Source organism: Choloepus didactylus, chromosome 14 (assembly GCF_015220235.1).
Source record: "Choloepus didactylus isolate mChoDid1 chromosome 14, mChoDid1.pri, whole genome shotgun sequence".
Taxonomy (NCBI): domain Eukaryota; kingdom Metazoa; phylum Chordata; class Mammalia; order Pilosa; family Megalonychidae; genus Choloepus; species Choloepus didactylus.
This window is the reverse complement of record NC_051320.1, coordinates 76,000,005-76,209,460: the sequence shown is the minus strand read 5'-3', so window position 1 is coordinate 76,209,460 and position 209,456 is coordinate 76,000,005. Positions and strand designations below refer to the sequence as shown.

Here is a 209,456-nt window from a genome sequence, read left to right as displayed (position 1 = left end):
GGGGTAAAGTAGGAACATGTTGGAAGTTAAGCAGTTATCTTAGGTTAGTTGTCTTTTTCTTACTCCCTTGTTATGGTCTCTTTGAAATGTTCTTTTATTGTATGTTTGTTTTCTTTTTAACTTTTTTTTCATACAGTTGATTTAAAAAAGAAGGGAACGTTAAAAAAAAAAAAAAAGAAAAAAGACAAACAAGGAAAAAATAAAAAGATGTAGTGCCCCCTTGAGGAGCCTGTGGAGAATGCAGGGGTATTCACCTACCCCACCTCCATGGTTGCTAACATGACCACAGACATAGGGGACTGGTGGTTTGATGGGTTGAGCCCTCTACCATAAGTTTTACCCTTGGGAAGACGGTTGCTGCAAAGGAGAGGCTAGGCCTCCCTGTATTTGTGCCTAAGAGTCTCCTCCTGAATGCCTCTTTATTGCTCAGATGTGGCCCTCTCTCTCTGGCTAAGCCAACTTGAAAGGTGAAATCACTGCCCTCCCCCCTACGTGGGATCAGACACCCAGGGAAGTGATTCTCCCTGGCAACGTGGAATATGACTCCCGGGGAGGAATGTAGACCTGGCATCGTGGGATGGAGAACATCTTCTTGACCAAAAGGGGGATGTGAAAGGAAATGAAATAAGCTTCAGTGGCAGAGAGATTCCAAAAGGAGCCGAGAGGTCACTCTGGTGGGCACTCTTACGCACACTTTAGACAACCTTTTTTAGGTTCTAAAGAATTGGGGTAGCTGGTGGTGGATACCTGAAACTATTAAACTACAACCCAGAACCCATGAATCTCGAAGACAGTTGTATAAAAATGTAGCTTATGAGGGGTGACAATGGGATTGGGAAAGCCATAAGGACCGCACTCCCCTTTGTCTAGTTTATGGATGGATGTGTAGAAAAGTAGGGGAAGGAAACAAACAGACAAAGGTACCCAGTGTTCTTTTTTACTTCAATTGCTCTTTTTCACTCTAATTATTATTCTTGTTATTTTTGTGTGTGTGCTAATGAAGGTGTCAGGGATTGATTTAGGTGATGAATGTACAACTATGTAATGGTACTGTAAACAATCGAAAGTACAATTTGTTTTGTATGACTGCGTGGTATGTGAATATATCTCAATAAAATGGTGATTAAAAAAAAAAAAAAAAAAAAGAAGGGAAAGTTAAAAAAAAAAAGAAAAACAAGGAAAAAAAAAAGATGTAGTGCCCCCTTGAGGAGCCTGTGGAGAATGCAGGGGTATTCGCCTACCCCACCTCCATGGTTGCTAACATGACCACAGACATAGGGGACTGGTGGTTTGATGGGTTGAGCCCTCTACCACAGGTTTTACCCTTGGGAAGACGGTTGCTGCAAAGGAGAGGCTAGGCCTCCCTATGGTTGTGCCTAAGAGCCTCCTCCCGAATGCCTCTTTGTTGCTCAGATGTGGCCCTGTCTCTCTAGCTAAGCCAACTTGAAAGGTGAAATCACTGCCCTCCCCCCTACATGGGATCAGACACCCAGGGGAGTGAATCTCCCTGGCAACATGGAATACGACTCCCGGGGAGGAATGTAGACCTGGCATCGTGGGACGGAGTACATCTTCTTGACCAAAAGGGGGATGTGAAAGGAAATGAAATAAGCTTCAGTGGCAGAGAGATTCCAAAAGGAGCCGAGAGGTCACTCTGGTGGGCACTCTTATGCACACTTTAGACAACCCTTTTTAGGTTCTAAAGAATTGGGGTAGCTGGTGGTGGATACCTGAAACTATCAAACTGCAACCCAGAACCCATGAATCTCGAAGACAGTTGTATAAAAATGTAGCTTATGAGGGGTGGCAATGGGATTGGGAAAGCCATAAGGACCACACTCCACTTTGTCTAGTTTATGGATGGATGAGTAGAAAAATAGGGGAAGGAAACAAACAGACAAAGGTACCCAGTGTTCTTTTTTACTTCAATTGCTCTTTTCACTCTAATTATTGTTCTTGTTATTTGTGTGTGTGTGCTAATGAAGGTGTCAGGGATTGATTTGGGTGATGAATGTATCACTATGTAATGGTACTGTAAACAATTGAAAGTACGATTTGTTTTGTATGACTGCGTGGTATGTGAATATATCTCAATAAAATGAAGATTTAAAAAAAAAAAAAAAAAAAAAAAACAACTATGGACGTTCTAGAAGACATGAGAGGCTGCCAGCCTTTGTGAGCAAAGTGGGAACCATGACCAGCCCCCATTCTTCAGCCCCATCAGTGGCTATGGAAATGGCAGCAGCTGTGGAAATGGTGTGAACTGTGGAAACATGCCCTGGATTTTAGATGTGGCTGGCTGGGGTTATAGCAGGCAGGGGAAACCTTTTCTTCCAAAAGTTAGGGTTGAGGTTCAAGGTCAGTCGGGGGGATCCTTGAGGGACCAGCATGGATACTGGCCTCAGTTCCCACCCTCTAGGCAGCAGCAACTTCCAATTCCCACCAGCATCCTCTGAATCATAAAGAGCCAGTGCTCCCAGAAAAAGGGCAGAGAGAATATTCAAAGAAATAATAGCTGAAAACTTCCCAATTTTAAGAAAGACATAAATATACAAATCCAAGATGCTCAATGAACGCCAAACAAGATAAACCCAAATACAGCTACACCAGGGCAAATTGTAATCAAACTGTTGATTGTCAAAGATAAAGAGAGAATTTTGAAAGCCACAAGAGAGAAATAATGTGTCACATACATGGGAGCCTCAATAATATTAAGTGCTGATTTCACATCAGAAACCACAGAGACGAGAAGACATATTTAAAATTCTGTAAACAAAAATGTACCAACCAAGAATTCTATATCTGGCAAAACTGTCTTTCAAAAAGAGGACGAGATTAAGACATTCTCAGATAAACAAAAGTTGAGTTCATCATCATTAGGCTTGCCCTACAAGAGATGCTAAAGGGAGTCTGCAAGTTGAAAGTAAAGGACAATAGCTAATAGATCAAAGCCACATGAAGAAACAAAGATATCTGGTAAGGGGAGTGACTTGGGTAAATACAAATGCCAGGACTTTTGTATTTATGGCCTGTAACTCCACTTTTTACTTCCTACAGGATCTAAAAAGGTAAATGCATGAAATGCAATAATAAATCAGTGGTTTTGGACACATACATATAAAGATGTAATTTGTGACAAAACTACATAAGATAGGGGATGGAGAAGCATAGGAACTTAGTTTGTGTATAGTATGGAAGTTAAGTTGGTATCAAAGAAAACAATATTGTTACAGATTTTGGCTGTTAAATTTAAGTCCCATGGTAACTACAAAGAAAATATTGGAGAATATGAAAGCTCATAGAGACAGAAAGTAGAGTACCAGTTGTCAGGGATAAAGGACAGAGAGTAGGGGTAGTTGATGCATAATGGGTGTAGGGTTTCTGTTTGGGGAGATGGAAAAGTTTTAGTAATGGATGGTGGTGAGAGTACTACAACATAGTGATTATGATTAATTCCACTGAATAGTATGTTTGGGAGTGGTTGATATGGGAAAGTTCATCTAAACAGAAAGGCAGTAATGGAGAAAAGGAAGGACAAAAAAAAACTGTTAGCAAAATGGCAAAAGTCTTATCTGATCAGTAATTACTTTAAATTTAAATGGATTAAATTTTCCAATGAAAAGGTAGAGATTAGCAGAATGGGTAAAGAAACATGACTTAACTATATATTGTTTAAAAGAGACCCATTTTAGATCCAAAGTTGAATCTAAACAGGTTGAAAGCGAACAGATGGAAAAAAATATTTCATGCACATAGAAACCAAAAGAGAGCTGGGCTGGCTATATTAATGTCAGACAAAACAGACTTTAAGTCAAAAACTCTTACAAGAGACAAAGAAGGACACTATATATGCATGAAAGGGTCAATTTTAAAACATACATTGCACCTAAAAATAGGACCCCAAAATATATGAAGCAAACATTGACAAAATTTAAGGGAAAAATAGTTCTACAATAATAGTTGGAGATTCCAGTGCACCACTTTCTAGACAGAAGATCAACAAGGAAACAGAGGACCTGAAAAACATTATAAATAAACTTATATCTAACAGACATATATAGAACACTTCACCCAACAACAGCGGAATACAAATTCTTTCCAAGTGCACAAAGATCATTTCCCATGATAGACCATTTGTTAGGGCACAAGAGAAGTCTCCTTACATTTAAAAATATTAAAATCATGCAAAGTAACTTCTCTGACCACAATGGAATGAATTTAGCAATCCATAACCGGGAAAACTGGAAAATTTACAAATATGTGGAAATTAAAAAGCACACTGTTAAACAAACAATGGGTAAAGGAAGAAATTACAATGGAAATTATAACATACTTACAGACAATATGAAAACAAAGACAAAACATACCAAAACTTATGAGTTGCAATGAAGGTAGCGCTCAGAGGGAAATTTAGAGCTTTGAAGGTCTATATCAAAAAGAAGAAAGATCTCAAATTAATAACCTAATTTCACGTCTTGAGGAACTAGAAAAAGAAGAGCGGTGGAAACCCAAAATTAGCAGAAGGGAGGAAATTTTGGGGATTAGAGTGGAAATAGATAAAACAGACAATAGGAAAACAATTGAGGGAATAAACAAAATAAAAGTTTAGTTCTTTGAAAAATCAATAAAATTGACAAATATTTACCTATACTGGAAAAGGAAAAAGAAAAAAGATGCTAATAACTAAAGTCAGAAGTGAAAATGGTGATATCACTACTGACCTTACAGAAATAAAAAAGATTACAAAAGAATACTGGAAAAAATTATTTGCCAACAAATCAGATAGTCTAGACAAAATGGAAAATTTTCTAGAAATATATAAATTACTTAAATTGACCCAAGAAGAAATAGAAAACCTTAACAAACCTATAACAAGTACAGAGATTGAATCAATAATAAAAAAGCTTCCACCAAAGAAAAGTCCAGGATCAGATGGCTTCACTGACAAATTCTACCAAACATTTAAATAAGAATTAACGCCAATACTTCTTCAACTCTTCCAAAGAGTTCAAAAGGAGGGAACACTTCCTAATTGATTCTGTAAGGCCAGCATTACACTAATATCAAAGCCTAGTAATTTCACTGCAAGAAAAGGAAATTACATATCAATTTCCCTCATGAATATAGAAGCAAAAATCCCTAATAGTGTACCAGCAAAATGAATCTACAACATATTATCATATACCTTGACCAAGTGGGATTTATCCCAGGAATGTAAGGGAGGTTCAACATATGAAAATCAGTGTAATACTCCACATAAATAGAATAAAGGGGAAAAAAATACATGACCAACTTCAATAGACACAGAAAAGGCATTTGATAAAATCCGTCATAAAAACACTCAGAAAACTAGGAATAGAAAGGAACTTTAACACAATAAAAGTCATTCATGAAAAAACTACAGCTAACATCATACCCAAAGGTAAGAGTTAAAGCTTCTTCCTTAAGATCAGGACAAGACAAGGATGCCCACTTTCATTTGAGTGGCTTCAGCATTACAAATGAAAAGATGAACACTTTAGTGGAATGGGGTTGGCATTTAGAAGGGAACTTTGTTTTTTTTTCTTTTCTTTTTTACACTGAGAATCAGAAATGTTTAGTCTAATGGGAGATGGGAACTGCCAACAAATCCATGTTGCATGTCAGGGGACGATTCTTTTAGGAACGAGAAACAATTTTTGCCTTTCTTTTTCACTAAAATGTGAACAATTTTATTTACATCCCCTCTGGGTGGTGTAAAAACAATTTTTAACTGATTCGGTGCAGTAGCAGCTAAGATATTGTAGACTTGCTTGATTTTAGCAGTTGAGATGATGGATGAGCCAAAAGAATGATCAAAAAACAAAAGTTTAATGGGTCACTATGTCTTAAGTTAAGAATTTATTTAAAATTTAAAACAAAAACTCAATGAAGCCTGAGAAAACACAAGGGGGCAGCATTTCATAACTTTATAAATGTGGAAGGCTGAAGGGGCATTTTAACAAGGATACATAGATTTGGACTGGACCTTCAAGGGAAGAGCATTTTATCTTAAAAGAAAACTAAAGTCCAGAGAGGATATTATCTGAGGCTCTTTAAGTTAGCTTAAGTCACAGAGCTCAAGAGTGGCAAAATGAGGTCCCCAGTAAATGTTTCCCAACTGTCCATTAGGTACTTCCCCACCCCATGTTGTTTCAGGTCGTCTTCCTGAATTAGAGATCACCTGCTATGTTCTGAAAATGACTGACTTGTCACCAAAAGATCCATGGATGAGGGCTCCATTTTCTGTGCACACAGATAAGGAAATAGGTGCACGACATCTTGTTACTAAAGGTGAACAGTTCAATTTGAGTAAAACAGGAATCAACTTCTAGAGCAGAAATATGCTTCCAATTTAACTATGTGCTAATAATCCTCAACATAAAGGAGGCCCTGAGGGAATGGTTACATTGTGACAGTTTAAAAAACATATTTTCCAAATATTAAAGCTGTATATTTTAATTTTGTCTTTGAATCATGTTCTGTTGCATTCTCTTACCTCTGAGGAAGAGCTATTAAATTTAAGCTTAGGGTGGTAGATAAAGTGTACCTGACCTTTTCAGAAAGATAACAAAATCAGGCTTTACCAGGATGGGAAAAGAGGATTTGCTGTGGCCCTTTAGCTCCCATTACTATATCAAGGTGAGGCCTTGTGGACAGTTTGTAGAGTTCATAGTATAGAAAAGCTATCCTTTCTGCCTGTTCCGGTTTGCTAGCACTGCCATTTTGCAAAACACCAGAAATGGATTGGCTTTTAAAAAGAGGGTTTATTTGGTTACAAAGTTATAGTCTTAAGGCCGTAAAGTGTCCAAGGCAAGGCATCAACAATCAGGTACCTTCATATGAAAATCAGTGTAATACTCCAGTGGCATCTGGAAAACCTCTGTCAGCTGGGAAGGCACGTGGCTGGTGTCTGCTCCAAAGTTCTGGTTTCAAAATGGCTTTCTCCCAGGACATTCTTCTCTAGGCATCTGGGTGTGTTCTCTTAGTTTCTCCCATGCAAACTCTGGACTAACAAAAGTCTACTTTCAATGGCCATTGAAAGTTCTTTTATAGGACTCCAGTGATTAAATAAAGACCCAGGCTGAGTGGGCAGGGCCACACCTCCAAGGAAATAATTCAATCAGAGTTATCACCTACAGTTGGGTGGGTCACATCCCCATGGAAACATCATGGCTTTTTCTTGGGGGACATAATATAGCCAAATCAGCACACTGCCCTTGGCGGCCAGGCCATGAGGCTCACAGCTTCATGTCTCAAGGTGGCCATCGCATCAGAGAAATAAGAGAAAGACTCATCTCTTCTAACAGAAGCCTTGTGGGAAGAAGAAGGTGAATAGAGCGAGGGAAGGACAGTAAGTGGTAGGAGTGTGTGTCCTGATTTGCCCCCTTCATGCTAAAGCCCAACACCTGTAGAAGAGAGCCAATGGGAAGAGAAATTTTTGTTCTCCTTCTTGGTTAGGTCTCCAGAAAGTGATAGATACTTCTCAGCCTGCCCACCTTAGCTGCAGCCATGTCACAGAAAACCTGTAGTCCATTGTGGTTAGCAGAGGAAGGCCTTGACTTTGACCTTTCCCAGACCCTCTCTGTAGAAGGGAACACGAGTTCCTGATGTTTCTAAAAGGCAGCAGAGAGGACGGGGCCCACTGTGACAAAGGATGAAGTCGCCCCAAGGCAGAGCCTGCGGTTGGAAGGACAGACTCAGAGCACTAGACAGAAGACATGGCAAAGACTCAGGTAATCTGTAGGGCCTGAAAGAACCAAAACAAGACAAGAGAGCCAAGGGGGAATCCAGGCCAGGAAGAGAGAATGTACATTAAAAAGCACAACAGCTATACCCTGCTAAAAGCTGAGGATATCAAAACGTCCTCCCACTTGTGCCAAACTCTTTAATAAGTCAGAAGCAAGGCAGCTCTGCCTCCCTCTTTCCTAAGAGAGGCTAAAGTCTCTCCTTTCCTATTTGACTCACTAATAGTTCCATTATGTTCCCATTTCCCCAGGGGCCTGATATCAAGAAAACAACTTGTTAATTCCCAGCTGATGCCTCAAGATCCTGTATCCCCAAATATTTTCACTCCTCAGGAGACGTGCCTTCCATATTTGGCATGCACCTGGGAGGTCAAAGGGAGGACATTGGTCCCTTCACTGTTTTGGGAGTCTTAAGTCAGGGGACCAGCCTCAGTCCTAACTCAGCCAACTCGAGTGCACCCGACTTTCATGCAAATAGCACTGTCATGGGCCTGTCCGTGCATGGCCTTGACATTCCCTGACATGTCCTAGTTGGCCGTAAGTATGCAGCTAGGCCTTTATTCTGAGACCCTCATCACTTTCCTAAGGAACCTCAGCAGGGATAGTGATGTTCCCATAGAAGGCTGCAAAGAAAAGTGCTTGTCTACCTCGCTTTCTGCTAGGCAGTTGGAGTAAGGATTCTCCCAGGTCTAAGGCTCTGGAGGTGACCTCCTCCACTGGCCTGGGCAAGTGCTCAAGTTGGTGAGGAAGTCCTGAGGGGATGAGAGATTTGATAGTAGTTAGCTAGTTAGATTTATAGATGGTAGTCTGGCCAGATTACCTGGGTTTAAATCCCATCTCTGCCATATACTGTGTGACTCCAGGCAAGTTGCTTAACCTCTCTGTGCCCCAGCATCCCCATCTGTAAAATGAAGATAATAACAATACCTACCTTAGAGGATTGTTGCAAGGATTAAATGAAAGAGGATGAGAAAATCCATGTAACATATGTGGTGCCTGGCACATAGGAAGGACAGCAAATGTTAACTGTTATGTTTTCATTATTGGCTTAATGGCTTTAACTTACTTAAAGAGAAAACACTTAAATAACTCTAGAAATCAACAATCCTCATACTCAGATAGTGCTGATCAATACAAAACCATCTTTGTATTTACTGATGTACATTCTAAACCCAAACCTACTAAATAGCCGAGCCTGAATATAATTAATGTGATTCACTCAACTCATGTTTCCATTGTGAAGGATTATCACAATGTTCTCCAGTAACCACCTGAGCAAGACTGCACTTACGGCTGAAGTGGCAAGTGAAAGGAACACTGAATGCCAGGACTATGACCTTCAGAAGATGAGGAGGTACAGCTTGTACCAGCATCTGACCCATTAAACCACAGGTTACCATTGTGTGGACTGAGGGAGCATTGGGCCTGCAGAGTGGTTTTGTTAGGTTAGTGCAGTGTTTTTGTTCCATCATGTTTTATTGTGAACTTGAATACATCGGGAAGGGAATGCGTTCCATAGTTAACCACAGGTCTCACCACTCACTATTACCTGTTTGCACATTTCCATTATCCTTCTGTCCTTAAGTATTTGAGTTTGCCATATCTCTTCAAGGACTGGAAAGTCTCCATGGACCCACCTGTATTTTTGTAACCAGACTTCTCATTGCAGAAAGATCTGTGGCTCTCCTCCTCTTGTACATACAGCAATAATAGAAACGCCCAAATTCCCAAATTTGCCCTTCCCGCCTCCCTTCTTCCCTTCACTTTCACTCAGAGGGCAGGGTTGGATTCAGCAGAAGGAAGGAATCTCTCTATTAATCTTTCCAGTGTTTCTCACCTCACTTGCTTCTTCTCACAGTTCCTAAATGATGCCTCTTGGCTCAGACTTGTGCTAAGTAAACAATATGACAACAGGTTGGGCAAGTCTTCAGGTGTTCTCTGACTCACTGGGAAGCTGTAAACACAAAGACAACCCCAAGCTGGAGGCTGGGTGGGAGACGCTTCCAGGTTTTAGGACTTTCCTGGCTTCCATGTTTTTTCAGGTAGAGCAAAAACTCTCAGCGACACCATCTTTAATACCTGTAGTCAGGTGTCTCAAGGGTGAGGTCAAGTTCCCTGAAATTGAACTGTTCATATTCCTTGAGAATTTAGACATTTCTTCTATCTTTACATGCCTATGTCCTAATCATGTATCTCCAGTTCGAGAATTCTAATTACTGCATTTTCTCAAAGATCATCAATTTTTTTTTGCTCTTCCACCAGAAGGAGCAAAATATCTAGACAACAATACCTGACAATGGCATGGACAGACAAGCACTGGTCTGAGATAAGGTATTGGTTTTGTCTCTTACCAACTGTGACACTTTGGGGAAGACATAGTTTCATAAAGTCTCATGTCCTTCGTGTGGATATAGAGTCAACTGATATTTTTTAGCCCATCACCCTGAGCTAAGAACTTTATTTACTGGATAAAGCCAGGGTGGGAAGGGGTGGGGCGGTAAGTCCCATAAGATGCATTCTATAAGGGAGACTGCTTATCTGGTTGGGGGACCTGGTGCTGTACAACTCCAGGGGGCACCGTTCCGCATGGTTTGTGTGACTGTTGCTCCCTATGATTGTGCAGTACACAACCAGCATGGCCTGTATGCTCTGGCCCTGTGAAATGTGTTTTTACCTACTCTACGTCTTAATGTACCTGTTTTAATCAGGCAAGTTCTGTCCGTTCCATATATCTATTTATAATAATTCCTAGGGAGTTGCTTTAACCTGGGACTTTATGAAACAACAGTAGCATTTGTTGGGCTGGACCAAACCCATACTCTGAAATAAGAACAATTTACACTTTCCTGTACAGTTAACATGACAATCCTATTGCTCAAACTCCAGTCACTATGCAGTGGAATTTGGACAGAGTAGACCAGTTACTCCTCACCCAGGAACTGCTGAAAATTATCAGTTTGTATAATTAAGAGAACTGGCCCTCTTCTGCCATGGCCCACTTTATCCTTGAATTGTCCAGGCTTTCTTGAAACTATTCTGTGTGTCCCATGGTGTTCTTTGCTCGCATATTGCTTTCATGTCAATGCTGCTATAATTATCTGCAAAATAATCGTACACCTTCTCGTGGCATTACCAAAGAGGACTTGCTCACCTCAGATACACTCTGCCTAAAGCCAGCACCAGCCTCCTGCATTATCCTAGGGATGGCTTCTCTTTGTTCCTGAATTCTGCAGCCTGCTCAGTTCAGTCACTTGGAGTTTGCACTGGTTCTGTCAGATCAATAACTTAACTCCTGCTTTATCAATAAATGTGATTAGGGCTTGCTTTCTTTAATGTGAAGAGAACCTTGCTAACTGTGTTAAAATGATGCAAAATTCTATTTTGTTTTGTTTTCCCTTTGAGCAGAAATATGGACCCTATGGCATTTCCTGTGTAAAACCAGTAAAATAATCTCTGATTGGCTAAAATTAGGGCTTATTATTAATTATTTCCCTTCAATGGGATATAAGCCAGTATTTTTCAAATTTAGGATTGCAACCCCTAGATGAGTTATGAAATCAATTTAATGGATTGTGACTAGTTTTTAGAAAATGAAATGGAATAGTACAGGATGGGATAGGGTAGAACTTAATTGAATTAAAAATAGAAAATCTCAATGAGTCCCACATGATAAGTGTAAGTATTTGTGGTAGTCATTTGTGCTGCTCACTAGATATTTTTGGCTATTTTCCCAGGTGGATGATGGAATTGCATTTCCCCAATCCCTTTAAGTTAGGTGTGGCCAGGTGACTTTGCCACTGAACTGTAAGCAGAAGTGATGTGTGTCCTGGGGTAGAAGTTTAAGGCTTCTAATGTGGTCTTCTCCAGGTTTTCCCTCTGCCACTGTGACTGGTGATGCTCCATGACGTCTCCATCAATGAGTTCTCGAATAAGGACAAAATAGAGCAGAATCCTCAGCCACCCTGTGATGCAAAATCTTTGTTGTTTTAAGCCCCCGAGATCTTGGGGGTGATTATCGTTGCAGCATAGCCTGGCCAATCCGACTGTTTCACTGTGTTTCATGAAACTTTTTTTCAGGTGTATGCATGTGTGTGTGTGAGGACTAGGTGTGAGTGTTCTGAGTCATGATCTAAAATGAAGCTCAGCTCTTACTGTATGTTGTGATTGAGGAAGGTTGATAGCCACTGATGTAGACTGCAGTTCTACTTTACGTTTGTTGGCTCGTTTATCAATATAAAGATTAGAGCTGGAAGGGACCTGAAAAAATATCTAGTTCACTGCTCTTGTTTTAGAGGGGAGAATACTGAGGCCGAAAGAGGTCTAAGGTCTCACAGTAAGCTCAGACCAGAACTCAAATCCACATTTGACTTTCAAGCCAATGTTTTGCCATAACCCCATGCTTTGGGGAGGGTCATGTGAAAGTGCTTTTAAAGCCACAAAAGCTCAAAAAATGCAAAGTAATGGTGTTATCACAAGAAGTGGTAGGATGAAGTGGTTCTAGGCATTGTCAAACCTGCGTCCAAATCCCAACTCTTTCACTTATAAGCTGTGTACCATCAGAGAAGTTATTTACTCTCTCTCAACCTCTGTTCCTTGTTTGTAGAATGAAGATAATCTTATTTATCTCACATTTTTCTAATGACTAAATGAGATAATGAATGCAAATTAGCACAATGCCTCACCCATACTAAGTGCTATTAAATTCTTGCTAGTAAATATAACACCAAAGAACTGGGTTAAAAAAAAAAACATTCTACTCCTAGACTTAGAAAGAGCCAGGAGTTAGTGAGGGACAGGGCTTCTCAAATACAGCACTACTGATGTTTTGGGACTAGGTAATTCTTTGTTGTGGAGTGGCTGTCCTGAGCACTGTAGAAAGGTTAGGAGAGATTTTGAAGTATTCCCCTATGGTATAGATCAGGGTTTTGCCACCTCAGCATTCTTGACATTTGGGGCTGGATCATTCTTTGTGGTGAGGACTGTCCTGTGCACTGTAGGATGTTTACCAGTGTCCCTGGTCTCCTGCCACTAGATGGTAGTAGCACCACTCTCTGGTTGTGACAACCGCAAGTGTCTCTAGACATTGTCAAATGTCCTCTGGGGGTGAACTTAGTCCCTGTTGAGAACCACTGGTGTAAAACCTAGAGTTTTTCAATTTTCTCCTCCTTTTAAGCAACAACAAAAAATAAAACAAAACAGGGTTAACTCCTCTGAGAGAATGGTACCTGGCTTCCCTAACCATACAATTTATTGAAGTTATCAGCTTAATGTCTATGTGACTTACTGGAATAAATGTTCCATGAAAGTACCATGTCTGTCTCATTTTCTGCTGTGTCTCCAGGGTGCACATCATGGACCACATAGCAGGTGCTCAATTAAAAAAAAAAAACACTGAATGAATAAATGAGAAGTACATTTTCTGTTATTCCCTATCTACTGACTAAATAAGCATGAGGTTCCTGCAAGATCAGCAGGTTGAATGAGGTTCCTGGAAAGTATCTCCCCTCTCCACCTTCACCCCATCTCTAAAATAAAAATATTTCCTTAAGAGAACATATCCTTGCAAAGTGGTAGAGTCTTCCTCAGAGCACAAGTCCTCAGATGGGGGACTGCAAAGAGCAAAACAGGATCTTGGTTTTTAGGGTCAGCCTGGAGGACCCAAGAGCCAGCATGAGGAACCCCTCCCAGGGGTTTTCCATCAGTTTGACCTGATGGAAAAATCAGGATCCAGAGTAGCTTAAAAATTCCCTGGGGCAGGTAAAGACAGGTCTGCTGTTGGAGTTGAGGTCAGGAAGGCTGCCTAGACTGGCAGAAAGAGGTTGCCAAGTCCTGGAAGATCTCTAGACCCTTCCTGCTGTTCAGAGTCCAAGGCTGCTCTGCAGGAACAGATCTGCCTACACTGATGATTTTTGTGTTCCAGGTCACTCTTCCCTTGTTATTTCTCATGTGTGGTGGTTGAGTGAGCCTGAAAAAAGTGTGCAGCCTCTCTCGTGCTCTACCGACATGCCCTGCTCTTAGTGATCTCGCCACTCTGCCTAGCCGCAGGAATAACAATAACTCCCCTGTTCCATTCTAACTGCTTTTTTGGATAGTACCCAGGAAACACTGCCTTCTCCTAACTATGCTGGCAATCACGAATAACATTTCTCATGTTTGCAGGGCTTCATCGGTTGAATGGATCCCAGTGATTCTTGCTGGCATTCACCAAAGCCTTCCTGCATGTATTGACCAGACCTCATCTATATCCATGGTTTACTTGGCCCCACCTCAATTTGCTTTTCCCCACGTGAGTCTCTGGCTTTGCTGTTGTGGATGAATCCATTTCGACTTCCCTTTTCTGGCAGCCTTGAAGCCCATGTATAGCGTGCTTCTGATGAGAAGGCAGCACGCGGGATGTTTCTTGATTTGATGTGTTCATTTTGTGAAAATTCACCAAGGTGTACAGTTATGATTAATGCACTGTTCTGTGTTTATGTTTTCTGCTACCAAGAGTCAGGTGATCTGAGGGCAGGCCCTGAGATGGAGATTTGTGTGCCAGGATATTATCGGGTTGGGTGCTCTCAGAAAACAATATTCACGAGAGAGCGTAGGCATGAATGAGCAGAGACAGCAAGTGAACCTTGAAGGGGACCCAGCAACGGCCTCAGCCCGTCTCCCAGGCACTCTGTCATCAGCCTGGCTCTTCAGAGTCATCCCAGATCGGAGTGAGGCCTTCACTGGGTTTCACACGCCTGTAGTAACCACATATTCTTTTTTAGGGAGTGTTTCTTCAAATCTTGGCCCACTTTTGGATTGGGAATTCAGTCTTTTCTTTAAAGATGCGAGCTGCCCCAGGAAGGGAATCAACCTATTAAAGTCTGTTGTGGAATCATCACTTTATAAGGCAGAGCTCCAAAGAATGGTTGTAGCTTTAAGCATTTTCAGCTTTGCTGGCTCCTTCTGAAGAAGGGGGTGGGCACGTGTGACATTCCTGTTCTGCACCCAGGGTGAGAAAAGCCCTATCCGCTCCAACAGGGCTTGAGCTGAGCTGGTTGGTTATTGATTAGTTATGACTGTAATTTTCTGGAAGGCACAGATGACTTTGAGATTGAAGAGTAATCTCCAGTAAACACTGTTCCTGGTAATGGCAAAGGGCCCATTGCGAAATCGCGTTCCACTGGGCCTTGCACTCCTCCCTGCCGCTGGGCTGGGTCACCTCTTTGGGTGCATGCCCACAATCTTCAGCTTTCCATACATTTAACCACCCCCTTTTCTCCCAGGGAAGGGCTGGGCTGGGGATAGGCTGGCCGCTGGTGAGTTTTAGCCATCAAGACATCCCCTGCAAGGTAAAAAGGCTAGTACCAGGACAGCAGAAAGTAGCATCTCTCTCTGTTCCAAGTTTCATCATAAATGGCTGTGCTTTCCAACAATGGGGCTGAAATAGAAGCCAGCAGAGGCAGAACTGGGAGTTTGGCCAAGCTGGGGTAGAAGAGAAGCCCTGCCTGCAGCACTTCTCTTTCTTAACCCTTTTCTATGGAACTCTCACTTTCCTTTCTGTTTCCTAATTCCCCACTTAAAAACTCAAGGTGCCCAGTGTCCTGACTCTGCCAATGGTTTTTCAGGGCAAAGACAAAAGAGGAGAGAACCACAGAATCCAGATCTTACCTTCTCCCTACAGCAGCACCACCATCCCTGCATTTGAGAGGTGCCAGTGATCACAGATACCCTGAGCCCTGGGGCCTCTTGTCTCTAACACAATTACATACTAGACTATCAAGGGATAAAACTGCCCTGGGACTCTTTGTTAAAGTGGACTGCAAATGGGTGTCCAGGTTGGCAGGTTCCTGGTTTGACCCCTTACCCAGGTAGCCACGGCATTCTGACAGCTGTGTTTTATGCAACACTTAGCAGTTTCCATACTGCCAGTGGACATGGAGGCAGGAACGCTGTAAAAGGGTCTTGTAATGCGCATTTCTGGTTGTGTCTCCAGGACAGCCCTTCTCTCCTGGGAAATGCTGCTTCAGACTGTGGGGACTACTGACTCGTGGAGCTCTTATGCTCTCAGCACAGGAGTTATACAGAAACCCAGGCTAACCAAGGGTAGGACTCCATCCCTCCCTCCACAGAGATTGGTCCAGAGGCAGTCATGTGACCCAGGCCAGGCTACTTGTCACACTGGAGTAGGTGGAAAAACATCCTTTCCCCTCTGGTAGTTAAACTGTAAGAACTCGAGCCTGGAGCTTCTGGCAGCCGTATCTCCCACTATATAGGCCTGTGCAAATAAAGCCCATACAGGAGAAGTAGAGCAAAGCAACTGATGGAGGGATCCCCAGCCCTTAGTCCATGTTTTTATTTATCCTGATATCCTAACACTTGGATGATCAAACATCCCAGTTTGCTTAAGGCAGTCTGGTTTGCACCTGTGCTTTCCCTGCTTAATTGCTAACAGCTCCCTCTTTCATTCTCAGAGGTGTCCCAGGAGGATGATAAATTACGTTATTATTGTTCCTATTGTAAATGTGGTTAAATAAAGCAATAATGTGTTTCTTTCCCCCTTAAACTTGTTGAGGTAGATTGAATTATGTACCCCAAAAAAGACATGTTCTTGCTCTGCATTCCTCTGGGCATGAGCCAATTTGTAAAAAGGACCCTTGGAAGGTGTTTTATCAGCTAAGGTGTGGACTCATTTGTGACTAAGATCTTTTAAGATCCCAATTAAATGTGGCCAAATTGAATGAGGGTGGGCTTTAATCTGTATGGCAGGAGGCCTTATTAAGAGAGGAAATTTGGTTGCAGCCAGAGGAGCCAGAAGCCAGAAGTCAGCAGAAACTGGAAGAGCAGACACAAGAGAGAGATTTCCAGGTGATGGGAGGCAGAGATGCAAGCCAAGGAACCCCAAGGATTGCAGCAAGTCAGACCAGAGCACTACAGATTTTGGCAAGGAAGCATGGCCTTGCCCACACCTTGATTTTGGACTTCTAGCCACCAAAACCATTTTTTAAGCCAGTGCATTTGGGATTCAAAACAACTGTTTAAATAGAGTTAATATCAAACAGACAATTATAAGGGCATAAAGATATGTGTTTGCATTCCGTGATTTCACTTGAACTGAAATTAATTCAGAGACATCATGCAGTTGCAAATATGTTTTGTGGGAAAAGGAAGTTCTGGGTCATAGTGCTCATGACAAGTTCTTGTGCCCCCTGCCTTTCTTTAACTTTGCTTCCTAATGCATTTTTGCCTTGTCTAGCTTCTGACTTATGACTCTGTCTATTATTTCCAGTCCTACATCAGCACCTGGACTTGCCTCTGATACATCTTCCTGTTGCCTAGGTGATGACTTTTGGCTCCATTTCCTGGGTGTCATTCTACATGGACCCACCAATAGACACAGCCTCTCCAAGTGGATTCTCCGGTGTTTCTTCATGACCTAGTTCTCACTCACACTCGTGTTTATGTCCCCCCATCGCAGCCTGTACCACAGCAATATGGTTCAGCATTTGAGGAGTACTGGGCTGCTAGAAGCTGATAAGGAGAAAGAACAGATTTTCAGTTAAAATGGGGAAGGAAAGGGAAAGAGAGAGGCAAGGTCAGCTGGTGGCTAAAGGGGGCAAAAGGCAAGAAGGATCAAAAGGAAGCAGCCTTGTACTCTGACTCACAGTCACCGTAAAAGGGGAAGCCTTATTTGAACACGGTCTAAAGTCTAGACACTAACTGGAAGGAATTGTTTCCCCCAAGAAAGGAGAGTATTGAATACGAAGCTGTGTGAGCACAATTTTTATTTTTTGCAGAATTCCTTTTGGGGTGGCAAGGGTTGGGAGTGGGGGAAGACTCCAGCAAGCAAAAGAGAGGCAGCCTCTGTTCATGCAAGGGGTGGTCTCAGCCCTCAGGGAAACCTCTGATTGTCTGACCCCACCATAGTTGCCAAATGCTCCAATGCATGCTTTGTTTCTGGACTTACTCATTTTGGGATTAAGAGGTTACATCATCCAAAGTCATCCAAAATGTAGTTGATGTGAACAGCAGCCACTTCCACATAGTAAGGAGAGGGCACTTCAGTGTGTGGCTGAGCATGGCTGAAGGGTGATGAGTGCCTGCTGCCTTCCCTCCACCCCCTTCACACAACAGGGAGCTGAAATCAGGAAGCCCTCTGAAAATATGAGCATTGTGTTAAGCAACCATAAATATGCACAGCCATTTAGTTTTCTGTGTTCTGGGCTCTAAGTCCTGGGTTGTTAACAGCCCCTTCCCTTCTGATTAATCTTTGCCATCAGTAACTTAGCTAGGATATTGGAGTAGTCTTCAAGCGCTGAATGATATGTTCATATTTCTAAGTGAAAACTCCAACACACTCTTCTTGACTTCTAATTCATGTAAGAAAAGCACAACAAATTCAGGAAAGAAAAATTGTTGGGAATTAAAAAACAGCAGTGACTCTCACAGTCTGTATTAAAATGAAGGCTTTTTCCTTCAAGTGTGTGTGTGTGTAAGTGCATGTGCGTGTGTGCAAGATCCAGCTATACCACAGAACCTTGGTCTTATGACTTAATTATTTTGTGTGTAAGAGGTCATAATGGAGGTGGTAGATCAGTTTAAGATGGAGTTCATGAAGCATTGTGAGATGCATTAGAAAGTGGTAACATGTATGTATATAAAGTAAATTAAGCACTTAATGACATGTATAAAACACTTAGCATGTGCCTGGAACATAATGGACATTCAATAACTACTGTTATCATTGAGACTCTTTCTAGAAGCCTGGAATCCTGGAGATTTGCCTTGATTTTTATGGTGGTCTGTGACCCTTAATGTTTGTCCTTCTCAAAGGATGGGGACCCTTTGTCTCTCCTCCATCCTTGCTGTAGGCCCATCTTCTTCCTTCTAAGCTCCAAGAAAGCTGCCAGATTGAAGGCCCTTTGCGTTCCGTGAGAAGTCAGTCCTTGCTGATGTCTTAGGGAGGAGAGAGGAAAAAAGAAGTTACACAAGCTCACTTCCAGGAATAAATGTAGAGAAGGGCGGAATATCTTTCATGGCCATCTACGACAGGAGTTGGACGAAAAAGGCAACAGAACGACACACCCATTTTAGGCACACTTAATTTCAGAAAAGATCAGGGACCATTACATTGCAATTGTGGGAGGATTTTTACAAACACATGTAAACACTTAACACAGATTCATTGAGAGGCTACTGTTTGCTGGGTACCTTATTAGCCCCTGGGGATATAAGGATTCATTGAGAAGTGGTTCTTATCCTCTAAAACTCCAGACTTGCCAGGTTTCTTTTTCCTTGCTTCACTGTAGTGATTAGCTCTTAACATAGCTATAGGATCCAGCAAATAAGAGGCGTCTGTTATTGTGTGTTGAACGGAAGGAAATGAAATGCGTGCATGCACACACAGAGTCTGAGTGTTTGTGTCCAGAATAGCACCTAAGAAGGAAGCTGGAGAAATAACCACTACCACCAGTTTTGGAGAAAGGGAAATTCTAAGAATGAAGCCAATGTTAGGTAGAGATATTGAGAAGAAAGAGCCAAGCAGACAGAATCTCTGATGCCTGGAGGAGGAAAGCAAGGATGTAATAGTAGCCACTAGGGAAAAAGAGTGAGTTCTGGGTCATCCCTTCTCAGGAGGCTGAGTGTGGTCCCCAACAGAAGCATAAGAAAGGAGGGTGCCTTTAAGGAGCAAGTCTTTGCTCTGGATGCTTCCTTCCTCCCATGTGCATTTGTGACCTCACTGCCCTTGGGCAAATGGAATGTCCTGGTAGTTTAAGAGCATGAACTCAGTGGTCAGAGACACTGGGTTCCAACCCTGGCTCTACCACCTCACCAGTATGTAACCTCATGCCACTGACTTAACCTCCCTCAAGAGCCTGGGTTTCCTGCCCATAAAGTGGAGATTTTACTAGAATCTACCTCATGGAGTTGTCGTGAAGACTAAATGGGACAACTCATAAAAAAACTTTTAGTAAAGGAAATGGTATATATTTAAAAATCAATAAATACTAGCCATTATTAATTTTTCTGTTTCTCTGATTATAAAATGACAAAGTGAACCAGAAAATTCTCAGTCTCTTACAGATTAAAAAAAAAAGTTTTATAATTTCATACGTTTGTCTCCATTAATGTTGAGAGTATACTGAGTACTGGTGAGCCAGCTTTTTATGTGAGAAGAAGGAAAGCAGGTAAGTAGGAAAGCAAAAGAGTGGGTTATCATATGCGTGTAGTAAGAAAACAATATGTACTTTAATGAAGTAAGATGGTATCGTATCTCCTCCTATTTTATTTCAAGCATGGAAAGCACTAGAAATTGTTTTCCACATCTGATAAAGCTCAGATTGACTGAAAGAAAATCTGAGAAATCGGGATTCGTTTGTCTAATGCAGACCGGCTGGTCTGTCGTATCTTGGCTTCCATTTTTGTAGAGTTCATTGCACTTGTATCCCTCACTCTCTGCTGTTAAATAATACACCTGCAAGTCTCCCTGCTTAAAAATTAACTGCCCTGAATGTTCCCAGGTTACATATTCATGGATTTCTGAGGTTCAAGGGTGGTAAGAGCAAGTATTCTGCTGCTTTACCTTTCACGGTGGTAGAAACATCCAGATCTTTTAAAATCTAGGCTCAACTCACAAAGCTTGGCTACACTTACACACACACATTCTCAAAGCAGAGGTAAAAAAACAAGTGTCCTCCGTCTTCCTTTAGCCTCCTCATGGTACTATCTCCCCACTGGGAGCAGTGACCTGATCAGAGCACTTTATATTCAGATTGGTCCTTGTGAGGTGTCACGAGTCACCTTCATAAAGTCCCTTTAATGAACTGGCTTTTGTGGATGGAGGTGTTTCAGATCTCAGGCCAGAACCTGTTTAATATTTAACCCCAAGGAAACAAAGGGCATTTAGAGTAAGTTATGGAGTTCAAGGAGGCCAAGAGAGAAAGTAATATAGGCAGAATGATATGCAAAGGAAAAAGAAAGTTGTCAGATTCCAGCACTAAGAACACCAGACACTGCAGCCAGGTTCTTTACAGAGCATGCCTTTATTTTGCTCAGTACATTCCTCAACTGTACAGGTCAAGCAGCAGCCTGTGCTTCCACTCTCTTGACCGCAGAAAGCTTGTGCTAACAGAAGCACAGGGTGGTGGTTTTGCCTACATAATTCTAGCACGAATCTCCTAACCTCCAGATGTAGGAAACAGTCCCCAAGAGACAGCTGGAATGAGGTCTCAATTAAGGTGTGCTCACAAAAAGAACCTCCTTTGTAATAAAAAATAAATCTCCAATATACCCTTAGGAAGCATGTTTGCCAAGGGGATGTAAGGCGCAACAGATGAATGCTAATTACTTCTATTTCTTTTTTAACATGCTGCAAAACTGCTGGGAGCCTGATAGGGTAGTTAAGAGACAACATTATGCAATTTCGTGAAATTATTTTAAAGGAAATTTTGGATATTCTAGATTAGGTTTGGTGGTTGGTCTCTGGTACTCTGGGTATCTATGTGATACCTGAAACTCAGAGCTAGAGCTCGGCAGCTATGAATGTCAGTATTACCCCATATGGCAACTGTTAAAAAAGCTAAAAAAGAGTTCAGATTTCAATCAGAGATATGAATGAAGTGGATCTGGTTAGGACTAAGGCAAATCAGGCCAAATGGTAAAGGACGATATTGATTGTGTTTTGAAGCTTCAACTTCTACATGTGACCAAGGGAAGAGATGTTTATTTGGTGCAGGATCTATATTTTCTGTAGGAAACTAAATAATTTGGCTTGTACAATCAGTTTATTTGAACACCATAATTACATGGAACTTTGAATAAGAAGTGAGATTTGGTAGGTTTGTTCAGGTTAGTGTGAAATCCCAATACATCCCAAAGTAATTTGGGCAGAGAATAAGAATGTATTTGCCGGGCCTCTCTGAGGAACTAGGGAAAAATGAGGAACTGTTGGACTTCCCCACCAGGATTTTTACTGATATTCTCACAAGAATTAGGAACAACCAATTTAGTAGGCCAAGCCCTTGATCTTGGGGCTTGCCCTTATGAAGCTTGTTACTGCAAAGGAGAGGCTAAGCCTACTTATAATTATGCCTAAGAGTCTCCCCTAGAGAACCACTTTGTTGCTCAGTTGTGGCCTCTCTCTAAGCCCACTCGGCAGGTAAATCCACTGCCCTCCCCTCTATCTGGGACATGGCTCCCCAGGGTATAAATCTTCCTGGCAACGCAGGACATGATTCCCAGGGATGAGCCTGGACCCGACATCATGGGATTGAGAAAATCTTCTTAACCAAAAGAGGGAAGCAAAATGAAACAAAATAAAGTTTCAGTGGCTGAGAGATTTCAGATGGAGTCAAGAGATCACTCTGGAAGACAGTCTTATGTGCTATGTAGATACCCCTTTTTAGTTTTTGGTATATTGGAATAGCTAGAAGGAAATACAGGTACCTGGAAACTGTCAAACTGCAACTCAGTAGCTTGATTCTTGAAGACAATTGTATAACTATGTAGCTTACATGCTGTGACTGTATGACTGCGAAAACCTTGTGGCTCACACTCCCTTTATCCAGTGTATGGACAGAGGAGTAGACAAACGGGTACAAAAATTAAATGAAAAACAGGGGGGCATGGAATAGCTTTAGGTGTTCTTTTTTACTTTTATTCTTATTCTTATTTTTATTTTTATTTTTTGGAGTAAGGAAAACGTTCAAAAATTGATTGTGGTGATGAATGTACAACTATATGATGGTACTGTGAATGATTGTACACTGTGGATGCTTGTATGGTATGTGAATATATCTCTCTTAATAAAACTGAATTAAAAGAAATTTCTACCTTACATTACATATATACATGTACAAAAGTTAAAACAGAAATAATAAAAATGAGCTATTTCATTTATTAAAGAAAAGAATAGGTTTGGCAAGTTATTTTGCATGTAATTTTTAGTTTCAAAAGCTAGGTAGCCAAATAAGTTAAGGATCCGATACAAAATAAGCTTTCCTCTCTCCAAACTCATGGCTGTGAATCTAGGACTATATTTTCTATCAACCTGTGAATCTCCTTGCTCCTTGGTAACTGTGACAACGCAAAATAGTATATTTATAGTGAAAGTGACAGCATGGGTGATTTCTTTTAAAGTGTTCAAGTGAATGTAGGCTTGATTATATGCATTTTTCTATCCCTTCTATTATTGAGTCTTATGACAATTAAAACTGAATTAAAATGTACGTGCTTGGTGATGAATATATATATGCATAGAAAAAGTAATGATCATATACATTAGAGTGGGTCTTTCAAAATGACAGATAATTAGCATACTGTTGGGGACTGAATTCTGTCCCACAGGAAGTCATGTTCAAGTGCTAACTCTCAGTTCTGTGGGTGTGAACCCATTTGTGATTAGGATCTCTGAAGGCGTTATTATCAGTTAAGGTGTGGACTCATTTGTGAAGAGCATCTTTGAGGATTCTCTTTAGATGTGGCAAAACTGAATCAGGATGGGCCTTAATCCATATGGCTGAAGTCTTTATAAGCAAAGGAAATTCAATATGGAAGTAGAAGTCAGAGCCAGCAGAAATCAGAGGAACAGAGGAACAGACACAAGGGGAGGGAGAGAGAGAGAAAGAGAGAGAGAGAGAGAGAGAGACAGACAGACAGACAGACAGACAAACACTGTTTCATGGAGGATTGCTGAATGCTAGAGACCCTGGGGGAAAGCCAGCCCTGCCAGTACCTTGCTGTTAGACATCGAGCCTCCAAAACTGTGAGGCAATAAATTCTTGTTGTTTAAGCCAACCACTGGGTGGTATTTGGCATAGCAGCCCTGTCAAATTAAGACACATGGCATAGTAATAATAATGATGATAATAATGGCAATAATGGCAAACTACTACTTAGATTTCCTGCGCTTGAAATTTTATGAGCTTTGCAGCAGTTTAGAACCCTCAGTACCACGGACCAAATAGACATTCATCTGATAAAAATTAAGTCTCACAATACCAAGTGTTGGAGAAGATATAAACACTGGAGAAGATACTGATGAACACATACCACTTGTATATTTCTCATGGGAGTGTACCTTGGTGCAACCATTTTGGACAGTAATTAGATGTGACCTTGTAAAGCTGAGCATTCACATTTTCAATGACTCAGCAATTCTAAGTGTATCCTAAGAGAAATTCCTACACCTGTACCCAAGAAACAGAATAAGAATGTTCATAGTAGTCAACGACAACAACAGCGACAGTCCAAATGCCCATTGACAGGAAAATGAAGAAATAATCTGTGTTCTGGAAATTTATGAAGTTTTGAAAAATGAATGAATTACAATTACATGCAAAAATATGGATGAATCTTAGTAACATAATAATCCTGAATGAAAACAAGAAAGCCCCAAAAGATTACATAAAAGCTTGATGTTCTTTTAATAAAGTTCACAAAAAACTAAACCTAACAATTATTAAGAACAAATGAAGTAAGAGAATGGTAAACTCAATGGCCACCATTGTGGTTACCTTGGGGAAGGGAAAGTGAGAGGCAGGATTGACAAGAAGAAAACAGTTAAATGTAAATTATGGTCAGTGTTCTGATTCTTGGGTTAGAAGGTAGTTTCTAGCATTGAACCGCCTCCTTCCGCACCATGACTGATTTCATATTTCTCCCTCCCCATACAGTGAAGACTTCCTGGAGCCTCTTACAGGGCCAACTGGAGCCAGAAGTATGTCTACCCATTTTGTGTTCCTCTACAGAGTACCCAGAAAAAAACACATCCTTAGTACGGTTCCTAGAACGAAAGAGTGAACAAATCAGAAAAAGTTTCAAAGTTCTCTTGGGTAATACTGAATGTAGTCTGTACAGCCATTCATCTCCGTACTTGACACTGTCCCACCACACATGCAGATTTCCTAATTGGTTGACAATAAAAAAAGAACCAATACTCTCCCAGACTAGTAAATAAGTACAGAGTATTTTTTCATATGGAATATTCTATAACACCCTTAATACTGAGCTGTGTAGGGAGAAAATAATTCTGAATCAAATAGAGTACAGAAAAAGATTTTTAATGCATTTTTTTCAGGCAAAAGAGCTTCAGAAAACATCCATCATTAAGCAGTTTTACAAATGGCACTTTTGGCTACTGTAGAGAATTAGATATGAATCCCATGTGTTTTCTCTGGTATGTTATTAGACCAACTTTACAATGCAACTGTTTCTTAGGATTAAAAAAAATGGCTAATCTGTTTGAAAAAGACAGGAAAAGCTGAAAACCTAAAGTCATTGTTTTAAAAAATTTCACATTTATTTCATGCTATACTACCTATTTCGTACTATAATTTCCAGTATTCTGTTACAATTTTTTAATAAAGGAAGCAAATAAATCTCAACTAATTTAAAAATAAACATATATTAAGCACATATATTAATGCATTTTATAATACCATATGATAACTTTGAAGATAAACTTCATTTTGGTACACTGCAGATTTGTCCTTTTTGGTATACAACTGAGGAAAAACATATTACACCTGAAATTCTGACATAAATGAGTAAAACCATAATCAAAAACATCAATAGATGAACCAATTAGCAAAACCAAAATGTTCTGGAGTTTCTGATCATTTACAATCAAAAACAAAATAAGATTAATACTCAGCAAGAGGGAATAATTAATACCATCAGTTTAAAATGGGTCTTGAAAGCAGATTATTTTCACAACACATTTGAAAGGAATGACTTTTGGAAATGTAAGATTCCAATTTGAAGTGAAAAACTGTGACTTTTAAAATATTAATTTCTACCACTCCAACACAGTCACCTGTTATAAGACGGTGTGAAGTTGATCACATTTCATCTACTCAAGATGGGAATTGTTTTGATGTTACCCACCATTTCACAATTAGCACCCTAATCAATTTAGATAATAATCAACAGAGATTAATAATAAAACATCAGATAATAGGATCAAACCTAAAGGCAACTTCATTTATCTCTCCATAATAGAATTAACAAACAGTGCCTTTCAAATTTGCACTGATAACACACACTATGCTAATGTAGGGGAAAAAAAAACTACTTCCATCTTCATCACAAACACAAACACATCTCACAAACACCTGCAAAATCAAAAATATTTTTTAAGGGGGCAGAAAAAGCCTTTTCAGAGGTTCTCAATGAGTACAACCTCACAATACACATAATACACTGAGCTATTTGAAGATTTTACAGACAGGCACACACAAACATATGAAATAAAAGCTCTTAGAAACATTACTTATTGCTAACTGAGGGCAGTTCTTGGTGTTACATTTAAGAACAGGATTTTAAAATTTTAAAGCAGGTCAACTCTCTCTTCCTTTCACAGATACATGACACCACTTTCATTTTATAAATACCCTAAAGCCAAAGGCCTATTTTCACTGCATTATCATAACTTCACTGAATGCAGTAATAGTGTAAAAACTATGGGTCTGGAAGGAAGAAGGATGGCATTTGGCCCAGGTTCTGGCCCTAAGAAGCCTCAGAAGGCTGGGCATGCCACTTGACATTTCCATGCCTTAGTTTCCTCATCAGTAAATAAAAAGACTAAACCGTACTCTCCATGGCCCCATGTAGCCACTATCATTTCAGAATTTTCTGACTTTGAAGTCTCATTTGGCATCGGACTTTATCCACAACCTAATATTACACTGCTACCCAGTCATTGGTCAGTAATTTGCATCTGGATTCCTGAAACTTTTTAATAACTTGGTATCTCCTTGGTCCTTTATGCAACAAATAGAGTACTATGAAAATGGTACTATTAAAATGGCCACAAATTCTTTGCAGCTCCTCTTTTCAAAAGGTAAAGTCTATTTCCCCACCACTTGCTTCTGAGTTAGCCTTGTGAACTGCTTTGGCCATGGAAGTGGCGCTGTGTCACTTCTAAGCAAGTCCCAAAGACCTTGCGGCTTCCACTCTTACCCTCTTCATTTGACAAAAATTTCATAGACCTAATGAGGAAGCCTGGGATAGCTAAGGGGAAACGAGCAGCTGACTGACCACAAACATATGCGTGAACCCAGCCAACCCCACATGCAGCAGTGGCGGCCATCCCAGTGGAGCTCTGCCCTCCCTGCCAAACCACAGAATCCAGAGCAAATAAATGGTGTTGCCATATGCCATGTTGTGGGGTAATTTTGTTAGGCAGCAATGGAGAGCTGATGTATTTTTCTGTGTCAGGAACTGTGCTAGAAGAGGGAAATAGATACCCTGGGTAACAAGATACAGTCCCTTTGAGTGCTTACAGTGATGCTTAGAGTGTAGTGGGGGAGAGAGACATGTAATGGGGCAGCTCCAAAGGAAATGTCATCAGTGCTATAATGCTATAATGTGGGGGTAGGGGTGGGGAGCAGGCACAAGGCTACAAGGGAATGCAGAGAAATGGCATCAATCCCAGAACTGGGAAGCTGGCAAAGGCTTTTCAGAAGAGAAAATATCTAAGAGGAGTTAAGAAGAAGAAGAAAAAAATTCCAGGCAAAGAGAAAGAAGGAAGAACATTCCAGGGAGAGAAACTGCACATGCGATGGCCAAAGGGAGCAAGACAAGGCCCCTAGGAAAGTAGGAGAAGCCGATCTAATTACAGTGTGAAGCTGCTGGGGTGGGCTGCAGGGTTGGCCAAGGAAAGCTCTCTCTTGACCCTAAGTACTTAGTATCCTCTGGCATTTGGACTTTAAACTGAGGGTGTGGAAGCTGAAGGAAGGAACGTTGCTTTTTTTTCCCCCCTTAGTTTACATTTGACCAATGGCTGGGCATCAGTGAAATCCTCTGATTCAATGAAACTTCATAGGGCAGGAGGCTGTGTGGAGTAAAGAGAAGCTTCTCTGGTGCTTAGTTTAGTTATGTGGCAGTGATGTTATGCCAGGGTCCAAGGTAATGGGCACTGGGACGTGAGAAGAAAGTAGCAGTAGCAGCCAAGAAGATACCATTTCTGGAAAGGAGTTCCTTCTTCTTATAAATTAATGAATATCTGGGAACAGAAAGCCTTTAAGACTCATCTTTTGAAGATGTTATAAAAAACTTTTGAAGAAGAGTGGGAAGGTCTCCCACTTACTAGATGTGTGACCTTGGGCACCTGACTAACCTCTTTATGAGGCAGTTTCTTCATTTGTAAAATGGGGATAACGATGGTATTGACTCGCAGGTCAATAACGATAAACCAAGTAAGTGCTTAGCTCAGTTCCGGGCACACAAGAAGTCCTCAATCTAAGTTCCCTAAATTGAGGGGGAAGGCATTGGGCTCTAGCATTAAACGGACATGTGTTTGAATCCAGACCATGTCACGTAGTGGTCCTTGCAGCGTGTGAACTTAGGGACCAGTGTTAATCCGGCTGAGACTTAGTTTTCACATCTGAAAAACGAGGGTGATAACACCCTCATACTTTGCAGAGTTGTGAAGATGAAAGGAGATAATAAATGTCAAATGTTGTAGCACTGAACCTATCTTACAGTAGAAATGCACACACAAGGAGACAATATTTCTCAAATGTAGATGGACAGGATTAATGTTACACATTCTGTATTACTTTCAAATCCTATTCTCTGATTTCCCAGATCAGAAAAGTTGAATTTATATAACATTTTTTAGCATGGTATGTCTATTCCACCAGTACCAATACACTATGATAACCTATCACAAAGAAATGACTGAGGTACAGCCTACGTGTTTTACTTTGTTAATGTGTTAAGAAAGGAACCTGGTCATTCAGAATTCATTATACGATATTAAGACGGATTTAACATTCCCTGACTCCTTAATTTGGCACTTTGAGGAATTTCCTCTATATACCAAGCCTCAAATGCACCCTTTTCTAGATTAAAAAAGATAACAAGCATGTATACAAGTTGAGCTGAAAAGCTACAACACAAGCTGGTGATTTGGGGAGAAAAATACCTACCTCCTCCCAACCTAACCAATAAGCAGCATGACATGTTGTTACAACATGTTACATCAGAAAGCTAGTAAAACTTCAGGCCATGAAGGCAATTTAGAGTTTCAGGTTTTATCACATATGGGCCAAGTTCTAGACCATAATTGGCTCAAAAGTGGAAAAAGGAATACCTTGCAAGTGAAATCCTGCAGAAAGCTTGATTTCCAGCTGTATGTTTATACCCAAATTTTCCTGTTTTTACATTCAACACATTTAGGATTAATTCTAGAAAGCTGTTATAGCTGGTTTAAAGATAAAAGTGATTTAGGCTCAGAAAAATAAAATAGGGGGGCACACAATTTAAAGTAGCATCTCCTGATCCATCCCCACCCCATAGCATCACTGAGTTTTGTTTTGTTTCTTAAGTTAATGCCATAACTGAAAACGAAGTTAAAAGTCGCTATCAAAAGCAAGATGTAAGAAAAAATAATTTTTGATGGCTTTTAAGCACTTGAATGCTTTAGAAACTTCTTCAAAATGCTAACTAACAGGTCACATTCTTTAATTTGAAGCTAGGTGAAATCTAGATTCTCTATTAAACAATTCCATGTTAATTTTTGGTAAGAGTACATTTTAAGTCTGTAAAAATTGGTCTATCAATTTCCAAGAAGGGAATTTTAGCATGTTGGTTTTTTGGCAAGAGAAGCATTTCAAGAAATTTCCACAAACCAAATTGAGAACTACAAATAGAAATTCGGTAAGGCAATTCTACCACATAGGAAAATTCTGTTTCCCAAATGTTTTCTATGTTGACATAATTTTTTTGAAGATGCATTACCTGGTTCTTCCACATTCAAACAGTGTTTGAAACTCAAATTGAGATGTGCATGTACAGAGAAAGGTTCATTTGCCCAAAGCCATCCCTTTGCATGAATGTCTCATTGCCTTGCTTTGTGATGTCCTGGCTTTGATCATCCACAGGCCACTAAAGGGGCTGGGAGGTCCACTTGCTCAGCACTCTAACTCCTCCATGACTTCCATGACAATTGTCCTTGGGCCCGTCAGAATCAGATTACTCACGGTCCGGTAGTCTACATGCAGCACATTGAGCCCATTTACGGAGACGACAAACTGACAAACCTAAGGGAAAGAGGAAGAGAGAGCATCTATTAGGGTCCTGGCTTTTCATAGATCTTTAAAAACTATCAGGCAAGTTTTTTCTTAAAACAATCAACCCTATGCAGCTGACAACTTCAATTCAACAATTCCCAAGGAACTACACTTTTTCTGGGAGATAATGTAATATAATGGAAAAAGCATTTGTTTTGATGTTTTAATGTTGGGTTCAAATTCTAATTCAGCAACTTACTAGCTTAAGCTTGGTATTTCAATTTCTGAGCTCCATTTCCCTTAGATAGGGATAGTGATGATATCATCATCATCATCCTCATCCCTACATTATAAGATTATGGTAAGAATTAACGGTGTTAAGGTATACAAAGCTTCTGCTACATTGTTCAATATATTCTGTTACCACTCATATATAGGAAGTATATATATTAATAATATATGAAGACCCTCTGGCCTGGTGTTACCAGGATAGTCATCTTTTATGCCTACCCTTCCTGCACGATTATGAATACTCCCCAAGTGTCCCAGTTGAGAGGATAAATTCCACACATTTCCCTTCCTCCCATCCTCACGACAATGGATGAAACCAACAAAGTGCAGCATTTATACTAATCAAGAGGCACTTAAGTCTGAAAAAGGATAGAAAATTGCAATAAAATAAAAATCATCATTCAGTAATGAGCAGCCACTCTGGATATGTTGTGCTGGGCCTGATCATGATCCCCACAGACTGCCCCAAATGGAGGGACTGCTCTTGGGGTTGGTGGTGGTATTAAAGGCTGGGTACTTTCTATTTAGCTGCCATAAAATAACAATTGTGTGTCTGACATGAGTGGCTTGTTTATGTCACTCAAATAGAAAAGTGGTGACATGCAGATCTCAAGCTGTCTGATGCATCTAATTAGCAAAACAAAACCAAACAGAATGTGAGTACACACAATGCCTGGCACAATTAGGCACTCGCAATAGGGAGAATAATACCACCCCCTCCCCCAAAGAGATCCACACACTAGTTCTTGGAACCTGTGACTATGTTAATTTACATGGCCAAGAGGAATTAAGGTCACAAGTAGAATTATGACTGTTAATAAGCCGGTCTTAAAATAAGGGGATTATCCTGGATTATCCAGGTGGGTCCAATGTAATAAGAAGGGTCCTTATAAAAGGGAGGCAAGAAAATCAAAGGCAAAAATAGGAGATGTGACAACAGAAGAAAGAGGTTGGAGTGATGCAAAGAAAGGGCCATGGGCCAAGGAAAGTAAGTGGTCTCTAGAAGCTGTAAAAGAAAAGGAAATGGATTCTCCATGGAAGCCTCCAGAAGAAACCAGCTCTGCCAACACCGTGATTTAACCTTCTGACCTCCAATGCTGTAAGATAGATTTGTTTTCTTTTAAGCCACTGTGTGTGGTAATTGGTGACAGCAGTGATAAGAAACTAATAAAGTGTGCAATGAATATTTGTTGTTGAATGAAGAATGTATAAGCAAAAAAGCATAATTAGAATTGAGCCTGAAGAGTTTCTTGCTCCTTACAAATTATCCTGTCTCTTACTGGACAAATAAGAAAATAAAAAGGAGAAAAGAAGGAAAAACAAAGAGGGAAGAAGGGAGAGAAGATGGGGAAAGGTAGAAAAGTTGGTTGAGTCTTAGCTGAGATTAATGATGCCTCCCAAAACATTTGTTCTCATGGTCATGAAGCTTTAACAATAATGCCTGAGTAATTAATATGTGCACATGCTCCCAATTATTAGTAACTGATTTAGGGCTGACAACTCAATCTCACGATGAGGAAAATACTGAAGTGCTTTGGAAAACCACCATTTACTTTTATTGTCTCTGAATAAGTAACACTATTACTCAACCACTGTTTTAAGTCTAAAAATACCTACTCATTTCTTACATACACCAAAATTGGAATGTATTAGAAGGGCAACTCTGTATCCATAGAAAAGACATGGGATTTGGCATCTAAAGGTGTGGATTTAAGTGCTAGGCCACTGAGCTGGATGACCTCAAGCAAGCCATTTCTCCTCTCTGTCTCCATGCCATTGTTTCTAAGATATGGTTAGGTAAAAATGTTTATCCTCCCAGATTCAACTTAGATAATGTGTTTAAAATCTTTTGCAAATATCAAGCACTACACCAATGCCAGGTTCTAGTAACTCCTTTCCCTTTAAAAATAGTTACTTCCTTCATGGCCAGAGGCAAAAAACCAAATGGAAAGTGGACAGTGGCGAACAGAGTGCTATGTACTCAATAAACACTCACTATTGTCATAAACCTCAGTATTTTCCACTCCCCAACTACACTGCCATGGCTTCACTTTACACAGGAGACCACTGTTTCTCCTTTCCCATTTCACCAAATCTGTCCTCATGGATTCTGGGCACACCTTGTGCAAAATCAGCAGTTCTCAACCATGGTTTAGGTCATAGGAACTGTAACTGAGGTCATAACTAGCAGATCATAATCAGTTTTGAAGTAGGCCACGAGCAATTTGCAGGACAATTTAGCACTAATTTAGTGAAGACATTAGGTTGTGCTTTGTTTTTCCTGCTGCAGCAGCCAAAGAGAGAAACTCCCCCCACACAGAGCACAGACCTGGGCCCTTTTTGCCTACAAAGGCAGGACAGACCTGTGTTGCCAAATGAGAAGGCAGCAGTTGCCAGACGGGCCCACTCTGAAGTTAACCCTTCACAGATTCCCAGAGATCAGATGTGACAACCAGAGATCTCTCAGGGATCACAGTCAGCATTAGTCTCACCCACAATTGTGTTTTGATGGTCTACATCATCTTCGTTTATTTTAGTTCAGCAACATTTAAAAATTAGTAAATTGTCACATAAAAATTCATATTCTCCAGAACAATCTAAAGATCTGTTCACCCGGGTCTGGATGGCCACTTGGTAACGGCAGGCTGGGGCTGAGTAGGGGCTGCCCTTTCTAGATGGGGCACGTAGTCTCTCATTTGCCCAAATCCTCACCACCTCCTGTTTTTCGTACACCTAGCTGACAGGGCTTTGGGTTTGTGATCCCTGATGGGGAGCCACTGGAGGGAAACAGCTGAAAGGAGACTGAGTGCTTCAAGAGCTGAAGTGACATAAATCTCTATCAACTTATGAAAGGGGAAATAAAATATGGTGTATTCATACAAAAGAATATTACTTGGCAGTAAAAATGAACTGCTGATACATGCTACAATATGGGTGAATATGGAAAACAGGATGCTAAGTGAAAGAAGCTAGTCAATACAGACTGGATACTGCCTGATTCCATTTATATGAAATGTCCAGAATAAGCAGATCCATAAAGAGAGATAATGGTGGTTGCCTAGGGCTGGGGAGGTTGGGGGGAAATTGGAGTGATTACTAATTCCCGTTATGATGGGAATGTTCTAAAATTGATTGCGGTGACGGTTGTACAACTCTGTGAAGATAGTAAAAACCACTAAATTGTATACTTGAAACTGGTGAATTTTAAGGTTGTGAATTATATATATCTCAATACAGCTGTTATTAAACAATAATGATAAAAAGAACTGAAAGGAAAGGAAAAGGAGCCTGATGCAGGAGTGGGCACATCTGGAACAAGAGTTGCAGGGTTGGTTCAAAGAGTGGGGTCTTGTGTACCTCGAGGGCTGTGTGCTTTGGAGGCTGGGCATTCAGTGATCTTCGCTGAGGACCAAAGTCCAGGGTATTCAGGGGTGGCAGAAAGGGGCAGCCGGCAGGGGCGGCTGAGCGAGGATCGGCGTCAGTAATAATGAACACTGGTCAAAGTCCACTCTATTTGACTGCCTGGACCCCGGGATGGGGGTAAGGAGTCTATAATCCCAAAGGGGAAAAGCATGGGGAAAGGGCTCCAAAATGAGCTGATATTGGATTTGTCATCAACCTTGGTGAGAGGCCACTTGAACTGAATTTAATTTTAGAAAAATTTTAAAAAGGTCATCTCTTGTATTTGGTTTATACACATAAACACACACACACGCATTTCTCAAATACCAGTCTATGACTGACTTAGATTCTAAAGTCAGGCCAACTCAAGGCTTCCCTAGGCATAATGACAATTGTATTTCCTTGTATCTCCACATTCTCTCCTGAGAAGCAGAGGACAAGAATGGGGTTGGAGCAAGTGCCCTGTGCATCGCTCAGATCCCACAGTCCTTACCTGTGCTGCCACCAGAGCTCAAGATCCCAAGATCATGGGAAGAGGCTCCGTCACAGATGTAATGGGAGGAGAAGGCTAAGGAATCTTGTACCAGCCAGTGTGTGGGGAACGTCAATAAAATAAAGATTTAAATAACACAAGTCCCTACCTTCATAAAACTTACAACTGAGTTTAGGAAGAAAAATTTCACAGGTGGGATTGTTTCCAAAGCAGTAGGCCAACCTCTCAACAAATTCTGTCATATATTGAAAAACATATTCTCTTCTAGGCACAAATTCAGATACCTTACATGCTTTATTTAAAAATCCTCCCAATAGCCATATGGTGAAATCTGTTGGGTTTTGACCATCCAACTGCCATTTTGCTAAAAGCAACTTGATGTTTTTTTGGGTATCACCTTTTCCCTACCACGGGGCCATGTGGATGGGAAGCCAATCGAGGTGACCTCCTCCCCTGAATCTCCACATGACCAATCATGTGGCCAATCAGCCTCTGTGTTGTGGACCATTGAGTCTGGAGCTGAGTAATGAAGGAGGAGAAGTCCATTTGCTCTAGTACTTAAATCCCCAGACATGCCCTGGCTCTTGTCCTTTACCAAGTGTAGTTCTCTAGACTTCCGTTTGATTCTCTTACTTACTTGATATCCTTCCAAACAAATTCTTTTTGTTTTTCCATCTTATGTTATCTAGAGCCGGTTTCTGTCATTGGCAACCCATGATCCCCAACAAAATTCTTATTAAAAAACTGAATCTCAGAGGTGTTAAATTACTTGTTTAAGGTCACACAGCTCTGTCACGTCTGGAATTTGAAATCTAGCCTCTAGATTCTATGGCCCTACATAAATACCAGTTTATAAAGTGCAATATGTACATGCACGTTTGGAGGAATGCAGAGAATAGTAGAAGGCAAAAGTTTTTTTCTCTTTTACTGTTAATTAAACAGTCTGGGTTCACTCATTTTTAGTACTGATATTTAAGCTCCTCCAACTTCAAAAGAAAGTTTTTACTCTATTAAGTTTGGGTTGCTTTTTGTGTCACTTAAACTTCTCAACAATACATAATCTTAGACACTCATTTCAACCTTTTTCCCTGGATAAGGCAAAAAACCAAACCAATCCAAAACAAAAACAACTTTCAAAACATTTATCATGCTTGTACTCGAAGTAGTATTTTTAGAGTCAGGCTGTTCGGAAAGACGTCATCTCTCCCTAAGTGGTCCCCAAAACTGTTGTGGTTCCAGCAGTTTCAATGTCCTGCTACTAAAATGTGCAAAATGATCTACAAGAAGTGCAGGTATTACCATGCCATGTATTCAGTTAGAAGGAATTTCCAATTAGCATTTTTGGTACACTATGTTCTGCAAATCAACACATATTATGAGTAACCACAGGAAGCACACAGCCTGGGGAAAAATGATTTCTCTGTTATATTACAAAGCACACAGGCACAAGCAGACTACTCTGAATAGCACTACCTTAAGTATAGATTACCTGCTGTATTAGTTAGGGTTCTCTAGGGAAACAGAATCAATGAGTGATATCTATGACTATAAATTTATAAAAGTGACTCAAGCAACTGTGGGTATGCATGAGTCCAAATTCTGTAGGGCAGTCAACAAACTGTCAACTCCAAGGAAGATGTCCGATGAACTCCTCAGGAAACGCTTCACTAGGCAACCAAAGAAGAAGTGAAGGTCCTCTATCTGTCTGGCTTATAACTCTTCAACTGATTAATTGGATTAAATCCAGCCAATTGCATTCTCTCATTGTGGAAGACATGCCCTTTGGTGAGTCATTAGTCACAGCTGCAGTCAATTGACTGATGATTTAATAAACTAGCCTTTTGGTTTATTACCAGGCATAAACGTCCTCACAGCAATTGTTAGGCCAGTGTTGGCTTGACCAGACAGTTGGGTACTATCTATCACCTGGCCAAGTTGACACATGAACCTAACTATCACAGTCCACCCCTTGTCCACTTGGCAGTTATACACATCACCTAAAACCATACTTTATCTCTAAGAAGATAACAATAACAGACATATATTTTGCCCAACAATACTCTGCTGTGCAGCATACAACTGGAAATGCACTAAATCTCTCCAGAATGGGGTGCAAGTCCTTGGGTGACATTAGCTCTTAAAATTGATTTCCTTTAGCTTAAATACAGCAAAATGAACAGTACGGGTTATGCCGTATGATAAGGGGATAAGACAGAGAACAAAGCAAAGATATTTGCTTTACAGACAAATACAAACATAATCATAACAAAACAAGGAGGAATTATTCATGCCATCATAGTCCTCATTTCTGTAAACTGGTCAGGTGGCTGTAGTTCATATTTATCACTACCTTCTTCAACTACCCATTCCATGTTCCCTTTACCCTCAGCAAGCACTTCAGCTGGCTGTGGTTCTTTGCCTGGTGGGGTGACCCAAATATTAATTCCTGAAGTTTCTTGGCCCTTGGTAGTCCTGCCTGGATTGGGTTGTTGCAGCTTTCCATTCACTTTAATCACAGGGCATGGTAATACTAAGAGACGCCCTAGGGGATCTCCTGTATTCCAGGAAAACTCTTCTTTACTTCCATTGTGTAGTTGCAGTGCTATTTCCCCTTGATAGTCAGGATCAATCACCCCAGCCAGTACAGTAATCTCCTTCCTTGCTTGTTGATTCAGAGGCATAAGAAGACCAAAGTGGCCAGGTGGCAGTCTTAACTTCTAGTTCAATGGGATTATTGTTGAGTTTCCTGGTGGAAGCACTCCTCCTTTTGGAACCAAGACCTGTAGACTAGCAGAGCTTAAACTTGCAGGGACAGCAAGCAAAAATTTACCTAGTGGATCACTAGGAGTGATAGTGAGTGGTGCCACTCCTGTTTCCACCCCTTGATTCCTGGACCCATGAATCCTGGCTATGGGAGAAACAGCACCATAGAGTGGATGCTGATTCAGAGCATACACAGCCTCCTGGAGAACACTGCCCCAGCCCTGCAAGGTATTGCCACCTAGTTGGCGCCATAATTGAGTCTTCAACAGGCCATTCCACTGTTCTATCAACCCAGCTGCCTCTGGATGATGGGAAACATGGTAAGACCATAGAATTCCATGAGCATGTGCCCATTCCCTCACTTCATTTGCTGTGAAGTGGATTCCTTGGTCTGAAGCAATGCTGTGTGGAATACCATGATGGTGGATAAGGCATTCTGTAAGTCTACAGATGGTAGTTTTGGCAGAAGCATGTCGTGCAGGGAAGGCACACCCATATCCGGAGTATGTGTCTATTCCAGTAAGAACAAATCACTGCCCCTTCCATAATGGAAGTGGTCCAATGTAATCAACCTGTCACCAAGTAGCAGGCTGATCACCTTGGGGAATGGCGCCATATTGGGGACTGAGTGTGGGTCTCTGCTGCTGGCAGATTGGACACTCAGCAGTCGCTGTGGCCAGGTCAGCCTTCGTGAGTGGAAGTCCATGTTGCTGAGCCCATGCATAATCTCCATCTCTACCAACATGACCACTTTGTTCATGAGCCCATTGGGCAATGACAGGGGTTGCTGGGGAAAGAGGCTGATTGGTATCCACCAAACAGATCATTTTTTCCACTTGGTTATTAAAATCTTCTTCTGCTGAAGTCACCCTCTGGTGAGCATTCACATGGGACACAAATATCTTCACGTTTTTTTACCCACTCAGAAAGGTCTATCCACATAACCCTTCCCCAGACTTCTTTGTCACCAATCTTCCAATCGTGTTCCTTCCAAGTCCCTGACTATCCAGCCAAACCACTAGCAACAGCCCAGGAATCAGTATACAAACGCACCTCTGGCCAGCTCTCCTTCCAAGCAAAGTGAACAACCAGGTGCACTGCTCAAAGTTCTGCCCACTGGGGGGATTTACCCTCACCACTGTCCTTCAGGGACATCCCAGAAAGGGGCTGCAGGGCTGCAGCTGTCCACTTTTGGGTGGTGCCTGCATATCGTGCAGAACCATCTGTAAACCAGGCCCTAGTTTTCTCTTTCTCAGTCAACTGATTGTAAGGAACTCCCCAAGATGCCATAGCTGTGGGCTGGGAAAGAGAAGGTAAGGTGGAAGGAGTGGGGGCCATGGGCATTTGGGCTACTTCCTCATGTAACTTGTACCTTCAGGACCTGCTTGAGCTCTATCTCGTATATACCATTTCCATTTTATGATGGAGTGCTGCTATGCACGCCCAACTTTATGGCTTGATGGGTCAGACAATATCCAGCTCATGATAGGTAACTCAGGTCTCGTAGTAACTTGGTGGCCCATGGTTAAGCGTTCTGTCTCTACTAAGGCCCAGTAGCAGGCCAACAGCTGTTTCTCAAATGGAGAGTAGTTATCTGCAGAGGATGGTAAGGCTTTACTCCAAAATCCTAAGGGCCTGCATTGTGATTCTCCTATAGGAGCCTGCCAAAGGCTCCAAACAGCATCTCTATTTGCCACTGACACTTCCAGCACCATTGGGTCAGCTGGATCATATAGTCCAAGTGGTAGAGCAGCTTGCATAGCAGCCTGGACCTGTTGCAGAGCCTCATCTTGTTCTGGTCCCCACTCAAAACTAGAAGCTTTTCTGGTCACTCAGTAAATGGGCTGGAGTAGCACACCTAAATGAGGAATATGTTGTCTCCAAAATTCAAAGAGGCCAACTAAGTGTTGGGCTTCTTTTTTGGTCATAGAAGGAGCCAGACGCAACAGCTTATCCTTGACCTTAGGAGGAATATCTCGACAGGCCCCATACCACTGGACATGTAGAAATTTTACTGAGGTGGAAGGCCCCTGTATTTTTTGTTGGATTTATCTCCCATCCTCTGCCACACAAATACCTTACCAACAAATCTAGAGTAGTTGCTACTTCTTGCTCACTCGGTCCAATCAACATGATATCATCAATATAATGGACCAATGTGATGTCTTGTGGGAGGGAGAAATGATCAAGATCCCTGCGGACAATATTATGACATAGGGCTGGAGAGTTGATATAACCCTGAGGTAGCACAGTGAATGTTAACTGCTGGCCTTGCCAGCTGAATGCAAACTGTTTCTGGTGGTCCTTACTGACAGCAATTGAGAAAAAAGCATTTGCCAGATCAATAGCTGCATACCAGGTACCAGGGGATGTGTTGATTTGCTTAAGCAATGATACCACATCTGGAACAGCAGCTGCAATTGGAGTCACCACCTGGTTAAGCTTACAATAATCCACTGTCATCCTCCAAGACCCATCTGTTTTCTGCACAGGCCAAATAGGAGAGTTGAATGGGGATGTGGTGGGAATCACCACCCCTGCATCCTTCAAGTCCTTCAGAGTGGCATTAATCTCTGCAATCCCTCTAGGAATCTGGTATTGCTTCTGGCATTTCAACCTCTGGTAATGCCAGCCACCTTTTGATCCATGTTTCAGCCAACCACCCAAACAAACTGTTAACACCCTTTTTAACCCCTCGAGCTACAACACTGAATGCACAATCTCTGCTTAGTGGGCCCATATCAGTAAATTCAGCCAGATCCAACCTTATATTCCTTCCACCATTATCCACACCCTTAATATCCATTCCCACACATATTCCCCTGGTTTCTGTCTGTATATGTTGGAAAACTCATACAGTTCTTTTGGAGTATAGCGTACTGCTTCATGGGTCACACTTTGTACCTCACCCTTCGGGGCCTGTTGGGACTTTAGTCTAGTTATAGGTCTTGAAGCAAAGACTGGTGGTGGGGGTGGGTCATGAAAAGAGTTAGAATTATCCCTCCAGCCATTTACCTCAGGACATTCTGTTGCATTTTCATCTCTTAAAAGAGGATTAATCTCTCCATACAGAGTAGTGAGGGCTGCTTCCTCAGGGGAGGTGATTACAGGATTAGCAGGCACTGAAGGGTTAATCTCTTTAGGTGGGGGTTGGGTGGCAGGCTCCTTAGGGCAGACTGGAGGTGGGGAAGCTGTTTCCTCAGGACAGCCCTCTACAGGTAAATCTAATAATGACTCAGCAGAATCCAGGGTTCCAATGTCCTCACTGCCCTTATTATCAATCCATATGTCCCCATCCCAAGTTTCCGGATCCCATTCTTTTCCAGTCAATGCCTTTACTTTAACAGCAGACACCCTGAGAGGTTGAGATTTTAGTTTACCTTGTAAATCTGCTACTCACACAATGAGAGTCTGCGTCTGGTTTTCAGAAACCTCAAGTCTGCAGGCACAGGAAATAAGATTTTCTTTCAGGGCACATGCAGAAAACTTTATGTCTGTCATACGGCATTTAAGTTTTGGATTTGAAGACTTTAGCTCATCCCTTTCTCTTACAACTGTATCCAAAGTATCTAAGAGCAGCCGGCCAACATCATTATACCTCTTAATTCTGCAAAACTCTGTGAAGGTGTTGAAAACACTGTCACCCAGAGCCTTGCTTCGTACTAGAGTATGATCAGGAGAATCAAACGGTGCTATTTTGCATATCTCCTTTGCCAACTCATGCCATGGACTGTCAGTGCCCTCTTGATTATTGGAAATAGAATCATTAGTGCCTTTGAGTCTAATCAGGGTAGAAAACAAATTATAAAAGCCCATTTTAAGATTCTGTTTCTCAAGAACCACTCCCAGTACCAAGTTGTATTAATTAGGGTTCTCTTGGGAAACAGGATCAATGAGAGATATCTATGACTATAAATTTATAAAAGTGACTCATGCAACTGTGGGTATGCACGAGTCCAAATTCTGTAGAGCAGTCAGCAAACTGTCAACTCCAAGAAAGATGTCCGATGAACTCCTCAGGAAACGAACCAGCAACTTCGATGAACTCCTCAGGAAACGCTTCCCTGAGCAGCCAAAGAAGAAGTGAAGGTCCTCTATCTGTCTGGCTTATAAGTCTTCAACTGATTAATTGGATTAAATCCAGCCAATTGCATTCTCTCATTGTGGAAGACAAGCCCTTTGGTGAGTCATCAGTCACAGCTGCAGTCAACTGACTGATGATTTAACAAACCAGCCTGTCGGTTTATTACCAGCCACAAATGTCCTCACGGCAATTGTTAGGCCAGTGTTTGCTTAACCAGACAGCTGGGTACTATCTATCACCTGGCCGAGTTGACATATGAACCTAACCATCACACCTGCTAATGGGGAGGACTTAGCTCCCATCCACAGGGGTAATGATATACTTTTCTTCTGCTTACATTTATCTTGATCAGATCTGTTTTCCAGGATTTGATCACAATTCTCTCATTTGATCAGTATCTTTGAAAAGAAATTAATCATGAGCTCATGTAGCTGTTCTGTAACTCATCTTCTATGGGGAGGTAGTGCCTTAACTTTCAAAGGAAGAATCTGAAGGATATCCTCCTTAATGAAAAGGAAGAACAAAACCTTCAGAAGTCATAGTGATGGTAAATGATGTCTCTGAGCAAGTAGGCAGTGGAGGCAAGTCCTGAAACCCATAGATGGCCCTGAAAGAGTTAACAGGAAGAGGTGGGCAAGTTTCAGGGTGTGGCCAGGTTGGAGTAAATGCTGGGGCTGAACTCCAGCCTCCCTCCTGAGAGGAAACCAGAGCAACTGCATTGTCTTTCCTCTAATTCCTCTTCCTCCACCAGTCCTGGCAGATGTAGGAGAACCCTCCGGACAGACTGGGTGCATGTGGGATTGTGCAACTGCACACCTCTTCTTGCCTAGCTGGAGTCCCACCACAAATATTCGATTGCTTCTTCCAAGGTGGGAGTGAGGCTGCAGAGAAACATTACCCCTGTGATTAATAAGTGTCTTCCCACTGCCGTGGTAATCTACATTTACCAAGAAACTTGCATCCCTGAAATTGCTGCATGGTTGTGAATTACATGCTGCCTTATCTCTCTGTATTTTTTCTTTCTGATCTAGAAGGGGAAAGGATTAGAGGGAGTGAGGCTGCTTAAGGCTTTCCTTGACTGTAAGAGAAAACAGGTATCAGGAATTTAGCAAGACAGATGTGTTCCAGGGGTCATCTTGATTAACCTTCCATCAAAAATGGGATTCTCTTCTACAAATCCCTGCAAGGAACTCAACTGTCTTCTCTTGAATATTTCTTAGGACAGGAATCGCACCAATTCATGAGGAAACCTTTTTTGGGCAAGTTGCATTTTAGAAGTTCCAGCTATGCACTCATTTAACATTATTTAAGACACTTTCACCGTTCAGTTGCTTAAATGCAAAGCACACCCAAATATAAAACAGAGACTCTCAAACTGTAAGCAAACATGAGCCAGCTTTGGGAGCTAGTTGAAAATGTGAATTCTCAGGCCTTCACCAAGACCCATGGAATCAGACTCTCTGGGTGAAGTCGAAGAATCTGCATTTTCATTGAGCATATCAGGTGATTCTGATACAGCATTTAGTTGAGAAAAATTGCTATAAAATATCCATCTGAATCCAGATGATCATCATTATCACTACCATCATTATTCAGGGAAGAAAATGATGGGGAGATGGAAGGGGGCAATTTTATTCCTTTAAAATTTTAAAATTTTAATCTTTACATCTGGTCCAGCCCTGGTAGGGATATATGGTATCTTGTCTTCAACCAGAGTTCAAATAATCATGTTTATTTCATATCCTGGAGGATAAGGAGGAAGGTCCCTCTCACGGAGACACCTCCTCTCCTCTGCTAGAGCCACACCAGGATGCAATGAGAGGGTGAAGAGTAATGACCCCTGGATGAAGCGTTTAAAGAGTCTAATAGGAAAGACATAATAATATGAATTGAAGTTGTATAATTACCCTTGGTAACAATAGAACCCACAAAGGTGTATATCCAGAATACCAAAGAACCCCTACAAACAGACCACTCCATTAGAAAATGTTCTAGACATCTGCACAGGAACTTTACAGAAGAAGTTATCCCAATGGCTAATAAATATATGAAAACATGTTCCATTTCATTAGCTATCAGAGGAATGCAAATAAAAGCCACAATAAGACACCACACCATACCCAACACCATGGCTAAAATTAAAGAGACTGACAATATCAAGTGTTGATAAGAATGTGGAGCTACAGGGACCCTCATACGCTGCAGGTGAGAGAGTTAACTTGTACAAACATTTCAGAAAACTGGTAGTATATATACTAAAACTGAAGGTACGCATAACTTATGACCCAGCAATTCCACTCCTAGGTATGTACTCAATACCATGATTATAACGTGATTACTTTATATCAAGTTCAAAAGACAACTAATCTATGGTGTTAGAATTCCTGGGTGGTGGTTACACAAGTAGTTCACTTTGTAATAATTTGAGCTGTGCATAAATAACTTGTGCATTTTCTATATAACTCAATAAAAATGATTTTTAACTCCCTCCTTTGCAATTTACCAGTTGTGTGACTCTGGGTTAAGTTATAAATTCTGAGTTATACTTTCCTCAAGTTGATTATGAAGATCAGATCTGATAAGTACTAAGCCTAGTGTTTAACACCTGTGAATGTTAAACAAATGCTGTTTTTTCTCTTCTCTCCCTCTTCCTGCACAATCCCTCCCTTCCCAAACAACCCAATGAATGTAGATTGTGGAAAGGAAGGCAAATGATTGCATGGATTCACACCCAGGAAAGCCAACTTGGGTTCTGGTTTGGGAAACAGAAATAGATATTGAGTCGTGGAGTTAATTCATTAGGAGCAAAAATGATATAAACAGTGTGAGGAGAGAGAATCTGTCCTAATCCAAGATTACCCCACAAGACAGAGAATCTGAGAACCACTGTAAACAATCAGCATAATTTAAAAGTAAGCAGAGGAGTCAGATTCAGTTAAGGAATCTCTGTTCTCATGCACAAAGTATTCACATTAATAAAATTGCTACAGCACCGAGCAGTTGTACAGCATAGCTGGACTTACTGATGGTCCACGACCAAAATATTATACAGAAGCATAAACTCTGTCAAGATTTTTTATGAGTTCCTTGCATCTCTAGAATGCTTTAGGTTAAAAAAATGTTCACATTCAGCCAGGATACTGCTTGGGCCGCTACAGCAATAAATAAGTTGTGAGGAGCTGTCTGTGTTTGCTGCATGACAGCCCTGACAGAAGCACTCTGTTCTTGGTGGGGAGGGGGAGGAAAATTTGCAGCTGTATGATTAGCTCCATAAATCTCTCCACAAAATATGCAACTGGCTGGAGAGTGAATGGCGTGGTGGGAGGCAGAGGGAGGAGGCAGAGATCCAGTTCTTAGACAACACAGGGTTCTCTCTCCAGAGAATTACAGTCCTCTTCTGAGTTTTATGCACATTAAGCATACTACATGGCTACGTGGTATCCCCAAAGAACAGACTGCACCATTGGCCTTGAAGGAAAGCCAACCATATGTAAGAATGACTTTCTTTCACATTAAAACAACAACAAAAAAGCAGCACTACAGCATTTTTGTTTCAAATTGAGAAACCCAAAGTGCCTGCTGGTCCCAGGCAGAATCTGCCTCCTTCCAACCCAAATCAGCCATAGGTCTGTTTCAAACCCAGGATGGACCTTGGCTCACTCGGCTCAGCTGGATGGGTCAAGTAGGGGGGATCGTGACACACGCAAAAGAGAGGGAGATGGGGGAACCCTTGTTCAGTCCATAGACTTTGGATTCCCAGCAGGTTAGGGCAAAAATTTGCCTTCCTAGGGATTCTCTAAGAGATGTAGATTAAGTTGAATGGAGGATTTCTGGCCCACACTGGTAATTACCTTCCCACAGTCAGCTCATGATTATGCTAGGACCACTTCCAAGGTCTGTCTGTACCAAGGATAGCCAGCACGCTCTCTACCTGATGTTTTTCCAAGGTTATAAGAAGTGTCGAGTACTGAAGAGAAACAACATGCACACACCATTAACCACCAGACTCAGTGGACTTCCTTTACTACTGTAGGAATGGAGTTAGTAGGATGGGGACCTGTATACCATAGGGGATAGGCAAATCCTCACTTCTACAACCCCAGACAAAACTTATACTGGCTTGTAGTTATAAAGGTTGCAAAAACTTCAACAACTTCAGATACCAACTGCAAATATTGCCATAGCTGAATTCTATTCCATTCCTCCAGCCCATTCCATTCCATTCCAACCCATTCCGACTACCGAGAGTTAGGCCAGACTCCACAGGTTAAGGGCCACCCTCCATGTGATTGTCCTGCAGGTTCCAGTTGCAAGCTCAGAGGCCCAGGCCACCTGCACAGAACCCATTGAAAGTGCCATACTTGCAATTATAGTTTCATTATAGTAAAAGGATACAAATAAGTCAAAAGTGGAGACTTGTAGGGTGAGGTGTGGGAGGGTCTCAAAAGCAAGTTCACTCTCCCAGCACAGCAATGTCATTATCAATCGTGGAAGCTCCTCCCAGCTCTAAGTAAGTGTCTCAGGTTGATCTGGGGTCTCATTACATAGTCCCACATGGTTGAACTCAACCTCCAGCCCCCAGCCCCTCCTAGAGTCAGAAAGGTTGGATGATAGGAGTGGGTTGGCCTTTCTGTTGTGGCCAGGCCCGACTCTATGATTACAGGTGTGGCTGGCCCCACCATGTCATCTCATTAGCACATGATCCATGAGGTGTGGTTCCGGGCCCACCAGGCACCCGTACCATGGGAAATTCCAAAGATTCAGCATTTACCTCCCAGGAACTGGGGACAAAGACCAGCCAAGTTTTTCATTTTACTACAATTGTGGATAACATTAAGTTCTTTAGTATTAACCAAAATTGAGAACTAGTATTAACCAAAATAGGAAATAGATTCTCAGCACATATATCCACTCCCACAGGACCATGGGTCAACTCCCATGAAAGCTTAGACTAAGAGGAAAGAGGCTCTACAAGGTTACACTTTCTCCCTGACCCCAAACTCTTTCCTCCACAAAAATATTTTACCCAATTAGTTGTTTGGATTTAGAATTTTTATTAGCCACTTAACACCCAGAAAGTAATTCAACTTTTTTTCTGGATTAGGATAAAATGAAAAATTAGTATACCCCAAATTTTAAATGAGATAGATTACTAAACACGGTGTAGTACCTTAAGCTCATTCAAAGGCAACTGATTTCATTATAACTTTGTTTTCATCAATGCAATGCACTTTTTCATATATTATTTCACTCATAAGGGGTGGTCTGTAGTGTGATGGTGATATTATCTAGCATCTAGGGGGAGCCAAAAGCCACACACACACACACACACTCCAACTCCCAAGGTGGTGCTGCTCCGATCAGGGCTAAGAACAAAATGCACGTGTATTTGTGTGTGTGCACACATCGGTATGTTTTGCAGACACACATGGGTGCACCATTTAGTTGGTAGAGTTTTGGTGGGAAAAGGATTATAAATAGGCCTGGATATAGAGCAACCTCTCTTTGGGTGAGAGCTGACCTATGCATCCTTAGACATCCTTTGCTGGCTTCATGGTGCTACATGCACCAGGGTGGGAAGCCAGGCAGCTGGCTAGCTCTAGTCCCATGGGGGGAATCCCTTCCTTTTTCTACCAGCACGTGGAGTTACATGCAGGACCAAGCAAGCTGCGGGCCAGGGAAAAGGGGCTGCCAACCGAGCTACCCAGGACTGTCTGTGATAAATAACTTGTGCTAAAGGATCAAGAGAGTACTCCACACTCATTTGTCTAAAGATTGGGATAAAGACTCATTTAGCAATAAAAAGTGGGTTTGGCCCGGTGTATCATCTTACATATCATATCATTTTGAGGAGCTTAGCACAGCAGTCATGGGGAACTGTATGGATTTGGAGATTGGGTATCTGTGCTGGTTTGAATGTATTATGTCCCCCAGAAAAAGCCATGTTCTTTGATGCAATCTTGTGGGGCAGACATAATAGTGGGGATTAAGTTGGAATGTTTGGATTAGGTTGTTTGCATGGAGATGCGCCCCACCCAGCTGTAGATGATAACTGATGGGATATTTCCATGGAGGCGTGGCCCCACCCATTCAGGATGGGCCTTGATCAGTGGAGCCATATAAACGTGCTGACTCAAAGAGAAAAAAAGTCAGTGCAGCTGTGAGTGACATTTTGAAGAGGAGCAAGCTTGCTAGAGAGGAATGTCCTGGGAGAAAGCCATTTTGAAACCAGAACTTTGGAGCAGACGCCAGCCGCGTGCCTTCCCAGCTAACAGAGGTTGTCCGGACACCATTGGCCATCCTTCAGTGAAGGTACCCAATTACTGATGTGTTACCTTGGATACTTTATGGCCTTAAGACTGTAACTGTGTAGCCAAATAAACCCCCTTTTTATAAAAGCCAATTCATCTCTGATGTTTTGCATTCCGCAGCATTAGCAAACTAGAACAGTATCCCTCCAATATCTCCATTCGTAGAGAAACTCCTAACCTCTGGAAGAGTTGATAACATATATTACCAATATTAGCTGGATGGAGAAGCATAGACCAGAAAACTAAAATAATTTGAGCACATTTAAGGAATAACAAGATATAATAGTTGCATAACCAGAGGCTATGACTCAAACTCTTTCAGCTTCAAAAATAAAACTGATATTCAGCTCATAGGGCTGTTACAAAGATCAGAGGAGAAAATAAATATTAAGCAACTAGTATAGTGCCCAGAATGATACTCAACAAATATTGGTTCTTTGCCTTCCTCCATCCCTGTAGAACACATGAGATATTAAATTACATTAAGTGTCCCATGCTCTAGACCAGCTTCCACATCTGTGAATGTTTACTTTGAAAACTAAACCACAGGATCTTAGCCAGGACCAAACTCTTTGCTTAGACTTTTTGCAAGAAAGTGATTAATTTATAGGCTAACCCTGGAAAATTTACTGTTCCATTGTGGGCATTCAAAAATGCTTCCAGAAAGTTTTCCAGACAGTTATATCCAGCCTGCTCATATTTCTTCTGTCTCTTTTCTAAGAGTTTATACAAACCATATTGGGCAAATAACTAGAGTTTGCTACAAGTTCTTTTTAGAGGTTTGGAGAGAAAAGACTGAAGAGAGGGCTCGTATCTTAAACACTTAAACCTCATACTGAGGACATTTTATGGGGCAGCTATTGGGGAAAAACATGAATATAAATTAAGTAGTTGGTGCTTTGTGGTGTCAACTCTGCCAAACTAGAATTACATTTTGCAGATTCCCTTCCCTGTACAGTTCCAGGTTAGAGTTGGCCCCAGGGGAAATAAGCATAATATCTGGAAGGTGGAAGTGAAGTAGCAACCATCACTTGTGGCTGTCATGGTTAGGTGCAGTGAGAGATGGATGCAGAGGTACTGGAGGTTTCCAGCTTGCCCTTGCGCTCCCCTGCTCCACATTCAGCTCCCTTTGTGATTGACAGCCCTGCTGTCCAATGGGGACCTCAGGCCCCCCACCAGCGGTGAGACCCGAGCCTCCCATAGATTTCTTCACCAGCTTCCCTTGTGGTCCCACTCCAGAACCTTCAGGAATGAAAGCTTAGGTCACCTAATCAAGAATGAAGGTTTGAGAACCATAAGCAACTGAGGTGCTTGCTGAGGGTCCAGGGAATATGGAATGAGTAGGGGAAAAAGGAAGTTACTAATACAGAGACAGGGCTGCTGATGAGTTACAACTTGTTCTCACTCTCCCCTGAGGTGAGAGATAGTTGGAAAATGTGCCAGTAGTTTCCAGCTTGTCCTCACTCTCCCCCAACTGCCAGCTCTGCTAACCCACAGAAATCCCAGCCCCACCACCAGGCCTTCTAGAAGAGTAACTGGAACAAGTCACCCTGGCTTGAGACAGAGGATGAAAGAGCCAGAACTGAAGTTATAGTTGTGGGATCTAAAATAGGAGGAAAATTGGAAGCTGCCTGTACAGACAGTGCTGGGAGGGGTGAGGGGAGGCTGCTGAGGAGGCGAGAGAGCTCGGGGTCTCAAGCCTGGCTACCTGGAAGAATAACTGTGGCAATGACAGAAAGGGGTGTTAACAGGAGAAGCAAGTTTAAAGCAAAGATGAGTTTGGACCTGGAGATATTACCAGGTTGCTGAGATAGGCAGGCCCTGGTGTCCATGATGAGATGGAACAGGCCTGGAGCCTGAAGAGAGCGTGGGTGGGGAGTGGCTTTGGGGTCTTCCACAGAATTGATGGGTGAAGGGCATGGCCATTTTACCACATCCAGTGGTATACAAACGTCTATTTTTCTCCAGTTATTTCCCTCCAATTTCTCCAAGATCAGAAACTGTGGAAGAGAATGGATTTCTGACTCTCCCACAGAGACTGAGGCATGCAAGTTTGTTCTCCACCTTCCAGACTAAGGCCAAGGCAAGAGATTGTCAGGAATCTCCAGGCTTACGGAGACCTGTTCTGTGCCTGGTCCTGAGGACACTAGCTACATGGAGGGGAACTTGATCTCATGAACCCCACTGTGGGTCCGTGCAGGCAGCCACCATCCTGGAACACAGTCATTAGAGTCCCGTGGTCCACAAGGGCTACCCAGCTGGTCACACGTGGCCATCACAAAGGAGCCTTCCCTCCTGGGTGAAGTGGGACTCTGTGGCCCTCTGAATGCAGACTGCTGGCAATCGTACTTTCCCTACTCCAGCAAGCAAGCCCTATTTAAAACCGTGCTCGGTGAACTTTCCATAAATCAGCACATGCTTCTGCCAAATCTGAAGAAGGGGAACAAAAGTAAACATTTTCTCTCAGCAGAGAAAACATCCATATTTTATATTTTAAAACTAAAGCCCCTAAGTATATTTGAATTAATAAGAAATTGTTCTCCTTCACCTAGCATTAAAATTTGCCAGAGTGTATTTCCAGACTTTCAGATGAATCCTTTTCTGTAAAAACCTTCTACTCCTCCAAAAGAACAGGGTGTAGCGGAACCTTCCAGGGTACAAGACCACAGCTGTTCACCAGCAGCCTCACCATCAAACGGGGATGGAACCTCATCCTCAAATTCCATCTCCGGGTGCAAGCCACGCAAACTGCATTTTACACTGAATGCCACATGGCACAGCTGTAATGATCAAATGTAATTAAGATAACGACATGAGCAGTATGGATCATAAAAACACTTACTCAGATTTGGGGACTGCTGCTTTGCTTGCTTTGCTCCACACACATTTTGACATCAAGCGGAGCTAATAAATTTCCAAATGTGCTTGTAACTGATACTCTGCAAGGAAATACTTCAATCCTGAAAGTACACCATCCAAACGCCTTCACGATATATTTCAAAAACAAATCAGAACACCACCTCCCGTTTGAATTTGAGACACGAAAATCAGTGCAGGCCTTCATTCAACAACATAAAGGTTTCTGCAGCACTGCACCAGTCTTCTAGGAGGTCTGGGACAGTCTTTCTCACCATCGGCTGCACAGTAAGATCAGCTGGGGAGTTTTCAAAGAGCTTCTGATGTCTCTGCCTCACCCCAGACCAACTGAGTCCAAATCTCTGGGTATTTTTTTAGGAGTTTTCCAGGTGATTCTGATGTATAGCGAGGGGTGGCAAACACTGGCCTGGGCATTTTCTCAAGGATCTCCATGTCCTTGCTAAGTCTTGTTTTAAACAAGAGGATTATAGTCAAGCCCAGTAACCCCAAATGGGATTCATGGCATAGGAAAATCTGAAATTTATTCTTAACTTGGCTCTGAATAACGTACTTGGGTCTTGATTCTCTTCTGGGTAAAACAGAGCTAATATTCCTTAATCACCTCTATTTCAGGAAGTTGTGGGAATACAATGAGAAAGGTGCAGCCCCTGACACTTGTAATACACATGTCATTGTTGTTATTTAAAACAGTTGATTATAGTGTAAAATCAAAACAGCCCAGGTCATATTAGTTGCTGAAATGATTGTGATGGTAGGGGTGGGGTAGAGGAGGGATGGAAATAATAGAAATAGAGGGCTTAACAGGCCAGGCATTGAAGAGGGTCTATTACATGAATCTCATTTAACAACATGGTCCCAAGCGAGCAGAACTTGCTGATCGCATTTGACCCTGGATAAGGCATTTCACTTTTGTGAAAAGGCCTTAATTTTCCTTACTATAAAGTGAAGAGGTTAGACTGGGGGATTCTCATCTTGGGGTCCATGAACAACATTAAGCTGTGTGCAAAAATGTGATACACCACACACATCCACACACACACACACCTGTTTTCCTGGACGAAGGCCACAGCTTTCATCAGATTCTGCCAAAGAGGCACATGCCCACCACCCCAGCCCTTTGCCTCACCAAATATTAAGAACCAAAGGAATCTTTTCAGTTCTAAGTTTCTGATTATTGGTAGTGGAAATAACACTTTCAAAACTCAAAAGACATTTATAAATGGGCAAATTTCAAACACATTTTTGACAAAATTCTCTTTACCCAAATATATTTTCATTTATAAAGCTACTCAATGCAAAATCCTACATAAGAGCCAAGAATAAAAGCAGAGCTTTTATTCCATTGCTTTATGCTTTAAGCATTATTAACGGCTTCCTTCACCTCCTGAAGCCAAACTGGTTTGAAGGCGATCTCAGAAGACCTGCAAGATCCACACCAGCCATAGGACCTGCTCGGGTCCTGCCAGTCTGGAGGTCTTCTGTAGATCCTGACCTCTGGCTCCATGGAGGTACTGATGGAAGAAGTATATTTGTGCTTGAGGCCCAAGGACAAATGGGGTAGAAAACAAAGTCTTAGGGCAAAGAGAGACCAGTCCAAAGACAGGACCTCAGCCAGTAGAAAAATCTGAACCAGTGTCAGATAAAGTGCAGATACTCAAGCCCAGAGGGGAACAAGGTGATCCTCAGTCCAGACTTTGCTTTAAAAGGCAGCCACCTTAGACCATGAAGTGACCGTGGGAACGGGAGCCGAGCAAAGTGGTAGGAGACACATATCAGTTCTGGACTGCCTTCTTTCAAGTTTTTACATGACAAAAGAAGTACTTGTCTTAGCACTAGTTTTGGAGGATTTTATGTCACTCATAAATGAACCCAATCATAACTAATAAACAGTCTAAAGCTATGGAATCTTCTGTAAGTTGCATACCAGAGGAAATAGTAAAGACACATTTATCTTTACTTTCCAAGATTGGATTGGTTATGGATAAATTCCAGGAGTATGGTTTTGGAAGGAAAGGTATAGCTTTGCTTGGATGAACTTTGAATTTCTCCCAGGTATAGGTCAGTCTAGGGCGGTCCCTGACTTCACATTTGGGGACAGTCTTAAGATTACATGGTTTTCCAGAGGGGTCACAGGATTTGGCCTCACAACAGAGTAACCTCATCTACTGAGGCCTTAGGGGATCCCAAGCCTGTCCATTTCTCGGTATTCACTTTTCTTTCTATCTCCAGGGATCCGGCACGAAGACAGCCAGTGTTAACACCCACAGCAGATTAATCTAGGAGCAGCACAGGATTATACTAAGATGTTTCCACAACTTGCCATTTCTTTGCTTTGTAAAAGAGGACTTTTTCCAAAGCTGGGAATAAAAATGTTTAGTTTCAGCTAAATATTAAACAAGCTTAGCAGAAAGCAAAAACAAACCCACTGATTTGAGCGGGGCTGGGGCTTGAGGCAATAACAACATTCATTGATTCTAAGATGCATATTTCAATGACCTTGACATCAGGACATGGCTTACAATCAATGTACCTTATATTTGATGAGAAACCAAGGTTTAGCATTTCTAAGACTAGAGTGATTGAATTGGAGTTGGACTCTAGTAAGGCAGAGGTGGGTGATTACACAGACTCTGCCCCCCTTCAGCTATTGTTTTTTCCTTTCTGTTTTGTATTTGTAAATATAAACTTAATTGAGCAACAGTCAGAACTAAGAATAATACAATAATAATTATAATAAGCAATACAATAAATGACACCTATAAACATTTTTTGAGTGCTTATCATGAATTGGCTACCATTTACTCATGACTATTATAATCCTCACTTTAAGGTGAAGAAACTAAGGCTTAGATAAGGGTTAAAATAATTATCCTGGGTCCTTTAGAAGTGGTGAAGCTGGAACTCAAACCCATGGTGTCTGACACGTAAGTCAGAGCTCTTAATCTTACGACCTAGTGCCACTCGCAAACTAGAAACTTGAGCCTTGGTGAACATGGGAATGAGCCACAAGATAAAGGGAATGTAATGGGTCAGATGAAGAGGAATGAGAATGATTGCCCAGGAGAAGTCAGAGATGCTTCTGGGAGAATACTGAAAGCAAGGGAACAGAGAGTGTTAGGGATAGGGTTCCTGTGAGCAAAGATGAAACCAGATAAAATCAGTCAGAAAGGAACTGGTGTCTTCAGAATCCACCTCTGGCAGTGGCTTTCTAGATTAGGTTAGAAACAAAAAAGAACTCAAGAAATCTCAGACTTATTTGACAAGCTGGATAAAGCTTGTAAATGCCTCTCAGAGACGTGCCCCACGTACATGCTGAGGGGAAGGAAGGGGGGACAAAGTGCCTGACTTGACACAAGGTGCTCTGCCCACATTGCTTCCTTTAATCCTTCACTAACCCTGTGAGGAAGTCACCAAATGCCCTCACTGAAGAGATGAAGGAAAGGGTGCAGAGAGGCTAAATAATTTGCCAAAGTAACACAGGCATAAGGAGTGGAACCAGAATTCTGTCTGACTCTAAAAATCTAAACTAATTTCTGGTGACAGAAATCGTAATAGTAGTTGCCTCTGGTGGAGAAGATTGGCTGGAAAGAGACATAAGAGAACTTTGTGGTGTAATGGAAATGTTCTGTCTTTTTATTGGTAGCTACACAGGTATATACATTTGACAAAATATCAAACTGTACACCTAAAATCTTTAGTGCATGAAAATGAAGGCTCAATTTAAAATACAATTTTGAAAAGCTCTTGAGCTTCCTTCCTCTAACTCATGCATTCTCAATGGGCATGATTTAGCCTCCAAGGAAGCAAAAATTGCTTCTTGGGGTACAAAAAATCTTACTCTTTTTAGGTGCAAAACACAGAAATACATACAGTACATAAACAGATACACAGTCTATCATGGTATTAAAATTTCATGGGAAGGCGTGATTAGGAAAAAATGGCCTAAAAAATCTCCATAGGGAGGTGGTAATGAAAAACAGGTTGAGAAACACAGCCCTAATTCATTGATCCATCCCCTTCTCAAATTCTCCTCACACTGCAGTCTAGTCGTCACTTTTATTGTTCTCTTCCAATGTATCAGCTCCCTTCTGGGATCCTTCTACATGGAATAACCACACACATACATGCATACAAGTACCCTTACCTCAGTTTGTCCTTATACATTCAATACTGGGATTAATTGGTTAGTCTCTTTCCCTCTCTAGACAGTAAATCTCATGAAAGTCTAATACAATGTCAGGCCCCCTCCTGCTGTCAGGATCCCCCACAGGCAAAGTGGCCAAAGTGCCATCTCTCCCCTCCTATTCATGCTAGTTGCAGAGCAAAGGATCACAGACCCTACCACTTTCGGCTGAGTGAGAAACCACAACTCTGCAAGAGTGGGACATGGCCCAGCACACAAAAGAAGTCCTTTTCCCTCACACATGAACTTTCTGAACTAAAATGGAAAGGAACTACTTTTAAAACATCATGAGATACATTTTTAAAAATCTAGGTTGATGATCACTACACAATTTGCAACTTTGGTGCCCAAGCTATTTTGGCTAAAATTAATTAGGAACTTCAGATGATTTGCCCAACTTGCTTTCTTGCTTAACGAGGAAAATTCCATGAAATACATAGGTTTGAAGAAGAAAGATTTTAAAAAAAAGCAGGATTTTGAATTTTTTCTTCTGTATCAAAAATAGGGATTTTTGAGAGGGGAAAAACATAATGTAACGACCACCAATTCCTTATTCTGACTCATATAGTACTGTTTCTATACAAAAATGTACAGAAACCAACAAAGAAAGAGGTTCAGCAAGGCCACATCCATCAATTCATCACAGCAGGAAACAAGAAAAGGAGCCAGGAATCTTGAAATACCTCTGAGAACTGGCACAGGGTCTCATGAAAACTTGAATGCTCTTTTCTCATGACATTTAATTATTCCCATAAGAAAAAATAAACTTTTCAGAAAAGAGCAAGGGTATCCTTTTGTTCCTTATTTGTAAGGTTTGTTCAAATTCCATCCGAGTCTGAAGGCTGAATGGTTTGTTCTGAAAAGTGTTTGATTAAATTAACAAAAGTAAATATTTTGCATATCTTCACTTAGAAGACCCTGTAATGTCTAGTCCTGACCTACATGAAAGGCCAGTGCCAAGAATAAAAATAATTTATTTGATCTTCTTCAAGCCAATCTAGGTGATGGCTTGAACAATGCATTTTGAATAGAATACAAATTTTTACTGCAGGAGACATGAAAGGCAATGTGTGCTTGAACACTTTACCAGGGGCTGAAAATTTGCAGGGACTATATCATCTCATATTGTGCTCTGATTCATAGGTTTGTATCTTTTAAATAACACAATAGGAAGCATACTGACTTCAGAGCAGAAAGATCAGGTGTGAATCTAGCATGGAAAGTGATTCACAGGATCCCAGGATCCTCATTTGTAAACCAGGAGAATACTTCCCACCCATCTTTGAGAGTTAGTAGAACAATAAAGAGATGACACATATGAAATGTGTGGAACACAACACAGATGTGCAATAAGTGCATTCCCCTATCTTTTCTCTAGAAGCATTGATTCACTGGGTCATCCAACAAATTTGCTTTGAGCTCCTACCAAGTGCCAGGAATTGAGGTAGGTGCTGAGAATACAGAGTTAAGAAGGCAAACAAGGTCTTTACATTTATGGAGCTACTGGAGACAGATAATAAATGTATAAATAAATAGTATCAGGTATTGATAAATACTATGAAGAAAATAAGAGTAATATGATAAACTATAACTGGAGGAAGATGGGGGAATATGGTAGGGTATTTAAGAAAAGCTTCTCTGAAAAAGTGACATTTAATCTGAGACTTGAGTGACAACAATGGAACTAGCCATCCAGCCTTAGGCAGGGACAAATTTGGTATTTGGGAGAAGCAGATAGGACAGTGGAGCTGTAAGCAAAACAGGATAGGAGCTAAGGGGATGATGAGCAGGGCTCAGATTATGGACTCTGCAGACCATCCAAGACGTGTGGAGTTGATTCTCATTGTAATGGAGGCTGTTAGAGGATTTTAAGTGTGAGAGTCACTTAATTAGATTTACTTGAGGGAGTAACTGGAGAGGGGCAGTCACAGGCACAATTGTAATCATATGTGATGTGATAAAACGAGGATGTCATTAAATGTTGTGAAGTGAAGCCAGTTTAATAATATTCATCAGATTCTATGGCCTGAGAATAGCACTGGGGAAGGAACTGGCTTCTTTTTCAAAGTAGCAGAAAAGGAGTCAGAAATAGAATCGTTCTTCCTGGAATCGTTTCTTCCTCCAGGATATTCGTATTTAGACACTCCCATTGAACGGCTCATGTACAAAAAGGCTTAGCATGGTACAGAGTCAGGCCTGCAGAAGGCAGTCAAGAAATGATGGTTCCTTCTCTTCTTTCCTCCTTTCCCCTTTCCATTGAAATGATCCAGCAGCTATTGGTATCGGGTTCCTAAAGGATGCATGAAAAGTTTGCAGTAGGAAAAATCAGGAAACAAACTTCTGGGTGAAAATGCATTGTATGTGTTGACTAAAGTTGTGATGATTCCCATATTTCTTGTTCCATCCTAGAGTTCTAGTACTAATGGAAGGTCCTCTGTAAGCCAGAGGTTTGTAAATTTTATTTTCTTAAGTAAAAGATCTTTAAGATAAGGAAACTACAAAGTCACAGATTCTGGCTTTAGTGAGAATTTTAATGACACTATATCTGTTGTCTTCTAGGCAGAAGAGAAGAACAGTAGAAAAGTCTAGTTTCCAATTACTAGAAAAGGCGTAGTTAGCATTTCTCTTTTTTATGGGGTCCTTGATTCAGAAAAAAGCTAAAAATAAGGTATTGCAGTTTGGGAGACTCCATTGTCCAGTGACAACATCTGCTCACTTTGACAAACTTTTATCTGTTTGTGCAAACAAGCATGCTATTACTGCATGAAGATGAGAAGGTAAGTGGAAGGTAGGAGGAGAAAAAAACTGGAGTTAAAATTTTCAAACAAGCTTGAGATAGTATAAAAATCTAATATTTCACCAAAATAAACTGAAACCCAATTCTATTTATAACAGAAGTCAGTTTGGAACCACCTGCTCTACACAGTTATATATCCTCCCTTATGCATCTCAGTACAGTCCCATCCTGCACCCCAGTTGCCTGATCCGGTTCCCACAGCCTAAACCAGCTCTATAGAAGCCCCAGGGCATTGAGGCTAGGCGGCTTAGGCACAAAGGTCACAGATTTATCTACTCCAGTCCAGAAAAGAACTGGGATAGACCTTATCACTCTCCCAAAGGACACATTTTCTCTGGAGTTCCTCAGAGTTCTCTAGAGAAGTAAACTTTAATGCAGGCACGAGGGTCTTCCCCAGTCATGGATAAAGGGTTCCATCTTAAACCAGACAAACAAGCTCTCCTTTGAGTTTGGAAAGATCTCGAAATCTTAATAGGGAGAAAATGGCACCCAATCTCTTCAAGTTTGGGGTCTGTCTCTTTAAAACCTTCTGATATTCATAAAAAAGTAAAATGAGAGAGAGAGAAAGAGAGAGAGAGAGAGAGAGAGAGAAATGGTAAGCATAAGAACAGTTACAAGACGATCTCCATATTTGGCAAGTAAAGCACTGAAAGTGGGTAGCCAGAGTGAAAGTCTAAAAGGTCCACTGGATAGAACAATCACGAAGTCCCGGGGTGAGCCCCTGAGTTCAGTGCAGGCAGTGACACTGGAGACAAGGCAGAGCGCTTTACACCATCCTAGTTCAGCTCTTGCAGCCAGACATGCAACAAGGAGGCGTTCTGGCCAGCATTTTGTGCAGACCCAGCAGACCAATCAGTGTGCAGGAAATGTCAGCAGATCCATCCCCAGGGCTCGCTCCTGGAGGGTGCCCGTGTCAGCACAGCGCACACACCCAGCCCTGCAGTTTCCCAGCCAAGGGCAGCCAGAGATGCCACAGGTCGGTGAAACAAGCCTCCAGGATTGGATTACACAAACGGCTTCTTAAGTAAGTGAAATTACTTATAACAAGTACATGTGTTAACATAGGAAATAATTTATTCATTGTTTTGGATGAGAAAACAATTTACTAAGTAATTTCAAATGAATATAATACAGCTAAACTACCTGGAAAGGCATGGAATTCACTGTCATTTTCATTTAACTAACAAACAGTACTATAATATATTCATTCATATATAGATTCATTCATATATATATATATATTCATTCAATCCAACACAAAGTTTGATTAAAAGCATCTTCTTATAATAAGGACTCCATCTTACCATCTTAATAAGGATTCCATTTAAGTGGCTACATTAAATAAGATGCTGTGTTAAATAATTTAAACAGGATTTTTTTACACTGCAGGATTTATCAGAACTTTTAATATGCTAACGTGCTTTGTGAATTTCTGAGAGGGGGAATAAAGTGTGCAGCAGTTTCAAATGCTCTGGTCACAGGACTGGAGGATGGGACATTTTCCTGGACTAGAGAGTCATGTAATACAATTTTGGAAATGCTGCTGCAGTGAATTCTATGTTGCTCTATAACATATGAAAACCATTGTATGCATCCTGGGAAACTAAGAATATGAAGCATAAGAAGTATTAGTTTATTAAATTGGAAAAAATATCAGGGAATCCGTCTATCAGGGTATATATGTTAAAGAGTTAATTAATCAATTGACAATGCCTCAGGCAGATTTATGCATGGCAAATCAATAAAGATGGACTACAATTAATTAAACTTACTGTAGATTTAGCTACGCAAAATGATGCTGTTAGTTGCAGTATAAATCCATTGTTTTCCCTAAAGGAAACACACTTTAAGTCAAAGCATGAGAGACAAGTCAAAGTGAGAGATGGTACATTCTAAACTAAGGTACTCTGCCCAACATGATTTATACTAGGTAGTTCACCGTGGAGACAAAATATAAAATCCTTCCTGCAGCCAAGAGTTCCATCAGGAAATGAAAAACCCAGCCTTGGCATGAATATTAATGCTCGCTCTTTATGATCCTGGCCAACTCCCCTGCTCTGGGTTTCTTTGGTGCTGTGCCTACTGCAGTACAAGGTAGGAAAGGCCTCCACCCAGACCACCTTAGCCAACAAGGCTTCCAGAGCTTCTCCAGGGCACAGGACCTGGCCAGCCTGGACCTTCCCACGTGAATGAGCAGTCTAAAGCAGGCCCAAATCAGACCCTGCCAGAGTCTGCCCCTAATCACACCAGTGTTGATTGCCCAGACTGGCAGTAATCTGCGCTCCTTTCTGCTTGAGGCGTTCCTGTTTGCTCATCTTTCTTTCTCAGTATGTAAACCACCTCCAGAGGGTGGGTGATGAACTCAGAGTGGTGGAGATCCAAACCATGCCTAATGCTGTACTGGTTTACTGCTCTGGGAAAATATTTGATGGGAGAGATTGTTACAGGACTTGTTCAAAGTCAAACAGCTAGTAACTAGCAGACCCAAAGTGTCAATCCAGATCTCCTTCTTCCATATCTCACAACTTTTTTTTTCTTTTACTCATTATTTGCTGTTTCTTATGGTCTAGTATACTCCATAAATCCCAAGGAAATGTACTTTGCATGGAACAGAAGCAGCAGTTATTATACAAGATTTAAGCACAAAACAAACAAACAGAACCCTCCTCCAAAATAATGTGGTTTTTTTAACTTTTTATTTTGAAATAACTTTGAACTTACAGGAAAGTTGCAAAAATAATATGAAAACAATACATAGAACTCCAATATACTCCCTCACTCAGATGCCCAGATTTACCAACTTTTAGCATTTTGCAACATTTATTATTTGTCTGTCTGTCTATCTATCTAACTAGCCACCATCTCTAAACATTCAAGAGTAGGTTGCATACATCGTGCTCCTCTAACACTTATCACTTTCAGATGCATTTCCTGAGAACAAGGACACTCACTAAGTCACCATCTTAAGTACAATTATCAAGCTCAAGAAATTTAACATTGATATAAAGTACAGAGCCCATATTCCAATTTCTTCAGTTGTCCCAATGACTCAATATTGGTAAAGGGGAAAATTGTGAAAAATCAAGAGAGGCTTGGAGACCAAAGAGGCACAGCCAGAAAGGTAGGAAAACGCCCTCCTGGTGGCTACATCGTGTGCTCTTGGCTTCATTTCAATACCATTCATAAAAGGAAAAGGAAACTTGATAAAAATGGGATCATGAGACTTAGGGAGAGAAAGTACAAATGGCACCAAACAATGAAGTAAGGCTGGAGGTATTCAGACACTGCTCTGTTCGAAGAGAGAGAAGACCTGGGGGAGGTTAAGGAGTTTGGCAGGAGAGAATTTTAGAAAGAAGGTTGAAACGGAAAAGAGCACAGAATAATCGTGTTCATTTCAGCCTGATGCATCCAGGACTGAAAAGACCCATTGGTACCTTCATCCCAGCGGCGGCTGCGGGGCCGCTGGGGTCCACGGCCTGGATGTGGCACGGCTTACTTCCTCGCACCACAAAGCCCCAGCCAACTGCATCACCAACAATCTAGAGAGGAAAGCCACAAGGAGAAATCAGCAAACAGTGCCTGGCAGTTTGCCTGTCCTTTTCAGAGCGAGAAAACCAGCCAAGGATTAAGAACGTGCCATGTCATATCTTTCCACCATTTCATCTCTACCTCATCAGGGGAATTGACCACTTTGCTTCTATCACAAACACAGGTTGATACAGGTCTGTGTACCTCTGCAGCAAATGTCAAGAAATGTACGCCTGCCTGGCAGAAAGAAGTTCCTTCCTTGACGGCACTACTCAATAAATAGCTGGTGGATTGCCTTTTCCTTAGACTGCTATACAATTTAATAATCGGACTCAATTGGAAGGTTTAGAAGATCTTAAAAATATGGTTGAGATTTCTTTCCAGATTCAATTTCTATTCCAAGTTGATTCTTTGCCTCTGGATCCAAATGGTACCTTCTTGATGATCTTGTACATCATCGAGGTCTAAAGCAACAATTTAAATTACTAACGGTGGGAAAATAAGACTCTGGCTCTCTTGAAACACAATTTTTCTCCTCAAAGAAAATATTTTAAAAGCACATGAAGTTCACAATTTACAAATAGACTCTTATCCAAAAGTTGTCTGGAATTGGAGCGTGCATTTTCCTACAGAATCACCATTAGATTTAGCAGTTTTGTTCCCTGGACAGCTCCCAGAGGTGCTTTAACCCACACTCCAACTGAAACACAGGTGAAACCCATTCAAAATCAATTACTAGCAATGCTGGCCCTGAAAAACCAAAAGTAAATACTTGAAAAATACAATCAACTGTCTCTTGAATGCTGGTGACTGAGGACAAGTGGGGAAGCAGATGGAAATTTTTGTGGAAATTCTCAAGAGGACTTTTAGCCACTTCACTGACTTTAGGGTTTGTTGTTATTGGTTTATGATACCTAATATCACTTCCAAGTGTACAGTTTTCCTTTTTCCCTTATACAGAAATATTTCCTGTGTCTTTCTCCTATAGACCAACTATGATTACAGTGGTTTTGACCTTCAAGTCCAAGAAAGCGAATGTGGCAGTGAGGAGGGGCATGGGAAACGCGTACCCAAGGACAGATCCTGAAGGCTTTCTTTGATTCCTCAAAGCCAGTAACATGAAATGGCCCTCCACAAATGCTTGTGGTGTGAATGGGTGTGGAAACATATTTTTTCCTGAGGTAAAGGGACAAAAGTTAGGACTGATGGGAAGAGAAATGTTTGAAAGAGAATTTGGACGTCGGTGTTAGGAAACTGAGAAAACGAGCTCAGGAGGAGGGTGAGCAGGTGAGTACTATCAATAAGAGCAGGACTTGGATTCTGTTTAAAGAAAAATGATGTGGCCCCTGGCAGGTGGCAGGAAAGCTGGCAGGTCGCCAAGGGTTGCTCACAGGGGAGCAACACTTGTTTGTAACCCAAGGCATGCCTGCATCCCCAAAGCACAATTCTTTGTGTTAGGACAATTTATCCTGTTTTCTTTTTCCACCTTAAGACTCCCCTACTACTGTAAATTATTTTTAGAATTAACTTTAATTCAGAAGGAGTCATAACATTTGCATTAAAATTTGTAATTACATTAGCATAACAGAAATCTTTTTTTCATCAAAAGGAAACTGAAATGCTGTATTAATAATAAATCATGTGAAGTCCTAATCTTTAATGAATGTAATTCAGATTTTAGTGCCTAAGGGTCAAGAAAGCCCAACATTACAATTATAGTAAGAAAGAAAGAAAAGAAAAGAGTTTTCAAGTCAGTCCATAAGCTACACATTGGCCTGGCTCAGAAAAATAGAAGCAGCAAGCAGCAGGGGGCAGGTGAGAGGCAGGGAATAAGGTCGGAGGGGAATGGGTGAGCAGAACAAAATATTAAGAGCTTACCGTGAATGTCTTCCTTGCATACGGAGCCCCAGGAGTTAGGAGTTCCTCAGAAGTGACAGGTCTCTTTAACACTGAGAGAGAGACACAATGTCAAGGAATTAAAGCTTCCAATTCATTCATTCATTCATTCATTCACTCATTCATTCATTCATTCAGCAAATACTTACTGAATGCCTTATATGTGACCATCCATGAACAAAACTGGCAAAGATCCCTGCCTCACAGAACTTATACTCTAGGTAAGTAGAGATGGATAATAAGAGCAAACATAAATAACCAACTTAGGGAGCTATGGGAAAAAGTAGAAATGGAGCTGGGTAAAGGGAAGCAAGTGTGCCAGTGGTAGGGGTAAAAGGTGGGTTGAAATTTCTCTATAAAGAAAAAGGCCATGTTTTCTAATTCTCATATTTCTTTCTTTTAAGCCCTGATACGCATTTGTACATGTCAAAGTTAGGAGAAATCCTGACCCTCACGGTCTGACAGCCACATTTCAAGAGTTGACACCACAAAACTCTTCCCCCCACCTCCACATACTGCTGACATCCAACACATCCAGGCTTTACCTGTTTCCTTATTAATACCCAGGATTTCATGTTCATGCTGTCTTTTGCCCTGAATAATAACACTAGTAAAATCTTCTGAGTACTAAACATATACTAGGCATTATGCTAGGTGCTGTGAATATATTATCTCATTTTATCCTCACAAGAACCAATGAGTTAGGTTCTTATCACCATCCCTATTTCATAAGCCAGAAGAGAGAAGCTTAGAAAAGTTAAATAGTAGTATCCAAGGTTGCAGAGCCAATGGGTAGAAGAATCCAGATTCAAACCCAGACATCTGATGCCAGTGCCCACATTCTCACTCTGTGTGATCTTGTCTCTCATGTGCTAAGCTGCCCTGTAAGCAGAAGAAAGCGCCCAAAAGCATCAGGAGACAGGGGTATGTTGTCCTCCCATGATATCTGTTCTCAACAGCTCACTGCTATTGCCCACCAGATGGCAAAGACAGCTGGCAATTTCAGATTTTCTTGCTGCCTGAAAACCTACTAATAACAGACTTCACCAGCAACCCTGTGCTTACTAAGAACTGGAGCAGGGACTGCCACAGCTGTCCAGAGCAGCTAGTGGGTCAGGGGACAGGGACTATCCCAACCTAGTTACATAGATACCACGAACCTTATAGTCCCACAAAGAAATAGAAAGGACCAGGGCGAGGGGTCTAACCTGGCAAAACACCAGCCTCCAATTTTCCTCTCCTGGTGGTATTCAGAGGTCAAAGCCCTGTTATAGAACAAGCGAGCAGCAGAAAAAGAAGGGGCAGTGTAGGGGAGGCCTGGATTACCTATCAGGCAGCTGGGGCTGTGCCTGCAAGTTATATGTATGCCCTTCCTGGCTTAGTAAGTACCCGCTCTGTTAAAGGCAGTGAAGTGCTTCTTGTTGAGGGAACAGTGGCTGAGTTTATTACTTTTGCTTTCAGAAAGCTTTTAAAAGGGAAAATGAATTTATGTTCCCCAAACAAGGTCAAATATCAAGATGGGAACAGAACCTCTCAGCAGATGGGCGTGAGGTAAGAGAAAGAGTTTTGAGGATGAGACCTCATGGGACATTGTATGGGTTGGGGAGAAGGGCACAGTGGAAGCAGAGAGGAGAGGTATGAGGCCATTGCATTAACCCAAGTGAGAGATGACGACGGCTTGGATCAGGATGATAGCAGAGAAGGTGGCAAGATGTGGCTAAATTCTGGATATATTCTAAAGGAAGAACCACTGTGATTTGCTGATGGATGGATTTGGGTATGAGAGAAACAGAAGAGTCAAAGACGACTCCATGTTTTTTGACATGATCAACAAGAAGAATGGATTTGCCATTAATTAAGACGGAGAAGGCTAAAGAAGGGGAAGGTTGGAGAGAGAAAAAGACAAGGGATTTGGGTTTAGAAATGCTAGAAGTGCCCACTTACCTCTCAAGTAGAGATGTTAAGAACACTGTTGATACTGGTGTCTGGAGCTGAGAGATCCAAGCCAGAGACAGACCCTGGGGTTATTGGTGGTATTTAAAGCCTCAAGATTAGATGAGATCACTTAGATCATAAGAATAGATAGAGAGGAAAAGGATTAAGGATTTAACTGGTGGAGCACCACCAATTATATGCCAGAGAGGTTAAAAGGAATCAACAGAGGAGACCTAGAAGGTGCAATCAGAAGGTAAGAGGAGAATCAGAGGGGAGTGGTGTGGCAGGCAGAATTCTAAGATGACCCCAATGGGTCATGCCTTTGTATTATCCCTTCTCTGGTTGCAGACAGGGATTTGCTTCTAGTCAATAGAATATGGCAAAGGTTGTGGAGTAGTCACTCTCTTGAATATGGTACACTACATGGCAAAGATCAAGGGATTTTGCAGAAGTAATTAAAGCTCAAATCAGTTGACTTCAAGTTAGTTAAAAAGGAGATTGGTTGGGTCTTACCTAACCTAGTGAGCCCTTTAAAAGAAGACCTAGAGGTCAGAGACTCAAAGCAGCAGGGACCCTCCACTGCTGGCTTTGCAGAAGCAAGCTGCTATGAATTATACAGCTGCAGGGAAATGAACACTTGTAATGATTGGAAGATGCTTGGAAACAGCAAATCCCTCCCTAGTTGAGCCCCCAGAGAATGCAGCCTGGCCAACACATGGATTGCAGCCTGGGAAACCCTGAGCAGAGGACCCAGCTGCACCAGGCCTGGATTCCTTACCCACAGAAACTGTGGGATAATAAATATTTATTGTTGTAAGCTGTTAAATTTGTGGTAATTTGTTACACAGCAATAGAAGGTGTCTTGGAGGCCAAGTCAAAAAGAAAGGAGTGATCAATTGCTCATTGTTCAAGTAAAAGGGGGACTAAAAATCAATCACTGGATTTAGCTTTGTAGAACTCAATGGGAGCATTTACTTCAAGGAAACATTTCTTCCAAGGAATTTCAGCAGAAAGGGAATACAACAACAATGGTACCTGGAGAGGAAGACAGATGATAAGGGACGGGTAATTTAGGATGGAAATATAACTATGCTTGTAGGCTGATGAGAATGAGTCAACTAAAAGGAAAAACTGATGCAAGAGAAAGAGGATCAGTGAATATCTTATGCTCTTAGGCAAGGCAGGGATGGTGCATCCATAAAAAGGAGGAAAGGCATAGTATATGAGCCTGTATGTAGTAGGACTATAACTACGCTTGGGGGAGCTTGTGGAAGTACTCGTTAGATTACCTCTATTTTCTCAGTTAAATTGGAAGAAGATCTTCAGTTGAGAGAGGGGAAGGGAGAGGAAAATGGAGAGGAATGAAATCGTCACCTAGGATAATAGGAGAGTGAATGGACAGGGAAAAAGTAGTAGGGCTGCCAGGCAGAATAATGGCCCAGCTGAGGTTAGTGGTCATGGAAGTGAGACCAGTGGGCATGGCGGGTGTTTTTCTCTAGGCTGGTTCAAGTGTGTGGGTACAGAGAGTGTAGGAAAAGAGTTGGTTTCATCTAGGTTCTGGGTTTTGCTGAGTGAGTAAGATAAAGAAGGGCATGGGCAAGTGAAGTGAGGGTATTTTCAAGACTGCTTAATTATAATGACGAGCCATGCAATCTAACCCAGGGAAGGAGAGCAGTGAAGAAGAGAAGTGGGTAAGGCATGGTGAAAAAGTGTGCTGTGGATTCCTGCGGTGCTGAAGAACTCATGGGGTCAAGGAATGCAGTTTAATCAACATGCTGTGTGTAGATTTTTATTTTCTGGGGATATAAAGGTCATGGAAGTTCATGAGCGGATTCTGAAACTGTAAGGCACCAAAGGTCAAGTGCAGGGAGTATTTAGGTTGCCTAAATCCATGCTTCTCCCTTAGGGGTTCTGGATCCCAACAGCCCTATCTCCCCTGCTGTCATGGGCACTGTGATGTGTGCTACCCCCGACCCCATCCATGACTGAGGCACCCTTTCTCCCAGCTGCTGAAAGTGCTAATGGCAGACAACCCTTAGCTGTCTTTAGGTCATGCCCTCTTTCCAGGGGTAGCACACTTCCAATGACTGGTCAGTATGGGGGTAAAAAGGCCCGGTTCCCCTCACTTCAACTCAGGGCAACTCTGAAGAGCCAGCCCTACTTCAGAGCTCCCCATGAGGTCAGCAGCAGCCTTCACTGAGATTGCACAGCGCCCAGGTTCTCCCTCTGCACATTTCTACTTCCTTCCCTTCCATTCCATAGGAGTTTAACTCAAGAGAAAGTCCTAATACATTTCCTGCATGCTTGTTTCTATTTCAGAGTCTGCTTCCTAGGGAACTCACCCTACACATCTGCCCAAGTACCACCCATCCCCCACCGCGCTGTCATAGTCAGGAGCGAGGTGGCCTTTCATCCACTCACCAGACTTGGGGTTGCAGAGCACAGGGGGGCTGCTGCTGAGCGTGGGGCTGCTGCTGAAGTAGCCGCTGCTGCCGCAGCTGCTCATGCTGCTTCTCCTCCCCGCAGACGCAATCTTGATCTCCTTGCTGGGGCTGACTGTGAGGGACAGGAAAGCAGACAAGGTCACACAGCCTGCTGGCCGGTTTCCCTAAAGCACAGATGCTTTTGGCTGCAAGGTATGTTGTAGCAAGTCACACTTGACAAGTGAAAGCACCCTAGCCTTGGAGTCAGAAGAGCAAGGATTTGCATGGCAGCTCTGCCTCTTGCTAATAGCACAACCTGGAACCATTCCTTCCATTCTCTGAGCCTCAGTTTCCCCATCTGAAAGGTGGGAACAATGGCATCTCACAAGATGGTGAGGGGAGTGGCTTACAGAAGTATGCAGAAGTACTCAGGTACAGAATATATTATTTTAAGGACTAACAAGCCCATGCTGAGCAGTCTCTGCTAGGATGTAAATTAAGCACTGGCTATATGCACTTAATGAAATAGTAGTGATAACAAATGCCTCCTGATTTAATATGCAACCATTAATCACCCAGAGCCTTGGAAGAGGGAGCTTAAATACAGGGTATATATTCAGGCTTTGAAGGTGCATGTGAGCGGCATCCTCAATTATCTATGTGGTTCTCTCTGCCATGGAGTGGGCTGGCTTTCAATAGGGAGGAAGAAAGAAAGGTATGTGATCAAATGAACGACGCACTCCAAGCAAGCAAAAAATCCTGGTTATTAATGATTACCATTACTATATCCTTCTCATCACTTTCTCAGGTCTACTGGACCCAGTTAAAACAGGGAAAGCTTTTAGTGAGGAAGTGAATAGTTACGGCATTTGCAATCTTAATGAGATATACAACTGGTGTGTCCTCTGAGGCCTGACCAAGTTGACTGCAGAGCAGAGACTTAGGCTCCTGACCCTCACCACAGCCTTCATCAGTGGGCCAGAGGGTTTGTTTTTACTTTCCCAGATCAGCTCTTGCTTCATTTTCTCCTACAGCCTGGTTGTGTCTTGGGAATCTGGGATTTGGGGGGTTGGGAAGGAGACAGCATAACAAAAGCAATAGCAGTAGGACAGACTTGGTTTGAGACCCAGCTCTGACTACCATTATCTAGCTATGTAACCTTGGGTAAGTCATGCCACTGTTCCGTGCCTCAGTTTCTTTACCCATAAAATGGGGATAATAAAAGTCCTGCTTCTTAGAGTTGTAGTGAGAATTAAAGAGAAAATTCACACAGCCAAGCTTGGCACAGTGCTTGGGGCACAGACAGTTCTCAATACATAGAGTTGTAAATGTATTGTCACCCCCTATTCATAACCAAGACACTACTTTCCCTTTTCCCTGGGTCTCAGGTTAAGCCCAGAACTTCCAAACTTTAGGCCAAGCAGTTTCTTGAGGCAATGCCAAGTTTTCAAGAGTTGAAAGTGTCCCTTTAAGCACCTCAGCCTCTTAAACAGAATGACACTTGCTTCAAGTTAACCAGCTCTGGATGAGTGGGCTTATCTTTGCGAACATCAATCGCCATCATTTCCACCAGTGCTAACTGTAAAAATAAGACTGACCTTACATGCAACATCAGACCGCTGTGTTTTATGAACTCTCATGTTTGCTTTTCATAGCTTTTCTTTGTTCTATATCACCTCTTGAGGTTGGTTGATAATCAGTTATCTTTTAGCTGTTGTCAGTGTAGTGTGTATGGTCACAGAAGTCCTTTATTCATGAGACATATATATATTCAAGTCTTCAAAGTTTTGATTTAGAACAGTGGATATTTAATGATATGGAAGAATTATTTGTAAATGAAAAGCAAATAAGCTCTGAGTGGGAGCTTGAAAGATTCTCCTATGATTCAAGCATATCATTTTGAAAAACAGATTTCACGGCATCTAAGTTTGCTACCCAGGGATAATTTGATTTTTTTTGGTCTACTTCTTGTTTATGAATAATGAAAATTCGCTGGAGAACAGAATGTCAGAAAGGTGAGTCATTACTACATCATGTTTCAAAAGACAAATGTGGCAAACAATAGAACTGACCTACCTGACATAAAATTGGCTGATTTCCGATTGTCATGGCTCTGCTTCCTCAAGCAGAAAGGACTATCATGGGTTTCCTGGGAAGAGGGAGACTTTTCATTGAGCAGCTCCATCAGTCTCCGCCTCCGACGGAAGTTCATTCTGAACTGGTAGAGAAGATTGCTGTCCACAAACGGGTGCTTGTTGGACACTGGAGAGAAGAAACAGCAGATGAGGACTATTGGGCATCCTGGCCATTGAGCAATGCAGCCAGAAGACTCCATCCAACAGGGACAAAAGTCTCAAGAATTTAGTTCTGTAGATGTCCTATGAGCTTGTAGTCCACACGTGGTCCCAAATTCTTAACACGTGTCATGTACTTTTAAAATGAGCTAGCCAATTTCTCTGGGAAACTCTCCCAGGTTTCACCCCCACTCTGAGCTACACTCTTCTACTAGTGTTCTCTTAGCCCCCTGGTTTACCTCCATCAACCCTGGGTCACACTGCACTGTATACCCCTTTGCTTCTCTGTCTTTCCCACTCAACTCTACGACACCCTTTGGGGGCAGTGATCGTGTCTTTAGCTGTGCATCCCCCAGTATGATGTTTCTCTCATAGCAGGACTTCAGTTAATTTTTTTAACTTTTTATTTTGAGATAATTATAGACTCACAGGAAGTTGCAAAAATACTACAGAGAGATCCTGTGTACTCTTTACCTAGCTTCTCCCAACAGTCATATACTACTTAAATAATGATAGTACAATATTCAACCAGAAACTGACACTGGTACAATCTATAGACATTATTCATGTTCTTCCAGTTTTCATATGCACTCATTTGTGTGTGTATTTGTATATAGCTCAATACAATTAGATTTGTGTAACTACTGCCACAATCAAGACACAGAACTGTTCCATCACAACACAGGAATTCCCTTGTTCTATCCCTTTATTGTCGCCTGCCACCCAGTTCCTAACTCCTGTCAACCACTAATCTGTTTTCCAGCTCTGTAATTTTTTCATTTTGAGAATGTTATATACTAGAGTCATACAGTATGTAAGCATTTGAGATTGCTGAAGAATGAATGAATGAATGAATGGCTATCCAATGAAAAAAGATGGTTAGTTCCTATATATGCCAGTTTGGATGCATTATGTCCCCCAAAACGCCATTATCTTTGATGCAGTCTTGTGGGGGCAGATGTTGATTAGATTGGAAACTTTGGATTAGGCTGTTTCCATAGAGATATGACCCACCCAACTGTGGGTAGCACCTTTGATTGGATTATTTCCATGGAGGTGGGTGTGGCCCCACCCATTCAGCATGGGTCTTGGTTAGTTCACCAGAGCCCTATAAAAGCTCACAAACAGAAGGATCTCAGACATGCTGCAGCTTAGAGAAACATTTTGAAGATCGCCATTGAAAGCTGATGCTGACATTCTGGAGAACACCATTTTGAAATGCAACCTGGGAGCAAGCAGATGCCAGCCACGTGCCTTCTGAGCTAACAGAGATTTTCCGGATGCCAGTGGCCTTTCCCCAGTGAAGGTACCCTATTGTTGATGTCTTACCTTGGCCTTAAGAGTGCAACTTTGTAACCAAATAAACCCCCTTTATAAAAGCCAATCCATTTCTGATATTTTGCAAAAGGACAGCATTAGCAAACCAGAACACTATGGAAAATCTATACTTACATAGATTGTTGTAATCATGCCAGACTGTCAATTCAAAATCAATAATAACAACAGATAACCCCATACACCATCTTCTGTGAATCCAGCCCTATTCTAAATGCTTTATATGTACTAATTCTTTTAATGATAACAACAGTCCAAGATATAGGTATTGTTACTTTGTTCTCCATTTTTTGATGAGGAAACTAAAGCCACAGATATTAGTCAGTCACCCAAAGAAGATACAGTAAATGGCAGAGGTGAAAATTGAACTACAGTATCTGGCTTCAGAGTCCAGGCCCTAAACTACTCTCTCTGTGCTTGTTGAGGTTTTCATGGAGAGTTTATACAATGCCACATAAAACTGCTAATGTATGGCTATTAGACTGAATTTCCACTTTTTGTCACTTTCTGGGTGACAGAAATATTGTATATCTTCTTTTGATAGTGGATACATGAATGTATACAATTATCAAAATGCACTGAACTAAACGCGTAAGCTCTGTATATTTTATTATAGGTTAACTATGTCAATTACTAAAAAAGGAACAAAAAAGGAGACCTTGAAGACACCATGTTGATTGAAATAAGCCAGACACAAAAGGGCAAATATTGTATGATCTCACTTATGTGAAATAATTAGAGTATACAAATTCATAGAGTCAGAAACTAGAATTACAGCTTACCAGGGGCCAGGGTGGGGGTGGGAATGGGGAGTTAACGCTTAACTGGCATAAAGTTTCTGTTTGGGTTGATGGAAAAGTTTTGTTAATGGATGGTGTTGATGGTTGCACAGCATTATGAATGTAATTAACACCATTGAATTGTATACTAGAAAGTAGTTAAAATGGGAAATTTTATGTTGTGTACATGTTACCAAAATAAAAACATGTTACCAAAAAAAAAACATGTAGAACTCTAGAACACAAAGAGTGAGGCTCATGTAAACTATGGACCATAGTTAATAATATAATTATAAAAATATTGGTTCATCAATTGTAATAAATATATCACACTAACGCAAAATGTTAAAAATAAGGAAAACTGGAGTGGGTTTGGAGTGGGAAGAGAACTGTACTTTCTGCATGATTTTTCTATAAACCTACAACTGCTCTAAGAAATCAATTAATTTTTAAAAAGGAAACAAACAAAGAACAACAAAATCCTCTAAATGGACTGAGAGACTAGGAACAACAGAGTATTAATTAAAACTGTAAACTAAGTAGAAAAGGGCAGTGTCACACATTGCCAAGATATGAAGCGACATCAAAGCTAATGCCAAAAGAAAGATCTGAATATTAAACATTGGGCATATGGTCTGTCTCAAAAAGGAGTAATCATATGCATTGTTGGGTTTTCATCCAGTATTTCTCTCTGTTTTTTTTTTTCAGCTAATTTGTTATTTCTGCTTTTTTCTTGCTGCCTGAAAATTAAAGGCAGTCAGAACTCCTGCAGTTTTCAAGAAAACAAAGAGGATTTTTTTTTTTTTTTGCTTTGGATTCAGCAAGACTGGCCGAAACATTATTTTAGAGATATGCATTTTAACAGCTTTGTTAAGATATAATTCACATACCATAAGATCTACACATTTAAAGTATAGAGTTCAATGATTTTTAGTATATATTTAGTATATATTTTAGTATATTCAGAGTTGTACACCATTATCACAAACAATTTTCGATACCCAAAATAAACCCTGCACTTCTTAGCCATCATCCCCCCAACCCTCTCATTCCCCCTAGCTCTAGGCAAATACTTATCTACTTTCTGTCTCCATAGATTTGCCAATTCTGGACATGTCATAGAAATAGAATCATACAATATGCAGTCCTCTGTGAGTGACTTTTTTCACTTAGCATAATTTTTCAAGGTTTGTCCAAATTATAGCATGTATCAGTACTTTATTTCTTATTATTGCCAAATAATATCTCCTTGTATGGACAAAACACATTTTATTTATCGATTCATGTGTTGATTGACTTTTGGGTCCACTTTCTACTTTATGACTATTACGAATAGTGTTCCTAAAAATATCCACGTACAAGCTTTTAGGTGCACATGTTTTGTTTCTCTGGGGTAGACACCTAGGAGTGGAACTACTGGATCAAACAAACTCTATGTTTGCTTGAGGAACTGCTGGACTATTTTCCAAAGAGGCTGCATTTTACATTCCCACCAGCAATGTATGAGGATCATCATGTTATTTACTTGGAGCTTAAACATGAAAGATGGAATGGAGAGTGGGATGGAGAAAGAATTTACTACCACCTTTAAATCAGTGTCATTTGTAAAAATAAATTATTTTCTAACTGAAAAAAGTTATGTATTTTTGTTGTAAAAAGTTGAAAAACACAGAAAAGTTTCTATGCCTTAAAAAATGGAATTATCTATCTATTGATCTACCTATCTGTCTGTGTTGAATGAAAGACAGTTGGCAAATGCTAAATTTGATAGAAAGGAACATTCTCCACCTTTTTCCTCAGTATTTAAATGTCAACTCACTTAATCGTTAATACTATGAATATCCGTATACCAGTCATGCAAAAAATAATAATAATAATAATTACTACTCTAGGAGCCAGGAATACAAAGAGAAATTATGTAAAAAATTCCTGCCCTAAATAAGCAAATAGTCTAGTATAGGAAATAAAAGGTGCTCACTTATAACTATAGTACAAGATCAAAATTTCAAGTGTCTTAATGAAATGACACATAAAGCGCTATGGAAATACAGAGGAGAGATTATTTTCAGCCTGTGAGTGAAACAAGATTCATTAAAAGTTGGCAATAACTGAAAAATAGATGTACATAAATAAAAGGCTTATTTGGGAACATACAGAGTAAAAACCCAAGTTAGCAGTCAAATCCAAAGGACTAAAATGTAAAAGTTCAACATAACCAAGAATGTTAAAGGGATCCCTCCAGGTACAAAGAATGACTGAGCACCTCTCTATTACTGATGAAGAAAGTGAATCAATACCCCAGTTGAAAGAATGACTGAGCACCTCTCTATTACTGATGAAGAAAGTGAATCAATACCCCAGTTGGTTACTGGCAGAGGCACTGCTGGCGTTCAAACCCAGCACTCTTTCCATCACCCTAAGACCCACTTCCAGCAGTCAAATGTTGAGCTTTATCTTGATTTCAGTGATGGGTGGGCTGTCCACTAAGTTCACCAGTGTTTAATAAAAGCCTGCGTGTCCACTGTTTGCCATTCTAGTCCACTCTGTTAAAGTTTAGTCACAATAAAGATAATGACAGGTAGCTCACTTTATCAAACACTTGCTATATGCCAATGCACAATTTAGTTCTCACAATTACCCTGTAAGGTAGATATTGACATTATCTTCATTTTTCAGATGAGGAATTGAGTCATAAATTAGTTAAGTAATTGTCCAAGGTCGCACAGTTATGACTTTCGAGCCCAAAGCAACAGGGGCTGCACATTTACCGAGAAGCAATGTTGTACATATCATAAGCCACAAGAAACTGGCAAAGACTCCAAGGTAATCATAAAATATCACCTTCTCCGACATCCACTCCCAGGTCCATTGCAGAGTTAATCTTCACTTTTTTCTGTCATCCACATTCCTGGTGATGTGTACTCTTTTCATGATATATCATAGAGAAATGTTTTGGCAGGGAGCACATATATTTCTTGCACTATTTTAATGCTGCTTGAGAACCCAGAGTGTGTCTTAATCATTCTGGCATCCTCAAATCCTAGACTAGTATGTGTTTGGCTCAGAGTAGGTGCTTTGTAAATGGCTGGAACTGAATCAGCCATGGTGGGTAGGTAGGTAGAAGGAAAAGCAGGATGCCTAGAGCAGGGTTCATTTTGAACTCATTAGTTTTCAGTCTATGCAACAGTTCTCAAACCAGTCTCTGGGCCCATAGTAGGCTGTGAAGAGTTCACTGGTCCATTGGGAAAATGGAACATTAAGGACAATGCATTTAGTTTTTCTCAAATCTAAATATATTTCATTAAGGGACTTTCCTTTATCCTGAAATATGTCATTTTTTTTGTTCATCCATCCATTTATTAACTAACAACTATTTCATAGGTTGACCATGTGTCAGGTACTCTTCTTGTCCATGTTTTATAAAAGGATGGTAAAAATAGAAGGAAGTTTGTTGTTTGTAATGTTTATTCTTGGAAAAGTTTTGGGGGACTGTGAAATTCAAAATTCTGGAAACTACTAGGAAAATAATCTAATACAACCCATTCAGAACCATATTAACCCCTCTATCAGTAATTCCAACTAGTTTAAGAGCCCCCTTTGGTATTTCATAAACAGCATAACATCCCTTCTAGGTCAAATGCAATGTAGGGTTGTGACTGAGTTTATCCATCATTCATATTTGTTAATGAATAACTCTTCTGGTTACATGAATTTCAGAGTTTCAGAAAAGTGGGTCCCTAAGACTGCCAGTATTTAATCTAATGATTCATACGGGTGTTCCACAGTCTTTAAATATTGATAAACTATTCACTTTGGCCAAATGAATGATGGTGGCCACAAAGACAAATGCACTGAATTCAGTTAGGGTTCTGCAAGTTCTTGGTAGATAATCTGTTCTTAGATTCAGGAGATGCACGCCTAATGCAATCTGGACAAAGAGGTAAGCCAATTACACTTTGATATGATATCTACAACAGTGACTTTCTTGTGGATAGTCAAATTTATATGGAAATTTACCGCATCAGTATGTTCCATATACTATAATAAAATTTTAGATAGGTTATTTACTTCTGGAAACCCTTTCTAAGTTTATGGTGATTAAATGAAAATCCTTTAGTTGACTTTAGTAATAGTAAATCTTAAATTATAATCTCCAAACAGTCTCTGTATGCATTTATTAACATGCCCTGTTTCCTCTTTGTGCAGTGAATCACACAAAAACATTGACTCTGGTATAAATAAACTCAGAAAAGCATTCTGACTCCAAACAAAATGCCATTACAGATAAAAGCACATTAAAAGTATTTTAATTGAAGCGAGACTTGGACTCCCAATTTAGTCATTTGCCTCACCAGGCTTTAATTACAGAACAGAGTTGAATTTACACCCTTTCTCCATCCTCCATTTCCCACCTCTACTAGCTACAGCTCTAGCTAAAAGTTTAAACATACCACTTAAGATAAGATACAAGGGTTAAATTTAGAATACCCTTTCTCATCACATTCTTTCCTCAACAGGGCAGATGACCTTAAAAGTGACCAAATCATAGGCAGAAAATAAAAATATATATGCAGGACTCCCCTGAGGAGCTGGGGGGAAATGCGGAAGTGTTGGACTTCCTCACCTGGATTGTTGCTGATGTTCTCACACACACTGAGGACTGCTGGTTTGATATGCTGAGCCCTCTATCTTGGGCCTGCCCTTATGAAGCTCGTTATTGCAAAGGAGAGGCTAAACCTGCTTATAATTGTGCCTGAGTCTCCCGCTGAGTACATCTTTGTTGCTCAGATGTGGCCCTCTCTCTCTCTAGCTAAGCCAATTTGGCAGATGAACTCACTGCCCTCCCCCCTACGTGAGACCTGAGTCTCAGGGGTGTAAATCTCCCTGGCAATGTAGGATATGACTCCTGGGGATGAATCTGGACCCAGCATTGTGGGATTGAGAACATCTAGACCAAAATGGGGATGCAAAATGAAATGAAATAAAGTTTCACTGGCTGAGAGATTTCAAATGGAGTTGAAAGGTCACTCTGGTGGACATTCTTATGTACCATATAAACCTTTTTAGGTTTTAGTGTATTGGAATAGCTAGAAGTAAATACCTGAAACTACCAAACTCCAACCCAGTAGCCTTGACTCTTGAATACAATTGTATAACTATGTAGCTTACAAGGGGTGACAGTGTGATTGTGAAAACCTTGCGGATCACACTCCCTTTATCCAGTGTATGGATGGATGAGTAGAAAAATGGGGATAAGAACTAAATGAAAAATAGGGTGGGGGTGAGAACCTAAGATGGCAGCTAGGTAAGACAGGGCAAAATAACACCTCCGTGAAAAATACTAGATAAAAACCAGAAGGTGACCCAGAATACCGGTTTCAGCGATGCACCAGCTGGACGAGGTCTGCTAGAACCACAGGGGCCGTACACTTGGTGAAAACGGGAGTCTGCATTCTGAAATGAGTGAGTAAGCCAGCTGAAATACCCGCGGCCACGCTGCAGTGTGGGGAAGCCAGGGGTTGGCATTTGGAGATGGACTGGTTCTTTTAAAAAAAAAAAAAAAAAAAAAAAGGGAAAAAAACAGGAGCAGCTGCATTTGCGATGGTGAAAACCGCACAGTGGAAGCACAGCAGAAGCAGTCTGAGCCAGCCTCTCGGTGTCTGGTGTGGAGGATAGCCCGCTGCAGATTCCCTCAAGGCCAGGGGAGTGGAGGGGAGAGCCGGAAGGAGAAAGAAACCCCGTTGCTTGCAGCTGCTCCCCGGCGGGCTGGAGACACTCCTGCCCGGGGCTGTGCCCACAGCCCAGAGCAGCGCCAGTTGTCCCTGAGCTGGGAAGGAGGAACAGTGCGAGGAGAGGGGAGGGGTGGAGATGCCCGATTCAGCCATCTTTGCATCAGGCTGAGAGTGCCCCTGCATGGCCCAGTGGCCCGGGGCTTCCCTTGAGGGATGGCGTGCACTTGTGACGTAGCACAGCCTTCCCTCAGCAGAGGTCCTGGAAGATCACAGCTGAGAAGGGGGGCCAGCTCGGAAAACATAGGGACGCTACATCAATGCCAGTGGTTTGTGGGTCAGCGTCAGAGATAATCGGGGGCAGAACTGAAATGAAGGCTTAGACTCTTGCAACAGCCTTGAATCTCCAGGAACACCTGGGATGTTTGACTATTAAAGCTGCCCTGCCTCCCTAGCCACCGGGACACACGCCCCACATTCAGGGCAGACGGCTCCAACAACACACCCAAACTGAGTTCACCAACTGAAATCCACAAGAATCATTTCCCCACACACCACAAGAACAAAGTTGAGAACTGACCTGAGGGGTATAGCCGACTCACAGACGCCATCTGCTGGTTAGTTAGAGAAAGTGTAAGCCACCAACTTTTATTTCTGAAAAATTAGATTGGTATATTTTTTTTCCAACTTGAAATAAACTTATCAAGAAAAGCAAATGGCAAGAGGCCAAAAAACAACAGAAAATCTTAATGCATATGATAAAACCAGATGATATGGAGAATGTAATCCCAAAGACCCAAACCAAAATATCAGAAGAGACACAGTACTTGGCACAATTAATCAAAGAACGACAATCGAGGAATGAAAACATGGCAAAGGATATAAAGGACATGAAGAAGACTATGGAACAGGATATAAGGGACAAAAAGAAGACCCTAGAAGAGCATAAAGAAGACATTACAAGAGTAAATAAAAAAATAGAAGATCTTATGGAAATAAAAGAAACTGTTGGCCAAATTAAAAAAACTCTGGATACTCATAATACAAGATTAGAGGAAGTTGAACAATGACTCAGTGTCCTAGAAGTCCACAGAACAGAAAATGAAAGAACAAAAGAAAGAATGGAGAAAAAAATTGAAAAAATCGAAATGGATCTCAGGGATATGATAGATAAAATAAAACATCCAAACTTAAGACTCATTGTCCCAGAAGGGGAAGAGAAGGGTAAAGGTCTAGAAAGAGTATTCAAAGAAATTGTTGGGGAAAACTTCCCAAACCTTCTACACAATATAAATACACAAAGCATAAATGTCCAGCAAACTCCAATAGAATAAATCCAAATAAACCCACTCCGAGACATATTCTGATCAGACTCTCAAATACTGAAGAGAAGGAGCAAGTTCTGAAAGCAGCAAGAGAAAAGCATTTCACCACATACAAAGGAAACAACATAAGACTAAGTTGTGACTACTCAGCGGCCACCATGGAGGCGAGAAGGCAGTGGCATGACATATTTAAAATTCTGAGGGAGAAAAATTTCCAACCAAGAATACTTTATCCAGCAAAACTCTCCTTCAAATTTGAGGGAGAGCTTAAATTTTTCACAGACAAAGAAATGCTGAGAGATTTTGCTAATAAAAGACCTGCCCTACTTCAGATACTAAACGGGGCCCTACCAACAGAGAAACAAAGAAAGGAGAAAGAGATACAGAGAATTTTAACAGACATATATAGAACCTTACATCCCAAATTACCAAGACACTCATTTTTCTCTAGTGATCATGGATCTTTCTGCAGAATGGACTAATATGCTGGGACATAAAACAAGCCTCAATAAATTAAAAAAAAATTGGATATACTCAAAGCACATTCTCTGACCACAATGGAATACAAATAGAAGTCAATAATTTGTGAATTGTAACTCCACTGTTTACTTCCTACATGATATAAAATACACAAACTCTAATGACAAATCAGTGGTTTTGAACTCAATGTAAAATATGTAAGTTTTGACAAGACCTATATAAGGGTGGGGGAATGGAGGAGTATAGGAGCATGGTTTATGTATCCTACTGAAGTTAAGTTGGTATCAAAGAAAAACAAGATTGTTATGGATTTAAAAGTCTAATTTTAAGCCCCACAGTAAACACAAAGAAATTATCAGAGAATATGACCATAGAGATGAAAAGTAGAGTATGGGTTAAGAGAAATGGGGGAAGGGGCAATGGGGAGTTAAGAAATGAGTGTAGGGTTGCTGTTTGAGGTGAAGGGAAATTTCTATTAATGGATGATGGGAAGGTGATAGCATTACAACATTCTAAATGTGATTAATCCCACTAATGGAATGCTAGGGAGGGGGTGGAATGGGAAGATTTAGGCTGTATATATGTTTCCACAACTGAAAAAAAAAAACAGGCAGTCTAAATAGATGACAATTGAATGCCAAGGATGACCCTGGATGGAATCTGAGGACGGAGGACAGGAGGCTCAAAGGGACACAGTTGAGACAATAGGGGGAAAAAAAAAGGAAATATAGAATTGTATGCTTTGTATCACTGTTGAATCTCTAGTACTTCTTAGCTGCATTTAATGGGATTGCATAAAAGAATGTTCTTGTTCATGGGAGTTGTATATGTGAATTATAGTGTTTGTTCAAGGATGGGTGCAGCTAGCTCTCATATGTTCAGAAGACAGAGCACAGAAGACAGAGCAATAGATGATGGATAATAGAAAGGAAGGGAGGGAGGGAGGGAGGGAGGGAAAGAAATACCCGTGTGACAGCATGTTAAAGTTGGTGGATTGGGTATCAGGGGAGGGGGGTCAGGGTATGCTGGAGTTCTGTGTATGAGGCTTGTATTGTTTTTGCAACTGTCCCTATAACTTTGAATTTATTTCAAAATAAAATAAAATTAAAAAAAAATAGGGTAGGATGGGGGGATGATTTGGATGTTCATTTTTACTTTTATATATGATGGTAACATGAACATTTGATTGTACACCATGGATGATTGTATGGTATGTGAATATATATCAATAAAACTGAATTTAATTTTAAAAAAGTGACAAAATCAGGGGAAATAAGGACTGGTTGAAACAGTAGATTGTCTGCATTAAGCATAGTGCCAGTTTGGATATATTATGTCCCTCAAAAAGCCATATTCTTTAATGTAATCTTGTGGGGGCAGACAATTAGTCTGTTGATTAAGGTGGAAACATTTGATTAAATTATTTTCATGGAGGGTGTGGACCCCGCCCATTCAGGGTGGGTCTTAATTAAATCACTGGAGTCTTAATAGGAGAGCTCACAGACGGAAGGAGCTAAGAGCAGCTGAGAGAGACTTTTGGAGAGATGCTTGGGAACTGAGATGCTTGCTGATGCTTGGAGACACTTGGAGGTACAGACAGAAGGACATCTGGAGTTGCTAAGCTAACAAAAACCCTGAGACATTTTGGAGAATGCCATTTTGAAATGCAACCTGGAAGCAAAGGAACAGCAGACGATAGCCACATGCCTTCCCAGCTGACAGATGCCATCGGCCGTTCTTCAGTGACGGTATCCTCTTGTTGATGCCTTAGTTTGGATACTTTTATGGCCTGAGGACTGTAAATTTGTAACCAAATAAACCCCCTTTATAAAAGCCAAACCATTTCTGGCATTTTGCATAACGACAGCTCTAGCAAACTGGAACAAGCATAATGCCTAGCAGATTGTAAGAACTCAATAAATCGCACCTGCTATTAATTTATGACCATTGTGATTGGGTTTTTTCCTCATCTTTTTAATTAGAGAAGTTGTAGGTTTATGGAAAAATCATGCAGAAAGTACATAGTTCCCATATACCCCCACACACACACAGTTTTCCCCATTATTAATATTTTGCATTAGTGTGGTACCTTTGTTACAACTGATGAAACAATATTATTATAATTATATGAGTAACTATAGTTCATTGTTTACATTAGGGTTCACACTTTGTGTTGTACAGTTCATATATGGAACCTAAAATTTCCCACTTTAATCACTTTCTAATATGCAATTCAGTAGTTTTAATTAGTTTCACCATGTGCTAACATCACACCATCTATTACTAAAATGTTTCCATCATCCCAAATAGAGATTCTGTACCAATTAAGCGTGAACTCCCTACTCAATACCCCTACTCTGGCCAACTCGTAAGCAGTAGTCTAGTTTTTCACTCTATGAATTTGCATATTCTAATTTATATAAGTGAGATCAAACAATATTTGTCCTTTTGTGTCTGGTTTATTTCACTCAACATGATGTCTTCAAGGTTCATCCATGTTGTACCATGCATCAGAACTTTAATCCTTTTTATGACCAAATAATATTCCATTGTATGTATATACCTTGTTTGGTTTATCCATTCATCTGTCGATGGACACTTGGGTTGCAACCTTCTTTTGGTAAATGTGTCTAATGCTGCTGTGAACATCAATGTGCAAATATCTGTTTGAGTCCCTGCTTTCCATTCTTTTGTGAATAGACCTAGAGGTGGGATTGCCAGGTCGTACAGTAATTCTACAGTTGTGAGGCACCACCAAACTGTTTCCACAGCAGCTGCACCATTTTACATTCACACTAACAATGAATGAGTGTTTTATTTCTCCACATCCTTTCCAACATTCGTCATTTTCTGTTTTTATTTTTTTTATAATAGCCATTCTAGTGGGTGTGAAGTATCTCACTGTGGTTTTGATTTGCATTTCCCTAATGGCTAATAATGTTGAGCATCTTTTCACATGCTTATGGGTCATCTGTATATCTTCTTTGGAGAAATGTCTATTCAACTCTTTTGACCATTTTCTAATTGGGTTATTTGTCATTTTGTTTTTGAGTTGTAGGATTTCATTATGTATTCTGGATATTAAACCCTCATCAAATATGCAGTTCACAAATATATTCTCCCATTCTCTAGGATGTCTTTTTATTGTCATGATAAAATCCTTTGATGCTCGAAAGTTTTTTATTTTGATGAAGTCCCATATATTTATATTTTTTCTTTTGTTGCTCATGCTTTTGATGTAAGGTCTGAGAAACCATTGCTTAACAAAAAGTCCCTTTGTTTTCTTCTAAGAGTTTTATAGTGTTGTTTCTTATATTTAGGCACTGATCCATTATGATTTGATTTTCATATATGGTGTGAGGTAGGAATCCACTGTCATTCTTTTGCATATGGATATTCAGTTTTCCCAGCATCACTTGTTGAAGAGACTATTCTTTCCCACTCATCAAAAATCAATTGGCCATGATGTGAAGGTTTGTTTCTGAACTTTCAATTTTATTCCATTGGTCAATATGTCTGTCCTTGTGCCAGGGCCAGTCTGTTTTGATTACTGTAGCTTTATAACAAGTTTTAAAATTGGAAAGTGTGAGTCCTCCAACTCTGTTCTTCTTTTTCAAGATGGTTTTGGCTATGTGGGGCTCTTCCCATGATTAGCTTTTCCATTTCTGCAAAGAAGGTTGTTGGAATTTTCATTAGGATTGTGCTGAATCTGTAAATCATTTTTGATAGAATTGACATCTTAGCATTTAGTCTTCCAATCCATGAACATGAAATGCCCTTCTGTTTATTTAGATCTTCTTTAATTTCTTTTGGCAATGATCTGTAGTTTTCCGTGCACAAGTCCATCACATCCTTGGTTAAATTATTCCTAAATATTTGGTTCTTTTAGTTGCTATTGTAAATGGAATTTTTTTCTTGATTTCCTCTTTAGATTGTTCATTACTAATGTATATAAACACCACTGATTTCTACATGTTGATCTTGTACCCTCCATGTTGCTGAATTCATTTATTAGCTCTAATAGCTTTGTTGTGGATTCACTGTGGTTGTTTTATTGTTATCATCATTACTTTTACACAGTACCATTTTATGCTGATATATTGCCATTTGGCTTATGAGATTTCAATTTTATGAGGCATTACAATTAATACCCCACTTCCATTTTCAAAGACTAATTTGGATTTTACATGCCTTGGGAGCAACTAAGCTCTCCGAAATGACGGTTACCACATGTGCTCACCTTCCAAGCTGTGAGGCTGGCAAAAGAACAGCCAAGCTCTCCTCTCAAAATAGAGAAGTGACAATTGCATGTATCACTCATATTGTGTTTTCAATGAATTATTTTGCCTTTTTCTCCCCTCTCATTAAATGTTTAAGGACATGAACATTGAGTTTCAGATGTCTGCTTTATTTGTGAGTATAACCTTAAATGTAACATCTATGACTACAGCTACAGGAGCTGAAGGAGTACAGGTAGACAGCCAAACTGCAGCATCAATAAATCAGACATGACATCCAACCATGTGTGCACTAAACTGAGAACCTACTAAGTGTCATGCACTGTCCCAGCTATCTATCTTAGCATTATGATTGGACTATTACATCTTTATCTGCTCATCCTAGGGTAACATTTCATACTCATCAATACCAAAAATTCCTAAAAGAGATATGGTTTCATATAAGAACAAAACAATTAAGTTGGAAATTTATTGCAGAATAACTTTTAGAAAATAATGTCAATGACAAACACTGGTCTTAAAGTCAGAGAAACTGGGTTTTGATCCTGGGTAGCTCTGCCACCTTTACCAGCTGAAAGATGTAGGCAACTTACTAAACATTTGTAAGCCTCAGGGTTTTTTCTTTTTGCATAGTTTTGATGTGAAGAAGAAATGGGATAATTTAAGTAAGAGACTGCATGGCACCCGATATAGAGTGGGTATCAATAAGTGTTTTAAGTGTTCTTCAGCTAAGACTTCTAAAGATTTGCTTTAGTCTTTGCTCATTTAAGTTCTGCACAATACCCATTTCCTCTGTCCCTACTGCCCTTCTTTCAAAGTACACTTTAACATTCTCCCATGAGCATGTCACCTATGGAAAATATGGCATCATAACCACTTTATCCAGATTAAGTTTAGCAAATATCCTGTCCCACTGGCAGACATGTAAAATATCAGAAGTCAACAGAAAAAGAAAGAAACAGATAAAGAAATGAATTAGACAAGTTTTAGGAGGTAACTAGGTTAAGAAAGCTAAAGATTTCTTTTTATCACCAGAAATTACATAAGTAGAGTCACAGGAAATAAGAATATTTTGTATTCCAGAGAGAGAAAAGTTGATCTTTTCTACACTTTAACATAACATTCTCCATATTAAATTAAGAAACCATTTGCTATATGAACAACATACTCCTTTTTCTTTAAATAACCACAATCTTGAGAAAAATAAAGAGAAAGAAGGAAAATCAAGGAGTACAGTTTGGCAGTGACACTGAATCTTAAAGTTTCAATTCTTTATTTCTCAGATCCCATTGCTATAGGGCCTTCATATTATAATAAATGTTGTGACATTTAGTTTCACTCATTGCTCCTTGAGAATATTAATCTGTAAACATGAGGAAAATTAGGAGAGGCAATGTTCAAAGCCTACATTCAGTATCTAATATTCCAGTAGTGATCTTATCAACTGTAATTGAAAATGGATGATTTTTCTTACTCATCTAATTTATCATTTCTGGAACTTTCCAAGCCTTCCTCTTTGGTTTGCTGGAATTCTCCAGGGGCTTGGTAGCTTGGTATTGAATTGGACATAAAATAGGAGGGAAAGAAGAAAACAGAGACAATGTAAATACACGGGGACATTATTGCTTAGGAAAGTGGGGGCTCTAAAAGCACTAAACACACTATGGTGTTGGTGTGTAGTAAAAGAAAAACAGAACCATATTCACTGTATACTCTAACATTTCAGAAAGCCTAAGGGAAATGTCACATAGTCTACCAAAAGAATAAAGTATCACAGTACATATGTGTTCTTTTTGTGGGTGATCCGGATACTTTTTCCCTTATCAATTATTAGGGTGAGTTTAGTAGGCAAAAGAAATAAAAGGGGGAGAAATTGGCCTCAACTTCATTCACACAAATGGTCTAAAGACCATAAAAAGTTATCATCTCAAGCTCTACCAGTTCAGCTGAATCTAAAAGACATTTTAGGTTGGTTATCTAGTAGAAGGGAGGAAGGTCACATACTTTCATTCAGCCTTGAAATGTTTGCTGGCAAATGATATAACAGCAGGCACCAGGAAACAACTGAACTGAATCCAGCAGTGTGGTAACAGGGAATGAGAATGTGCAGACATTAACTGTTCCCTAGATGGAGCATCATCACAGATTTTCAAAAGATGGTCTTGCATTGGGATCACATAAGCGATTCATTAGAGTAAAAAAAGAGGGAAATAAGATAGTGACTAGCATAAGGAGGAAAAACAAAATAATATTAACAACGGGGGAGAGGTTATGACAATGGCATGTTGGTGTTAAATTTAAGGTCAATTTAAAGACAGAGGACCATCACTAGCTGCCATTATCAGTATCATTATCATCACTATACTGCCCAGCAGGGGTGGGCATGCCACACCACTTCATCAAATTGAGGGGACAGCGGGGAGGAAGGGTGGTGAAGGATCATTCTGGACCATCAGAGATGGCACTCTACCCCACACTCGCTCCTTTGTCTTTTGCTTTCTTTCTTAAACCCTACAGACCCCTCTGTCTCCTCATTAAAGAACCTCTTGGCCCCCACACATTGTTAACATTACAGATAAACTTCAAGGATAAGCAGGTAACAGATCTATACAACAGACTTAGTATTTCCAAAAGGCAAATAGATTCTGCACCTGAAAATGCTGTAACTTCACTGCAAAAAACGACAAAGACTTAACATTAAGTGGTGGTTTTTAAAATTTTTAATGCAAATTTATTGAGATAGAGTTACATAGCAGATAATCATCCAAAGTGTACAATCAGTGGTTCAAACTATCATCATATAGTTGTGTATTGATCACTACAATAAATTTTTGAACATATTCATTACTCAAAAAATAAAAATAAAAATAAAAAAGGACACACAAAACATCCCATATTCCCTATCCCATCCTATTATTTATTTATTTTTTGCCTTTGTTTTCTTACTCATCTGACCATACACTGGATAAATAGAGTTTCAGCTGCAATGTTTTCATAATCAAATAGTCATACCATAAAAGGTATATCATTATACAGTCATCATCAAGAATCAAGGCTACTGGATTACAGCTCAACAGTTTCAGGTAATTCCTTCTAACTATTCCAATACACTAGAAATTAAAAAAGAATACCTATATAATAAATTAGAATAACCTCCAGAATTACCACTTGACCATATTTGAAATCTCTCACTCACTGAAACTTTATTTTGTTTCATTTTACTTCCCCTTTTTGGTCCAAGAAGGCTTTCTCATTCACATGATGACAGGATCAGGCTCATCTCCAGGACTCATGTCCCATGTTGCCATGGAGATTTACAACTCTAGGAGTAATGTCTCATGTAGGGGGGAGGGCAGTAAGTTTACATGCAGAGTTGGCTTACAGAGAGAGACCACATCTGAGCAACAAAAGAGGTTTTCTGGGGTGACTCTTAGGCATAATCATAAGTAGGCTTATTCTCCTTTGTAGAAATAAGTTTCATAAGAGCAAGCCACAAGATTGAGGGCTTGGCCTATTAAATTGGCAGTCCCCAGTTCTTGTGGGAACATCAGAGATTCCTCAGTGTGTGGTGGTTTGAAGCTGTAGGCACTCCCGAAAAACATGTTCTTAAATTTAATCCATCCCTGGGAGTGAACCTATTGTAAACAGGAACTTTTCACGAGGCTACTTTAGTTAAGGTATGACCCACCTCAATCAGGAAGGGTCTTATCCTATTACTGGAGTCCTCTATAAATGGAATGAATTCAGATATAAGAGAGAGAGAAAGCCATGGAAGTAAGAAGCTGAAAGCAACAAAACCCACAAGAGAAGGGAGAGACCAGCAGATGCCACGATGTGCTTTGCCATGTGCAGAAGAGCCAAGGACTGTGGGCAGCCAGTCTTCAGGAAGAAAGCATCAACTTGTTGATGCCTTGATTTGGACATTTTCCTGGCCTCAAAACCGTAAGCAAATAAACTCCCATTGTTTAACCTGACCCATTTCATGGGATTTGCTTTGAGCAGCCTGGGAAACAAAAACACATTGTTTTACATGTCTGTGCATTGCTGGTCTCCAAACTGCTGCTGGATCACAGTCTTGCAGACCCACGGAGCTGGTGTAATTAATTAGTTTCTTAGTTTTTAAAATTTCAGAAATATTAATATTATGCTTTTTAATTATGCATTTTGTAGAAAACATGAACAGAGTACAAACTGCAAAAAAATATGAAAGTTATTTAAAAAAAGAAACACCTGAACTCTATTTTCAGACCAAGGCCCTAACTGCTCATCTCAAACCATGTCTAAGAGGAAGCAGTAGTTGCAGGAGCTCTTTCTCCTAAAGCAGCAAGAGTCCTTGATTAAAGAACATTGAACAATTATTTTTAAGTGCCTTCTCCACATAAGAACATTGCTAGGTGCTGAGGATACAAAACACTTCAAAAAGCAATAATAACAATGAGTCAGAGGACTAAAAAATTACTTCTTTAGCACTGACAGCATTAAGAAGAGGATATGAAAGCAGGAAATTGATTTTAGGGTGTGAAGTCCTATTAACGGGCATTAGTAAAACAAAACACTTCAAATTCACAAAGTTATGCTCAATTACACTTATTTAATTGATTGAAGGGAGGAGAAGAGATGGAAAATTAAAAAGGAAAAAGATTCAAAATAACTTTAGTAAGCATAGCAGAAAAGAAGACAATCTAAACATGACACTGGGATTGTTCAGACTGCTACTGCTTCCATATCTTACTGCCAGAAATTTTAATGCCAGAAATGTAAAGGTAATAAACAGAAGGAAGGTCAAATTATGGTTTATTCTTCCCTATGCATCATTAAATAATAGCTGAGTAGGTTCCAAAGGCTAGAATTTTTATTGTTGATAAAAACATACAGAACAAAGTTTGTTTTCCAGGGACGAGATTGTTTTTCAGAGACTATTTTGTACCTCAAGTGCAGAGAATCTAAAAACAAAATTATTTTCTCTGGCAAATGGAATATCTCAGTTACATAATCCAAAAAAAAAAAAAAAAAAAAGAAATCTGTAAACTCTATTCTGGATCTTTTGGAATTGTCAGCATAAATCCAAAGTCTTGATCAGTCCACTTCAGTGTTCACTGATTTAACAAGTATATATTCATCGTAGACTATGCAAAAGGAACTGGTCATCAAATTTATATTACGGTCTAAACACCAAGACATCTGATGATGATGATGTTTATGCTAAAAATACTGACAAAAGTAATCGGCTGACATTTATTAAACATTGTGGGTTTATGTCATTTAATTCTCATAGCAGCTTCGTGAGTTCTTATCATTATTCCCATTTTGCAGAAGATGAAACCTGGGCTTAGATGAGGTAAACTTGCCCAGGTCACATAACTGGATGATCCAAGACAGAAACACCAACAGATTAACTCCAGAGTCCTGTCCCTTAAACTCATCACTAAACTCCCATCCAAAAATATAATAATGCAAAATGAGAAGGCAGGCGGACTTGCAACCATAAGAAAACAGTGTCTGCTCTTCCCTAATTTAGTCCTGTCTTCAGGTTACAGAGGCAATTCAGCTGGGTAAAATCTCCACAAAATTCTTCACCAGAGAATTATGTTTATTATTTTGGAATTGCTTATTAAAAGGACATAGTGATGGCAGAGAAAATACTACTCTGGCCTCAGAGTTCAAGCCCAGCTTCACTATCTATTAAGTTACTTAACTGTGCTGAACTTCAATTTCTTTATTCATAAAATGAGTGGAAGGAATAATGAACAACCATGCAAAAGGCTAGTAGAGTCCCTCGTCCACAATGGGTACTCAATAAATGTCAGCTGCGTGTGCCTCCATGAGCAGGCCCAGGGTGTCAGTAGCCCAAGAAGGATGTTTGCCAAGGTATAAACCTTTTCAGACTTTATCTATATAGGGGAAGAGTCTGGAAGCAACTCTCCAGAGTTTTGGGGGAAAAGGGAGACATCCTACCTGATCCAGATAAATTCATCAGGGCTAGCAACACAAAGAACCAATTTGCTACCAGTGGTGTTGGAACCAAATCCTACCAAGTATGGGTGGGGAGTGGGGAGTTTATGCTTAAATGGTACAGAGATTCTTTTTAGGGTGATGGGAAAGTTTTGGGGAGAGTGGTGACAGTTGCACAACATTGTGAATGTATTTAACACCATTTAATTATATACTTGAAAGTAGTTGAAATGATTAGGTTGAATATATGCTACCATAAAAAAAAAACCCAATATAGGACTGTGCAACACAGTAAACCCTAATTAACTATGGCCTATAGTAATAATATCATTATAGTGATATTGTTTCCTCAATTGTAACAAAGGTACTGCACTAATGCAAAATGTTAATAATAGGGAAAACTTCGTGTATGAGTAGGGGCGGAGAAGGTGGGAATTCTGTCCTTTCTGCATGACTTTTCAGTAAACCTACAACTGCTCTAGTGAGAAAAAAAAAAATCCTACACGGCAGCCCCAGTGTGTGGCCATCCATCAAAGCCTCATTTCTGGCTGCCGTCTTCATACTATTTCCAGAACGATTACCACACTAACCTGTTGGTGCTTTACTATAAAGTAATTTGTCAGGTGTTCAGTGACAGACTGAAGAGACTTAGGCAGTGTGTTACTGAACCTTTGAAGGAGGAAGAGACAGACACTGTTTAGAAAAGGAAGGTATCAGCGGTTAAATTCAGTAGTTTTTTTTTTTTAAATGGTTTTCATATTTCTACATTATTTGCATTTTTACTCATCTTCTCTTTTAAAAAAGTTAGATGGAAGATGCAGGGCAAACCTCACATACTTTAAAAAAAATAAACTTTATATTTTGGAATAATTTTAGATGTATAGAAAAGTTACAAACATAGTATAGTGAGTCCCATATACACTTCCCCCAGCTTCCCCTAATCTTAACATCACCAAGGTACATTTGTCAAAACTAAGAAATTAACATCAGGACACCCTCCTACTTTTAAACCCAGCTTAGGACTCTAAGGAATTCTGTATGTAGACACAGGAAGGAAAGATGTTCCTTGGCAGCCCAGGTTTCATAAGATAAGTCACTCAGTTACTTAATGAAAAAGACACTTGTCTCTGGGGCTGATACTAATAGCTGTAATGTCCAAAACCCGTTCTCCCTTTCTTCCTCCTTCATCATTTTGTTCAGGGCTGCAGTGTGCCCAGCTGAAAACATTTGATTTACCAACTGCCTTCCAGCAAGGGGTGAACAGGTGATAAAATCTCATGATGCAAGTGGGTGGAAATCCCTGGGATGGGTACCCCTTCCCAAATGCAAAGCAAAGCCTTGCTAGGAGATGCCCCCCTCTCCCTGTCCTTTAGTCTTTTGCCACTCCATCTTCTTCCTGCCTGGAGCACGGACATGACGAATGGTGTACAGCAAGCGGCAGATCAGAGGGGTGCACGGAGCCTGGCTCCCTGATGATGTCACGTGCCTCAGTGTCAGTGTTGGCATCGGCTGAACCGCTCTGTTTAAGCCGTTATTGCCATATTTTCTGTTATTTGTAGCAAAACACAATCCTGATTATCATCCCAAACTCAGGTCTGGAGACATTAAATGAAAGGCTTAAAACAATCACTGTCTGTTTAACTGCAGCCCACACCTCGTAACAAACTATGCTGGACTCAGAGGCCAAGAAGCTGATGAGACAAAAAGTCCAGGAAGCAGAAGCCATGCATCCAGGGCAACTCGGCTCTGATTGCCCCTGTGACAGAATGGGTTATTCACAGTCCCTGGGCCTCAATTTTTCCATCCATGGAAGAGAAATTACAATAACTTCTCTTATCTTAAGGGAATATGGAAAGCAAGTGAAATTAAACATGTGAGAACCCATGGCTATCTGGAAGACAGGGCTGAAATAAAGCTAATTCACCATTAAATAATACTGATCTACTGCCAGTAAAAATCTCAAAGGACCTCACAATGAACAACAGAGTAACGTCTGAATTTTGGATCATATCCTGGATAAATGCTTTCTGGGCAAAAAGAGAACTGCCAAGCCAAGATCATGTCTAGTCTAAACGATGCCAGCCAACTATTTTAGGCTGGTGGAGATATTTTTTAAAACTGAAGGTAAGTACAGAGGAAAAAGAAAATATGATTGTGAAATCACTGGGCCGGGGAATGGAGAAGTTGCTGCCATTCTAGGAACTTGCATGGCTGGCACCCAGCTTTATTTAGGTATCTGAAACCAGCACTGCAAAATTTAAATATAAAGGTGCTTCCTCGACATGAACTTTGAGGAATCTCAGCCTTAGGGGAAACGAGATCACTGAGATAAGGGCTTGAAAAATGAAATACGCACTCAGCAGGATACTGCCTTGCCCTGTACTGGTTTCAAAAAAGTGCAGAGCTGTGCTCTCCAAGACAGGGATCCACTAGCCACGTGTGCTGTTGAGCACCTGAAATGTGGCAAGTCCGAATTCAGGTGAAATATAAGTGAAAAACACACACTGGATTTTGAAGATTTAGTATGTAAAAAAATAACAAAATATTTTTATTCTATTGATTTTTTATATTGATTGCATTTGGAAACAATATTTTGGAGCTATTGGGTTCAATAAAATACACTATGAAGATTAAATTCATCTGTTTCTTTCTAATCCCCCCACCCACCCACTGTGGCTACTAGAAAATTTAAAATTACGCATGTGGAGTTTATTTGTGGCTCACGTCAATATCTCTCTTGAACAGCACTAGTCTAGAGGCTGACATTCTATAGGAATAGACTAGTGGACCAACAAACAGGTTCATCCTTTTGATTAGGTGCAGCACCTTGAGAGCCATTTGTCATGGAAGGAACCCTTGTCCTCAGTTTCTGATAACCAAATGATCGAGAGTTCTGTTTATTTATTTCATATATTGTTTCTCACACCATCTAGCAATCAGACTCATAAATATAAGTTTTCCCACATTTCCCGCCTTTGCACCCCACTTCCCTCATTTTGGTGAGGAAGCACATTATCTTCCTACCCAGTGGCAATCCTCCCTTGAGGTTATGCTCTCAGCAAAGGTCAAGAGTTTTAGAGAAAGGAGTGAGACAGTGTAGCAAAACCAACACCCACCCCTTCCCACATGGGCTTTGGCAATTTTCAATCCGACGGTAGCCTGGGTAAGGGGTGGGGAGTGGCTGAAATGAAAAGTCAGAACTTCCTTGGATGAAAGGAGAGAGGTGAGCAGGTTGGCTCTTTTTTTGGGCTAAATGTCATGGCTTGGAAAAGGGGAGCTTTTTAGAAAAAGCTAGATAAAATGCTGGAGACTTTAATTTTATGTCAATTTAAAAATAGCATATATAAATGATTTTTAAAAAAACATTAGCTTGCAAATTAAATCAAAATTGGTTACGAATATTAATAAACATATTTTCCAATCATAATCAGGATGTGGGGGGGTGTGCAATGTTGTGTTGCTTCTTAAATTTTAACTTAATACTGTCTCATAGTCATACATAGAGTTTACATATGGTTAGTTTTACAGACCAGTCCTATCATGGTATTAATACACTTTAGCTTGTTTATTCATTCCTGGCTGGAGTGGGGTATAGGGGAGGAGGATAAAAAGGAGGTTTTCTAAAGAACCATAGGCCAAAACAGAAAAGACAACTCAGATTACTGTGTATCAGCTAGGAAAAAATGAGTAGTGGTGAGGGGCTCAGAATCAAGAGCCAGGAGAGGCTCATGGGAGAACTTCTACAGGAAGAGTGGTGAGAGACAGCAGTGTGGCTCGGGAGAAATGGCCGTGAGAATAATCACCCAACTGCACACAGAAGGGGTGGCCTAGGTCCCAGACAGGCATCTCTGCCCACAAGGGCTGTAGTCAAGTTTATGACCATCAGTACATCAGAAACCAGGGCTTCTAGGCCAGAAGGACAGGGGAAGAGCATATCAGAATGGGCACTCAGCAGGATACCACCCTGCTAGGAAATCCTGATAAGATCTAATAAACCAGAGACCCCAGTCTACATGTTCCACTAAAAGTGAACTCTTAAACCCACTTAAATAAATTAGCACACAGAGCAAGGCTGAGTACTTAATATGGGATTGCATACTTTTAATACATCTCAAGTGCACAAAGACTGTGTTTTAAGATTTCCTCACCTTGTAAAAAGTGATTGCATGTTTGGGCCAATGGAGGACCACATACTGCAGAGGACACTCAAGGACAAGCTGTCAGGGGAGGGGTAGGAGTGGGTGGGAGCACAAGCTTCAGAGCTAACCGTGGTTTGCATCTAGTCAGTTTTTCTGTACACTGACCAAAATCATACTAATGTCAAATAGGGAAACAAAGATTTGTAGTTAGGACCCTGTTCACAGAAGAAGAAACCTCTATTCTTCATACCTGTATCCCACAACACTTCTGGAAAATTACCCAAGACATCTTTCATTCCCTTTATACTTCCTGAAAAGTTGTGATTTTGTGTAGCTACATATCTGTTTTCCTCGCACTAAAATCAACACCACATTGTGTGTCAATATCTTAGTGCCTGACTTTACCACACAGCCTGGTCCCTGATATTTACATTGCAACTGCATTCTGGCTAATCCCATTTTCCCTCCTGTTTGAATTCAGCTATAATAAAAAGTAAAACAGGTCAAAAGCATGTCACAGGGCACAATGGGAAAATTGCCAGAAAACCTAAATTGAGAAAGTGTATTAGCTTATACCTGCTGCTAAGATTATGCTTGAAATAGTAAATGTTGAAAGTAGATTGAGAAAACATCCTACCGGCTTTATTTTTCCTACTCAAAGTTTAACATTTAGAAGCTAAGAATGATTAAACCAACTTTAAATGCCTCAATATGCTCATCTAAAAATATAGGGATAGTAATACTAAACACATGGAGTTCTTGGGAGGATTCAATGAGCTAATGGTAGAGAAGAACAGCCTGTCTGTTGTTTTCGTCCATCCAGCACAAAGTCTACAGGAGTAACACAATGTTCATTTTCCTTTGTTGGAACAACCCTTCCCCCACAGCAGGCAGGCTTGGTGAGACTGTCACAAGGTGTCTTGACCTTCCAGGGTCAAGAAGTGCACACGTGAACCAGGCCTGGCCAATCCGAGTCTCTCTCGGGGCATTAGAATGGGGGAGAGCAACCGCACATGCAGAGGAGACGGCTAGAGCTGATTCATCGGGTGTAGGTGGCTGGAAGGCATTGTCCTTTGCTCACTAGTCCCTGGTACCTGGATCCTCAGAGCTGTTCTAGTTCCTCTCCTTTGGGCAGCCTGGGTTTTCGATGCTTCCTTTAACTGTCTGCTAGCTACGCCATATATTTAAACCATATGATGATTTAGGCTCCTTCAATTTAAAGAAATCCAGTTGGTAGAAGCACAGCATTGTACCCAGTAAATGCCAAGTCCTCAATAAGTGCTAGCTACTGTCATTCATTCATTTGACACATTTTTACTGAGTAGCTAATATATAAATGTCACTGGGGATGCAGAGATTTAAATAAAAAAATCAAATTCCCTGTCCTCAAGGCACTTCATTCTAGTTTAGGGTAAAGAAAAGCTAAGCTACAGGGTCCCAATTCTAATGGAAAAATCTCCATTTTCCTGGCTGTGGCAGTGGCAACAAGTCACCAAATGCAAAAAGTAAGAGAAACTGAGTAGAAGAGCCTTGGAGAGGAAGGGCAAGTAGGCAAGCAAGGGTAGGTTGCTTGGCCAAGTTGCAATCTTGCCTTTAGCCCCAATCCTCAGTGCTTTTTGTGTTTCCTAGACTATTCCAGGCTTGGATCGAGCACTGTCAGTGTCTGGGTCTGGCATCTAGACTCCTTTGCAGCAGATCTTAAGTTCTCTCTTTATGACCTTCAGAGCGAATCCTTCAGCTACGGTCCTCCGTCTACCCCACTGCAGGATGGGATATTCACAACTACCCTAAGGCAGCTGGGAGGATTTAAAAAAGAATGCACGTAAAACTGATTTGTGCACTGCACAAGTGTTATATAAATACAACTGCAAAGTGTTATATAAATATATATTTAAGACAAAAGAAAAAGAAAGAGAGCCTTATGAAGTATTGAAATTGTTGAAGTGCTCTGACTAAATCTTTAAAAGAGGAAATTATACATCCAACACAGCAGCAGTAGCCTGATTAGCCAGGGTCAGCTGCTGCAGCTGTGAACAATTTATCCATGTGATTATTTGGTTTTCATCTCCCTCCACTTACCATAGCTGGATAGCTGGGAGAGATACTTTATGTGAGCACAACTGGTTCACAAAAATCTCAAGGTATCCAGTCATTGTTTGGGGAAAGGGAATTGTGTAGGTTTTATGAGCTAACAATGTTTATGCTATATCTGCCAGGATGTGTGAGCTGATGCAACAAAAGTTGAGAATTTTTTTCCTCGTCTACTGGGGCTTGCAATCAGCGTCCGATCTCCTTTAGTGGTTACAAGCGCAGGCTCTGAAGCCAGGCTGCCTTGGTTTGAATTCCAAATCTACCATTTACTAGCTGTTGTCTTCAGAAAGTCACTTAACCTCATCTGAAAAATGGGATTAATTATGATATCTAACTCATAGAGTTGTTGAGAAGAATGAGTAAACAAGTGAGTAGAACAGTGGCTGGTATAGAGCAGGAGCACTATAAATTTTATCAGTGATTTGGAGTTGGTCAGCTCAAGTGCCACAGCTGGACTTGGAAGGCCATAACAGGTAGAGCTGTGCTAAAAGCTTTTTCCAACATGATTCCAGTTAATCTTACAACAGCTCTGAGTTATCATACTAGCCCTGATATACAAGGGCCTGCTTGTGGGGCTGGCCCTTGGGGAACATCTGGGAACTTGGCTTTTGGAATGTTCCCTACTTTACTAAATGACAAGGCGGTTTTGCCCACCTGAGGCATTCCATGGTGCTGCACCAGCATGCCTCAGCTGTGCAAATAATGTGATTTATGGAGGACATCTGCTTTCCTTCTGCCAGTCTGGCATGTTGGTAGTAGTGACCAATTGCACAAGCAGAGTGTTCGTATATGAACAGCCGTAGTGAAAGCTTTGGGCTTTTGAGTCTTAAGAGGGCTTCCCTGGCTAGAAACATTGCACATGTATTACTGCATTTCAGAGCTTAAGGAAGGAAGGAATTCTGGGTAGCCTCTCCCACAAGGGAGAACAGAGGAAGCCTGTTCCTGGATTCTTCCACTCTCCCCCTAATGTATCTTTCCCCCTTGCTGATCCTGCTGCTGATCCTTTCACTGTGGTGAACCTTAGCCATGAGTACAACTATATGTTGACTCCTTCTAGGAAAACACCAAACGTGTTTGACAGCAAATCAACCAACCAAACAACCAAACAAAAAACTACCTCTTTAAGCTATATAATGTGACTCTCATTTCATAAGTTTAAAAATCTGAGGAATGGGAGGGTTTAGAGACTCAGCTATGGTTGCTCAGCTCAGTGGGTGGGATCTGAATCCAGTTTGTCTCTCTCCAAATATTGTGCTCATTCCACCATGCTAGGCAGCTACAACCCAGATACACCCAGGTCAAAGCAAAGTTCTTTCAAAAGCATTGTATCTAGTAGCTACCAGCTAGCTATGTGACCTTGGGAAAATATCTTATAGGCTTTGAACTTCCAAATTCTTCACTGTGTAATAATAATAACAGAATAGTTCTGGAATTGCTGTGAGAATTAAATGAGATACAATATATAAATCATACATGTGAAGCATTTGTACACATTAAATATGCAACATTTTACAACCTATATTTAGTCCAGTGCCTGGTACACAGTAAGCCTCAATAAATCAGAGAGTTATATAAATATGTCACTACGGTCAACATATAGACTGACATTTGTGTAAGTACACACATATACATGCTTATATATAATAAATATGCATGTAAGTTAATTACTCATCTAACAAGTTCTGCCTTGATTTTAGAGCATCATTCACCATTCATAGGTAAAACTAATTAGGATTTCACAAGTGTACCTGATTTTTACACCTAATGGTTTCAATTTAGGGAACTACTTTATCTAGAAACCCTTTGCTAAAAGCTTAAAGGCTGACTTTCTTTAGTGTTTAATCCATGAAATATTAGCAAAACAATTCAGAGATTTGCTAAAGATTCTAACTGGTATTTATCATTAACTCTAACATACACAGATATTGTGGTCTATTTTCATAACTCAAAGTTAGGACCCGTAATTTACCAATGAATTTCTAGGTTGGGAAACTGGAACTTCCTTGAAATCCCCAGCTTCTATACGTGGAATATTCAATCCTCCTAAAACAATGGAAAACACACTTCTGTGGTGAAGATTTCAATTACACTTTTATTTTATCCTTTACATTGCAACTTTATGGCATTTACATTTATAGTGTTCCAAAATTATACTGTAACTGAAGTGTAATTACTCCTTGGCAATCATTTAGAAGCAATTTGTGGCAACCTCTGCCTTTTCTCTTTAGTCCAGGAGGCACAGCATGAGTCAGAACACTATGGTATAAAAGGCTGGTTTTTCTTCTAGAACTTGGTATCACCTGACTTTCTCCATCTGAAGCAAAGATGATAGAACAACTCTAGCCAAAGCACACTGCCTGTTTTAGTTTGCTAAGCTGCTCAAAGCAGATACCAAGAAATGGTTGGGCTTTTAAGAATGGGAATTTGCTAGCTCATGAACTTGCAGTTTTGAGGCCACGACAAAGTCCAAATCAAAACATCGTCAAGATGAGGCTTTCTTCCTGAAGACCTGCTGCTGGCGATTTTGGACTTCACGGGCACATGGCAAGGCACATGGTGGCATCTGCTGGTCCCTCCCTTCTCTTCCTTGCTTTCAGCTTCTTGCTTCCTGGCTTTCTCTCTACCTTTGAATTTCATTAAGGATTCCAATAAGAGGATTAAGACCCTCTCTGAATGAGGTGGGTCACATCTTAACTTAAGTAGCCTCACCAAAAGATCCTACCTACAATGGGTCCACACTGCAGGAATGGACTAACTTTAAGAACATGCTTTTCTGGGGAACACACAGCTTCAAACTACACCCTGTCTTTCACTGTGGAAAACCCCAGCCACTCCAATCAGTACGACAGTGGCCCCAACTGATACCTTTTATTTTAAAAATGTTAAAATAAAACATGTATATGTATAGCATGAAATCAGCCATTTTAACCTTTTTAAGTGTACAATTCAGAGGCATTAATTATAGTCACAATATTGTGCACCCATCACCAACATCCATTACCAAAACTTTTATCATCACCCAAATATAAATTCTGAACCCGTTAAGCAATAGCTCCCCATTCCTCCAGCCATCAGCCTCTAACCTACTTTTGGTCTCTATAACTTTGCCTGTTCTAAATATTTCATAGAAATGGAATCAGACAATATGTACTTTTTGTGTCTGGTTTATTTCATTTAGCATAATGTTTTCAAGTTTCACCCATGTTGTAGCATGTATCGGAACATCATTCCTTTTCATGGCTGAATAATATTCAGCCTGTCTGACATCTGGACAGTAATCTGATGAGAGACACTCAGCCAGAACCACCCAACTACACCTATCCCAAGTTCCTTACCTATGGAAACTGCATGACAAAATGCATAATAAACATTAATTGTTGTTTTATACCACCAAGTTTTGGGGTAATTTGCCATGCAGCAATAGGAATACAGTTTTTAACCAATAGCTTATATTGCTTCATTATGATTCATCCCTATAAAGAAAGTGCAAACTTTACGAGGCCCTTTTGACTAATTCTTCATTGTTGTAGCTCGTATCATGGTTCAGCAAATTTTCATTCTCCCCTCCATACCAATCTTTTTGGAGGCATATGTACCCAAGTTCACCGATGTTGGGCTTGACCATATGAGTTGTTTTGGCCAATTACATGTGGGAGGTTGTGATGTGACATCTATTCCAAGCAGAAGTTTCTGGAGACACTACAAGAATCTGCCTGTCCTTTTTGGCTCTGCTCTTATCAGTGAAATCAACTTATCTTGAAACCTTTAGGCTGGGTTCAAGAACAAGAAGGCATGGAACACAGACTTGAACTTGACTCCCAGAGAGAAGACAAGCAAAGCTGAACCCAAGCAGAGCTGTAGCTGACTTGCAGATCCACAAGTAGGAAATAAGTCTTGTTGTAAGCCACAATATTTTAGGGTTGTTTGTAACAACAGCAATACCTGACTAATACACTTACCATGCTGTATGATGCCGTGCTCCATAAGCCGGTGGCAAAGCTGCTCTGCCTCTTTCCTTGTGGTGGCCTCACCTTCCTGAACCAACCAATCCAAGAATTCAGATGCCATGAAAGTGCGCTCATACTTGACCCCTTCCTCCTCCCTGGGCTGCAGGAGTGTGTTTTCAGGGCTCATCAGCCTGTTAGGAAGAAAGGGGGAAATAAAAATAAAACAAAACTACACAAAAGGAAATAAGCTCATTTCAAATCCTACATCACAGGCTTCTGTTGCCAGACACCAAAGTTGCCAGACAGATGGATGGGGCTTATCGTGTGCTGCCACAAATGTCATTTCAAGAAGAGGATCTGCTTCAGAAGTGAACAAGATGCATTTTCTCCTGGTAGTTAGAAAAAAACTGGAAATACAATCCAAAACTCTGTCATCAGCAGACTGCATTCATTTTAGCCATCTGAAAAGGAATTACAATTTATTCCCCTCCACAAACCCCCACCCTACCTTTCTAATAAGACTATTATTTCTTTCCTAAAGGCATTATCCCATTTCCCAAATTGCTGCGCTTTAATAAGATGATTGTGGAAGTCACACCTCTACCACCCGCCTCTTCCCATATATCTTCCTAGGCATTCCTCAACTCCTCCAGCTTCTTTCCTTACCACACCTCCAGAACAGCTCCCACCGGGGGCCAAGAACATTCTCCCTTGCATCCACGTATGATGGGCATTTCCTGATCCACATTTTGGTTGATATCACTAGCACTGTGCACTCCTTACCACTCCCCTCAACAAGGACATCATCACCCTGTACTTGTTTTCCTTCCGTCCCTTTGGTCCTAACTGTTTCTTAGCTATCTTGGTGTCAGCTCCTTTTCAACTTCTTGGACTTGAAATGTTGGAATTCCTTGAGATTCAGTCCTTAAATCCCCTCTTTCCTCATTACATATCTCAGGTGAGCTCTTTCATACCAATGGCTTTAATTACGATCCATGCCCTGGGGATTCCCACATTTAAATCCTCAGAACTGGCCTGTTTCCCCACTTCCAGACCTTTGTATCAACACGAACATCTCAAAGACAGCTCAAACTCAATAAGCCCAAAACCGAATTCATGTTTTCCCCCTAAACCTTTCCTGCTCTGGTGAGGGCTTCTACCATCCAGCCAGAAGAGAAGACATCATCATCCTTGATGCCCCCATCTTCCCTATTCCCCGGCCAGCCTCAGTATGAAGGCAGCCACTGTTACCCTAGTCTAAAATACCAAAGTCTTTAACCTAGATAACTATGCTGGTTTTTTAATTAGACCAAACTAGGCATCCACGCTTGTTCTCAGCAAAACCCCAAGCACTTAAATCCAAACGCAGTAGTTAGAATGATCTTTTAAAAATCCAAACCTGATAATGTCCTGTTCCTGTTGAAAACACACTTCAATGGCTTCTCATTGCTTTTAGGATAAAGATCAAAATTCTTAACATGGCCTATTATGCATGTATGGTTTGGCCTCCTGCCCCATTTAGACCACTCTCATTTTCTCACCTCTGTGTGTTCCCTCTTTTACTTCCTTAAACGTACCATGTCCCTTCCACCATGGAGCCTTTGAATTTATCTTTCCCATCTCTCCCCACCACCTCTCCACTCCTCATGCCACCTAACTCTTTATCCTTTGCATTTCAGTTCTTGTCAGGTCTCTATTTGGACATTTCACTGCTCCCTGTACATTTCCTTCAAGGTAATGCATCACAGTTATCAGATTAAAGACTCTCCCTTCTACTCAACTATAAGCTCCAAGAGGGTACAATCCATGTTTGTCCATAAAATTTTGTTCAGTGAAAAACTGAACTTCCTAAAATGCCAGAGCCGTTGTGTCATCTTCCTCTTTAAAGCTATCTCTGCTAAGTTCCTATATGACAGGAACTTTCCTCTTTTAAAAACTTTCATTTCCTCTCAAACTAACCATAATATGAAACATAAATTGAGCCATTTAATGCTAGAGCAGGAAGAAGCTTTGGAGATTACTACACTCTAATCCACTCATCATCCTCAAGAGAAAAAGTTGTTCTCATTCAAATGAGAAAAACTGAATGACAGCATTCAATGTAGTGGGGAAGAAGCAGCCCAAGGTCATGCAAACAAGCGCTAATACATATTAATAAATGTTTATAAAGCGATGTTTACAGAGACACCTACACACCTGAATGTCCATTCATACCATGTTCATTTCCAAGGCATTCAGACTTACAGCCCAACCCTGCTGTGCAAAGAGCACCGGACTAGAAATTAAAAGACCTAACTTTATTCCTAATGGGTCACTTAGTAACTGTGAGAGCAAGGCAAGCTACTCTTCTTTTATTAAGTCCTTTTATGCTTTCCTCAAGCATGTAATGGTTTCTTCACCCAGCTGCCGTGAAAATCAAATGTGCCAGTGAATCAGCTATATATTACAAAAACAGTATATGTACAAAGTGTTACCACTACATAACCAATCATTGGGCCTGGGTCAGGGCTTAATAGCTAGAAATGGATGAAAATGAAGAGACCTTTAAGTACTCTCTACTCTTCCCAGCAGGATCTTCAGAGTTCTACTACTTCAAAGCCACAGAAAAGGCAGTGGATTGGGAAGCAGGAGCTCTGGGACCCGAACACAACTCTGCCACAAACAAGTTATACAATTTCTCACTGCTTCAGTGTCCCCCAAACTCATACTAAATGAGGAAGATAATACCTGATCTACTTCCTTCCCTGGGTTACCATTACTGTCTGAATGTTTTAAAAATTTTTTTTGAGAATTCTAAGTATATAAATGTCTGCTTTTACTACTAAAAGCATTGATAAGAGCTATTCAGCATATAACAAAACTCATTTAAAAACTTTATTCAGCATGTAACAGAACTCTTAAAAAACCTTCTCATTTAGACCTTTCCCAAGTCAACCCTTTTCTATGTTTTAATCCATCCTTAGACCTAGGCTGTTTCCCAAGGTTAGTAACAGCTAAGTTAGTTTGAGCAATAAGAATCCTAGTTAATAGTGGCCAGCTTCTTCTTAGAGGGTAGAAAGGACAATCACCACATATATGTCAACACAAGGGACAGAATCATAAAGACATTCTACAGAAGATAATCTACAATAGCCACACAGTTCCCATACTTCTTTCCAATGTGACTTCACTGTTTCTCCATCAAGACATTGAGTTTATTTCTTCTTCCATTAAGCTTGGGCAGGCCTTGGGACCTGCTTTGGCCATCAGAATGCAATAGAAGGACATAATTCGGCTTCCAAGGCTGAGCTTTAAGAGGCCTTGCAGCTTCTATCTTAGCCCTCTTGGAATGCTACCAAGACCTCTATGTAAAGACCTCAAAGTCCAGACGACTGAAGGAAAAGAGGCTTCATACAGGAAAACAGAGGGGCGCAGGCAACAGACAGTACCAACTGTCAAATGTGAGCATCAGGCCATTCTGGACCTTCCAGCCCAGTTGACCCTCCAGCAACCATATGAGTGAGCCCAGGTGAAGTCAATAGAAGAGCCACCCATTCAACCCTCAGAATCTGGGGGAAAAGAATACATCAATGTTGTTTTAAGTCGCTAAGTATTGGAATGCTTTGTTTTGCAGGAATAGATAACTGGAACACGTTCATCATCAGTGGACAGTGGTGAAAATATGTGAAACCTCCCCTTCCCTCCCCCCACAGCTCAGAGAGCACTGAAAGCACAATGAATATATACTGGAAATAAACTGTATAGAATAAAGTTGAGAGGATCCAAGATGGTGGATTAGGAGAGACAGAGCAAAATATTTCTCCATGAAAAACACTAGGTAAAAGACAGAAAGTGCTCCAGAATACCAGTTCCAGCATTGTACCAGCTGGACGAGGTTCACTAAATCCACAGGGACTGTGCACTTGGTGAAACTGAGGGTCTGCATTCGGAAACAAATGAGTGAGGCTGCTGGGGAAACAGCAGCCACACCATGGTGGGGAGAAACCGGAGGTCGGCATTTGGAAACGGATTAGTTTAAAAACCCCAAAGGTGGCTGTGGATCCAGCAGTGAGAGCCATGCAGTCAAGCATGGTGGAGAGTGCCTTTGACGCCCCAGGCACCCACCTCAGTATCTGGCGTGGATGATAGCCTTTTGCACACCCGCAGCTAACTGTCCCAGAACTAGGAAGGCAGAAGACTGTGGAAGTGGGAAATTACCATGCCCTGTATAGCCGTCTTCTCAGCGGGCTGGAAATGCGCCTGTGCAATGCCGCAGCCGAGAGCTTCCCTAGGGGATTCTGCTTGCCTGTGACATTGCACAGTCTTCCCTCAGCAGAGGCCCATGGGGGTCACAGCTTGGAGGTGGGGTCCTGCATAGAAGTCCCAAGGGCCCTACACCAATCCCAGGGACTTGTGGGGCTGCAGCAGAGAGAGACTGTGGGGGTTCTGAGCTGTAGGATTGGACTCATGCAATAGCTTTAAGTCTCCAGGAACAGCTGGGAGATTTGAATATTAAAGCTGCCCTCCCTCCCTAACTGCACAGGGCACACCCCACATCTTCAGGGCTGGCTGCATCAACTACACACAGAAATTTGGTGCACTGATTGGATCCTCACAAGATTCAGACCTCCACTGGTGGCACAGACAAAGTTGGGGAGAACTTGCTTGAGGGGAATAGGTGGCTCAGGGGTGCCAACTGCTGGTAAGTCAGGGAAAGTGCGCTCCACCAAGCTGTAGCTCTGACAAATTATAGATAATTGCTCGAATAAGTCTGCATGTCCTAAAAGAACCCTATCAAGATAAGCAAATGCCAAGAGGCCAAAAACAACAGAAAATTTTCAAACATATGAGCAAGAGACTCATCAGAAGATACGGATAATCCAAACCCAAACATCCAAATCAAAAAATCAGAGGAGACACAGTACTTGCAGCAATTAATCAAAGAAGTAATCACAAACAACAAGATCATGGCACAGGATATAAAGGACACCAAGAAGACCCTAGGGGAGCATAAAGAACAATTTGCAAGAGTAAATAAAAAAAATAGATGATCTTATGGAAATAAAAGAAACATTTGATCAAATTAAAAAGATTCTGGATACACACAGTACTAGATTAGAGGAAGCTGAGGAAAGAATAAGTGAACTGGAAGAGTGCAGAATGGAAAGTGAAAGTACAAAAGAAAGAATGGAGAAAAAATTGAAAAATTCGAAATGGATCTCAGGGATATGATGGACAACATAAAGAGCACAAATATAAAAATCATTGGTGTTCCAAAAGGGGAAGAGAAGGGTAAAGGTCTACAAAGAGCATTCAAAGAAATCATCAAGGAAAACTTCCCAACCCTTCTAAACAACATAAATATGCAAATCATAGATGCCTAACGAATTCCAAACAGAATAAATCCAAATAAACCCATTCCGAGACATATTCTGATCAGATTGTCAAATGCTGAAGAGAAGGAGCAAGTTCTGAAAGCAGCAAGAGAGAAGCAATTCACCACATACAAGGGAAACAACATAAGATTAAGCAGTGACTACTCAGAGGCCACCATGGAGGTGAGAAGGCAGTGGTATAACATATTTAAAATTCTGAAAGAGAAAAATTACGAACCAAGAATTCTTTATCCAGCAAAGCTCTCCTTCAAATTTGAGGGAGAGCTTAAAATCTTCACAGACAGACAAATGCTGAGAGAATTTGCTAACAAGAGACCTGCCTTACTTGAGATACTAAAGGGAGCCCTGCTGGCAGAGAAACAAAGAAAGGAAAGAGAGGTATGGAGAAGGGTTCAGAACTAAAGAGATCTAGTAAGGATCTCTTTAAGTGCATTAAAGGAAATAAACAGAGAGAGGAGAAAAATATATCTCACAAACAACCACCAAAGGATAGGATAGCTGATTCAAGAAATGCCTTCACAGTAATAACATTGAATGTGAATGGATTAAACTCCCCAATTAAATAACATAGATTGCCAGAATGGACCATCAATATGTTGCTTACAAGAAACTCATCTTAGACACAGGGCCACAAAGAAACTGAAAACGAAAGGATGGAAAAAATATTCCATGCAAGCTACAGCCAAAAGAAAGCAGGAATAGCAATATTAATCTCAGATAAAATAGACTTTAAATGCAAGGATGTGATAAGAAACAAAGAAGGTCACGCTATACTAGTAAAAGGGACAATTCAACAAGAAGAAATAACAATCATAAATGTCTATGCACCCAATCAAGGTGCCCCAAAATACATGAGACAAACATTGGCAAAACTGAAGGAAGCAATAGATGTTTCCACAATAGTTGTGGGAGACTTCACTCTCTCCTATAAATAGATCAACCAGACAGAGGACCAATAAGGAAATTGAAAACCTAAACAATCTGATAAATGAATTTGAATTAACAGACATATACAGAACATTACATCACAAATCACCAGGATACACATTCTTCTCTAGTGCTCATGAAACTTTCTCCAGAATAGATCATATGCTAGGCCATAAAACAAGCCTCAATAAATTTAAAAAGATTGAAATTATTCAAAGCACATTCTCTGATCACAATGGAATACAATTAAAAGTCAATAACCATCAGAGACTTAGAAAATTCACAAATATCTGGAGGTTAAACAACACACTGCTAAACAGTCAGTGGGTTAAAGAAGAAATAACAAGAGAAATTGCTAAATATAGAGAGATGAATGAAAATGAGAACACAACATATCAAAACTTATGGGATGCAGCAAAGGCGGTATTGAGGGGAAATTTATAGCTCTAAATGCATACATTAAAAAGGAAGAAAGAGCTAAAATCAAAGAACTAATGCCACAACTGAAGAAGCTAGAAAATAAACAGCAAACTAAACCTAAACCAAGTAAAAGAAAAGAAATAACAAAGATTAAAGCAGAAATAAATGGCATAAAGAACAAAAAAAAGAGAGAATAAATAACATCAAAAGTTGGTACTTTGAGAAGATCAACAAGATTGACAAGCACCTAATAGACCGACAAAATCAAAAAGAGAGAAGACCCAAATAAACAAAATAATAAATGAGAGAGGCAACATTATTGCGGATCCCAGAGAAATTTTAAAAATTATAGAAGGATACTATGAACAACTGTATGCCAACAAACTAGATAATGTAGAGGAAATGGACAACTTCCTGGAAACACATGAACAACCCAGACTGACCAGAGAAGAAATAGAAGATCTCAACCAACCCATCACAAGCAAAGAGATCCAATCAGTTATCAAAAAGCTTCCCACAAATAAATGCCCAGGGCCAGATGGCTTCAGAGGGGAATTCTATGAAACTTTCCAAAAAGAACTGACACCAATCTTACTTAAACTCTTTCAAAACATTGAAGAAAATGTAACACTACCTAACACATTTTATGAAGCTAACATCACTCTAATACCAAAACCAGGTAAAGATGCTACAGGAAAGGAAAAATACAGGCCAATCTCCCTAATGAACATAGATGCAAAAATTCTCAACAAAAAAACTTGCAAATCGAATCCAAAGGCACATTAAAAAAATGATACACCATGACCAAGTGGGGTTCATTCCAGGCATGCAAGGATGGTTCAACATAAGAAAATCAACCAATGTAATACAACACATCTACAAATCAAAAGAGAAAAATCAAATGATCATCTCAATAGATGCTGAGAAGCCATTTGACAAAATCCAGCATCCTTTTTTGATAAAAACACTTCAAAAGGTAAGAATTGAAGGAAACTTCCTCAATACGATAAAGAAAATATATGAAAAACCCACAGCCAGCATAGTACTCAATGGGGAGAGACTGAAAGCCTTCCGGCTAAGATCAGGAATGAGACAAGGATGCCCACTGTCACCACTGTTATTCAACATTGTGCTAGAAGTGCTAGCCAGAGCAATCTGGCAAGACAAAGAAATAAAAGGCATGACATTGGGAAAGAAGAAGTAAAACTGTCATTATTTGCAGGTTACATGATCTTATATCTGGAAAACCCTGAGAAATCAATGACACAGCTACTTGAGCTAATAAGCAAATTTAGCAAAGTGGGATACAATATTAATGCACATAAATCACTAATGTTCCTATACACTAGAAATGACCTAACTGAAGAGACACTCAAGAAAAAGATACCATTCTCAATAGCAACTAAAAAAATTAAATACCTAGGAATAAAATTAACCAAGGATGTAAAAGACCTATGCAGAGAAAACTACATAACTTTAATAAAAGAAATAGAAGGGGACCTAAAAAGATGGGAAAATATTCCTTGTTCATGGATAGGAAGGCTAAATGTCATTAAGATGTCAATTCTACCCAAACTCATCTACAGATTCAATGCAATTCCTATCAAAATTCTAACAACCTACTTTGCAGACTTGGAAAAGCTAGTTATCAAATTTCTTTGGAAGGGGAAGATGCCTCGAATTGCTAAAAACATTCTAAAAAAGAAAAACGAAGCAGGAGGACTTACACTCCCCGACTTTGAAGCTTATTATAAAGCCAGAGTAGTCAAAACAGCATGGTACTGGCACAAAGATAGACATATTGATCAATGGAATCGAATTGAGAATTCATGGATAGACCCCCAGATCTGTGGTTGACTGATCTTTGATAAGGCCCCCAAAACCACTGAACTGGGACATAACAGTCTTTTCAACAAATGGGGCTGGGAGAACTGGATATACATATGCAAAAAAATGAAAGAGGACCCTTACCTCATACCCCACACAAAAATTAACTCAAAAAGGATCAAAGACTTCAATATAAGAGACAGTACCATAAAACTCCTAGAATATAATGCACGGAGACATCTTCAAGACCTTGTATTAGGAGGTCACTTCCTAGACCTTAAAGCCAAAGCACAAGCAACAAAAGAAAAAATAGATAAATGGGAACATCTCAAAATTAAAAGCTTCTGTACCTCAAAGGAATTTGTCAAAAAGGTGAAGAGGCAGCCAATTCAATGGGAAAAAATATTTGGAAACCATGTATCTGACAAAAGACTGATTATCTTGCATATACAAAGAAATCCTACAACTCAATGAATAGTACAGACAGCCCAATTATAAAATAGGCAAAAGATATGAAAAGACAGTTCTCTGAAGAGGAAATACAAATGGCCAAAAACACATGAAAAAATGTTCAGCTTCACTAGCTATTAGGGAGATGCAAATTTAGACCACAATGAGATATCATCTCACGCCAATTAGATTGGCTGCCATTAAACAAACAGGAAACTACAAATGCTGGAGAAGATGTGGAGAAATTGGAACTTATTCATTGTTGGCAGGACTGTATAATGGTACAGCCACTCTGGAAGACAGTCTGGCCGTTCCTTAGAAAACTAGATATAGAGTTACCCTTCGATTCAGCAATTGCACTTCTCGGTATATACCCGGAAGATCTTAAAGCAGTGACGTGAACAGATATCTGCACACCAATGTTCACAGCCGCAATATTCACAGTTGCCAAGAGATGGAAACAACCCAAATGTCCTTCAACAGATGAGTGGATAAACAGAATATGATATATGCATACAATGGAATACTACATGGCAGTAAGAAGGAACAACATGAAACATATGACAACATGGATGAACCTTGAAGACATAATGCTGAGCGAAATAAGCCAGGCACAAAAAGAGAAATACTGTATGTTACCACTAATGTGAACACTGTGAAAAATGTAAAATAAATGGTATATACTGTACAATTGTAGGGGATCTAGCGATAGACAGCAAATAGTGAAGGAGGAACAATAACCTAATAAGAACAAATAAGTTGTGGAGGGTAAACTTAATGTTCTGGGAATGCTCAGGAATGACTATGGTTTGTTAAATTCCAGGAGGTATGGTAGGAACAAGTTCGCAGAAATGTAGTTATTTAAGGTTATTTGTTTTTCTTATTCCTTTGTTGGGTTATAATCTGTTTATTTTCTTGGGATATGGTAGGAACATGTTGGAAGCAATGTAGTTATTTTAGGTTATTTATTTTTCCTTATTCCTTTGTTTTGTTTTTTTTATTGTTTGTTTTTTAAATTTTTTGATAAAGTTAAAAAATAAAATTCAATTTAAAAAAAAAGAGACTAAAGTCACACATGGAGCTAAGCCTGAAAGCACTGGTGATGAGGATCTAGAAAAGAGAATAAAATGACCCATGGCCCACCTAAGTAAGGAATACCATTTCTTTATTTCTTTTGACCCTCAAATAAGGTATTTTGGAGTGAAAATATAAAAGAAACTCACTTCCTCAGTTTTCCAGCCTCAGACATGGCTTCCTCTAAGACATCTTCTCTGACCTGGATCCAAGATATCTTCTCCAATCTGGGTCCAATTTGGATCATGTACCACTCCAAAGGGCTCCCCAAATTCCATGACTTTTCAAGCCTTTAGAGCCCTTGCTAGGCAGCTGGTGGCTGCTGACAACTGGCTGGTTAGCTGCCTCTGCCAATGTGTGCTTTAGGAAAGGCACCAGCTGGCAGGCCTGCCTGGATTAGTTCAGCTTGCCATTTATAATGCACCCTGCCACCCTTTGCTCTTCCTTATTTCATCTCCTTATAATCAAGTTGTCCCATGCAGGTTCCTGTCTTTAAGAAAAAGCCTATCACTGCCTTTTAGCATTGATATGTAGCCACAGTGTTAAAGCAAGAATTTGAATCTATCATTGATCCAATTATCTTTTGCTTTGTAACAAGCTACTCCAAAGCTTAGTGGCTTAAGACAATCACCATTTAATTATATCTCACTATTCTGTGGGTTTCCGTGGGGCTCAGTTGAGTAGTTCCTCTACTACTCTAGCTTGTGGTCACTCAGACAGGTGCAGTCAGGTGGTGGCCAGGGCTGGATGTCTGGCCCCTTGTGCTCCTCCATGTGGCCTCTCTCTCCAGCAAGGCAGCCTGGAAATCACACACTGTGATGCAGGGCTCCCAGGGGGAGGAACCAGTAATGCCAGGATTTTTTCTTCCTAACTTTATTGAGATATAATTAGATATGGATATATAGATAGACAGATTAAATAAAATTAGACATATATATGGATTAGATATAATTCATGTACCATACAATTCACTCATTTAAAGTGTTCAAATCAATGTTTTTTAGTAGTAACACAGAGTTGTGTAACCATCACTACAATCAATGTTACAACATTTTCATTACCCCCCAAAAAATGCCATGCCCATTATTAGTCATTCCGTATTCCTCCAAACCTCTCTGGCCCTAACCTACTTTCTGTCCCTATAGATTCGCCTATTCTTACCATTTCATATAAAAGGAATCATACAGTTTATGTATGATCTTTTGGGACTGGTTGCTTTCACTTAGCATAATGTTTTCAAGTTTCATCTATGTCATAGCCTATATTAATACTTCATTTCTTTTTGTTGCTGAGTAATATTCAATTGTATGGATACATCACATTTTGTTTATCCATTCATCAGTTGATGGCCATTTGGGTTGTTTCTACTTTTTGGCAATTATGAACATTTGTGTACAAGTGTTTGTGTGCATGTATGTTTTCATTTCCCTGGGGTAGATACCTAGGAGTGGAATTGCTGGGTAATATGGTGTCTAATTAATCTTCTGAGGAACTATCAGACTGGTTCCCAAGTGGCTGCACGAGTCACTGTTCCCACTGGTAGTATATAAGAACTCTGAACACTCCACATACTCATCGACACTTGTCTAGTATTTTTGAATATAGCCATCCTAGTGAGTCCAACAATTATTGTGTTGTTCTAGGGAAACAGAACCAACAGAGATATTTGTAAATATTACGATATTTTATAAAAATTGCCTCATGTGACTATGGGAATATACAAGTCCAAATTCTGTAGGGCAGGCTGAAAGCTAGAACTCTGATGAAGGTTTGCAATGAATTCCCCAGGAGAAGCTGGCTGGCTCAAATGAAGATGGCAATTCTCTTTCTAACTGCTGAAATCAGCACTTTTCCTTCTAAGGCCTTCAACTGCTTGGATGAGTCTTTTCTCATTGTTGAAGGCAATCTCTTCAATTGATTGTAGGTATAATCAGCCAGAGATGCAATCAACTTACTGATGATTTAAGTCCACAAAATATCCTCACAGAAATAATCAGGCTAGTGCTTGCTTATCCAAACAACTGGACACCATCACCTGGCCAAGTTGACATATGAACCTAACCATCACAGGTATGAAGTCGTAACTCACTGTGGCTTGGATTTGCATTTCCCTAATGACTAATGATGTTGAACATCTTTTCATGTGCTTATTGGCCATCTGTGTCTCTTCTTTGGAGAAATGTCTATTGAACTCCTTTGTTCATTTTAAAAATTAGGTTGCCTTTTAATTACTGAGTTTTAAAAGATCTTTATATATTCTGAATGCAATTTCCTTATCAGATATATGATTAGCAAATATTGTCTCCCATTCTGTGGATTGTCTTTCACTTTCTTGATGGTATTGTTTTCTATTGGAAAGTTTTTAATTCCAATGTAATCCAGTTTTTCTATTTTCTTTTTAGTCACTTGTGTTTTTGGTATCATATCTAAGAAACCATTGCCTAATCCAAGGACATAAAGATTCACACTTATGCTGTTATCCAAGAGTTATAGTTTTAGCTCTAAGATTTTTGTCTATGATCCCATTTGAGTTAATTTTTTATATGGTGTGAGGTAAGGGGCCAACTTAATTCTTTTGCATGTGGAAATCCAGTTGTTCCAGGATCATTGTTGAAAAGACTATTCTTTCTACCACTGAATTGTCTTGGCTCCCTTGTCAAGAACCAGTCAGCCAGAGGAAACCATGCCTAGACAACAGAAAATTACAACCTACACTAAGAAAAACAAAGTTACAGCCCAGTCAAAGGAACAAACGTACACTTCAACTGAGATACAGGAATTTAAACAACTAATGCTAAATCAATTCAAAAAGTTTAGAGAAGATATTGCAAAAGAGATAGAGGCTATAAAGAAAACACTGGGCATACATAAGGCAGAAATCGAAAGTTCAAAAAAACAACTAGTAGAATCTATGGAAATGAAAGGCACAACACAAGAAATGAAAGACACAATGGAAACATACAACAGCAGATCTCAAGAGGCAGAAGAAAACACTCAGGAACTGGAGAACGAAACACCTGAAAGCCTACATGCAAAGGAGCAGATGGAGAAAAGAATGAAAAAATATGAGCAACGTCTCCGGGAACTTAAGGATGAAACAAAGTACAAGAATGTATGTGTCATTGGTGTCCCAGAAGGAGAAGGGAAGGCAAAAGGGGCAGAAGCAATAATAGAGGAAATAATTAATGAAAATTTCCCATCTCTTATGAAAGACGTGAAATTACAGATCCAAGAAGCACAGTGTACTCCAAACAGAAGAGATCTGAATAGGCCTATGCTAAGACGCTTAATAATCAGATTAGCACATGTCAAAGACAAAGAGAGAATCCTGAAAGCAGCAAGAGAAAAGCGATCCATTACATACAAAGGAAGCTTAATAAGACTATGTGCGGGTCTCTCAGGAGAAACCATGGAGGCAAGAAGGAAGTGGTGTGATATATTTAAGACACTGAAAGAGAAAAACCGCCAACCAAGAATCCTATATCCAGCAAAGCTGTCTTTCAAATATGAGGGAGAGCTCAAAATATTTTCTGACAAACAGACAATGAGAGACTTTGTGAACAAGACACCCACCTTACAGGAAATACTAAAGGGAGCACTACATGGTGATAGAAGACAGGGGTGCGTGGTTTGGAACACAATTTTGGGAGATGGTAGCACAACAATGTAAGTACACTGAACAAAGGTAACTATGAATACGGTTGAGAGAGGAAGGTGGGGAGCATATGAGACACCAGAAGAAAGGAGGAAAGATAAAGACTAGGACTGTGTAACTTGGTGAAATCTAGAGTGTTCAACAATTGTGATAAAATGTACAAATATGTTCTTTTACGAGGGAGAACAAGCAAATACCAACCTTGCAAGGTGTTAAAAATGGGGAGGCATTGGGGGAGGGATGCAATCAACGTAAACTAGAGACTGTAACTAATAGAATCATTGTATTATGCTTCCTTTAATGTAACAAAGGTGATATACCAAGGTAAATGCAGATATGAGGGGGGGATAGGGGAGGCATGTTAGACACTTGACATTGGTGGTATTGTCTGATTCTTTACTCTACTTTGATTTAAGGTTATTTTTCCTTTTGCCGCTTCCTAGCTGTCATTTTTTTTTCCTCTTTCTTTTGCCTTTCTGCCTTCTTTGACTCTCCCTCCTGCCTTGTGGAAGAAATGTAGATGCCCTTATATAGATAGTGGTGAAGGTGGTGAACACATAAATATATGACCATACAGAGAACCATCGATTATTTACATAGGATGGAATGTATGGTGAGTGAACAAAACCATATTAAAAAAATGGGTTGATGACAAAAACTCGAGGCCAATGTACTGAGTGAAATAAGCCAGACACATAAGGACAATTATTGCAGGGTCTCATTGATAGGAACTAATTATAATATGTAAACTCATAGACATGAAATATAAGGCACCAAGATATAGGACGAGGCTTAAGAATGGGGAGCGGTTGCTTAGTATGAGCAGAATGTTCAACTAGGATGAACTTAAATGTTTGGAAATGAACAGACATGTCGGTAGCAAGATGTGAGAATAAATAACAATGCTGAATGGTGTGTGAATTAGGTGGAAAGGGGAAGCTCAGAGTCATATATGTCACCAGAAGGAAAGTTGGAGGTCAAAAGATGGGAATGTATAAAACTGAATCCTATGGTGGGCAATGTCCATGATCAACTGTACAAATACTAGAAATCGCTTCTATGAACCAGAACAAATGTATGACAATACAATTAGAAGTTAATAATAGAGGGGCATATAGGGAAGAAATATATACCTATTGCAAACTATATGCTACAGTTAGTAGTATTTCAACATTTTTTCATAAACAGTAACAAATGTACTACACCAACACTATGAGTCAACAATTGGGGGGGGTTAGTTAGGGATAGGGGAGGATTCGAGTTTCCTTTTCCTTTTTTCTTTTTTCATCTTTCACTTTATTTCTTGTCTGGAGTAATGAAAAGTTTCTAAAAATTGAAAAAAATTAAGTGTGGTGATGGATGCACAGCTCTACGAGGGTACCCAGGGGCAAGTGATTGTACACTTTGGATCTTTGGATAATTGTATGGTATCTGAATAATCCCAATAAAAATTAAAAAGGAAAAAAAATGCATTAACTTGAACTGCAATCCAGTACCCTTTATTCTTAAAGATGACTGTTTAACTATATAGCTTATACTGTGTGACTGTGGGATTGTGAAAACCTTGTGGCTCCCACTCCTTTATCCAGTGTATGAGGACGAAAAGCAAATGAATAATAGGGAGGGGTGGGGGCTATGGGATGTTTTGGGTTTCTTTTTTACTTTAATTTTTATTCTTATTCTTTTTTGTGTATGGTAACGAAAATGTTCAAAAATTGATTGTGGTGGTGAATGCAAAACTATGTGGTGATGATACTGTGAACAACTGATTATATACTGTGCATGACTGTATGGTTTGTGAATCTATCTCAATAAAATTGAATTTAAAAGGTGAAAAAAAAAAAAAATCAGTCAGCCAAACCAGGCCTTCTTAATGCTGAGGCTCAGAAGTTCCAAAATGTCACTTACCCTGCATTACATTGGTCAATCACAGACCCTTGTCACATTCAAGAGGAGGGGACATAAGTTCCACCTCTTGATGGCAAGAACATCATGCACATATAGGAAAGGATGTAAATGTTTGGGGCAATCTTTGGAGACTAGCTATTACACTATTTTAATCAGGCAGCTGAAAGGCAATTTCCACATTCAAAGTTTTGTGAATGTATTGGGGAAGGGGGTTAAAGCATGAGATTTAAAGTCAGACAAACCTTGCTTCAAATCCTAACTCTGCCTCTTGCTAGCTACATAACTCTGCTTCTCTGCCTGTAAAATCGTGCCTGCTCAGGTGTTGGTGGGTGGCTTAAGTGAGATAATGTATGTAAAGCTTAAAATACAGCACCTGGCACACCATAAACAGAATACATTTTAACCACTGTTGTTGTTGTTGTTGTTGATATTATTATTATTATTGTTCCATGTGGGATTTGAGATTCTGCTTGCCTTTCTATAGACAAGAATGATCTTTTCCTTCCAATTAGCAATCAGAAGTGTGTATGATACTCGGAAACATCTTACATTTATTAGAACAGATTTAGGTTTAGCCAGCATTGTTATGTATTGGCCTACAATCAAACATAAAGTCACACACCTTATTAATTGTTAAGCATTAATAAATGCTTGCCTCCTGCAAGTACACACAAGATTCCGGTTGCACATGTGAGCTGATTTCAGCCCTTTCCCTGAATATATATCTGAGTCAGATTTCCCACATTCACTGTTAACCCAGGGGGAAGGCAGCATTACAATAGAAGGAACTGCCACATTTAAAGGCCAATTCAGGAATAGAAATAAGCTGATAGCGATCTCCTTGCACATTGAAAAAAAATTCAAAAGAGCTGAGGCCCTATATAATGTGGGAACATATGTGAATAGTATACTGCAGGAGCTTACCAACTGGGGAGAGAGCCAAAATGAACTGTGGAGCTAGTAAACCAAAAAGATGTTTTAGAATTTAGAGAGATAGCTTAAAAAAAAAATCACATATTAATAAAATGATAAACTATTTTAAGAAGCAAAACATAAAACTCTATATATGATAACCATTATTTGGCTTTAAAAATTAAAAATTTATCCACCAATATATTAAAAATGTTATCTCTGGGTTAGCATGGGAATTTTTCTTTTCCCTTAATAGAGTTCTCTATTACTCAAATTCTCCACAAAGATAATGTACTACTTTTGTAACTGGGTGAAAATGTTATTAATGAAGAAGTTATAGAAAGTTTATATTAAACCAGATGACTGGTTCCTGACAAAATGCTTACATTAATACTGACATATAATAGACTAGCTCCCAATGTATAAATTCTATATTTAGATGTATACTACTAATATATAGTTTTGAATATATACCATTGACTTATGTCATTAGAAAGCATTAATTAGGGCAAAATGCTTAGACAAGCATTGGTATTTTAAAGTACTAGCTATTATTTATGAAACAGACGCTATACAGGTAAATTGATACAATGTTCATAATAATTAGTTTTGAAAATAGTATACAGAAAGCTCTTCAGTTAAAATATATGGGTAAAAATATTGCATGACAGAAAAAGGGAGGGAAAGGGAGAAGAAAAAAGCATTTAACATGTTTGTCAACAAGTATCCTCTACCCTCCTTCATTTGTCTCCATATTATACACTGAATAGAACACACTCATTGCTACCTTTATCCTCATTTAGGTTTTTGCCCCACATCTTCCCTCCTTCCTTTCTCCTGGAGAAATCCAAGCTGTTCTGTAAAATGGGGCCTCCTTGTACAGTGATTCAGGTTGTTCACTGCACAAAGGAACCCAGTTGTAGGTCTGAAACCAAGCCCAGGCTCCCTGTGAACAGTCCTATGTAGAGGTGAGGGGCTGCACCAGCCTGGAGGGAAGAGTGCCTCGCTCTCACTCACACGAAGGCACTATATGAGATAGTGGGGCTCAGCTTTAAAAAGCTAAAGTAAGTCCTAACTCCTCTATGAACCATTTCCCAACTAAGAAACAATTCACACACATCTCTCCTTTAATTGAATGTCAGAATCATGATTTAGTATGCATCCTCTCAATTTTTAATGCACTGTTTTTTTCCTTCCAGCCAAACTAGAAGCTCCTAAAGGACAGACACCAGGTCTTAAATGTTTTTCTTAGAAAACTGTGCCTAGCAAGGGCTATACACTAGGTGCTCGATGAATATTTGCTGACTGATTGGTTGAAAACTAAGAATACCACAGAAATAGGAAAGGAGCACATTATTTGAGTCTGATGGATAATAACCCTTCCTCTTTGCTTGCTATTTTAAATCACCTGGAATGAGAATGAGGACTGTTCAGTGCTGGTTTTTATGCTCAGAAAGAGACTGACATTTTGGAACTGAAGTTGTAATTTTCACGTTCCCCAGTTTTTCATGTTGTCGTATTCTACCGTCATTTTCAGAACTTGAATCAATTTAGATGGAAGCCAGGTGTAGATTCCAAGGCCACAGCTGTCCTAAAAGGTTACATTCAACTATAGTTCCACAACTGTAAAATTACACAAGAAAGAGAGAAGACAAATACTCTTACTCTTAATTCAAAACAATTCAAACCTCTGTTAATTTTTCCAAACAACTGTCAAAGGAAGCTGGGTTCTAAAACACAATGAAAGACTCCTTTTAATGAAATGGTTATTATTTCATTTGGGTGCTTCCATAATTATTAGAAGATAGAATGACTTACTACCAAAAACAAGGAAGGAAAGAAAATAAGTTTAGGAGGGGTAAGACAGAATGATGAAGAAAAACTGAAGACAATACAAACTAGGGAAAATGAATATATTTAAAAGAGGAAAGACGGAGCGATCAAGCTAAAACCGATCACAATAGCAAGCAGGGACTGCCTTTCTGCAGGTTGTCAAGCCACGTGCGAGTGGGAGCGCTTTGCCTGCATATTTATGGAAGCGGTGTGGAAACAGAAGCATCATAGTCCCTCTTTTCCAGCAGATTCTTGCATTCCATATTTAGAAAACTCCCTCTCGTACAACATGTTTAAAACCACTACTTTGGTAATTTCATCTATTCATTCCATCATTGAATAAATATTTATTGAGCATCTTCTATGTCTCTATAGGGTCAGAAAGAAAGACATCGCCTTTGCCCTCAAATTACTTACTGTCCAGTGGAAAGGCAGATATTAAAATACCCATGTGCAAGGCAGATTAAAACTATAAAGGAGGTAAAGGTATATATAGAAACAGGGGAGGGCAAGAGAATGAAATATCTAAATCTACCGGAGGGAGTTTTTAAGCTTCAAGTTAATGAGAAATGGGAGTTGGCTGTGGGAGACAGCGAGACGAGACAGGAGCAAGGAGCAGCGAGTACAAGGCATGGGTAAGGGAGAGATCCAGTTCACCCAGTTCAGAATTTGGCAGGAGAGCAGGAGAGCAAGGCAGAGGGAGACGGGCATGGGCAGTAAGCAGAGACTAGTCAGCAAGACTTCATAGGTCATGCCCAGGGGCTGGGAAGTTATCCTACAGGGCCTAGGGAAAAACTCTGAGCTCACTAGTGTCCATCAGGATAACAGAGATGACAGCATAATTATCCTTCTGTGTGATGATGGCCAGTCACCTCTTCACTTTCCAGAATGGCTATCTTGTTTTCAATTCAACAAATGGATCATGCGTTACTGGACACCCTGCCTCACACTGGAGGAGGACAAGGTTCCTACTCTGGAAGACTGTGAGCAGGCAGAGGAAACAAAGTTCTTGGAAGTTGGAAAATCCTCTTCTTTAGTTTGATTTTCCCCACTAGCTGGAAACCAGCAGGGGTCATTGGCACCAAAGGGCCAATTGCTCACCTGGATCTAGGCCAGTGGGAGCCACTGGGGTTTACGCAGATGCTAAGAGACTGTCAGCCATCACTTAGCAAGGATTAGAGAGAAGGGAATGGTCTGCAAAAGTGAGATATGATAGACAGGACACACCTCAGGGTTCTTTCTGAATCTGTCATGGGGTGGGAAGAAAATAAAATGAATACAAAACAATACACCAGTGCCACGCAAAAGGAATCTGAGGATGATCTGGCTGACTGCCTTCTCCTCTGCTGGTGACAGCAATGGGAAGCAGTACTGGGTGTGAAATCTCTGAACTGTTATTTCCAAGCTGTGGTTGAGCTACATGATCCTATGTAATGAGGACAATAATATATTCCTCAGTAGGGTTGTAAAAATCTGAGCTAATCTGGATATAAGGTATTTAGCCAATTGGTACACAGCGATATTGAACAAATAATACACTCGGGTACACACACATGCACACACTCACAGACATATCCTTGAAAGCTGACCCTTATAGTGGTTGAATAACAGTCCCAACAGGCCAGAGTAACCAATTCTAAGCAGGGAATAGAGGCATCCATGTAAAACGTGAAACAGAAAAAGTTCAAAAACGTTTAATTAGTAAAAATGAAATTCATATTTCTAGAAAATGCTAACACTAGTGTAAAAGTTAATTTTATTTAGGATAGTAAACCATGATGGAATACACAGGACAAATACTATTTGTTGTGGTTCCACAGGTTATGTTTGGTTGTGAAAATTTATTGAGCTGTATGCTTATGTTATAGGCACTCTACCCTACGTATATTATACTTCAGTAAAATTTAAAATGTTATCTAGATTTTTTTTCCCTTTCTGATCTGAAAGACTCTTATTTTAGACGTTCTGAAATTAGTAAACACTTTCTGTCGATTTGGTGCTTTTTCCATTGGGTGAACAATGCGCCTTTGCTTTCCCTCCTCAGCTCTGTGTGAAGGGACTGTAATTAAGCAGGGATGTTTTCATTTAGCAAACAAAGCAACAAAAACAACAAAGCAATAACACTTCTTGGAATCATCTCTGCACTTAACACAAAGCTACCAGCTGAGGGAGCCTCCGCACAAAGCCTTCAATAATGGAAGAATACCTTTCTCCTCTAAAAATTTCCAGCTGCTCCTACCACGTTTATGTTTCCTTGAATTTCCACTTTTCCTTGTCTTAGAAGCGCCCTGCCCCTCCTCTGCTCTGTGTTTTCTCCCCCACCCCCTGTTGCAGAATGTTTGGCACAGCCTCACTCTTCCCCTCCCCCTTGGTACAGTCACTCTAGAATCTCAACACTTAAAAACAAACAAGAGCTATTTCCTGTAGAAAAGACACTGGGTTCTTAATCTCTTCAAGATGGAATAAATTGACACTCGATGTGAGAATCATTGGATCCAACGTATTTCCTCCGGTCCACTGCAAGAAAGCTCATTGGTTTTTAATGCCAAGAGTGGAAAAGTGAAGAGCCAGGATCACACTTGAGCAACTGGAGGGTTTATAGCTTGTTACTTAGCCCATCTCATATTCACTTCCTCACCTGTAAATAGATGGTGAAAATCTCTCCCTATTAGAGGGGTCAGAAGGACTAAATAAAACAATGTATGAAGAATATTTACTTAGCATGGTACCTAGAACAGAGTAAGAGCTCAGAAAATGATAATTATTCCTCTCTGAAAGTTTATGATCAGAACCTACAACCAGCAAACAGGAATAGAGTGGCTTTAGACCAGCAAGTGTCTACTGCTGGTTTTATTCAAATTTAAACACTCCATAGGTTAGGAAAGGAAAGAAGGGTCTACCCATTGTCTTCTTTGCTAAACAAGAATCCCCATGCATTCATTTATCCATTCATCACTTCATAGTATTGGGTACTTACTATGCGCTAGACATGGAGGCTCCAAAGTTGTGTAACACCTTAGGGACCATGACCTCAAAGAGCTTACAGTCGGGCTGAAGAGACTGAAACATCTAGAGATGGCTGCTGTGCTAGAACCCAGGGTACTACAGCAGAAGAGAGGAAGGGAGCCAAGATAATTCATAATAATCCAATCATATCCCACACTTGCACAATAGTGGCTACTAAGAGTACCATGTGCCAAGTTCAACCATCACATCATACGTGATACAGACTCAGAAGAAAAAACAGATCATGTGAATTTTTCATTTATAGAGTATGGGCAATTCTGATTGCCTGTCTCTTTAAGAGATGGGAGGTCCCTAGTGTGTCTCACAGGCTCTACATTCAGGGGCCAGCAGGAAACAACAGGATGTACAAACTGGCTAATGGACGACAGTTTATAATAAAGGGATGGACAGCATCAAGTGAAACCAAAGGGATGGTGATGCTCCTTGGACTATCTGACTGCAATGGCATCAATACCTCCAGGCCTGAAGGGTAAGAAGAGGTGGTTTCTAGAGCCCAAAGGGGAGAGCTGTAGTCAAAGACCTGACAGGAGCAGGGGAGTAACTACCTTGACCTCACTATCCTCCCTTGTCACCTGCTGGTGCTTCCCATTGTCTGGGCCAAGCCAGAAGCCAGGGGGCAATGGAGCCTGTTGAAGACATCCCCGTAGGTCAGCCTCCTGGGGCCCATAGCAGGTGGAAAAGGGTGGAGAGTGGATCTGGAAGGACAAACGGAAACGTCCAGCCCACAGGCTGTGTCCTGCCATGCTGAATGTGATTCTAGTGTATAAAGGTATATGTTTTTATGCAACTTGGATAACACAAGGGTCCCTTTGGCAATATGCATTTTTCCTTATATATCAGGAATATAATATGCCCTGCATTTGATAAGATTCCACTGAAATTCCACTGTGTTTTCTTTTCTTCTCATCTTACAGATGAAAACACAGAGACTCAGAAAGGCTAAATGTTTTGTTAATAAGTAGCAAAGGAACTCTGACCCATGTCTTTCCAACTCTAGAATTCTTAAATGTTTTTCCATTCTACCAAGCTGACAACTGCAGAGATAGACTGGCAAAAGCAGTGTTACAGAAACTTGGGTTGTAGCCCTGCAATTACACAGGATTAGGAAAACTTGGCAGAGGTCACCAGTACCAGTCAATCTTCCAATCTCAATGAATCCAGTCCCCTGTTCAAGCAGCATCCTGTTTACCTTTAATTCAAGTCATTTCTCTAAATAATAAATGGGAATGAGAAATCTGGAGATGACAATCAATGGCTGATGACTTCTGACAAGTACAGCTGGCCTGTCTCCTGTTCTGCCTGTTAACAAATCGCCCTGTATTATAATATGCCATATTATACAGGAGTGGGAGAGTGGCATTTCTAAGAAATGATAAGAAGAATGTGATTTCTAAAACCTGACCCAAGGAGTCAGCAGGCGCTAAAAGAAGGACACTGTTTTTAGGCCCATTAAAAAAGTTTTATTAAGCTGGATACTGCTTACCATTATTTAGTGGTGTTCAATACAATACCACCTTGGATTGAAGCTGCGGAAACTGAGAAGTAGAAGCTGCAGGCTGAAAAATAGTTAAATCATGGAAACCAGGATTCAAAGTTGGTTCCCAGGCTTTTTGGCTGTGTGTACTTAGGGAAGTTAGCTCACCTGGATAGCCTCAATTTCCTTATTTGTCAAAAGGACAATAGCAGTATTTATCTCTTTGGTTTGGAATGAAATTTTAATAAGAAAATGCATGCAAAGCGGTTGGCATACAAAAAGTATCAATACAGGCTAGACACCCTTTGTTTGCTGCCTTCATCATCATCCCCAACATCTTTAGACTTAGTCTGCTGTTTCTTCAACAACTCTGATCAAAAGCATCTGTCCCTAACAGTAGAGAAATCACCTTGCTTTTGTCTTTCTCTTGCCAGTGCACTAAGTCTGCCTGCATCCCTCCCTCTCGCTGCACCCCCCTTTCTGTGTTTCCAATAGGTCTGGGTTCCCAGGAGCATTTTACTACCCCTACTTCCTAGTCCCTGGGCGCAAGCAAACACAAAAAGAATCAACTGGTTCTATTCCCAGGGGAATGGACTGAGCTCAGCTACCTGGACCAAACTAGCCATGAGATGTGCTCCAGAGATGGTCCTGCCCTGCAAGGCCAAGCTGCAGCTGCAGAAGTTCAGAGAGCTTAGAAAGTTAGATGAACTAGGGCCAGTTATTTTTGCCATTCATGTGCACTCTCTTACATACTTAAAACTGCAGTTATTCTTCATCAGTGTTTAGATACAGATGTTATTTGGAAATTACTGCAGTATAAAATTTTCATTAAAATTTTCATTGATATTTAAAACAGCGAGTTCGTTTTATGTCATCTCTTTAATCCCCCGAGGGGTAAATTATTAGACATTTGTCAGGTGTGACATACCTATAAAGAAATTTAAAAAAAAAGGAGATGATTGGGAATATCCAACAAGGATAAAGTTCTAGGTAAAAAACTTCCCATGATTCTACACAGTGCTGCACATAAACAAAGAAACCACTAAGGTTTTGCTCTAAAGTTTTTGTTAAATACCCCATGGGAAGAGATGATGGCCCTTTAAAATTAACATAGTTTTTAAGTATCTAACTTCTTTTCTCAAATGAAGTCTTAACAGGGAATCTCATTTTTAAAATTTTGTGCTTATAAAATATTTACTTATAAAAGTTATACAGTGAAACCTATAAGGTAGCTTTGATTAACACAGAAAATATAGAAATAGGAGTGGTGAGGGTAATTATTGCTGCTCCCACAATCAATTAATTTGTCCATTTTTATTTGTTGGGAGACAACTCTCCAGGGGTCTCTGTCATTTCTTCACGTCTTGCAAGCAGAAGCACAGACAGCTTTTTTTTGTTCCAGACTATCTTTTCAGGAATGTTTGCACAGTGAACAGACATGGAAGATAAAGATAATGTCTCTCTCTGGAACTAAAGGGCCGATTTCAATCCAGTATAATAAAGATAATGTCTCCCTCTGGGATAGAGGGCAGGTGTGCTGGCAGACCATTATAAAAGATTCAGGTTCTCCAAGCTTGGGGTTCCTCTTCTGTAACACAACCCACTATGTGCACAGGCATCACCTGGCCCTTATCGTTGCCCTACAGGTTGTGGGGCTCAGGAAGCCAGTTTAAGAAAATGCTGATACTCTGGCTACTGCTATTGCTGAGTAATAAACTGTCCTATGAATCTGACCCAGGCACCTCATGTCTTCTCTCAGCATCCACTGAACACTGGCAGGCAAACTTGTTAGCCAGCAAGTAGGGTAAAATCTCAGACTCTTCACAGTTCTTGACATTAATTATACAGGATCACAATCATCCTGAGTTACACAGACAAGCAGTTACAAAAGGTAACAATTTTTGAGCCACTTACATTGTAATCTTGGGACGCTTCAATTAATCAAGAAGATGGGAAACATTTTATTCCAAGATTCTATGAAACGACTAATTAATTGGGCAGCACACATGAGTAAATATACTCATATTCTCCAAAGTATGAAAATGTTGCATATAATATATTAGAAAGTGTTTTTATTACAGTTTGCAAAATAGTTAAAATATCTTTTGAACATAAAATTTGAATCAGTTTGCAGAACTCAGGATCTTAGTTTCATAAGCACTTCTATACTGGAATTAGAACAAGACAGAGTCAAAAGCTTGGGGTTTTTTGGATTTTGGTTTTTGTTTTTAACTCCAGCCTTAGCATTTATGTTAGCCATTAAATCTCTCCCCATCCAAAATGGAATTAATTATGCCTTCTGAGTATAACTGACAGAATTGTACTGAGGGTCAAACAAATTAATGTACAAAATGCTTTGTAAACTCCAACGAAGCAAGAGCAGGTAAGCTTCTGGCAATTGTTGCCTCTCATGAAAAGCAAGTTCTCTGTAGCTCTTTCACGGGGCAAGCTCAGCAGCTCACAGCAATCACAGCATGTAGTTTCCTTTGTTCATTCAACAAATATTTATTGTACCAGGCACTTGGAGGGAGCAGGAGGAAGCCCAGAGGCACATGGCAGAGAAACCTCTGATAAGATAAAGACACAGAATGGCTTTGCCTCTTTGGATATAGTTTTTGCCTTTTATTGCTTTTCAGTCCTACGCAAGAGAGAATATAAAGCAAGCAGTGGGAATGCAGACGAGATCGAATGACATAAAGGCCCTTTAAACCAATTCTTCAATCAGGTCTAAAAACCTAATCAAGGTAGTGGACTACTAGAGGCTACAGAGAGAAACTACTGCTGCTGAGAAAGCCAAGGCTCTTTAGAAAAAAAATCTAGACTGCTGTCCATATAAACCAGACCTAGAAGGGATTTAACCCCATATTAAGATTGAGGTTAAATTAGAATTGAGACCTTTCCTCTCTATAGTCTGGACAGAAAATCAAGATTAGTTTAAAATGTGCATTAAATTTTGGAATAAGTACCAAAAGTAAACCTCATACTTGTAATTCTCTTTTACAGTTAATTCTATATGCCAACATATAAAGCATTTGATAATTCTGAATTCAATTTTTTTTTTTCATTAAGAGGTCTATTTTGCCAACAGCTGAGAGATAATCAGGTTTTGCAGTTTGGAATGGCATCCAAAACACCTTCCACTATCTGAAGGTAGTGTAAACAGATTCAATGCTGTTTTTTTAAATTATGGATATTTATCATGCTTACAAAAGTTGTGTTTGCAAACTAAAAATTGTACTTTTGGGGAAAGCATTACTTAATGAGAGTATATTGTGTGTCTGGGGTATTTGTGCCTGTGCAAAAATAAGTGGGAAACTGTAAGCCCCTCCTGAGAGATGCTATGCCCTATTCTTTGTATCTTCTATTCATCGACTAGTCATAGTGAAGGCTCAGTGGTGCTTGCTGACAAAAGCGGAAAGTGCCCTGAACGTGTTTAAATGAATTCCCCAAAAGAACAAAGTCTGGGCCTCCATCCATAAGCACACAGCCTCTTTCTAACACTCCCTTCAAGCTGGCAGCACGGACATGAGTAATGGTGCATATTCACACGTGCTTATTCTCATCCAGGCCTATCCTAAATGCAGTGGACAAAGCTCATTTAATTCCCAGAAGCCTCGAGGTTGGTACAATCCATCTCTCCATTAACTAGGTGGGCAAATAGAGGCACAGAGAGGTGAAGCCACTTGCCCCAAGGCATGATGCCAGGATTCACACCCAGGCAATGTGGCTCCTGGGCTCTTCACCACGACACTAGGCTGATTCTAAAAATAATATGATAAAACAAGAATGGTAAGTATCATTTATTTACCTTATTATTTAGTACTGTAATAACAGGGGCTGACATATCTGGAGCTCTCATTCTGTACCAACCGCTGTGCTCAGCACTGCACAAGTGCATCTCCTTTAATCCCCCCATCAACTTTTCCAGGTGGGTCCCAGTCTTATCTCCATATGAGACTACAGATCAGAGAGGTTATGCAGCTTGTTCCACGTCACAGAGCAAGCAAGATGTGAGGCTGGGATTTGAACCCAGGGCTGTGTGACTCCAAATCCCACTGTTAGTCACTATGCAACTGGATTCATGATGCCAGCTCTCACTCTGACTTCCTCACACTGGGGCAACTTGAAAGGGCCAGCTTCTGGCTTCTTAACTAGCACTGTTCGAGTACCTCTGAGTTAAGGTAACTGGAATGACACAGACACTAAGAGGCAGTAGAGTCATTTAAATTTTAGTATTGAGATGCCCTACAAAACAGCCAGCTGAGAAACACCACTGTGAATTAGAAAGCCAGGATACGCAAAAATCAGCACAGTTCAGCAAAACCTCAGCCAGAGACTGAGTTTCACAAAGTCCTATTAATAACCCAGAGCAATCAAGCAAGTGAAAAGCCAAAAGAAAACACTGACAATACAGCCAGCCCCTCGGAGTTGGCAGAGGCTATGCAGGAAGCTACAGCCTCAACACCTGCCACTCTGGGTTCAGGTCTCGCCTCTGTCCCTCTCACGCCATGTCATCGGCACACACACATCACTTCCCTGCTCTGGGTCCCAGATGCTCCCTCTGAAAGTGCGGACGATAACATGTGCCTGTCTATTTTGTAGGGAGGGTCAGATGAGATCATCTAGTGGAAGAACTTTGAGAAGCTGAATTTACAAATAAGAGGCAGTGAAGTATTTGCTGTATTGAAAGAGTACCATGCAAATTTACCGTGAAAGAGAAACATTTAACTTTCCTTTTACAATGTCTACTTTAAAATCCTGGAATATTTTCAGTACATTTTTACAGAAAATTCCATATCCTAGATATCTCATAAACACTGTATTACATTTTAAGGTAAACTACATTTTGAAGTGAAAGTTTATTTCATTCCATTTAATCTTCATTAAAGCGAGTGGGAAGGATTTATTAATAGCCCTGTGGCAACAAGGCTGGGCTCTGAGCTCCTGGGTTTAAATACCAGCTTGGTTATTTACTAGTAAGGTTCCTTTGGGCAAGAGATTTAACCTCTCCTTGCTATATTTTCCTCATCCATAAAATGGCGACAATGATAGCCTCTAACTCGGGGTGGGGAGTGGGGGTGTTATGATGATGAAATAAAATGGATTAGTCAGGATGTTTGATACATAGTCAGCAATCAACAAATATTATCTATTGTTATTATTTTTAAATAATTTTTAAAAAATATTTTTGTGAGACTTTCCCTCACAAATGTTAGAGGTATCCTATACAAGGGTTCAGACCAAAAGAATGTAGGGAATATTTTCAATACTAAAGTAAATGAAATACTTGAAAAGATAGACTATAAACAAAATCAACCATTCATTTCTTAATGCTATAAAAAGTTATCTAAAACTTACAAAATTACAGTATATGCTGAGATTAGTAGAAAAGATAGCCTGAAAAGAGGGAAGATACATAGAACTAATTAAGCAGATACAATAACTGATCAAATAGTTAAACTAAATTGTCCATTCCAAAGGGCCCAAAGTTTGCCCTCTGCATGTTCCCACAACCTAAAGAAGGGACCAAGATTTGCCAGGCAGCAGCTAGGTCACCCAAGGTTAAGTACTTATCAAATTACTTTTTCCCAGTGCTAATTTCAGAAGCAGTTTGAAGAAATAAATCTACTTGGACAATGAAACATTGAACACTAATGAAAAGAAAATCAACTGCACATAGGAAAAGTACAGAAATACTGATCAACCTGTCCAGGGATCGGTTTATTCATTCTTTTCAGCAAATATTTATTGTCTACAATCTGTCAGGCATGTATTAAGCCATGAGAGATACAAAGAAGAATGAGGCAGCCTTTACCCTTAAGTTGCTTAGAGCCTAATGCAGGAAACAAAGAAGAAATTTTAATCCAGCTCTTTGATGGGGTAAACACACAGGAGCAGTCTTAAGGGGGTAGGGAGGGATTCCCGGGGAAGGTCACATTGAAGGTGAAACCAGGAGGAATTAGAGTGAGCTAGAGAGAGGGCTCAGGCGTGAAGTCTTCTAGGCACAGGGAACAGCAAATGTGAAAAGGACATCGGATTGTCACTTCCCTATTCTCCTCTCTCCAGTGATTCACGTTACTCTTAAGAGAAAACCCTCAATTCTAACCATGGCTTTGAGGGCCCCATATCATCTCCTACTACTCATCTCCTATTACTCTCCCTCCACTTCCCACACTGCAGACACTCTGGGCTCCTAGCTATGCTTAATATGCAGGGCACATTCCCGCCTCAAAGCCTTCACCCTTGCTGTTTCCTGTGGGATGCTCTCATGAGAGAGCCTCAGGGCTTAAATGTCACCTCTTCACGGACGTCCTCCCCGACCCCCTCCCCCATGTAAAACAGCACCTGTATAATATTACATGGCATCTTCATGGGTTTATCACTTTAATATCAGCCTCTTCAACTAGAAAGCAAGCTCCGTGAGGGCAGGGGTTTTGTCTATCTTTGATTCACTGTATGTTGCCAATGCCTATAACTGCACCTGACATGAGGTAGAGCTCAATAAATATTTTTAATTAATAGGCCCAGACAATCCAGAGACACCTAGTTTGGGGTGACTGGTGTACAGGAGGCGAGGGAAGAAGCAATAGACGACGGGGCTGGAGTAAATTTTCAAGAAGGTATGAACAGCAACAAAATACATACATACACTCAAATATACAAATGGACATGTTTACAGATCCCTTCCCTTGAAATTCGCCTGAGTCAGGGAGATGAGGGATTTTCTCGACTTCAGTATAATAGAAAGCAAGTGAAAGAACTAGTACGTATCAGGACACTAAGGGGTTAGACTATATGAGCTCCAGAAACACTGGAGAATAGAACTGGGATGGCTAGAGAGCAAAACACAACACAGAATGGACGGAATCAAGAGCAGTAATTAATATCGTGTTAATTAATACCTGGAATGGCTATCATTTGTGGGGTCTTATTACATGCATGAAATACTGAGCTAAATACATAAATACTTGATGCAGTTTATTCTTTTAAATCTCACAGCAGCAGTAGGAAATGCTACAATTACTTCCATTTCACAAAGGAAGACACTAAACTTTACAAAGGTAAACCGACAAGGCTAGCAGGGCTAGAATTCAAACCCAGTCTGGCTCTAAAGCTGGGCTCTTAGCCCTCATGCTACTTAATCAGACACTTGCCCTGCTCCCCACCTCCTCCAGCATCACAGAGCAGCTCTTGCATGTGATAAGTAGTTTTCAAGTCCTGAAGCCCTGAAAGGCAGCCAGAGTGAAGGAGAGGGACAGGAGACATTATTCCTGCTCTCCTTTCTCTAATGATTGCCCTGGAAAAAAAACAAGGAAGGACAGGAAAAGAGAGCACAGAGCAGCACATCAGCTCAGAGGCTGTCCATTCAGTGGCTCAAGACACACTACCCCAAAACTTCCGGGCTACAATATATCATCTCTTCAAAAAAGTTAAAAGGCTATTCCTTTCAGTTATCCTGCTAATTGAAGTTCTCTCACTACTCATCTCTTGACCAGAACTGAGCCTGAACTTGTCCTACTTGATACTACTTCTCTAGGCATTTACAAGGTTACACCTCCAAGTTATACAACAGGATTTAAAAGAGGGAAAGGGCACCCACACCACTTGAGAGCAAACATCAAGCTCCATCCTTTTGTTTTTTCCTTCTGGAGTTTTTTTAAGTTGACTTAAAATAGAAAAAAACTACTTAAATCAATTCTTTATTAAGAAGCTTATGAAAGCAATGTAATTTCTGGCAAAGAAAGAACAGTTATGTAATCAGCCCATATAGAACTGCCAGGCAAAAGTCAATATGATTAAAGACTGAAATAGCCCTGTTTCTCTCTACAAGTCAAGATTAGAGTAGGGATTTCACATGTGACATACTTCTCGTATAGCCTCTGTCCTCTCATGAAGGCCTTCACTTCATTGTCCAATGGGAAGGTGCCATCATCCTTTCTAAAGCGGTAGAAGAGTTTGACATCCTTGAATTCCTTATGCTCATCACACACTGAAACACAATATAGACAGAGGGGTAAATGAGAAAAAAAAATCACTCTTACTTAATTACTCAAGGGAAATAAGATGCTAACTGTAGCTTAAGAAAGGCTTGGCAAGTCTTTCTCCCTAGTTCCTGGAGAGGGAATCCCTGAATCTTTGGAATTTCCTGTGATTGGAGTGTCTTTAGTTATTAATAGCAGGCCCAGGACCATACTTCATAGTTCCTATGCTACTGAGACGGCAGGGTGGGGCTGGCCACACCCCAAGGACCAACCAAGTGATTAGGGGTCTGGAGATTGAGTTCAACCACGTGGGCATTGATTCCAACAATCACACCTAGCTGCTTCTTACTTGTATATTTATAATAAAACAATAACCCTAAGAATGGCACTTTCAGTGAGTTCTGTGAGTTGTTCTAGCAAATTATCGTACCCAAAGGGGTGGTAGGAACCCCTGAATTTGTAGCCAGTTAATCAGAAGTGCAAATGGCCTAGGCCCCCAAATGTGTGACTGAGACCTGCTGGGAAATCTTGTGGAGTCTGGCCTCACTCTGGGTAGAGTAAAAATTGCATTGAATGAGTTACTGCAGTATTTACAGTTGGTGTCAGAAGTTGATAGAAGTTTCTGCAAACCTTTATACTAAAAAGAATTTTTTCACTACCTAATTTTTCAAGCACACAAATATCCACTAGTTAATACACCTACTCTATGAGTTAAAATTTAGCACAGTTCCTGGTACAGAATAAGTGCTCAGTATTATTAACTATCATCATCATCATCATCTATTAAGAGGGTGACAAAATTAAATTCATCAATCATTATACAAACTCTTTTTGAGCATATATTGGGCAGATTAGCCTCAAAGAATTTACATTCTAGAGAGCTGAAGAGAAATACCAACAGGCAAATTGCAATAATGGTTATAAAAGAAGAGAAAGGAGAGACTGCAGAGGGAGCACAAAGGAGGAATACCTAACCCAGCCTTGAGGAATGAAACCCTTCCTGAATAGTTGCACGTGAATGCAGATCTGAAGGATAAGTAAGAAGTTGGGCAAAAGTAAGGAGAAAGGCCATTCCAGCCCAGTGGAAAAACAGCATGTGCAAAGGGGAGAGATTTCAAGGAAACATGTTCATGGCTGTTCACTGACCCATTGTGAGTAATAGCAAAAATGTGGAAATAACTTAAATTTCCATCAATAGGAGAAAAGATAAATAAGTGATGGCATATTTAAAAATGGAATACTACAGAGCAGTGAAAATGAACAAACTAGAGATACACTATCAACAGGGATGAATCTCACAACAGCTGTTGATCAAGTTACAAAAGAATAAACATGCATCTCTATAATGGTTTATAGCATGTAAAACAATATGATACACTGTGCAGAGATGCATATATAGAAAAGAAAGTAAACCCAAATAAATACCTCTTGGAGGGAGGAAGGGAATGTGATTTGGGAGAAGTCCACAGGAAACACAATAAAGTACATTGTTCTCTTTCTGAAATGGGTAGGTTCATGTCAGAAACAGAAGATTTCGACCTTCATTTCCTCTCAACTCACCATGATGAATAATGCCCCGGTCTGCTAATTTCTGCATGAGTTTAATCGCCGTCTCTCTGTCGGAAGCTTCTTTGTGTTCAATCAGCCAGTCAATCAGTTCTTTTGCCACAAAGCAGTTTGGGTAGGTTTTCAGATGATGTCGTCTATCTTTAATAACCTTTTCTTCATGCAGCCTGAGCCTGGAAAGAAAATTTAGCAATTGTCTTAGGAACTTTGATGACAACACATTAAGCTAATCTCAGAGAGTAGGAACAAAACGGAAGCTCGCAAGGCAATGCAGTGCCATTAAAACGTTTGTCAACTAGTGATTTCCACAGTCAGAGCTCAAAGGCCCCAGAAAGTCATTCCACCCTCAGATCTAAAGACAATATAGGCAAACTTGTGGGAATAAAGCAACAGCCAACTTAGAGCCCTCCTGCCCTGCAAGGGGGTGAGAAAGGCTCTGCTGCCCCTTACTCTGACTCACTCCCTTCTTCTGTCTTCACACCAGAGGGGCTAAAGCTTTGGCCAACAGACAAACAAAAATTCTAAAAACTTGCTGAATCAAAGTACCTTGTCTTGATTGCTCAGGATCCATCATATTTATATTCATTCATTCATTCATTCATTCATTCATGTAACACATTTATTGAGTGCCTTCTGTGTGCCCATTAGGCACTATTTTAAGGACTAGAGACGTTATCAGAAGATGTCAGAGATCCCTGCCTTTGTGGGGCTTGCATTCTAGAAGGAGCAATAGTTAATCTTTTCAAGAGCCATCTAGGTTCCAGTAACTAGAGCTTTGCACAGATTGACTCATTCACTGCTCACAACAACCTCTTCAGGAGATTAATATTACTATCCCCTTGTTTTACAGCAGAGAACAAGGAGGTCTCAGAGAGATTAAGTCACTTGCCTAAGACAACACAGCTAACAAGTAGTGACAAGGAGACGTGAACCCTGGTCACACCACTTCAGAGTCTGGCACCTCATGCTGCCTCTAGCTAGGGTTGGATAAATGGGAAGCCTGGGAGAGACAGATTAAAGCTGTTAGAAAAATACGACTTATTTACAGGCTAATCAATTAGTGGGGAGAAATGTGATTGACATGGAACTTTTCCTGCACCCTTCAGAACTCAGTGACTTTTTTCCAAAAATATCTTAAACTTGTTCCCTCCCCCCTTTTTAAAGTTTCTTTCACTTGCCTTCTCTTCTTTTCCCTCCCTCACATTTACTCCTTTATTTCTCAAACGAAGAGTTGGAATTGCGTGAACCATAAGGTCAGCTTTTCTCATACTTCACCCACTTGGCTTCTCTGCTCTTTACCTCGTATTCTCAACATTGTTGAGAAATGGGAGTCAGTCACAAGGAGTTGTGTGATCTGGGCAAGTTACTTGAGGCAATTATACCTACACTATCCTTGCCAATGGTGGGATTTGAGGGTATAATACATAGTATGTTAAGCACCAACAACCCAGTGTACTGCCTGACACATAACAGGTTTCCCTCCTATCTTATCCCCCCTGAAGAAGGAAATCAATCATACACTTGCCTGTTTGTGTGTGACCTGTTTGTGTGTGTGTGTGTTTTAACATGGTGCACTGAATGTAATTTAATGGGGTTTGATCTCTCAAGGGTTGTCATTATGGGTGGGGAGCATCCTGGGCTGAGAGCTCCGAGGCCTGGATGCTTTTCCATGCTAGACACAACAGCTGAAGCCTAGAGGATATGCCTATGGATAAAGAGCTCAGCTATACACCAGCAGTTGATAGGGAGAGAAGGAGAGAAATGACCTCGTTACAGCTGGTAACTGCACAGGAAGAAAAGAATCATTTTAATAGAGTTCCTACTATGTGCCCAGAATTGTACTAAGTATTTTCACCCATGTTTACTTAATAACTAATTGCATCTGAATGCCATTTAACTATGTCTGGGTCTCAATTTTTCATTTGTAAATAAGGATTTGACTGACCAAAAGGGGGAAATGAAAGGAAATGAAATGAGCTTCAGTGGCAGGGAGATTCCAAAAGGAGCCGAGAGGTCACTCTGGTGGGCACTCTTACACACAATATAGACAACTCTTTTTAGGTTCTAATGAATTGGGGTAGCTGGCATTGATACCTGAAACTATCAAACTACAACCCAGAACCCATGAATCTTGAAGATGATCGTATAAAAATGTAGCTTATGAGGGATGACAATGGGATTGGGAAAGCCATAAGGACCACAGTCCCCTTTGTCTAGTTTATGGATGGATAAGTAGAAAAACGGGGGGAAGGAAACAAACAAACAAACAAAGCACCCAGTGTTCTTTTTTACTTTAATTGCTCTTTTTCACTTTAATTATTATTCTTGTTATTTTTGTGTGTGTGGTAATGAAGGTGTCAGGGACTGATTTTGGTGATGAATGCACAACTATGTAATGGTACTGTGAACAACTGAATGTACGATTTGTTTTGTATGACTGCATGGTATGTGAATATATCTCAATAAAATGAATATTTAAAAAAAAAGGGATTTGAACTGAGTGAACCATGAGACCCCTTTATGGTGAACATCTAATTTTTCTGCCTGCCCTGTATCCACTCTCTCTTTTTCTGCTCACAGCACTCTTACTTTTCTTTGGGAAAATGACTCTGTATCCACTGTCAGTCCACACCGCTCATTTGTGATTCATGGATGAGCATGTAACCCAAGCACCCAAGTAGGCTATTAAGACTCAGTGCTGGGACTTTTTATAGGAGTGCTGACAGTTACTTTACAATGTGTGCCTCAGGCTACCATCCAATAGGTCACCCTCGCTACCACAAAGGGGAGAGCCTGCCTAAGAAGAAATCCAACACAGAGAAAAGCAGAGGAGTTATAGACATACAGATATAGATAAAGAAAACAAATGTTTCAAACAATCCCGCTCGAGCACCTGAATTCAACAGTCCCTGAAGCCCCCTTCTCTGAACTTAAGTTACATGAGCCAATCAATACATTCCTTTTTGCTTAAGTGAGTTTGTCTATTACTAACAACCCAAATCGTCCCCAAACACCGTCCATCTGAAGGACTTCATGGATATGTGGCCGTGAATGTTGCCAGTGATGCCTTCAGAGACCACTGAGAAGGCCAGGCTGTCTGCCCTGCACCCAAGGGTCCCAGAACTTCCTGGAGTCTTGCATCAGTTTCTTTCATTCTCCTGTTTCTTCCCTCACTGTCCTGCTGTCAGTGTGACACGTGTTGTTCCAAACCTGAAGTCAAGCAGTTCACTTAATCTGGTGCTTCTGTTCTGCCACAGTCTGCTAAGCTAGTTGGTATAAAACTACTAAGTAAGAGTTAAAATATTTTGAGCAAAAGCCTGACATGAACTTCTATGAGTAAAAAAAAACAGCATTTTGTGCATGGACTTGATACCATCTCTTCCGGCTGCTTGAAGACCATTTTGTGTGCTTTAGTACTGAACCTTTGTGGCTGAGTGCTAAATAATTGAGGAGAAAGACCAATAATTCTGAATTCCTATACAATACTATTCCATCTGGTAACATTTATTATCTAAAACTTAAGAGTCATGACATACTATAGAACTGGCTAAAATAAGGACATAGCAGTGAACCTGTTAGTAAGAAAGATGAGGATGTCAGTGATATCAGGAAAACACCAAAGAAGTCTCCAAAAGATCATGAAAACGTTCTCATAAAATGTTAGCGGTAGGGCAGGATAGCCAGATTTAGAAAAACAAAACAAAACAAAAAACATAACAAAGAACACTCAGTTAAATATGAATTTCATATAAGCAACAAATAATATTTTAGATTAAGTATGTCTCAAATATTGCATGGAACAGATAAAATCATTGTTTATCTGAAATTCAAACCTAACTGTTCACCTTGAATTTCATCTGGCAACCCTATGGGGGATATATTTCAATAAACACTTAAGCTAATATTTTAGGATTATTTATTATGCAGAATAAGAAAGGGATCTCCACTGATGGTAGAGGACACTTCTTCCTCAAAGAAAGGCTAGTTGTTTAATTTTTTTCAGAGTACCCGAACCATCATTTTATCTGATTCTTCCAGAAAACACTTTGACCCAGGTTCTCAGGGCCAAACTAGCCTTCATGTGCTGAGGATCAGGTAAGAAATGTAATTTGTAAAGACGATAAATCAGAAAAGCCAGTGGAATGAAACCAGAGCATAGAATCTCCCTCTTTTAATTTAACTAAGTTCATTAGCTCGCTTAATTTAACTCAGTTAATTTAATTTAACTGAGAAAAATGAACTATTAACAATTCATACATAGCAAATATTGGCTAGAATTGACAAAACAAGAAAAGGTACAAGACCTCATTCCATACATTTTTAAAAGTAGCACCAAGGAAAAATGTAGACATTGCTGGGGCAGTGAGGTAAGTGAGGAGGCTGGGTCATCACTGCCCAGAATCCATGCTGCTAAGTCAGTAAAATCCTGAGAATTCTCATTAGTAACCCCCAAGGTTGAAGAAAGCAAACTCTGTTTTCTGTATTCTGATTAGAAGATAGTCAAAATAGTTGCTGGGCAAAGATGGGCAAAATGAAGGAAATGAGGGACTGGACCTTTCTCCCTGACAGTGAAGGGTCCAGGGCACAACCCTAAATTGGGGGAGCAGACCAAGGGCTCAAGTATCCCTCCACAGCAGTGGGATCCACCTAGGACTATGTAAATGAACACTAGTGCAAGAAATTGAAAAAAAAAAAAACTGTTATCCTTCCATCAGCCCGGGCCCTTAAGCCATGAAATGTGGAACAAATAATCTGCTATTAAAATTTAGCACTGAGGGGAAAAAATGACAGTGTGAGAAAAGTTAGGAAGGGATCAAGGAGATGTCACCCACACTATATCAGAGCACAGACAGAATATGACAGATAGAAAGCACAGACAGAGCTCACTGTGTTAAGTATAACCATGATTAAAAAATAAAAGCAAACAGCTTTGCAAAATTCTAAAGCAAAAATAAATAACAATAATAGTGGAAAAAGAGAACGGAAGGAAGAAACAGAACATGCAATAGATAAAAAGAAGAATCCAAACTGGGAGAAAATACAACACAGGAAACAGAAAAAAAGTACCCTGAAGTATTCTTAACTATAAAATAGACTTAAAAAGCATATGGATTCAGAAAAATACAAGTCCAAAGATGAAGTGATTATGAAAAGGGAGAGGGAACAAACTGAATCCAGACAACACTATTATAAAACAAACTACAAACTGCAAGGAGCAGTATTACCATAGCTGAAAATTGAAATTCTGATTGAAAAAAGACTTCAATAAAAGAGAAAGTAAAGCAATTAAAGCATATGGGAAGAAGTTAAGTGATATGGATGTTTTTAAAATCTACTAAAGCTAATTCCTCATATTCCCCGAATTCATGCCAAATACCCATCACCACATTGTTCCAAGGCAGTCCTGAGTAATTTACAGAACAAATGAGGTTGCATAAGTATTTCACAGCAAGTCAATAAGACTTAGTTCTTCTCTGTGCTGAGGCCATGTTCTAATTATGGGATGATGTTTCAGGAAGTGCAGACCCACTGAGACTCCTTCTTGGACCCATTCCATATAGCCCTTTGTTCATTTCTGTGTATCACAGGCTTCACCCAAACTGTCAGTGATGGGGACAGTCAGGGAAACAGGACTAAGAATAAGAAGAACAACTGGCTTCTCATCCTGGCTCTGCTCATAATTTGGCAACAGTCAAATCTCTGGGCATTCAGAGTTCTCCTTGGGAAAATGATGGGGCACACTTCAAGTCTCCAAGACATCTGTCCTGACCACCTCATCATGCTGTCATAAAGCTCATTAACAGGAATTTAGTTAACACTATAAATTGGATTTGAGCCCCTACTATGGGCTAGGCACAGTTTTAACTGCTTTACCAGTATTAATCCTCATGGCAACTCCCCAAGGAAGGTAATTTTAAAACCACAAATGATAGCAATGTGGAATTGCAATTATTAATAATAAAAAAACAAACCTAATAAAAAACAAGCTCACATAGGCATTTAAAGTGATCACAAGATTCTTTCAAATTAATTCAGTTACAATGACACTGTATAATTTGTTTAGCATGTTCAAAGCGGCAGAACGTGAAACATTAATTCTTAGACATGATGTCTGTCAGGAATCCAAGAATAACTAAGACCAGTTTATTTAGAAATTGAAATGTGGAACAAGCTACCATATAATTTAGTGGAGGAGGAATATGTTATGAGCCAAGAGTAGAGCTATAGTTCCTGTAAACTTTCCAACTATGAGGTAGTGTTTATCTTTAAATCCTGCAGAATAGGACCTTTCGTTACTTTTCTTTCATGAACCCTGAAATTGGTGCTAATTCTTGAGCATGCTTGATCTCACTGATCCCCATCCTCCACAGTGGGGAGGAAGCACTAGACACTACTGCTTCTGCCCCACAGGGCCTGGTACATTTCCATTTTTAAAATACTGAGCAGAAATATGAAGGAGAAAGAACTTTGGATCCAAGAGATAGCCTAGAATTTGATATTTTTAGACAAGTTACCAGGGGTTAAAAATGCTCAATAACTGCTTTACTATCTTGTTTCAATGAAGAGGTAAGCATTTTCACACTGCAAACATATCAGCAAGTATTTTGTTTGGCACAGTAGGTACTTAATAAGTGTTTGTTGAATGAATGAATGTACAAGGGCACCAAGAGAAATGACATCATTTTCAAAGAGTTAGAGAAGCTTCTCGTCAACATAGTAAGGGTTCCCATCCTACAACTTAGTAACCATCCATTACATGGAGTTTATCTAAGTCTTTAAAAAAAATACTTATTCATGTTTTCACTTCTAGGGTAATACATGTCCAAAGCTTTACTCACCGTTGCTATTTTAAAAAGAAAAAACATTTCCTTTTATTTGAATTAAACCCATCTCTTTCAAACTTTCACAACTTTCAATACACTAATATGTACACAGATCTTGAGAAAGTGGATAGAATGAGTCATATTTCGGAGGCTTGTTGAAACACAGAAACTTTTGCGCAGCTGAGCCTCTTGTAGAGTAGCATTCTCTAGAAAGACTTTGCAAAATGCTGAGCTAGGAGTTAAAAGTCACTTTTAAACACAGCATTTTGCCTCGACATGTCAGTCACATTGCCTGCCATGCCCCAAATCCCCTTCTATTTAAAACTGCCCTCCACGCCTTGCCCACCATGCACAGAGTTCAAAAAAATAGTGCCATTTCTTTGCACCGGAACAGATGGGCACCTGACCGCTGGTGGCCCTGTCCATGCCCATCCGCAGTTCAATGAAGAGGCTTGGGGTGCAAAGTTGACCCCATCAGAGTGACAGCAATCAGCTAAGCCAAATAGAATGGCTCCCTCAAAAAGTTTAAACCAAAACTGAAGTTTTGAAACTTCATGTGTGCCATGGAACACTTTCTTCAAATGAAAACTTACCTAGAAGTTGATGTGCAAACAGAAATGTGGGGTGCTCTGGTTAAAAGGGGACGGGGCTGTCAAGACAAGAGCATTTCCTGGTTTTCCCACTCAGTTCTCCCACACAGCCACTCCACATCCCCCAGACTACCTACATGGAATGCCTAGAACAAAGGCTAAAATAAAAAAAGAAAAAGAAGAAGAAAAAATCCAGGACTGGAAGACATTGAGGAAATCAGCCAATCAGGAGTGACAGGAGAATGGGGCAGGCCAGCACGGAGAAGCTGGGAGAGCGAGAGAAAAGAGCCTCAGAAGTCCCAACTGGCAAAAGTCACCGTCTCTGGAGCTGCCTCGGTTTTCCAGTTCCTCATGCAAGCCATGTGCATCCTTATGGTGACCAGGACACTAGCACTTCCCCCAGGTGGCTGAGTAAGCCTTGATTCCCTGGAACTAAAAATTCTCAACTTTCCTGTCTGTAAGGCCATCTACTCTACCCCAGGCATCCTTCCAAGCTTCCCAGCCTCTCTCACCTCTCAACCACAAGCTTGACCACTCTCCCTCTGGACACGCCAGAATCTTCTCCGTCCCCTGAACATATCAACCGCCCTCTGTTCTTGTGCTCAAGACATAGACCCCTCTGCTTAGAATGTTCCCCCTTCCTGCCTTAAATGATTAAGCAATACTACTTGCCCTTAACTGGAAAGTCCTCTGTGTAAAATTTCTCAGCTGTCCAAAGCCAGAAAACAGCCTCGTCTCCTCTGTACACCCACCATATTTTAGCGCCACTGGCACTAAATTACATCCCACTATATTACAGTTAGATGAGTTCAGGGAGACTAAGGAAGAGTTGCCTATTTGTTTTAATGCTAGTGCCTAAAACGTAGTAGGGGCTAGATCCACACTGATGTGAAAATCAGTTAGTGCATACTATGCATTCAGCCACTGTGGGAGATGTGGGACAGAGTACAGAAGTATAACATCGTCCAACTCAATCCAAAGTGAACCATTAAGGAGGAGAACACTCTCTATTTTAGCTTCAAATTCAGTCCCTCTGGCTGGGGAACATAAATACAAAACCACCTTCCCGTCATTCATCTCCGACAACTGGTTCACAGGCTTTATCAAGGTGATCCTGTAATGTTCTATTCCTGTCTGCTGGAATTGCATCAGACAATTTCCTCTTCCAGCCTTAACAGAAAAAAACATCACTTAGTGCAGGGTGTTAATAATACCTACAAAATCACCGTCTATCTGATAAGAAATGTAGAAATGGCTTTTCAAAAAATAGTTTGCAGAGAACTGCAGCAGGCTGTGGGACCCCTGGAACAAAGGGGAGACTGAAACTATATATTCTCACTTCAAAACAGCATAATAAATGTCAGTCAAAGTAAACACTTTAACTAAAAAGCAGAGCAAGCCAAATGGGGGCTGACAGTGTGAGTCTTGTGACTTTGGCAACAGCACTGACATAAGGGTCCTTTAAACCAGAGCTATTGTCCTTTCCAGACGTTCTGCAACAGCCAATACCTGTCCTTGGATCAGGGAGAACTCAGAGAAAGCCACTCTCAAGACCCATTTTGAAAGGCTCTGAGTCTAAAGGGATGAGAAAAATGATGGGAACAAATAAAATCTGAAGCTCTGCATTTCCCTTAAACATTTGGATTTATTTTTATATATTTAAAATTTTAAATTATGAAAATAAGACATGCTCATGGTAGAAAAAATTCAAGTAATTATAAAATGAAAATTAAAAGTCTCCTTTCCAAGGTTCAGATGACATGACAATTATTGAAGCTGTGTTACTGGCAATGAATTGATAATTGTTGAAGCTAGGAGATCAGTGCATGGGAATGTGCCACATAAGCCTATCATCTTTGGTGTATTGTTGAAAATTTTTCAACTCCACTTTCCAAAGGAACCCAACAATAATAGCTGTTTATGTATTAGTGCAGAAATGTTCTATGTATGCACACACATATATGTATTTTTACGTGAAATAGGATCACAGTACATATATTTTGGTTTTTGCTTCAATAAGATACTTGAATTCTCCCAAACTGCTCAGAACAACAGAACAAATAAAGATACTAATAGGACTGGTTAATGGAAACAGAGCATATGTGATTTTGGTGAGCCAGAAGGAATTGCTCTCAGATAACACACACACAAATATGCAGAAACTGTAGCAACCACCTACTAGGATCATAATGTCAAATGTTCCACTAGCAAGACTCCTTTTCAGAAGAGTTGTAGCAATGGCTCTGTGAATCAAGACCAAACTCATGAGTCCTAAGTTTTATTCACAGCCTTTCCAGAGCTCATGTCAAATCAGCACAAATCAAAGTCCCTTGCATGCTGTGTGTCTTGTCACCACTGAGATAGTAAACACACCCAGGAAGGATGTGTGTTTAGCTTTGAGTCCCACATACCATGCACTACCTTTGACATCATGACGAAGGAGTATTAGAAATAATAACAGTCATACCTTCCATCTGAAAGGAGTCATGCAATATCAGGGCTGAGCCTAACCACATCCCTGTGAATCAGAAAGGCACTGTCACATCCATTTGACAGATGAGGATGAGAGCTTGGAGAAATTAAAGTGACTTTTTCAAGTCACTTTTTTAATAAGTAGAGCCAGGACTTGAACCCAGGGGCTCTGAGTTCCACATTTAGAGAACCTTGCATGCAAGCTTCTGTTAAATGGCAGAAAGCACCTGTCTTCTGCTTATTTTATGCTCCAGTAGGTTAAGGAGACATTCTAGTTAAACTAAAGTGCCAGAATTTATGCAATTTATACACTACACAGATACTGCATCCAATATAAAAACAGATGGTGCTAATAAAAGAAATCATCACAATGTCCTTACATTTGCACTGAAGCAATGGTGTATGATTAAGATCACATTCCCGGGCCTGGTGAGAGGGCACACCACCCTGGGAGTCAGCATCAGTTCACGTGGGACATGCAACAAACATGTTAATGATGTGTTTATAAAACACATAAGGCCTTAAGGTAAGAGGTAAATACAGGGTCAACATGGGAAGGTCCCTAAGCCCGCCCTCCTTATCAGACCTAAGACGTTCATTTAATTCTCCCTTCACGGGGACTCCTTCCTAAGAGTTTCTTTTCTGAAGGAACAGAGGGCAATGGCATCATCAGCATCTCCAGCTCCAACCTCTTCCTCTGACGAGTCAGAAGAACGGTGGTGCTCTTTCCACCTGCAAAGTGCCTTTCCAGGGAGCTCTGAGATTTTTTTCAAGCAGGTCATTATTTGTTTGCACACCACACCCAAGAGAATCAGGCCTTTAATTGCCATTTTACAGGTGAAGAAACAAACCCAGATGGTTCAAGGAACTTTTGGAGGATCCAGAGTGACTTGCAAGACCGGAACTGCATCACCCGATCCTTACTGTCATGGTAAAGTTGGGGACAGCCCGCACCCTGCCTGGCAGCTGCTTCTGATCTTGCCCCCTGTCCCTGCCATGTGCCTCTGTCATGAGGGGATTATGTGCCCTCACTCCTTCCTTCCACAGACACAGAGGCTTGTGCTTCACTTAGAACAGTGGTTCCCAACTTTCATCCCTGATCTCCAAGATCTGGCAGGAGCCAATAAATGGTACCATTCAGGTGGCAGCAAGAGGGGGAAGAAAAGAAGTCATAGCTTCCAATTAAGGCTAAGAAAGGGTCTTAGGGACTCAGCTGCCTTAGTTAGCAATGCAACTTCCTGCCTTCCTGATTCAGTCGTTCATCATTCCCTCAGCAGAGCAGAGGATGGAACTATGAGTGCCATCCATTATTTGCTGGCTTACTTTGGACAAAGCATTCACCTTCTTGGAGCCTCGATTTTTCCATCTGTAAAATGGGAATAATAAAGGATGTCTGAATATGGTTATTGTGAACATTAACTGAGAAACTCTAGGTAAAGTACTTATCACATAATAAGCTCTTCATAAATGCCAACTGTTACTGCTATTATTATACTTCATTATTGGTTTCTTTATGAAAAACTGCAGTTCTCAGTTCCTGACCATTGCTTTCCAGTGTGGCTGTGGGATTTTGCCCTAGATTTGCTTAATGTGTGCTTAATGGGTGAATTGAAGAACAATGGGGGTAGACTGGCAGCTACTGGAGAGACTTGGCTGTTCTCCTCTGAGAATGGATGAGAAAGGAACCCCAGCAGATGGAGCGGCAGGTTAAAGCAGAGAGAACTCAGCGTGAGAGTGCTCTGTCACTCCCCAAAACACACGGAGGCCCTGCTTCCTGTGAGGTTTGCTAGAACCAATCTCGCCCTTTCTGTGGTGTCAACCAACTGATAACTAAAATCACAGAACTGTTATAACTGGAAAGAATCTTTGGGGTTACCTAGTCCAAGTCCTCCTTAATGTCACTATTTTACAGATGGGAAAACTGAGACTCAGAGAAGGTTAGGGGCTTAACTTGGACTCCTGACTCTTCCCATACCAACTATTGAACGCCACCATGGAAGAGCCTGGGAACAGAAGCTGCTAAACTGGCCCTTTATCTAACAGTGTCCCACTATGGAGAGAGCTAGCCTGGACGCTACCTGTAACATCCTTATAAGTCATTTCTGGTAACATCCAGACTATACTCACTCTTGAGAAAGGCATTACAACCAAACATTTAGTGTTGGAAACGTCTTCCCTGAGAAGAAAACACTAAGGACAGTCTCAGGGCCAATTATAGGCTATATATATAGATAGATAGATATAGATAAAGATAAAGATATAGATATAGATATAGATATAGATACATAGATACATACAGAAAGATTATGTACAAAAATATCATTAAATAATAACTAAAATATGCTCCCAATGGAATATGAAAAATATGTCAGGTGATCTCCACACTGAGGCAGAGATGAAAGTTAGAGAACGTGAGAGCAGAGGTTCTCAAAAGGTATCTACTCTGAATCTGAATCACCTGGAGGGCTTGTTAAAGCAACAATGGCTGGACCCTAGTTCCAAAGTTCTAACTTAGTAGATTTGAGGTAGGCCCAAGCATTTGCATGTCTAACAGGTTTCCAGGTGCTGCTGCTGATGATAGGGGACCACACTTTGTGCATCACTGGGTTGGAGTGAACCAGAGCCAACACTGAGTTAAGAAATAAAAAGAAAAAAGGATGTTGGGGGGAGAGGTAGATGGAAGGGAAGACTGGCCAGGGTGGGGTAAGGTGGGACATCCTCTTCCCCACCCTCCAGGCTTCCAGACCCTGGAGCACCGTCCTCGGGGAAGCAGGAACCTTAAGTCTAAGACCCACCTAGAGACAGCCATAAAAAACCAACAAGTGAACTAACTCAGGGGCCAGCCTTACTCATGGTGTGATTTTCAGGGGCTCTCCTTCCTTGAATGTAGCTCCCACTGGCTTGCAGCATGCTAGCTCTCGTTTGGGCAGAAGTCCTTCCATTCCAACAGGAAGGCTTAGGAGCCTTTTTAAAAAGACAGGTCTTTGGCTGAGGAACAGGTGACAAGCTCTCTAACATTAAAATGTAATCAGTTCATCAGTGAATATAAATGATGGTATTAACTCTGTTCACATTTTGATGGGGAGAAAGTTTAGGTGGAGACTGTCTGATTCAGAGGGAGGAAGGGGAGGGAATTTGTCCCACACATGGGAAAGGATGCCGAAAGAGGAAGCTGGGTGCAGAAATCAGAACTCACAATTGTCAAGTGTAGGTGAAATCAACAGAAGCCACGTACTGTTTTGTCTCTGAGGGGAGTCGGGACACCTAAACTGAAGCGTGTACTGTTTCTGTCTAGGTAATCTTGTGGCCTGGGGGATGTTTCTTACTCAATTAGGGCCCCAATTTCCTGAGCTGGAAAATAAAGAAGCTGACTAGATGTTTCTAGAGAACCTCTTTCAACTCTGACTTCTCTGTTTTTATGGACACCCTGATAAGCCTCCAGGGTAAATCCTCACTCATAAGTCCAGAATAGAACAAGCAGTTTTGGGCACATGTTGTACTGAAAAGATCTACCACAAACCACAAGGCCAGGGAACACAAAACAGCAAATTTCATTTCCTTTGGGCTCTCAAACAAGGATGAATATATTAAAGTGAATCTTGTGCTAAGCATACTGTGAAAACACTGTCTAGGGTTACACTCATCTATTTTCAGCTCGCAGGACAGATGCTGAAGCTGCCAATGTACTGCAAGCTTTGGTGTTCAGGTCTATAACAAGAATCGAGACAAGGTTTCTCTGGGTTTAAAAATATTTCAAGAGTTCTCAAAAGTACCAGCGGGGACATCTGTAGCTACGGCGGAGGATGCCTTCAGTAAAAGGGCTTGTGAAAGATTTTTCAACCAATAAACACTTTTGAGCATCAACTGTGTACCATGCACATCTTAAACAACTGCTCATGGTGGACTAATTTCTGTAATTCAAGGACTGTAAATTAAGCAAGTATTTTTTTTTTTTTTCAAAATAAAAATGGTGTATTCTATACAGGTAGGATACTATCTGTTGATCAATTATGGTATCCATAATGTATTTGAAAATAAATCTACCCAACATTATTTTCCTCTTCTATTTCCTCTGTTTTAGCCAAATACATCACCTTCATTTCTGCCTCTTTCCCCTTTCAAAATATGCTCTCCTCTTTTTCTACCCATCCATCACAGCCTAGCTTAAGTCAGTCTTCCACGATGCCTTCTCTTATCTACCAGATATGATCTAGTTTCCCTGAATTCCTCCATGATCTATTTTCTACAATGCTTGCTTTTACCTATATATTATTTTGTACATCTTTATTCTTATTTGCATTAATCTTTCCTCTTCAACTATACTACAAATTCTATGAGTGAAGAACCATCTCATTCTTCTTATTTCCCAGAAGTTCTGGCACAGGTTAAAGGTAAATGACAGATCGAGTATTTAGGTTTTCATCTTTGTTTGAAGCTGGACAGAAAGAAACTTCAGCACAGTGCAGAATGCAAAACATGAGCCTCTAGTCTTGGGCCATTTGGTAGCTGCATACCATTCAATTGACTACAACCAGCAGCAGGGTATTTCTGCCATTACCTTGCTGTTAATACAAAGGCATACTGGAACCACCTGTGTGTCTGTCTGTTACCCTGGATTAGAAAGATTAAACAACCCTTCCTTCTGGAAGAGCCACACTATTCTCCACAAGCTGTGTATACAGCAGTGGTCTGAGCTCTGTTTGCTATCAGGATTCAGGAAATTCTGCACAGGTGTGGTCCGGGCTGGCAGACTAATCCATCCACAGGTCAGCTGACAGTTGAGCAAAGAAGCCAGGTCATGAGACAGAAGGCCACAGGATCTGGTCAGCTCCAAGAACAAAAAGCCAAACTGAAAGTGCAATTTTCATTAAAGTTCTGTGAGGCACTGCGACAGAAGCAGCTGTGCTCTGGTGAAAAGGTGAAAAAAGCATACAGAATGAGAGAATACTGAGAGTGTCAGGTGAACTGATGGAAATACACAAACTCACCAACATGCACGCACACACATGCACACACATGAACACTAGGAGACAAAAAAGCCCCAAGAAGGGTTACTGTGGAATTTTTAGATGAATTATCCCCTGCAGGTACTCAACATACTTATATCCAAATTTACAGGCTACCTTTTGTACCCAGTGTGGCCTCAAATACACTTGGTGTTGATTTTTTTTTTTTAAATGACTAACAGAATGCAAGAAAAAGAAACCCCTGGGGAGGAACTAAAAAAACCTAAAAATCTGTATTTTGTTTATGACTGTGTAGAAAACAAAGAGGTTTCTCAGGGTTTCATACTAAAATGCTATTTTGCATGTCTGATACCAGCCTCAGGAAAATCTTGGTAGTCACAACTGTCAGGGATACAGCCAATGAAAAGCAAATAGTGGTCATCTATATACTGGCTTATTGTAGTTTCATATTTTCCCTTCCTTCACATGGTTACTCTGACCCTTGAAGGTACTCAATACATTCACAGCCAAATTTTCAGGGTACCTATGTGCCAACATAGTCACTGAATACGCTTGGTATATATTTGTAGGTATTTAGTGAGGTATACCCTCATTAGGGTGGTATAATCTCAATATCTTGATCCCCATCTCTCTGGATCTCTGGGTCACTCAAACTGTTTGAGGGTTAGAGGTGCCAAAGCAGAGGCAAAAGGCCGCTGTCAGCAGCCAGGAACGAATTACACCGAGGGTGGGAAAAAGATTCTAGGTGGTAACTCCAGAGAACATAGTTTTCTATATATCTGAGTCCTGGTGAGGTTCTACATAGTAATAAATTCACATTACATGTGCTTAGGCACATTATAGGTTATAAATTGCTCCCACACATTTTATCTCATTTGATTTTGTAAACAGCCATGTGAGGCAGTCAACCTCTCTACAGACAAGAAGAAGGTCTGCCTTGGTGATAGGCATTAGTCCCTAATAGTTTGCGAATGGCAAATGGCAAACACCTATGATTTAAGGTTTTTCACTTATCAAGACTCCATACTTGCTAGGGTATATCCAACCTCATTAATAAGATATTTCTGTGTAGTTGTAATTGGTGACATCAATGATTGTATTTGTAGTGTTGTTTTGTACATTTATTTTTTCCTGGGTCCTCCATTATTTTACACACTCCTTGAAGACTTAGGTTTCTCTATAACTCCCTACTTAGTTACGGTGGATGGGCAGGTATTCAGACACTGCTGATGATTATGTAAAGAATCTGAAAACTTAAAGTGTTGGTTTCCTAGGCTGCTCAAACAAATACCAAGCAAAGGGATGGCTTAAACAATGGGAATTTGGTGGCTCATGGTTTTGAGGCTGGGAAAAAAATCCAAATCAAGGCATCACCAATGCAATTTCTCCCCAGACTCTGCATTCTGGGGCTGGCTGCTGGTGATCCTTGGCCCTGGCTCCTCTGTCTCATGGCAAAGGCATATGGTGGCCTCTCCTGGCCTCTCTCTTCTCTTCCGGGTTTCGCTGATGTCCAGCTTCTTGCTTCCTGTGGCTTTCTCTCTCTCTAGTTTCATTCTGCTTATAAAGGACTCCAGTAATAGGATTAAGATGCTTCCTGAGCCACACCTTAACTGAAGTAAACCCATCAAAAGGTCATTCTTACAATTAGTCCACAAGAAAGGAATGGATTAAGTTTAAGAACATGTTTTTCTGGAGTACATACAGCTCCAAACCACCACACTTACCAAACTCTACTTACAAGTCCAAAGAATGTCTAGCAGGGTTAACTAGACAACCAAGGATTTGGTCAGCTCTCAGCCACCAAAGTTGAAAGGGGACTCTCCAGAAGTCATTAAGATACTAGAGGAGCTATGAAGGACTTTTCTCAATTTAACATTACTATGCTACTTTTATTGGATGCCAGATGCTAGGAAACAAAGCCAATATGACTAACTGACTGCCACTAGCAACAAAAAGTAAATTATACTCGTGTTTGAAGAATTAGTGGGCTATCTGACATGGTTTTTAAATGAGGCTCTGCCATCTGTTTAAGCCCAGTGGTCTGTTCCTTGGTGACTGATTAACATCAGTTACATCTGCTCTGGTGGCTTCCGAGGAGAAAATTTAAAATGCTCTGCAAATCAGATTCCATTTATCAAACTTGTGACTTTCCCATTGAAGGTCACATGATAATAAAATTAAAAGTTTGATTCTATATTAAATGCAAGTTCTTGATTTCTGTGCTTTAAGGAAGGAGTTGCAAACAGAAAATGGAACCAGCCCAGAATGAGTGTTCAGACTAAAACAGTGGTGAAATATTTACCAAAAATTAAAGCACTTAAGTAAACAAAAGAATAGTGGTTTGCATTAGATTGATAACAGAGAAATAATGGTTGGAAACTAATGGATACAATTACTTGGTGGACATATTAGCTATTGAACAAATAAAAGTGAATAATGTGTCTAAGATCAGAGAATCCCACACTTTCCAGTCCTCCCTATATTATTATGATTATTTCTAAAGCTCTCCTCCATAAGAAAAAATAACCTTTCTTCTTCTAGTCTTCCTTTGTTTTCTACACAATATTTTCCTTTATTTGCTGCAATGACATCATCAACCAGTTTACTAAATCTTCTCCTAACGATGTTTGACTTTGCCCATGAAGGATGGGGAAGCTGTCACCCAAACCAAACTCAGCCCAGTGAAATTTTATGCAGTGAATCATGTACCACTGGATAAAATCCAGGCAACACACTGAATAGGCAATTAGTACTATTAACTATGCTTAAGGAGTGACCAATTGTTTTGTAATGCATCACTATATTGAGTTCTATGTTGTAGTAGATTTGTTGAATTGTTAATGTGAATTTTACTCTGCATTCCTTGAATACATGAGTTGAAGGCTAGAAGCTTAGAATTGAAAGAAAGTCAAATGCCAATCTTGGATTAAGAAATCAGTGTTGCCAAATTCAAATCCAGATAATAAAGCATTATGTACACTTGAGAATTGTCAAATAAAAATTACACTAGGCAATGTGAAATGATGCAAGGATGACTTTATTCAAAGCCATACGCAATAGAGAAGAGAGAAACCAGAAAGCTCCTATGAAGGAAAGAGAGACAGAGGCAGAGAGAGAGAGAGAGAGATTAGAAGGCTATCATAACAGCTATATGCAATAGAGGAGAGAGACCAGAAGGCTGTAACAGGAGAGTGAGAGGCCTGGGCTCTGCTGCAACAGACAGCAGAAGATTATCCAAGGCACAAGACCAGCTAATGGAAGAGGACTGGAGGTGGAGGGCAAACAATGGGGCATGTACATTCCTTGATGTTATTTCCTGAGTTTACTGTTGAGGCCAGGTGAAACATGCTCTATCTGGATTCTGTAAGAGCCAAAGAGAGTGGGGAGGCAAGGGGCCTAGGGGCAAACAGAGGCCTGCCTGAAGTTCCATCAAGCTAAGGAGAAGTTAAAGCTCTGTAGGACAGTAACATGATGGATTGGGTGGGGAGTTTTTTAAGCTACCCTGTTTTCCGGGATCACATGGTTCAGGTAAAATTCAACATTTTCAGAATATACATGATTTCTTCTCCATGTTCTTTAATCTGATTTTATACCCTATGAACATTTCCAAGCTTCTGTTGGTACTATGTAGACGATTCCATTGCAAACATTAATGCTTCTGGATCTTTCTCTTGATACCAGTCTAGTGAACAACATGAAAGCAGGCTTGTCAGTTCCTGGCATTCACTGTGGTAACCCTAGAACTGCCCCTGGAGCAGAGCTGGCACTCAAGAAATATTTGCTGAATAAAGGAATGAAGATAAGATTGTGACTTCCCTACAGAAATCTCAATCTGGATGTCCCATTGGCTCTGATCCAGCATACACAAAACAAGGCAGACACAAATCAGGAATCATTTCACTGCTTCCCATCTTTCTCTACTCCTTCCTTCCCTGCCGCACCCATAAAAACATACATTGTCTCATCAGCAGCAGTCCCTACTCAACAGTTCTTCCCAAACATCTGACTTCTATGATCGAGTCTTCCAATATTCCAGCCACCCAGACAAGAACTTGCACCAAGGGCTCCTTAAGGACAGAATTGAGTTTTAGACCTTTTTTCTGTGTCCCCAGCACTCTGAATAGTCCTGAAAAGAGCTCAGTAAATGTTTTCTGCACTGAACAAACTTTCAGTCAGTTAGTTCAGACCATCTGTCATCAAGTTGCTAACACCTCTGAAGTATCCCTAAGATCTGCTTTCATTCCAGGGCCACTCTTTTAGATCAGAGTCTACTCGCCTAGTCTCTCTAACTCCACTATTCAAATACATATCTGCAACCCAACTCACCTGTCCTACTCAAAGACACCTTATCAGCCTCTCCACCTTATCAGCCCCATTTACCACGGCCACTCAACTCCAGACTCCTGCTCCAATCGGGCAGGGACACAACCTATGCCTGTCCTCATTTCTGTGTCCACGTAATTCCCACTGCCAGGAATTTCACCCCTCCTCCCCTCAACTTCTATAAAAGCTACTCATCTTTCCTCATGTCCCACCTCCGCCATGAAGCCAGCCCCACAATGATTTCTTCTTTCTAAAATTGTTGCTTCAGTTCTCCATGGTTTTTCACAATATTGTGTTCCATTGCCCTCCACTAATTCATGGATTCTTATTCTATTTCTCTACTTACATAGTCATCATTCTGAGGGTAGGAATCATGTCTTCTATTTCTTGATAACTTGTTCAATACAAGTAAAAGCTGGTCCCACAGGCTCTCAATAAATCTTTATAGGCTGATTAACTAAAGATAAAATATTATCAGCAGTTGACCAAAAGGGGGATGTGAAAGGAAATGAAATAAGCTTCAGTGGCAGAGAGATTCCAAAACGAGCCGAGAGATCACTCTGGTGGGCACTCTTACGCACACTTTAGACAACCTTTTTTAGGTTCTAAAGAATTGGGGTAGCTGGTGGTGGATACCTGAAACTATTAAACTACAACCCAGAACCCATGAATCTCGAAGACAGTTGTATAAAAATGTAGCTTATGAGGGGTGACAGTGGGATTGGGAATGCCATAAGGACCAAACTCCACTTTGTCTAGTTTATGGATCGATGTGTAGAAAAGTAGGGGAAGCAAACAAACAGACAAAGGTACCTAGTGTTCTTTTTTACTTCAATTGCTCTTTTTCACTCTAATTATTATTCTTGTTATTTTTGTGTGTGTGCTAATGAAGGTGTCAGGGATTGATTTAGGTGATGAATGTACAACTATGTAATGGTACTGTAAACAATCGAAAGTACAAAAAAAAAAAAAAAAAAAAATAAAGAGGAAGACAGGCAAAAAAAAAAAAAAAAAAAAAAAAAAAAAAAAAAAAAAAGTGTTGCTTACGAGGGGTGACAATGTGATTGGGAAAGCCGTATGGACCATACTCCTCTTTGTCCAGTGTATGGATGGATGAGTAGAAAAATGGGGGCAAAAAAAAAAAAAAAAAAGGCATCCAGTGTTCTTTTTTACTTTAATTGTTCTTTTTCACTTTAATTTTTATTCTTATTATTTTTGTGTGTGTGGTAATGAAAATGTTCAAAAATTAATTCTGGTGATGAACACACAATTATATAATGGTACTGTGAACAACTGATTGTACGCTTTGTATGACTGCATGGTATGTATGGTATGTGACTATTTCTCAATAAAATTGAAATCAAAAAAAAAAAAAATAAAAAATAAAATAAAATGAAAAAAAAAAAAAAATATTATCAGCAGGCATATGTATAAGAAAGTTATTCTGGGAGGAAAAACTGAAAAAGGATGTATCCAAGTTTCTCTGAAACTTGCTGAAGAAATCTGTGTCCTATATATACCTTAGAGACCTCAAATTAATCCATACTAAAATGTTAATTGCATTTTTTTAAAAAGGTTCACATACAGTCTTAATTATTGTTCAAATTCATCTACTTATTGCAAGCACAGTGACAGACCTTGTGTTTTCTTTGTTGCCATGTGAAAAACACAGTTCTGGGCTAAAACATCATAGACGTCAGGATCCAAAAGTCAAACACAAAAAATATGCTTTTAATGTTGACGTTCCTAGTAAGAACCATGGTGGGAGGAAGAATGGCCCCATTCTCTCTGCTGCTTATACAAGGGCTATTTACCATTTTGATAGGTCTTTGATCCATGCCAAGTGCTTCACAATATCACTTTTATTAGTTACTCAACCCAAACACCATGTGATGTGCAGGAATATTATTACTCTGGTTAAACAACATGAGTGCCCTCATAAGATGCAGAGAAATTATGCAAGGCACTGCACAGTGAGGGTGTGAACTTGAATCCAAAAGCTCTAGTGTCCTGCGTAGAGTTCTGCAAAAACTCATGAAAGTCTTTCCTCAATACATTCTGGGAAACATATGCCATAAGCTCATCCCTTCAGGCTTACACTCCAGCAATACTGAAAACCAACTCACTCCAACAAATATTTACTGGGTTCCTTTTACATGTCAGACATGGTGCTAGACATGGGGATAGGGCAGTGACCCTGAAAGTTCTGGCCTCCTTCTTGGGGCTTAGAGTCTAGAGAGTGGCCTGCAAATGAGGGTCCAAGGCCAACCTTTGAGGTGCAGGTAGAAAATAATCAGAATGTCTATGTTTGTTTTTAACCCATCCTTAAAAGTTTTTTTTTCATTTCTATTTTTGTGTATGTTTATGATATAGTATTCATCAGTATGGTAGTACATGTATGTAATGTTTTTGCTCAACAATATTTTTCCCAAAATATTTTTACCGGCAGGCATGCGCAAGCAGAAACATTTGGAGACCAGTGAACTGGAGGACTATTTGGACCTTCCTGAACAGGCCATGACACTTCACATCTTCAAGTCTTTCCATTTGCTCTTTTCTCTGCCTAAAGTGCACCCTCCTGTCTCTCACTGTATACCCAATAGACTCCTTCAAAACCCAGCTCAGCTGTCACCTGATCGAGGAAGCCTTCTCCAACCCTCTCCCCCAGGAGGGGAGGACAGCATGATGCCAGGTACATAGAAACTCTCGCAATTTATGGAATTTTTTTTTTTTCCTAATTGCAATTGACATGAATAAGACTGAAGATCCAATCAGGCCATCAAACAGGATGTGTTTTACTTCCTCCTTCTCCCTTTGGAGAGCACAGAGGCCCTTTGAGGTGGGGGAGGGTGTTGATGCCTGAGACGTTACACTTCAACCCCTGACCAGTTGTGAAGTTGATGATTTAGAACTGGACTGTGAGAAAGCCGCACATTTTAAATTTACCAGTGGACTGATACATTTCAATCCTTGTCAAAGAAAAAATTGCACCAGACAATGAATAAGTAGGCATGGATGACTTTATTCAAAGCAGTATGTAATAGTGACGAGAGAGAGACCAGAAGGCGATAGTGATAGAGATAGGGAGAGACCAGAAGACTGTCACAATAGGAGAGAGAGAATCCTTGACTACACTGAAGCAGAGCAGAGGGCAACAGAGTATTTAAGGCCTAAGATGAGCTAATGGAAGAGGACTGGAGGGGGAAGGCAAGCAATGGGTGTGTCTATTCCTTGATGTTATCGCCTGAGTTTACTGTTGAGGCCAGGTGGACCATGTTCTGGATTCTGTAAGAGCCAAAGAGAGGGAGGTCAGTGGCCTAGGGACAAGGAGAGGCCTGTCTAAAGTTCTGTCAATCTAAGGAGAAGTTAAGGCTCTCTAGGACAGTAACACTGTGGGTTGGGTGGGGAGTTTTTTAAACTATGCTGTTTTCTGTGATCACAGGGTTCAGATAAAATTCAACATTGCCATTCTGAATTAAAGATGGAGAATAAGCTCTGCCAAAGCTGGGAAGAACAAATCAGAAATACAGAGATACGCTGGGTTCAAGTGGGGCAGTCCTGTGATGATGCTTCCAGCCTCATGTTCCATCTCAACTCCATGCTACCTCAGAGGCCACACGGTTTCCAGAGAAGGAAATGCTCTTGATTCTTCAGAGTTATGATGATATAGTGGGGAGAACAAAACAAATCTGTCAATTCTTGTCCCTGCTCTGGCACCAAGTCAGGTGGTCAAGCAAGAGTCACTTAAGAGGGTGGATTATAGCATTGCCAAAGTCCCTCCAGCCCAAAGCTCAAAAACTTGATTATGTTGATGACATGATTCATAAAGAGAGAGGATGTCTCATAAAGAGAGAGTTTGATCATGAGCAACATTTGGGAAGAGTTTCACCAAAGCATGATTTAGGCAACAACTTTAGTTTTCTGGACCTCATCCAGGCAACAAATATTAATGGAATGTCTAGTACACTATGCATTGGACCGAGCCAGGACCCAGGCATACAGTAGCAAACAAAGCAGATAAGGACCGTGCCCTCATGGAGCATACAGTTTAGTAAACTTCACTTTCATTGTCTTCAAAATGCAAAGGTTCATTCATGTTTTTTTTTTTTTTTTTTTTTTTAATCATCATTTTATTGAGATATATTCACATACCACGCAGTCATACAAAACAAATTGTACTTTCGATTGTTTACAGTACCATTACATAGTTGTACATTCATCACCTAAATCAATCCCTGACACCTTCATTAGCACACACACAAAAATAACAAGAATAATAATTAGAGTGAAAAAGAGCAATTGAAGTAAAAAAGAACACTAGGTACTTTTGTCTGTTTGTTTGCTTCCCCTACTTTTCTACACATCCATCCATAAACTAGACAAAGTGGAGTTTGGTCCTTATGGCATTCCCAATCCCACTGTCACCCCTCATAAGCTACATTTTTATACAACTGTCTTCGAGATTCATGGGTTCTGGGTTGTAGTTTAATAGTTTCAGGTATCCACCACCAGCTACCCCAATTCTTTAGAACCTAAAAAAGGTTGTCTAAAGTGTGCGTAAGAGTGCCCACCAGAGTGATCTCTCGGCTCGTTTTGGAATCTCTGCCACTGAAGCTTATTTCATTTCCTTTCACATCCCCCTTTTGGTCAAGAAGATGTTCTCCATCCCACGATGCCGGGTCTACATTCCTCCCCGGGAGTCATATTCCACGTTGCCAGGGAGATTCACTTCCCTGGGTGTCTGATCCCACGTAGGGGGGAGGGCAGTGATTTCACCTTTCAAGTTGGCTTAGCCAGAGAGAGAGGGCCACATCTGAGCAACAAAGAGGCATTCAGGAGGAGACTCTTAGGCACAAATACAGGGAGGCCTAGCCTCTCCTTTGCAGCAACCGTCTTCCCAAGGGTAAAGCTTATGGTAGAGGGCTCAACCCATCAAACCACCAGTCCCCTATGTCTGTGGTCAGGTTCATTCATGTTTAAAAACTGAAATTTGATGATTCAGTGTGAACTCCAAAGTACCATGCCCTTCAAGATTTCCTCTCTAATTTCTCATATTTAAAAAATTCCACTTGTACACAATAGAAGTATAGAATTTACCTTTTATTGAAAAACAATGCCTCATAAAATTTAAGAGATCTGTATTTTAAGAATTCAGATGCGTTTCTTAATCTTAGCTCTTAGCATCACTGAGAACTACTTCAGATTGCCCTCTTCGGGGTGTCAATATTATAAAGAAGAGCATGGGGTTTAAAATAAAAAATCCTTAATCTGAGCTTTGTTTCCATCACTAGTAACTGTGTGTCTGTAGCCAAATCACTTAATCTTTCTGTGAGCTGCATTTAATCTGTCACTTAGCACAATTTTTTTCCATGAGTACTATGTACCCAGCGCTGTGCTAAACACTGTGGATACACAGTGAGCTAGAAAGTATGACAGAACTTCATGTAGAGCTCCTCATCTCTTAAATGGGGATCAAAGTAAGCTCTCGGGTTCCTCTTAACTCTGAGTTAAGGATCAATAGAATGTTGAGGATCAACAGAATAATGCATATGAAATTTCTTTCTAACAGTAAGATGTTTAAATATTAGGTGGTGCTTGTACTTTGTGCCATAAATCCTCATAGCAAAACTAAGATGAAAGAAAGGAAATCAGTTATAGAAATAATGGAATTTCCTTATATTTTCATTTCATCAAGCAAGTGTTCTGTATTATTCTACAGAACAAAGACCAACAGTATGACCTACTCCCATTTTTTTTAAGTCGTCTGAGCCATCAACTAAGAGTTACTGTGAATCCATGTGACTTAAATTAGCATATCTTTCCAACATCATCTGTGAAAGCTAAAAATATTAACATGTTTGTGTGTCTTACCTGAGATTACATAATCAGCTGACTCTAAAGTGGGAATTTGTGTTGGTACCTAAACATTTGGCAATTTCAACAGCACATTGAAGTGACAGACTAAAATATAAAATAACCAAAAACAGCTGGCTCCTGATAGAATTTCATAAGTGTCCTTGTCCATGCCCAAAGGAAATCAATTACATAAAAGTCTTTGCTTCTTGCTCCCCATGTAAACACCAAAGCACTGAGAAACAAGCTCAATTCCCTTAACTTCAGAGTTTTCCTATTTTTAGAGGAAAGGGGAGAATGAAATTTCACTAATAAAAATGAAAAGCAATTTCACTTTCCACACAGGATTAATCAACATACAATTATTTATACTCTACCCTATTCCTAGAACAGTGGTGATGCTTTAGATGTTATAAAAGTAAAATACTATCTACATGGCAAATGTGCTTAGAAAAACATTTTTTGATATTAGAGCTCATAAAAATGTGAGGGATTCTAAAATTATTCTAAACCAAGCAACATTAACCTTTAATTACATTTTGTGGTAACAGGCAATAATTTTATATAAATACCACCAACTCTGTGCTTTTAGCAAGAACGGATTTAACAGACATCTATAAGCTTTTGCTATGTAGTATTTATCCACCCCATCCTAGTACTAATTCTATATTGATTATGGTTCTTTGGTTGTAAGAAACAGAAACTAACTAACTCTGGCTAATTTAAATGATACGGGCTTTACTGGAAGGATATGGAGGTTCTTATGAATTCCAGGGCAGGCTGAATAACTAAGAGAACACAGGAACTGTGTACCTCTGAGAATATGCTCAAGATTCTCATTAGGAAATATGGGGCCTGCCAGAAGGATTTAAAATTAGAGGTAAGAAATTCCCAGAGACATTTGAGAACTTCTAGACAGTAAAGACTACAAGACCTTAAATTAGGTTAGCAGGTTTCTGTGAGCTAAATAATGATTCATGGAGCATAAACTATGGTTGTCTCACAACAGATCTGTGATTTAAAAAAAAAAAAAATGGTTTTACAAAGCCAAAGACATTCCAGTTGTCAAGGCCTACAGACTCATCTCTGAAAGCGGATATTTTTTTTAACTGAGATTCTGGACTAACAATTTAACTATGTACAGATTCTTGCACAGAGTATTTGTGGCATTGACCTCTGTAAGCCTATATTAAGAATCTGAATGAATGCTTGCATGCATTCTGGGTCCATCTGATAGACTTTTCCTATTAAAAGAAGATGTGGGAATGAATGAAAAGGGTAGGTGGTTCCTTTTGCAGGCTTCATTCAGCTCCTAGATTAGGCCCTGAGACCAAATGCAAGAATTAAAAGGAGTGGGAAGAGACTCATGCATAAGTGGTTGAAGAGCAAACTGGCTAACTAATAACAGGTTTCTTCTATAATCTCTTTTCCGTGATGTGAGGAAGCCTGAAAACATCAACACAATCAAGCAGTTACTCAATGTTTGACAAAAGTCAGGATATCGGAAAATCTCCTTATATTATGGGTTAAGGAAGAGATAAAAAAAAAATAATACGACTTTATACCTACAACTGCTTTGGAATCTACAATGGCTGACAGAAGACAAGGAGAAGGAAAAAAAAGATGGGAGAAAATGAAGTTGGCATTCCACATTCAGTGAAAACAGAAACACACATAGTTAGGATATGGGTTTTACCAAAAGGAATACAGGCTTTTGATCAAGACTGCATAGCGAACATCCATTAATCCCTACTTGCATACGCATTATTGTCATCTACCACATCAATGAAACAGGTATCAGGCATCCACAGTGAGGAGAGAATAGTTAGAAACAAATGGGTTAGGATTCTATTTGGCTATTTAAATAAAGGCTTTTCCTTTGATCAAAATTATAAGAATAGTTCTAAGCTTGGCTTCCTACCATAAAATACAAATCAAAAACATTGAAATGATTATAACCAACCAAGAAGTTTCTCAAAACTAATTTATAAATTTGTGAAAAATTCATCTCTCATTTGGAAGAATGTCAGTAATTCCTAGTAGGTGTTCCTTAGTATGACCATATATAACATACACACACACATACACACACTTTCTCTTTCTTACATACACATCATGCATTGGAAAATTTTATTTAGTAAATATTTTTGACTTTGAGGGCCAAACAATCTGTTGCAACTACTGAGCTCTGTCACTGTAGTGGGAGAGTAGCCATAGACAATACATAAATGAATGGGCATGGTGTGCTCCAATAAAACTTTATTCACAAAGATAGGCAGTGGGCCAGATTTGGCCCAGGGGCCATAGTTTGGTTTTCACTACGTGATCCATGTGACTGATTTTCATGTCACTTAAAAATTCATGTCTTCAACACATCATAAAGAAATTCATATTTCCCATTTTAGAATTTAAGTACAGGTGCTTCCTGAATGTGAACTCTGAGTCATGTGTCTCTATTTACTATTATTAATAGCAACAACAAGTAACAATGAGTGTTTCCTACTTGCCAGGACTTATTCTAAGCACTTTCCATGCATTTAACCTCATAAGCAACCTATTTATTCTTCCCATTTCATTGAAAAGGAAACTGACAGCTTTAAACTGATTTCATCAACAACAGAGCTCAGTTAAAGTCCCTAGGTCTTCTGAGAGCCCAATTCAAGAACCCATGACTAGACTGCAAATCCCCCTTAAAATATTCCTTATGTTCACATCTCCTAAAGTAGTTCTTTTCCCTCAGGATATTTAAAAATTCTAGCCTTTACTCTAAAATATCCCCGTATCTCTTAGAACATCTTTACATTTTTTTCTATCTCAAACCCAAGATTCCCCAACTGTTTTCGTTTCCCAGATGCTAAAACTAATACCCCCATACAATGGGTTGGTATTTATCGGCTCACAGTTCAGAGGCCAGAAGGCTTGCACCCTCCCGGGAGGGGTATCTTCTGGCTGGCCAGTAATCTTAGGGATGTTTTGGACTTTTCTTCACATAGCAATGCACACAGCAGCATCTTCTCCTTTCTCTTCTAGATTCTTCTGACTTCTAGCTTCTGGCTGTTCCCTGTGGTGTCTCTTTCTGTGTCCAATTTCCTTTGCTTATAAGGACTTCAGCCACATTGGATTAAAGCCAACCTCTTTCAGTTTTGGCACCCCTTAACTAATAACATCTTCAAAGGTCCTGAATGTGCCTTTTGTGGGGGACATGATTCAAACCCCAACACCAACCCTCAGAGTTCTTCATTCTTCTAACCCTAAAATCAACCCACAAATTACAGGATCTACTGTCCACCATCTCTGAGGTCTGGTGCGAAAACTCCATTACAATAATAAAATCATTGTCTTCTCCAGTTCTACAAAGGAACCAAGAGGTTCTTGAACTAAGTGCACAGTGCTTGTTTTGCTACTTAAATGTATACATTCTGAGAATAATAGTCAAAGGCTCTACACTGCAGAGTCTATAGTAATGATCGGCAGTTAACTAAGTAAAGATTTATTCTAGCTCTAAACAGAAATTGAGCAACACCTTGAAAAGTTCTTAATCTACAATGTATGAAGTAATATTTGGAACATGTTTTAATGTTTTTTGCACAAGATCCTAGTGGATAATCTATTCCTTATTTGTAAAACATATTAAGAATAGGGATACACAGATTCCTAGAGTTTCATTGGCACAGAAAAACAGCCATGTGTCCTTCCAGAGTCTAAATACAAGCAACTGAACTCACAGTCCAGAACTTCTAATATTTTTAATTTATCAGCACTCTATTGCTGAAGAGTATTTAGAGTTATCAAGTAAAGCACAGAAAAGTTAATCTGATACATTTTATGATGTACATACTCATAAGTTGCCTAGTAATTCGGTTTTTGTAGCAGTGTATATAGCTAATTATTTATTCAACCAACCCAAGTGTTTATACCTTTTAAATTTTTCTTAATTAATTTTTAAATGCATTAGTGTCACTATTCATCCAATTCATGTATGTAGTTGACATAATCATTATCATGTATATAGTATAATTTTTGCCCAACACAGAAACAAACATTCAGACACAAGTCACATTTCAAAGGTCCAGTTTCCATGTCCACAGTAGCTGGGGCATCCTCTGCCTCTGACCCCCATGCTCGGAGGGTTAGGACTGAGTCCAGCAGTATCCCTGTATTAGTTAGGGTTCTCTAGGGAAACAATCAATAAGAGATATCTAAATAAAAGATTTTATAAAAGTGTCTCACTCAACTGTGGGGATGCACGAGTCCAAATTCCATAGGGCAAGCGGCAAACTTGCAACTCCAGTGAAGGTGTCTGATGAACTCCTCAGGAAATGCTTTGCTGGCTAACCAAAGAAGTGAAGGTCCTCTATCTGTCTCACTTAAAAGTCTTCAAGTGATTGGATTAAATCCAGCTGATTGCATTCTCTCATTGTGGAAGACACGCCCTTCATGGATGTAATCAGTCACAGCTGCAGTCAATTGACTGACGATTTAATACACCAGCCTTCTGGTTTATTAACCAGTCACAAATGTCCTTGCAGTAATGGTTAGGACAGTGCTTGCTTGACCAGACACCTGGGTACCATCACCTGGCGAAGCTGACACATGAACCTAATCATCACAGTACCCAGCCTACGACTGCAAAGAGCATGGCTCTTGCAGTGAGACTGTGGGGCTGCTGATCCCAGCTCTTTTACTTGCTTGCCTTGGGATCTCTGGCAAGTTTCTTAACGTTTCTAAGCCTCTTTGTCTTCATCTCTAAAATGAAACTAATGATACTGTGCTAGTTTCGATATAATATGTCCCGCCAAAAGCCATATGCTTTAATGCAATTTTCTGGGGGCAGACGTATTAGTATTGATTAGGTTGAAATCCTTTGATTGAGTGTTTCCATGGAGATGTGACTCAATCAACTGGGTGATATGTTTGATTACATTGTTTCCATGGAGATATGAACCCCGCCCATTCAGGGTGGGTCTTGATTTAATCACTGAAGTCCTATAATAGAGCTCACAAACAGAAGGACCTCAGAGCAGCTGAGACAGACATTTTGGAGATGGCCATTGAAAGCAGACTTTTGCTGAAACTTTAGAGATGCTAGCTCAGAGTTTGCTCTGGAGAAGTTAAGAGAGGACAAACACCCCAAGAGCAACATTTTGAAGAATGCACAGGAGCTGAAGGAGGAGCTGGAACACAACCTGGGATTAGCAGATGCCAGTCATGTGCCTTCCCAGCTAACAGAGGTTTTCTGGATGCCACTGGCCTTCTTTTGGTGAAGGTATACTCGTGTTGGTGCCTTAATTTGGACATTTTCATGGCCTTCAAACTGTAAATTTGTAGCCAAATAAACCCCCATTTAAAAGCCAATCCATTTCTGGTATTTGCGTAATGGCAGCATTAGCAAAGCAGAACAGATACATACTTGAGGATTAAATGATATGATTCATGTAAAGTCTTATCACACTACTTGGCACATAGAAAGCGTTCACTAAATCATTGGTTTTACTTATATAATAATAATAATTATTATTATGCATTGAGAAGATTAAAAGAAAATCAGAATAACACCAAATCAGTGAACATCACAATAAACAGCACAGTAATAAAATTTACAGTCTGCTCTCAAAGGATGATTTATCTACCTAGCTTGGCAGAAGGAAAACAGGTGGAAGCTCAGGGTTAAGCAATTAAAAGAAGTAACCTAGTTTAACCTTTGAGCTGAACACCCTTATTTATAAAATAAGGTAAAGTTTAAAGTCTTCCTTTCAAAACTTCAGAGTAAGTCAAAATGCACTTGGAGCATCAAAATAATTGTAGGACTCTTTCTGGATTTCAGCAGGTAAGCTCTGGTGTAAGAATGAAGAAGGCATCGTACCTCACCTGGGAGAGGGCACAGCCCTGCAAACTGTGGAGGGACACTCAGGATTTGTGGATTTGACCTCAGAGACTCAGCTTGATTTGTCGGGTAGTAAGCTGGCTGGGGCTATGTTCCGGTTTGCTAATGCTGTCCATTATGCAAAATACCAGAAATGGATTGACTTTTATAAAGGGGGTTTATTTGGTTATAAGTTATAGTCTTAAGCCCAAGAAGTGTCCAAGGTAAGGAGGTACCTTCACTGAAGGATGGCCAATGGCGTCCAGAAAACCTCCTTTAGCTGGGAAGGCACATGGCTGGCATGTGCTCCAAGTTCTGGTTTCAAAATGGCTTTCTCCCAGGATGTTCCTCTCTAGGCTTCAGCGTCTCTCCAAAATGTCACTCTCAGTTGCTCTTGGGACATTTGTCCTCTCTTAGCTTGTCTGGAGCAAAATTCTGCTTTTGAAGGCCATTTCCAAACTGTCTCTGTAAGCTTCAGCTCCTCTCTTAGCTTCCATGCATTCTTCAAAGTGTCCCTCTCAGCTGTAGCAAGCTTGCTCCTTCTGTCTGAGCTTGTATAGTGCTCTAGTGAACTAATCATGCTGAATGGGCAGGGCCATATGTCCATGGAAATTACCCAATCAGAGTTATCACCTACAATTGGGTGGGTCACATCTCCATGGAAACACTCAAAGAATTACAATCTGATCAACACTACTAAGTCTGCCCACACAAGATTGCGTCAAAGATAATGGCGTTTTGGGGGACATACATTCAAACCAGCACAGGCTAGAAGCAGGTCCCTTCCCCAGCAGGAGGGGCTGCAACTTCAAACAAGTCCCCACGGGCTCCAGGTGCTAGGCACCTGGCATTGTCCAGCTCAGTCTCTAAGGCTGAGGTAATTCACAATATTTGCTCCCCCCACCAAGAGCCATTGTCATGCTTGTGCCATAGGAAGGCAGAGTAGCAGGGGGACAGAGTCTCTTCCGTGGACAAACAGAAACACTCTGTGTGTCCCACGGCTCATACCTGACTCTGCAGACAAAGGAAAGAATGGAGGACCCTGTGGCTCTTCTTGCCAACCCTTTACCATTAATGAGTCCCAGGAATGCTTTTTCCTTAATCATCGTGGTATTCCCCTCTAACCACCTCACCACACAAGGGGAATGAAAATGTACAGGGCTGCAGCCGCCTTGACTGTAGTCTGTAAAAGATAGTGGAAGACATAAAGCGGGAGGAGCACTCATTCTTTTAAATCATCAGAATAGTAAGTTCAGCAACAGGAGTTGGAGTCTTCCCTTTAGAAGGATTTACCTTCGCTTACATCTCCCTTTCCTAAAAGCCTGAAGAGGAAGGAGAGACAGTTCTGCAATCCCCTCCTCTCTCCTCACGGAGAACTATCAAACGGGACTTCAGGGCTCTGGGAGAAGAAAACACCTGCCCTATCAGAAGCACCTGCTTCACTTTGATGGGCTCTGTTGTGAACCATGTGGTGGTGAGTGTGTTCAGAAGAAGCCAGATCCTTCTGCAGATGGAGGCATTCCGGCCACACAGATAAGATACCCTCAACGCCTCATGGACTAATACTGCATAAAGTTTTGTTTTGTTTTGTTTTGTTTTTTAACTTATTTTTATTAGAGAAGCTTTGGGTTTATAAAAAATCATGCATGAAGTACAGCATTCCTATATACCACCCTATTATTAACACTCTGCATTGGTGTGGAACATTTGTTAAAATTGATGACAGCACACTTTTATAATTGTACTATTAACCGTAGTCCATGGTTTAACCTAGGGTTCACTGTGTAGTGTAGTTCCATGGATTCTTTTTTTTTTTTTTTTTTTTTTTTAATCATCATTTTATTGAGATATATTCACATACCACGCAGTCATACAAAACAAATTGTACTTTCGATTGTTTACAGTACCATTACATAGTTGTACATTCATCACCTAAATCAATCCCTGACACCTTCATTAGCACACACACAAGAATAACAAGAATAATAATTAAAGTAAAAAAGAGCAATTGAAGTAAAAAAGAACACTGGGTACCTTTGTCTGTTTGTTTCCTTCCCCTACTTTTCTACACATCCATCCATAAACTAGATAAAGTGGAGTTTGGTCCTTATGGCATTCCCAATCCCCTTGTCACCCCTCATAAGCTACATTTTTATACAACTGTCTTCGAGATTCATGGGTTCTGGGTTGTAGTTTAATAGTTTCAGGTATCCACCACCAGCTACCCCAATTCTTTAGAACCTAAAAAAGGTTGTCTAAAGTGTGCGTAAGAGTGCCCACCAGAGTGATCTCTCGGCTCGTTTTGGAATCTCTCTGCCACTGAAGCTTATTTCATTTCCTTTCACATCCCCCTTTTGGTCAAGAAGATGTTCTCCATCCCACGATGCCGGGGCTACATTCCTCTCCGGGAGTCATATTCCACGTTGCCAGGGAGATTCACTCCCCTGGGTGTCTGGTCCCACGTAGGGGGGAGGGCAGTGATTTCACCTTTCAAGTTGGCTTAGCCAGAGAGAGAGGGCCACATCTGAGCAACAAAGAGGCATTCAGGAGGAGACTCTTAGGCACAAATATAGGGAGGCCTAGCCTCTCCTTTGCAGCAACCGTCTTCCCAAGGGTAAAACTTATGGTAGAGGGCTCAACCCATCAAACCACCAGTCCCCTATGTCTGTGGTCATGTTAGCAACCATGGAGGTGGGGTAGGCGAATACCCCTGCATTCTCCACAGGCTCCTCAAGGGGGCACTACATCTTTTTTTTTTTTTTTTCCTTGTTTGTCTTTTTTCTTTTCTTTTTTTTTTTTTTTAACTTTCCCTTCTTTTTTAAATCAACTGTATGAAAAAAAAAGTTAAAAAGAAAACAAACATACAATAAAAGAACATTTCAAAGAGACCATAACAAGGGAGTAAGAAAAAGACAACTAACCTAAGATAACTGCTTAACTTCCAACATGTTCCTACTTTACCCCAAGAAAGTTACATAATATAGCAACATTTCAGTGAACTTGTTCCTACTACATCCATCAGAAATTAACAGACCATAGTCATTTTTGGGCATCCCCAGAACGTTAAATAGCTTATCTGTTCTTCTTGGATTATTGTTCCCCCTTCCTTAATTGCTCTCTACTGCTAGTTCCCCTACATTCTACATTATAAACCATTTGTTTTACATTTTTCAAAGTTCACATTAGTGGTAGCATATAATATTTCTCTTTTTGTGCCTGGCTTATTTCGCTCAGCATTATATCTTCAAGGTTCATCCATGTTGTTATATGTTTCACCAGATCGTTCCTTCTTACTGCCGCGTAGTATTCCATCGTGTGTATATACCACATTTTATTTATCCACTCATCTGTTGAAGGACATTTGGGTTGTTTCCATCTCTTGGCAATTGTGAATAATGCTGCTATGAACATTGGCGTGCAGATATCTGTTCGTGTCACTGCTTTCCGATCTTCCGGGTATATACCGAGAATTGCAATCGCTGGATCGAATGGTAGCTCTATATCTAGTTTTCTAAGGAACTGCCAGACTGACTTCCAGAGTGGCTGAACCATTATACAGTCCCACCAACAGTGAATAAGAGTTCCAATTTCTCCACATCCCCTCCAGCATTTGTAGTTTCCTGTTTGTTTAATGGCAGCCATTCTAACCGGTGTTAGATGGTATCTCATTGTGGTCTTAATTTGCATCTCTCTAATAGCTAGTGAAGCTGAACATTTTTTCATGTGTTTCTTGGCCATTTGTATTTCCTCTTCAGAGAACTGTCTTTTCATATCTTTTGCCCATTTTATAATTGGGCTGTCTGTACTATTGTCATTGAGTTGCAGGATTTCTTTATATATGCAAGATATCAGTCTTGTCAGATACATGGTTTCCAAAAATTTTTTCCCATTGAGTTGGCTGCCTCTTTACCTTTTTGAGAAATTCCTTTGAGGTGCAAAAACTTCTAAGCTTGAGGAGTTCCCATTTATCTATTTTCTCTTTTGTTGCTTGTGCTTTGGGTGTAAAGTCTAGGAAGTGGCCTCCTAATACAAGGTCTTGAAGATGTTTTCCTACATTATCTTCTAGGAGTTTTATGGTACTTTCTTTTATATTGAGATCTTTGGTCCATTTTGAGTTAATTTTTGTGTAGGGGGTGAGGTAGGGGTCCTCTTTCATTCTTTTGGATATGGATATCCAACTCTCCCAGCCCCATTTGTTGAAAAGACCATTATGGCTCAGTTCGGTGACTTTGGGGGCCTTATCAAAGATCAGTCGGCCATAGATCTGAGGGTCTATCTCTGAATTCTCAATTCGATTCCATTGATCTATATGTCTATCTTTGTGCCAGTACCATGCTGTTTTGGCAACTGTGGCTTTATAATAAGCTTCAAAGTCAGGGAGTGTAAGTCCTCCCACTTCGTTTTTCTTTTTTAGAGTGTCTTTAGCAAATCGAGGCATCTTCCCTTTCCAAATAAATTTGATAACTAGCTTTTCCAAGTCTGCAAAGTAGGTTGTTGGAATTTTGATTGGGATTGCATTGAATCTGTAGATGAGTTTGGGTAGAATTGACATCTTAATGACATTTAGCCTTCCTATCCATGAACATGGAATATTTTTCCATCTTTTAAGGTCCCCTTCTATTTCTTTTAGTAGAGTTATGTAGTTTTCTTTGTATAGGTCTTTCACATCTTTGGTTAAGTTTATTCCTAGGTACTTGATTTTTTTAGTTGCTATTGAAAATGGTATCTTTTTCTTGAGTGTCACTTCCGTTTGTTCATTTCTAGCATATAGAAACATTACTGACTTATGTGCATTAATCTTGTATCCTGCTACTTTGCTAAATTTGTTTATTAGCTCTAGTAGGTGTATCGTCGATTTCTCAGGGTTTTCTACATATAAGATCATATCATCTGCAAACAATGACAGTTTTACTTCTTCTTTTCCAATTTGGATGCCTTTTATTTCTTTGTCTTGCCGGATTGCCCTGGCTAGCACTTCCAGCACAATGTTGAATAACAGTGGTGACAGCGGGCATCCTTGTCTTGTTCCTGATCTTAGAGGGAAGGCTTTCAGTCTCTCACCATTGAGTACTATGCTGGCTGTGGGTTTTTCATATATGCTCTTTATCATGTTGAGGAAGTTTCCTTCAATTCCTACCTTTTGAAGTGTTTTTATCAAAAAGGGATGTTGGATTTTGTCAAATGCTTTTTCAGCATCTATTGAGATGATCAATTGATTTTTCCCTTTCGAGTTTTTAATGTGTTGTAATACATTGATTGTTTTTCTTATGTTGAACCATCCTTGCATACCTGGAATGAACCCCACTTGGTCACGGTGTATTTTTTTAATGTGTCTTTGGATTCGATTTGCAAGTATTTTGTTGAGGATTTTTGCATCTATATTCATTAGGGAGATTGGCCGGTAGTTTTCCTTTTTTGTAGCATCTTTGCCTGGTTTTGGTATTAGATTGATGTTAGCTTCATAAAATGAGTTAGGTAGTGTTCCATTTTTTTCAATGTTTTGAAAGAGTTTGAGTAAGATTGGTGTCAGTTCTTTCTGGAAAGTTTGGTAGAATTCCCCTGTGAAGCCATCTGGCCCTGGGCATTTATTTGTGGGAAGATTTTTGATGACTGATTGGATCTCTTTGCTTGTGATGGGTTGGTTGAGGTCTTCTATTTCTTCTCTGGTCAGTCTAGGTTGTTCATATGTTTCCAGGAAATTGTCCATTTCTTCTACGTTATCCAGTTTGTTGCCATACAGTTGTTCATAATATCCTCTTATAATTTTTTTAATTTCTTCAGGATCTGCAGTTATGTCACCTTTTTCATTCATTATTTTGTTTATATGGGTCTTCTCTCTTTTTGATTTTGTCAATCTAGCTAGGGGCTTGTCAATCTTGTTGATCTTCTCAAAGAACCAACTTTTGGTGATATTTATCCTCTCTATTGTTTTTTTGTTCTCTATATCATTTATTTCTGCTTTAATCCTTGTTATTTCTTTTCTTGTACTTGGTTTGGGATTGGTTTGCTTTCATTTTCTAGCTTCTTCAGTTGATCCATTAGTTCTTTGATTTTGGCTCTTTCTTCCTTTTTAATATATGCGTTTAGTGCTATAAATTTCCCCCTTAACACTGCTTTTGCTGCATCCCATAGGTTTTGGTATGTTGTGTTCTCATTTTCATTCGTCTCTATATATTTAGCAATTTCTCTTGCTATTTCTTCTTTAACCCACTGATTGTTTAGGAGTGTGTTGTTTAACCTCCAGGTATTTGTGAATTTTCTAAGTCTCTGATGGTTATTGACTTCTAATTGTATTCCATTGTGGTCAGAGAATGTGCTTTGAATAATTTCAATCTTTTTAAATTTATTGAGGCTTGTTTTATGTCCCAGCATATGATCTATTCTGGAGAAAGTTCCGTGAGCACTAGAAAAGTATGTGTATCCTGGTGATTTGGGATGTAATGTCCTGTAGATGTCTGTTAAATCTAATTCATTTATCAGATTGTTTAGGTTTTCAATTTCCTTACTGGTCTTCTGTCTGGTTGATCTATCTATAGGAGAGAGTGATGTGTTGAAGTCTCCCACAATTATTGTGGAAACATCAATTGCTTCCTTTAGTTTTGCCAGTGTTTCTCTCATGTATTTTTGGCACCTTGATTGGGTGCATAGACATTTACGATTGTTATTTCTTCTTGCTGAATTGCCCCTTTTATTAGTATGTAGTGGCCTTCTTTGTCTCTCAAAACATCCCTGCATTTGAAGTCTATTTATCTGAGATTAATATTGCTACACCTGCTTTCTTTTGGCTGTAGCTTGCATGAAGTATTTTTTTCCATCCTTTCACTTTCAGTTTCTTTGTGTCCCTGTGTCTAAGATGAGTCTCTTGTATGCAACATATTGATGGTTCATTTTTTTTGATCCATTCTGCGAATCTATATCTTTTAATTGGGGAGTTTAATCCATTTACATTCAACGTTAAAACCGTGAAGGCATTTCTTGAATCGGCCATCTTATCCTTTGGTTTATGTTTGCCATATTTTTCCCTCTCTCTATTAATATCCTTTATTGTACCCATACCGAATCTCTTTAGTAGTGAACCTTTCTCCAAGTCTCTCTGTCCTGTCTTTGTTTCTCTGTCTGTAGGGCTCCCTTTAGTATCTCCAGTAGGGCAGGTCTCTTGTTAGCAAATTCTCTCAGCATTTCTTTGTCTGTGAAAAATTTAAGCTCTCCCTCAAATTTGAAGGAGAGCTTTGCTGGATAAAGTATTCTTGGCTGGAAATTCCTCTCACTCAGAATTTTAAATATATCGTGCCACTGCCTTCTTGCCTCCATGGTGGCTGCTGAGTAGTCACTACTTAGTCTTATGCTGTTTCCTTTGTATGTGGTGAATTGCTTTTCTCTTGCTGCTTTCAGAACTTGCTCCTTCTCTTCTATGTTTGACAGTGTGATCAGTATATGTCTTGGAGTGGGTTTTTTTGGATTTATTCTATTTGGAGTTCGCTGAGCATTTATGATTTGTGTATTTATGTTGTTTAGAAGATTTGGGAAGTTTTCCCCAACAATTTCTTTGAATACTCTTCCTAGACCTTTACCCTTTTCTTCCCCTTCTGGGACACCCATGAGTCTTATATTTGGACGTTTCATATTATCTATCATATCCCTGAGGTCCATTTCGAGTTTTTTCAATTTTTTTCCCCATTCTTTCTTTTATGCTTTCATTTTCCATTCTGTCATCTTCCAGGTCACTGATTCGTTGTTCAACTTCCTCTAGTCTTGTACTATGAGTGTCCAGAATCTTTTTAATTTGGTCAACAGTTTCTTTAATTTCCATAAGATCATCCATTTTTTTATTTAGTGTTGCAATGTCTTCTTTATGCTCTTCTAGGGTCTTCTTGATTTCCTTCATATCCCGTACTATGGTCTCATTGTTCATCTTTAGTTCTTTGAGTAGCTGCTCTAGTGCTGTGTCTCTTCTGGTCTTTTGATTTGGGTGCTTGGGCTTGGGTTATCCATATCGTCTGGTTTTTTCATATGCTTTATAATTTTCTGTTGTTTTTGGCCTCGTGGCATTTGCTGAACTTGATAGGGTTCTTTTAGGGTTTGTAGACCTACTGAAGTCCTTATCTCTAATTTATCAGATCTACAGCTTCGTGGAGTACACTTTCTCTAACTAACCAGCAGGTGGCGTCCACGAGCCACCTGTTCTCCACAAGCCAGTTCTCCCCTGCTTAGCCTTTTTGGTGAGTGGGGGAGTGAGTCTTGTGGGGCCCAATTGGTGTACCAAGCTTGCGTGTGTAGTTGGTGTTGCCTGCCCTGTATGTGGGGCGTGTTTCTGTGCAGTCGGGGAGGGGGTGTGGCCCTAACAATCAAATCTCCCTGATGATCCTAGAGTTTTAAAGCTGCTGCAATAGTCTAATCCTTCAGTTCAGTCCTGCCACAGTTTGTCTCTGCCACTGACCCACAAGTCTTTGGTATTGGCGTATGGCTCCTGAGACTTGCAAGTGGGCCCCTCTTCCAGGCTGTGCACCCCGGGTCCTCTGTTGAGGGATGACTGTGCTATGTCACAGGTGAGTGCCGTCCCCCCAGGGCAGTTCTGAGCTGCTGGGCTGTGTAGGGAGGCTCCCAGTCTGCTCAAATGATGGCTGAATGGGGCTTTGTTAATTCACACTGCTCCCCCTTCCCAGCTCTGGGACATTCAGCTGAGGTTGCAGGGAAGGCTAATGTCCACGCCCAGTTTTGTGGTGTGTGCCTGTTATTTGAAGCACTTCCGTCACACTGGGTTGTCTGGGGCAGCTCTGGGCTATGGGGCTGGCGATGGGCAGGAGTGTTTCCTGTCCACCAGGATGGTGGCTGTGAGCGGACACCCCCCTTTTCTTGGGAAGTTGTGTTGTTTATTGAATTTTCTCAGCCACTGGATTATTGCCTTTTGTCTCAGAGCTCTCTTAGTTCTGCTCTTGACTTGACGTGCCCAAATTGCAATTCTTTGAAGCTTTCTGTATTGGGCTTCTTAGAGTAATTGTTTTAGAAAAAGAAAAAAGGATTTAAAAAAAAAAAAAAACAAAAAAAAAAACGGCCCTCCTCAGAGATCTAATGGGTTATTGAAATGCTAATAGACAAAGCAACCAGGGTCATTAAGGAAAGGTCCACAGGGCAGAGAGATCAGCTTTTCTTCAGGATTTGCATATGCGCCTCAGGGCCTGAGCTCGGGCTTGAGCTCTGCCCTTCCCCCTTCTATGTTCACCAGAACTCCAAAAATCTTCCGCTTTTATTTTGGAGTTTTTCGTGTTGTTTTTTTTCTATGCCTGTCTCCTCTCTGCTGGGCTGGCTGCTCTCAGAGTCTCTGGTGTCTGGTCTCAGTCTATCTATGGTTGGAGTTTGAATCAGTAGAATGAGTTTCCGATAAGAGCAGCCACTGCAGTTCTCCCGATAAGAGCAGCCACTGCAGTTCTCCCTTCTCCTTCCTGGAGCTGACAGCCCCTCCTCCCACGGGACTGAGCCTGGCGGGGGGGGGGGGGGGGGGCGCGGGTCCCCTGGCCGCAAAAACTTACAGATTTCGCTGATCTCAGCAGTTCCACGTTTTCATGAGTGTTGTATGAAGTATGCCCAAAGTCAGATTGCTCTGTGGTGTCCAGTCCACGCAGTTCCTGGCTTTTTACCTACTTTCCTGGAGGAGTAACTAAAACTTACAGCTCACCAGTCTGCCATCTTGCCCCGCCGCCAGGATGACATTTTAAACACCTATCTGGTCGCAGACAGGTAAGGGACACTTTGTGTTCAGTTTGTGGAAGTGGACCAAGCTTTCTGCTGAATCTTCTAACCTCTCACCTGATGCTGCCTAAAGGAAATCTATCAACAGAGGTCCAGCATCTAGTATAACACTTCAGTGATTTAAATTTCGAGAGTGTAATGACACTGCTACACTGTGGTTATGTAGGAGAAAGGTCTTGTTCTTAGGAGAGGCATGCAGAGTAATGATGTCTGCAACTAAAGCTGATAAACCTCGGATTCTTTTTTAATACGTATTCAGTTACCATATATACAATATAACATTTCCCCCTCTAATCACATTGAGACATATATTTCAGTGCTGCTAATCAAGTTCACAAAGCTGTGCCACCATCACCATCATCCATCACCAAACAATTCCATCATTCTGAATAGGAACACTGTACATTTCAAGCCTCAAAGATATAAATTTGGAAAGCACTGAGAAACCAAGGAGCATAGTTTAAACTAGTGTTACCTGAGGCAATTCTCTAAACTATAAGCAAATGAATGAAGGGTAGGGATCATGTCTTATTGGTTTCTGTCTCACCCACAGAAAAAGCCTGGTGGAAACTCAGTATGTATCTGAGACCTGAAAAAGAAAAAATCATTAGATGAAGGTCACATATATAGAGGCATGATAGGGAAGGGCAAATGATGTAGAAATGAACTTTCTAGTGATTGAAAAGCCTTTATAATTCTCTTGTTTGACTTTCTTATTCTCTTTTACCAAGGAAAGGAATTGTAGTCATGAAATAGCCAAAGGAAGAAAGTTTTGTTTCTTTTTTTCAAATACCAGGAAGGCATTAGAAACTTGGTTCATCTGGAACTAATGAGGAGCAAATATACATAAAGCTGCAACCAGGATAAATTAATGAATTAATTGAAAAGGAGTTAACGACATCCTTATATACAAGAAGTCTCACAATAGATAAGGCAGTAGGAACAAGTTCTACTAAATACTGATGTGGTTAGGAAAGCAGTAGAAATGGAAATACACTAGTGAAGAAAACTTTAAAGTGCTTCTAAAAAGACACATAAGAAGGCTTGAATGAATGGAAGACAATTTGATCTTGGGTAGAAGAATTCAATCTCACAGAGATGTCATTTCTCCCCAAGTTAATCTTTAAATTTGCTAAGATTCCAATATCAATTTTTAAAATAATGAGACAAGCTAATTCTCAAGTTCAAATAGAAACACAAACAAGAAAGAAAAACCAGCAAAATTCTAGAAAAGAAAGGAAAAAGTGGGAGATTAACCTGCCAGATAGAATATATTATAAACTACAATAATTAAAATAGTGTGGCCCTGGTGCATGAGTGGACAAACAGCTCAACGGAATGGATTAGAAAATCCAAAAAAGACCCACCTACATTTACAAGAATTTAGTATATGATAAAGACATTTTTTTATCTGTGGGAAAACAGGTATATTACTCAGGAAATGGTACCCACACGGGAAAAATTAATTTGAATCTCTACCTCACATTTTACACCATGGTAAGTTACAGACTGAACAACAGAAAGATGGTAAAATATAATACCAAAAAAGTACCAGAACAAACATTTGGGAGATTTAAAAAATATATTCTAAGAGAGAGGAAGCTGTTTGAAATCAAACCCAGAAGTCATAAAAGACTGACATATATGGCTACAAAACCCCCAAATATGTACATGGCAAAATCCACTGAAACAAATTAAAAAAACAAATGTCAAACTGGGAAATACATTTGGTACTCATTTCCTAAAAGGGTACCAAGTTTCCGCTCTAGGTACTGGGGAGCTGGCAGCAAATGACTGCTTTGTGCTGACCAGTGATGGCTTAGACAATAGACGAGAACTTTTCCATGCTGGAACGCTCGACGTGAAAAGGAGGAATCAGGGAGAAGAGGTTGGAAGGAAAAGAATGTTTTCTGGCAGCTGGGAGAAAAGGAGGATCTTCTGCAGCAAGGCTGATCTACTCTGGCTAGCCTCTAGTGGGGCTGTATAAAGTTGTAAGTAATTAACTGATCCCAGATTCAACCTTTGAAGAAGACTCTGGATCAAAGTGTAGGTTTAAATAAACTTTTTTTTTTTTTTTTGGTTACATACTGTACTATAATCTCCGTGAAGGCACAACTCCCAAGACTCTCCTGGCAATTTAATTAAATTGCTATTGCTATGCTTTATTAATACTAGCATTTTCAATTATTAACTAAAACAAACTGACACATTGTATTATAGCTGGGTGTTCCTGTAAGGACGGCTCAGCTAACTTTCATTAAAAAAAAAAAAAAAAAAAGATTCCCCTTTACATAATCCACTAACAAAGATTGCAATGTTTTCCCCAAATGTATATCAGATTCAGTAAGTATGATGGTTGTGGTCATATTCCCCACCACCCACCCCATATATTTAGAAACTCATAAAGAGGAAACTGAGTCCTGGCAGAGGCTGGAAGGTCAATGGAGTAGCTCTGGTGGTGTAGGGATGTTGCGGGGGGTGGGCAGGAAGATGTTCTGAATCTCAAGAACCTAGGTAGAGGAGACCTTCATGAAGCCACGCTCCCCCCACCTCCCCCAAGTACTCTCAGGAGCTCTGGCTTCAGCCAGGAAATCTTAGAATATCAATGGGATGGGGACAACGTGAATGAACTGGAAGTGTCCAGATAATGGCCAAATTCTCACAGATTTCAAACTCCACCCTGAATAAGCATTCTTCCAGAATTGCTGACAAGTAGCCAAACCAACTTCCTCTCCTTGGCTATGTTCCCTTTTAGAAAAAGAAATTAGCTAGCAACAAACTGACCAACCAAAATGGAACTAACTGGAAGGCAATTGGAGAGATCCCCTCTGGTTAACTAAGCAGGTAAATAATCAAATTGTTTTTGTCTCCTGATAAACAAAATAGGTCAACAAATGCTGGTGCCTCAGAATATCGGTTCCTAAGGAAGTTCTGGGCCTTACCACTGCACCTTCACTTGAAAGACATATTTGTAAATTAGAATAAAGTCCTGCTCTTCTTGGATTAAAGCCCTCATTAATGCAAAGTCAGCTAATGGTGAATATGTAGACAAATGCCTTGGCTTCAAGCCCAGCTTCTTAGATTTCATGGCTGCTTCCAATGGGTTTAACTGGAGCGTCTCTCTTTCGTAGTCAACACAAGCATACGGAAAATCACACTTTTTATATCACAGTTCCTTGTCAGTACTTTAGTATAAAAAGTTCACTGCATTTGTACACATGCCATCTGTTTTGCAGGATAAAAGGCTAAACTCATGCAGTATTAGCCAAAATGAAACCACTTTTATTTGGATTTATTCCTATTAATATGTTTAGGAAAGATGAAGTCCAAGTCATGTCAAAGTTACTACCCTAAAGCTGATATAGCACAGAGCTGAGGTGTAAGTTTAAATCTTATTAACAGCTGAGAAAAGCCTGCCCCCACCCTTATCAAAGGTGGCTCCCACTTCCAACTTACAAAGATGGGAGGGGAAAAAGTGACAAAATTGATTGAAATACGTGACCTGAAAGACCTTTCCTGAGTTATGTAAGGAAAGAACATTTTGCAAGTTTCCCAGAAAGCCTGCATCTTAATTATTCCTTTAGCAGCTTTGCTTAAACAAAGAGATAACTTGGATACAGTTTCAGCCGGGACTGTCTCTGGGTGGAGGTGTTTCTTGGAAAGACATCAAAACCGACATGATACAAAAATCATTCTTTGCAACCTGAACCTGAGCCACTTGCCATTTCAGTCATATGTTTAGAGTTCTATTTTACTTCTATTACTGAACAAGTCCTAAAACACAGCAGCGTATCTTCCAAGTCAGGCGGTGGGGGTGGGGGAGGAAGCAAGCATAGGATGATGAGCAGGTGATCATCGTGGTGGGGAGGTTTACAAGGGAAAATTGCTTTGAAAGCAGGAGGGTCCAAAATGGATGCCAATGTCTCCTGACCTTTCCCAAGCTGAACATCCTCACTGCTTTTCTGGAGGTACTTTCCTCTTTTTCTTTGCATCCCTACCACCACCCCACCACCAGCTTTAAGTTACTTCTCTTAAAATTTTGCCTTAATCACATCACCCTGCCCAAATAACATTCACTGGCTTCTCATTATCAAGCCCAAATTACCTTTTGTGGGGGAGACACTGTGTTTCTCACCCCAAAACTCACAGCCCTTCTTTCCTCATAGTATAGCAGCCATGCAGTATGGATGGGGATGGCCCATCTCGATACCAAAAGGCAGTCCTGATCCATCCAAGGCAATCACCAACCTCCTTGCCACAATTTTGCAGATGGTTAGGCCTAAGACAACCAGTGAAGGACACTGCTCTACCTTCATGACTTGTGGGCCTGTGAATTAAGATAATCCAAAAAAGAGCAAAGTTCAATGCATTTGTTAATGGTTGAAGGCAGCCAGTCCTTCTCCAGTCTTCACTGCTGCTGGTGGCCATCATATGACGACAAAGGACTTTATGAAAAAAAAAGTGAATGCACAGAGAAGGGCAGAATCAAGAAAGCTTAAGCTAAAGAAACCTGGAACCCGGTTCAAACCTCACCACAAGTCTAAGCTACCTCTAAAGTCTAATGTTACCCAAGCCAAGAAATCCTCTCCATCTTTTAAACTACTTTATATATTACCATATAATTGCTATGCAATTATTTAAATGCATATACCTTTTTCCTGACCCTACCCCACTTACACTCTAAGTTCTCTGGATGCAAGGAGAATGGACGTGACTTCCTGATATTTTCCTGTTACTTCCACTGTTCTATGTACCTGGTAGAAACTCTGAAAGGCCTGGATTCAAAATCAAGGACCCACACTTACTACCTGCATGACCTTGGGCAAACTGCAAGTGCCTTAGATTCTTTAATTTTAAATGGTTAAAACAGACCTATTTTAAGGACTGTGGGAACCCCAGGCCCAGGGCATTCGCCAAGGGCCTTGAAGACTGCACAGAGCAGCTTGCATGACCTAGGACAGTTAAGGTTTGACCTATTCTCCTTGTAAAATCAGGTTCTAAATGTAATCTAACCCGAAACTACCTCCTCCCTGAGATTCCCTGAGACACTGTTATCTACAAGATAATCTATAAATCTCCCCTCCTCCCTGTTGATTACAATCAGTCCCTCCCTACATTGCCAGACCCCGGCTCCCATCTTATGTTCTCATACTCAAAAATGTCAAGCCCTTATAACCAGCTTATTCAGCCCCCACAAATTGCCGAGTATCTTCACGTTGAGCCCTGAACCCGCCGCCATTCAGAGCAGCTCCTGAATCCATTCAGAGAAGCTCCTGAATTCAGAGCAACATGACTTGACTTCCCACCCTGTCAGTAAGCCCCAAAATAAAGGCTCATGTCTCAGAACATGTCTGGTGCTTTCTTTAGTCCTTTGGCTACAAAAGTAAATGCATAGAACTGGACCTGATACTTTGCTGTCATTATTACTTAGTAAATGACTGAATTTTTCAACTATCCATCCATTCACAACTCACATATAAAAATATATACCTCCTCTGTAATGATTATCATCACCTCTAACTTTTTGTCTCACATTTCTCTGAAATTTTGTCTAAAGTACTGTACAAGTTTGGTATAGTACAAAGATCTTCTCACTGCAAGGAATGTTCTGTGAAAGTCACTTTCATTTATGGAAAAGTTAAGGAGTAAGAGATAAGTAGAACTTCAAAAAAATATTCAATGACAAAAGTGTCCAAGTTTGCCCCATTCTTCTTTTCTCCTGGGGAAGAGGAAAAGAATTAGGAATGAAACAGCAGTTCTATAATCCAAGACATTTGTGCTTCATTATACTCAATATATGTGCTTAGAAATAGTGTGCAAACCTTATCAGTATAAAGGAAATTGCAAAGCCAGGATCCTAAATAGAAATATGTCCTACATCTTTCTTTACTATGGGAAAAAAAAAACAATCCTTTTTAAATATATTTACTTTGTAAATTTGCATTTTCACCTACTGATTGTTCAAAGACCAGCACATAATTATTATATATCTCTACACTATCCTCCGCTTCCCCATCCTTCCTACTTTTTCTGTCCAGACACCACTCCCAGTGTATACCTCCAGAATTTCACAACTTGTTAGATGTTGGCCAAGCGTCACACATAACAAAATGCAGAGACTCAGCTAACCTTAGGGGCCATAGGACAGAAAGAAATGACTTTCTCTTAGTAAGACAATGGTCATCAGAAAGTGAGATTTGTTTCTCACACCTTAAATCATGGGCAGAGTAGCCACTGAGGGTTCTACTGAGCCCTGCCTGATCTGCCCACAAAGCACAAGTTTCAGTTCTCTGTAGCTGCAACTGGTTCACCACCCTGAGGAGACCCTCACAGAGCCAAATGATCTAAATAAGGCCAAGACCTCTCTGGGTGCTGGGCCAAGGCTTTTCTCAATAACTAGAACCTCTGGGTACATATCAGAGTCCAAATCAGTAGGTACAAGTATTCAGGGAAACAGTATCACCAGGATTAAACAAACAAACAGAACCACAAGTGGCAGTCTGAGGGTTGTAAATAGGAAGACTTGAGCCTTCTCTGCTGATACCAGCTGCTAACTCCCTCCTCCTCTGCAGCTGCCGTGGGCTTCCCCAGGCTGGAGGCTCTGGCATTTGTCCCCTATTGCCGCATCCTAGCAACAGCTGTTATCTGAAAACTGGGGCTGGGAAAGGATATCTTGTCTCACACTCCCGGGAGTGTTAAAAAAATTTTTTTTTAGGCTACAGAAAAATTGGCTCTTTATGCAGACATGAGCAAGTCAGTGCTCTGTCTCAACTCTTCGAGGATGGAACTAATTCCAGCCAGCACTGCTGAGCACGGTTCCAACTGTCCCTGTCACTGCCACCATAGGGGACAGCTGCTCGCAGGCAATTCAGCCAGACTGCCCCACTAAGCTCTCTCCCCCAACTCGTCCCCATGGTGGTTCCCCAAGTATCTACTGATTCATAAAAACAGTGACTGAGACAAGGTTCCAAATCTGTTTCAGGCTGATAAATTGCAGAGCAAGGATCTCAGATTTGGTATCTACCTCTCCTTGCAGATAATGAGAGGACCGTTTTAAAATGTGATTACTTACTGTGTAGAAAGAGGGGTGAACGATTGTTTCTTTTTGTCTTTTCCTCATCGCTAAACTCACAGAACCAAGCATTTAAGACATTGCCTTAGGGAGGGAAATGCAGCTCCTGATCAAAAAGAATACTAGATACAACAGGAGAGGAGAACCATCTTCCTCTACCTCACATGCTTTTCTTTTGAGGATTCTTTAACTTATTTTCACGTTTTTGATTTCCAAAGCTGATAGGAGACAGAAATGAAGTACTAGCATTGGTCTTTTAGAAAATATATCATTCCTAAGCAATTAACACTCATAAGGGTATAAAAATAATTGCACATTTATTAAGCACTTACTAGGCATCTTCCACTTGTCTGAGATTTTTTGCAAGGTACAGTATATTTTCATATGCTTTCTCTCCAAGTAGGAAAAGAGTCTTATTGAGGACTTAGTGTGTGCCCGACTGTGCTTGCATTCTTCACATCAAATTTATGAATCAGAAAACACATCCACAAAAAAAGGGTCTGTAGAAAAGCCTCTGATTCAAAGGCAGTGAAACACTCTACACTAGGCCCCTTTGCATTAAAGAATCTAGAGGTGGTGAATCGTCATTTCTTAGAGTCCATTGTTTGCTTGTTTTTGTTTGTTTTTTTCCTAAACAGGCAGTAATTTTCTGAATCCAGGATATCTTCTCTGCTTTTGAGGATAAAACTGTATCTCCTCTCTTTGGATCCCTAGATGTCATTGGTAGCTTCTGGGACACAGCTCCCCTCTTTTCCCTTTAGTTTTAATGTCTAAAATAGCTCAGCATTCAAGTTAATGGTCACTGGGTGGGGCTGTCCCCAGAGACAATCTCTAGGCCAACCTTAAAGTGCCCTAGGTTCTCACTTCAATATGAATTATCTCTCTTTTTTCCTATTCTGTATGCTTTAAATTCCATATCACACATTCATTTTATTGTAGTTGGTCTTTGATTCAACAGGCCGATTTCATGTTTAATCTGCATTCGGCATCAATATTTGCAAAGCAAATTCGGGAAAGCAACTCACTATTTTTTTTTTTAGCACTTTTTAATAAACAAGGCAATAGCAAGCATGAAAGAGTCTGTAAAGCCAGACTGTTACAGCAGAAAGGCAAATATGTCAATGTGAAAGAACCACAATTTCCTATTATTTAGCTAAACCCCATTGCCTAGTAAATTGCTTCTAGGGAATCAGCTTTAGTGATTGTTAAGACTGCTGTAATTAGCATATTTATCTAGGTAAATGAGCATAGCTGAAATGCTTGAAAAGTTTTCTCTTAATTAACCAGTCCTCATTACATTCTCAATTCTCCTCCCCACCCCACTCCCATCCTCACAGACAGGAAGAGTGAGCTGCAATTTATCTTCCCAATAAAATGATTACAAATTCAGAATGAGTGGAGTCCAGATTAAGTTTCTGAACCACATGGCAAGAAAGACTCAGTTTATTAGTAGGGAAAGTGATTATTCTGTCATGTGAAAATATAAACAATCCCAGGAACAAATTAGATTTTTTATCAGAATAGAAAAACCATTTGTCTACTTTTCTGTGTGCAAAAACTGTCATGCTAGAATGCAATATTCTCATATACATGATTGTGTTTTACATTTGTCTTATGATATTTTTTAACTTTTAAATCACTAGTGGGAATGCCATTCAGTGGCACTCTAGCATCTTATTTAAGACTGGGACTCACCTCTACCACTTTCTGGCTAACTTATTGCTAGTTAAACTGCTCCTCTTTTCCTCAGTTCCTTCCGTAAAATGAGGGTAATAGAGTATCTATTTCATAGGGTTATTGTAAAGACTAAAGACACTAATATATGTAAAGCAGTTAGAAGAGACCTTGGCAGGTAACAAGTCTATACAAATATTATTACTAACACTCCTATCATTACTACAGAAAGATTAGGGATAATATTGGGCTTCTTTATTTTTCAAATGCTCTATTACGAACATCTTTCTTCTTAAGTATTTCCAGGATTAGCCCATAGAAGAAACATGAAGTGGAATTTGGGAGTCATAATTGGAATGTCATAGCTATGACTACATGGACAATTTCAAGATAAAAGATTTATGTACAAAATATATGAGAAGAAAATACCTAACCATTTGAAAACTCATTGTATGAAACAACAACAAAAAGCATTATTCATATATGCTTACTTTTCTTTCAAATAAGGAATATTCTGAGAATATTTTCTTGGCCATGTGTGGTACCCATCTCTGTTTTATATCAAGAAAAACACTACAAAAATATATATGTAGAATATCAGTCCTACCTGGTGTGGTAATGTTGTATTACTGAATTAGTGATAAATATCATTGCATTCTTTCACCAATCAAAAAAAAAAGCAATTAAAAAGTTGTAATATTTTATCTTCCATCACTTTAATGTGTCATTCAAATGTATTTTTATAACAGTTTTATTGAGATATATTCATATACCATAAAACTTACCATTTAATATGTACATAAGTGGTTTTTAGTACATCCACAGAGTTGTGCAAACATCACCACATTTAGAACATTTTTATCACCCTGCCTGCCAAAACCCATACCCATTAGCAGTCACCCCCAACCCCCTTCCCCTACCCTCCAGCACTGGCTAATCTGCTTTTTGTCTCTATAGATTTGCCTATTCTGGACATTAAGTATTAATGGAATCATACAATATGTGGTCCTTTGTAATTGGCTTTTTTCACTTAGTACAATGTTTTGAAGGTTCATCCATGTTTTAGTCATGTACCAACACTTTAATTCCTTTTTATTTCTGAATAATAATATCCTATTGCATGGATATACCACATTTTGTTTATTCATTCATTAGTTGATGGACATTTGGGTTGTTTCCACTTTTGGGCTATTCTGAATGACACTCCTATGAACATTTATGCACAAATTTTTCTATGGACATATATTTTCATTGCTCTTGGGTATATACCTAGGGGCAGAATTGCTGGATCTTATGGTTACTCTTTGTTTAACTATTTGAGGAACTGCCAGACTGTTTTCCCAAGTGGCTGCACCATTTTAAATTCCCACCAGTATGAGGTCTCTGATTTTCCCACATCCTTACCAACACTTATTATCTGTCTTTTTTATTTTACCCATCCTAATTGGTGTGAAGTGGTATCCAAATGCATTTTTAAGATGCAATAATATGGGAATACACTGGAGAAGGAAATAAAATCTTTTATGGCAAAGGAAATGCTTGAAGAGAAGAATTAGGGAAAAGTACCCTGCAGTCAGGGTAGAAAAGGAAGCAGGAGGTGTTTTTTAGGTGTGTAACTCAATTTCTTGACCTCATGCAAGAAACTGCCCTTACAAAAATGTCAGGATTCTGGAGCCAGCCTCCAATTTTACATCTTGAGCTTACACCAATCATAACAACAACAAATCTTGGTTTATCTTGCAAATTTCCTTCACATGCTTCACCCCCATTTGATCCAATACCAAAAATCTTACGTGAAAGGATATAATTAATTCCATTCTGCAGGTAAGGATGCTAAAGCTCAGAGAGGTTAACAGACTTGCTCAAGGTAACATAGCTTAAAAAAATAAAAATTAAGAAAAGGAAAAACCTCACAGAGCTGAGCCAGGAAGACAAAATTTTTATTTCAAGTCCCAGGCCTTGGATTTCTCTTTCTTCCCTTCGCCTCATCTTTAATAAGACAGAAAGCAGTCATTATGAGATGGCAGAAGAGATCTGAGGGTACAAAGTAATCAGAAGCAGGAGGATGATCCATCACTAAGTCCCCACTATCAGACCGTGAGAGACTAGCCAGGGATGTAAGAAATATGCTGTGACAGTGACAGCAGTTATGGCCACGCTCCCATCCCTTTATGAAGGGTTCTTATAGTAATCAGGAAGCTGGAGCATATGGCCACTTAAATCCTTAAATTTGGAATATTTTATTCTCTGTACTAAAAAAGTAGTATATTGGATTACACATGATATTCATTCACATATTTATTGAGTAATTACTATGGGCTAAGTACAGTGCTAAGATGGTTGAGATATCAATAGCAGTGATTAAAATTTAACAAAGTAAAATTAAATGGCAAAAATTTACTGAGCCCTTTACAAGTAGCATCTCCTTTAATCGTCACAAAACTGCAAGAGAAGCGTCATTAGAATCCCCTTTCAATAGGAAAGGAAACTGAGGCACACAGAGGTTAAGTAAATTGCCCCAAGTCAGAGGACTAATAAATGGCTGAGACAGAATAAGACCCCAGGTAGCCTGGTTCCATATTCTGCACTCTTCACCACCACCCAATCCTTCCTGCCAGATCTTGCTCTGCTGGAAGCCACAAGTGGTGACTCACAGAGACAAATAATACTAATTAATTCCAGCAATCATTTATTGAATACCCACATGAAACCCAGGGCCAAATGCTCACAACAACTTCCATGAAGGACTTGTCTGCATTGCCATTTTACAGATGAGGAAACTGAGGATCAGAGAAGTGAACTAACTTGTTCAAAGTCACAGAGCTAAAATATCAGATGCTGACATGATGCTTACCGTACACCAGGCAACACTTACCGTCAATGCTAACTAATCTAATCCTCATAACAACACTACAAATAAGTCCCATTATTACCCATTATCTGTAGTTTACCTTATTCAAGGTCATACACTATGTGAAAGTGGCATAGCAGGGATTCAGTTTAGCTTAAAGTCCTCGTCAAAACCCCTTAAGACTGACTCTTGGCTATAAAGTGGCTAAACAGAAATTCAAACCCAGGTCTGTCCAACTTTGAGTGAGAGCAAGGCTCCTATCTTTTTATCCACATGCCAAGGAAGGCCCTCAAACCTGCACCAAAGTGGATGGGTGTTAGAGAAGAGGGGTATGCTAAGTGCTCTGGGGACCCCAAGGAAAGGGCATTTAAGTTTCACCTTGAATGATAGTGGCCGTTTGAAATTCAGTGTCTGTAAAGGAAATGAAAAATAAGTAACCCTATACCCATTTGCAGACTTTTAAGACAATATAATAAAGAAGAGTAAAGAAATTAAACTATTAAAAGGGAAGTGTTTCAGATTACATCAGAAAAGTTTTTTTTTTTAATAGAAAATACTCTTAATGAAGGAAAACAAGTTTTTATTCCCTTTAAAATTGACCATACTTTAAAAAAAAAAAAAGGCAACAAGGAATAACGGGGATACAATTTGCCTTTTGTAACTTTTAACTCCATTTACTGATTTACAATGTTTACTTCCTCAATCTAAATGCTGCAAGCAGGGTGGTTACCCAGCCTTTGGGACCTTTGCAAGATTCCCCGTCCTTCGGGTTCTAAAATACAGTATTTAGAAACCAGAATGAGTCGGGAGATTCAGACCGAGAACTAGAAGAAACAGGCGCGTGAGTCCTTCCTGTGCGGCCAGGGACCGGCGGGCAAATCGTGGCTCAAACGCTGCTGAACCAGACGGATTTTTTTTCCCCCTGCTAAACTGATTTATGACCACACGAGGAGCAGCCGCAGAACCGGGCAGATCATAAATACAATTCTCAAACATAAAGTCCGAGGAGAGACGGGAATGGCGAGGCGGGGTCTGGGGGTCACTGCCTGTTTCCCGGGCCTGTGGAGACCCGGCAAGTCCTCATTCTTGCAGCAGCGGGGGACCGCAGGACACCGCCGGCCAAATCGTGCGCGCTGGGGGAGTTGGTACAGCATCAGGCAGGACTACAAGGTGTCCCCACGCCCCCTCGCGGACTCTAATGATGATTAATGACGATGTGCCAATTAAATGACAGGTACGGTGTTTCAGAAATGTTCTAGGTTTAGCCCCCATAACAAACCTCCAGGCAAGGGATGGTGATCATCCCCATTTTACTGATGAAAAAACTGAGGCTCAGAGGAGTGGAGACTTGCCAGCATAAAGAAAAATCTAAGGGAAGGCGATCACTAGGCTGAGTCTTTTCGTCTAAGGAGTAAAGAGGCTGGGGGCTGGCCCTCACCAGTCCCTTCTTCCCTAGGCAGACCCGCGCGGGCTATCAGCGCAGAGGCCTGGCAGCGCCCAGGTGCCGGGGAAGAGCGAGAACACACCGCGCGCGGCAGCGAATCCGCCCGGCGCGGGGCTGCAGCAGCCGGGAAAGGCGCAGGGCTCGCCACCTGCGCGACGGCCGCGTGTCCGCCCGGCGCGGGGCCGCAGCAGCTGGGCAAGGGCGCAGGGCAGACCATTCCACGCGTCCGCAGTTGCCCCGGAGCCGCGCGCGAGTCGCGAGTCGCGAGCCACAGCGCGCGTGAGCTCTACCCCTCGCCTTACCGTAGCTGCTCCCCAGTGACCAGGACCTCAGCCATGCGCTCCAGTTCCCTTTGCTGCGCCCCGCCACTCCCGCTGGTGCTGCTGTCGCTGCCACCGCTGCCAGCGCTGCCGCCCTCCTCCATGGTCCGGGCCGCGCCGCTACCTCTGTCTTCGCTGTCCGCGGCGGGTTCGCGTGCTAAGATTAATCTGCCCTGACAGCGGCCTCCTGCGCCATCTTTGTTAGGGGCAGACCCGTTGCTCAGATGCGATTGGCTGGAGAGGGAATCCCTGTGGACTGACTGAGGCCCTAAGCTCGTTCAGCCTCTGGAGCTCCCGCAAGGGGGCGTGGCTGGAGCCCTGCGCGGACAGGGGGCGGGGCCGAGGGAGGAAAATATAAACATCTGGGCGGGACGGTGCTTCTGCGCTCTGCGTGTTGACAGAGCTCGAACTGCATGAGCGCTACGTGCCTTATCCACAAAGTTCATGCTGTAGGTCCTACAATTAGACCAAGAGATTGGTTACCAGACAAGTGCTAAGGTATTTTTTATTATTCTTTTCATGCCCCGAATTGTAGGGAGAGTAAAAATGATGACAATATAGCCTAATGGTGAACAAGGAAGGGTATGAATGTCACTTCAGGTCATAGAGAAATTGCGTATTCTTTTGGCTCAACCACTCTCACCAAAGAGAGTTACTTACCTTATGGTGTAATTAATAAAGAATGCAGACCTGAAAATCAGATGGACCTGAGATCCAGCTCCTCCCGTGTCATTATCTACCTAAATCTACTCCTCAGCCTCTTCCTTTTCAAAATAAAAGTGATTGTGGAAAAAAAAGTGATTGTGGTTACCACTTTCTGACATCTGCTGCATTATAGATACATTATAGATGCCTCAGATACGTTGTTACCTTGTTTAGTTCTCACAACAACCAATAAACTGGCTATTGTCCTTCATTTACATCTGTTGTCTTACAGAGGTGAGACAACGGGCACAAGGCAGGCAGGTAATAAGTGCAAGAAGTGAGAAACAAACCCAGGCCATTCTGGCTCCACGGTTGTGTTCTTAAAAGATAATCCCTTAAAATGAGAATATGATGACATTGTCTCCCTCACGGGGTTCAAATGAAGACCGTTGAAAGAACATTGACTGGTATCAAATAAACGCCATTTTTCTTTCCTATGGAGGGTGGTCAGAAGAAGGCAGAGAGTAATGCTGATGGCAGTGGTTGTTGCTGTATTAAAGGGATTATCTGTGCATTGACTTCTTATGCAGCTTGTTACAGTTTTTGCATGTATTCACTTCTGTGCATATTTACAAAAGATAATTGAGAAGCTATTTTTTGTTGACACTATCTTGAGAGACATAATTTCTCAATTGCAGATATGTAGCAGAAGTCTAGAGAATATGAATGAAAATGAGAGGGACACTGAAAACCAAATTCTTTGTACATTTTATAGCAAGTCTTCTGTCCAAGAGTATACCCACTTTCTTGTGGGTTTTATTTCATTGTTCTGGGTTTTGTTTTTGTTTTTAAAGAAAATCTCAGTAGCCTATTCCAATACTCTGCAAAACAGGCCTCAATGTCCAGTTATTAAAACAGGAATTATAATTCCTGTTTTATAGGTATGTTGTGTGATTTAAATGAAACAATATGTAAAGTTCCTCTTTATATAATATGTGCTCAATAGCTATCCTCTTTAATACCATTACTGCTTTTAATAATAAGAAGGAGGAGGTAGAGGAGGAAGAATTTAAATTAACTTCAAATTTGCAGCTATTTGCTAAACATTTATTCTTTGCTTTACATGGTGCTAAGCATTTTATTTCTAGAATTTAATTTATCCTCAGGACAACCCTGAGAGATAGGTATCATTGTTTTCAATTTACAAATGAGAAAGCTTAAACACAGAGATATGAAGTTATTTGCCTAAATTTCATATCTAGAAAGTTGATTAGGCAGCCCTTTGAACCCTAGTTCTGCAGATCCCCAAGACTATCTTCAAGGACATTCCAGAAAGAGAAAAACTGTCCAACTTCCTTGTGTGTCCAATAACAGTTACTGTATTAGGCAACACTTTCACCAAAAGAAAGTATCTAAATTTCTTAATTCTTAAAATAAACCATGGTGGAAGTGCATGTCAAAGGAGACATATTTCCAGACGACTGGCATTGTAAGAGCCTCACTCTGCCCAAAATCTAAAAATCATTTAACAGAAATAGACATGCCAGAGTTAATTAGATTAACAGCTGCCTGTTGCACATATATTCTAATCCTGTAGTTATTAGTAGGTAGAATATCAAGAGTTTACATGAGCTTTGTACTCAAACATGTACTTTCTACCCTGTTCATATCATTTACTAACTTTGCAATCTTATGCTAGTTACTTAACTTCTCTGGGCCTCAATGTCCTGTTATTAAAATAGGAATCATAATTCCTGTTTTATAGGTATGTTGTGTGATTTAAATGAAATAATATGTAAAGTTCCTCTTTATATAATATGTGCTCAATAGTTATTCTCTTTAATACCATTACTGCTTTTAATAATAAGAAGGAGGAGGTAGAGGAGGAAGAATTGGAGGACCAGAAAAAGAGGAAATTCTTGCCAAAATAGTTTCCATTATAAGTTTTTGTTGTTAGGCAAAATGCTTTTTCTAACTTTTTTTAATTATTAATTTTTTCAATTAATTTTAATTTTTAAAAATTATTAATAGGACTTCAAAATGAGGTATAACAGTGAATTTTTAAAATATAATTTTAAAACTGTAAGCAAGCAGGAAATTGTAAAGTAGACTTAAAACGGAAACTTCAAAGCTGGAAGCAGGCTATAATAGAAGCTCTCATTCACACGAAGAAACAATATGAAAATGTAAAGTCTGAAGCAGTATATACATGTAAACTCTGCACCCAGATTTGAATAAGCTTTCATCTATGGTCCCCAGACCTTCCAGGTGTGAATAAAGCCTTTTTATCTATCTCCCTACACCCCCCAGGGTCAGCTTTCACAGGTGTCACCTAGTTCCAAAAGGAAATAGGAAATAACTAAATTACTGAAATTCTCCAAACCTCTGTTACATGTTAACTAAAATGATTAACTTTCTTTGTCTCTAAGGTGTTTAGCCAGTTAATTACTTCAGGGAGATTGCCCCCAAACCTCCCAGATTTAGATAAGCCTTACAGTATATCACTCTTGTTGCATGTTCATTAGATGACTAACTCCCTTTGTCTCCAATGGGTACAAAAACCAACTGAAGAACCCTTGAGGGAGGCTGAGTTTGGAAAGCCTCCCCTGTCTTCCTGCTGGTGTAAATACATCCTCTTTTCCTCTTCAGCCTGGTTTTGGTGTGACTTCTATTGACCACTTGGAGCTACGAATCTGTATTTGGGAAGTGCTCCTTCTACAGAGGCAAGGAAAAATGCAAATCTGACCCCACTAAATCTCTCTTTAATTTAATGCTTTTAAGCTTTTTCAAAGTGCAAAATGAAAAAAAATTAAATTGTTCCACATTTCTGATCATCCTTTGTTCAAACAATACTGTTTTATCCAAATGCTCTACCTACATATTGTCAATTTTAACACTCTTGTGTTTGTCTTCTGGTTTTTCTTCCTGTAAAACCAGTCATGTTTTCATTTTAATTCAGTCTGCTTTCTTTAGCTGAAAAAATTAAAAATGCTATATTGCAAAATACTTTCTTTTTACCATATTGAAATAAATTAACCTATTAATCCATGTTTATTATATTAGCATGTTAACATATGTATAATTGTATACCTAAATGACCTTTTAAGATCCATTTCAGTAACAAAAGTGTATAAGTTTATGATAATTGACACCTTAACCTCTATATAAAGAAAAAAAATTAAGGTGAGAAAATACCCAATAAAACTATTCCAACAAGAGAGAGAGAGCATGATTTATTTTTTCTGCTTTAGAAGAAGAAGGTAACCTTTTCACGTAGATGTGAACAGGAAGTGGGAGAATTGCTTTGCTGTTGTTTTAATCTTTCTATTGACATATTGAGACACACCATGCTCCTCTGGGTTAAAGACAGACCTCCTTTCCTAATTTATGGAAAGATTAGTGAACCGCCTCCTAAGGACAACTGGTCCCAGAGTAAACTGTCATCTATGGATTCTAACTGAAGAGAGAAGGGCACTGACATGGCAATTATCTAGCATGAAGTTCTTGGAAGGCTGAGGAGACTCTAACAGAATTTGATTTGACCTCCTGGCTCCATTTGGGAAAATTCACTCAATGTGAGATTTTCTTCCAGTTTATCCCACTCACCCTCCTCCGTGCTTTAGGGCTGTTTTTTGTGTTCTTGGCCAGTGTTGTCTCAAATTTTCCTAGGAAGGACCAGTTATCAGTGTGTGTGTGTTTTCAATCCGTCAATGATTGATACTTTTGTAAAATACAATTGTGGTGGTTTGAAACTGTATGTACCCCAGGAAAGCAGGTTCTTAAATTTAATCCTTCCTGTGGGTGTACTTTAGTTAAGGATGGGTCTTTATCCTATTACTGGAGTTCTTTATAAGCAGAATAAGTTCATACACAAGAGAGAAAGCCACAGGAAGGCAAGAAGCTGAAACAGAACCCAGAAAAAGAACGAAGGAGGACCAGGAGATGCCATCATGTGCCTTGCCATATGAAAAAGAAACCAAGGATCACCAGTGGGCAGCCCCAGAATGCCACAGTCTTTGGGTTACTGGATCAAGACAGTGGATTATTTTGTCTGATGCTCTCAAATGCCAATTCCTGAGACATCGGCATTTCAAAGAGAGAAAGAGTTTATTGCTAGGCGTGAAGCAGAAGAACAGATGGCCTAGCCATCCAAAATCTGTCTCCCCCAATTGCAGTAATTCTGATAGTTTTATAGCATCAAGAGATGGGCAGGTTTTAGGATAATGAGTACAATGGCCCCAGATTATGTAATTAGAAGTGATCTAATTGTTTAGCACGCACAGATTGATTACATGCTTAGTCACAGAATGTATGTAAGAAAATGGCAGCCTTAATATGATGATGGGCTGAGTTTTAGTATTATAGTGAGGTACAGGTAACTTGCAGGTTAAAGTCTAAGCTACTGTGTGTGTCAGGTGGGCCCATTTTGGTTCGATCCAGCTTCGGTTATCGAGATAACTGTGGACTTGGAGTGGGTTAGTTCTGGGCTGACCCAAGGCCCTTCATTAATAATAATAAACATTAGGGGCTGACTTCAGTGGTCATAAAACTTTAAAGTCAAACAACTGGATAAATGGGTACAGGTGAAGATTAGTCACAAATTTTTTGCAATCACAAGAGTACAAGATGAAAGCTATACAATCATTATCAGAGATCAAGGCAGCTGGATTACAGTTCAGGTTTCAGATATTTCCCTCTATCTACTCTAGTATACCAGAAAGTAAAAAGGAACATCTATATAATGATTCAGAGATTGGCCGGTAGTTTTCCTTTTTTGTAACATCTTTGCCTGGTTTTGGTATTAGATTGATGTTAGCTTCATAAAATGAGTTAGGTAGTGTTCCATTTTCTTCAATGTTTTGAAAGAGTTTGAGTAAGATTGGTGTCAGTTCTTTCTGGAAAGTTTGGTAGAATTCCCCTGTGAAGCCATCTGGCCCTGGGCATTTATTTGTGGGAAGATTTTTGATGACTGATTGGATCTCTTTGCTTGTGATGGGTTGGTTGAGGTCTTCTATTTCTTCTCTGGTCAGTCTAGGTTGTTCATATGTTTCCAGGAAATTGTCCATTTCCTCTACATTATCCAGTTTGTTGCCATACAGTTGTTCATAGTATCCTCTTATAATTTTTTTAATTTCTTCAGGATCTGCAGTTATGTCACCTTTTTCATTCATTATTTTGTTTATATGGGTCTTCTCTCTTTTTGATTTTGTCAGTCTAGCTAGGGGCTTGTCAATCTTGTTGATCTTCTCAAAGAACCAACTTTTGGTGATATTTATCCTCTCTATTGTTTTTTTGTTCTCTATGTCATTTATTTCTGCTTTAATCCTTGTTATTTCTTTTCTTGTACTTGGTTAGGATTGGTTTGCTGTTCATTTTCTAGCTTCTTCAGTTGATCCATTAGTTCTTTGATTTTGCTCTTTCTTCCTTTTTAATGTATGCGTTTAGTGCTATAAATTTCCCCCTTAGCACTGCTTTTGCTGCATCCCATAGGTTTTGGTATGTTGTGTTCTCATTTTCATTCGTCTCTATATATTTAGCAATTTCTCTTGCTATTTCTTCTTTAACCCACTGATTGTTTAGGAGTGTGTTGTTTAACCTCCAGGTATTTGTGAATTTTCTAAGTCTCTGATGGTTATTGACTTCTAATTGTATTCCATTGTGGTCAGAGAATGTGCTTTGAATAATTTCAATCTTTTTAAATTTATTGAGGCTTGTTTTATGTCCCAGCATATGATCTATTCTGGAGAAAGTTCCAAGAGCACTAGAAAAGTATGTGTATCCTGGTGATTTGGGATGTAATGTCCTGTATATGTCTGTTAAATCTAATTCATTTATCAGATTGTTTAGGTTTTCAGTTTCCTTATTGGTCTTCTGTCTGGTTGATCTATCTATAGGAGAGAGTGATGTGTTGAAGTCTCCCACAATTATTGTGGAAACATCAATTGCTTCCTTTATTTATTTATTTTTTTTTTATTTCAGTTTTATTGAAATATATTCACAAACCATACAGTCATCCATGGTATACAATCAACTGTTCACAGTATGATCATATAGTTATGCGTTCATCACCACAATCTATTTCTGAACATTTTCCTTACATCAGAAAGAATCAGAATAAGAATAAAAAATAAAAGTGAAAAGAGAATACCCAAACCATCCCCCCATCCCACCCTATTTGTCATTTAGTTTTTACTCCCATTTTTCTACTGATTTTTTTTCAATTTTTTAACTTTGTTTATCAAAAAATTAAAAACAAACAGGCAAACAAGAACCAAAAAAACCCCACAACATTTCAAACAAAGCAATGGATTAAGGAAAACAAATAACCTAAAATAACTACTTTGCTTCCAATATGTTCCTACCATACCCCAAGAAAATTAATAAACCATGTCCAAACAGAGGAGTAAGAAAAACAAATAATCTAAAATAACTACATTGCTTCCAACATGTTCCTACCATACCCCAAGAAAATTAACAACCCCTAAGAAAACAAAGGAATAAGAGAAAAAAAAAACCTAAAATAACTCTATTGCTTCCAACATGATCTTACTATATCCAAGAAAGTTTACAAACCATAATCATTCCTGAGCATTCCCATAACATTGAGATTACCCTCCATAGTTTTATCTGTTCTTATTAGATTATCATTCCCCCTCCACTAATTGGTATCTCTAGGTCCCCTACATTCTACAGTATAAAACATTGTACATTTTTCACAGAATTCACATTAGTGGTAACATACAATATCTCTCTTTTTGTGCCTGGCTTATTTTGCTCAGCATTATGTCTTTTTTTTTTTTAATCTTCATTTTATTGAGATATATTCATATACCACGCAGTCATACAAAACAAATCGTACTTTTGATTGTTCACAGTACCATTACATAGTTGTACATTCATCACCCAAATCAATCCCTGACACCGTCATTAGCACACACACAAGAATAACAAGAATAATAATTAGAGTGAAAAAGAGCAATTGAAGTAAAAAAGAACACTGGGTACCTTTGTTTGTTTCCTTCCCCTATTTTTCTACTCATCCATCCATAAACTAGACGAAGTGGAGTGTGGTCCTTATGGCTTTCCCAATCCCCTTGTCACCCCTCATAAGCTACATTTTTATACAACTGTCTTCGAGATTCATGGGTTCTGGGTTGTAGTTTGATAGTTTCAGGTATCCACCACCAGCTACCCCAATTCTTTAGAACCTAAAAAGGGTTGTCTAAAGTGTGCGTAAGAGTGCCCACCAGAGTGACCTCTCGGCTCCTTTTGGATTCTCTCTGCCACTGAAGCTTATTTCATTTCCTTTCACATCCCCCTTTTGGTCAAGAAGATGTTCTCTGTCCCACGATGCCAGGTCTACATTCCTCCCCGGGAGTCATATTCCACGTTGCCAGGGAGATTCACTCCCCTGGGTGTCTGATCCCACGTAGGGGGGAGGGCAGCGATTTCACCTTTCAAGTTGGCTTAGCTAGAGAGACAGGGCCACATCTGAGCAACAAAAAGGCATTCGGGAGGAGGCTCTTAGGCACAACCATAGGGAGGCCTAGCCTCTCCTTTGCAGCAACCGTCTTCCCAAGGGTAAAACCTGTGGTAGAGGGCCCAACCCATCAAACCACCAGTCCCCTATGTCTGTGGTCATGTTAGCAACCATGGAGGTGGGGTAGGCGAATACCCTTGTATTCTCCACAGGCTCCTCAAGGGGGCACTGCATCTTTTTTTTTTCCTTGTTTTTTTTTTTTTTTTTTTTTAACTTTCCCTTCTTTTTTAAATCAACTGTATGAAAAAAAAGTTAAAAAGAAAACAGACATACAAGAAAAAAAACATTTCAAAGAGACCATAACAAGGGAGTAAGAAAAAGACAACTAACCTAAGATAACTGCTTACCTTCCAACATGTTCCTACTTTACCCCAAGAAAGTTACCTAATATAGCAACATTTCTGTGAACTTGCTCCTACTATATCCATCAGAAATTAACAGACCATAGTCATTCCTGGGCATCCCCAGAACATTAAATAGCTTATCTGTTCTTCTTGGATTATTGTTCCCCCTTCCTTAATTGCTCTCTATTGCTAGTTCCCCTACATTCTACATTATAAGCCATTTGTTTTACATTTTTCAAAGTTCACATTAGTGGTAGCATATAATATTTCTCTTTTTGTGCCTGGCTTATTTCGCTTAGCATTATGTCCTCAAGGTTCATCCATGTTGTCATATGTTTCACGAGATGGTTCCTTCTTACTGCCGCGTAGTATTCCATCGTGTGTATATACCACATTTTATTTATCCACTCATCTGTTGAAGGACATTTGGGTTGTTTCCATCTTTTGGCAATTGTGAATAATGCTGCTATGAACATTGGCGTGCAGATATCTGTTCGTGTCACTGCTTTCCGATCTTCCGGGTATATACCGAGAAGTGCAATCGCTGGATCGAATGGTAACTGTATATCTAGTTTTCTAAGGAACTGCCAGACTGGCTTCCAGAGTGGCTGAATCATTATACAGTCCCACCAACAGTGAATAAGAGTTCCAGTTTCTCCACATCCCCTCCAGCATTTGTAGTTTCCTGTTTGTTTAATGGCAGCCATTCTAACCGGTGTTAGATGGTATCTCATTGTGGTCTTAATTTGCATCTCTCTAATAGCTAGTGAAGCTGAACATTTCTTCATGTGTTTCTTGGCCATTTGTATTTCCTCTTCAGAGAACTGTCTTTTCATATCTTTTGCCCATTTTATAATTGGGCCGACTGTCCTATTGTCATTGAGTTGTAGGATTTCTTTATATATGCAAGATATCAGTCTTTTGTCGGATACATGGTTTCCAAAAATTTTTTCCCATTGAGTTGGCTGCCTCTTTACCTTTTTGAGAAATTCCTTTGAGGTGCAGAAACTTCTAAGCTTGAGGAGTTCCCATTTATCTATTTTCTCTTTTGTTGCTTGTGCTTTGGGTGTAAAGTCTAGGAAGTGGCCGCCTAATACAAGGTCTTGAAGATGTTTTCCTACATTATCTTCTAGGAGTTTTATGGTACTTTCTTTTATATTGAGATCTTTGGTCCATTTTGAGTTAATTTTTGTGTAGGGGGTGAGGTAGGGTCCTCTTTCATTCTTTTGGATATGGATATCCAACTCTCCCAGCCCCATTTTTTGAAAAGACCATTATGACTCAGTTCAGTGACTTTGGGGGCCTTATCAAAGATCAGTCGGCCATAGATCTGAGGGTCTGTCTCCGAATTCTCATTTCGATTCCATTGATCTATATGTCTATCTTTGTGCCAGTACCATGCTGTTTTGGCAACTGTGGCTTTATAATAAGCTTCAAGGTCAGGGAGTGTAAGTCCTCCCACTTCGTTTTTCTTTTTTAGAGTGTCTTTAGCAATTCGAGGCATCTTCCCTTTCCAAATAAATTTGATAACTAGCTTTTCCAAGTCTGCAAAGTAGGTTGTTGGAATTTTGATTGGGATTGCATTGAATCTGTAGATGAGTTTGGGTAGAATTGACATCTTAATGACATTTAGTCTTCCTATCCATGAACATGGAATATTTTTCCATCTTTTAAGGTCCCCTTCTATTTCTTTTAGTAGAGTTATGTAGTTTTCTTTGTATAGGTCTTTTATATCTTTGGTTAAGTTTATTCCTAGGTACTTGATTTTTTTAGTTGCTATTGAAAATGGTATCTTTTTCTTGAGTGTCTCTTCAGTTTGTTCATTTCTAGCGTATAGAAACATTACTGACTTATATGCATTAACCTTGTATCCCGCTACTTTGCTAAATTTGTTTATTAGCTCTAGTAGCTGTGTCGTCGATTTTTCAGGGTTTTCTAGATATAAGATCATATCATCTGCAAACAATGACAGTTTTACTTCTTCTTTTCCAATTTGGATGCCTTTTATTTCTTTGTCTTGCCGGATTGCCCTGGCTAGCACTTCCAGCACAATGTTGAATAACAGTGGTGACAGCGGGCATCCTTGTCTTGTTCCTGATCTTAGAGGGAAGGCTTTCAGTCTCTCACCATTGAGTACTATGCTGGCTGTGGGTTTTTCATATATGCTCTTTATCATGTTGAGGAAGTTTCCTTCAATTCCTACCTTTTGAAGTGTTTTTATCAAAAAGGGATGTTGGATTTTGTCAAATGCTTTTTCAGCATCTATTGAGATGATCAATTGATTTTTCCCTTTTGACTTGTTAATGTGTTGTAATACATTGATTGATTTTCTTATGTTGAACCATCCTTGCATGCCTGGAATAAACCCCACTTGGTCATGGTGTATGATTTTTTTAATGTGTCTTTGGATTCGATTTGCAAGTATTTTGTTGAGGATTTTTGCATCCATATTCATTAGGGAGATTGGCCGGTAGTTTTCCTTTTTTGTAACATCTTTGCCTGGTTTTGGTATTAGATTGATGTTAGCTTCATAAAATGAGTTAGGTAGTGTTCCATTTTCTTCAATGTTTTGAAAGAGTTTGAGTAAGATTGGTGTCAGTTCTTTCTGGAAAGTTTGGTAGAATTCCCCTGTGAAGCCATCTGGCCCTGGGCATTTATTTGTGGGAAGATTTTTGATGACTGATTGGATCTCTTTGCTTGTGATGGGTTGGTTGAGGTCTTCTATTTCTTCTCTGGTCAGTCTAGGTTGTTCATATGTTTCCAGGAAATTGTCCATTTCCTCTACATTATCCAGTTTGTTGCCATACAGTTGTTCATAGTATCCTCTTATAATTTTTTTAATTTCTTCTGGATCTGCAGTTATGTCACCTTTTTCATTCATTATTTTGTTTATATGGGTCTTCTCTCTTTTTGATTTTGTCATTCTAGCTAGGGGCTTGTCAATCTTGTTGATCTTCTCAAAGAACCAACTTTTGGTGATATTTATCCTCTCTATTGTTTTTTTGTTCTCTATGTCATTTATTTCTGCTTTAATCCTTGTTATTTCTTTCTTGTACTTGGTTTAGGATTGGTTTGCTGTTCATTTTCTAGCTTCTTCAGTTGATCCATTAGTTCTTTGATTCTGGCTCTTTCTTCCTTTTAATGTATGCGTTTAGTGCTATAAATTTCCCCCTTAGCACTGCTTTTGCTGCATCCCATAGGTTTTGGTATGTTGTGTTCTCATTTTCATTCGTCTCTATATATTTAGCAATTTCTCTTGCTATTTCTTCTTTAACCCACTGATTGTTTAGGAGTGTGTTGTTTAACCTCCAGGTATTTGTGAATTTTCTAAGTCTCTGATGGTTATTGACTTCTAATTGTATTCCATTGTGGTCAGAGAATGTGCTTTGAATAATTTCAATCTTTTTAAATTTATTGAGGCTTGTTTTATGTCCCAGCATATGATCTATTCTGGAGAAAGTTCCAAGAGCACTAGAAAAGTATGTGTATCCTGGTGATTTGGGATGTAATGTCCTGTATATGTCTGTTAAATCTAATTCATTTATCAGATTGTTTAGGTTTTCAGTTTCCTTATTGGTCTTCTGTCTGGTTGATCTATCTATAGGAGAGAGTGATGTGTTGAAGTCTCCCACAATTATTGTGGAAACATCAATTGCTTCCTTTATTTATTTTTTTTTTATTTCAGTTTTATTGAAATATATTCACAAACCATACAGTCATCCATGGTATACAATCAACTGTTCACAGTATGATCATATAGTTATGCGTTCATCACCACAATCTATTTCTGAACATTTTCCTTACATCAGAAAGAATCAGAATAAGAATAAAAAATAAAAGTGAAAAGAGAATACCCAAACCATCCCCCCATCCCACCCTATTTGTCATTTAGTTTTTACTCCCATTTTTCTACTGATTTTTTTTCAATTTTTTAACTTTGTTTATCAAAAAATTAAAAACAAACAGGCAAACAAGAACCAAAAAAACCCCACAACATTTCAAACAAAGCAATGGATTAAGGAAAACAAATAACCTAAAATAACTACTTTGCTTCCAATATGTTCCTACCATACCCCAAGAAAATTAATAAACCATGTCCAAACAGAGGAGTAAGAAAAACAAATAATCTAAAATAACTACATTGCTTCCAACATGTTCCTACCATACCCCAAGAAAATTAACAACCCCTAAGAAAACAAAGGAATAAGAGAAAAAAAAAAACCTAAAATAACTCTATTGCTTCCAACATGATCATACTATATCCAAGAAAGTTTACAAACCATAATCATTCCTGAGCATTCCCATAACATTGAGATTACCCTCCATAGTTTATCTGTTCTTATTAGATTATCATTCCCCCTCCACTAATTGGTATCTCTAGGTCCCCTACATTCTACAGTATAAAACATTGTACATTTTTCACAGAATTCACATTAGTGGTAACATACAATATCTCTCTTTTTGTGCCTGGCTTATTTTGCTCAGCATTATGTCTTTTTTTTTTTTTAATCTTCATTTTATTGAGATATATTCATATACCACGCAGTCATACAAAACAAATCGTACTTTTGATTGTTCACAGTACCATTACATAGTTGTACATTCATCACCCAAATCAATCCCTGACACCGTCATTAGCACACACACAAGAATAACAAGAATAATAATTAGAGTGAAAAAGAGCAATTGAAGTAAAAAAGAACACTGGGTACCTTTGTTTGTTTCCTTCCCCTATTTTTCTACTCATCCATCCATAAACTAGACGAAGTGGAGTGTGGTCCTTATGGCTTTCCCAATCCCCTTGTCACCCCTCATAAGCTACATTTTTATACAACTGTCTTCGAGATTCATGGGTTCTGGGTTGTAGTTTGATAGTTTCAGGTATCCACCACCAGCTACCCCAATTCTTTAGAACCTAAAAAGGGTTGTCTAAAGTGTGCGTAAGAGTGCCCACCAGAGTGACCTCTCGGCTCCTTTTGGATTCTCTCTGCCACTGAAGCTTATTTCATTTCCTTTCACATCCCCCTTTTGGTCAAGAAGATGTTCTCTGTCCCACGATGCCAGGTCTACATTCCTCCCCGGGAGTCATATTCCACGTTGCCAGGGAGATTCACTCCCCTGGGTGTCTGATCCCACGTAGGGGGGAGGGCAGCGATTTCACCTTTCAAGTTGGCTTAGCTAGAGAGACAGGGCCACATCTGAGCAACAAAGAGGCATTCGGGAGGAGGCTCTTAGGCACAACCATAGGGAGGCCTAGCCTCTCCTTTGCAGCAACCGTCTTCCCAAGGGTAAAACCTGTGGTAGAGGGCCCAACCCATCAAACCACCAGTCCCCTATGTCTGTGGTCATGTTAGCAACCATGGAGGTGGGGTAGGCGAATACCCCTGTATTCTCCACAGGCTCCTCAAGGGGGCACTACATCTTTTTTTTTCCTTGTTTTTTTTTTTTTTCTTTTTAACTTTCCCTTCTTTTTAAAATCAACTGTATGAAAAAAAAGTTAAAAAGAAAACAAACATACAATAAAAGAACATTTCAAAGAGACCATAACAAGGGAGTAAGAAAAAGACAACTAACCTAAGATAACTGCTTACCTTCCAACATGTTCCTACTTTACCCCAAGAAAGTTACCTAATATAGCAACATTTCTGTGAACTTGCTCCTACTATATCCATCAGAAATTAACAGACCATAGTCATTCCTGGGCATCCCCAGAACATTAAATAGCTTATCTGTTCTTCTTGGATTATTGTTCCCCCTTCCTTAATTGCTCTCTATTGCTAGTTCCCCTACATTCTACATTATAAGCCATTTGTTTTACATTTTTCAAAGTTCACATTAGTGGTAGCATATATTTCTCTTTTTGTGCCTGGCTTATTTCGCTTAGCATTATGTCCTCAAGGTTCATCCATGTTGTCATATGTTTCACGAGATGGTTCCTTCTTACTGCCGCGTAGTATTCCATCGTGTGTATATACCACATTTTATTTATCCACTCATCTGTTGAAGGACATTTGGGTTGTTTCCATCTTTGGCAATTGTGAATAATGCTGCTATGAACATTGGCGTGCAGATATCTGTTCGTGTCACTGCTTTCCGATCTTCCGGGTATATACCGAGAAGTGCAATCGCTGGATCGAATGGTAACTGTATATCTAGTTTTCTAAGGAACTGCCAGACTGGCTTCCAGAGTGGCTGAATCATTATACAGTCCCACCAACAGTGAATAAGAGTTCCAGTTTCTCCACATCCCCTCCAGCATTTGTAGTTTCCTGTTTGTTTAATGGCAGCCATTCTAACCGGTGTTAGATGGTATCTCATTGTGGTCTTAATTTGCATCTCTCTAATAGCTAGTGAAGCTGAACATTTCTTCATGTGTTTCTTGGCCATTTGTATTTCCTCTTCAGAGAACTGTCTTTTCATATCTTTTGCCCATTTTATAATTGGGCCGACTGTCCTATTGTCATTGAGTTGTAGGATTTCTTTATATATGCAAGATATCAGTCTTTTGTCAGATACATGGTTTCCAAAAATTTTTTCCCATTGAGTTGGCTGCCTCTTTACCTTTTGAGAAATTCCTTTGAGGTGCAGAAACTTCTAAGCTTGAGGAGTTTCCCATTTATCTATTTTCTCTTTTGTTGCTTGTGCTTTGGGTGTAAAGTCTAGGAAGTGGCCGCCTAATACAAGGTCTTGAAGATGTTTTCCTACATTATCTTCTAGGAGTTTTATGGTACTTTCTTTTATATTGAGATCTTTGGTCCATTTTGAGTTAATTTTTGTGTAGGGGGTGAGGTAGGGTCCTCTTCATTCTTTTGGATATGGATATCCAACTCTCCCAGCCCCATTTGTTGAAAAGACCATTATGACTCAGTTCAGTGACTTTGGGGGCCTTATCAAAGATCAGTCGGCCATAGATCTGAGGGTCTGTCTCCGAATTCTCAATTCGATTCCATTGATCTATATGTCTATCTTTGTGCCAGTACCATGCTGTTTTGGCAACTGTGGCTTTATAATAAGCTTCAAGGTCAGGGAGTGTAAGTCCTCCCACTTCGTTTTTCTTTTTTAGAGTGTCTTTAGCAATTCGAGGCATCTTCCCTTTCCAAATAAATTTGATAACTAGCTTTTCCACGTCTGCAAAGTAGGTTGTTGGAATTTTGATTGGGATTGCATTGAATCTGTAGATGAGTTTGGGTAGAATTGACATCTTAATGACATTTAGTCTTCCTATCCATGAACATGGAATATTTTTCCATCTTTTAAGGTCCCCTTCTATTTCTTTTAGTAGAGTTATGTAGTTTTCTTTGTATAGGTCTTTTACATCTTTGGTTAAGTTTATTCCTAGGTACTTGATTTTTTTAGTTGCTATTGAAAATGGTATCTTTTTCTTGAGTGTCTCTTCAGTTTGTTCATTTCTAGCATATAGAAATATTACTGACTTATGTGCATTAACCTTGTATCCCGCTACTTTGCTAAATTTGTTTATTAGCTCTAGTAGCTGTATCGTCGATTTCTCAGGGTTTTCTAGATACAAGATCATATCATCTGCAAACAATGACAGTTTTACTTCTTCTTTTCCAATTTGGATGCCTTTTATTTCTTTGTCTTGCCGGATTGCCCTGGCTAGCACTTCCAGCACAATGTTGAATAACAGTGGTGATAGCGGGCATCCTTGTCTTGTTCCTGATCTTAGAGGGAAGGCTTTCAGTCTCTCACCATTGAGTACTATGCTGGCTGTGGGTTTTTCATATATGCTCTTTATCATGTTGAGGAAGTTTCCTTCAATTCCTACCTTTTGAAGTGTTTTTATCAAAAAGGGATGTTGGATTTTGTCAAATGCTTTTTCAGCATCTATTGAGATGATCAATTGATTTTTCCCTTTTGACTTGTTAATGTGTTGTAATACATTGATTGATTTTCTTATGTTGAACCATCCTTGCATGCCTGGAATAAACCCCACTTGGTCATGGTGTATGATTTTTGTAATGTGTCTTTGGATTCGATTTGCAAGTATTTTGTTGAGGATTTTTGCATCCATATTCATTAGGGAGATTGGCCGGTAGTTTTCCTTTTTTGTAACATCTTTGCCTGGTTTTGGTATTAGATTGATGTTAGCTTCATAAAATGAGTTAGGTAGTGTTCCATTTTCTTCAATGTTTTGAAAGAGTTTGAGTAAGATTGGTGTCAGTTCTTTCTGGAAAGTTTGGTAGAATTCCCCTGTGAAGCCATCTGGCCCTGGGCATTTATTTGTGGGAAGATTTTTGATGACTGATTGGATCTCTTTGCTTGTGATGGGTTGGTTGAGGTCTTCTATTTCTTCTCTGGTCAGTCTAGGTTGTTCATATGTTTCCAGGAAATTGTCCATTTCCTCTACATTATCCAGTTTGTTGCCATACAGTTGTTCATAGTATCCTCTTATAATTTTTTTAATTTCTTCAGGATCTGCAGTTATGTCACCTTTTTCATTCATTATTTTGTTTATATGGGTCTTCTCTCTTTTTGATTTTGTCAGTCTAGCTAGGGGCTTGTCAATCTTGTTGATCTTCTCAAAGAACCAACTTTTGGTGATATTTATCCTCTCTATTGTTTTTTTGTTCTCTATGTCATTTATTTCTGCTTTAATCCTTGTTATTTCTTTTCTTGTACTTGGTTTAGGATTGGTTTGCTGTTCATTTTCTAGCTTCTTCAGTTGATCCATTAGTTCTTTGATTTTGGCTCTTTTCTTCCTTTTTAATGTATGCGTTTAGTGCTATAAATTTCCCCCTTAGCACTGCTTTTGCTGCATCCCATAGGTTTTGGTATGTTGTGTTCTCATTTTCATTCGTCTCTATATATTTAGCAATTTCTCTTGCTATTTCTTCTTTAACCCACTGATTGTTTAGGAGTGTGTTGTTTAACCTCCAGGTATTTGTGAATTTTCTAAGTCTCTGATGGTTATTGACTTCTAATTGTATTCCATTGTGGTCAGAGAATGTGCTTTGAATAATTTCAATCTTTTTAAATTTATTGAGGCTTGTTTTATGTCCCAGCATATGATCTATTCTGGAGAAAGTTCCAAGAGCACTAGAAAAGTATGTGTATCCTGGTGATTTGGGATGTAATGTCCTGTATATGTCTGTTAAATCTAATTCATTTATCAGATTGTTTAGGTTTTCAGTTTCCTTATTGGTCTTCTGTCTGGTTGATCTATCTATAGGAGAGAGTGATGTGTTGAAGTCTCCCACAATTATTGTGGAAACATCAATTGCTTCCTTTATTTATTTATTTTTTTTTATTTCAGTTTTATTGAAATATATTCACAAACCATACAGTCATCCATGGTATACAATCAACTGTTCACAGTATGATCATATAGTTATGCGTTCATCACCACAATCTATTTCTGAACATTTTCCTTACATCAGAAAGAATCAGAATAAGAATAAAAAATAAAAGTGAAAAGAGAATACCCAAACCATCCCCCCATCCCACCCTATTTGTCATTTAGTTTTTACTCCCATTTTTCTACTGATTTTTTTCAATTTTTTAACTTTGTTTATCAAAAAATTAAAAACAAACAGGCAAACAAGAACCAAAAAAACTCCACAACATTTCAAACAAAGCAATGGATTAAGGAAAACAAATAACCTAAAATAACTACTTTGCTTCCAATATGTTCCTACCATACCCCAAGAAAATTAATAAACCATGTCCAAACAGAGGAGTAAGAAAAACAAATAATCTAAAATAACTACATTGCTTCCAACATGTTCCTACCATACCCCAAGAAAATTAACAACCCCTAAGAAAACAAAGGAATAAGAGAAAAAAAAAAACCTAAAATAACTCTATTGCTTCCAACATGATCTTACTATATCCAAGAAAGTTTACAAACCATAATCATTCCTGAGCATTCCCATAACATTGAGATTACCCTCCATAGTTATCTGTTCTTATTAGATTATCATTCCCCCTCCACTAATTGGTATCTCTAGGTCCCCTACATTCTACAGTATAAAACATTGTACATTTTTCACAGAATTCACATTAGTGGTAACATACAATATCTCTCTTTTTGTGCCTGGCTTATTTTGCTCAGCATTATGTCTTTTTTTTTTTTAATCTTCATTTTATTGAGATATATTCATATACCACGCAGTCATACAAAACAAATCGTACTTTTGATTGTTCACAGTACCATTACATAGTTGTACATTCATCACCCAAATCAATCCCTGACACCTTCATTAGCACACACACAAGAATAACAAGAATAATAATTAGAGTGAAAAAGAGCAATTGAAGTAAAAAAGAACACTGGGTACCTTTGTTTGTTTCCTTCCCCTATTTTTCTACTCATCCATCCATAAACTAGACGAAGTGGAGTGTGGTCCTTATGGCTTTCCCAATCCCCTTGTCACCCCTCATAAGCTACATTTTTATACAACTGTCTTCGAGATTCATGGGTTCTGGTTGTAGTTTGATAGTTTCAGGTATCCACCACCAGCTACCCCAATTCTTTAGAACCTAAAAAGGGTTGTCTAAAGTGTGCGTAAGAGTGCCCACCAGAGTGACCTCTCGGCTCCTTTTGGATTCTCTCTGCCACTGAAGCTTATTTCATTTCCTTTCACATCCCCCTTTTGGTCAAGAAGATGTTCTCTGTCCCACGATGCCAGGTCTACATTCCTCCCCGGGAGTCATATTCCACGTTGCCAGGGAGATTCACTCCCCTGGGTGTCTGATCCCACGTAGGGGGGAGGGCAGCGATTTCACCTTTCAAGTTGGCTTAGCTAGAGAGACAGGGCCACATCTGAGCAACAAAAAGGCATTCGGGAGGAGGCTCTTAGGCACAACCATAGGGAGGCCTAGCCTCTCCTTTGCAGCAACCGTCTTCCCAAGGGTAAAACCTGTGGTAGAGGGCTCAACCCATCAAACCACCAGTCCCCTATGTCTGTGGTCATGTTAGCAACCATGGAGGTGGGGTAGGCGAATACCCCTGCATTCTCCACAGGCTCCTCAAGGGGGCACTGCATCTTTTTTTTTTCCTTGTTTTTTTTTTTTTTTTTTAACTTTCCCTTCTTTTTAAATCAACTGTATGAAAAAAAAGTTAAAAAGAAAACAGACATACAAGAAAAAAACATTTCAAAGAGACCATAACAAGGGAGTAAGAAAAAGACAACTAACCTAAGATAACTGCTTAACTTCCAACATGTTCCTACTTTACCCCAAGAAAGTTACCTAATATAGCAACATTTCTGTGAACTTGCTCCTACTATATCCATCAGAAATTAACAGACCATAGTCATTCCTGGGCATCCCCAGAACATTAAATAGCTTATCTGTTCTTCTTGGATTATTGTTCCCCCTTCCTTAATTGCTCTCTATTGCTAGTTCCCCTACATTCTACATTATAAGCCATTTGTTTTACATTTTTCAAAGTTCACATTAGTGGTAGCATATAATATTTCTCTTTTTGTGCCTGGCTTATTTCGCTTAGCATTATGTCCTCAAGGTTCATCCATGTTGTCATATGTTTCACGAGATGGTTCCTTCTTACTGCCGCGTAGTATTCCATCGTGTGTATATACCACATTTTATTTATCCACTCATCTGTTGAAGGACATTTGGGTTGTTTCCATCTTTTGGCAATTGTGAATAATGCTGCTATGAACATTGGCGTGCAGATATCTGTTCGTGTCATTGCTTTCCGATCTTCCGGGTATATACCGAGAAGTGCAATCGCTGGATCGAATGGTAACTGTATATCTAGTTTTCTAAGGAACTGCCAGACTGGCTTCCAGAGTGGCTGAATCATTATACAGTCCCACCAACAGTGAATAAGAGTTCCAGTTTCTCCACATCCCCTCCAGCATTTGTAGTTTCCTGTTTGTTTAATGGCAGCCATTCTAACCGGTGTTAGATGGTATCTCATTGTGGTCTTAATTTGCATCTCTCTAATAGCTAGTGAAGCGAACATTTCTTCATGTGTTTCTTGGCCATTTGTATTTCCTCTTCAGAGAACTGTCTTTTCATATCTTTTGCCCATTTTATAATTGGGCCGACTGTCCTATTGTCATTGAGTTGTAGGATTTCTTTATATATGCAAGATATCAGTCTTTTGTCAGATACATGGTTTCCAAAAATTTTTTCCCATTGAGTTGGCTGCCTCTTTACCTTTTGAGAAATTCCTTTGAGGTGCAGAGAACTTCTAAGCTTGAGGAGTTCCCATTTATCTATTTTCTCTTTTGTTGCTTGTGCTTTGGGTGTAAAGTCTAGGAAGTGGCCGCCTAATACAAGGTCTTGAAGATGTTTTCCTACATTATCTTCTAGGAGTTTTATGGTACTTTCTTTTATATTGAGATCTTTGGTCCATTTTGAGTTAATTTTTGTGTAGGGGGTGAGGTAGGGTCCTCTTTCAATTCTTTTGGATATGGATATCCAACTCTCCCAGCCCCATTTGTTGAAAAGACCATTATGACTCAGTTCAGTGACTTTGGGGGGCCTTATCAAAGATCAGTCGGCCATAGATCTGAGGGTCTGTCTCCGAATTCTCATTTCGATTCCATTGATCTATATGTCTATCTTTGTGCCAGTACCATGCTGTTTTGGCAACTGTGGCTTTATAATAAGCTTCAAGGTCAGGGAGTGTAAGTCCTCCCACTTCGTTTTTCTTTTTTAGAGTGTCTTTAGCAATTCGAGGCATCTTCCCTTTCCAAATAAATTTGATAACTAGCTTTTCCAAGTCTGCAAAGTAGGTTGTTGGAATTTTGATTGGGATTGCATTGAATCTGTAGATGAGTTTGGGTAGAATTGACATCTTAATGACATTTAGTCTTCCTATCCATGAACATGGAATATTTTTCCATCTTTTAAGGTCCCCTTCTATTTCTTTTAGTAGAGTTATGTAGTTTTCTTTGTATAGGTCTTTTATATCTTTGGTTAAGTTTATTCCTAGGTACTTGATTTTTTTAGTTGCTATTGAAAATGGTATCTTTTTCTTGAGTGTCTCTTCAGTTTGTTCATTTCTAGCATATAGAAACATTACTGACTTATATGCATTAAACCTTGTATCCCGCTACTTTGCTAAATTTGTTTATTAGCTCTAGTAGCTGTGTCGTCGATTTTTCAGGGTTTTCTAGATATAAGATCATATCATCTGCAAAGAATGACAGTTTTACTTCTTCTTTTCCAATTTGGATGCCTTTTATTTCTTTGTCTTGCCGGATTGCCCTGGCTAGCACTTCCAGCACAATGTTGAATAACAGTGGTGACAGCGGGCATCCTTGTCTTGTTCCTGATCTTAGAGGGAAGGCTTTCAGTCTCTCACCATTGAGTACTATGCTGGCTGTGGGTTTTTCATATATGCTCTTTATCATGTTGAGGAAGTTTCCTTCAATTCCTACCTTTTGAAGTGTTTTTATCAAAAAGGGATGTTGGATTTTGTCAAATGCTTTTTCAGCATCTATTGAGATGATCAATTGATTTTTCCCTTTTGACTTGTTAATGTGTTGTAATACATTGATTGATTTTCTTATGTTGAACCATCCTTGCATGCCTGGAATAAACCCCACTTGGTCATGGTGTATGATTTTTGTAATGTGTCTTTGGATTCGATTTGCAAGTATTTTGTTGAGGATTTTTGCATCCATATTCATTAGGGAGATTGGCCGGTAGTTTTCCTTTTTGTAACATCTTTGCCTGGTTTTGGTATTAGATTGATGTTAGCTTCATAAAATGAGTTAGGTAGTGTTCCATTTTCTTCAATGTTTTGAAAGAGTTTGAGTAAGATTGGTGTCAGTTCTTTCTGGAAAGTTTGGTAGAATTCCCCTGTGAAGCCATCTGGCCCTGGGCATTTATTTGTGGGAAGATTTTGATGACTGATTGGATCTCTTTGCTTGTGATGGGTTGGTTGAGGTCTTCTATTTCTTCTCTGGTCAGTCTAGGTTGTTCATATGTTTCCAGGAAATTGTCCATTTCCTCTACATTATCCAGTTTGTTGCCATACAGTTGTTCATAGTATCCTCTTATAATTTTTTAATTTCTTCAGGATCTGCAGTTATGTCACCTTTTTCATTCATTATTTTGTTTATATGGGTCTTCTCTCTTTTGATTTTGTCATTCTAGCTAGGGGCTTGTCAATCTTGTTGATCTTCTCAAAGAACCAACTTTTGGTGATATTTATCCTCTCTATTGTTTTTTTGTTCTCTATGTCATTTATTTCTGCTTTAATCCTTGTTATTTCTTTTCTTGTACTTGGTTTAGGATTGGTTTGCTGTTCATTTTCTAGCTTCTTCAGTTGATCCATTAGTTCTTTGATTTTGGCTCTTTCTTCCTTTTTTAATATATGCGTTAGTGCTATAAATTTCCCCCTTAGCACTGCTTTTGCTGCATCCCATAGGTTTTGGTATGTTGTGTTCTCATTTTCATTCGTCTCTATATATTAGCAATTTCTCTTGCTATTTCTTCTTTAACCCACTGATTGTTTAGGGAGTGTGTTGTTTAACCTCCAGGTATTTGTGTAATTCTCTAAGTCTCTGATGGTTATTGACTTCTAATTGTATTCCATTGTGGTCAGAGAATGTGCTTTGAATAATTTCAATCTTTTTAAATTTATTGAGGCTTGTTTTATGTCCCAGCATATGATCTATTCTGGAGAAAGTTCCATGAGCACTAGAAAAGTATGTGTATCCTGGTGATTTGGGATGTAATGTCCTGTATATGTCTGTTAAATCTAATTCATTTATCAGATTGTTTAGGTTTCAATTTCCTTATTGGTCTTCTGTCTGGTTGATCTATCTATAGGAGAGAGTGATGTGTTGAAGTCTCCCACAATTATTGTGGAAACATCAATTGCTTCCTTTAGTTTTGCCAGTGTTTCTCTCATGTATTTTGTGGAACCTTGGTTGGGTGCATAGACATTTATGATTGTTATTTCTTGTTGCTGAATTGCCCCCTTTTATTAGTATGTAGTGGCATTCTTTGTCTCTCAAAACATCCCTGAATTTGAAGTCTATTTTATCTGAGAGTAATATTGGCTACACCTGCTTCTTTTGGCTGTAGCTTGCATGAAATATTTTTTTCCATCCTTTCACTTTCAGTTTCTTGGTGTCCCTGTTGTCCTAAGAGATGAGTCTCTTGTATGCAACATATTGATGGTTCATTTTTTTGATCCATTCTGCGAATCTATATCTTTTAATTGGGGAGGTTTAATATCCATTTACATTCAACGTTATAACCGTGAAGGCATTTCTTGGATCAGCCATCTATCCTTTGGTGTATGTTTGTCCTATTTTTCCCCTCTGTCTATTAATATCCTTTATTGTACCCATACCGAATCTCTTTAGTACTGAACCTTTCTCCAAGTCTCTCTGTCCTTTCTTTGTTTCTCTGTGTGTAGGGCTCCCTTTAGTATCTCCAGTAGGGCAGGTTTCTTGTTAGCAAATTCTCTCAGCATTTGTTTTGTGTGAAAAATTAAGC

At 40.0% G+C, this 209,456-nt stretch overlaps 1 protein-coding gene across 1 annotated transcript; it reads right to left on the bottom strand.

Moving 5' to 3' along the window:
* Positions 1-24,783: 24,783 nt before the first annotated feature.
* On the bottom strand, positions 24,784-185,738 carry DEPTOR (DEP domain containing MTOR interacting protein). The gene is made up of 9 exons (XM_037802794.1): positions 185,460-185,738; positions 131,472-131,650; positions 129,796-129,919; positions 99,060-99,238; positions 68,815-69,000; positions 66,737-66,871; positions 62,363-62,433; positions 60,391-60,495; positions 24,784-29,785 (listed from the first exon to the last, which is right to left on the bottom strand). The coding sequence occupies exons 1-9, from the start codon at positions 185,579-185,581 to the stop codon at positions 29,657-29,659; spliced, it is 1,230 nt and encodes a 409-aa protein (XP_037658722.1). The 5' UTR covers positions 185,582-185,738; the 3' UTR covers positions 24,784-29,656.
* Positions 185,739-209,456: the final 23,718 nt, after the last annotated feature.

Coding starts and splice junctions, on each gene's coding strand:
- DEPTOR (XM_037802794.1), bottom strand. CDS start 185,581: ATGGAGGAGGGCGGCAGCGCTGGCAGCGGTGGCAGCGACAGCAGCACC. Junction 131,651..185,459: donor GTCACTGGGGAGCAGCTACG/GTAAGGCGAGGG, acceptor TTTTCTTTCCAG/GCTCAGGCTGCATGAAGAAA. Junction 62,434..66,736: donor GCTCTGCAACCCCAAGTCTG/GTGAGTGGATGA, acceptor TCTCTCTCTCAG/TGTTAAAGAGACCTGTCACT.